This window comes from Pinus tabuliformis, chromosome 7, assembly GCF_031772625.1.
Source record: "Pinus tabuliformis cultivar Carrire ecotype Pingquan chromosome 7, CPIR1, whole genome shotgun sequence".
Taxonomy (NCBI): domain Eukaryota; kingdom Viridiplantae; phylum Streptophyta; class Pinopsida; order Pinales; family Pinaceae; genus Pinus; species Pinus tabuliformis.
The window spans coordinates 13,283,544-13,571,901 of record NC_142293.1 but is presented as its reverse complement, the minus strand read 5'-3'; the positions used below and the strand labels follow the sequence as shown (position 1 = coordinate 13,571,901).

Sequence of the window (288,358 nt, the reverse complement as noted above, 5' to 3'; positions counted from 1 at the left end):
AATCATGTTCGCTTCCTGTCACAACAAGTCAAACTAGCATATTTGACCAAATCAACATGTATAAACATATCACATCATGTTAGCTCAAATCATAACCATCAAAATCATAAATCACATGTAACCATCATAAACCAAAATCATAAATCATATGCATAGTAAAATTGAAAAACAATACAGATACTTATCCTTCATCGATCCTTACTTCTACCTTTGTTCTTTTGTACACACACCGGATCGGTTGCCACACTTAGCAAACACCCAGTGCCTTCTCCTCCACCAGGTGCAGGTACACATAGTGTGCATCACACACATACAACCGCACACGCCATACAACACCATGCAACACATGCACCTATCCCTGACATACACCACATACACCTACACTCAGTGTACAACACAACACAATACATATGCCTACATCCAATGTAAAACACAATACATGCAACTACACCTGATGTACAACATAACAAAAATACATGTCTATAGTGCAACATAACGAATGCATATGTCACGATACCATGACTACACAATGCACATATATAGTACCACATGCTCATAACACAACATGTATGACATGCACTAAATCCCACATGCACACCAGTACCACATGTACCAAGCACCACCTGCATAATGTATGCACAACATCACATGTACACGACACCACCTGCACAACGTGTACACAACGCCATATGTGCACTGCACCACTATACAACGCGTACACAATACCACATGTACACAATACCACATGCATGACATGTACGCGACACCACATGTATAGAGCACCAAATGCACAACATGTACACAACACTAGCTACACATGGTGCCACTTGTAAAACATGTATACAACACCACATGCACACAACACCACTTGTACAATCATGCACACAACACCATATATACATAGCACCACATGTACAACATGCATGCAACACCACTTGTACATAGCACTAGATATCCAACATGTACATAGCATCATCTGTACACAACACCACATATCCAACATGTGCAGAGCACCATATGCATACAACACCACATATCCATTATGCACATAGTACAATATGTACACAACACCGAATATCCAACATGTACATAGCGCCATCTATACCCAACATTGAATATGCAACATTCATACAACACTATTTGTACTAACACCCTATACATAATATTGCATAAACAAAATGTACACACACTACATATGCACAATATTGCATGTGCAAAATCATCCCAAATGCAACATGTACAAGATGTATGACATATGCAAAACAATAATACCACACATCCGAAGCCACACTACATCTACCAAGCAACCTTGCTTCCAACGCCTTATCCATGCTTGTCCTAACATGCTACAAACCACACTACTTTCATTTTGCTGATGTATCCCTTGGTATAACCTGTCCATAACATAGAAATAATATAATCTCATAATATCAACTCACAACCACATGATACTGACTTCATATATTTTTCATGACTACTCTTCCCAATTGATTCCTCGCAATACCAAGAACCTCTTCATGTCATTTGCCTGCATAAGCAATCATTCCTCCATAAGAATGATTCCTGATGACCCTGTCAGATAGTGACATAGATACATGTACACATACATATATCATAAAATAATAATGATCTCGTCAGTGAATGTCATACATAGATACATATGTATATATAAACATTAGCATAAAATAATCATCATCATGTCAAACAAAGACATACATACATACATGTATACACATATAAATATCAACATAATCATGATCCTAACATAATTACCAAATAACATAAGGTCTAGGTTAAGAGAAATTCCTTATTTGTGCACACCATGCACAACATTGAGAACCACCGTTCCCAACTTGGTCAAACCATCTGACACCTCGGGTCCATTTACTTTACCTTTTTTGGTTACCCTTCTCATGTTTGTACTGCAATCATCCATTTACCACGATGGACCCAACCAGTCCAATCAATTGTCATAGTCTTACCTTCCGCTGCGCTTACTCTTGCCTCGAGATTCATCCGGATCTTACATTAACTTTTGGGTACCACAAAAATTTCCCTGAGCTCCATCAACTTTCCTCTTTCCTAACCAATTCCCAAGACTCAAAACATAAAAGGCAAGAACGAAAAAAAGGACCATGAAACCCAAAAGAAATATGACACCACAACAAAGTGGTAGCTATGCACTAGACACAACTGAAATTTCAAATAAAGCACAACAATCACAAAGGACCAAAAGCACAAGAATAACAACATAAACCATGAATCAATCCCCATGGTTCCCAAGGAAAGCTCGACCTGAGCCTTCTTCAAGATTTCATGGCAACCTCTCTTTCCATGCAACTCCCTGCATCATGTTGTCATTAACACATAACTTTTAGTGCATAAATAAATATAACAATACACTAGTTACCTCATCTTGTTATGCCAAGCACGTTGCTTGCAATTGAACACATCCAAACCATCTCTCGAGGGATTCCAATCCTTTGACAGATCCACCTGTAGCTAAAGACTAGCTAATATACCTATCAAGTACATGTTTATGACTATAACACATATCCACATAATGTTAGACAGTAATCAAGGTTAAGAAGATTTCCTGTATGCAAAGCACTCATTCGTTTGGAATTAGGGTTTCCAAACATAGCCAAAGGAATTCTTCCCAATTCCTTTCTTTTATGTTTTTACCTTGTTACAATTGAGTGTTACTATGCACTGTCACATCCCCCGACTGTTAGTGATATAAACACATCAACTATTACCTTGTCACGCTAATACCAACCATGTTTCCTGCAACTTCTCACACATGTCAACCACATGTTCCAAATATCAAGACAATCATATCTATCAATCTGAGATCAACTTTTACAAACAATCATGTCATAACCCATATTCAACCCATAGTCATTAGACATAATGCTACAACTATCACCTACTGCACTCAACTACCTATCAACTGTCTCAACACATATGTGTTAGTAAAACCATCTTAAAGCAAGATCATTGGAACACACTCATATTATGCAATTCATCAAACATTCAACCAACTTGCAAACATACCACATTAAATAAATCAAATAAGCACCAAACACTTAAACACCAAATAAATGTCAAAATCAAACAACCAAGCACCAAATATACGACATGAGAAAACTCATACCTTAATGTATATCAGGGGAGGCAATCTTGTCTGCACAGTCAATCCATATTAGCATGATATATCTTCACAATATATTAACCCAAACATAAATCATGATGTCCATAACAGTAACTAACTAACATGTTCACGTCATAAGCTCATAAGCATTTGTCGTTCATGCATAACAATCACATGATATGTACAATCATTCTTGATTAGTAAAACACCATATCACAAATATGTCGGCTTATACATGAATATTGCAACCATAACCATCTATATAGGTCAAACCAGGTTAACACAATACATATAACATCAAGATCTCAATGAAAAAACCCTAATCATCTAGTTACTAGCATATAACAACAACAAATTAACATATAACATAATCATTAAAACATGTAACCTAATCATCAAGCTAACTATCAAAAAATATCCATAGAAATTCATACAACCACACATTACTATCATTCTTGACTATCCGGCACATGTGCTTATGACTATACTAATCAACTATCATCTATCATGTATGTAACCATAACATCAAAATATATGTACATAAACCTAATGTATATAAACCTAACACATACAAAAATACTTAACTTACATACCTGCATGCCAAACGTACAATACCTGTATGATGATCTGCTCTTACCCCAAAGCCTAATGCTGCAACCTCACTTTCATGATCTGCATCTCTTGCTTTACCTCATTCAACACATTAGCATCCTAACATACCAATAGCACCATGATGACCTAATTTGCATAGACATTATGCAGTTGTATAGACATATAACATATGAGTACCAAACCATATTCACATCATTCTAGCTAGAGTCCAGTCATCAATTCATGACCATATCAACTACACAAACCATGACTTCATGCATGAAAACAACCATTACTCAATTGTACACATTGCCACATGAAACCATCAACATGCATAAGCAATGCCAAATCAACTACACATACGCATAGACGCATGTAGTTGAGCATAAGTGATCAATTCTTGTAATCAATCTACAAGGCTAATACATGTAATCCAAAATATTCAAGAATGTAACCTAACATACAAGGATGTAAGTAGGCGCCATAAAATCAACATGTAAGCGACATATAATCCATACACAATTAGTCACATACTTATGTCAATGCATTTCATGAAATCAATATCAAATTCTCCATGATAACCATACTACAACCCTAATCAATTATCAAGAAAATGCAACAAGCACATGAAATGCAAGTGTAGGAGACACACATGCAAATAACATGCATGCATTATTAACACATTCAACCCATCCATTCCGATATTTGAACCATGCTCTGATATTGAAATGAATTGGATCATTATATTTTTTTTCATCCATCTCGATGCATTTGGAGTGGAGAAAGTGGAGGAATCAACTCATGGGACTGTTTTTACAGGCGGGACCTAGTGTGGCGAAACGGGTTCTGAAACCTTTTGGAAGCATTTTGAGGAATCAAATGTCATTTTTTGTGGGTAAAAATTTTCTGCTCAAGTGCAGCGTCTTTTCATGCTATTATGCACACAGAGATATTTGCAACTGTACAAGAATCACGTCAATCGGAGTCCGTACGCAAAAATTATGCCACTCAAAAGTTGACCTTCCTGTTTTCACACCTATAGTTCGGGAGGATGCCGCGTCAGCCCCCATTATTCATGGAAAAGGGGCTAGCCACATGTTTGTAAAGACTCTAGAAGAGTGTATTTTGTAACTCTAGTTAAGAGTTGATGTAGTCAAACTTAATCACTAGTAGGCTATTGGGCTGTGTTATTTTCGGGCCACTAGGGGGAAGAGGAATTCCATTCTTTGGAGAGAATTTTGTTCCATAGTTGAGAAAAGATAACCAGGAGAGATAGGAGGTAGATCACATAGAGAAGATATGTTCACTGCAGTAGCCCACGAGCCACATAGATTACTTCTTTGTATCTATAGCCATATTTCGAAACTGAGAGAAAGAGAGGGAAGTGACCTCACCTTCCAGCTGGGTTTTCTCCCAAAAGGGTTTCCCAGAGAGAATATCTTGTGTATTATGTGTGTGGGAGCTTATTTTGTCGTTCTCTACTTTTATTCTTGATTTACTTTTACATGCATGCACTAATTATAGTTAGTTTTACAGATCTAGAAATTAAATAAAATTGTAATAGTGTAGAATCTTAGATTTTTAATATAATATTATCAGATCTGTTGTGACGAACTGTTCAGTGGAATATCCACGGTAGTTTATGGATCAGATACCACTTTGTAACACCCTTCTCCCACATCCACTCAAGTAACCATGTCAACCGGGGTAAACATGAGATGAGAGGCTACTATGATCAGATTTTACCTCCTATGTGATCTTAAGGAAGTGGAATCGACGGAACATCACACACAGTCATTCAACATCATGAACAAAACCCTCAGAAGACAAGTCAGCCACTTAGACATCCTGTCCCTTGGTCCTACTACTATTCTAGGTATCTGAGGCCATAGTCACTCTCATGCTATGGGCAAGGGAATGACCAGAGACCTAAAGTTGCTCTCATAGGCATGCAAGCTAGCGACCATGGACTAAACTTGCCAGTTTTGTGCCAACGACCCTAGGATTTAAGCCACTTTTTCAGGCCCATAGCCCAAGCCACTGCCCATAATGGAATGATAGCTTGAAATCAAGAAAAGTATAGGGAAACAATGAAGCAAAAGCAATAAACTCAACAAGACCTTAACCAGACCCCTACAAACCATGACATACATTTTGTCAAACATTTCATCGACATGTAATCTACAAGTGTAAACAACAAAATTAAGTGTAGGGATTTCATACTTATTTGAGAATTGCTATAAACCATTGTTCCCTCATGTCCTTTGCTCCATATTCATCTATTAGGCCATAGACACATTATCCATTCACATACAAGTAAAAACATGCTGAGAGCCATACATAGTTGTTGTCACAAAATATACATCTAACCAGCATAATAAGCACATAAATACAATAAACATATCAACGATGAAAATCCATATATACATCAGTAAATTTACACATGAAAATCAATGGAATGATTTTCTCATTAATCGATGCAATGAACCAACCAGTGATGGGGCTACCACATTCCACTCGATCATAGATTGGCTGAGCCAAGTCTCTCTTTAGCCAATCACCCCCGTGCCATATTTGAAGAATGAATGCGGGACTCATAGAACACATCAAAAACACTAATCAAATTGGATGCCATCGGAGTTCTCTACCTACACCGTGAGGAATTTGAGTGCCTCCTAGTCTCTCAGTCTTTACCGTGCATTCGTAGTCTGATCCAAGGATCACTAGGCCCTACACCGAGACATACTCTCCAGTATTTACCATGCATTCCATCCCGGAATAACTAGGCCCAACGGAGAGAAAATCCACTTCTTGGCTTTACCATATATCTCACCATTCACTGGCAAGGATTCCTAGGCCCACCAAGGCACACAATCTAGCTTTACCGCAACCCCTGGTCCAGTTCAGGGGTTATTAGGCCAGTGGATTTGTGCATCCTCATTCTGGTTCAGGGACCACTGCACCATGCATTTGTCAATTTAGATATCCACCCCACTCAACTTCGAATCCAATACGGTCATCCCACATAAATCGAATGAGAGAACGTATCTCATCAAAGGTATCAAGAAATGGAAAGGCTAGGCTAAAAATAATGTCACACCTAGAAAAACCCATGCCATGGTAGAAAATAAACACATGCAATCCTATGCATGCCATTCCAAATCTAGCAAGGAAAATATACATGCAAGTTGGTACCTGCAATGAAGTCTGTTGTAGCTGCTTGATCCTACCTTTCCCTGCTTAATCTTTGATCCCTCTTGGCTTCTTTTCCTTTCTTGATCTAATGCCAAAGTGCTCCAAGAAAAATCTAAGTGTCCAATAGTATGAGAGAGAGAGAATAATGAAAGAGCTCCAGAGCTACACTGACCAAGTATTCACTATCCAAGTCTTGCCCACTGATCCTCAAAAGCCTTCTTATGGATGAGGCCTCTATTTTCTTCATTTTCCGTTTTTTCCTTCAATTTCCTCCTCACATGTGACCTGTGACTTTTCATCTTCTTCTTCTCCTAATCTCCTTTATTTTCATAAATAAAATTCCAATAAATGCCTCATCCATTTCCAAAGCCTTAGCCATTGGCTTTCCAATTTCCTTATCCATAAACAACCAAATGAACACCCCCTAGGATGTCTTGCCCAACATTCATCTTGGAATACGTGTCCTATCATCCGTGCTATTTATATATTTTTACATGGAATTTTCACCAAGGTTGTTACAATTGAGACTGCGCAGTGTGAAATCTTGGGAGGAAGGAACTATGCATTATGCAGTGTCAAGAGGTAGAGTTTCTACTTGAGGGCTAAGACTACACAATGCGTAGTTTAGGAGCGTTTGATGAATCTAAGTTGCTTGGTCAGGGAGTTTTCTGAATTTGGATAAGTATGGGATCAATAAAGTTGATGTGAACAATGATAATAATTGAATGTGATCACACAATTAGAACACTTGACGACACAAAACATCTCACGAAGAACACATGAAAAACATACTTCCCTCAGTGTGACAACTTTGCGACGATAAGTGCGACACCATAGATACACTTTACGACGACCGTGATGACACTTGTGTGACAATGCTTAAAACTTTGGAACTAAGTGCAACAAATTTTTACATGGTAAGATCAACTAATTTACACAAACATAATCCCTTGAAACCACCAAAACCAGCTTATGTACATCGTGCGACACTTAACATGCGAAAAGGCGACACTTTGATTTTCTTGCAAATGGGAGAAAAACACTTAAATAAAACACATGCGGTAAGTCTTAATGTTTACGAAAGCAATATACAAGATCAAAGTAGGCTCTAAAATTTGGTGTAGGCAAAATTTTTTGAGGGTGTTGTAGCAATGAAAACACTTGGTGACACAGTGGTAGAATTCCATCTTCTCTATCTTGGTTGATTCTTTTGTGCATGATCTTAGTTCTTTGGGGAGTATTGATTCATCATGCAAATCACTTTGGCTTCCCCACTTACCCTGTGAATAAATATGGCCCCCTTTGTGCCTTCTCGGTCAAACGCAAACATAATATCAACAATAACACAATGTTTCGAATAAGAAAGGGTAATATAGTTCACGAGCTTTAGGTTTTCAGAGTATAGTTTTTCATCTCTGGTGTTGCTCCGCTACCAGCAGTCTTGGAAAGTACCCTAGTGGAGTCACTACAGGAACATAAACATTTCTCCACTGTCAGTGAGCCTAAAAAGTACCCCGACAGAGTTTCTTGCTTCACCTTTCTACGCAGGAATCCTTTATCTTCTTTCATATTTATTTATATATTTATAGGATTGTGCATAGGCACTTATTCATTTTATGGGCGGAAAAGAGATCTCGAACTATTCAAAGAAGAAGAGGTTGTTCCTTCAGAGAAGCATATAAATACCTCTGAGTTAGGTTTTTCTCATTTATATTTTTCCCTTTTCCTCCTCTACTAACTAGATAACAGTGAAAATACCGAAACATAAGGAACCGAGTGTGGCCATAAGGTTTCCAGAATAGACACAGGTATAATGGTTTGACAAAAAAATATACTTACATATGGATCATATTTTCCATTAGAACATCATTGACCAAAAGACGTAACCAAAAAAAAGAAGGAAGATTGAAGGTTAGACAAATGTTATAGTGTCACAAGGCTCTTTTTGACTCATCCACACAAAAAGAAGACAAAGCACACATTCACACATGATGATTATTTACATGAACGAAAAACAAAACGCAGGACCAAACAAACAAGAAAACAAGAAAATAAACTATGTACATAGGGTAGGGAACAACCCCAGATCATCACTGAAAATATTGTTTTAAATCTTGGCCATTAATAGGAAGAGAGTCAATCTTTCCGTCTAAAGATTGAAGACGATATGTGTGTTGGCCAAGCTTCTCGTGTACAGTGAATGGTCTGATAAATAGGGATTGGAAATTTGTATTTTTTCCTTTGTCCTCATGGGCTTTGTCCCACTTCAAGACTAGGACACCCACAATGAATTCATTTTTCCCTGTAGACTTCTTGCCAAACCACCTCTTGATATGATTTTGGTGTAGATAATTTTTTTCTTTTTCTTTATGTCTTTCTTCTTGCAGCTTGCGGAGGGTGTCTATCCTATTCTGAACCAATAAGCAAGGCCTGCCCTGGGATTCTTGTGAAATTTGAAGAGCAGGAAAATAGATATTCAGGGGTAGGATGGATTATTTCCCTTACATCAAGAAGTATGGATACATATTCAGAGAAGGTTTTGGTGGGAATTAACCAAAGCGGAGCGTCAGTTCCTATGTTCAGAGAAAATCGTCTTCTTGATAATGTGGATGATTTTCTTATTCGTGGACTCACCAATACCATTTCCCCATGGATAGTAATTAGTAGAATGTTTCAATACAATGCCATTTTCCATTGAAAAATCATTTAATCTTAACGATGAAAAGTACCTTGCATTGTCAAAAACGAGTGAAGTCGGAACACCAAACCTGGAAATTATATTCTACTTGAGGAAGTTGATGACTTCTTGATCATTCACTTAATTGAGTGGAACTGCTTCTGTCCACCACATGAAGTATTATGTGGCAATGAGAATGTAGCGGTGCTACTTCGATGAGTGTGGGAAAATCTCATCGATGACATCTTGGCATCATTATTGAAATGGTTCTTCCACAACGACAGGATGTAATGGGGCAAATGACTTCTTTCCTTGGTTTACACACTTCTGATAGACCATACACTTGTGGGCATGTGTGTGAGAATCCTTGAATAAAGTGATCCAATAAAAACCAGCCCACGTAACTTTATGCATTTTTGTGTCACCTGCAAAGTGTCACCCGGATGGTCCATTGTGGAGAGCATGCAACACTTTCTCTAAATCATGTGCTTCCAAGCATATGAGAAATACTCCATTATGGTGCTTTCTGAAAAGAACCCCATGCACCAATTGGTAAGATAATGCTTTTAATATAACTTCCCCCTTCTTCCGTGTGGATAAGTGAGAGGGAAAAGTGAGATGCTCAATATATTGGTGCACATCCGCGTACCGAGAGTTTGTGATAGTAGTGCGGGAGTTTCGCTCAACATTATACATCTCGATTTCCTACTCCCATCTAGATGGATCATCTTCTGTTACATCAACTGCTTCTTCTTCTAGTCGACATAGACCATGGCCCTTGATGGCATGAAATAGTTTAAATTCTAGATCACACTCTTGTAAACTTGTCATCAAGTTCACTCTTCTCTCACCCAACTCTTGTTGGACAAACAATGATCTAATTGCTGGGTGAAAAACAAAGAAAATGCAATGATTCTTCAAGAGATATGGTTGGAAGTGATTTACCACTTGATAGATTGCATACGCCGGCTTATCAATTGCGGGATAGTTAAGTTCGGATCCTTGCAGGTTGGCACTCATAAATGATATTGGTAGCTCATTGTTTTGATTATATTTTTGCGTAAGCACAACGACAAGAGAAGTATCATAAGTGAAAGTGTAGAGAAACAAATATTTGTTGAAATCTAGGCTCTATAAGTTTGGTGCTTCTACGATAGCTTCCATAATACAGGAAAACGCATCCTTTTCCCTTTTATCCCACTTGTATATTGCAACCTTCTTTACCATCTTCTGTATAGGTTTGACAATTTGAGCATAATCGAAGATGAACTTGCGCAGAAAGTTGATCTTCCCCAAGAAGGACTGCATGATTTTCTTGTTCACTGGGAATGGAATATGCGTAATAGATTTGACCCTTTCAAGGTCTACTTCAATCCCACTCTTCGCGATGATATGGCCCAAAAGGTTTCACTCAGACACTGCAAAAATTATCTTCTTGGGATTAATAGATAACCCGTATTTTTGACATCGCTTGAATATTTTCTTCAAGTGGTGTAGGTGGTCAGATATATTCTTTGAAAACACTGTGACATCTTCAAGATACACCACCATGCTTTGTCTGATGAGTCCGCAAAATGCAATTTCCATCGCACGTTGAAAGGTCGCATCGACATTAACTAGCCCAAATGGAATTTTTTTGAATGTGAACATTCCCCACTTCATTTGAAAGGTAGTCCTAAGTCTATCAAGCTTCGAGACCAGAACCTGATTGTATCCAGAATAATCATAAATCAAAGAGAACATTTCTGACCCCAATATTGTCTGCAATATTTGTTCCATAGACGACACAGGGAAGTTGTCTTTGTTCGACGCGTGGTTGATATTTCAAAATCTAAGCACAAGCATACTTCCCCAGACTTCTTCCTCACTGGGAACATATTAGATACCCAGGTTGAATATCGCACTTTAGAAATGATCAAATCATCCAACAACTTCCTCAACGCCTTTTGAATTAGGGGCTCAAGTGTTGGATGTACCTTTCTCAACTTCTGCTAAAAATGCTTGGCCTAATTGGGATAACATGCTGGATTATTCATGTGTTGTAAGTTTTGAGCTCATTGTATGTCCATGAGAACACATCTCAGTACTGTTTGAATAAGCAGATAAAAGCTTGTCTCTCTTGTGGTGTGCAACAAGTGCCGAGATTAACAAACTTCAGATCTTTCTTTATTCCAAGATTAATCTGTTCATGCGACAACGTTGAACTTTGGGTTTTGGAATTGATTGTCCCTCTAAGGCGATTATGAAAGTCATACAAATTTTCTAATGATACCACACCCTTCAGCATGGGGTTCTCCTTATTCGCACGAGTTGCATATTGCAACACTTTTTCGTGATTGTCTTCATCAATAGTTGCATCTTTGAATACATCAGTGTTTTCCATGAAATGTAGTATATGTTTGGCATCATTAAAAACACATAAATTAATGATATTATCAAAGGAGGATGGTTTATAAAGAATTTCAACAGAAAAATTGTCCCTAATTGATGACAACCCAGTAGCAGCATTTTCTAATGCATCTAGAGCTACTTATGCATTCTAAGAACAAATATAATGTTAAAATCTTGGAATCGAGAAATTAAATTCCATGCCTCTTGTTGATAGCTTTTCAAATTAGTCAAAAAACAATGTATAATATTATGTACTTGTCACACAACAATCTATGGATCACCTATTCCTTTAAGAAATCCAACATTGAGGTTAGTGGCCTTCTATAAGCCCAAGATGAGTGCTTCATATTCCACCATTTTATTAGTGCACTTGAATTCCAAGCGGATTGAGATCAAGTGTTTTCTCTGTCACGGTCTACTAAAACACAACTAGCTCTAGAGCCGTCTTGTGTCTTTGAACTATCAAAAAACAGAGTCCAAGCATCATATGTACAAGAGCTACGCCCTGCACTATAGTAGTACTACTATCTACTATAAAAAGGTCATTTGCGCCATTTGGACTATGAAGGAGTTCCAACTGTGTGTCTGATGGGATTGGGGAAGGCTAAGAAAGGTAGCACCCTAGTTCAGTCTCCAAGAAGAAATTACGAAAGATTAGATCTGCAAAAGAAACCAATTCATTTTTCCCCTTGAAGGGTGTGATAGTGTGCTTCATGTAAGGTTCTGAGTCTACCTATATTTGATTATTCCTGCCCTTATATGGTAGCCATAAATGTGACCAATTGGTATCAAAATACCCCTGTAATTTTCTAATACCCTTGTAATTTTCTAGACTAGTCTCTACTCAACAATACATTGTATGCTTTTGGGATGTCTACAATTACTATGTTTTCCATTGGTGAACTCATTGATCGGATGAGAGGTGAAAAAACACATTTATGAGTTCATCAATAGCATGGATAAGAGTCCTGTCCAATTGAATGATATGTGCGTCTATCTTATCCCATTTTGCATTTATTTTCTTAGCTACATATAGCGGCACTACGTTTACAGATGCACAATAGTAAACTAAGAAATTGTGAACATTGTAATTAAAAATTTCAAATGTTAACAAAAATAGAGGCCAAAGTGTGTTAACATCTAATGTTAATGCATTAAGCACAGATTCTAGGGGACCAGAAGACTTACCCGATCCCTTCTGCGAAGAAGCGTCATTACGTGAGGCAGGTTGTTCAAGAGAACGGACTAGCAGTTCTTGCTAGCTCACGATTCTTGTAAATTCTAAGAGTGAAATATTAGTGCGAGATTTCTTCATGTCTTTGACTATGTTATAATCAAGCATGGTGGACATTGTCGAAGTGTCTGAAGGAGTACATTTATCTAATACTTCCTAAATGGTAGGATTGCTTTTGCTTTTGGTGGAATTATTTTTTTCTATAGAAATGTTTCCAGACTTGCTATGAGGGTTCTTTGTTGAGTTGACAGGTAGAGTGATCTTCCTTAAAAAATGTTCTTTCATTTTTTGGCTTGTCAACTTTGGTTCAAAAACTAGACCTTGGCTTCTATATTTGCATCTATTGCTCTTCTTTTCAGCGGGGTCCTCACTTAATGGCAGTTATTTGACATTTTTCTTTTCAATTGTGTATAATTAAGTAAGGAAGCCTGAGATCTTTTACCCATTTCTTGGAGTCCTTTGATGATTTATCGTCCACGATGACTCCAATTGCACGAAAGTCCTTTTCAACCGCAATGGACTCTTCATAATTTTCGGCCAGGGTTCCTTTTGCAGTTCTCTTAACAAACTGTGTGATGCTTGTCGGTAAGGCATAAGTGTAATAATCAATGGTGATGGAGTCATGAGGTTTTGTATTTGTAGGAAATATGTTCAATATTCGATTGAATCTCTAATTAAAATATTTAAATTTTTCTTTATGCTCCATCTTTAGTTTTCCCAGCTCTGTCAATAACATGGTAAGGGTTTTGTCGTTGAAATTTTTTTCAAGGAACAAATTTTTAAACCCCTTTGAATTCTGGATTGAGTTCGGAGGAAGACTATGGTACCATACAACTACTCTTCTATCTAAGGTACATGCGAAAAGTCTAGATGCAACACCATCATAACAAATCTCAAGCATTTGCAGAGTAGGTAGAAGTTGTCCAAATGGTCCTCCGCTTTCAATACTTTGTCAATGTCGTACTTTATTAGCATCTTGTCTAGGTGCCTCGACATCTTGTGTAAAACACCCGATAGAGCAAGTGGGCCTTGAGACATCCAATCCAGATATTGGTCTGCCATATCTTCGTCTTTGTGTTCCTCCTGTTCGCCAGAATCTGATGGATCTTCCTCCTCTTCTTCGTCACCGCCTAGCCCGCGTAAAGTGTCATATGAGAGTACAACATTGTCTCTGTCACCTCCTTCAAAAGATGGAGGATGCTTTGGTTTCTATGTGCTTTTTGCAGTCTCTGCTAACTCTTCAAGGGTGGCGAGAAAAATATCTTCGATTTTCGAAACCACTATCCCAGTAGGAGTGGTTGCGTTCTTCTTTAGAAAATAAGGAAGATTGTGTACTTGAATCAATCTAATATCCTTTGCAAATTTACGAGTTATAGGCCGGATGGATCGAATGTTGTCATAAGATATGTCATAAGTTTGTTCAATATTGGGTGGAGAAGATCCACCAACTTCAGGAATATGAGAAGGGGAGGTTTTGGGAATATTACTGCCTTGACCGGAAGAAGTGTGATGAGGATGGGTGAGGTTATCAACTATAAAAATTTGGCTGCCCTCTTTCTAGTGCCATAAATGTTGACCGTGTTGGACCTGTCAACATTCAGGGGGTCCCTCGATATGTGTTCCCAATTAGAACTCACATCGTTTGGGATAGGAGCCCCATCCAGAATACTACTTGGTTAACAATTTTCTTAAAGGTTTTCCTTGGATATAACTGTCAGCAAGAGAGAGGAATGCATATATGCCTTCCAAAAACAAGTAAGTGTGCCTAGTGAGTGTTCAGTTGTAGGTGTGTCAAGGTTCTTCTAGTGCAGAGGGAAAAGAAAGTGAGCCTCTAAGAGAGAGGTAATAGTACCACCCTAGCTGAGACACTCATGAATGAGAAATATTTGTCTAACATCTATTGGAATAGTCCACAAAGATGTGATGGTCATTGCAACCATTGCAACACATTCTCAATATGATAAGCGCTAAAATAACTGAAATAGTTCAACTATTTTAATGCAGGTGAAAAAACCATGAATCATAAATATTCACAGAATAGTCTTACAAATATTCATAATCCATGCATGAAGAACATGTTAGTCATCAGGCTTCATATATTGAGTAAAATTCCTAAGACACATGTATACATCGAACACCACTAACTCCAATAGTGGAGTCTTGGAGCCACCACTTGCTCCTCAAAAGAACTAGCTTGTCTCTGTGATGTCTTGTGAGAGGAGCCAAGGTGAAAAGTCCTTTTCTCATACAATGAGGGTGTATTTATAACCAATGGGGTGATGCTTCACCTCCCTTATGCATCTTTGATTACCCTCATGACTGTTTGACTTCCTATGATTTTTCGACTTTACAAGACTCTTCATATTATGTACATGTCCTTTGAACTTCCAATTTACAATACATTTTCAAATAGGAATTTACATAATCCACAAAAATGATGTGGCATATGGTGATTCATGACATGACGCTAATGACATGGACTGCATGATGACATGGAAATTTCAAGTCATTCTTGCTGATTCTTGTTATGTGTCTTCTTGAGAATGTTCTTTTTTCCACCTACATATGGCTTAGAGATAAGGATTCTTCAACGATATTAGGTCTTGAGCTATGGTTGCAAACTGGTGTCCCTTTGCTTTCTTCTGATTGATCAACTTGTATATTCAACTACAAAGGTGTCTTCCAAAATGTTCCCCTGCTTCATCTCCTTCTTCATCATTCTGTCATGGTATGATAGAGTAGATGCATCTGAAATTCACTCATGACAAGATAAATCAGTTTGATAAACCCCTAGTCTAAGTTGTTGCATGATGATCTAGTGAACGAGATGGAATCGGGTGGCAGACTGAGGGAGAGGCTTAGTGACTGTGTAATTGTGTAGCTCAGGAAGTCAAGGGTCAGGCTTGAGCCTTGAGACTGTGCAATGTGCAATTCAGGCTAGAATGGGCATGATGATTGCATAGTTGTGGAGCTCAAGGAGCTAGGAAGAGGGATACGTAGTGCTAGAAGGAAAATGAGGCAAGGGGACTGCACAATTGCATAGTTTAGGAGCTCAAGGACTGGGCTTAAGGATTGAGACTACGCAATTCATATTTTAGGCCTGGCTTAAGGGCAGAATTGTGCATTTTTGGAGTTTAGGGTCAGGCTTGAGCACTGAGACCGCATAATGCGCAGTCCTGGGAGGTAGGAACTACGTATTGTGTAGTGTTAAGAGGCAGGGTTGTTGATTGAGGGTTGAGACTGCGCTATGTGCAGTTTAGGAGGGTTGGATGTGGCTAAGTTTCTTGGTCAGGGAATTTTTCGAATTTAACTAAGTATGGGATCGATGAAGCTGATGTGAACAATGATAAGAATTGGCTGTGATCACAAACTTAGAACACTTGATGACATAATGTAGATCATCCAAAACACATGAACAACATACTTCCCGCAGTGCAACAACTTTGCGACGAAAAGTGTGACACCATAGATACGCTTTATGACGACCTTGACAACACTTGTGTGACAATGCTTAAAATTTTGGAAATGAGTGCGATGAATGTTTACATGGTAAGATCAACTCATTTACACAAAGATAACCACTTGAAACCACCAAAACTAGCTTTTGTACATCATGTGACACTTAACATGCGAAAAGACGACACTTTGATTTTCTTGTAAATGGGAGGAAAAAGCTTAGAGAAAACACATGTGATAAATCTTAATGTTTACGAAGATAATATACAAGATCAAAGTAGGCTTCGAAATTTGGTGTAGGCCAAAATTTTGTAGGGTGTTGTAGAAGTGAAAACAAGATCCCATCTTCAACTCGTAAAACTCCTTAGCCTTACCGTCATAATATCTCTTTGAAAAATATTTCTTCCTAAAAATATCTTGAACTCATGCTAGCTCAATTCCTTTGTCTTCATGCCTCTGACATGATTTAAGTCTTTCAACCAGATGTCTGATTTCCATTTGATACTGAAAATGGCTATCCTGGTTTTCATATTCAATGTATAATCATGCAACACAAATAAATTCTTCATCCCAAGTAACCATGCTTCTGCATCTTCCAATTTCTTCAACTCTCCATCAAAGGTAAGAGGTTTGGCTTCCTTTAACTCATCTGACAAGTACTACTTCTCATTTCTCATGTAAGGATGATAACGATGATGACCATGTTGTCTCCATGATCAAGAACTAGAATGAAACCCATAACAACTACGTCTCATGTCAGGTGTATCCATCCATCTACCACCTCTAATTGTGTCATCCCTATCTGACCTGTGCCCTCCATGATACCTCCTACCATATGCCCCATTAGTCCTTTCCTCTTGTCCATAATTTATTTTTAGTTGTACCTATCTCTGCAAATATGATAAACTCTGAAGAATCACTGCATTGATCTTTACTTGATTTCCCTGTGCCCTGGAAAGTCTTTCCTATGTCTGAATGATTATGTCATTATCTACTTTACGAATCCTATTTTATTCTTTTAAACTTATCAATTTATTTGCTATGTTAGGAGAGTTGTAGCATAAAAACTATGGCTGAAGTAAGAGAACTGATAGTTTGAAGATTTGATATGTTAAAAATATACACAAGTATTTAATAATAATAATTTATTAGTATATAAAATTGTATAAGATGATATAAGATGATTTGAATGTTACAATGAGGCCCTGCTTTTATACCTCAGTGGGTGACCTTTCGGGAATGTCTTTTAGACACGCGTTTTAACCTAACTTAATGAATATTTAACCTAATTAGTATTTAACTATTTACTATTTATATTTATTTTATTTATTTAATTGTTATGAATTATATTCATAACATAGCGTCTTCCTTCGGAAGCTTTGTCCTCAAAGCTTTAACGTTGCGGTTTCCCTCTCTTAGTGTCTATCGTCTCGTCATCGATTCGTCATGTAGCTTATTGGTACTGTTTCCTTGTATATATATATATATATATATTTTTTTTTTTTTAAAGTCTATTTTTTGTTTTTTTTCTTAAATTATTTTATTTTTTATTTTTAATTTTTTAAATTTTATTTATTTATTATTATTATTTTTTATAAATAATAATTTAATAATTAAAATAATATAATTAATTAAATTATACTTATAATATATATGTTATATAATTATATGATATATAAATATAATCATATAATTATGTTATACATAAATAACTATAATGTATATGTATATATAACTATATATATATAAACCAAAAACGCCAAAGCAAGAGTTTGGTTTTGACACGCCTGCCGAGCGAGACGCCTGTTGATCGAAGGGTTATGCCTCTTGCTCTGGTGGAGTGAGATCATTCTAATGTTGAAAATCTTCGCACATTTTCGGGCGTTTTACAGGTTGGAATTTCATTGGTAATTTCGCTGCTTCTTGCACATCGAATTTTTCTTGCACATCAAATGCTTTTCCATTTTGTAACACCTGCAAAGGTTGATGTTGACGTTCTGTCAATTCTCGAAACTGTTGTGTCAACTCTCGAAGCAGAACGTCTTTGGATTGAAGATCCTCGTCCAGACAACGCACAGCAGTCCCTAATTCGGTTACTCTGTCTTGAAGACGCCCATTTTCTTCTCTATATTTCTTTATTTCAGAAAGTAGACAATTGTTTTTCTCCTCCACGGATGTTTTCGCCTTTGCAATCTCCAAAACCTGCTTCTGTAAATCATTTATTTGGCCCTCTTTTGCGGCTTCCTTGGCCCTGGAGATTTCAATATTCTTTTTTATAGAGTCCAGAGCTGTTCTCAACTCCAATAATCTGCTCTTATACGAATTTTGTTCATCTTCCATTGCTGCAATTTTTGCGAGGGCCGAAGTTTTGACATCTCTCTCTTCGGTCGAATTGGAAATTATTTTTTCTTCATCTTTGCCCGGGGAATTGTTTTGCAGCTCAGAGATTTTTTTCCGCCTACAACTTTTGCGTCTGCCTTGTATTATCTTGTTGAACAACAGGAAGGAAAAACTGGAAATAAAGTAAAGAACAGAAAGCTGGATTTCTTCACCTTCTAGCAAATCCTCTGGCAAATCCTCAAGGGAAAACGCTATTCTTATCGCCATTAAGAGAATATATTGAAGTGGCAAAACCTAATCTTCTCTTCCTTACCCGACTCAATCCACCTTTCAAGTTTGGCACCTGGAGAAATCCTCCGATTGAATCTCCAATCAAAATTGTATGAATTTAGCGGATTTTCCTGGAATTGTGTGTGTAAAAGGCAAGAGATTTTTGTGCTGCCCCAGGTTTTAATCTCCCTTTCAAACTGAGCAGTGCTTAACCAACAACTTTTTCTTAGAAGAGAGTTGAAATGAAATATGCATGGGGTTTTCCAAGGGACACCAGGAAGATTTGGATTTCTTGACGGCCTGAGCCCACAAACAATCGCTAAAGTCCAGTGGTTTTTTAATAGTAGAGGAATTATATTGAAATCAACTTCTTTCATCTCGCTATCCCGTGCATCCTTGAAAATGTAGAAAGGCGTTGCGTCTGTCCAGTCATTGAGCTCAAGCAGGTTGAGACTTATCATGTATGCAGAACATCGGTTAACTCGCTATTGGATTTCGTCGGGAAATAGCTTCAGACGACAATGGAGGTAGGGGTCGATATGTTGTGCTGATGCCCAGAAGGGTTTAAGGGCCGCCAGTTCTCGAATATCTTCCTTTGCCAGAGCAATTGTGATCTCTTCCATTTCATTTCTTAATCCCAAAAATGCAATGTCATCTTCTTCGCCTGGAAATTCGCCAAGCAAACTCTCAAACTTTTCTGTTGCCTCTTTGCCGCGCCCCATGAAAGGACTAGGCGGGTTCCCAGCAAGATATCGAGGACTGCAAATAGCTGAACAATGGCAGAATATATTTTCTCTGCAGAAACTCTTGTACGAAATCCTTTCATCTTCATCGAATAACTGTTCATCGTCATCTTTAGAATATTCATTATCACTCTGTCTAACTTCGTTATCTGCATCTTCATATCGATTAATTAGATCAAAATAATCATCAATCTGTGCAATTTTACTCGGTTGTGTATCATCATTTTCCAAGTATTCGCTCTCGAGCTCGTCAAATTGATGTTTCTTAGTTTGAAGTTGTTGAGATTCATCGACCTTCATAGCTTCATATTGATCTTCATAAACAGAATTAGTATCCTCGTCATTTTTTTCATCTTTCTTATTATTGATTTCTTTTGGACATGATTTAACTTCTGCACATGATTTTTCTAATTGCTGAAATAATTATTGAATTTCACTAAAATGTTCAATGCATTCAAGAGGTGAACGTAATGGCACATTGTGCGACGAACAACGTTCAAAGACTCGCATGATTATATCGTTGTTCAAAGACTCGCATGATTATATCGTGCCATGGCTGTGATACCACTGTAACATATAAACTATGGCTGAAACAAGAGAATTGATAGGTTGAAGATTTGATATGTTAAAAATACACACAGGTATTTAATAATAATAATTCATTAATATATAAAATGTATAAGATGATATAAGATGATTTGAATGTTACAATGAGGCCTTGCTTTTACCTCAGTAGGTGACTTTTCGTGAATGGGCATGTCTTTTAGACATGCTTTTTCACCTAACTTAATGACTATTTAACCTAATTAATATTTAATTATTTACTATTTATATTTATTTATTTATTTAATTATTTAATTGTTATGAAGTATATTCATAACAAGAGTACTCATATCTATGCCACTCATTTGATCTATAAGGAGAGTCCCGTATTGTAATCTACCATTTTTCTTGTCATGTTTGATATTCTACTTCTTGCAAACATACCATGTCAGATAAACCAAATATAAGCATAATAAACATACCTCAGTGAATTTCAGGGGAGGCTATCTTGTTTACAAAAATCAGTCGAGATATATATATATATATATATATATATATATATATCAATTGTCATAACATACCAACATCATCAACCTCAACATGATGAAACCAACTGCGACAATGACCATCGCAAGAAACCAACATGCTACATGACAAACACATAGACAATCAAACATGCATACATAACAATCACATCTACCCCGAGGTCCAGTGCTGCAACCTCGCTTTGATACCACCCTATAACCACCGCTTCCCACATTTACCCAATTTAACTAACCTCCTAGGGTAAACATGAGACGAAGAGTTAGTATGACATGACCCGAACTCCAACCTTCAGTTATGAAAGTGGGGTTGATAACTAACAACTCACAGACATCACTTAGGGCTACATGATACTCAGGGACCAAAGGACCACCCTAATTGACCAGATATTAAACTGGGGTTGATTTTATCTGACTTAACATCCCAACCACATGCACAAGATTTCACGGTTAAGATTATGACTCTCCAATCACATGGATAACATTGCTTCCATGTGGTTATAGCCCAAAATTTCCAGTTGATAGGGTGTGATCTCAATATTTGAGCCACAATTCCAGGCCAGCCTCTAGACCATTGCCCTAAACTGTTTGAGACTTTCTAGAATCATTATTGACATGAGGAAAAATCTAAACGTTCAAACTTAAATCAAGAAATTAACCTAGACTTCCTATAACACACTAAACATTTCGTCAAACATATGGAAAACAAATAAGCTACAAGTCAGAATGCATATTTAATGATAAGAGTCTAAGATTCATCTGAGAATAACCAATAAGGGTCTATGCCCACTCCAGATAGATGCAATAATTCGTATTAGTGTTGATTTTTTATATCTTAGGAGGTACTCAAATCCCTAGGGTTCGGGGTTTAAAGGTTGGAGCATCACAAAATTCATTGTGGGCTTGGAACCCAAGGTTGGGGTTTTGTACCCATTGATGTTTGGGTCAAAATCATAAAGCATTTTGGACATGTGATGAATGGAGATGATATAGGACATTGAGGAGAATTCATCATAATGAACATCGTCGAATTTCAAGTTGTCTACGATGAGTTATGAATTTTTGAAGAAAATAATGGGTTTTTGGACATACAAGTCATGTAGGCTTGAGGTGGATGTGTCCAAAAGACATATCTCTTGGAGAATTCATGGAGCCCTCATATTTCATATAAATATGAGGTGAATTAGAGTCATTTTCACGTCCATCTTATGCAACATAAGGCAGTGTTGAAGAGAAGAATTATCTATGTTTTGGCCCTAGACAAGAAGGGAGAACCAACGAAGGAGAAGAAGGTTGTTAGGGAACTTTTTCATGACTGTTTGGGGACCAAAATTGTCTTGCAAGAGGGATGAGTAAGACAAGGAAGTTTTGGGTCTGTTTGGGTGTTGTTTGTGGGTGGACAAACCTTAGAAAAGGTAGTTGCATCCCTAGGAGGATGTTGTGAATAGGCCATGGGCCTTGTTGTGATTGGGATAGGGGGCTGAGAGGCTGTTCTGTGGGATAGAATAGGTTGCAAGCCTTAAATAATTTCACATGTGGCAACGTGGGCTTATTAAGGGATGGATTATGCCGAAAACAAAAACATGTGGGTAGGATAGAATTGTGGCAGAAGGCCACAGTTGGAGAAGGAGTTGTGAGGTGGAAAAGAGGGGGTGAAATGGAGCTACAGGAAGCCTACATGATCATAGTGACTACAAGAGTACAAAATCAAACCAAAGGTATGTTTATCATTTTTTTTCCTCGTGTTGGGTCAAGTATTGACCAGGTTGGATTAGATTCGTTAGCATCTCGTGGAAGCCAAGTGGTTGGGATTGAATTGGTGGTTAGAATCCCTTTCCTAGGAGAAAATTCTACAGTGAAGTATTCAGCATCTTTCGAATGATGGAGGGTGGTGTGAAAGTGTCCAAAGTAGCCCTTGATCAATAGTCATAAAGGGATTTTGATAGATAATGTTGGGTGAAGTATTGAGCCTAATGTGTAGCTCTTTGATGGATGAAGGAAGCTACTAAGAAGGAAGTTGGATAGCTTAGATATTGGCCAGCCTAGAGGAGCAAATTGGATCAGCCGATGTTCATTGTAGCATAAGTGACTTGCAGCAGTGATAGGTGGCAACCCTCCTAGAGTCTCTATGTGTTTTTACTTGATGAATTAAGGGGCACCTAGAGAGAAGATCAGAAGCGAAGGACTGGAAGGATGAGATACCACATAGAGGCTATGATTGTGGACTAGAGTAATAAGATTGTCATTGTATCTTGTATTCTTGTACTTGTGGATATTTGAGGGCCATTATCCCTTGTACGTGATCCATAGATTTTTGTATTATATGTTGATAATATAACGAAGTTGGGTTACATATATTATTGTTGTTGTCCTTATTGTGCACGTGATTGATTTACTGAATTATATTATTTCATTGTGCAAAGAAGATTTGTTGAGATTCTTGGTTTGGTAGTGTCAGATATTTAAGATTATATCCTAGACACCAGGGTCATGGAAATTCAACATGGTTTTAGAGTGTGTCTGAGCTACTTTGAGAGACAATGAATCAAAAGAGTGCAAAACAAAGTGCAAGTTAAGAGGGATTTGGTCACATTGTATTAAAGGGCTCACTATGATGTTAAAGTTACATATTGGTCTCCAGTATGAGGATAGGTTGGAAGGGCTATCCAACTATAGTCCTTGGTAGGAAAGGATCAAGTTGGTATTGTAGGTCAACAAGATCTGGGAGTTCACTGAGAAGGAGATCAAGAAGCCAATCGACCCTAAGGAGCTGGAAGTGTACGAGGAATTGGATACGAGGGTGAGATTGACCATCCTTGATGGTGTGAAGGATGCCCTAATACCTCATTTGTCTAGGAAGAACAATACACATGAGATGTGGATGACTCTTCAGAATTTGTTCCAGAATAAGAAAGAGAACCGGGTATTGGTATTAGAGGATAAGATGAATTCGACCAATATTATACAGGGGAAGGAGTGACTTCATATCCGATGAGATTGTCTCGCGTCAAAGATGAGCTTGTTGTCGTTGGCATGACTATTTCAGATTCTGATATGGTGAGGATTGCTTTGAGAGGGTTCACCGAGGAATGTAATCTCTTCATCAAGGGGATCATTGCCAGAGAGAAGTTGCTAGACTAGAATAGTCTATGGGACAACTTCATTTAGGAAGAGTTGCGAGACGAGGATCTTCATCTGAAGAAGATGGATTTAGATGATCATGTGGAACTTGTAGCACGAATGAAGGGTAAGCAAAAAAGGTACTTGAGTAAGATCAAGTGTTTCAACTTTGGCGAGATGGGTCATTTTTCATCAAGATGTCCAATGAACAAGAAGACGGGAGATGACAAGAAGAAGGAAGGGAAGCAGGTCGTCGGTGTTGCCACTATGTTACACAACATTTTGTCATTGTCCCTATACTCTCCATTCCTTGATCCTGGAGGACCTCTATAGTGAACCCTTCATGCTTTCCCATCATGAAGAAACTCCCATTGTGTCCCTCTTCATGAGCAGAACAATTCCCCTTTGCATCATTTTCCCAAAACCTTCTGTTTTTCCCTGTTTACAAGACCGATGCTAATGACCCATGTCCTCCTCACGTCGATATGTAGGGATTACTATTGTCCCTAGTGTTGATTAGATTGACTAAGCCTTTTCCCAATTGTACTGATCCTCTTTTGGAAATTTTTTTAAATATGGAGCCAAAGCTTCTAGCTCTAGAAGCTTCGTAACGGAAGTCTGGTAAATGGTTAGGCTATATGGAGCCGAGGAGGTCAGATTGGGCTCCTTTCCCCTATTAGGATGGAACTACCTCAAGAGATAAGACCTTCTCCCATGAGAAGAGGAACCATCTCCCATCCATTCAAGCTATATAAACCATCACTTTTCCCAAGCACAATCTAGTGTTAGTGTGTGTGTGATAGTGCTAATTAAGTTTTGCTTGGAGTAATCAACAAGTTATCCATACTTTGTAGCTCTCTAGTTTGTGTTTAAGGGAAAATTATGAGTTGGTTTGGTGTGAAATGAGGATCAACGCGATTGGGAAAAGGCTCAGTCGATTTGATCGACGCTAGGGATAGTTGTTATCCATGGATATTGTTGCGAGGAGGACATGGGTCATTAGTGTTGGTCATGTAAACTGGGAAAAATAGAAGGTTTTGGGAAAATGATGGAAAGGGGAATTGTTCTGCTCATGAAGAGGGACATGATGGGAGTTTCTTCATGCTGCAAAAGCATGAAGGGTTCACTGTAGAGGTCCTCCAGGATCAAGGAACGGGGAGTACAGGGACAGTGAAAAAATGCTGTGTAACACACTACTATTGAGATAGATGTTCTCACCAAGAGGTTGGAGGAGGAGGAATTTGCTATTATCTCTCATTTCTTGTAGGGTACCATTGATGAGGATGCATGGTACGTGGACAGTGGTGTGTCAAAACATATGACTGGGTCACAGGAGGTATTCGAGACTCTAACTAAGTGGGACTCAAAGTTGCATATGGTGTTGGGCAACAAGAGTAAGAAGGAGATCCAAGGATCAGGAGTTGTGCCATTTAGGATGGAGTCAGGATGGGTGATGAGGGTCCAAGATGTACTATTTGTACCAAGAATCATATATAGCATGATATCTATCTCAGTGTTTGAGAAGAAGGGGTTTGAGGTCTTATTCCAAGATGGGAAAGCAAGACTCAGGCCCAGAGGCTCTAGCTTCACAGGTGTTGTGATTGGAGTTAGAGAGCATGGCCTATATAGGCTGAAGGGCAAGCCTATGGATCATGAAAAGAAGTAGGTGCAGGTGCAGGCTTCATAGGGGAAATTACAAGTTCTAGAGAAGAAGGTCCATGTTCCATAGGCTTAGAGGGAGTTGAGTTCTAGAGGGAGTTTGCAGGTTCAGAAGGAGAGTTTGCAGCCCAAGAAGAGAGCGTGGTCAGTGGGGAGAAAGGGTGATTCTACATATAACAAGAAGGAATCATGGTGAGAATGGAAGATAAGTTTGGAGAAGAAGAAGAAGCAGGATGATTCCAGCAACAACGACACTTCTAAGAGAGGCATATTTCATGCTACAGGGATTGTTGCAGTTGTGAGCGCCAAGAGTTGGGAGAGTGTTGCGAGTAGTCATGATAATGATGAGATACTTCCTAGTCTTGGAAGTACCTCCCTCGTTAAGAGATATTGTTGGTTTTTGATAGATTGGGAGGTACTCCAAGTCCTAGGGTTTGGGTTTTGGAGGTTGGAGCACCACAAAAGTAATTGTGGGCTTGGAACCCATGGTTGGGGTTTTGCACCCATTGATGTTTGGATAAAATCCATGAAGCATTTTGGACATGTGATGTATGGAGATGATAGAGGATGTTGAGGAGAATCCAACACGATGAAAATCGTCGAATTCCAATTTGTCTATGATAAGTTATGTTTTTTTAAGAACATAATGGGTTTTTGGACACACAAGTCATGTAGGCTTGAGGGGGATGTGTCCAGAAGACATGTCTCTTGGAGAATTCATGGAGCCCTCATATTTCATATAAATATAAGGTGAATTAGAGTCATTTTCACATCCATCTTGTGCAACATAGGGTAGTGTTGAAGAGAATAATTATCTTTGTTTTGGACACAGATAAGAAGGGAGAACCAATGAAGGAGAAGAAGGTTGTTAGGGAATTTTTTCATGACTGTTTGGGGACCGAAATTGTCTTGTAAGAGAGTTGAGTAAGAGGAGGAAGTTATGGGTTTGTTTGGGTGTTGTTTGTGGGTGGAAAAACCTTAGAAAACACAGTTGTAGCCCTAGAAGGCTGCTGTGAATAGGCTGCAGGCCTTGTTATGACTTGGACAGGGGGTCGAGAGGCTGTTTTATGGGGTAGAATAGGCCGCGGGCCTTAAATACTCACACATGTGGAAACATGGGGTTATTAAGGGTTGGTTTGTTCCTAGAAAAACAATGTGTGGGTAGGGAATACTTGTGGAAGAAGGTCGCAGCTAGAGAAGATGTTGTGAGGTGGAAAATAAGGGTTGTCATGGAGCTACAAGAAGCCCTAATCAGATCACAGTGACTACAACAGTACAACAGTAGACCAGAGGCATGTTTAGCATTATTTTTTTCTTTGTGTTGGGTCAATTATTGACCATGTTGGATCATATTCGTTAGCAACCTGTGGAAGCCAAGTGGTTGGGCTTGAGTTGGTGGTTAGAATCCATTTCCTAGGATAAGATTCTATAGTGAAGTATTGGGCATCTTTGGACTGATGGAGGGAAACATGTAGGTGTCCAAAGTAGCCCTTGTTCAACAATCATAAAGGGATTTTGATAGCTAATTTTGGGTGAATTATTGAGCCTAATGTGTAGCTCTTTGATGGACGAAGGAAGCTACTAAGAAGGAAGTTGGATATCTCAGGTATTGGGCAGCCTAGAGGAACAGATTGGATCAACCTGTGTTCATTGTAGGAAAAGTGAGTTACAACAGTGATAGGTGGCATCCCTCCTGGAGTCTCTATGTATGGATTAAGGGGAAGCTCGAGAGAAGATCAGAAGCGAAGGACCGATGGGACGAGATACGACATAGAGGCTATGATTGTGCAATAGAGCAACAAGATTGTCATTACATTTTGTATTCTTGTACTTTTGGATATTTGAGGGCCATTATCCCTTGTACAGGAGCCCTAGTCTATTGTATTATATGGCGATAATATAATGAAGTTGGGTTACATATATTGTTGTTTTTGTCCTTACTGTGTATGTGATTGATTTACTGCATTATATTGTTCTACTGCACAAACTAGCTTTGTTGAGATTCTTGATTTGGTAGTGCGAGAGATTTAAGATTCTATCCTAGACATTAGGGTCATGGAAATTCAAAAATTAGTCCATACATTCATCAATTAATCAATAACTAAACGATTCATGACAAGATCCATATATAATACACATCATATAACCAGAAAATAACCAACATAGAGATCATGGCAACTCAACCATAATATCGCCAACATAATTACTACAAATGCTCATAGATCACAATGGAAAAATGTCTCATATTAACATGTGAAATTACTGACCAAGTTAGGGACTTGCATGTACCACTCAACCATAGATCAGGCTGAACCAAATCACTCTTTCAGTCAATCACCCTCGTGCCATGTTCCAAGCATGAAGGTGGGATCTCATGGAATAAACCAAGACAAAACCAAAAAAGGGCTTCTAGAGGTCAACCACCTCAACTCTCAACCACATTGATTTCACATCCATGGTCAAACATCACTAACACCAACCATATTTGTCTCTACCCAAGTTGTCCAGGGCTCCAGAAACTAGTAACTCAACCCACAACCTTCCAGGGCTCTAAAGCATTTGTCCAACCCGACTCCAGGGACTAGTATCTCAACCCACAACCTTCCAGGGCTCTAGATCATTTTTCTAACCCAGCCTCAGGGACTAGTAACTCAACCCACCAAAGGCTCCAGAGTGTTTGTCCCAATCTATACTCCAAGACTAGTAACTCAACCCAAGTTGTTCTAGGTCTTCCAGAGTGTTTGTTCCAACCCACATACATAAGGAATTATGAGAATTAATCAGAAAAAAATCAAGTGGAAGAAATCACAACCCCATGGCTCTCTAGGAAATGGAAAGGCAAGGATAAAGCCACTGTCAATCCAGGCAATCCTCCATGCCCGTGTCAATACATAACCATAAAATCAAAGGCATATACCATGCATCCATAAATCAATAAGGAAATCATACATGCAACTTGTTACCTGCAAAGTAATCTAGTTGTAGCCATTGATCCACTTGTTCCCTTGCACTTTCCCACTTTCCTTTTCCTTCTTTCTCCAAAATATTAGAGTGCTCCAACAATGGTCCAAAGATGTTCTAAGTGTGCAAGAGTATGAGAGAATAGAAGAGAGCTCCACCCAAAAACTGTCAAAACACTATAAATTGATCCTCATAAGCCTTTTTATTATTGAAGCCCCCATTTTCTTCATTTTCCTTCAATTTCCCTCTCATGCAAACATGTGTATCTTCACCTTCCTTTTCTCCTATTTTCCTTTATTTTCATAAATAAAATACCAATTATTGCCACTTTTCCTTTGCCAATTTCCATAGCCATTTATTAATCACCAATTATACCCATCACTATGTTTTACCCAACATTAAACTTGGAATATGTGTCCTATGACCTTGGTTTTTTTTTTTTTTCTATTTACATGGAAAATTAATTATGGGTTGTTACACTCTAGTTGCTCGAACTAAGAGACATTTAGAAAAATCCTTTGTAGAATGGTAGGGTGGTCTAATAACGACCATGGAGTCACCAAAAACCATCAAACTATAAATTTTATTTGTAAGAGTTAGTTCCAACCCTTTCCACAATGGGAGGAACTCAACTTGATTTTTGGTCATAGTGCCAATACCCCAAGAAAATTGAAACACTAGTTTCCCATTAGGGCTAAATAAAACCCCTCCCGTTCTTGCCTCTCCCAGGTTGCCTATTGAAATAGGGAATGCTGATTTTTACCAATTCTCCACTAATTTAAATCTAACTAGTTGAAACATAGAATAGGAACCTTGTTGCAAGTAGGGCGAAGCATTTAATTACTTGGAAGATGGAGTTATCTATTTACCTAAATCCATTCATACTGCATTGAGTTTAAATTTTCAAACTCTTTATAATTAAGACCCATGGAAGAAATACCTTCAAATAGCAGAGTTGGTGCTTTGAGAGCACCCATTTGTCGATTAAAATTCTCATTTTTAAATATGGATTTCTTCCCGGTGATCAAAATATACCAACATAAAATACTTGGGGAGGGCTTCCCAATATCTGATTGGTAGAGAGGATGCCTTCCAAAACCATGGATATTTTCATTTCCATAATTTGAACATGTCCACCCACTAACTAGGAATAGAGTCAATATGATACATGAGAGAAAATCCAACATGCCATGATTCTAAGAAGACAGGAAAAGACCAAAATAGATGAGGTATATTTTCCTTTGAGCTGAAGCACAAGACACAACGAGACATACCATGCATATTCCTTTTCTTTATATTTTCAACAACAAGAATTTTTTTATGGACAAGAGTCCAATAGAACATATTGACTTTTAGAATGCCATCCTTACTCCAAATTTTTGACTGCACTTTGCATGGTGGAGGATGAGGAATCCATTTAACTAGATGAAAGTATCCCAATTTTGTTGTGTATTAATGTTGCGGACTTAGATTCCAAGTTTAGAGACCTTGCAAGGGAAAGGAAATAGGTGCAAGAGCTTTTAGATTGACAATCAAGCACTCCCATTGATGCCTAATGTGAAACAAAAGCTCTAGTCTTAACCAACCTTTCCATTGACCCCGAACGTCCCAAAGCGAGATATATCTCAATTTGAAATAACCATTATGTTGCATCCAAATTTCCAACTCTCTAGTTTCCTCACATCCTCCCAGAGGGCCATTGCGAGAAAAAATGTCTTTCCAAATATTGATGCGAGTAGCATTTCTAGAGAGCCAATTGAGATGGTCAACAATTATAGGGGTGGCCTTTGTGCACAACTTCCAAATTTTGGATCTGGGACCGGATAAATTGATAGGATCAACCCTAGGAAAGTGGTTTTTATTACAGTGTTTTCTCTCGAAATCCATTTTCCACCATTCCTTCAAATTCAAAATGAGTCTCCAAATAATTTTTGTACCAAGGGATAGATTAATGTACAAAGGATCTTTCACAAATAGACCATCATTTTCCTTTGGAAGATGAACAATGTTTCAATTCACTAGATGAAATTTCTTTTCACTGTTCTCTCCACCTTGCCAAAGGAATTTGAAAATAAGGAGACTCATTTGTTTAAGCACATATTTTGGAGCTATAAGACTAGAGAAAAGGTAAAGGGCAATAGAGGATAAGACCAATTAAACGAAGAAGACTCTACCAACTGTAGAAAGTCATTGTGCTCCCATTGACTAAAATTTAGTTTTGAATTTGTTTAAGACTTCATAACAACTTTCAAAATTAGAAGTGCCCATGGAAATTGGAATTCCAAGGTATTTGAAAAAAATACATTCAAAATACAAAGGGAATTATAGAACCGTCAAGATCTCCATAAGATTTGAAACATGGCTATTCCACTTGAAGAACATACTCTTTTTTTGTTGAAAATACCCCCATAGATACCCAAGTATAGATCTGGACCTTCTTGAACTGCACGACAATTTTATTTAATGCACTTCCGAAAAGAAGTGTGTCGTCAATGAATTATGAGTGATTGACTTCTGATGAGCCCCAAAAATGGACAATTATTTGGGCTCATTCAACCTCATAAGTTAACTTAATCCACCATTCTCATTGGTTTATTGCATGTTTTTGATTATTTTTATGTTAATAGAGTGAATTTGGTTAGTCATTATGCCAACAAGTCTAATGGGTGCTTTGTGTAGCCTTTTTGGTCCACTTGGAGACAAAATTGAAGGTCTTAATGAGCACTTGGCAACCAAATTCGTGGGAGAACAAGCTAGAGGATTTGTAGGAAGGTGTCCCCCTCATTTATGGGCCCTTACCTCGAATTCTCCACCATCATCTCGGAGTTCAAAGGCCACCAAATCAATGAGCACAAGGGCATCCAAGCAAGTCAAGTAGGACTGCTGTTAACTACAAGTCTTGGGCAGCCAAGTCCCTAAATTTTAGGAGGACTGTTGGGTCCTCAAATTGTATAAATAAGAAGGCTTAGGGCCTCATTTTGGTTAGCCAGTTAGTCATTTTGTTAGCCAGTGGATGTTAGCTAGTTAGCCAGTAGATAGTAGCTAGTAGTTAGTCATTTCATAGCCCTGTTGTAGTCATTTTGTAATTCGATTTGTAGGCAATAGATTAGCTTTGCTTTCAGCTCATTCTCAAGCTCTCCTTGTGGACAGTTTTGATGTAACTCTTCATTCTTGATTAATAAAGATGAATCCAGCTTTGCACCAGCTCTAAATCTCTCTCGGGAGGCTGTAGCTCTTGGGGTTGGGCCCATCTCAAGCGCCTAGTACCTCCCTTGTTTATCTTTATGTGTGTTTGCTGCGTTCTTAAAATAAAATTTTCTCTTTAGATCTTGCTTTGTTATTTTGGTTGTGTTTGTTGGTTAAAGTAGCTTTTTATGTTTAGGATGGATTGGTAGGAGTTAGTCATGCGTTTATATCTCTTTGATAATGTTTTGTTCACATGCTGTACGTGATTCTTGTCATTAATAAGGTTGCTATTCACTGATCTCATTAAACTGTTAGATAGATCATCTAATATTTTGATTGTATGCAAGACGTAGTTGGTTTGATCAGGTAAACACTATGCAGGGCACCTTCATCACCTCCTCGTTCATCTAAGCCTCGTCCAGATCAGCTCCTCCATCACCAAGTCTATTTCCTCATCTCCCATCTGCTCTTTTGCCACGTAACCCTACCTTCTTGCCTTTCCATTGCCTAAACCTTCTTTGATGCAAGCTAGACTTCCACACCCTCTCATCACCTCATCCCTCAGTCATTGGGTCATTCCAGGCCCCTACCCTACCTCCCTACCCATTCATGCATTCTCTCCCACTCACCTATCAGTCAAAAACCCAATCCCGAAACATCCTATAGAAGAATTACAGAACATCTTGTAGAAATCCTGAACATCCTGTAGAAACCCCTGCAGACTTCCTGTAGAAGTTCATAAACACGGTTGCATGGCATCCTGACTTTGTAAAACTCTCTGAAAGGATGATAGGGATCCCTTAGACCCTCTCTGTACCTTCCTGACCTCTTCCATGCATTTCTCCTCCTTGATCCACCTCTGCATAGTGGAAAACTAGTTAAAAGCACATGCATGATAATTCTAATAACTTAAACAAAAATACAAAAAGATGTTTTCTTCAGATAGTGATAACTTAGACACATGCATTTTACCTTCCTATAAGTAATGGCATCTCTTCTCGTAGTTTGCATTCTCATTCTTGCATCAGTAGGACTAGTTGGTAGAATTAGGGTTTGCTAGGGTTTGTGTTTCTTCTTGGCTTTCAGTTTCTTTCCGCAAGTAGATTAGCTTCCTTTGAGTTAGCTTTCATCCATCAGTTAAAAAGCTTCTTCTAAGAGCTCATAGAAGTTGGCTTGAGCCCCTAGCAGACTTGTGCCAGCTGACCAAGTGACAGCTGCGGCAAGAGCTAGTACTTGTGCATACAGCACCGTCGCTTCCAAGTTTGTTACGAACTACCGGGTTGATAAAATTAAATAAGGGAGTTCCAGGAGTTGTAGCATTATTGCTACAATACTGGGGCCCACCATCTTTTTGGCGCCGTTGCCGGGGAAGCGTCAGAGTATTGGTGATTGTCGCTTTTCTTCTATTTTCCACTACAATCTTCTACTAAGTAGTTTATTTCATTTCCATTATGCAATTTTGTTTATGCAAAAGTAGATTAGCCTTTCCTGCTTTCATAGATTAGCATTTCAATTCCGCAATTTCATTCCGCAAGCGTAGCCTAGCATTTCATTCCTGCAATTTCATTTGAGCAAAATAGATTAGTCCTTTCCTGCTTTCATTTCAATTCCGCATTTTCATTTTAGCAAGATAGTTAGTTGCAGTTCAATCTATTTCAGTTTTGCAGGTAGAAGTAGAAAAAAGCAAAAAATCAACCAAAAATATTTCCTTTCATGCCTTGTAGGAGTAGAGATAAGTTAGAAAAATGATTGCACAACACCCCCACTGCTTCACACAGCCAACGTTCTCTCTTCTTCGATGGCTGTGATTAAAGAACCCCTGGGTGGACATCAAGGCATATTTAAAGAACCTCTAGGGGAGAAGAAGAAGAAAACATTCCTCTGGAGCAAATGGCTACAAGTAGAAATGTTGGGAGCAACATCTTGTCCAAAGATGAATTTGAAAATCAGATCAAAGATTTCAAGAGTGATATGAGGCAGTTTCTTGCCATGCAACTGGATACCTTGCGGATCCAACAGAAGCAAGAGGAAGCCAAGAGGGCTTTGGTCATTTTTTGTCCTAGGTGCACTAGAAAGCATCCTAGGAACGAATGTCCATTGTACTCCATAGAAGTGTGTTTTGTCTGTGAAGAATACCATCCTACAGATCAGTGCCCTTCCTTACCCAGATTCAAAGCTGCATATCAGAGAGCCAAAGGAGCCACTGAATCACTCCATTACATGAACCAAAGTTGGCCGCATGGACCTAGATCTTACCAGCAGGAACTGCAAGGGACACCCGAGACCTATTATGACCCCTATCAAGCCACTTTCATGCCTTCTTGGGGTCCCCTTGCTCATCCTTCCTGATCTACACCTCCTCCTTGGTCATATCCTCCTTGTTCCTTCACAGATCCATATTATGCTCTACCAGTTGCTCATTCATTTCACTCTTATGCTCAGCCACAGCCTCAGTGGAATGCACCTTATCAGGAGTGGAGGCCCCAGTACAACTCTTATCTCGCTCATTTTCCTCCACCACCTGCTCATCCACAACCATCGCCTCCTCCTCCACCAAGGCAACCCCAAATGCCTACCCAACCACAATGCCATCCATCTCCATCTCAATTTCACACCTCCACTCAACTGCCTGTACCATTTCCAAAGCCATACAATGGAGTAGCTCAACCCAATTGCAAAGCTGAGGCACAACATGTGCAAATGACTCCTCTTGAGCTCAATGATGTTCACCAAAGCTCAGGAAGAGTGTTGCAAAACAGAGATTATATTGACAACATTGAAGGACCAAAGGAAAAAGAAGATTCCAAAGAGGAGATCAAAGAACCATGGGTTGCACTTGATGAAGAGAAGAGATCAGAATCAGAGATCGAGAGAGTTCCTTCATGGTTACCATCAAATCCTCCATGTACTCAAGAGAAAGATCAGCAAAAGGAGGAAGATGAGAAAGTCATGATAGAAAGTGACATGAAGAATGATCCAGATCAGAAAAAGGAGGAAGATGAGAAAGTCATGATAGAAGGTGACATGAAACATGATCCGGATCAGCAAAAGAACCAAGGATATCAAAGCCATATTGAGACATGGTTCCAGACAGTCACTAAGTTGCAACAGTACTCTCTTCCTCAGTTATGTTTGATCCCTTCAAGGTCAGATCATTTGGTCTCTGAGATCTGGATACCTATCCAAGCATGCATTTTGAGCCTCCACATCATCTTGTCTCTAATCTCGATGTGCACATGGCTCCATTGGAAGTTTTCTTATACTTGAGAACGATTTTGTTTTTCAAGTAGGGTAGGGTAGAAAAAAGAAAAAGAAAAAAAGAGAAAAAAGAAAAAGAAAAAAATGAAAAAAGAGGAAAATAGAAATCTAAGGTGAAAACCTCCTCGGAGGCGCCTTAGATTGGCTCATTGATTGAAAACCTCCATGAGGCGGTCAATGGGCTGGAAAAAAAAAGAGAAAAGAGAATAAGATCTCTGGGTGAAAACCTCCCTTGGAGGCGCCCAGGGCAGGCAATTAGGGTGAAAACCTCCATGAGGCGCCCTAGTTGTTTTTCAAAAAAAAAAGAGAAAAAGAAAAAGAAAAAGAAAACTAATTCCATTGGCTAATTGCAGGTTGCAAGAAGGACGTTTCATGACAGGAGGAGCACTCAAATCAAGGTCAAAGGAATTTTTCTTGTGCCTTCTACAGGAAGCTCTGTATTTCTACAGGAAACATCCTGTAGAACCTTTGGACGAGCCAAATCCAATTTCAAAAGTGAATCTAATGGTGGGAATCTGTTGATTAGGCCTACAAGCACTTGTGTGTCCATCCCTTGCCTTTCTCCATCATTTTTTCCACCTCATTGTGCTTCTACAGGAACTTCCTGTAGAAATTGTGGGAAACTAGACATGGATTTCAAAAAGTGGTTTGGCGAACATTGTAGCTTCCTCAAGGGTTCAGAAGCCCTCATGCAATCTTCCAACTCCTCCTCCATCATCTCCATACCTGCATCACAGCCCAAGCTCAGTTTTCCCTTCCATGCAAACACTTGCAAAAAGCCTTGAGGCAAAAATCCATAGAACAAAATTTGTTTTTGCCATAACTTGAAAACCATGCATCCATTTGACAAACCGTTTTATGCGGAATTGTACAAGGGTAATGACAACATGCCTGAGCAGTTTCATGCCGTTCCGGTGCACGGTTTCCAAGAAATCAGCCTCCATCACCATCAGCCATATTTGCATTTTCTCCATATCCGTGCATCCGTTTCAAAACCTGTTTCATGGGGATATGCATGTGAGTGATGGTAACCTACCCAAGCAGTTTCAGCCGATTCTGATGCACGGTTTCCGAGAAATCGAGCTCTGAAATCTTCAGCCATTTTCCATTTTTCTCGAAATCCGTGCATCCATTGATCATGATTTTGCTATGGGAGATGCATAATGATGATAGGAACATGCTCACCGAGTTTCAGATCAATCCGGTTTACCGTTTAAGAGCAATGACGAAAACAAGTTTTGGTTTTGTGACCATGCAGCAGCAGCAACTTGAAGGTGCAGATCTGAACGTGGAAACAATTGCATGCAGCTCAGATCCGGCCAGAGGACACCTACATAAGGAAAAAAACAATCAAATATTAGCAGCCAAGCCACATGCAATTAGAAAAACCAATGCATGCAGCAATGACAGGCCACAACAGCTCACGGCAGCCATTCAACTTCGAGGTATGTGACTGAAACTCATTCTTCTATTACATAAATTTAATTTAAAAACTGCACGAATTAATGGAATGGTGGGATTAAGCCACGAATTATCAAGGTTAAGCTGATTGTCTTCTCTAGAACTCAGCCGGCAGTCACGCAGTACATGTGGACAGGTGACTCACGTGAAAATTAAAAAAAAAACAGTTAGTGTCAACTGCTTGAACTCCAGTGCAGCGGATCAAGAAGAAAGCATACAGTTAATAAGTAGAACATGCAGTTCATGATACCACTGCATTTCATGGGCCAACACACGTTTTTCCACCTCACTCCACCAAAAATCACGCAGAATTAATGAGCGCTCAGCTGAAATTCATAAACTGTTAGTCAACTTGCACTTGCATCATGTTAAACTGAAGTATACATCCTCTGCTTCCACAATCTGCTTAACCTATCGTCCTTCGCTGAGTTTCCTACCTGTTCTCGAATTTCACTCGTGCATCGGGCTCACTCAAAGGCAGAATCACATTCTACAGGAAACGGGTGGGGTCTTCTACAGGAAAGTGCAGCAGAGTCTTCCAGAGCAGAGAAGCCTAAGGTTCTTCATCCAGTTTGGAGCTTGAAGAAAGCTCTGAGATCCGACACCATTGTGGAATACATCCAGTAGCAATAGCAGGCCATGGAGTCAGAAACGAAAACTCCAGAGTTCACTAGTGGTTAGGAGATTGCAACTTTTCTTGTCTCATATGGACTACTGCCCAAGGTTTGGGAAGAGTCTCTTCATGCAAGCAATTCAGAGGGCTTTACTGTGAATGAGCATGAAGATTTCGTATGTGTCGCTTTCACTTCAAAGAGTAGAAGATTTCATTGTCAACCAGAGTAAACGTGGAGAGGACAATATAACAACTGTTCAAAAGGTCTCCTCTGAATGCCTCAAGGGTGATGATGGTGAACCAGCCTTCATTCATCCAGGAGCTCTTATGTTGTTTCTCCATATAATCGAGAAAACAGATTTCCAAGCAAAGTTGCAGATTTACATGGACTTCAAACAAAAGGAACTCAAGCCCATCATATTTGTGGGTCACTCCATAGGAGGGGCAGTTATAACCTTGGCCACATTATGGGTTCTGGGAAAAGGCTAAGGCAAAGCTCTCCCTTTTGTATCATGTTTGGTTGCCCTCTGGTCGGACATGGAAGGCTTGTTGAAGCAGTTGGCCATGAGAACTGGGGAGGAAACTTTTGTCACGTGGTTTCCAAGCATGATATTGTTCCTCGGATGCTCCTTGCACTGATTGAGTCCATTGCTAACTCCTTGACTACCATTTTTCCTTATTGGCAGGGCACAAATGTGCCTGATTCTTTAATTCAAGATGCTTGTAGGACTCTTCTGAAATGGATCTTTGTTTCTCCAAGCAGCCCATACAGACCTTTTGGCACTTACATGCTTTGCTCAGGCAATGGTGTAGCTTGTATTCAAAACGCTCAGACGGTTTTGGAAATGCTTAGTTTGACTATGCGAAGCCAACAAACTTCTTTTGATGAGATTGTACAAGCCTGTCTTCCAGAGCACATAAGGTATGATTCTGTTTTGGAGGAGGTTTTGCAAAACTCCATAAGAGGGATACGATCAATAGAGAATTCCAATTCAGAATCTCCTTACGAGATGGGTATTTTATGGCAGCTTGAAGCTATTGACGTTGGAGCTCAAAATGATCATGCACAGTTGGCCCTACGAAAGGCTGGCGAAACTGAAAAAGGGTATAACACAAATGTTGATAAGCTAGCTATTGAATTAAGCATAAAACAAAGTAGCATGGCAGAGCTTGAATGGTATAAAGAGAGATGGAAGAAGGTTCAGTTGCATGGCGAACATATCATAGTCCAAGGCCTCAAGTACCAGCCTCTACCCTACCACCAATTTGTTTCTCAGTATATCCATCAGGCCTATCAGCATATTGATGAGCCTCGTCATTGAGTTTTTGGGAGAAAATCAAGGCAATTTTGGCTAATTAAGAGCAGAAACTTGAATGAGACAAGGAGGAGAGATTATAGGAGATAGATCCTCCTCATTAAATCCTCACTCATTCAAATATTACTTAATCAAATCACACTAGCTCAGAGTTGCAAGCAGCAGGCAGTGGGGAAGAAGAGCAGAAAGGAGGAGAAGATGAAGGCTGCCACAGCCAAGCTGAAAGGAAAAGCACCCTCAGCCAAGCAGGCTAAGACAGTGCCGACTGTTTCTACAGGAAGACAGAGAACTGTTAGCAGACTGTTTCTACAGGAAGACAGAGAACTGTTTCTACAGGAAGTTTGAAAAGAGGGAAGCCAAAGGAGAAATCAGCCGAGATGTTAGCCAAAGAAGCCACCAGGGCCATCAAAGACGAGGAGAGAGATTGGTTGCTCAGAGGATGAGCAACACTTTCAGTAGGGGGGTGATGATGAGCCCCAAAAATGGACAATTAGTTGGGCTCATTCAACCTCCTAAGTTGACTTAATCCACCATTCTCATTGGTTTATTGCATGTTTTTGATTATTTTTATGTTAATAGAGTGAATTTGGTTAGTCATTATGCCAACAAGTCTAATGGGTGCTTTGTGTAGCCTTTTTGGTCCACTTGGAGACAAAATTGAAGGTCTTAATGAGCACTTGGCAGCCAAATTCGTGGGAGAACAAGCTAGAGGATTTGTAGGAAGGTGTCCCCCTCATTTATGGGCCCTTACCTCGAATTCTCCACCATCAGCTCAGAGTTCAAAGGCCACCAAATCAATGAGCACAAGGGCAACCAAGCAAGTCAAGTAGGACTGCTGTTAACTACAAGTCTTGGGCAGCCAAGTCCCTAAATTTTAGGAGGACTGTTGGGTCCTCAAATTGTATAAATAAGAAGGCTTAGGGCCTCATTTTGGTTAGCCAGTTAGTCATTTTGTTAGCCAGTGGATGTTAGCTAGTTAGCCAGTAGATAGTAGCTAGTAGTTAGTAATTTCATAGCCCTGTTGTAGTCATTTTGTAATTCGATTTGTAGGCAATAGATTAGCTTTGCTTTCAGCTCATTCTCAAGCTCTCCTTGTGGACAGTTTTGATGTAACTCTTCATTCTTGATTAATAAAGATGAATCCAGCTTTGCACCAGCTCTAAATCTCTCTTGGGAGGCTGTAGCTCTTGGGGTTGGGCCCATCTCAAGCGCCCAGTACCTCCCTTGTTTATCTTTATGTGTGTTTGCTGCGTTCTTAAAATAAAATCTGCTCTTTAGATCTTGCTTTGTTATTTTGGTTGTGTTTGTTGGTTAAAGTAGCTTTTTATGTTTAGGATGGATTGGTAGGAGTTAGTCATGCATTTATATCTCTTTGATAATGTTTTGTTCACATGCTGTACGTGATTCTTGTCATGAATAAGGTTGCTGTTCACTGATCTCATTAAACTGTTAGATAGATCATCTAATATTTTGATTGTATGCAAGACGTAGTTGGTTTGATCAGGTAAACACTATGCAGGGCACCTTCATCACCTCCTCGTTCATCTAAGCCTCGTCCAGATCGGCTCCTCCATCACCAAGTCTGTTTCCTCATCTCCCATCTGCTCTTTTGCCACGTAACCCTACCTTCTTGCCTTTCCATTGCCTAAACCTTCTTTGATGCAAGCTAGACTTCCACACCCTCTCATCACCTCATCCCTCAGTCATTGGGTCATTCCAGGCCCCTACCCTACCTCCCTACCCATTCATGCATTCTCTCCCACTCACCTATCAGTCAAAAACCCAATCACGAATCATCTTGTAGAAGAATTACAGAACATCCTGTAGAAATCCTGAACATCCTGTAGAAACCCCTGCAGACTTCCTGTAGAAGTTCATAAACAAGGTTGCATGGTATCCTGACTTTGTGAAACTCTCTGAAAGGATGATAGGGATCCCTTAGACCCTCTCTGTACCTTCCTAACCTCTTCCATGCATTTCTCCTCCTTGATCCACCTCTGCATAGTGGAAAACTAGTTAAAAGCACATGCATGATAATTCTAATAACTGAAACAAAAATACAAAAAGATGTTTTCTTCAGATAGTGATAACTTAGACACATGCATTTTACCTTCCTAGAAGTAATGGCATCTCTTCTCGTAGTTTGCATTCTCATTCTTGCATCAATAGGACTAGTTGGTAGAATTAGGGTTTGCTAGGGTTTGTGTTTCTTTTTGGCTTTCAGTTTCTTTCCGCAAGTAGATTAGCTTCCTTTGAGTTAGCTTTCGTCCATCAGTTAAAAAGCTTCTTCTAAGAGCTCATAGAAGTTGGCTTGAGCCCCTAGCGGACTTGTGCCAACTGACCAAGTGACAGCTGCGGCAAGAGCTAGTACTTGTGCATACAGCACCGTCGCTTCCAAGTTTGTTACGAACTACCGGGTTGATAAAATTAAAGAAGGGAGTTCCAGGAGTTGTAGCATTATTGATACAATACTGGGGCCCACCAACTTCCTTCATATTCCTTGCTATACTTAGACCTTTTAGTCTACCGTCAACCCTGTCTTGCTCCAAATTCCTGCTAAGAATCTCTGTCACGAGAATGTATAAAATGGGAAAGAGGGGGCGGACTTGCCTTAAACCCCTTGAGGTAGAAAATAAATTACAAGGTCGTCCATTAATCAATGGAAAATCCATGGATTTCCAATACAAGCTTTGATCGAATTGATGAAATCCCGACAAAACCCCAATTTTTCCATCACATATTACAAAAAGGAATGACGAACTCTATCAAAAGCATTTTCTGTTTCAAGTTTAATCACCATACCTAGCTCATCGCTTTGGTTTTTGGAGTGGAAAGCCTCTTGAAAAAGAATCACATTGTCCAAAAAAATATGTATTTCATAAAACCACCTTGATTCTCCAAGATTATTGCTACAAAAATATTACTTAATATCGTGGTCATTACTTTGGCCAATATCTTGTAGGTTGAGTTGCATAGCAAAATATGCCGAAAGCGAGAGAAGGAGGCTGGTTTTGACTCTTGGAATTAAATCTAGGAAGGAAGAGTTGGTGTTTCCTCCTAGATTCCCTTTCAATATGGATGAGTTCAACATTCTGTTATAGCTCCAAATCTCACTCTTATGGTTTGTGATGCTGCACTTATGGCCTAGGGCAACCCCTCCTTCCAGACCTGGTCCAAAAATTTAAAAAACAGTGTTTTATTCCCTGTACGCGACTTTGCCCTGTGTTAAACGCGTGTACACGCGGGTCTGTCATACCCAACCCGCGTGTATCTATTAAAACACTTAAAAAAATATAATTTCCTCTTTTTCGGGCGGTGATCGCGGGTTTACCTGCTGGATCACCTGTTAGTGCCCGTGGCCCAACTGTTCCCAACCAACTCCTAACTAAAAAACTACTTTGGAGAGGGTATAAAAAGACGTCAAAGGGAAGGCCAAGGGAGAGAGAAAGGAGAGCAAGATTATTATGCTGAGATTTTTCCCTTAGACCAGGTCTGAAGTCCTTGGTGCATCCTGCACTTCCCCCATTTTGCATAGGAGACCCTTGTTTCCATGTGTATTGGTGATCATTCATCCTTGACATCATCATTGAGTAGGACTTGGAAGGAGCTCTTGCTGGAGGCTGGAGGCTGGAACGAATCCGGGAGGAAGCTTGCTTGGAGCCTGCTGAAGGTGTTCAGGTGATATCTTTCCGATATATGTACTTTATTTGCCTTTATATATAAAGAAACACGTCTTTGTTCCCGAATAATCTTTCTTTATGCTTATGAGATTCTTGTGTTGAATTCTTATGAAAGTAGTTACTTAAAGATTATTTATAACTAACTTTATAGCATAAAGATGATTTATACATAAACTTCTATACATGTACTGTTGAGTTCTTTGATTTGTTTGTCTTGCAGGTCAGAGAAAGAAGAAGGGAACTCCAAGAAGGGTTTGCACCCTAACGGTCTTCTCGGACGTAGGACCTTAGGTATGTACCCTAAAACATTAGGATTTGCTTAAAAGTAAAAAAGATGGCTGTGTGTGTGTGTTTCTTTGTATAAGCAATTTTCAGTCTGGTAGAGTCTCAGCCCAAAGGACTCTAGGGGTACTTTCCCTTCAACCAGAACTGGCGACTCCGCTGGGGACAACATTCTTGTTGTTCCTAGTTTGGGTAGTCCTCAAGCCAATCTAGGCTCAGTCCCTCTGTTTGTTGGTTCTGACTGTTTGATATTTTCTTGAACTCCAAGCTGTTCCAGTTTTTCAGTTTGTGTTTTTTATTTTTCTTGAAACACTTCATATACGCACTTTTTCTGGATTACAGAAGCGTATATACGCAAGTTGCACTAAGTAAACCCGCGTATACGCAGGTTTCCTTAGTTACAGTCGCGTGTACACGCATTCTGCAAATAATTGCAGGCGCGTATATCACATAATTTTCAAGATTTATAATTTTTCTTTTGGCTGAATGTCTATCTGGTGGTTTGGGTCAGTTTAAAGCAGTCAATTCCCAGTGACAGTTCTCTGTTTAACAGGGGGCATCTTGTTTCGAACTCTCTCTAGGAGTGCTAGTCTTGTTTTTCGTTGATTGCAAGCGTCATTGATTTTTGACACACAAGGTTTCTGTTTAAGAATCTTGATTGCTCTGTTTCGGCAGAGTGGGAAGATTGTCTTAAAATCTTTGTGTCCATCTTGTTTTCATGACATTTGTGTTTGCTTAACGAAATCATTTTTATGACCATTTGCTCCTTCGTTTCGGGAAAGTTGTTTGTTACCATTTCCTTGAAACTTGTCTTTTGATTTCTTGGACTTTCATTGCTGCTTTTGATTGTCAAAAGCGACTTCGAACACATTTTATTTTTGTTGAGTTCTCATCATTTCATTGGTGTCAATTCACAAAAGTGTTTGGTTGTTTGTTTATCAATCATTGGTGTCAGTATTTTTGAGAGTTTTTCCTTTGAAAAAGACTTTTTGGTTTGATTGAAAGAAAATCTTTTGAAAATTTTTGAGTTTCGCTTTCTTAAACTTGCTTCTCATCTGATTTCCTTTTTTTTTGCGAAGTGAAAGTGCTTTGTTTTTTATCTTAAAACTTGTTTTTATTGTTTGGACGAAATGATTAGTAACAAATCATCTTCTATCTAAGCATTTCAGTGGCAAGACAAAATTTGGTAAAGCAGCAACTTTCCTTCTTTGTTTTTAGAGTAGTCTTTGAATTGTGCATCCACATTTAGTTCTTGCATTAGGGAAAGATTTGCATCTCTTTTTAGGCATATTTAGTTTTGTTAGTTTTTGTGAGTGTGGAGTCTGAAAAGAAAAAGGAAAATTTTTGTTTATATTACAAGTGCCTTCTGAACCTCATAGAAATTGCTATTCATCGAAAACAAAAGTGCATGTGCATGTAGCTAGGTTTTATTAATTTCTTTTGCGTCCATAAAACACCACAAGTTTCACCTCCATTACCTTTGACTTAAAGAACAGCCTAATAAAATCAAGCGCTTAATTAAAATCCACTAGAACTTTTTGTTTTAGTTATTACACCAACAAGTTTAGGATTTTAGGGCCTTGGATTAGGCGAGTGGAGAGTTAACTCTCCAAGGCCACACAAAACGTCAAACATAAGAGTCTGATTAAAGAGAGTAAATCCAATAGCGTTAGGGAGACCAGGAAGACTCCGGATCTGGGAGTTAAGCACGAGGGTCTGTGAAGATAGGGAAGAGAGATACCCCCTCTCCTACTTGTCCGAACTTACCTCACGACTGTTCCGCCTGGCTTCTGCGACGAGTTGGTACCCATAGTTGCCTCTCCTAGGGATCTGCATAGGTGGCTGCGGAGGGGAATCCCGTGGCACCTGAGGTCGACGTTGTATCACTCTCGACAGTACTTCCGGAGGGCACCCTTGCGAAGCTTGGGGGCTTGCACCGGCGCAGACTGTTGTTAGGAGGTCAGCGTAACTTCCTCTGATACCTTCGCTGATAGGACTGGGCCCTCATCATCCCAGACTATCCTCGGAAGGCCCTTTGATTCACTTTCTCGTATTTTGGTGTCCGGTCTCAATCACCCGGAGCGGAAATACTTGAAAGTTGTTTGACTGGCTGTATCTTTAGGAACTTTTTAGTGTGTGCTCTGTGCTCCTAGTTGGCCTAGCTTTTAATTTTTTGAGTCTTTAGATAAGATCATAACAAAAAATTCAAAGTGGCTGACCGGTCTCCTAGACGGTCTCGAAGACTTCGTGGTCTCTCGCCACCTAGTTTAGAGCCTTCTCCTAGAAGGCGCAGAGGGAATACTACCGGTGGGGTCCGTCCCACGCCGGCTGACGCATCGGGGATTGATCCTCCTCTCGGGGATATTAGCGGCCAAGCAAGGCCTGGTACTTTTGAACAAGAGAGGGACGCTCCAGTCTTTTCTCAAGTTCGCTTTCAAGTGGAGGATAACGTAGAGGTAGAAGAACTTTCAGAATCATTAGTGATTCCAAATTCTCCACTACCATCTAGTTACCCAGACGTATTGCAATACGTTGGGCCTCCATTATATAGACCAGCGAGTCCAGGTTACGCTACGCGCTTACCATTTATGATCACTACTGGAAGCATGGCTTCCACAAGTGCTGCGACTATGCAAACCCCAACATCGGTGCAAGGGGGAGGAACCATTTCCATCCCCTCCGCTTCCTTGTTCGGATCGTTTGCTAGCACATCTTTGGTTGGGTCTACCTCCATTCCGTCCACGAGTGGAAATGCCCAAACCAATGCTTTTAGTACTGGTTCCTTCCTTTTTGGCACCCAATCACAGGGTATTCCGTCAGTTCCGTTCAATGCCGCTACGTCCATGATGGGCGGATCGGCTTCATTTCAGGGTTTTCCTTTTGGAAGTGGTCATATTCCACATTCCAACCCAACGGTAGGATCCATGCCTTTTTCTTCAATAGGACAAAGCAGCAATCCTTTCCAAGGTTGGAATAACCCTGGGGCTAGTAACGCAGGAACTGCGAATCCATTCATCGGTCAACAAGGAAGTAGGCCGTATTCCACGGTTAGCATGTTTCAAAGTATTCCTCCCCTCGCTTCGGCTTGGAACCCATATCAGGGGTTATCGACTCCTTACAATTCTATAGGAGGAAACTTTGCAAGCTATGGAGCTTATACGGCAGGAGTTGGTCAAACTCCGAATTTTGCTGGACCACAAGGCTTGCCCTTTGGTTCAGCTGGTTCTACTGGTCACTTGGGGCAGCCTGGTGCCTCTCAAATCCCAGGACAATCTTTTCAGAACTTGGGGAGTTCTGCCCAGTCTGGGTGGAATCCCCTAGGTCCTCCTAGGCTTCCATTTCTGGCAACGTTAAACTTGCCAGATCTCACTAAGCTAACGAATGACCCTATCAGATACAATCCAGCCTGGCCTCCGGTCCCAACCAAACTCCCTTCGGACATCCCAAAATTCGAAGGGAAGAGTGGTGAAGATCCGGGCGATCATGTAACCACATTCCATTTGTGGTGCTCATCTAACTCCCTCATCGAAGATTCGGTTAGGTTGAGACTTTTTCAGCGCACCTTGACTGGTAATGCGGCTAAATGGTACATAGAGTTGCCAGGGGGCAGCTTTACATCGTTCGCAGACTTAGCTAATATCTTCTTGAATCACTTTCAGTTGCCTGTCCGCTATGATGCCGGAACTGAACTTCTGGCTACCTTTCGTCAGGATAAGGCAACCCACATTTCTGATCACATACAGGAATGGAGACGGAGAAAAAGGCTCATTAAAGCCGAAATCCCTCCGGAGTACCGTCTAGAGTGGTTTTTGAAGTCTTTGCAACCTGAGATCTCCAAGGATGTCTCCATGTCTGGGGTCTATTCTGAGGAGCAAGCCATTTTCAGGGCCCAGCAGTTAGAACTGATCTACTCTCAGTCTGGGATCCTCCAAAAGTACTTGCCAGATGCTCCTGGATCTAAGGTTGATTTAGCTAAGCCAAAGCCAGGTCCGCATGGGGATGGTATCGTGGGGTCTGTAGACTCAACTACTGTGAACTTGTTGAATCAATTGCAGCAGTTGTCATTACAAACTGCTCCTAACAACCAAGTCACAATGTCTAATCCTCCTGCTTCCCAAAATTCTTCCATTAACGCCGTCCAATCCAATAACCCCAAAGGAAATCAAAATTCCGATGGGAAAAAGAAAGGACGTGGTAAAAAGAAGAACTCGGATGGGAAGCCCGATGCAAATAAATCTGGCAACAACGCTGGTGGTGGTGGAAATGAGTCGAGAAAGAAAGTCAAGTTTCCTTGCAAGTTATGCAGTGGAGACCATCTAACTCATCTTTGCCCTAAAATCGAAGACGCTCAGCGCTTGTTAGCACAGCAAGGGACTTCTAGTTCGCAAGCTGTGTTGACTAACCCGTTTCCCCAAGGGCAGCAACTTCTTGCTGGCGCGAATTCGAATCCTGGGACCTCCTCAGGGGGCAACCAGGAAGGGGATAAGTCATCAAATGTTTTCATGATGGGTGCTCACGCTAATGTGGCCACACGGTCACGCGATTATGGTGAAGGTGAAAATTCTAAGGGTAAATCAGTTCCCGAAACTAACAACCCACTTCATATTGAGCGACCTTCTGTTGAGACTATACCTCGGGTGCCGAAAGGTTCAGCTAAACGCGCGACTATCAACCCTAATATTAGGGCAGCCCAGAATTACTCCATTGTCGAGGATCTGGCTCAGAGTCCATGTGCTATGTCCGCGTTAGAGGTTCTCCAGACATGTCCTACTCAACGAAGTGCCTTGCTATTGGAAATGGGGGCAGTAGATCCAAGTAATTCCTTAGCTCTCTCTTTTGATATGAGTAATGTCAAAAAGAGACTTCCTCATCACATGGCTTTCCAGATAAAGTCTACCTACCAGAAAACGAATATTTTCCGGACGGTTGTAGATGAGGGAGCTTCCACGTGTGTCATGTCTATGTCATGTTGGAAGGCCATTGGATCACCGACGGTTGTTCCTTCACCCACCCTATTGACAGCATTTGATGGTCACTCTCATAGACCGTACGGGATTATCCCGGCTTTTCCTATATGTGTTGGAGGAAAGGTCGTTAATATTGAAGTAGAAGTCATAGACGCTAACCTAGATTATAATCTCCTATTAGGAAGGAACTGGGTATACGAGATGGAAGCCGTTGTTTCGACTCTATTTCGTGTCATTTGCTTTCCTTATGAGGGGAAAATCGTTAAGGTTGACCAATTGGACTATTGTCCAGCTGATCCTCAAGCAAACTCTGACTCTACCATTCCTTTAGTGGGTAACCCCCGTCCGCCTATTGAGAGTCTAGGAGTCGGGATGTATTCTTCATTGATGGGTACGTTTAACCTTCCCCCTCCTACAGCTGGTATAGATACAATTTCATCCTCCAGGGATCCTTTACGGAGAGAGTTTGTCCAAACTCTTTATTCTTCGAATCCTGGAACCTTAGCTTCATCTGTGACCACATCAGGTGACGACAAGGTGGGTGAAATAGAATCTCTTATGTCTGCAGCAGAACCTAGATATGAATCTATCGATAACTCTGTAGATAACCATTCTACTATTTCCTCGGGGAAAGAAATAGATGGTGATGTGGCTCATTTTCGGACCCCTGATTCCACCTCTGCATCGGATTGCTCGGATATTGTTTTTCCATCGGATGAAGCGATATTCGAAGCAATGACGGCCGTAGATCGACCTTTGGAAGATTTACATCGTCGGTTATACTTTTATTCCCCTGTGCATGAAGTAGAATCTCGGTCCTCCAGTTCGACTAGTGATGTTTGTACGGTCCCTTTGGCTCCGACACATTTATTTGCCGAAGAGAGTATATTGATTGGTTCGATCGTCGTACCTATAAACATCCCTAGGTGTCAGTTGGCGGAGCCCCCTGACGGGCTCTACCTCAGGAAGTATTTTGCTTAGTTTTACCAGGCAATGGCTTCTTTGTATTTTATGTATATTTGTACATATCTTATCGAGCGTTTTTCTGATATCAGCACTTTTGGTCTGCTTTGGCAGGTGTTGATGGATGATTTGGTTTATTTTGGATTCGCCGATGGTGCTAGTCGGCACACTCGGAATCTTGCTTCCGCAGCTTGGGTACTTTATTACCCAACTGGTCAGTTGATGACATCGAGAGGCGTGTGTATCGGTCCTGCTTCAAACAATATGGCCGAGTATACAGCTGTTATCAATTTATTATCCGAGGCAATCTCTTACGGGATCGACTCGTTGGTAGTGTATCTTGATTCTCAATTGATAGTGTCTCAGTTAAATAACATTTATCGGGTTAGAGATCCATCATTATATCGCCAATATTTAAGGGTGAGGTTGTTGCAAAGATCATTTATTTACATTAATTATTTGCACATTCCAAGATCTCAAAATTGGTTAGCTGATTCTATCGCTAATCAAGCATTAGACTGGCATATCAATCATTCATCATCATAAAATCATGCATCAAAAAGTCAAACTGTATATATATATATATCACAAAGCGTCTCGAGTGTACATATGTGTGTCCAAAAATATACAAAATTGGGACTCAAATGCCCATAATCATGTCAGGCATATCTAATGCCTCGGCTCTGGATGAGCAGCTAAATAACTAACTATAGCATTGGCCACGCGCCGAAAAACGCGAACCCAGTCACGTGGCATCCCAACCACATGACGCTGCATATCTGGAGGAAGGTCCTCTATCTCGGCCATCGGTACTTGATAGCTCAATCTCGCCAAGTGTCGCTGCACGTTGGCGAGGGTCCTTTCCGCATCCGCAGCCGCCTCTTCGGCTCCTCGGCCACGCCGTCCGTGCCGTGGGAATCCATCTGGTCGCACAGGCCCAATGTCTGAAACATGATCATCATATCAGTCATTTGAATCTCATCAAAAAAATATATTTTTCAAAGTTCATCATTACGCTTGAAAAATCCTAAAAATCATAAAATCATAAAAAATCAAAAAATCTTACCGATCTCGCCCCATGCTGCATCTGGTGGCAGTACTAGGTCAGGATCTCCTCGGAAATCCAGTCCAGCATAGGGGTAGTCGTCTATGGCGATGATCTGTTGCTCCCACCAAGCAAAAAAGTCGTCGTCGAATGCATTCCTGGGCACTTCCCCACCCCCCAGACGTTTCATCAAGTCAGCCCACCGGCCCATACGTGGATCATGTGGACTACTGATGGGAACTGCTACCCTGGGGCGGAGTGCAGGAACCTTCTCGAAGAAAAATGTGCATAAAATGGTCCCATACCCAAAGTTCTTGGTCTGTCCCTTCCTGATAGAAGCAAGCTGCTCCTTCATGTTGGCAAGTAGGGGAGTGCACCAGTCAAACACCGTGGTGAGACAGTCCACTGCTACGCTCATGTTTACTCGTGATGCCTGATGTAGCGAAGATGACCCGTTCACTCGAGCTATGGTGAACAGGATTATCCGCAGTGACAAACTCGCCACGTGTGGGATCGAGATCTGACTCCCGACCTTCCGATGACCTGGGCAGTAAAGTTGTACATAGTCGTCTACGCTGAGACTATTCCGGGTCCTGCCCCGGGAGTGGACTACCTCTCCCCTTCGGGAAAGGCCCGTGATGAAATATATATCTTCCACTTCTATCCTGAGTGGCATTTGATCAATCATAAAAGCTTCTTCCTCGACATCCCAGTAATCAATAAGTCTCTCGAGCAGACGCACATTTGCTTTCATATTCGGCAACTTAAAGAATTTTAACAATCCGCATCCCCGTAAGGCATCCAATGCCTCATCATTCTCCATAACTTCATTATCTACAGCTGAGTGCTCTCTTTCACGCCATGTGAGAGTCATCCTGGAAGAAAAAATCAATTTCATTAGTTTTTTATATAAAAATTTTTCGCTGCACACACGCGGTTTACCCTATACACAGTCGCGTGTAGGGCCGTCGTATACGCGATTTATATACATCCAACCCGCGTGTACGCCGCAGAGCAATTTTTTGCAAAAATCTAACGGTGAAACATTAATTAAACTTCCTAAAAACTATCACAATTGATTGCAAGACAAGTTTAGTGCTTACCTGGAAGTTTTCGGCAAGTTTGAACGGTTGAATAAGTCACGGGGAAAGTTTGCTCCTTTTGCTCCACAATTTGCTCTCCAAGTCAAACGGTGAAAATGGTAAGTCCAAAATTTCTTTTTATAAGTTTTGAAAATGCAAAATTTTTTCAAAATTTTATTTTGTTTGGTTTCATGTCACTTTTAACTTGGGAGCTTGGAATGTCGAGATTGAGTTGTTTTTCAGGACATTTTGGACATTTTTTCGACGGTTCGAGACGGTTCCATGACTGCTGACCCGTCATGGCAGGTATCGTGTTCTCACTGGCATATAGGTTAGGGACACCATTTTTCCGTTGCATTATGCATACTAGCCTCCATTTGATCGATACATCTGCCGTAGGGTCGACCCCATCATGTTATGGTTCGCAAGCCATTTTCACTCGCCGATTCTTTAAATCATGACATGATGGTAGAGCCATCCTTTTACATGGGCATCCTAGTTAGCACCTCACTGACATTTGTTGCCCATGCTGCTTCGTTTTGAGTAGGCTCGGGAGTCCTCTGTAGTCCCGCCATGACTTATGCGTTGAAGACTCATTCTTCCTTGCTTCTTCGCTTCGTTCTGGCCTTATACCCTAGAGGCTCCTATGTGTGTTGAGTTGTACTTCTGCATTGCATGTTGACCATTTGCACCTTTTGGCCTATAACCGGCTTCACTTGGACTCGTGTTTAAGCCCACTTTTGACCATGACGTCTGCAAAAAATCAACCTTGCATACCCTTGACCTCTGCAGCTTGACATACCCAGATCCGTGGAAGGGACATACCTCTGAGTGTCACTGACCAGTTTTTCACCTCCCTGCATTGAGCATAGGAACGTTCCTTTCCCAGGAACTAGAGCATCTGTTTCACCGACACTCGTTCTTTCCACTGTACCATAGCATTCTTTTATTCTTTTTCCGGCTTATTAGAAAAAGACAAAAAAATTAAATATTCCAAAAAGAGCGGGAACAGGGACATTATTTCCATTTATTGTTGGCAGCTAGAGTCAGTCGTGTCGCCCTTGAACAAAGCACTCAAAACAAAGTCTCCTCCGCATGGGTGGGATTTAGTTTGACTTAGGTAAGCCATAACCTTGTTATCGAGTCAGTTCTCCCCCGATTGGTTATCTCTTCCAATCATATGGAGGGTTCGTTCGTGCCTCCTGCATGACGAACTTATACAGATTCATTATATGCTGCCACGTAGTCACATTGAGTCGTGCTTTTGTTCAAGGGAAGTTAGCCTGAGTCGGCCTTTCTGCGGTGTCTCTTGACTCATTTTTCAGTCGGCCATCCCTGGTTGTCAGTGTCATGTCTATCATCACATCAGTTATATTGGTCCTTCACTCGTGCCGGTTTGAGAAGGTCCCCATTGACTTCTTGCTGGCGGGTCTTGTCCTTATCGACGACGACACATTGCTCTGAGGGCAGACCTAGAGACCGCACCCTGGCCCTATTTTCATTATTGATAGGTCACCTTGTGCTCAGCATCGATCAGTATCATGGGTCTTTGACTGAGTGGTTTCCCTTGTGTTCGACATCAGCATACATTATCACACATTGGGATTCGTGCAGTACCTTGGTTTCCATTTGACCCTATTGGTGGATACCTCGCCTCTGTGTCAGCTTTCATTATTGGTTGGTTCAGAGGGTTTCTGCCGTGCGCTAGCCACATCTTGTGTACGCCGGAAACGTACTTTCGGTTGGGTTACTACATCTTTTTCGTCCGATTCCTTCCACATTATTGGCCTACGGGTTACACTCGCGCTAGATTGATGGAGGATGCCTTAATGCCTTCCTTCTAGCGGATCTTTCCCTATCGACTCCGACTCATTGCTCTGGGGCAAAGATCTAGAGTCCATTTGGCAGTACCTTGGGGTTTGCAGTCATTAGTGGCAGATTCCTCGCTATCGACAGTGGGAAACCATCATTGTCTCCTGATTGATAGATTCTTACAGGTGTTCGACTTCAGCTCATCTATTCACACTTGTTAGATTGTACTGGGTACCTTGACGCTCATTATCATTATCGGTGGGTAGTCTCGCGTTTGTTAACGGTATACATCAATGACCGGTAATCAAACGATTTCTCACATGGTCGACTTCAGATCATTTATTCCCATGGTGTAGAAATGTACCACGGCGGTCGGTGAAGACCTCAGGTTGTATCAGCATTCATTGGTTCACTTGACAGTTGCTCCTGTTACTGCTAGTTGATACCATTCCACCTTATATGTTGCAGTCAGTCATGGCGACATTCTATATGCTGGCACCTGAGTTTGCAGTGTAGTACCATCCTATTCCATCATGTTCAGTTGGTACCTTATGGGATCAGTCTTTGATTTCAGTGATCCGTTGCATCTTTCAGCATCATTGACAGTTTTATATGTGATATTCAGACATGTACTTACTCATTATGATCAGATGATCCATTATGTATTTTTACAGTCATTTATACTTGTATACTTAGTGGATCCGCTTGTACTTGATATGCGGACGTGCTTTACTTTTCCTGAGCATGGGTATGCCCGCCTCAGACAGTGTTTCTTTCTGATCTCCTTTCGGTGGCTTGGCAGGCTGAATTCTGGTGAAGTCCTCCTCGGTTTTTCGGCAGAGTTCCTTTCCTTGTACTTACTTAATGTATTTCGGCCATCATGTTCCCCTTCTGACCTCATACATTAGGGGGCATCTGTTATAGCTCCAAATCTCACTCTTATGGTTTGTGATGCTGCACTTATGGCCTAGGGCAACCCCTCCTTCCAGACCCGGTCCAAAAATTTAAAAAACAGTGTTTTATTCCCTGTACGCGACTTTGCCCTGTGTTAAACGCGTGTACACGCGGGTCTGTCATACCCAACCCGCGTGTATCTATTAAAACACTTAAAAAAATATAATTTCCTCTTTTTCGGGCGGTGATCGCGGGTTTACCTGCTGGATCACCTGTTAGTGCCCGTGGCCCAACTGTTCCCAACCAACTCCTAACTAAAAAACTACTTTGGAGAGGGTATAAAAAGACATCAAAGGGAAGGCCAAGGGGAGAGAGAAAGGAGAGCAAGATTATTATGCTGAGATTTTTCCCTTAGACCAGGTCTGAAGTCCTTGGTGCATCCTGCACTTCCCCCATTTTGCATAGGAGACCCTTGTTTCCATGTGTATTGGTGATCATTCATCCTTGACATCATCATTGAGTAGGACTTGGAAGGAGCTCTTGCTGGAGGCTGGAGGCTGGAACGAATCCGGGAGGAAGCTTGCTTGGAGCCTGCTGAAGGTGTTCAGGTGATATCTTTCCGATATATGTACTTTATTTGCCTTTATATATAAAGAAACACGTCTTTGTTCCCGAATAATCTTTCTTTATGCTTATGAGATTCTTGTGTTGAATTCTTATGAAAGTAGTTACTTAAAGATTATTTATAACTAACTTTATAGCATAAAGATGATTTATACATAAACTTCTATACATGTACTGTTGAGTTCTTTGATTTGTTTGTCTTGCAGGTCAGAGAAAGAAGAAGGGAACTCCAAGAAGGGTTTGCACCCTAACGGTCTTCTCGGACGTAGGACCTTAGGTATGTACCCTAAAACATTAGGATTTGCTTAAAAGTAAAAAAGATGGCTGTGTGTGTGTGTTTCTTTGTATAAGCAATTTTCAGTCTGGTAGAGTCTCAGCCCAAAGGACTCTAGGGGTACTTTCCCTTCAACCACATTCTCATAAGGTTCTTTTGATTAGGCCCTAGAAATATCTGAAGAGGTTGATTGGAAAGCCATATCAACTAGGGGTTTTATCTAGATCTAGTCACCAAATGCCCTCGAACACCTTTGATTCCTTAATTGGTTTAATGAGATGGAAATTGTTTGATTCAAATACAATTGAAGATAAGAAATGAAGGATTGCACCTCTCTTGGATCATTTTCCTTATCCTCATAATATAATTACCTGAAGAAGCTATAGGCTTCTTGTTTGATCTTAGGGAAAGAAGAAATTTTAGGGAGGCCCTCAGGAGTGATTTATTTGACATGATTCCTAATTTCCCGATCTCAAGCTTGTTTTTGGGAAAAAGGAGAAATTCCTATCTTTGGCTCTGAGCCAAAAAAATCTCGATTTTTATCGCAAATACTCCTCTTCTTACTGGAGGTGGTGGATTTTCTTACTTAATTGTTTTTCTTCTTCAACATGCCATTATATTATTTGGTCATTTTCAATCTCAAATTGATGAGGCTCGAGATGCCTACTAAGTTTATGTTTTTCTTGACCTGAAGGGCTTGAAGTTATATTTTTCCTATTTTCTTAGAGATTGTTTCACCATTTTTAGTTTGGATTCCCAAACAAAAGTTGTGGATCTAGTAGCCGTGGATCCAAATACTTGTTGGGTGTGGAGCCTGATTATCTTCTGTCTTCAAAGGTATCGCCGCATTGGACCCTAGTTCGTAATGGGGCGACAATGCTGCCCATAAAATATTCGCTGCAGGAGGGGTCCACGGGGGGGGGGGGGGGTGGCTGCGACCTTTGGGAGCCCCCCCCTCGCGGGGGGATCAGGGGCAGCGCCCCAGAAGCTAAGAATAGATGTAAAATTTCCTTGTAAAATGTTGTAATTTCATTGTCAATCTGGGCCGTTCATTAGGCGGAGATCTGACGGTAGAAGCTATGTTTAATTTAGGGTTTTTTGCCCTAGAAGGCAACCCCTCGCTATATATGAGGGAATTGTATTGCGTCTATATATATCTGTATTCTGAGTGAGAAAGAGAGAGGAGATTGAGAGTGAAGAGGGAATTACAGCAGATCTGCTATAGTTTGTATCTCTTCAGTTTGCTTTAGAATATAAAAAAAAGGACTGGTTGTTTCTCCGTGGATGTAGCCCAAACTGTGTGAACCACGTATATATGTGTCTCTCTTGTTTTATGCATTTTCTGTGTTTATATTTCTGCAATATTTTATGTGTTCCATTGCTTTGTAATATATAATTCTCTAACAACTGGTATCAGAGCCAAAGGTCTTTTTTGGCTGATAAACTCGCAAGAGAGAAGGGTTCCTGGTTCGAGTGGGAGCAATGGCAGAAGATGGTAGGTTTAGGGTCGAAAAATTTAATGGCCAAAACTACCAGCTGTGGAAGATGCAGATGGAAGATTATTTGTACTAGAGAGATCTATACCAACCGTTGAGCAGAAAGACAAAGAAGCCGACGAGTATGACAGACAAAGAATGGGATATTCTCGACAGAAAAGCACTTGGAACAATACGGCTGTGGCTAGCGGTGTCAATAGGTTTAATATTTCAAAGGAAACGACAAAAAATGGTTTAATGTCGAAATTGGCCAAACTATATGAAAAACCCTTGACCTCAAATAAGGTATTTCTTATGAAGCGTTTATTTAATATGAAGATGTCAGAAGGTGGATCTGTTGCTGATCATTTAAATGAGTTTAATACAGTTACCAGTCAGTTAAGTTCTGTAGGGGTAACTTTTGATGATGAAGTTAGGGCCCTGTTATTTCTGTGCTTATTTCCAGAAAGTTGGAATGGTTTAGTTATGATCATTAGTAACTCTGTCTCTATATCTAGTACTTTAAAGTTTGATGATGTTGTCGGTGCAATCCTTGGTGAGGAAATGCGATGGAAAAGCTTCGGTGAGACATCAGGTAATGCTTTGACTGCAGAGACTAGGGGAAGAAAAATGGAAAGAGGAAAGAGCCCTGGATATCGTAGTAAGTCAAGAAAAGACAGATCCAAGTCTAGATCAGGGATAGTGTGTTGGAAATGCAGGAAGAAAGGACACCTAAAGAAATATTGCAAGTCTCGAAAGGGAAAAGAAAGAGAGGCGTAGCAAGAAAATAATCATGAGCGAATGTAATAGGTGATGTGTTGCAAGATGATTTGATTCTTTCATTAGAAAATATTATTGATGCCTGGGTGGTAGATTTAGGGGCCTCATTCCATGCCACACCTGATAGGAAACATTTTTACGATTATGTTCAAGGAGATTTTGGACATGTTCGATTGGGTGATGCTAAACCCTGTAAAATCATTGGAATGGGTACAGTTTTCATAAAACAACAAAATGGAAATCAGTGGCTATTGAAGGAAGTAAGGCATGTTCCAGGTCTGAAGAAAAATCTGATTTCAACAGGGTAGTTTGGAGGTGAAGTTTGCGTAAGTACTTTCACAGATAAAACCTGGAAGGTCACTAAAGGATCCCTGGTAATAGCGAAAGGAGGAAAGGTTGTTACATTGTATTTATGCAATGGTATTTCTAATTCTGTTAATGCTTTAACCTCTACAGGAGAAGATACGACATTGTGGCATTATAGGCTTGGGCACATGAGTGAGAAGGGGATGCAGATTCTTCGCTCAAGAAATTTGTTGCCAGGTTTGAAGCATGTTGATTTAAAATTCTGTGAGAATTGTGTTTATGGAAAACAAAAGAGAGTCAGATTCCTTAGAGCTGGGAAAGAAATGAAGAGCGAAAAATTAGAGCTTGTGCATACAAATGTATGGGGACCTGCTCAGGTATCATCTCTTGGTGGCTCTCGTTATTATGTTACTTTTATTGATGATGCAACCAAAAAAACCTGGATTTATTGTATTCGAAATAAATCTGATGTATTTGATAATTTCAAGAAATGGAAATATTTGGTTGAAAATGAGACAGGGAAAAGGTTGAAATGTCTCATATCAGACAATGAAGGTGAATATTGCAGCAAAGATTTTGATAGGTAGTGTTCAGAGAATGGAATTCGTAGAGAGAAGACAGTGCTAGGAACACCACAAGAAAATGTTGTGTCAGAAAGGATGAACAAGACAATCATGGAGCCTGCGAGGTGCATGAGATTGCATGCAAGATTGCTTTACAATTTTGGGCAGATGCTGTAGATACTGCTGTTTATCTAATAAACAGAGGGACTTCAAGTTCCTTGGATGGTGGTATTCCAGATGAGGCATGGACAGGTAAAAAGGTAAACTACTCTTTTTTAAAGACTTTTGGTTGTGAAGCCTTTGTCCACATTAATAAAGAAAATAGAACAAAGCTTGAGGCAAAATCAAAGAAATGTACCTTTATTGGATATGGTGTTAATGATTTTGGTTATTGCTTTTATGATTATGAAAAAAACAAAATCATTAGGAGAAGAGATGTCATATTCAATGAAAAGGTTTTGTATAAAGATCAACTGTAGGAAAAGAAATAGGAAAAAGAAAACAAAGAATACACAGTGCTTGACGAGATCACAGGAAAAGTGATGGTGCCTGAAAATCATAATGATCAATAGCCAGAACAACAACCACAACAACAACAAGCACCTCAAACACCTGAAAGTGGTGTTAGAAGATCTACCAAGATAAGTAGATCCCCTGAACGATACTCTCCTTCATTATATTATGTATTGTTGACTGATTCTGGTGAACCAGAATGTTATCAAGAAGCAGTGCAGGTAGGAACCAGGAAGAAGTGGGAGCAAGCCATGAAAGAAGAGATGGACTCCTTAGCACATAACCAGACTTGGGACTTAGTCAGGTTACCTGTACGTAAATCAGAATTGCAGAATAAATGGGTTTACAAGTTGAAGGAAGAAGATGGAGGTAGAAAAAGGTATAAAGCTAGACTTGTGGTGAAAGGGTTTGCACAGAAAAAGGGTATAGACTTTGATGAAATATTTTCTCTCGTTGTTAAAATGACTTCAATCAGAACTATTTTAAGTCTAGCAGTAGCTGAAGATTTGCATCTTGAGTAGTTAGATGTAAAGACAACTTTTCTCCATGGGGATTTGGAGGAAGAGATATATATGTAGCAGCCACATGGATATGAGGTAAAAGGGAAGGAGAAACTAGTGTGCAGGTTGAAGAAGAGCTTGTATGGCTTAAAACAGGCTCCAAGGCAGTGGTATCTAAAATTTGACAGGTTTATGTCTGAACAAGGTTATACTAGATGTCACTCTGATCATTGTGTTTATCTCAAAAGGAAAAATGATGGCCGCTATATTATATTGTTATTGTATGTAGATGACATGCTTGTTGCAGGTTCTAACATGCAAGAAATAAATGCGCTCAAAATAAAATTGGCAAACTCATTTGCAATGAAGGATTTGGGTGCTGCAAAACAAATCTTGGTATGAGAATAACTAGAGACAGGAAGAATCGCAAATTAAAATTGTCTCCAAGTGAGTACATAGAAAAGGTGTTGAAAAGGTTTAATATGTGGAATTCAAAATCAGTTAGTATACCTTTGGCTAGCCATTTCAAATTAAGTAAGGAGGAGTGTCCTAAGACTCAACAAGAAATGGCTGATATGTCTAAAGTTCCATATGCATAAGCAATTGGAAGCTTAATGTATGCAATGGTTGCACAAGGCCTGATATTGCACATGTAGTGGGAGTTGTAAGCAGGTACATGACAATCCAGGAAAAGAACATTGGATGGCAGTGAAGTGGATTCTTAGGTATTTGAGAGGTACCACAAATCAAGCATTATGCTTTGGTGGTTCAAACATTGCTCTACAGGGATATGTTGATGTAGATATGGCGGGTGATAGAGATAAAAAGATAAGCAAAACAATGTATGTGTTTATTGTAGGTGGAACAACTGGCAGTTGGGTCTCAAAAATACAAAGCGTTGTTGCACTCTCAACAACAGAAGCAGAGTATGTTGCTGCTATAGAGGCTAGTAAAGAAATGATTTGGCTACAAAGGTTTCTGGATGAATTGGGTAAGAAGCAGGAGTTGGGCAAGTTATACAGTGACAGCCAGAGTGCCATACATCTTGTAAGAAATCTGCATTTCATTCCAAGACTAAACATATACAGCTCAAGTACTATTTCGTACGGTCAGCGTTGGAAGATGTACAGTTGAAGCTGGAAAAGACACACACTAGCCAGAACCCTGCAGATATGTTAACAAAAGTTGTAACCAGGGAGAAATTGAGAATTTTCTCAGTTTCAATTGGTCTTCAAGTATGATGAAGAAGATGAGAAACAGTCCAAAGTGGAGCCATTTTCCAGCAAATGAAGCAGCGATGGAGTTGCTATAATCAATCTCCAAGTGGGATATTGTTGGGTGTGGAGCCTGATTATCTTCTGTATTCAAAGGTATCACCGCACTAGACCCCAGTTTGTAATGGGACGGCAATGCTGCCCATAAAATATTCGTTACATGTGGGTCTAGGGGGGGCGGTTGCGACCTTTGGGAGCCCCTCCTGCGGGGGATCAGGGGCAGTGTCTCGAAGCTAATAATAGATGTAAAATTGCCTTGTAACATGTCGTAATTTCGTAATCAATCTGGGCCATTCATTAGGCAGAGATCTGACGGTAGAAGTTATGTTTAATTTAGGGTTTTTTGCCCTAGAAGGAAACCCCTCGCTATATATGAGGGAATTGTAGTGAAGAGGGAATTACAACGAATTTGCTGTAGGGTGTATCTCCTTAGTTTGCTGGATAATATAAAAGGAAGGATTGGCTGTTTCTCCGTGGACGTAGCCCAAACTGGGTGAACCACGTATATCTGTGTCTCTCTTGTTTTATGCATTTTTTGTGTTTATATTTCTGCAATATTTTATGTGTTCCATTGCTCTGTAATATATAATTCTATAACAATACTGAGGTTGCCCATGATTATTGTATTAAGTCTGAGACCCCTTCCTTCTGGAGCCACCCTAGATTGAAATGAAAAGGGTTCGTGCCAAGATATTTAGGAGGTTTGATAGATAAGGAAATTAGTTGATGATATGAATCCCCTTGAGCCAAGATAATGGATATACATTCAATTCCTTTGACCAACCAATTATTGTGAATGAGGAAGTAGTCCAACTGCGCTGCTATGCGCTCAGAACTACTTCTTCAATTGAACCATGTATATTTCCCTTTTTTGGGAACTATATCCAAAAGACCCACTCGCAAAGAAGATCTTCCAACCTTTGCCAAAAGGGGCCCCTGAAAACACTATTCCCACATTTCTTCGAAGAGAATAGAACAATGTTGAAATCTCCACCAACAATGTTATCTATGTGCTATTGTTCTTACTTTAGCCTAATTATGGAGTCATGAAATTCTCTTTTCTCATTGTATAGAACCAGATTGTATACATTTACAAAAGAAAGAATTTATTTTTTGTTCTTGTCTTCTAGCCAAACAACCACCCAAAATCTTGATTTAGAAATGAATTTTAACAAGAAATAAAAGTTTAGTCAAAGAGTGCATAGACCTTTGGAAGCTCCACAAGAGCTTTGTGCAATACTAAAGTTGTCTCTCCAAATGAGATCTTGATGTTGTGATAATCTCTTCTTCTACGATTTTGGTTTCTTGCTAAAATAAGACATGATTTTTCTCTTCTTACTATATCTTTTACAATAGGGGATTTAATCGGGTTTCCCATTACTCGTATATTGCTGAGAAAACTATCATTTAAATTTAAAGGTGCTAGACTTACCTTCTCCAGAATTCACACTCCCATATTCTCTATTACTCATGTTTTTTAGGATCTCTGTGATTTGCGACTGGTTTCCTAACTTCATATTTTTCTCAGCTCTGCTTCCCTTGCATATTTTTTGGAAGGCCTTCCACTTTTTTTTATGATTCTCTAACTCTTGATTGTTGGAGTCACTACCCCAATTTATTCACTTCTTGGTGCTTCTTGTTAGAACCTTTCCTTCTCCCTCTACTGATCCTTGAGTCTCAAAAGTCACGTCTTCATGTCCCTTCACCCACACATCAGGAATTGACGGGGATGTTGATCTGTGGTGAATATGGGGTTGATAAATATTCATTGGCGTGACTTCTTAGACTAGGGCTCCCTCACGAATCTCTCCCTCTTCTCCTTGGACCATGTTTTCTTCATGAACTGGTGGTTCTATCTCTATATTTGTCTCCTCCTTGTTGTTCTTTTACCATGATAGGATTTCATATGGGTTGGTTGACGACAAGGAACCATTCTGAGCTAAAATTTTAGTATTCTTGACTTCACATTTTCCCTATTTTTCTCCCCTTTTTGGAGTATTCCATTGTTTTTCTTGGGCAGAGGTCGTTTCGTCTCCATTTCCAACCTGATATTTCTTACAGTCCCAGGCGAAGTTCCCATATTCATGGAAACTCTTACACTTGAACGAGATTTGTCCATAGTCAAGAGATTGTATGTGTTTCCATTCTCCTTAGGCTGAAGCAATTTCTGAGGGAAGGCCTTTCTCAAGGTCCACATCTACACATATTTTGGCACACACAAATTGTTGGCATTTTGGCTCAACATGATCTAGGTACCTTTTAACATCATTTCTAATGGCTTTCAAACACTTATCACTCCAACAGGACAAAGACAAGCGAGGAAGCTTGACTTAGATAGGCACTACAGTGGGGATATCCTCATATAGATTGAAATAAAAGAACCAAGAATTCAAATACATTCCCTTGGAGAAAAAAAAAATATGGCCCATTCCGGAAAACAATATCTTTGTCCTCCTTACACTCAAAGAAAAAGACAAAGAAATTGTTTCTCACAGCAAAGACGCCTAAGTTCCCTTTCATCAGGGGTTCCTAGACCTTGTCAAACCACTACTCAACGAACTTGGGAAAAGGCCACATGCCCATGAATTTCCCAACCAGGGCTTTGTCAGTAAAAATTAAAGAATTCTTGTGAAAGCTCGAAGGAAGAGAAATCATACTAATATTCACAACCTTTTTGACAAATTTCGATTAGTGTTCCTTCATTCAACTATTGTTTTTGAGGGATGAAATGAGAGCGCAAAAGGAAACCTCCTCATTGCTAAAAGGAGGGGCCCCCCTCCTAGGCTTGGAGCCATTGAGATTCAACACTAAATACGTCAATAATAGCAGGAAATAGGGATCAAAGAGTTGCAGTGTTGTTGTAAATGTAACAACAAAATACTGATTTAATTTTGTCCTTGAATTAAATTAGGAATAGAATTGTAATTCCACATCACAAGGCAACTTATACGAGTTGACTAAGTTAATTTGAATACGATTTGAGGGTCTAACTTGAGTCATGTAGAGTGTCTCCTACATAATATGAGCCTTGGTTGAGTTTATTTTGAGTTGTAATTAATTAATTTAGTTTAGTTGAGTTAAAGTCAGTTAAACTAGTTCCAATAGATGGAGGAACTAGTAGGAGGTCAGATAGTAGGGTGTTGCTTCATGTGTTTAACCAGTTAATTGATGATTCACTCATAAATAACTCATGCATGTCAGATCTAAGAGTTACCCAATTGAGATTGCAGTTCAAGGGAAATGTACTATCAATTGTATAATCATCTGAATTTTATAGGTGGTGCATTTAGTCAGAGGAAGTCCTATGAGGATTTCATAATTCATATTGAGGAATTTCCTTGATTAATATGAGGCCTAATTCCCAAGGAAACAACACAATGAAATAGGGACTTGGGCAAGCATAAAATTGGTTAAGTATTAGCCTAGGTTTGTTTAGGAAGCTGTGAGACATATAGAGATAATGCAGAGGTTGTTCGGACGTGAGCAAAGCATTGTAATCTTATCATATTTCCGACTAATGAAATATACATATATCAGGGGTTTTTAGCTATGTCTTTCCCCAAGAAATCATTGTGTAATATGTTGATTGAATTCTTTCTCTTGTATGATTCATGATTTTGCAATCGTTTAATTATTTCCACTGATGAGTAGAGTAGATTCAAGTCTATTGTTTTAGTAAATTACAATTATTAGTTTGAATCTATAAGGAATTTCTACATGGTATCAAATTATAACTCACTCTAGAAGAGGAGAATGCAAGTTTGTCATTTGCAGGTGAAATCGAATATGTAGTATCATTCTTCAGAGCCAGTGGGATGTTGTTCTATAGATTAAGACTTGAATAGGACCTTGATGGTAGTTCGAACTATATTGCTTGGAAGGACATAATGGAGGTAGTGTTGGAAGACAACGGGTTAAAGTAATTCATAGACAAAGATATTCCTAAGCCTCCAACAACCAATGCTCAAGATCTGATAGAGTGGATAAAATGTGTTGCAAAAGCGAGAAGGATCATACTAGAAGGATTTTGAGATCATATTGTCTCAAACCTCCCTGAGAAGGTTACACTATATGCAATGTGGCAAGCCTTGATTGACTTGTTTCAGAACAATAGTGACCACATGAAGCTGGCACTGAAGGACAAGCTTTGGAAGATCAAGATGGAGAACGGCGACACAATACCACAATACTTTAGCAGGTTCACCCAATGTCGGGATGAGCTTTGGAGTGTTGGTATTACAGTTTCTAAAGATGATCTGGTCATCCTAGCACTTATAGGCCTTCCGAGGAGCTGGCACAACTACCAATATTTGGTAAATGGGAGGGAGAATCTATCAAAGTGAGACCATTTGTGGTCTGACTTGGTGCAAGAAGAGATAAGGTGGAGCACCATAGATGGAACCTCATCCAAGCATGATGATGAGGATAACTGTGCCTTAGTTGGAAAGGCGAAGAAAGGGAAAGGAAACAAATTCCAACCCAAAGGAGATTCCAATCAGAGCGGAAAGAAGGACTTGACAAAGATTAAATGTTTTCACTATCACGAGATAGGACATTATGCCATGAAGTGTCCACACAAGAAGTCCAACAAGAAACCCTCTAGAGGAGCAGCAGGTTAAGCTCTTGCTTCACAATTCAAGTTGGATTTCACCATCATTGCTTGCATGGTGACATTGGTGATGGGTAGAGTGTGGTATATGGATAGTGGAGCCTCATTCCATATACCGAAAACAAATAATTTTTCAGTGACTTGAAGGCGAAGGACCTCAAGATGTACATCAAAATGGGAGATGATGGAAGGTATAACACGACCAACATCAATACTATTACTTTTCAGAGTGAGTCTGGTTCTCCTCTCACATTAAAAGTTTTCATGTATGTTCCAGGTCTGAAGAAGAATTTAGTTTCAGTTGCTAAGTTAGAAGACCATGGCTAGGATGTGATATTTAGAAAAAGAAAGGCTTTCCTTTGTCCCAAAGCCACAGGATAAATGAAGCAGATTGGGGTTCGGGTGAAGAAGCTCTATAAATTTGAAGTAGAAGACTGTGTCGCTTTGAGCACAAAAGCAGAGAAGGTGCAAAGTCGAGACATCGATGAATTATGGCATAGAATATTGGGCTATCTTCACCATGGAGCTTTGAAGATCATGTAATAGATTTCTACAGTACTTCCCAAGGGTGCACTAGAGCAGAGAGATACATACAAAGGGCGTACATCGGGGAAGTGTTGATTTGGGGTAGAATCGGATGTGCTCTAGCCACGAAATGTGGTGGAGAGGTTGGGGCATATGAGATATCCAATACCCAGAAAGGGCTTGGGCAGATATAAATAGATCAGGAGATATTAAAATAATTAATATTTTTAATGGAATCTGTTATTACTGAAAATATTTCAAAGGAAAAGGAGAGCAGAAATCTTCATCAAATTCAAGCAAGGCAGCTCCTCAATTAAGCAAGGTATTTTCTTCCAAGTTGTTTTGTCTAAAGAAATTTCAAAGGAGAAAATGTCAAAAGAAAGGAAAATATCATCATCAGTACAACCATCACCAATGTACAAGAATGACAGAAACAAGGCAGCCAGCAGTCAAGAAGAAAGACAGAGCTTTGAGGAGGATAAGGAGAAATTTTGAAACTAGCTATGAATCCACGTTTTCGTAGCGTAGACAGTGTAAAAATCCTGTTTTGCGCTACGAAATCAGTGTTTTCGCAGCGCGCTGCGAAACCCCTGTAGCAGCCTGTTTCAGCTGAAGAAACTCTGTTTTCTGCTTTTACTAGTCAATTTCTAAAAGCTTTCCTGAGCAGCTGAGAACTTAATTTTGCAAACTGAAAGAGGCTTTTCTTCCTAACATGCTGCACTACAAAAAACTCTTTCCGTTTCTTCAAATTCGTTCTGAGGTGGGAGTAATTTATGGTTAAACTTGCGCTACGAAACTGCAGAAAGTCAAGCTTTGTCTACTGGTTTTAGTAGTGTTTTTCAAAATCCGTTTCTGGTCACATGAAAGGCTATCTTGGAATTCTGAAGAAGGTTTCTCTTTATAACATGTCTAGCTACAATAACCTATCTCACTTTATTCGTATGTGTTTTCAGTTGGGAGATAAGAAGCTTTCATTGAGACCCTAATTTCAGAAAACGGATTTTTCCCTGTTTGCCACGTGTTTTTCAAGGACAGGTTCTGGATAGCTGGAGAAATATTTTAAAAAACCAGGAGAGGTTTTTGTTCTAGACATCATGGGCTACAAAAACCACCTTCAGTTTCGTAAAATGTGTCATGGATGAAGAGATAAAGGCTCTGCAATTTTCAAGGATCTAACCCTAAAAACAGGGAAACATGTTCCCTAAATTCTAGGGTTTCTCATCAGCAGTTGGGTGACCACGTGGGAGGCTTCATCAAATTCGACCTCATGGAGTATTAGGTGTCAAAGAATGCTTTAAATGTTTAGATAAGTTTGTTGTAATCATAATAAGGAGTTACACTCCTAGTTGTATTAGGTCTCTAGGACTACTAGTTAGGTGTCAAATACATTTAATGGTTTGTTTTATGGTTAGAATAGGTGTCACTGATGGCAAAATCGAATTCTCTTGAGGAGGGATGATGGAATCCTAATTTTAAATGCTTTATATAGAGCAAGAGGTCGAATTAGCAAAGGGTTGGAGACTTTTTGGCTCAATTGCTGCTCTATGTGCAGACTGTGTATATTTTTAACCTAATGCAGAATTTCTACTTAGACAACTCAAGATTCATGAAGAGTTCTTGTATGTTCTTGTTTTGATGGCATCTTCCAATACTTACATTGCAGTGAGGTTTACTTATGATACTCAGAATTCATCAATGATGCTCTGACTTCCTTCATAGATAAACTAATTGTGTTTCACTGTTTTATATTTGCATTTCTGCACTTGAACTCTATAATGCCTTGACTTCCATGCTAGGTAGAATGTTTTGGCTTCACTACTCAGGATTCAAAGAGGGTTTTTAATGTCCTATTGTCTCATGGCTTTCCTCTTTCACTTACTTGCAGTGGTATGAATACATGTTACTTAGAATTCATCAATGATGCTCTAACTTCCTTCATGTATTTATAAACTGTGTTTCCTTGCATTGTATCTTTGTTTTGTTGATGTATAAAAACTCTCTATGCCCTGACTTCATGTTAAAGCTGATCTTGCTGTGGTACTGAACATACTTTGACTCCATAGCCCAATGGTAGCCAACCTTCATCTTTCAACCTATAAACATATACAATCACAAACTATAGAGTTAGCCATCTATCTTATTCTTTAATCAAAATCTTTAACCCTTTGAGAGAGCCCTCTCAGGCTGAGGAGGCTAAGCCTCAGCCAAAAGTTTGGTTTGAAATAGTTACTCAAAGTCTTCCTGATCAACAGCCTATCAGGGGCATGATTTTGTGATAACAGAATCCCTAAGTCTAAACTTAGGGAAAATAAAATATTAATGTGTATTAATATGAATCTGTGTTAGAGTGGTCCAAAAGACATGGATCAAGCCAAATCTAATCTTATCCATTGATTAGGGACTTAATCTCAGTCGTTGATATGTCAACGAGAAAAGTATAAGAGGACACTTGAGGGTCACTTGGAGATCACACCAGTTGGTTAGTCATTCTATTCTCTAGAGCGGGGTTTGCTAAGAGAGATAGAATCAATGATTGGGAGAGCAGCTGAGGGGAATTGAGTACAAAGAAACAAATAAGGCAGAGATTGTGTCGGGAGAGCAGCGCAACAACCAAGGAGGGTGATGCAGAGCTAGCAAGGGCTCACGCAAGGCCACGCAGAGGCGGCCAAGTGCTGTGCAGAGCACCAAAGGGGCCAGCATAGCTGACGCGAAGGCTCCCAGAGCTGATGCAGGGGCTCCTAGGGCTAACGTGAGCCAAGAAAGGCTGACGCAGGGCCAGCGTAGGACAAAGAGGGGCTGACGCAGTCCAGATTGGGCAGACCCTGGGGTTGCAGGAGCAGTTTTGTGCTGAGGAATTGCCGGAAGGATTTTCCGGGGTTTCAGCTAGGAGATTTCCCTCAAACTGTGAGGTATAGCTACTAAGGAAATTCTCTGTTGGGTAGGCTAGTTTTAGCACCCAGATTGTACTATGATATTGCTTAATAAGAAAACCCTCAGATAGCTACGCCTATTTTCCCGCATTGGGTTTTTCTAGGGACATTTGTCCAAAATTAATGGTGTCATGTGGTGTGTTTGTTCTTGTTTCTTTTAGTTGTTGATCTGTAATATGTTGAGCATGCACTGATGTTTATTTTTAGTATTTACGTTGTAAATAACTTGTTAAAGAAAAATAACAAGTAGGTACGAATAAATAAGAAAAAGTGCATGAAACTTCAACATGGTATCAGAGCATGATTGCAAATCACAGGAGGACTAAGAGACAGCGGCTGAGCAAAGCAATAGTAGCAGAAAACAGTTATCCCGAGGTGACAGAAGTTGTTTCTAGCAGCGCAGAGGCTAAGAAGTGTGACGTAGAGCCAACTAGAGCCACGCATAAGAAGTCGAGAGCTGTGCAGAGCCTCAGAGAGGCCAACATCGCTGACACAGAGGGCTAGAGGGCTGATGCAGGTCATCCCAGGGTTGACGCAAACCCATCTGGGGTGACGCAAAGCCAGTGTGAGGCAGAGCGGGGTTGACACAGTTCACAGAGAGGTAGTTGATGGAGTCTAGAAGGTTGCAGAAATATTACAGAGTGGAGTTGGTGAGGTACTGTCGTTAGAATAGTCCCTGACGGAGCAGGGCCAGAGGAGTTGTTACTGAGGGTTTCTAGCCGAGGAACCTGGATCAGCAGTGCAATTTCACAAGACGATTAGAATAGGGGGCATCTCAACAAGCGACAGAAGGATTTCCAGGAGGGAAATCAGGATTCAGAGGGAGTCTAGAAGAGAACTTCCAGATGGGAAGTAGAGACTCAATGGAGTCGAACAGAGAACTTCCAGGAGGGAAGTAGAGGAGCGTCATGGCACTACACGAGGTAAGAGACCAAGATAGACTGGATGGAGCATCGAACTTCGCAGTATGGAAGGCCAAAATCTTATTAGTGCTTGACAAGACTCGTGTCAAGAACTTCGCCTTGAAGGTTATAGCTATCCTAGTCAAACCCAATGATAATGACAAGTATGAAGAGGTGATGGCGAGGGCCAAGTGCATTATCCTTGACAGGGTCAAGGATCATGTGGTACCACATATAGCCGAGAAGGAAACGAAAGTTGAGATGTCGGAGGCTCTCAAGAACCCGTACCAACATACTTCTGTGTAGAGAAGAATGCTACTTGAGAACCAGATGAGGTTGCATCAGATGAAGAAGGGACAATCGATTGACACCTTCCTCGGAGGACTGAATGAGATCTGAGACCAGTTGATTGCTATAAGAGCGACACCGGATCAGGAGCTTATGGTGAGGACAATCCTGAATGATGTCTCAGAAGATTGGGAAGTGTTTATCTAGAGTATCCTGGGCAGAGGAACTCTCCTACCTTGGGATGAGATATGGGCAGCTCTTCGCCAGGAAGAGATCAGACGACAGTCAAACACAGGTAGCAACAGCAAAGGGATCAAATTTTAGCAGGAGGAGGAGGATGTGGCCCTAGCATTTGAGGGAAAGTTGGAGAAGCGGAAGAATAAAGATCTCTCCAAGATCAAGTGCTTCCACTGTGGGGAGATGGGTCATTATGCGACCTAGTGCCCATGGAAGAAGAGTAAGGGAGAGTCTTCCGAAACTAAGGCAATGCCAACACGAACAGAGAAGGACATTTTGACAGACGATGATTGTGCCATGAGTGCACACGCACTACTTGAGCGGAAGTGGGGAGACATCAAGCTGTAGTCAGGCGGACTACATGCGATGAGAGGCAGGATCCTTAAGGTACCCAACCTCTTGGATTAGACCTTTCTATGGGAGCCTCGTCGAGGAGTAGCAGGACTGGCTGAGTGGGTAGAGACGGATGCAGATGGAGCAACAGAGAGAGCTATGGTGCACGAGTCCTGAGACAACGCAGAGCTAGCAAGCTGCAGGAGTGCGAGAGGCACAAGAGTGTTGCATTAGTGCAGGAAGGCATAGAGAGGTGTGCAACAGTGCGAGATGCAAGGAGGTGTTGCAGTAGCGTAGAGGTCAGAGAGAGGGAGCACTTGTTAGCAGCAAAGGGAGCTTCAGCATCAGTGGGTGTTTCTAGTCCAACAGGGAGGTCAGTTGGGAGATCAATTACTTACTTCTCAGTAACTGAGTTGCAGTGCAACAGTGGGCAGCACAATGCAGCATGATGAGAGAAGGTGCAGTGCAGATGAAGGGCTGGGAGAAAGGACCAGCAACAACACAGATGCAGAGGGAGCTGTCGTACAGATGCAGCGGTGGCAGTGGCAAAACCATGGGCAACAGTACAGGAGGCAACAGCATAGAGGATGTTGAGCAGGAAGGCCTAGCATCAGCACAGGTACTAACGCTAGATGATCAAAGTAATACTCAGTGAGGAGTATTGCTAGAGCACAGTCCTCACTAAGAGGGAGTGTTGATTTGGGGTAGCATCGGATGTGCTCTAGCCACTAAATTTGGTGGAGAGGTTGGGGCACATGAGATTTCCAATACCCAGAAAGGGTTTGGGAAGATTCTAAACAGATCAGGAGATATTAAAATAATTAATATTTTTAATGGAATCCCTAAGTCCTTAAGTCTAAACTTAGGGAAAATAAAATATTAATGTGTATTAATATGAATCTGTGTTAGAGTGGTCCAAAAGACATGGATCAAGCCAAATCTAATCTTAGCCGTTGATCAGGGACTTAATCTTGACGTTGATATGTCAACGATAAAAGTATAAGAGGAGGCTTAAGGGTCACTTGGAGATCACACCAAATGGTCAGTTATTCTATTCTCTAGAGCGGGGTTTGCTAAGAGAGATAGAATCAGCGATCGGGAGAGCAGTTGAGGGGCATTGAGTACAAAGAAACAGAGAAGGTAGAGATTGTGCTGGGAGAGTAGTGTAGCAGCTAAGGAGGGTGACACAGAGCCAACAAGGGCTCACGTAGGGCCACGCAGAGGCAACCAAGTGCTGCGTAGAGCACCAGAGGGGCCAGCGTAGCTGACGCAGAGACTCCCAGAGCTGACGTAGGGCCTCCCAGGGCTAACACAGGCCAAGAAAGGCTGACGCAGGGCCAACGTGGGACATAGAGGGGCTGACGCAGTCCAGATTGGGTAGACCCTGGGGATGCAATAGTAGTTTTGTGCTGAGGAACTGCCGGAAGGATTTTCTGGGGTTTCAGCCAGGAGATTTCCCTCAAACTGTGAGGTATAGCTTCTAAGGAAATTCTCTGTTGGGTAGGCTAGTTTTGAAACCCAGATTGTACTCTGATATTGTTTAATAAGAAAACCCTCAGATAGCTACACCGGTTTTCCTGCATTGGGTTTTTTCGGGGACATTGGTCCAAAAATAATGGTGTCATGTGGTGTGTTTGTTCTTGTTTCTTTTAGTTGCTGATCTGTAATATGTTGAGCATGCACTGGTGTTTATTTTCAATATTTACGTTGTAAATAACCTGTTAGAGAAAAATAACAAGTAGGTAGGAATAAATCAGAAAAAGTGCATGAAGGGTTTCTAAACGAAGTAAACTTAGAAACTTCAACAAGAAGTAAACAAAATCCACCTTTCATGGTAAGGACAATCGAGTGCAATCAACCCTTTCAAGAGTTCACTCATACGTGTGTGGACCGTTCTCAATAACCTCCACGACAAAGCATAAGTATTATGTAATATTTATAGATGATTTCTCACGTAATTGCTAGATTTTCTCATCCAGAAGAAAGATCAAATTTTCTCCAAAATTTGTGAATTTAAAGCACTTGTTGAGAAAGACACTGGCAGGAAAGTGAAGGCTCTCAGGAGCGATAACAATGGAGAATATGTGTCAAATGAATTCAAGAACTTTTGTGCATTAGAAGGCATTCAATGGGAGTTGATAGCATGCCATAACCAACAATAGAATGGTGTGGCTGAAAGGAAGAACATAAGTATTGTGGGAGTTTCACGAGTGATGTTACCTGATCAGGGCTTACCGTTGTACTAGCGGGATGAAGCATGCAACACAACTATATATGTGCAGAACAAGAGTCCTCATCGGATTCTCGGGATGAGTACACCAAAAACATATTTTTCAGGGAAGAAACCAGATGTGTCATGCTTCAAGATCTTTGGTTCATTAATTTACTGTCATGTTATCAGGGATGCTAGAGCCAACAACTGAGTGGGGCATATTTGTGGGGTACATTGGTACACCTCACAACTATCGGGTGTACCTTCCATCTCATAGGACGACAATGGTTCGTAGAGATGTGAAGTTCGATGAAGAGAAGGCCATGAGATGTTCCCTTGAGAGGGAGCTTCAGTTACATGAAGATGAGGAGTTTTCAGCTCCAAAGGAAGAAACTCAAGGTGATGTGCAACAACCACATGCAAAAGAATAGGAGTGGAAACACCCACACATGCAGAGATTTCCAAAGATGGAAGGAAGCACACCAGATAAGCTAACAAATTGATGCATGATGCTAGAGAGAATGTGGGGCCACCCACATCACAGCGCATGCAGAGGAGGTCACCAGATCGGTATACTAGCTACATGATTCTGATGAACAAGAGTGTAGAGACTGAGCTATCCTCATTCAAGAAAGTAATGCAGAAACCAATATGGGTTGATGCCATGTTAGAGGAGAATGAATCCATTATCAGAAATAATGTTTGGGAAGTGGTCCCAAGACTAGCAAACAAGTCATTGGTGAGTTCCATATGGATTTATAAGGTAAAGCAAGTAGAAGATGGTAGTGTCGAGAAACACAAGGCCAGATTTGTGGCTAGAAGGTTCTCTCCAATGGAGGGAATTGATTACAAGCAGACCTTTGGTCCAGTATCAAGGTACTCTTCAATCATATTATTCTAGCACTTTCAATGCAAATGGGATGGAAGATACATCAGATGGATGTGAAGACAACATTCCTCAACGAAGTGATTAAGGAAGAGGTGTACATTGAGCAACCGGAAAGGTTTGAGACCTTTAATAGAGAGTCACATGTGTGCAGACTCAAGTGAGAATTGTATGGATTGAAACAAGAACCTTGTGCTTGGTACACTAGGATTGACAGCTATTTCACTAGGTTAGGCTTCACCAAATTGAACCAGATGTAAACCTTTACCATATTGTGGTTGAAGGTAAATTGTTGATTATAATTATATATCGATTATTTAATTTTGATGAGAAGCTGGTAAAATCTTGCAAAGAGGATCTTGCAAGAGTATTCAAGATGAAGGATCTGGGGCTCATGCATTATTTCCTTGGTATGGAAGTATGGCAAGGAGATGAGGAACTGTTTGTCTCCCAGGGAAAGTATGTCAACGAGATACTGAAGAATTTCCACATGGAAAGCAGTAAACCCATGGAGACTACTCTAGTAGGGAATTGGAGGAAGGAAGATGCTACTTCAAGTGAATTAGTGGAGGTTATTATTTACAGGCAACTTGTGGGTTCACTTATGTATTTGGTGAACACACGACCAAACATATGTTTTGCAGCTAATCAACTTAGTCAATCTATGGTTAAGCCAACTAGACTCTATTGGAAGGGAACTAAACATGTGTTGAGATACCTCAGAGGCACCATTAAGTTTTCTCTTTGGTACAGACAGACAGAGGGAGTGAAGCTACAAGGCTTTATAAATATAGATTGGGTTGGGAGTCTATCAGATAGGACGAACACATCAGGGAGAAGCTTCAGTATTGGGTTAGCAGTGGTTTCTTGGTACAAGAAGAAGCAAAGACCAGTTTCACTCAGTTCAACAGAAGCTGAGTACATGGCTGCTAGTCAAGCATGTTGTGAGGTATTCTAGATGAGGAAGATCCTTGCTGGATTATTTGGTCAGCAGATGGATCCTACTGTGATTTACTGTTACAATCAGAGTTGTATCAAACTCTCTAAAAATCTAGTTTTTCATGATTAGTCCAAGCAAATCGACATATCGACATCCTGTATCACCATTTACGAGATTGTGTGTAGAAGAGAAGCATGTTGTTGGAGTACATTCCTATAGAGGAACATGATGCAGACGTCTTGACTAAGGCATTGTCAAGAGGAAAATTTGAGTTCCATAGAGGTAGGATTGGGGTATGTGATAATCCCTTTCTTGTTGAGAGGGAGTGTTGAAAATGCAACAAGAAAATCTTGATTTAATTTGTCCTTGAATAAAATTAGGAACAAAATTGTAATTCCACATCACAAGAAAACTTGTATGAGTTAACTAAGTTAATTTGACTTATTTGTCTTAGTTAATTTGAGTTTCGGGGTCTAACTTGAGTCATGTAGAGTGTCTCCTACATTATAGGATCCTTGGTTGAGTTTATTCTGAGTTGTAATTAATTAATTCAGTTTAACTGAGTTAAAGTCAGTGAAACTAGTTCCAACTGATGGAGGAAATAGTAGGAGGTTAGACACTGGGGTGTTGCTTCATGTGTTCAACGAGTTAAGTAATGATTCACTCATAAATAACTCATGCATGTCATATCTGAGAGTTATCCAGTTGAGATTGGAGTTCAAGGGCAGTTTACTATCATTTTAATTGTACAGGTGGTGCATGCAGTCATCATCTGAATTGTATAGGTGGTGCATGCAGTCAGAGGAAGGCCTATGAGGATTGCACAATTCATATTGAGGAATTTCTCTAATTAATAGGGGGTTAATTCCCAAGGAAACAAAGAGGAAATAAGGACTTGGGCAAACAGAAAATTGGTTAAGTATTGGCTTGAGCTTGTCTAGGAAGCTATGAGACAAATAGAGATAGTGCAAAGGTTTCTCTGGCTTGAGAAAAGCATTGTAATCTTCTCATATTTTCTAACTAATGCAATATACAGATAGGGGGGTTTTTAATTGTGGCATTCCCGAGGAAATCATGGTGTAATGTGTTGATTGAATTCTTTCTCGTGTATGCTTTGTGATTTCGTGATCGTTTAATTGTTTCCGCTGATGAGTAGATTAAATTCAAGTATTGTTTTAGTAAATTAAAATTAGCAGTTTGAATCTACAAGGAATTTCTACACAGTGGAGTTGCCAAAGTGAATAAATATTTTGCCAACTAAAAAATGTAGATAATTGAGTTGAGATGCTACTTCAAATGATAAATTTACAAGAAATTTTTGACCTCTTTCTCCAATTCTCATAGGTTCTCTAATATAAATTTTATCAATTTAAAACATAAAAAGAAATAAACGTTTTTAATTTTATGTTTAAAAATGATAAATTAAAGAAAAAAGTAACAATTTTATTTTCATATTAACACTAAAAGTTAAAGGTTCAAATTCCATGATTCACCTCTATCTTAAGAAAGGACATATATAGACACCTAAAAGTTATAGCAGTAGTGGTTGATTGTCTATTCCTCTAAGTACAACAAAGACAAAAAAACAAAAAAAATTTAAAAAAACAATTAAACATTTTTTATTTAATAAAATAAAAAATATAGTTTTATTTTCATAGTAAAAAATTAAATAAACATTTTTATTTTCATGCCTTATTCATTACGAAGATGAAAAATTTATTCACATGGTTCTTTTGTATTTTAACATTTAAAAATTAATTATTTTACTTCTTATAAAGAGCGAGTAAATTTATATATATATAAATTTAAAAAAATATATATATTAATTTAAAAAATATTAAAGTTATTAATTTATACGAACCACATATTATACCATGTTTTAAACTGTGCTCAACTTCAATGACAAAATATTATGACACTTCAAGGAAATAGCTTATCATACTTCACCATAAAAGATGTAAAGTGTATACTTCTGAACGGAAAATCAAAACCTTTGATAAAGCCAGGCAAGTTTGAAATATACTTAGAATGGTAATTGTAACATGATGTTCAATCAGTTTCTTGACATGTGACCCAAAAGAAAAGAAAAGCCCTCTATTATTTACATGTTTTTCCCTGGATTGGAGTAATGTTGCTCAAGGAATTCCAAAAGATGTTTGTTGTACTCGCATGGTCTTTCCAAATGTACCAAATGACCAGCCTGATCGATGCTTGCAAATTGTGTATTGTCACCCAATTGCCTATAAAAATAAATATTGAATAAAATCATTAGAAAAAATTATTAAAATGATTCTAGTAAAACTATTTAAAATGAAATAAATGGTATAAAATGAATATTTAAAAAAATTTGAGAAAACTTACTCTCTCATCCTTTGGGCCACTTCAATGTTGAAAACCTCATCATTATTACCCCATAAGAGCAGAATTTTCTGACAAGCACATACATAGTCAACATATATATACAATGTTAGATTTGATTGTTGGAATATAAATGTGGAATATGAGTCTGATAAAAAAGAAAAATGAATATTAAATAGTTTTTTTAAGAGTATTTAATTAATATATATATATATATATATATATATATATATATTTCAAGTAGAATGTATTGATACGATTTTTTCTAAAATTATTAATTTAAATTGTTTAAAATGTGTTTTTAGTGTAAACATGAATTCAGCATTCTCAAAATTCGTGGGATTTTTCATTTCTATAGATTACATTCTAACTCAGATTTCAATCAAAATTATCCAAAAAGAAATAAAATGTCTAACAATTAGATTACCAAGTTTTTTTTTAAGCATAGTGACATTCTTTTAATTTATGTTATAAATTTTTTGAAGTAAAATAGTGATTATCTAATTTAATTATGGGATATTTTTTTTAACGGTTATTTATAATTCAATCACACTTTGGGAGTGTTTAAATAATTTATTTTTATGGTGAAAATGGAATTAGCAACATCAAGAACTTATGAGACACCCAACATTATGAAATTGTCAAACTATAATCTATATTTCCAAAAATTTCCACCTAATTTACTCAAAATCATGTGGAATTACCTCCTTAAATTACTCTATTATCTATTTTTTTGACTGATATTTATTATTATCTTTTTACTAAAATTGTAATAAATCTCTATTATTAATATTTTATTTTTATTGTATAGTTTAATTACTAAAATTAATTTTGTTATAATAAAAGTAGTAGCAATTATTTAAACTAATTAAATTGAGATTTATAAAATAATAAATATTCAAATAATAATGATTGTCTCAGTTAACTCAATTGAAAATTTGTTGAAGTAATTAGTATCTTCTATTAATTAACATTGTGACTAATTTTCTCTCTTAACTACATAATACTACAATTAAATATAATATTGTGACTAATTTTTCTTATTAATTACATAATACTACTAGATTTGCCTGTATCTAAGTGATCAATTTCTTCTATTAACCTGTATCTAAGTGACCAATTTCTTCTATTAACTGCATAATCTTTGTTTAAGTAAGAAATATATTTTTCTCAATATTATTATTATAATTGCAACTATCTTTTAATTTTGACATTATTATTATAATTACAACTATCTTTTTTGATTTTGACATTAAAATTATTCTTTTGTTTAGTTGGCCAATTTTTTGATATTATTATTATAATTACAACTATCTTTTTTGATTTTGACATTAAAATTATTCTTTTGTTTAGGTGGCCAATTTTTTGATATTATTATTATAATTACAACTATCTTTTTTGATTTTGATATTAAAATTATTCTTTTGTTTAGGTGGCCAATATCTTTTACTCAATATTATTGTAATGATGTTATTCTATTACTCAATATTATTGTAATGATGTTATTCTATTGTTATAATTGCAATTATGCTATGCTTTGATTTTAATAATTGAAACCTAATATCTTTTAGATAATATTATAATATATTACAACTATTATTTGATTTTCACATTAAAATTATTCTTTTGTTTAGATAAATAATATTTTCATTATTACTTTATATGTGATATTATTATACAACTATTTATATTATAATGCATGAAGTGATATATTTAACTATACCTTTAAAAAAAATGTGATGTATTTGACTATAACATGTGACTTGACTTGATTTTATATTCAAAGTCAACTATTAACTTTGCCCTTTACTAACCCCAAATCCCTAATGTATAATGTATACTTGAAGGGTAGAATATAGTCTGGGATTGCCATGTGGTGCTTTAACCGCTATTTAGACTAGCTACAGTTAACATTCTTTTGTTCTTTCGTTCAGGTGCAGATGATTACTATGAAATATGAGGCTGTAATGGCCCTAACTTAGATCTATTGTAATTACACCTATTATTCCATTGTAGTGATAGGAGAGTGGTTTTGATTAATGGTTTTGTGTCCAATTGGATATTCACAGCTAATATACTATTGTGCGTTTCTTGTAGTGACTCTTATCTGTTTAGACTAGCTACTCAAATGATTATTTGTCTTGGTGGCTACCAAGAATTAGCAAATACTGTTGTAATAATGCCTTAGGGAGAGTACTGTAATTTCTGATTACAACTACTAGTGGTTGACCGGGATAAATAAATTTTGATCTTACAGCAGGTTGTGATATCAACCATCCAGACACGCAATGATACTTCCAGTTGGAACTTGCCCATGGAAATGACAATGGTTTTCAGAGTACTTGGAGCTTTGCAGAAAATTAAAAACAAACAATCCATATATTAAATCTGTCATGGTTCTTGATCACCTGACTAAGGCTTGGAACTTGGGCTTCTTTGTTACTTTCAACCAAAGCTGTTAATAGCTCCCCTCTCTCCTCCCTGTTGTTGAACATAACCTGCAACCATTTCTTTTCAATTTGATCACAAACTGTAAAACATGGATGGAATATCAGTCTATTTATAAATCCAGGTATTTGTAGTTTATGGCAATTATAAATCTATATATTTGTAGTTTAGCAATTATTTCATATCTTTTTGTACCTCTAGAAAGTCATTGTAAAGGAAATCTGGGAACCATATTTTCTTGTAACATGCCACAGAAAACAATGCCTTGAGCCCTCTAACTGATGTGGGAAGCAGCAGCTCAGCTGAAGAAGAGAACCCAAGTCTGTTGAGTGAAGCCTGGCTAATAGAATCAGTCATGGCAATCACGGACCCACTGATGACCAGACAATTCACAAGCTCTGGATAAAATTCTGCCATCTTAAATGCCACCATTCCTCCATAGCTAAACCCCACCATGGCACAACTATCTACCCCGAGTTTACTCAGCATTTTCATCAGGCACTCTGCCTGAAAGTTCTCAGACCTTTCCGTCCTCACAGTGGTAGACTTCCCAAAAAATAACATGTCAGGAACATATACAGCATAATGCTTACTAAGTGCTCCAACCTGAAATTGCCATGTCACACCTCCCTCTGCAGCAAAGCCATGGATCAAAACCAATGGTGGCTTTGTAATTTTTGTGGGCACCCAACAATGAATTGTTGTTCCTTCTTCAATCTCAATCAACTTGGACTCCACTCCTGCCCATTTCAAAACTCTGGTCAGCAGTGGCTTCTGTATCTCCACAAGATTAATCCCACAGATTGGCATTTTGTGTATCTTCAAAACAAAACAAACAAAACAAGAAAAGTTAAAGCTCTGTTTTGTGTATATACTTTAAAAAAACTCAAAGCTATGCTATATGTGTATATACTTCAATGGAATTCAATGCTTTGCTATGTGTATATACCCAACAATAGAACTGATTGATAAAAATCAATGTCATTATCACAATACAAAGATGATAAAATCACTAGTATGATTATCTCAATACAAAGAATTTACCAAGATCAGCTTCTCAACACAAATTCAATCTGATAAACTGAGATGGGCCTCTCAACACAAATTCAATCTGATAAGAACAATAAGTATGAAGATGGTAACAAGGATAAAATATCTTTCTGCTGCTTCGTCTTTACAGCAGTCGTCACACATTCCTAGGCAAAAAATTGCTCTGAGTGCATTACAGTTGCAGTAGCCAGGCAGACGACTGCAAAATAAATGCCTCACGTCCATGGACTTGAAATTAAGAAAACTATATATTAGTATATAATTAATTTTATTAAATGATTGGGCAGATCGAGAATTCATCCATCTACTTTGATTCGACATCTGGTTTTGGGTTGGGTGAACGATAATGGTAACGTGCCGTGTGTGCCACATCAAATATAATTTTCCATCCTTGATGTTGAACCCTCGAAATTAAAATTTCCCTTATTGTGAGTGACCTTTTCTGTTATGTTTTGCTTCTTGTGCAAAGAGATTCCTTGGACTTTTCAACTACCATGAACAACCACTTCACATAAACCAATAATGTGGAGTTGAAATTGCAGGGAAGTTGGACAACAACTCTCAACTTTTTCTCCATTTGTTTGTTTGAAATGTTTGGGTTTTAGGAGAATCGAGTTTACAGATGAAAGTGGACAAGAACTTGGAATTTCCTTGTATGACATGATTGACATGTGAGTGGAGTATTAGGTGGTTACATAAACTTATCCCACTTAATTCCAAAGCTTTTGCATCAATCTTGTCGAACAGGGCATTCAAGGAGGTATTTTTCTTAAAAAAAAATTGGTGAGTTAGTGAAGAGACAAGAACTTGGAATTTCCTTGCATGACATGTTTGACATGTGAGTGGAGTATTAGGTGGTTACATAACCTTATCCCACTTAATTCCAAAGCTTTGCATCAATCTTGTCGAACAGGGCATTCAAGGAGGTATTTTTCTTTAAAAAAATTTGGTGAGTTAGTGAAGCGATGTAACTTGTTCATGAGCATGGAATGTGAAAACTCTGAAATATGGATAAGAAGTCTTGGATTTCTAAATTACTTGTGAGAATGGAAATCTTCTTAACAATCTTCTTAACTAACTTGTTCATGAGCATGGAATGTGAAAACTCTGAAGTATGGATATGAAGTCTTGGATGTCTAAAACTACTTGTGAGAATGGAAATCTTCTTAACTAAAACATGATATGATGTGTTTAAGAAAAGTGATTTTTGTGAGAATGGAAATTTTCTTAACTAAAACATGATACGAAGTGTTTAAGAAAAGTGATTTTTTTGTTTTACAAAAATAATTATAATTTATATTTTGAGAGTGGAGATTTTTATAAGTGATTATATTGTGAGAGGATTTTTGGAAAAATTGTGTAGAAGTTTACTTTGTCCAAAGTTTCGGGTGGATTAGAAAGCAAACAAATTATGAGAGTGAATTTTAATCCAACCTTAAATAGAAATTAGTAAAGTATAAGAGTAACGTTCAAGAAATTTTTAATTAATAAAATAAATAGTAGAAAAATCAAAAGAATATTAAATTCTTAAATAGATTATTGAATCGTAAAAAAGATTATTAAAAATAATTGAATAAACTAGTCAAAATTAATAATAAAGGGAGAGGATGGAGATGAAAGAAAAGAGATTATATATATATATATATATATATATATATATATATATATATAGATTTAAAATTTTAAAATGTATTAAATGAGTTAATCAAACATGATTTATCCTTCTGGATTTATAATTATTGATAAATGAGTTAATTGTAGGGAAATATTAAAAAAGAAAGAGAGATGATAAGAATAATGAAACCAGGAGGGAGGAGGGAAAATTAAAAGGTAAAGAGGGGGGAGAGGGTAGAGGAAGATTATAGAGTGAGTTGATGGATAATCTGTTTCCAAGGGTGGCTAAGTTTATAATCATCCCACAGTATTATGTTCATTATGTTGACGTTTTGAACCCCAAAGGGGGTCCATCATTAGGACCAAAAATGATAGAATATGAATGATAATTTTGAGAGAAGAATCTTCCGACCAGAGTATATATAAACCTAGATATTGAATTTTTTTTATAGAATCCGACCCCTACATATATGAATTCTTTAATTTAAATATAATTATTTTATTTATTTTAGTTTTAATTATTCTAATTATTTTGATTTTAATTATATGTTAAATAAATTAATTATTAATCCCTAATAAATACAAGTGATTAAAACCAATGAGATATTAATTGTAATAAGTTTATTTATATAATGTAATATGATTAGTTTCTAGCCCCAAGGGATAGCTCAAATGGTCGAGTTCCCGTTGCTAAGCACTTTCCGAGTTGGGAGGTCACGGGGTCAAATCTCCTCGACGCCCTCGGGGTTAGGCCTGATATGGCCGACCGGCAGATCCCTTCGGGTGGAACTGCCCCGCTTCTCTACGTGGACGTAGCGGCCACTCATTGAGTGCCCGTGAACCACATTTAAAAAAAAATATGATTAGTTTCTAATTTTATTTATAATAAGTTTTTAATTAGTATATATTTTTTTAGTATATATTTTTCTTCCTTTCATTTTTATTTTTACTTTTTCTTTTAATATTATTTTCATAATTAGTTTAATTTTAATTTATTTTAATTAAAATCAATTTTTATTATTAGTTAAAATCAATTTTTTATTTATTACTAATTTAATTAATTAATTAAATAATCAATCAACTAAGCTATAAACCTTAAGTATCTAATTAATAAAGATGTAAAATTATACTAACGTGATGAGATATTTTATTCCTATTTATTCTATTGATTTATAAATTAGTTTTATTGCTTAATTAATTTTATTATTTTTATTTAACCTAAGTATCTAAGAAGTAAATTATTTAATTAATATAATTAATTAATTTATAATTTTTTTATTTTAATAATTTAATAATTTTTCTTTTTCAAATGTTAATTTAATTTAATTTTTTTAATATATTTTAGTTAATTAAACCCTAAGTATCTAATTAATAAGGAAGCAAATTATTTAATTGATTCAATTAATTAATTAATTAATTAATTAATTAATTAATTTAATCAATTTATAATTTTTGTTTCAATAATTTATTATTTCTATTTCTATTTTTTCTTCCAAATGTTAATTTTATTTTTAATTAATTAAACCTAAAGTATCTAATTGATAAATAAGTAAATTTGGTAACCCAGTATGGTTGTTATCCGCAATATGCTCCTTAAGATGGGTTGTGATTAGCCGGCCCGTTTGGCCAATGTAAGACTTTCTGCATGAACAAGGAATTTGGTAGACACCTGATCCTTGCAGGGGATCAGACTTATCTTTCACTAACCAGAATAACTATCTGAGGGTTTTATGGGGTTTGAAAGCAATCTTAATGTTCTTTTTGGCCAAATCTTGGCAATGATGTCGATGGTTCCTTTAATGTAAGGGAGAGAGATCTGGCTAATCAGAGGGATTAGATAGGCTGGATTTGGGGTGAGATGCTGCTTGGAATGTTTTACGGATTTGAGAGGAAGAGTAGTCATTGGCCTTGAAAGATTGGATCAAGTGGGCTTTTTCCAAGGAGAGGAACTGAGGAGCTAAGATTTTATGGGCCTGGGAGAAAAGAGTTTTTAAGACACCAAATTTTATTCACAAAAGTGTTCAAAACCATTTTTAAATATGGGTTTTAATCTCGACATCACATGTAATTTGTATACCAATTAAATTATTTGAAAATTCCTTCCAAATTCTTCAAATCAACTCTAGCACCTCATTAAAGTATTTTAAAAGATACATAATGTTTGATATCTAAAATAAATTATTAAAAGTTCTCTATGAGGTGTCAAGTCATAGATATGAAAGGGTATTCTAGATATGTTAGTGGAGCAAATGCCAACCCACCCCGAAGGCTCCATGGAGAGACATTAACGAGTAAGATGATGAATAATGATGGATTTCCTGGTGGTTCGACAAATCTTTAAATTTGGCTCTCTCGTGGCTATACTTGGTGCCAAGTCCTTGTAGTCATGGTTGTGATGGGAGACTCAAATGCATAGATGGAGAATTCTCAGGTCAAAACAATTTGGAAAGATCATTGTTTTGGGAGTTACTTCTCTTTAGCTCAACAACTTGTATTGTTTCTATGGAAGTTAAATTTTAAGGGGAAAATGGAATGAATTTTTCCTTTGTTTCTTCATTATTCACCTCATGCAAACCAAACTAAGCATTACCAAGCTCATGACATAGGCTTTCGAGGTGAATTCCAAGGTTTAGGTTAGAAAGGGAGTGAGATTATCTCACATAGGTCTCTCCTTCCTTGGCTTCATTTCTATGAGGCTCACTATTGCTTGTGGGTTAGAACTCTCTCTCCCTCTCCTTCTGGTTATGATTCTACTTATCTTTTATTGGTCATTACCTATTTTTGTCTGGCAGTCCTTGTGGCCTCTATTGGCGTCATTTGTTTGTTTCTTCCTCCTAGAGGTTTGTTCTTTCATGGTTTTATGTTTTTCATTGTGAGGTTCAATCCTCTAACCTCTTATCTTTTCCTTTAATCATTGTCATAGGTTGTTTGTTAGTTTAGGAGTTGAGTGTTGGGTACGTGTTATATTCTGTGCATGACCACCTTCACACCATCAATGTTGTGCCAGGCACAACCGACAGGGGGGTGGGGAGAGGGGTGGGGGGGGGGGGGGTTTGGGAGGTCACAAAGGGGAAAAGGCCCCCCTACACAAGAATTTAGGACTATCACCCATGAAAACAATTGGGCAGTTTTTTGTCCATTTTTTGTGGTTTTTGGCACATAATTTTCACCTTTAGCAATTTTGTGGTGCACAGGGGTTTAACTCATGGTTTTGTAGTTTCGATTAAGGAACCGTGTTTGTGTTCTAATCCATGGTAAATGGATTGGAAATAGATATATGACATTTAATACTGTAAAAAACAATGCATTGAAAAATCTTTCTAGTTTTTCTAGTTTGGGTTTCGAGGGTAAAATGTTTGTGTTAATGTGTATGTTTTCCATTGCATCTTTTTTGTTTTATTAAGAATCTATTTGCACTAATTAACTATACAGGGTTAAAACCTAAAATGAGGTCAAATTATTTTTTGTGTGGTGGGAATCCCTTTTACCTCCTCTAGACTCTGCATTACTCTTCTCCCCATCCCTTAGTAGTTTCCTATGACTTTGTTTGTCTCCCATTGGTTTCAAATTTTATAATGCCTCACCTTCACGAATTTCCAAGCCATTGAGACACTAGGAGGCCTCACGCACCATTAATCCTTGTTCCTATCGAGCATCTCAATGCTTTGTAACCATTTAAACAATGGTCATTCCCTAGAAATTTTGTAGAGAGATCGATCAAGCTGGGGAAGAATTTGGTGTGATGCCGAGCATCTAACCTAGGGTTGCATGTTTTCCAAGAGAGTTGGTTCCCTAAGTTAATATTTAATTATTTAATGTATTCTCCTATGTTTTGTATGGAAATGAGAATTATTGTAAGTATGAGAGAGTTTGAGAATATTTGGGAAGAGTAGAGAGATTTGAGGGTTAGTTAGATCTCATCTATAAATAAGGAATTAGGTGAGAGTTTTATGGATCATGGGAGGATATAGAGAGAATTTGTAGGCATTTTTTTAGGATCTAGAACCAACTTTGGGTTCATATCCATTTGTATAAATCAATGAGTCATGTGAAGGGGTGTGTGCGAATGAGAGAGAGGAATGAGAGGCCAATTATTAGGCCAATAGTTCTCTGGTGAATATCTTATTTCTTTAATGAATTATTTATAATATTTTGTATGCGGACATTGTGTGTGTGGATTTTAGTTTTATGTGTATTTGTAGATTTTAAAGTGCAAACCCTATGGTCTGCACCATCATTTTGGTATCAGAGCAAGATGTATGAACGAATTTGGATTTGGAGATCATGAGTGCTCTGACTTGGAGTTGAGATTGTTTCTTTGAAGTAAATATGTGTCCCAAATGATTTTGGTCTGGATGATCTGTGTCTGAACCTGCAAGTTTGTAAAAACAAAATCATGTGCATATGCGCGTAGGACCTATGGACCTGTACGTATATGAGCAATGTGGACCTGTAGAGTACCATGAATGGCCCTTCTTCATAGTTTCAAGTTGAAACTTTCTATGCTACATCGCACAAAAGTTTCTCTCCCTGTGCTTCAAAATCAAGGCCAAGAGCTGCATACAAAAATATACAATAGACTAAGCCGGGAGAACCCAAACGTTTAACCCTTGATGAAGTAAGAATTAACATATTCTTCAAGCTACTTTTTTTTTGAGGTCGAGTAGTTCTGAATTGAAACGATGGAGCATCGTGTCATGTTAAACATTGGAAAATTGTGAGCATTGTGGATCGTACCTTTGGAGATCTGTGTTGAATTCTGAGCTTGGAGACCAATGTGGAACAACATTAAATAGATGAATGGTGAACAAGTGAATAATACCAGTAAGAAGAGTACACACTGAGGCCAGGGAAAGGAAGTCTGAAATCCATGTGCACAAGCCACTATTTTCTTGATTGTAAAAAATGTGTAGAATTGTTATTTTGGTTAGAGGAGCTACATGATCGAAGTTGCATAAATCATTGTTTTATTTCCATTGCTCGATATTTCACCAGTGATGAAATTATGAAGACTACGCAATTTATTTATGTTCTACTTGATATCCAAGTAAATTTGAGCAGAGCTACAGGAATACGAAATTACGTGCTTAAAGGGAATTGAGTGGAAAATGGAGGAGTTCGAATGCTTAAGATAAACTCACTCTTTAAGGTGGCTCGAGGCTATGAAAATTAATTTGTTGAAGAAGAATCGACCCAATTAAGGATGTAGCTTGATTGATAGACATAACTCTGTTTGAAAGGTATGTGGTTTCTCATTGGTTTATGTAAACCCAATTCTGAAATATTGAGTAGAAATGTGCAAAGTGCATATATATTTGCAGGCATACAAAAAGTCTCTATTATTTGAAATAATTAGAAGAGACTACATAGGTGGACAGATTGAATTGGGATGGAGTTGCATGTTTAACAATAAGTCAAGCCTATGGAATCAGAAAATCACCAAGTTAATAAATTTATGTATGAGCCTATAAGACTTATTTTGTTGGGAAAATATCTAATTGGTAATTAGAAATGCCAAAAAATTATTTTACATATGCATGGAGAGAAATCATATGGTTATAATAAATGTTGAATAATAAATGGTGAGTTTTTGAACACGGTTTTGAGTGGCTGATATATGTTTTCATAAAACCAAGTGTTAATAATAGCTTAACTTTGCTTTGTCCTTAGTTTATAAAGGATGGAATATTGCAAGCTTTCTATTGTTCATAGATAGTTTGGAAAACCATTGAATGTGTTGAAAATAATGTGTGGGTTCGAGAATGCATAGCTTCATTTATTCACAGATTGTAATGATGGTAATGTATGAAATGGTATATGCACATGACTTATAGAAAAATCATGAATGGTATATATATACCATCAACAAATTTTCAAGGTACCTTGATTTACATATGGGTTGAAATCTCTCTTTAATTAAATGAAGAGTATGAGATGGTGAACATGATGGAGAAGAGGAAGATGAAAATAGATAGTCATTTGCAAGATTAAGGGAAAAGCCATAGAGATGCCACAATAGTTAACATAAGGAAAATGAGCGATGAAGAGTTTGGGAAAGAGATTATTAAGTTGAGAGCACAACTTAATGTGTTGATGGAGTTCTAGAGAGTCAGAAACATGGATAATGAAGAGGACAAATAGGTGGCCAATCAAGTAGTTGATTGCAAGAAGACAAAATCACAAGTTGAAATTTTTGTTAAGGGAAGCAAAAAAACTCTAGATAACTGGGATGAATGTATGCATTTGTGAACCAAAGCAAGGAACAATTCTTGGCGAGGATGATGAGGAAGAAATTTGTATTTGTGGACCTCGACAAGGGTCAATATTTGGCGAAGAAAATGATTTGGAAGATCATCATAAAGGCTTGAAGGAAGAATCATATGTTGAGGCTATAAAGCCTTGTGTTTTTCAAACTAACAATTGGTGTGTGGATACAGGATGTGTTGCAGATGATGGATAAGACACTAATTTTGTTTCATGTAAAGATGAAGATCAATCTATTTCTAAAATTGACTGTAAAATGCTAATGAAATGTAAAGAAGAATTATAATTACTAGAAAATATGTTGATGGAACCTAAATCTAAGCAAGTTGCGGATAAAGAAGAGAAATGTTCAAGTAAAAACGTGGAACCGGAAATAAAATGTAATTTTCAATTTAATTTTGATGATACAAGCATAGAAAATGTTGATTGTTATGAATAAATTATATATAAATAATATAAATATAAATGATAATTGTAATAATTAGTTTATTAGTAATTAGTACTGAAGAGGCATGTCTAAATGGGACATGACCTTCCATGAAGAGGTACCTTCCTAGGGTATATAAGCATGCCCTCACTATAAATTGTATCATCATTCTTACTCATACATTTTAATATATATTCTTGTATCTCAATGGAGATCTTTATATTCCAAGTCTTCTGAAGTATTTAACCTGAAGAACGAACTTTGTTCGCTTCATTGGTCTTATGGACATGTTTTGCTTTAGTGTTATGAATAAAATAAAAATAAAAATAATGTAAATATAAAACAACACATCATAAATAATGATTAATTAGTAATAAGATAATTAAGAGGTATGTCCCTAAGGACATGACCGTTCATAAAGGGCCACATGCCTAGGGTATATAAGCAGGCCCTCAGTCTCATTTGTAACATCATATTCTCATTCATACATTTCAATATATATATTCTTGTATCTTCAATGGAGATCTATATACTCCAAGTCTTTTGGAGTGCTTAACCTACTATAAGGAACCTGGTTCATTACATTGGTACCAGAGTTGTTCGATCCTTTGGCTGCTCAACCGTTGCACAAAGTTAATCTGACCCGACCTTTGGCCATCGACTCTTTGTCAGCGTTGTTGTTGTTGCAATTCAAGTGTTTCGCTACACAAGTTTCTAGAGATTATCCATCTTACTGTTAGGCCTTTGACCATATACTAATTTTTTTTTTTTTAAAACTATATTAAAGAAAAAAAAGGTTAAATAAAAAAATTGAAATACAAAAGAGAAAAAGAAAATATTAAAATAATTTATATAAAGGAAAAAAAAACATAATATAAAAAAAGAAGAATAAATAAAATTTAAAAATTTTAAAAATAGATTAAAAAAATATATTAGAAAAAAAATGGAATTTAGAATATATATATATATATATATATATATATATATATGAAATTAAAAAATATATATTTAATAATAATAAATAAATAAAATAAAAATAACAAAAATATAACACAACCACTTAGTAACATGTTGATCAGGTCGCACGATGCAGCCATCAGAGCCCCATTACTCTGTGACCAACTTGTTCGACAGTTCATAGCCATTACCTCTTGTCTTCTACTTTCTCTAGCACCGCTACCACTGATAGTTGATCACCACGAGCCGCCACATATCCACAACCGATATAAAGGTGTCAAGCAGCTCGATTGTGTCATAGTTGTTTTCCATCAATCCGTCAACACCTAAATAAATTAACCACCACCATCGTAGCCACTGCTACTAGCTACTAGTGTTGATTCTACCCTAGGCTCTGATACTACCACCGCTTGGAATTTTGTTTGTCGAGTTTACAAGTTAAATTCATTTCACCCATTGTATCGGTGTGTGACGAAAGGCGAAGATATACCCACTTATGTATTGCGACTGTGTAGGGGAAGTGCCAAAAATGGTTTAGTGAAGAGAATAAAATCCGTGAGATGAGGTGCAACACGCAAAGGGTCGCATATGTCGGGAAAATGGCATAACCCTTTATACTCATAGTGTTAATCTAATTCAACACTTGGACCGACCGAATTCATGACTTAAATTTACAAATTTTCATGTTATAAGCATCTGTTTGATTCAAAGCATTATTCAGTAATAAAAGTCGCATTAAGAATAGAAGTTGTTTCAATCTCAAAATAAACACTCAAGCCCTAGGTCTGTCTTTAAAACAAAATTTTCAAAGATTAAAGGTGTAGGGTGTTTTTGAACATCCGCTTAAAATCCATGGTGAAGGGTATTAAAATTCACGAGAGACAAGGTATCTAGATACTCAAGGCAAAGCACTAAGGTTAAAATATTCAAGTTTATATATATATATATATATATATATATAAAAGAAATCAAAAGTTCTATTTAGCAAAAAGTATAAGAGGTGTAAGTTAAAAGTACAAATTATAAAGAAAAAAACCCTTCATATTTAAAAAAATTAAAATTAAAAGGGTTTAAGTATCAAAGTCATAAAAAAAGTAATCCAGGTGGCTCCAGGGACACACACATGACAAAGAGGGCTTATGGAAGCTCAAACCTCAAAGAGATCAAAATTCTTTCGAACCAGGATCAAAGCGTAGATCTTGTTGTCCTGATCGAAATGGTGTGAACGATTCGTTAATCCGAGCTCATATGATGGAGAACGAGCCAGTCAAAGTTTTGGTCAAAGTTGGGCTGTGGGCCAGGTTTAAGTGTCCTACAATTTGACCAACCCGGGGGCATGAAACCTAGGTCCCGAAAGCGGACAAATTCGTTGGATCTTTAATTTGTCTAATATCCCCTATATTAGACAAATTCGAAAAATGTGTTATTGTTAAAAATAAATAAAAAATATATATTTTTGGGGTGGCAGGCAACCAACCCCGCCACCCCCAACGGCCAACACATATGAAAAAAAAAAAATTAATTATGGGCCGATGGACCATGACCCCCGTTGGCCCCCCCTCAACCACCGCACACATTAATCAATATTACAAAGGGGTGGGCGGGCCACCTCCCCCAGCCCACACCCCAACCCACCATACCATATATGTCGTAATCATAAAGTGATTGAACCCGCTTGACCCACGTGGGCTGACCCCCACCGGGCGGCCCCATGTACAACCCACATTAATATGCAACCAACCGCATGTTGTTTCAAAACTCTACCAAACTGTTTACAAACAAACAAAACCGTTTCACACTAAAATGTAATACAACATGTATATTTTTGGTGGGGTCGGGATTTGATCCCTCGACCTCCCGCCTTTTATGCCAACACCCAATAGTTCCACCACGTGGGCTCTTTGGGAAATCTACCAAGAAATTTTTATATAAACCCTTAAATTTATTTGCTCGGGGAGAGGTCATATGGGAATGGAACGGAGGTGCTGAACAGAGAATGAAGAATGGAGGAATAGAGCCCCAAAGACTGAGCGCATTTTTCGAGACTGTATTTTTTTAGTTATTTTTGTAGGCGGAACCATGATTGAGCGAAATTTTCAGGAGGATGAAATTTTGCCAGTGTCCAAATTGGACATATTTTATGTCGATCTTACACTTCTCAGCCACACGAATCTGATGGCATAGTTAGAATTTTTATCTGACCAGTAGATCTTCAGATGACCAGGAGGAGGGAATCTTTGAGGAATCTAGGGGGAATCTAAAATATTCCTTAAGCCCTAGATTTTCACTTTCTCAGAATTCAAAAATTTTACAGTCAATTTTCACTATTCGATGCAACAAATCTGATGGTGCATTCAAATTTTCCATTTGATCATTTCATTTTTCGGCCACTTTTCCAAGTGCAGTGTAGGTGTCAGCAATCAATGTGTGAGTAGTCATTTCCATGAGATTCAACGTCGTGAGATTGATGGTACAGACTGCTTCAGTAGTTTGACATCCTTTTCTTCAGATGGCCCCGGGATGTGAGGTATATGTAGTATGTTCATGTACTTCTTTTTGCTATGAGATGTATTGTGTTGCATAGATCCATGTTTGATGTTTGATGTGGGATCTTGTTTTCTTACTTGTTTCATGATTCCTGCTTGATGTGATGCGGAATAATATGTGTGATGTACTTGTTGTCATGATTCGTCATGTTTTATTTGATATCCCTTTGTTGTTATGTTGATGGGATACTCATGTGTCGCCGTGGATGTTTTCATTGAGATCACTTTTATGCCATGTTGGCAAGATGCTCATTATCATCATGCATGAGTTTAGGTCATACTAATAGGAGTCCTTTTTGAATGAGAGTTCTTGTATCAAAAAATATCTTGGAGCCACTTCTGCGTGAGGGCATTTTCCTTATATGACAGTGACGTCACCACCTATGTAAATCATCACTATTGATAACACTTAATGTAGCAGCCTACACCATCTTGACATTGGGCCCGGAGACGTAGTCCCTCTTGGGCGAACTTCATTATCAACATCTTGTGTATTATGTTGTTGATTATTGTCATGTTCCTTCTTCTTTACATCATGCATATATGTTCCTTTATGCTATTTTAAATGCAATTCTAATCACATCACAAAAGCAAAAGATCTTGGTTAAATCTGGGAGTTGAGTCAACTCAGATCAAGTTTGGTATCGGAGCAGTCTTTGCATGGATATGAATTGAAAGTGTGAACAATGGAACATGCAGCGACATAGGATGAAAAAGCGATGTACGAGACCTGCTCAAAATTTCCCAAAGGGTGGAAATAATGTATGAAGCTCTACAAAAAGAGACAGAGGAAAATGAGCTATTGCAGCTTTAGTTGCGAGCCATGGAAGAACTGAAGCACAACAAAAAGAATCTTCAAATAAAGAGTGTTTGAGAGGTAAATCCCCTCTGCGGACAGAGGCAATCCCACTAGCCCAAAATGGGTCTAGCAACAATCAATTCACGGTACCATGCAAGTTCCTAGTTGCATACTGAAAGTGGATTACGAGAACCAACTGGAGTCCAACGCTAATGTCGAAGAAGAGTTGATACTCCCGTTCCCTTGCTTCGGCAGGTCACAATCCTTGCGATCCCCGCGTATGGATACCTGCACATGCAAAGAACGAAACGAGAACAAGCATAAAATCCACTAAATACAACTATATTTCAGTCAGAAAGGAAATAGATCAAACATTATCATGATGAACAATAAGATCGGAACCATAATAGTAGTTGTTTATTAATGAATAATCAACAGAGAAATATACAACCAAGGTTCTGACGTTGAACCTCTCCTCTGGCTGGGCGAGCAGCTATGTATGTCTTGCAATAGACCTTCTCTCTCTCAGACTTCTGGCAGCATAACCTCCTTATGATTCAAGACTCTTACTATCACTCAAGACAAGCGTTATTACAACTAGCATTACTCCAAAAACTAGCTTGTCAAATGCATGAGGACAAACTCTTATAGATGGAGAAGGGAGGAAGATACAATGCATCAGGACACCCATTGTGGATTGGCATTATCTCCAAAAAGCCGCTGTGGATAGATGTCAAGGATAGATGATGACTCTCGACATCTAGAAGATGAACTTTATCCTCAAAAGACTTTGTGACTTGAAGGGAAAAAACATCTGGGCGCGCGTTTGTCAAAAATCATTACCAAACTTGGTTGGCGCGGGTGTTGTTCTAAGACAGAGCGCCAATGGTCGCACCCTCTTTTGAGGATCTCATTGATTGGCGCAGGTAGGACATTGTGGACCCGCGTTAATAGAAAAAAGGCACTTTTCAGGGATATTTTGCAGAAGGTGTCTTCAAGGAACATGAAGTACATACTCAGGGGAACATAATGCAAGTGTTTTCAGGTTATGTCACTGCTCACAGGTCCCGGAATGCGTCCTCCAAAGTACGGAAACAGGGGTAACAAGGACGGTGACCAATGGTGACAAATTACTGTGTAACAGATGCCCCCTAAAGCATGAGGCCCGAGAGAGAGAGAGAGGTGAAATGCTTTACAAGAACACATATAGCTGCCGCCGAGAATCTGCATTGAGAGATACAACTGATAGCTCAAGTACATGATGTATGTGGTATGGTCGCAGCCATCCATAAGAGAGTACATAATAATCTAGATCCATAGTATGGACACAGCCATCTGGTTAGGATCAATGAATCGACTCAGGTATGGTCGCAGCCATCCAGTGAATGAGTCATGTATCAAGAATCACGCCTGGATTACAATAGACACAATCCAGGGTCTTGCGCTCCATCTCGACCCGAACAAAAGTACAAGTTCAAGCATGCGAATATATGAGCTGAAGTCGAACATGCATGAACATCGTCTGATTACCAGTCAATATTGAAAACTGTTAACAGACGCGAGAGGTACCACCAATAATGACAATGGCCCTCAAGGTACTACAGGTACAATCTACGGCGTGCGAATTAGTGATCTGACGTCGAACACCCGTAGAATCATTCGATCGGAGGCCAATGATGAAAACCTCACGTCGAACACGAAGAACCTGCCATTGAGGCATGCAGGCTCCAAGGCACCGGAAGGGAGTCTCTAGATCAGCTTCCTGGATAATGAGCTGAAGTCGACAGGAAGTGACCTTGATCGAAGGTGGGCCATAATGTTTCCCACATCATCGACACGAGACAGAGAGATAATGTTGTGAATCAATATTGTGCGAGCTATCAGAGGGAGGTTGTTTCTTTGCAGAGGTCAACTTCTCTTGAACCTATCGGCGGCACAATAGTGGAATTGGCAGTATTTGACATCAATGTATCAGAGGTCATGGTGACGAGGCAATGAGCAGATGAGAGGTCAAACAAGATTACCCAAATCCACGGAGGCAAGTGAAAAAATGAGACGAGATATCCCCACCCAGACACGAAAGCAGAGAAGTGCCATGTTCAAGAGTGACATACTGCCGACACGACGGTAATTATGGTTCCTTTTTTCCCCCGCCATTTCTGGCGAGTACCCCAATTATTTTTAACAAGCTTGATGGGGATAACATATGCTTGTGGTGCGTCATTTCGACAAAATCCCATGTCATCAGGTTTTAACGAGTCTGACAAAGGAAGAACTCGGAGTCTTTTCATGTTTAGAGAGTTTGAAAAGACAGCAGAAAAGGAAACTCCAGGGGTGTCCTTTTTCGTAGAGTTGTGTCTCTCGAGCCCGAAAAAGTATAAAAAAATGCTCGAAAGAACCGCCCGACCATTACGATCGAGGAGTACTTTTCATAAATAGTGATTTCGACCTGAAAAAGTAAAAAAGCGATCAAAATCACGTCGTTTCGTAACCATTAACGAGTTTGAAACGACAAAAACCCGGTAATCTTTTTATGTTTTAACGGTCGACAAAAAGAACTTAAAACGACCGCCCCTTATTAATGTTTAACGAGTCAAGAGGAGTAACTCGGCAATCTTTTCCTCTTTAAACGGTCAGAAAAGAGCTGAAAGCGGACCTTAAAGTAACCTTTTCACATATTTTACTGAGCTTGAAAAAGTAGAAAAAGGAGCTCGTTTCGTTGCTTGAGTTGCACCAACCCCTGTCATCATACAAAAAATAGCGTAAAACCCACTTCGACATAAATATATTCCAAAAATACCCAAAAAATATTATTTTTAATGTATTTTTAGGTCAAAAAATGCTATAAATAGTGAAATGGTAAAAAATAAATTTACTTTTCACTTTTCACCTTGTGAGTTTACCATTGGAGGGTTTTGGGTGCGAACTTCAACTACTGATCGTGATCAATCTAGGAGAGCATTCGAGCCGCCGTCTGAAGCAGGAAAGAGGCCTCATCCTTAGCTTCATTTTCATTCCATTTTTTCAGTTTTTCATCCATAGATAAGTCCCCTGCCAGAGGGATTGCAAATTCTTAGGGTTGCGCCATTGGCGCGAGTTTCCCGCTCGGGATCGCGCCAATGGGATTTTTTGTCCAAAGGGGGCGCGACCTTGGCGCGACTGTTTTGAAAACAGTCGCGCCAACCGCGCGACCTAAATTTCCCATGAATTTAACTGTTGAATTTGCAAATTTCTTCCAATTTTGGTTTCACCAGTGATCTAATGATGAAAATTTCAACTTTATGGTTGCAGGGATTCGTCAGAATGGCTGTAGAATGGAGGGAAAGAGAGCATGAGGCCATAGATGCCATGGCATTGGAGGATGATGCCTACATGGATGCTTTGAGAGACTGTGGCTTGAAGAAATTCTTCCTCACCTCCTATTTGCGTGCACAACCTGAGTTGCTGCGATTTATAGTGGATGCTTGTGACACAGAGGATCAAGTATTTCGCCTGAAAGATCAGACATTGGAGCTGGATGTTTCCGATGTCTACTTTATCACTGGACTATCGTGGAGAGGTGCACGACCCATCTTGACTGGTAGTAGGCCTTCCGGGGAAAAGATGGGGGAGGTGATGGAACGAGTTTGTCCTGGGGCACAGTTTGGATCAAACAGTGCCAAAGTAGATATTATCACGGTTCCCGACCTGGTGCTACGGGTGATATTATTCACTATCACACGGACGGCTGGGGTACAGGCGCCCCACAAGGCCAGCAAGAATCATTTGCTGCTGGCAACCGAGTGTCTCCAACCTACACTGTTTGATTGGGCCACGGCAGTGACGAAAAATATCAAGAGGCAGCTTACCAAGTGTAAGCGTGATGGCAACAAACAGTTCAGATATGGATCTATCGTGGTATCTTTCTTCCTGGAGCAACTGCCGATATTCCGGATTCAGGGAGGTATAGTGGCAGATCCAGTGCCACGGGAGCCGAGGTTGACTCGATGGGCAGAACTCATGCCCAGAGGAGGAGGGGGCCAGCAGATGACCTGGAGGCCCGAGTTCTTCATTTGGCTCCATCACCAGATGATCGTCATAGAGGACTGGCCCTATGCGGGCACTGATTTTACTGGAGATCCAGATCTCCCATTGCCTGTGGGAGAAGACTGGGATGAGGAGCTAGGTAAGAACTCTTTGTGTTTTTGATGTTTTTATGTATTTAAGTTTTTTTGTAATACATGCCTGTCTCTGACAACAACTATATATATGTATGCAGATGTTGGTGCAGAGCGACCAGCTGATTTGTCTCATATAGCACGGAGGGCACAACCTGCAGCCGACCCTCAGGTAGAGGGTGGTGCGGGTGACGAGCTAGTATAGAACCTTGAGGCACTCACTCGAGGGATTCCAGACTATGCCAAATTGGCAGACGTGCCCTTCGCGTACCAGAGGCACACAGTGGGAGTACCTACTCGCGTCCATCGTCTGTTGAGATGTTTGGTGCGGGCGGTGACATGCTATCATGAGCATCACCGTGATTAGACGCCTAGGTTTCATTTTTGCATATTTTTGAGAGACATGTTGTCTGCGGCCGTATGAGATTCGGACATGTATTATTTTTTGGATACATATGCCTATTATTTTTTGGATATATATATACATATGCCTATGGTTTATTATTGTGTTTTCATGTGCTTTCTTGTATAATGTTTTGGTTACAAATTACGCAAATGTCTATCTAATACATGATTGGCCAATGCATCAGATAATGTGTTTAATTGTCGTGGAATATGTTGATATGTGATAAAATCAAAGTTCCTTTCTAACAATCTCACACGTAAATACAACCTTAGAATGTGATGGTCTCTGATGGAATATTGCCCGTTGAGCTGGTGGATGACAAGTTGAGAGTCCAGGTTCACTACCAATGCACGAATGCCGAGATTAATTACTTCAGCAAGTAGCTCGATTACAGCACAGTATTCGGCGACATTGTTAGTGGTACGACCCAAACACACACCCTGAAAATCTATCAGCTCGCCATGAGGATCATAGATCACCCACGCCGCAGAGGACAAGTTACGAGTACTGCGACAGGCACCATCAGCGAAACCAACATAAGGTGCATCAGACATCTGGACAAGAAGCGAAAAACACAATAAGTGGCAGTTACGCCTTTAAAATTGACACACACACACACAACACACTTGCTAGAGTACATGTATATACAAAATAAAAATGTACCAGCATCACACATAGTACTTTTTCAAATAAAGCCCGTTTCGGGGCTTCCCCAGAGGGTTCCCTTCATAATCAATCAGCTCGTAGGCCCCTTTCTGCAAAACTCTTTTGACAATGTAAGGGCCTAGCCACATAGACTCGAGCTTTCCTGCTCCTAGCTTATATTTTGCCTGATCGTAGAGCAGGACTAAATCTCCCTCAACAAAAGAACGTGGACGTACGGTCTGATCGAAGTGAGTCTTGACTCGCTTCTTTTGTGTTTCGGCCAAGGAGGCCAGGCGACGAGTCTCATCTAGCCGTTCCAAATAAAGAAGGCGTTCTTCTAACGGAGTGGTGTTGGGAAGTAGCTCGACAACTAATTTTAATGAAGGGATTTCACATTCAATTGGAAGGGTAGCCTCTAGTCCATAAACTAGTTGAAATGGAGTGAAACCAGTGGCATCCTTCACAGAGGTTCGGTAGGCCCACAAGGCAGGGAACAACATCAAATGCTAGTTAGACTTATGCATGCCAACGGTACGTTGAAGCATTGTAACCAAAATCTTATTGATAGCTTCAACTTGGCCATTGGACTGAGGGTAGTACGGGGTTGAACTATCGTGCTGCAAGCCTAGCTGGGTTGTTAATTCCGACATCATATGATTACGGAAATGCTTCCCGTGATCAGTGACGATGGCTTGAGGGACGCCGAATCGCGAAATAAGATGATTAAATAAAAATTGCACCGTTGTGTGACCGTATTCAGTTAATGTAGGCATCGCCTCGGCCCATTTAGTAAAGTAATCGACGGCAACGATAATAAACCCATGCCCCCCTACCGAGCGAGGGTTACAGGTCATATAATCAATGCCCCATTTTGCAAAAGGGCCGACGGTGACAACAGGGTGCAACGGAGCAGGAGGCGCTTGCATTTTCCGCTGGTATATCTGGCACTCATGACAAGAGCGGACGACAAGGATGCAATCCTTGAAGATAGAGGGCCAAAAGTAGCCAGCATGGAGGATTTTTTGGGCCGTAGCATATCCGGACATGTGACCGCCACAGGCACCAGAGTGGCAGTCATTCAAGACCCGCTCAGCCTCCTCGAGAGTAAGACAACGGCGGAGAACAGAGTCGGCACCGAGGCGATATAGTGTATCCCCAATGATACGGTATGGTTGTGATTGATGACGAATCCTTCGCCGGGCGTCTTTGGACACGCTCGGGCGAAAGGAGGACGTTTGTAGATATATAATTATATCTCCGTACCATGGATCAAGGGTGCTAATGAGGAATAAGGTCTCATCCGGAATTTGATCCTCGACGTGAGAGGTCGGGGAAGAAGATGGCAAAGAGCAAATTAACTCAACAAATACAAGGGATTTCTTGGACTTGGCAGTGATAAATTCCAAGTCAAACTCTTGGAGGATAACAATCCACTTTGAGTACTTGCCCCCTAGCAACTGGCGTGACAAAATATACGTCATGGGGTTGCAATCAGAAATCACGGTAGTAGTACGCAGCAGAATATAATGACGGAAACGTTGGACAACACAAACGACGGCCAAGGCCAACTTCTCGACATAAGAATATCGAGTTTCAGTGTCTAAAAGGTTGCGGCTGAGATAATAGATAACATGCTTAGTGTCATCATCATCAGTTTGAACAAGAACCATGCCGATAGTGGTGTCGGTGGCGGCCAAATACAGAGTGTAGTCACGATAATAATTCGGAGGACGGAGCAATGGAGCAAAAACAAGGAGGCCCTTGAGACGCTCAAAATATTCTTGAGAAGTGGTATCCCAATGAAAAGGGACATCGCGCTTTAGTAATCGTGCAAAACCTTTGGCCACCTCGGCATAGTTTGGAACAAAACGACGTAAAAAATTTGCTTTACCCTGCAAGCTTTGCAATTGCTGTAAAGAAGCAGGGGGAGGAAGATTCACAATAGCCTCGACTTTAAGGGGATCCAAATGGATGCCCTCTCGGGAAATGACAAACCCGAGAAGTTGGCCAGATTCAACGCAGAAGACACATTTGTGAGGATTGAGCCTGATTCGGTAGTATCAAAAGTGAAGAAAGATTTCGCGAAGGTGCTTAGGGTGGTCCTGACGTTTGGCTGAATGAGCAGGGAGATCATCCAGGTAAGGCTGTACAATGTGTCGAATGTCATGGAACGCATAAGACATTGCGCGCTGGAAGGTAGCACCGACATTTTTAAGACCGAAAGGGAGCTTCTTATAGGCAAAAGTGCCCCATGGACAGATAATGGCAGTTTTGTGTTGATCAACGGGAGCAATATTGATTTGGTTATAGCCAGAAAAACTGTCCATAAAAGAATACATTTCACTACCGACACACTCGTCAATAATTTGATCAATGAATGGTGTGGGAAAATTATCTTTAGGACAGGCTCGATTTATATCACGATAATCGACACAAACACGGATTGTACCCTGTTTTTTAGTGACAGGTATGATATTTGAAACCCAATCTGTGAGCAGAATAGGATAAATAAAACCGGCTTTAAGAAGCTTCTCTACCTCGGCCTTAATCGCTGCAGCCTTTTGGGGGTGTACAGGGCGTAAACGTTGACGAACAGGCTTAGCACCTGGGTACGTGATTATCTCATGCACCACTATGCTAGGATCAATTCCGGGCATTTCTTCATAGCACCATGCAAAAACGTCACGAAATTCGTGAAAAAGATTAGAATAAAGTTGAATCTCCTCCGGAGTACAAGTGACTCCAATGTGAAGATGCTCGACAATCCCTGGTTTCACAGAGATGTCGATAGGTTGGGTTTGCGTAATATTTGCCATATTCCCTTCAGAATACACCTGATAAATCTGAATAGGCATTTGTAATGGGAGACAAGGAGCAAACCGCTCAAGGCAAGTGAGAATATCCTGAGGGGCAAGGAGAAACGAGGAACGATGGTGAGAATCATGCCAAGGAAGTTCCTCGAGAGACATAGTCTCAATAATGGCTTCGTCGGAAGAGAATGTTTCTTGTAAAGGATCCGAAGAAGTCTCATCTACAAGCCCTGAGGATGGAGCGAATGAGTGGAGAATCGTGCTCGAAGGAGCAAGTTCAGAAGAGGGAGCCGATGCAGCAATAATTTCAACGTAGTTGAGTTCGGCAGGACTCAACGGCATCTGGTCGCCCCAAGAATCTACTTGGTCGGTGGGAGGAATGATCCACGGATCAGAACAAGTAGTAATCATATTAACAGAAGCGACGTTAGGAGGTGGGAGCGGAAAAACACCCATAAGGGCGGGATCTTTGAAAAGTCCGGCTCCCAGACTCTGAGATAACTTCGAGGTATGCTCCACAAAAGGGATGTTGCCTTCAGAAGAGGAAGCGAAGAAAGATAGCTAGTCTACGGTAACAATCTTCCCTTGATGAGGGAAACGGATGATACAAAACAGAGATGAAGCAACAGCTTTCATCATGTAAATCCAGCTACATATGAGAAGGAGGTTGTAGGTAAGAGTAGCGTCAACGACTTCAGCTTCCATTTCGACTGTCTTCCCTTCCAAAGAGATGGGCAAACGTTGGAGTATACCATAAGGACGAGAGGCTCTTCCATCAAAAGCTTCCAAGGTTGTGGGAGACTGGCTCAGCGTAGGAGATCCAATAGCTTTCCAACAGGCGACAGACATGATGCAAGTTGAAGCACCTTCATCAATGACTGTACGATGAATCATTTTGGAATCAATAATAACCTGTATAAGGAATGCGATTTGGGGAGGCAGTCTCTGCGTATGGCGTTCTAAGTCAAAAGTAATTAAATCCGAGTCGGCCGGGTCTATGCCACCAATAGCGGATAGCAAGGACTTCCTCTGAGAAGGGCAGCTCTGGAGAACTTCTAAAGTGGACATAGCCGACGGAGTCTGCGCTAAGTCCTCAACGATGTTGTAGTGCTGTGCAGCACGAGCATTTGGGTTGTAAGAAGATTTCCGGAGTACTCCTTTTGGAGGGGGTCGAAGAGGCATCTCAGTAGTAGGTCTCTCAATGTGGAGCGGACCCGAATTGAACGGTGGAGCACTAGAGGTGATTTCAGGTTCCTTCCCGACAGATGGCGGATAATCTTTTGTTCGAGTACTGATATTGACAGGTATCGTTCCAGCCATAAACACTTGAGAACCAAAGGAAGAGGGAGGCTGAGAAGGGTCAGCCACCATCTGAGTTTTTTGAGTTTGTTGTGAGGGAAAGGGTTCTTTGAGCACCGCAGGAGTCCCGGGAGCGCCTTTCAACAAACGACTAACTTCGGACCGCCTCGGGCAGTCCTTGGTATAGTGATCCTCATCACAGATAAGAAAAGGATACTTGGGTTTGCGTTTAGCGCCGTCCTCAGGTGGAGGTTTAGGGGAGTCCTGTTTAGGTGGATCTGGCTTATTCTTCGCTTTCCCTTTCTTCTTTCCTTTCGAGGTTTTGTCTGCCGTGGTGGATTGTACGACATTGACCTTGGAAGTAACATTCGAAGTGGGTATTACCTGAGAAGTGGGTTCATTCGAAGCAGTTGGTTTTTGCTTCCCAGGGTTCGCGGAATTTTTCTTCGAGGATGAACTAACAGAACCAATGATCCCGTCAACAGTTGGTGTTGGCGGGGCTTTAGATGTTCCTGGTCTAGGGGCATCAGGCAGATAATCATACAATGTACCTGACTGAGAGTAAACCAAGTCAAGGTACTGAGCGCGCGCGATAGCTTGCTCTTCAGTGACACACGCCCCCATGGCAATGTCCCGAGCTATTGGAGGAACGAACGAAGTCGTAAACCAAACGGTAAGAAGCTGGTCGGGAATCCAAAATTTGATCATACATCTACGCCGTCTCCATTCGTGGATATGATCAGAGATATGCGTAGCCATTGTTTGTCTTAAGGATGTGAGGAGGTGTGTACCCGTTTCATATTGAACGGGCAACTGAAAATGAGTGAGGAATTCCATAGCCAGCAAGTTGAAATCCTGGAACGATCCGCGATTGAGCTCAATATACCACTTAGCGGCAGAGCCAGTGAGAGTCCTTTGAAAAAGGCGAAGCCGAATTGAATCATCAAGCCATGAATTGGATGAACACCATAGGTGATAAGTCATAACATGAGCTTGTGGATCTTCATTAGGCTTACCATCAAATTTTGGACAGTCACCAGGAATTTTCGTTGGAACCGGAGGCTAATATGGATTATGTAGAATAGGATCATTGGTCAATTTGGACACATCCGATAATTCTAGAGTTGCTAAGAAAGGTAATTGAGGATTAAAGGACATCTGGGGCTGCTGGTGGGATGGAGCACCAGGGTTCCAACCAACTGGCAGTTGCCCCCAAGGGCTTGGTCCAGACGGATTTGGCCCCATAGGGTTTTGTCCGTAGGGATTTGGGTTCTGCCCCCCAGCATTCCATGGATTACCAAACGGTCCTGCAGGAGCACCATATGGTTGCGGATAAGTCTGATAAGGACTTGTCTGCAGTTGTTGATAATTTTGGTATGGGGCAAACAAAGGTTGCCCTTGAGGTTTCTGGTGACCATACGGTGGCTGGACTCCAAACTGAGTTTGAGAAACATGCTGAGGTTGATAGGCTTGTTGAGATTGAACTCCAGCTTGTATTTGAAAATCGGATGGGGTCTGGGGTCCAACCTGGGGTAAAAAACCAGGTTGAGCAGTGCCATAAGGATGTCCTGTAGGTTGGGCTATCTGGCCGGAAATATAACCTTGTTGATATTGAGGTTGGCCTCCCTGCCTAGAAGGTTGTACTTGCTGGGAATGGAGTTGTTGTTGCATGACCGAAGGTTGTCCTAACGGACCAGATGGTTGAGTGGGCTGGGCAGTTGGTTGGCCTAATTGTATTTGAGGCTGACCGACTTGACCAGAAGGTTGACTATACTGGACGGCGGGCTGACCATGAGGTTGAGCAGCTTGTCCAGATATGGAACCATACTGGACATTGGGTTGGTTTGTATTAACATATGATTGACCAATTTGTCCAGTAGGATAACCTTGCTGGGTACCAGGTTGGGCTTGTTGAACAGAAGATTGACCTGAGTTACCAGAAGGTTGAACATAAGAGGGGAAAAACGGACCACCAGAAGCAAAAGGGTTTCCATGGAAGGATTGCCCTTGTTGGTCTTGAGGAGGTTGTCTTGGAGATTGCGCAGATGATACTTGACCACCATGAAAAGAGGTGGAGCCCCAATCAATTGACAACGGAACTGAAATCTCAACCATCGGTTGAGATGGCAAATATCGATCGTATAGCCCCTCGGCTGGGACGTTTGATGTAGGATCAAAGACTCCGAATAAAGAAGCCGAACGAAGACTAAAAATAGGAGTCGAAGAGGCTGCACATACCATTGGAGCGGTTGTGATTGAGGTAACAGACGTACTGCGACTTTGTGGAGTAAAAGGCTCCGTGGTGGGAAAAGCGAGTGGTGACCAAATAGAACCCGTGAAAGGAGTTCCAGAGGGCATAGTATCCCTTAATGCTTTATAGCCTGGTGGTAGGTTTACAGTAGTGGGAGTGCTACTGATAGGTGTAGGTTCCGTTGCGGTGGGAATTTCACCGCTCGTCGCAACGGATTCGTCAGTCGTTGTAGGGGACAAGTCCTCCATGTCAGAGGAAGAAGGTGGGACCGAAACACGAGGAGAAGTATAGTCCCAAAAAGGGACACTGTCCTCCGAAGGTTCCCAAACAGGGTTCCAATGAAACTCGTAGGTCTCGTCGCCTGGAGCACGAGAACTAATCGGTTTTATACTCGGAACCACAGGAAGACTCACAACCGGTATCTCGGAAGAAGACGAAATTGGTAATTCCGCCAGGATGAAACTTCACAAAACCTAGGGAATCTACCGAGACAAAATCCCTACTCAAACTACCACAAACAAAATCTAAACGGGTAAATGTTATCGTGGCCGAATAAATTTTAAGACGAAAATACACAACTTGACCTTTTCATGTTTTAAGAGTCGAGAAAAGGACAAAAAGATGACTCTAGTCTCCTTCGAATGTTTAATGAGCACGAAGTGACAAGACGCTCACTGGCACCTTTTCTTTTAAGGAGTTCGAAAAGGATCAAAAGTGACTACTCTGGAGACTCTAGGAAAAGGGTTTACCAAACAATCCGTAAAACTGCTTATACACCTTGGCAATCAGATGAAAACCAAGGACTTCCCGTACGGCAGTCAATCTTCCCGAATGCTGTGTTCAGTGCATTACGGCTTGTAAGGCGGCAAACACGGCTTCCTGTGGATATAGGATGATAACCTAGTGGGGTCTCCCTTATATACGTGACGGTACGTGGGAGCTCAGTCTGTGCTAGACCACTATCGAGTCACAAGAGGAGGAATCACCCAATCGTAGTGTGAAACAATAGTGACTAGGTTTAACGACGCCGGAACACGTCTCTAGCCTAGACCTCTAGAATATGTGCGTTAGGTTCCAATGCGTTGTTAGATTCATTCAGTTTATTTTACAGTTGATCTTCAATTAAGTTTCAGTTTTTAGGTCCTACCGTATGTGCTCTCTCAAAACTTCCTAAATGCAAACTATATGCCAAAATTATATCATTTCGTTCAATGAATGCTAACTACAGGAGAGTTGAGATTTTCAAACAAACAAAATGAACAATAAACAATCAACAAAGATCCTAAATGCAACTAATAACAAGAAATGAAACTTTTCCTTTTCTTTTCTTTTTAAAAGTGACAAATAACAATAAATGCTAACTAATATAATGCAAAAAGATCCTTTGTTTTTTTTTTTTTTTAAATGGCATAATGCATTTAAACAAATCTCGAGAGATATTAACAAGCATAAACAGACAAAATTCACTCAATGCAGATAGAACCAAGTCTGAAACACCAAGATGAACCGTCACAACAAGGCAAATCACAAAGACCTTCAATGAACCATGTAATCTAAGCTCAAATGAAGTCAAGCAAAATCCAAACGAGCTAGAAGTGAATTGCTCGAAGCACAGAATAATAAGCTTTAACAACCACTAGACAGGTGCGGAAAACAACCAAAAAGCTGACTGGACAATCAAAGAACCGAAACTTCCCACAGAAGGCTCGATATGCAAAGCCACTAGGTACTCTAGGGCTAAGATATAAAATCGATAGAAATAGGCAAACAACTGAAGGATAAAGGTAAAGACCAGTCAAACAGAGGTCCAACACACTTCCAGAAGCTGCAAAGGATGTAAAAAGACAAAAATCTGAGTTTAAAGAGCTTCCAACAAACACACTGGCAAAATTCACAGGACTGGCGCGACTGTCAGCCTGCAACTTGCGCTATTAAGGAATTGGCGCGAGTTGCTGTTGTGCAACATGCGCCAACTGGCGCGACTGTCAGGTAGAAAAACGCGCCAACACAGTTTGCTGGCCCAAAAAATAAATAAAGCAGCCCAGGGTCTGGTCAACAGTACTCAGACAGATCTAACAGCAAGAAACAACTTTAAAGCTGACCCAGAAAGCTCATTTATGCAAGCAGGCAAGAGAAAACTAACATGCAAGACAAACTCCAAGCCGTTTGGTTCATAAACCAAACCGGAGATTGATTGAAATGGCGTTGATCTACTCCGCTAATGCAAAGCAATAGCGTTTCAAAGGCTGCCTGGCCGTGCTTCAGACTCCATCCAAGGTTTATGAATCAAACAACAAATAGCTCCTCCCCAGTGGAGTCGCCAAATTGTTGGAGAGGTAAATCCCCTCTGCGGATAGAGGCGATCCCACTAGCCCAAAATGGGTCTAGCAACAATAAATTCACGCTACCATGCAAGTTCCTAGTTGCATACTGAAAGTGGATTACGAGAACCAACCTGGAGTCCAACGCTAATGTCGAAGAAGAGTTGATACTCCCGTTCCCTTGCTCCGGTAGGTCACAATCCTTGCGATCCCCGCGTATGGATACCTGCACATGCAAAGAACGAAACGAGAACAAGCATAAAATCCACTAAATACAGCTATATTTCAGTCAGAAAGGAAATAGATCAAACATTATCATGATGAACAATAAGATCAGAACCATAATAGTAGTCGTTTATTAATGAATAATCAACAGAGAAAGATACAACCAAGGTTCTGACGTTGAACCTCTCCTCTGGCTGGGCGAGCAGCTATGTATGTCTTGGAATAGACCTTCTCTCTCTCAAACTTCCGGCAGCATAACCTCCCTATGCTTCAAGACTCTTACTATCACTCAAGACAAGCGTTATCACAACTAGCATTACTCCAAAAACTAGCTTTTCAAATGCATGAGGACAAACTCTTATAGATGGAGAAGGGAGGAAGATACAATGCATCAGGACACCCATTGTGGATTGGCATTATCTCCAAAAAGCCGCTGTGGATAGATGTCAAGGATAGATGATGACTCTCGACATTTAGAAGATGAACTTTATCCTCAAAAGACTTCGTGACTTGAAGGGAAAAAACATCTGGGCGCGCGTTTGTCAAAAATCATTACCAAACTTGGTTGGCGCGGGTGTTGTTCTAAGACAGAGCGCCAATGGTCACACCCTCTTTTGAGGATCTCATTGATTGGCACAGGTAGGACATTGTGGACCCGCACTAATAGAAAAAAGGCACTTTTCAGGGATATTTTGCAGAAGGTGTCTTCAGGGAACATGAAGTACATACTCAGGGGAACATAATGCAAGTGTTTTCAGGTTATGTCACTGTTCATAGGTCCCGGAATGCGTCCTCCAAAGTACGGAAACAGGGGTAACAGGGACGGTGACCAATGGTGACAAATTACTGTGTAACAAAGAGCGCTGAATTGAAGATGCTTTTACATGAAGAAAAAGAGGAAAAACAAAGTTTTCTACAACAGCTGCAAGCTAAGGATGAGACCTTAGAAAAGCTGCAGCGTGACCCATGTGAGGTAAAAAGTAGTTCTCCGAATTCATGTATGTTTCCTGATGATGATTTCGTTGTTTTTGAAAATCATACCACAGGAATTGGTTCCAAAATGTCGAAGAAAATGGGTTATGAAGGAAAAGGCTTGGGCATTAATGGCCAAGGCATTGTCAACCCCATCCAAGTAGAAGAATTACCTTGTCAGGTAGGACTTGGGTATGTCAGAAAGGAAGTTGGGGAATTCACCACGACAACAAGCGAACCACGAGCAACAGATGATGATAAGTCCTCATCGGTTCTTTCCAATTCAACATGGAAGGTAAAAGATGTTGATTTCCTTTCAGTTTCGTCTTCACATAGTATGATTTCTGTTGGAAATGTGGAGATACCAATTACAAGGAAAAACATGAGGCTCCTTACTAGGATGAGGTACAAGGAGGAAAAAGAACTTGGTGTTAATAACCAAGGCATAACTCAACCATTAGAGGTTGTGCAGAGACCTCGATTTTTAGGCTTGGGATACACCGAAGGAGAATGCTCAAAGGTGTCATATGCTTCCGAGACATCGTCGAAATCGTTGAGGAAAGAGAATGATGGAAACAAATCCCCATCATCCCATGGTGGTGCCCATTGCAGGGAAAGAGCTAAAGCAAAGTCTCATCGCCATAAGGACACCAGAGGCAGCAAGGAAAGGTATAAAAAATCTCAATATGCGAATGTTCATTTCGATTATAATCATGTTGTAATGATGACCGTAAAATATGGCATTGAAAAACATGTACCTTTTGTGGATTACATAACCATAAATTTTCTAAGTGTTGGAAAACAATAGCAGCACACAAAAGGATGAGGCGTGAAAGACCCTCCCAGCAGCAGGTAAAGCAGATCTGGAGGAAGAAGACCTATTGCATTCATTGTGACAGAAGTGGCCATCAAAGAGCCACATGTTGGAGGCTCCATCCAGAGCAGCGCCTTAAAGACAAAGTGTCGGTGCATGAACCAGGTGAAACAGTTGTTCTACAAGCAAGACCACCATAGGGGGATGACCCATTCACATTGATAAGTGAAAAATGGTTTCTAGATATGTTAGCTTGTCATGGTCGTGCTTTTGTAAATCATTTGTTGCATTTTAAAATGTAAAAGTGATGATGTCTGGTCTTATTTTGTGTTGCATGATAAACTGTGAAAATGATGTTGCATTTCCATCACTTGTCAAAGAAAAAATAGTGTTTGACCTTATTTTTGTAAATCATGTGTTGCAGTGATGATGTGTTTTCCATCACCTGTTGAAGGAACAATGATATGTTGGCCTTGTTTTCGTAGCTGGGGTATTGTTTCCATTTTGATGTAAGCTTGACCGTCGAGTATGTGTTTTAAACTCGTGGCAAGTATGGGATGCTTGGTTCATTAGTTGGTCATGTAATACAAGCATGTAATTTGAAAAATAATGTACTACAGGTTGCAGGTGTCAGCTCATCACTTAAGGCTCTGAAGAACAAAGGTGAAGGAGATAGAAGCAAGACCTTTTTAGGACACTTGCGATGAAGATAAGGTACAGAGAAGTTGCAAATTATTTTTCATGATTTTGGAGGACCAAAAGCTCCTCAGTGGGGAGGATTGATCCAGGTGGCTCTAGGGACACACACAGGACAAAGAGGGCTTATGGAAGCTCAAAAATCAAAGTGATCAGAATGCTTTTGAACTAGGACTAGAGCATAGATCTTGTTGTCTTGATCGCAACGGTGTGAATGGTTTGTCAATCCGAGCTCATATAAGAGAGAACGAGCTAGTCAAAGTTTTAATCAAAGTTGGGTTATGGGCCAGGTTTAAGTGTCCTACAATTTGATCGACCCCGAGGCATGAAACCTAGGTCCCGAAAGCGGGCGAATTTGTTGGATCGTTAATTTGTCTAATATCCCCTATATTAGACAAATTAAAAAAAATGTGTTGTTGTTAAAAAAATTTCAAAAAAATTATATTTTTGGGGTGGTGGGCCACCAACCCCGCCACCCCCCAACGACCAACACATATTAAAAAAATAAAATAAATTATGGGCCGATGGGCCATGACCCCCGCCAACCCTCCCTCAACCACCACACACAGTAATCAATATTACAAAGGGGTGGGCGGGCAACCTTCGATGGAATCGGCCCACACCCCAACCCACCATATCATATATGCCATAATCAAAAAGCAAGGCCGGCGCCCACTGAGCGACCCCATGTGCAACCCACATTAATATGCAACCAACCGCATGTCATTTCAAAACTCCGCCAAACCGTTTTCAAACAAACAAAACCGTTTCACACGAATATGTAATATGACATGTATATTTTTGGCAGGGGTGGGATTTGATCCCCTGACCTCCCGCCTTTTATGCCAACTCCCAACAGTTCCACCATGTGGGCTCGTTGGTAAATTCGCCAAGAATTTTTTATATAAACCCTTAAATTTATTTGCACGGGGAGAGTATGGGAACGGAATTGAGGCGTTGAACGAAGAATGGAGAATGGAGGAACAAAGCCCCAAAGACTGAGTGCGTTTTTTGAGATTGTATTTTTTAATTATTTTTGTAGGCGAAACCATGATTGAACAAAATTTTCAAGAGGGTGAAATTTTGCCAGTGTCCAAATTGGACAAATTTTATGTCAACCTTACACCTCTCAGCGACACGAATCTGATGGCATAGTTAGAATTTTGGTCTAAGAAATAAATCTTAAGATGAACAGGAGGAGGGAATCTTTGAGGAATCTATGGGGAATCTAAAAGATTCCTTAAGCCCCAGATTTTCACTTTCTCAGAATTAAGAAATTTTACAGTTGATTTTGCACTATTCGACGCCACAACTCTGATGGTGCATTTAGATTTTCCATTTGATCATTTCAATTTTCAGCCACTTTTCCAAGTGGAGTGCAGGTGTTAGCGATCAATGTGTGAGCAATCATTTCCATGAGATTCGACGTCGCAAGATTGATGGTACAGACCGCTTCAGTAGTTTGACATCCTTTTCTTCAGATGGCCCCAAAATGTGAGGTATATGTAGTATGTTCATGTAATTCTTTTTGATATGAGATGCATTGTGTTTCATAGATCCTTGTTTGATGTTTGATGTGGGATCTTGTTTTCTTACTTGTTTCATGATTACTGCTTGATGTGATGCTGAATCATATGTGTGATGTACTTATTGTCATGATTCGTCATGTTTTATTTGAGATCCCTTTGTTGCTATGTTGATGGGATACTCATGTGTCGCCGTGTATGTTTGCATTGAAATCCCTTTTATGCCATGTTGGCAGGATGCTCATTATCATCATGCATGAGTTTAGGTCATACTGATAGGAGTCCTTTTTGAATGAGAGTTCCTGTAGCGGAACATATCTTGGAGCCACTCTTGCATGAGGGAATTTTCCTTGTATGATAGTGACATCACCACCTATGTACATCATCACTATTGACAACACTTAATGCAATAGCCTACACCATCTTGACACTGGGCTTGGAGACGTAGTCCCTCCTGTGTGAACTCCGTTATCAATGTCTTGTGTATTATGTTTCTGATTATTTTCATTTTCCTTCTTCTTTACATCATGCATATATGTTCCTTTATGCTATTTTAAATGCAATTCTAATCACATCATGAAAGCAAAAGATCTTGGTTAAATCTGGGAGTTGAGGCAACTCAGATCAAAAAGAGGGGGCAAAAGTATTTAATATTCAACAAAAAAAATAAAATCAATCATTGAAAAGAAGGAAATTAATTCTAAGTCAGAAATGAAAGAGGGAATATTTCCTAAGAATTTTAGTATATGTGTCGGTGGGCTATTTAAAATCAAAGGATCAGTTGTGAAATCAAAGGATCAATTGCGGGAAATGATGTTTTCATCTCTATCGATCCTACTCAAAATTATAATTATGTTAGTATTGAATGTGCTAACCAATTAGTGATTCCTAAATCGGATTAATTGAAAAGAATTTTGTTGACACAAGTGACAAACAATACGACATAAGCAATCTAGAATTAAGTATTGGGGATTATACTTTTATCTTGCAATTCACCATGAAAACCTTATTTTTTTACAATAGTTACATTGTTTTGGGTTCACCTTGAATGGAAATTCTATGGTTCTTCATTTTGAATACAAAAAAAAATTGACATTTTTCCACAAAAGAAAAAAATAACCCTACAAGATGTTACCTTGAAGCTAGATTCAATGACGCCAAAAGACATACAAGAAATATCAAAAGCAATTCTTCAAGAAAGTAAAAAAGCGATACAAAATATGTAAAGGGAAATTGACAAAATCATGTTGAAAATAATGAATAATTTACTCACCTCAAGGACCACAACAAGAAATTATTGACACAAATTAAGAAACTTAAAAATGGCAAGAAATCCTTGAAAAACAAACTAGAAGAATTAAATATGAAAGACATATTGAAGTCTTCAGACATAACCTTCCAAGTTGAAGAAAAAGGAATGAATATCAAGCTAGTCAGTATCATAACTTAAGAAGATGACAACCTTGAAAGGAAAACATATTCAAAAGTTGCAGTTCAAACGATGAAAAACCCAAGTGAAGATTTTGTAACCAACTTGACGACATCAGAACCTAAATTAAATCAGAGTATTGCCACACACAAGATAAAGGAAGGACAAAACAAAAGAACTCCTTATCTACATATAAATCACAAGAAAGACATCTTAATCAATCTATGAATTTGTATCACTCATAACATAAACGACAAACTTATTCAGAAGGATATTAAAGTGCGCACAACTCAGTTCAGTGATAAAAATTCATCACAAGTTTCCAGTTATTGAAAGATTCCATAAAATATTAATTTAGGATGGTCAGATCCTTCCTCTGTGAGAAAATTTTATATATCGCTCCAAGGATCATATCAACTTGTATCAATGAAGATGACAGTTCTGAGGTGAGAAGACACTTGAAACAGAAAAAGAGATCAATCATTTTCATCAACAAGCTTTGAGGACAAATCTTTTTGAGGAGGAAGGATATGTTATGAACAAAATATAGATATAAATAATAATAATACATCATAGATAATAATGAATTAGTAATAAGTTAATGAAGAGGTATGTCCCTAAGGACATGATCGTTCATAAAGGGACACATGCCTAGGGTATATAAGCAGGCCCTCACTTTCATTTGTAACATCATATTCTCATTCATACATTTTTAATATATATAGTCTTGTATCTTCAATGAATATTTATATATTCCAAGTCTTTTAGATTGTTTAACCTTTTATAACGAACCTTGTTTGTTACATTGGTATCAAGGGTTATTGAACGCCTAGGATGTTTCATTGTGGCATTCAAAATTGTTTGAAGCAACCTTGATGAACTAAATATAGATATTCGAGAGTTATTTATGCAACTATTTAATTACTGATTGATTGGGAACTTGAAAGGGACTATCATTGTGAAACATTACAAATAATGTTATGCGAGGGAAGACAACATGACATGTAGGGGAAGAAAATGGAGGGTTGCCTGAGCAGAAGAAAATATTGTTGGATATAAAAGCTATTACCTCGAGGGATTTTCAGTCTAAATACATAACACAATTTTGTAGAACAACAGACAGGCTGACAATTATTTACCATAGTGATGGGAGTGTCGCATAACAATTATAAATCTCAAGAACAATCTTGCACCTTTTCCATTTGCAATGCGATAGATTCTCAGACAAATATCGAGGGACAACAACACAACAGATTGTTAGGAAATTGATCGGGTTAAGTCTTATGTTTCAATGATTTTCAGGTAAAGGATTCGTTGAGTTGCATACACCAATATTGATGGAGAGGGCTAGTGAAGGGGACTGCTATGTTTTCAAATTGGATTACAAATCAACATTTGTTTATGTCAGAAGGAAAAAGTGGACAGTCAAAGAATCGAAGGGATATGGTTAAACCCCTATGTCTTCCAAATGTCTTGGAAAACCCAGGAATCTGCAAGAGAAGATTGATAATGCCATTGAACAAACTATACATTGGTTGGATGTTAACCAACTTGCAGATGTTGACTAGTTTGACGATAATAGATATGAGCTAGAGACCACTTCCAATCCTATCATTGTTGAGATATACCAAGGTACTAGTGTTGATATTATTGGTGGTGTATATGGATTTGTTGGCTCTCCTTACTAGAGTTATTCTCCTAGTGCAGGTGCAGGGCCTAAAATTGAGGAAGCTTATTAAAATATTATCTCCTTATTACTTAGAATACCCTAGAGAGCCTTTTATGGATACATTGTGACTTCTTATGATACTTTATGATTTCTTGAGGCTTATATGTGTTATTTTCAGATCAAAAAATTCACCTCTTTCAACGTTGTTTTAGTAGGCCCTGCTTATGCCAATATGTATAGAAAAGTTGAACTACTTTATCCCCACATGCATGGGTTCTAGGTTTAACAAGGACGGTGCACTACTTTAGATTGTTTGGAAGAAAACGAGGCACATCATTCAAGGGTCTATTTTTATGTTGGATTTGTGCTAAAGTTGTTTTACCTCCAAAAGAGCTTTGATGCTCCAGACGGGGAAATATTTTTTAACATATTTTAGTTGTTATTGGCATATTAGTGTTGGTTTGTGTTATATTATTTCCAGTACCTATTAGGTGGGTGGACCTACCTATGGTTTTGTGCATGGATTTTGCACATGGTTTTGGGCGCGATGATTTTCGGTCCATGGTATTTTGTAGATCCAGTCAAGGGAACTACGGTTATGTTCTAATCCAGGGTTAATGGATTGGGGTTTATGGATGCTTCGACATGTATATATATGTATTGTAACATTGAAAGGAACATAATGAAAAATCAATCTAGTAGCCTTGGTATTGGGATCCAGGGGAAAATATCTATGTATATTTGTTTTATGTGTTATGCTCTCGCCATTGTTCATTTTTTGTTTTTAGAATTCATATCCAGGTAATTTCGATAGAAGGTTAAAACCTACATTGGGTATCAGAGTTGTTTTGGCTTCAAGGGGACACCTTTTTTGCTGAGGGGTTTTGCTTGAGCCTGTGGTAGACCCTGTTCAGTGGGAGATCTGTGGGATCGATTCTTGTGGTGAAAGAAGATGGCGAGTAGTGGAAAGATAGAGATCGAGAAATTTAATGGTCAGAGTTTTGAGTTGTGGAAACTCAAGATGGAGGATCTACTGGTGGATAAAGATTAGTGGATCATGGTAGATCCAGGTACTAAACCAACGAAAGTGTTCGATGAAGAATGGAAGAAGTTGGATCAGAAGGAAAAAATCACAATACGATTGTGTGTCTCAGATTCAATATTTCTGAATGTATCAGCAGAAGCTATGGCGAAGGCTTTGTGGGACAAGTTAGGGACTTTATACCAATCTAAGTCTCTGGTGAATAAATTGTTCCTACGAAAAAAGTTGTATAACCTGAGGATGAAAGATGGAGACTCTATGACATATCATATGAACACATTTAATACTATGGTAAGCTAGTTAGTATCTGTTGATATTAAAATTTTAGATGAAGATAAGTGCATCAGTTTGTTGCGTTCTCTACCAGATTCGTGGGATAGTCTGGTTGTTGCAATAAGTAGCAATACAACTACCTGGTTGTTAGGCCCTTATAATACTAGTGATTCCCCATTACTATTGTCATTGTATCCCTTATTGTTATTATCGTGCCCCTATTGTCCCCATATTGTTATTAGTATGCCCCATAGAAACCCACTATTGTTATTTTTGTGCCCTTATGTTAATATTGTTATGTCGACTTGATTATATTGTCACCCCTTAGACTCCTATGTATAGAGGGGACGTTTAGTCATTTGTATCATCCAAGAATTGTTCATTTGTGTAATGTAAAGGAGGTTTCCCCCTCGAAGAGGCTTATTTATAAGGCGTTGATCTATCTTTTCTATCTTTTTGTGGGATGGTTTCATAATATTTGGTATCAGAGCTTTGGATTCTAAGGTTTCTATTCTCCAAACAGGTCATCATGTAATTGTCACTATAACATTTTTCTGCGATGTTGTAGAAGCTACAAAAAAAGACCATTTGAGCCGAAATTGGTCTAAACTTCTGGTCTGAATTTCAGAGCTTGTATCGCTATATTTGCAGAGATATGATCGAAGGAAGTTAGGGTTTTTGCAAACTCCCAAATTACATTCCAAACAGGTGACCTGGGAAAATCGTCATAACATTTGTTTTGAGCATCAGATTGAAATTTCATAATAATTTTCATAAATAGGACGACCTGTAGTTTTCTATATATTAGTTTTATGTACTAAGGTTGAAACAATGACACATGGCACATTGTACAAGTTCGCTCTACTGAACTAGTCTATAATCAGGTCACCGTGGGAGATTTGGCATAACTCTTCCTTGGAGAATTCAATATTGATCAGACTTATAGGGTTATAAATAGGACTCAAAGGGCTACCATAGGATGAGATTTCAAATATTCAAGATCTGCAGTTACAGAGATACAACAGATTCAATATCGAGCTCTTACAAAGTGAAAAAAAGGTGTGTAGTTTTTTTAAAATTTTGCATAAGATTGGTTTGAAAAATTAGTTTGAAGGAATTCAAAGGGAATAGTGAAGAATTATTAGCATTAATTAATGCCTCGAAGATCAAAATTGAAACACCTAGTAAGAAACCTGAAATATCTAGCAGGACTCGTGAAGAAGAGAAAGAAATGCAACATGATATATCAAAATTACAAGACCAAGTACAACAAATTTCACTCTCACTAAAGGTAAATGAAGCCAAGATGAACGGCGTGGGAGCTAATATGAATGGCATGCAAGTTAAGATGGATGGAGTGGAAGCTAATATGGATGGTGTAGAAGCTAAGATGGATGGCATGGAAGCTAAGATGAATGGCATGGACGATAAGATGGAAGAATTGAAGATAAACTTGAATAAGTTGCTACAAGAAATGGTCACTAATGGTGAAAGGGTAGTAAAGGAAAATCATGATGAGATCAAAATAAATTTTAATCATGATTTCATAGACTCTAATGTTGGATTGAAGAACCACCATGTTCCAAAAATCGATATGAGGAAGTTTGATGGCAAGGATCCTGGAACATGGATACTACAGATGGAGCAATTTTTCGATCTCCATAATGTGCAAAACACACAAAAGGTACATATTGCAACTTTATATTTGGAACCAAATCAGTTTGTATGGTATCGATGGCTTTTCTCTCGTAAACAAATTGTCACTTGGGAAATTTTTACGGAATAAATGATAGCACATTGTGAGGATACAAAAAGCAACACATTTTTTAGCCAATTGATAAATCTCAAACAAAAGGGTTCAATGATGGAGCACATTGAGGACTTCCAAAAATTGAACATAAAGGTAAAAGATATTCCAGAGGAGCATGGGATTGATGTGTTCATAGGGACTTTAAAGGATAATATCCAACATGAGGTTCACCTTTGGGAACCTGATTCATTGGAAAAAGCATTCAGGTTAGCAAGAAAAATGGAAAGCAAAATTATGGCAACCAGGAAGCCTACCACTCACAACTATAAAGTTGGAAGTGTTGTTGCTCCTAGCCTTCCACAACCTAAAAGGTTGACACCACAAAAATTGGAAGAAAAACGAGCAAAAGGGATTTGTTACAGTTGTGATAGAAAATACACTAAGGTCATAACTATGCTGAGAAGAAATTATTCTACATAGATTGTGAAGAGGAGGAATAAAAGGAACAAGAAATGTCAAAAGAATAGGATATACTCCAGGAAAAAACCCTAGATAAAGAAGAAATGAATCCAACCATACCTTGTAATGCATTGGTTGGAATTATCACTCCTCAAACTATCAAGATAGAAGGACATATCAAGAAGAAAAAGGTAATAGTGTTGATTGATTCAGGAAGTACCCATAATTTTATTCATTGTAAGATAGCAAAGGAAATTAATTTCTTCGTATATCCAGCACCAGAGTGTCAAGTGATGGTTGCAAGTGGAGGAACCATAAATTTCTCTAGAAAGTGCCATAATATCAAGCTATCCATGGGAATATGTATTGAATAGCCCAATGATTTCCATTCCAATGGGTGGTGTTGATGTTGTACTAGGACTCCAATGACTACAATCCTTGGGTACAATAGCTTTTAATTTTCAAGAACTTTTCATGAAATTTTGTGCGGAAGGAAAGGAAGTTGAATTAAGGAGTATTGCATGGAAACTGGGAAAGATAATCAGCTCTAACGGTATGACAAATCTTCTAAATAAGGAACAACGAGGTGTAATTACATAATTATGTTCGCTAGAGGTTTCCACATCGAAATCATCTATTTCTCCAGATCTCCAAAAAGTCTTGGACAATCATTCCAAGGTATTTGAGACTCCCAAAGGTCTCCCACCTATTTGTGATCATGATCATGCTATTCATTTGATTCCAGGAGTGTTCCTCCAAACATCAGGCTGTACATATATCCCTATGCAAAAAAGAGTGAAATTGAATGTATGGTTGCAGAAATGCTAGAGGCTCGTATAATTCAACCTAGTCAAAGTTCTTTCTTTTCTATATAGTACTGGTGCACAAGAAGGATGGATCATGGCGCATGTGTCCAGATTATAGGGAGCTCAACAAGCTCACTATTAAAGATAAATTTCCCATTCCTGTCATTGACAAATTATTGGATGAATTGCATGGATCAATTTACTTCACCAAGTTGGATCTTCGTTCAGGATATCATCAAATCAAAATGAAAACTGAAGTCATTTCGAAAAAAACATTTAGAACTCATGAGGGTCATTATGAGTTTTTGGTCATGCCTTTTGGCCTTACCAATGCACCTTCTACATTTCAAGGTTTGATGAATTCAATTTTCAAACCCTTCCTTAGAAAATTTTTGTTAGTATTTTTTGATGATATACTAATCTACAACAAGTCTTGGAAGGATCATGTTGAACATGTTGAGAGGGTGCTCAAACTATTGGAGGAGAAACAATTATATGCAAAAAGGTCCAAATGTTTCTTTGGAGTAAAAGAGGTGGAATATCTGGGTCATATTGTATCTCATGAAGGTGTTAAAGTAGACCCTAGAAAAACTAAAGCCATTAAGGAATGGAAAATCCCCACATCCATAAAGCATATGCGAGGATTTATCGGGTTGACGGGGTATTATCACAAGTTTGTTAAGAATTGTGGGAGAATAGCAGCACCTCTAACAACATTATTGAAGAAATATGAATTTTCATGGACTCCAGAAGCAATGAAGGCCTTCGAACATCTTAAAGAGGCAATGTGCCAAGCACCGGTCTTAGCTAGGCCGGAATTCACAAAAACCTTTATTGTGGAATGTGATGCTTCAGGAAATGGAATTGGTGTTGTTTTAATGCAAGATGAAAGACCCGTTGCTTTTGAAAGTCATCCAATCAAGGGAAAGTATTTACACAAAGCTATTTATGAGAAGGAAATGTTGGCAATACTACATGACTTAAGAAATGGCAACCCTACCTAATGGGAAGATACTTCAAGGTAAAAACGGATCATGATAGTCTTAAATACCTTTTAGAACAAATATTATCCTCTGAAGAGCAACAAAAATGGGTCACAAAGATGTTGGGTTATCACTTTGAAATCATCTACAAAAAAGGGAAGCAAAATGTTGTGGTAGATGCACTCTCAAGAAAGGATGAGGATGTGGAAGATTTGTTGTGCGCCATTTCTATTATCCAACTAGATTGGATAAAAGAAGCAAGGTAGGAATGGAAGAATGAAGAAGAAGTGTGGGCACTCATTTGAAAGCTACAACAAGATTCCAGTACATCTGATACATTTAGTTGGAAAAATGATTCGTTATGGTACAAAGATCATTTATACTGATGTAAGAATTCCCAACTCAAACAAAAGATTCTTATGGAATTGCACACTTCTCCCTTAGGAGGGCACTCAGGATTTTTAAAAACTTACCACAGAGTTAAGAAGGAATTTTTTTGAGATGGCCTTAAATTGGATTTTTCAAAAGTTTGTGGCAGAATGCTTTTTTTCCCAACAAAATAAAGTTGAAACAATTAAGACCACAGGTCTATTACAACCTTTATACATTCCAAGCCAACGTTGGGAGGAGGTTTCAATGGATTTTATCACAGGTTTACCCAAGTCCGAAGGAAAGAATGTCATCATGGTGGTAGTTGATAGACTTACCAAGTATGCACACTTTTGTGCATTATCACATCCATTTAAATCCAATACAATTTCTACTGCATTTATGGAAACAATTCAAAAGCTACATGGAAACCCAAAGATTATTGTAAGCGACAGAGAACCCATTTTCACTGGAAATTTTTGGACAGAATTATTTTCTTGTCTCGGTATTCAATTAGATCATAGCTCATCTTATAATCCTCAATCTGATGGGAAAACTGAGATAGTAAACAAATGTTTGGAAGGATATCTTCTTTTTTTTTGTATCTGGTAAACAAACACAATGGGTCAAATGGTTTCCTCTAGCTGAATGGTGGTATAACACTTCCTTCCATACTGCAGCAAAAATGACCCCATTTATGGCACTTTATGGATATCATCCACCATCCATCACGTCATATTTAAGAGAAAATTCTAAGGTTCAAGTAGTGGAACATCACATTGAGCATCAACAACAAGTTCTCCAACTCTTAAAGGATAACCTCACGTTGGTGCAGAATAGAATGAAACAATATGTAGATCAACATCACAGCGAAAGAAGTTTTGATGTAGGTGACTGATATTCCTATGGCTACAACCATATAAACAAATGTCCCTCAAGCAAGCTAAGAAGGATAATAAATTATCACCAAAGTATTATGGTACGTACAAGGTGTTGCAAAATATTGGTACTATGTTATACAAATTGGAGCTTCCTGCAGCTTCCAGAGTGCCCCTAGTTTTCCATGTTTCATGTTTAAAGAAGGTTATAAGTGACAAGCTCCCAGTTCAAACAATATTGCCAGAATTTGACAAGGAAGGAAAAATCATATTGGAACTGGAAGCAGTCACAGAAACAAGAACTCTATAGCTACGAAATCGATCAATTTCGAAGTATCTCATCAAGTGGAAGAACTTGTCTACTGAAGATTCCACATGGGAGGATGAGAATTTTATACAGAAGCATCCATAACTACTCAAGCATTGAGGACAACGCTTTTCAGAAGGAGAGGGGCATGTTAAGCCCCTATAATACTATTGATTTCCCCATTACTATTGTCATTGTATCCCTCATTGTTATTATTGTGCCCCTATTGTCCCCATATTGTTATTAGTATGCCCCATAGAAAGCCACTATTGTTATTTTTGTGCCCTTATGTTATTACTGTTATGTCGGCTTGATTATATTGTGACCTCTTAGACTCCTATATATAGAAGGGAGGTTTAGTCATTTTTATCATTCAAGAATTGTTCATTTGTGTAATGTAAAGGAGGTTTCCCCCTCGAAGAGGCTTATTTCTAAGGTGTTGATCTATCTTTTCTATATTTTTGTGAGTTGGTTTCATAACAACCCTGTTCAGTGCGAGATCTACGGGATCGATTCTTGTGGTGAAAGAAGATGGTGAGCAGTGGAAAGATAGAGATTGAGAAATTTAATGGTTAGAGTTTTGAGTTGTGGAAACTCAAGATGGAGGATCTATTGGTGGATAAAGATTAGTGGATCGTGGTAGATCCAGGTACTAAACCAACGACACTGTTCGATGAAGAATGGAAGAAGTTGGATCAAAAGTAAAAAAGCACAATACGATTGTGTGTCTCAGATTCATTATTTCTGGATGTATCATGGGAAGCTACGGTGAAGGCTTTGTGGGACAAGTTAGGGACTTTGTACCAATCTAAGTCTCTGGTGAATAAATTGTTCCTATGGAAAAAAGTTGTATAACTTGAGGATGAAAGATGGAGACTCTGTGACAGAGCATATGAACACATTTAACACTGTGGTAGGCCAGGTATTATATGTTGATATTAAAATTTTAGAGGAAGATAAGTGCATCAGTTTGTTGTGTTCTCTACCATATTCGTGGGATAGTTTGGTTGTTGCAATAGGTAGCAATGCAACTGCCTTGCAGTTTGATGAAATAGTCTCATCCTTGCTGACAGAGGATATGAGACAAAAAAAAATGGAGAGACAGAATGGTGATGCCTTGTCTGTACGAGAACGGTTCCAGAATAGAAACAAAAATAAGTCCTCGAGTGGGAGATCTAAATCTAGAGGGAGATTTAAATCTCCAGGAAACCCTGTAAAGGTGTGTTGGAAATGCGGAAAGGAAGGGCACTACAAAAGGGACTGTAAATCTAAATCTCCTGAGAAAGGAAAGGGATTTGATGATGCTCCTTCTGTAGAGGCGAAAACCACCTTTGATGAAGGTGGGGATGTGTACTTGGCTTCTTCTTCAAGTAAACATGTAGATCATGAGGCATGGTTGATTGACTCAGGTGCATCCTTTCACTTCACTCCCCATAGAGAGTGGTTCTGCGAGTATGAGAAATATAATGGTGGTGATGTCTACTTGTGGGATGACAGGAAGGCTAGAATCATTGGTCGTGGAAAAGTCAAGTTGAAGTTGCAAGGTAGAAGTATTAGAACACTTCCAGGTGTTATGCATATTCCTGCATTAGCCAGAAATCTGATTTCTGTAAGCAAGTTGGATGATGCAGGTGTAAAAACAATGTTCGGGAAAGATACCTGCAAGATGGTTCGGGGAGCACTGGTATTGATGCAGGCAGTTTTGATTGGAACTTTGTACAAGCTGCAAGGTAACACTGTTATTGATGGGTGCAACAGTTCTGTAGTTTATCAAAGTGGAGCAGAAAATCTAGTGGTCTCTAGAGAAAAGACCATGCTATAGAATCAAAGGCTTGGACATATTGGAGAGAAGGGCCTTTGAATACTTCATGGCAAATGTATGGTAGAAGGTATGTCTAGCAGCTCTCTGGATTTTGATTTCTACTAAAATTGTGTATATGGGAAGAAGAATCGGGTGAGTTTCCCCTCTAGCGGTGAGAGGACGAAACAAATATTATAGCTTGTACAAAGTGATGTGTTTGGACCTGTGTCGGTTCCATCACTGGGTAAGTCTGTGTACTATGTATCATTTATAGATGAGTTCTCAAGGAATACATGGATATATTTCCTCAAGAAGAAATCTGAAGTCTTTGACAGGTTTAAAAATTTTTAGGCTCTAGTGGAAAACTAGACAAAGAAGAAGATAAAGGTGTTGGGGACAAATAACGATGGAGAGTCTTTTAAGAAGGAATTTGAAGAGTTTTTTAAGAAGTGTGGTATAGCATGGAAGAATACAACTCCATACACACCTGGCCAAATTGGAGTTGCAAAAAGAATGAACAAGATGTTGATGGAAAGGGTAAGAAGCGTGCTCAGTGTTGTAGGGTTAGAATAGGAATTTTGGGCAGAGGCGATGGAGACTTCATGTTACCTGGTCAACAGATCACCTTCATCATCATTGGAGGATAAGACTCCACAAGAGGTATGGACTGGTAAGAAACCTTATCCTTCACATCTGAGGGTATTTGGATGTGATGCATATGCAAATTTTCCAAAGGAGAAAAGAAAAAAGTTGGATAGTAAATCTGAAAAATGCATCTTTATTGGGTATAAGGATGGTTTAAAAGGTTATAAGCTTTGGAACCCAGTAATGGGGAAGGTTGTGTACAGCCGAGATGTGGTGTTTATAGAGGTGAAAGATGTTATTAAACATGAATTCCTACCAAAGGAACCTGAGAAGATAGAGTTTGAGCTAAAGGAGGAAGAATCAAACTCTACAACAGAAGAGGAACATAAGATGAAGAGCCACAAAATCTAGTTGTGAGAAGATCAGTTCGAGAAATAAGACAACCAGAAAGGTATATTCCATCTACTTTATGTTCAAATTTTTATTTATATATTACTGATGATGATCTTAGAACTGTGAAGGAAACTATAGATCCAGAGGATGGAAAACTCTGGAAAGAGGCCATGGTTGATGAAATGGCATCTTTGCACAAAAATGAGGCTTGGGATTTGGTGGAGTTGGCGGCTGGAAAGAAACCCATTGGCAGCAAATGGGTGTTCAAGAAGAATATGAATGCAGAAGGAAAGGTGGAGAAATAAAAAGCTCGGTTGGCAGAAAAAGGTTATTCCCAGGTGTCGGGAATTGATTTTGGTGATATTTTTCCTCATTTTGCCAAGGTAGCTTATATTAGATTACTTTTATATGTTGCTATTGATTTTGATTTTGAGGTAGAACATATGGATGTGAAGACAACATTTCTTCATGGGGATCTGGAAGAAGAGATCTACATGAAGCAACCTGAAGGCTTTGTAGTGAAGGCTAAGAAAGAACTGGTATGAAAGTTAAAAAATTCTATGTATGGGTTAAAATAATCACTAAGGATGTGGTATTAGAAATTTGATACATTTATACAAGGACTTGGCTTCACTAGAAGAAAATCAGATCACTGTGTGTATTTTAAATTAATTGGTGACTGTTTTATTTATCTGGTCTTGTATGTGGATGATATGTTGCTGGTTGGAAATGACAAAGAAATTATCCAGGATTTGAAGACCAAATTTCCCTCCAAATTCGACATGAAAGATCTTGGTGTTGCAAACTATATCTTGGGCATGGAAATTAAATGAGATTGGGCAAAGAGGAAGCTCTAATTAAACCAGAGGAAGTATGTCGAGACAATACTGCAGAGGTTTAATATGCAGGATAGTAAACTGGTGAAGGTTCATATTCTTGTAGGTGTAAAGTTATCTATTGAACAGTGTCCCAAGACACAAGAAGAGGAAGAGGACATGTCCCATGTTCCATATGCAAATGCAATTGGTAGCCTGATATATGTGATGGTCTGTACTAGACCAAATATTGCACATGCAGTGGGAGTATTGAGTAGGTTTATGTCAAAACCAGGGAAGGAGCATTGGACAACAATGAAGCGGGTTTTCAAGTATTTGTGTGGCACTAGTGATTATGGTTTGTGATACCAAGGAAGACCAGGATTGGACATATTTTTGGACATTTATGGCTTTGTTGATACATACTGGGCTGGAGATATGGATCAGAGAAGATCTACAAGTGGGTATGTGTTTAACCTATTTGGAGGTGCAGTCATTTGGATGAGTAAGAGACAATCTGTAGTGGCACTATTAACTACAAACACAAAATACATGGCAACCACTCATGCAAGCAAGGAAACATTTTGGTTGTAGAGATTGTGTTCAAATATAGGGTTAGTACAACGAGCTATAAGGATAGAATGTGACAACCAAAGTGCAATTTTCTTGGCAAAGAACCCTGATTATCATTCAAAAACAAAGCACATTGATGTTCAGTATCAATTTTTGAGGGATATGGTAGAAGACAAAAAGGTGTTGCTGGTAAAGGTGGGCACTTTGAAGAATACTGCAGATGCATTGACAAAGTATATGAGCACTGAGATGTTCTCTTGGTGTATATAAACAATGGGCATTGTAGGGATAGATCAATGACTAAGCTCTCCTGTGGCCCCTTGTGGAAAGAAAACAAGTAGGAGAATGTTGGGTTGTGTTATATTAGGTGGGCAGACCTTCCTATGGTTTTGTGCATGGATTTCGCACATGGTTTTGGGTGCGATGGTTTTCAGTCCATGGTATTTTGTAGATCTGGTCAAGGGAACTATGACTATGTTCTAATCGAGGGTTAATGGATTGGGGTTTATGTTTGCTTCGGCATGTATATATATGTATTGTAATATTGAAAGGAGCATAATGAAAAATCAATCTAGTAGTCCCGATATTGGGATCCAAGGGAAAATCTCTGTGTATATTTGTTTTATGTGTTATGCTCTTGCCATTGTTTATTTTCTATTTTTTGAATTCATATGCAGGTAATTTATGTACAGATTAAAACCTACAATTAGGGCATAATTATAAGAGCACATTTTAAGGAGTTATTGACAATATATAAGGTACACCCTTGTTGTAGCAATTGCAACACGCTCCAAAATTTTGGCCTACACTCAAATTTTGGAGCCTAATGTGGATCCTATGATCAGTTGTTCCTTAGTCACTTATTGGTAAGCTTATAATTTCAAGCCCCCTTCTTAAATCTTAAGAGTCGGTCATTCTTTCATATTTATATATCATGTGTCATCTTTGGGCATAAGGATTATCGCTTGTCATGCAAAGGGAAGTTGGCTTTACTTCAATTGGAAATATTTGTGAAAATGAGTTTTTCTCATCATATAGGCATGTTTCACACTCATTTCCAATTTTTCACACACTATTACACAAGTGTCGCCATTATCCTCACAAAGACTTTCGTCAGAGATGCACTTGTCATAAGTTGCCACAAAGGTTGTTGCATTGTGCAAAGTATGTTTTCATATGTTCTGGATGGTCTATGTTGTCTCACTAGGTGTTTTAGTGTATGATCATAGTCAAGTTCTATCACTATTCACATCGGTTCCACTGATACCACGCTTAGCCAAATTTCAAAGAATTCCTAGCAACCTAGCCTCATCCAACACTCCTAAACTGTGCACATCGCATCTGCGACACTCAAGCCTTTTCCTTGCCTTCTGGAATAGTGCAATGCACTAAAGGCCCAACCTCCCTTGGTATCCAAAACTGCGCATATGATTCCCCCACCGTCCTTCTCTCAGTCGGAACTCACTCTCTCCAAAAACTGTGCAGTTCTATCCCTCAAGCATCTCAACTGCCCATTCCATGTTGCCTCCTGAAATTGTGTAGATTTTTCCTCCCAATGCCTTATCCCATAACAGCCACTACCTACTTAAACTGCACAATTTTGTCTCTTAGTGGCCACTGTGCAATTATTCCCCTTAGTGAAGACTGTGTAGAAATTCCCCTCAGTCTAGCCTGAGCCGCACATTGTGCAACCTCACTGATCAAGCTTGACCCTTGGCTACTTGAACTGCACAATTGGTCAGTCACTGGGCCTTCTTCCCTAGCCTTTCACTCAGTCCCGACCCAATTTATGAATCCAAGTGCAACACCTTAGACTAAGATTTTATCAGACTGATGTCATCTTGTCATGAGTGGATTACAGATATAGGAATTCCACCAGGCTATGGAAAGATATGAAGAGGTGATGAAGAAGGAGGATATGCTAGATGGCACTCAAGGAGCTGAGGAGAAAATGTAGTTATGTGATAAGAATACCAAGGAACCCGGAAAATGATGGAAGATCAGGACCACAAGAAGACTCCATTTGATGCATAACACTTTGGAGGGTAGGAAACAAAGCACATATTTGAAATACACCTCTTAGTGTAGCATGAAGTATCACTTATTGTTTCCATATGATTATGTCTTCAATGACATGCATGGTTGCAAGAACTAAAATTCATTCCATGTGGGTGTCTTTCTCCCTGTCACTTGTTGGATCAATTATCGTCTTTTGGCATGTTTGGTTCTTATGTCATGTTTGCTAACATTTTCTGGTGATATTGAAGGTTGGTATTTTTGTACACGAGTTGTCCTAGCCATGTAAACACTTGTTGCACTCATACACAAAGCCTTGAGAGTTGTCGCACAAGTGTCGTCACGGTCGTCCTAAAGTCTATCTCAAGTGTCACACTTGTCATTTCTTGTCATGAGATAGTCACTCAAAGGACAATGCTTTGTTTGTTGTCCTGGTGGTCTATGTTGTTGTGTCGTCGAAGTATGCTAAGTGTGTGATCATAATTCAAGTTCATAACAATTCCATCTCCCCCCCACACTTAGCCATTTTTTGAAAATCTTCCTGACTGGGCAACTCAGCTTCATCGGGCCCCGACTAAGCTGCGCATTCCGCAGTCTCAGCCCTCAATGAAGTGGCCTTATTGACTGGAACTACACAGTGCATAGTCACTATCCTCCAAGGAAATTTCACTGCGCAATTCCAAAGTTTAACAACCTTCCTTGACTCCCATAGGTGCGCAACATTTCCTTCTAGTCTGGCTTGAAATGTGCATTTCACACTTTTAGCCCTCAAGCTTTTCCCTTTTCTGTTGGAATCCCACAGTGCGCAGAGAGCCCAACCTCCCTTATCCTACAAAACTACGTACAACTGTCCCCCAGTGTCGTCCCTTAGCTGAAGATCACTGTCCTCAAGAACTGTATAGTTTTGGCTTCCAGGCCTCTCTACTGCCCAATCCTCCTTGCTTTTTAAAACTGCGCAAAACTGACCTCCCTTGGCCCCACCTTGCACCAGTCTCTACTGACTTGAACTGCACAATCTTCTCTCCCAGTGGCCACTGTGCAATTTTTCTCCTCAGTGAGGACTATGCTCAAAAGTTCCCCAGTCAATCTTGAGCTGCGCTCTGTGCAGTCTCAGTGATCAAGCTCTCTCCCTGCCAACTGGAAATGTGCAATGCACAGTCACTAAGCCTTGTCTCCAAGCCTATGACTTGTCCCAAGCTCAGTCCATGGATGATAATGCACCATCTTAGGGTATGTATTTTTCAGATTGATGTCATCCCGTCATGAGTGAATTGCGGGAACGGGTACACTTCAAATCATTGTGAGATGATGAATAAGGAAAGTAGGAGGGAAGCATGCCTTGAAGAGTCACTTACAGTTGGACAAACAATGAAAACTATCAAGAGAAAGCAAAGGGAGCACATATATTCAACCACCTCTCAAGGCCAAATATCATTGAAGACCCTGCATCATCAAGCTATGTGGAGGAGAAGAGAAAGCACACCCAAGAACACATCTATTGCTCAACAGCAACAATGGCTTGACATTGCCACCTCAGCAAGCTAGTCCATGTCAGCAGTGTATTACGGGAATTTTGAGGTCTAAAATGGGCCTCTTAATGTAATTATTAAATAATAGTGGAAATAATAAAATAGTATTTGATTACATCATCAAATTTTAGAGGGAAAAAAGAAAAAAACTACATTTTCAACTTATCTCCCTATGGGTTTACTCAAATTCTGAGCGGGAGCACTCATTGGATGTAGAATTTGATTCCTCATCCAAGGAGTACCCATGTTACATACTTTTGATGGACCCTGCTACACAAAAAATGAGAAATACGTGACAAATGTGATTGCATTCATGATTATTCAGGTATTTCTCATTTTTTGAGTAGTAGGATCCACCGAAAGTATGAAACATGGGTACTCCTTGGATGAGGAATTAAATTTTTCATCCAACATGTACTCCCGCTTAAAATTTGAGTAAAACCTTAGGGAGATAAGTTGAAAATACAAGTTGAAAAAATAGTTTTATTATTTTTTAATCTTTTTACTTTTTACCCCAAAAATGATGACTTGTCCCCCATGGTTGACATCATCATCTTGAATCCTATTGGTTCTTATAAAGTTTATTTTGGTTGTATATTTTTCTCATGAGGCACATTTTAGACCTCAAAAGTTCTCTAATGGTTATGTCAAGTTGTGTCATGAGTTTTTCAAGGCCACATCACTATCATGAGCCTTGTATATTGTAAATAAAATGTAATGTAAAGTGGAAGTCCAATGGACACACATGAATATCAAGATTCATGTTAGTTGAAAAGTCCTAGGAAGTTGAACAGTCATGAGGGTAGTCAAAGAGTCACAAGGGTCAAAAACCACCCCTCGGTTATATATACCCTCTCATTGTATGAGCAAAGGACTTTTCACCTTGGCTCCTCTCGCAAAGCGTAGAGAGTTTTAGTTAGTTCTTTGAGGAGCAAGGAGTGGCTCCAATGTCCCACTACTAGGGCTAGTGATGTATGATGTAAATATGTGTCTTGGAACCTTTTAATATAGAAGCCTTTCAGGCCAGCATGTTTCCATGCATGACTTATGGATTTTTGTAAGACTATTCTGTGAGCATTTATAATTCATGTTTTTTTTCACATGTACTAAGATAGTTGAACTATTTCGGTTGTTTTAGTGCTTATCTTGTCGAGAATGTGTTGTAATGGTTATCATTGTTATCTCATCCTTGTGGACTATTATGTAGGATACTAGACAGATATTTCCTTACTCATTAGTTGTAATGACTGTCACATCCGTTGTGGACTACTCCGCTAGATGTTAGATGAATATTTCCCTATTCATTGGTTGTAACAACTATCGCATCCACTGTGGACTATTCTATTGGATGTTAGACATGCCTTTCTGTTTCATGTGTGTATCTTCCTGGGTGGTACTATTACCTCTAATTAGAGGCTCACCTTTCTCCCCCTCCCTTTTACAGTAAGAGAACCTTGACATAATTACATTACACACTCACCAGGCACACTCACCTTGTGGTTCAAAGATACCATTGCATCACTCTCTTGTGCTGATAGCTAGAGCTAAGGTAAATCTTTGAGGATTTGACAACTGGGCCTTTATACCAAACGAGACTCCTACACCAAATGGTGTGAGGTCATATTGGGACTTCATATCGGGGGCATCCACTTGGTTGACGAATTTGCAGCATTGTCAACAAAATGGTGCTAGAAGGAGGGACAAATGGTAGGTTGTGCATGTTGAGTTGGGTTTGAATCTATTATTTAAAATGGCTCTTCCCCAAATCATAATATCAAGATTTTTTTCTAAAGAGCTTAATTGTAACATCCTTGTGGAAGTTATTCATGGCCTATCTAAATTTAAGTTCAATGGTGAGGGTGAATCAACCTTTCGTGAACATTTGTTACAAGTTCTGAGGATTTGTTTTTGTCATGGAATGGGTTCCAAATATGTCATGGCTAGATTACTCACCCTCACATTTTAAGGTCATTTGAAGGTCATACATTACCCATTGCTTCCATCAATTCATTCGATTAGCTTGCCAAGATGTTGCATAAATATTTCGATAAGTATAATGACCAATATGTCTATGAAAGAATCCTTAATTTAAGAATGAAGCCTGATGAGAAATTTTAGGATTTTTCTGCTCAGTTCCTTCACCTCTGTTGTGAAATTCTTGAAAAAAAATTGAACTTGTATTTCTTGAAACAAGAGTTTGAACGCTTGGTTCATGTCTCCTTATACGGTGAGCCCGAACCTCTTGTTTTCCCTTCTTCCCCAACTCTTGCAAATCATAAGCCACCTCAAATTTTAGAGGAGGATCTTACTACCCCTTCTGTTCCTTGTCCTCCTCCTTTTTTAGTCCCAATGTGGGTGCCTCCTTGTGATGATTGTAAAACTAGGAAATCTATGAATCAAATCTCCATCCCACCTTCTCATTCTTCTCCCACTTCCATGGAGGAAATTCGATAATGGCTGCTGAAGCCTACGGTGAAGGCTCACTCCATCCCACAAGAGGATGTCACTGTTCACAACTCTAATCTCAAGGCTGATCCAGATTTTAGGTATCCTCTATCTTCACATCTTGGCCCTGTGTACCATGACCCACTTGATCAGTTTTCTTCACCAGCTCGTTCTTCACATTCTCTTGATTCTAAAGTTGTTGGCTCAAATTGTGATCAGGTACAAGGAAATCACAATATGTAGGTAATGGAGTAGAAAGTTGAGGACACTTCCAATTTTTCCTCTCTATTTTGATTTTTTTCGCATCAAAACAATGAGTTTCCATATTCGAACAATTCTCAATCTTCTAATCTAGGTGGAAAATCCAATACAATAAATTCTTTCAATCAACCCCCAGTCTTGGGCAGTAATCATTCTAATTAGGATAATTATATTTTTGTGTGTCATGATGAATGCCTAAGAACATCATATGACCGTTTGGTTCCTCATGAGGATTTTAATTTGGATCTAGAATTTGCTTCGGTAAAAGAAGATGTTCATATGAAACTTCCCCTTCACCTCACTATCCTTTGTGTCCTACCATTCACAACACATTCAATTGTGACGGATATACTCCATGTTATTTTGTTTCTTCATCCAATAAGTTATCTCATCAATTGACACAAGGTGGTGAGGTTGTCCATGATGAAATTGAAAACAGTTAAATCATAGAGAACTCTTCCCACCCCTCATCATCTCTTCTTTTGCATGAATAAAACTCTTCAAATCAAATTACTCATGAGATCTCACCAATGCACTTATCTTTGAATGTGCCATCATAAGAGCCTCTTCAATTGAGTAATCGGATTGTTGAAGCTGAAAAACTTGGTGAAACCTGTGACAAAGATGGCTTCCATTCAAAGAGTAGTTTTAAAATCAACAACAACAACTACCCTCAAACCATGCATGATTTGGTTCAACCTTCAAAATGCGATTCTACAATCCTATAAAGTTTCGAGACTTGATAGGGAGTCGAGGCACTTCAACTTTCGTTGATGGTTATGTCAGGATCTTGTGACTCTAGTAATCCCCCAAAACTAAATCAAATTTGGTTTCTCTCACACAATCCATCCATCTGCATGGTTTCACTCAATGTGGATTTCCATGTGGAAAATGATTGGTATTCCGATTGTGATCTTTCGATTTTCAAGATTTTACTTCTGACTGAATTCAAGAATCTATTATAGATCATTTGTCTTCATACAAATCTCTCACATCAAACTCGGGTTGGGAATTTCCATCTCTCATAAAGTCATGGAATTGTGAAGTTGATCATCTCAAGGACTATCTTTGCACGCAAGAATCATAATTATCAAATTTATCCCTTAATGGTCAGCTCCTCAGTCTTCTTGCGAATCTTATATCACAAATATGTCCTCTCATCACACCAAAAATATCCTTGAGAAATAATGAATGCACAAGTTGTCACATGAATCAATTTACTCTCCATTCATCGTGCCTTAACTAGTCACATGCATTCGTGGTGCTATCATCATTTTTAAACTATTTTGATGACTACGATGCATGTACAACTTATCACCAATTGCAAGAAAATGATTTTTCATATATGGCTCGCAATGAACTTGGTTCGATTGTTCAGAGCATTTGCAAGATTGTTCAAATTGATTTTTCTTTGTTTATTGCAAACTGGGAATATGATGCTTCAATTAGCTTATTTGACCATTTCTTTGTCTTTGGTGACTGTCATTCAACTTATCATTTTCCCATCGACACATCCAATGGCAGTTGTTTCACACTCTTTGATATTCATTGTTCAACATCTCTTTATTCACATTTATGTCAAACAGGTACGACACTTCAGTCTTCGTTGACGGTTATGGCAAGTCCTCACTGTCTTGGCATCATTGTTGAGAATGATCTGATCTATTTTCTCTTACAAGACTCCCATCATGATCCCGCTTCTCGAATCGAAAATTCATCTTTTCAAATATCATGAGGTTTTCAAGAGGGTCATCATGAATTTTACGATCCAATCACTGAATGAATGGAACAATCTTACCTGGAAATCTCTGTAGCAAACAAGTTTCGATATTTCCTCACAATTTCCAAGGAGCTTGGTGTAGATGAAGACATATCCGCAAGAATATTCCAGGTTTATTGAAAAATGGTATTCATTGAAAGGGTAAGCATCTAAATTGGATAAGAGCAGTGGGTGGGACACACCTTTGCGCCCACAAGAAAGACCTTCCTTTTCTTGTGCAAGTTTTTCAAGTTTTTGTATCTCCTGTTGCACATCACATTACATCTTTTTAATTGATCCTATCTTTGTGGATGCAGGTCAGGAATGAGTACGGTGGTTTCACTACAAATTTCATTACATGTAAGTCTGACCTTCTAGTTGTTCGATTAGGAGTAGGATTAGTTGCGTCGTTAGCTTTCCCTTTCTTGCAATCATTCTGCACTCATTTTCTATAGTCTTGTTTCCTTATTCTGATTCTACATCATGTTTTCTTTAGCCATTTTGTTTTATTGCATTTTGGTTTTATTTCCTTGTTGTGCATTTCTTTCCTCTCGTCTTGTGTATTTTGTTCCTGGAAGCGAGTACTCACTGTCCCCAAAAACTATCCAGTTATGTCCCTCAAGCATCTTAGCTTCCTAGTCCACCTTTCCTCCTGAAATTGTGGATACTTTTCCTCCTAGCTACTTATCATGTAGCAGCCACTTCCTGCTTAAACTACGCAAATTTTTCTCCCAGTGAACACTACGCAATTATTCCCTGCAGAAATTTCCACCAGTCTGGCCTGAGTTGCACACGACACAGTCCCAGTGATCATGCTTGACCCTTGGTTTCTTGAACTCCACAATTGTGCAGTCACTGAGCCTTCTCCCCTAGCCTGTCACTTAGCCCTGGTCCAATTTATGAATCTAAGTGCAACATCTTGGACTAGGGCTTTATTAGACTAATGTCATCTTGTCATGAGTGGATTGTAGATACATGAATTATACTAGGCTATGGCAATATGATGAAGAGGTGATGAATAAGGAGGACAGCTAGATGACACTCAAGGAGCTGAGGATAAAGTATAGTTATCAGATAAGAAGACCAAGGAACCTAGGGTATGATATAAGATTGGAATAACATGAAGACTCCATCTGATGCATAAACCTTTGGAGGGTAGGTATGGGAAACAAAGCACATATTTTTGATACACACCTCTTAGTATAGCATGAAGGACTTATTATCATTTTCATATCATTATATCTTTAATGACATGCATGATTGCAAGCACTGAAATTCATTCCATGTGTCTCCTCTAAGTGTCTTTCTCCCTTTCGCTTGTTGGATCAATTGTTGTCTTTTGGCATGTTTCGTTGCTATGTCGTGTTTGCAAACCTTTTTTGGTGATCTTGAAGGTTGGTGTTTGTGTATACAAGTTATCCTAGCCATGTAAACACATGTCGCACTCATACACAAAGTCTTGAGCGCTTTCACACGTTTCGTCACGGTCATCCTAAAGTCTATCTTAAGTGTCACACTTGTCGTTTCTTTTCACGAGACATTCACTCAGAGGGAATTCTTTGTTTATTGTCTCGGTGGTATATGTTGTCATGTTGTCGAAGTATGCTAAGTGTGTGATCATATTTCAAGTTCATCAAAAGTCCATCTTCCTCCTGCACTTAGCCATTTTCAGAAAATCTTCCCGATCGGGAAAATCAGCTTCATCGGGTCCTGACTAAGCTACGCACTGTGCAGTCTCAACCCTCAATTATGTGACCTTGCTAACTGGAACTGTGCAGTGTGCAGTCACTGTTCTCCAAGTAAGTTGCACTACACAATTCCAAAGTTAAACAACCTTCCTTGACTCCCAGAATTGTGCAGCAGTTCCTTCCAGTCCGACTTGAAATGCGCATTTCGCACTTTGAGCCTTCAAGCTTTTCCCTTGCCTGTTGGAATCCTATAGTGCATAGAGAACACAACCTCCTTTGGCCTCCATAACTGCACAAAGGTGTCCCCCTAGTGTCTTCCCTCAGTCGGAGCTCACTATTCTCAAGAACTGTGTAGTTTTCGCTTACATGCCTCTTTGTTTCCCAGTGCTCCTTGCCTCTGAAAACTACACGGAATTGACCTACCTAAGCCTCACCCTGCACTAGCCACTACTGACTTGAACTACATAATCATGTCACCCAGTGGCCATTGCACAATTTTTCTCCTTAGTTAGTATTGTGCTCAAAATTTTCCCATCAAAGCCTGAGTTGTGCTCTGCGTAGTCTCAGTGATCAAGCTCTCTCCCTGCCAACTGGAACTACATAATGTGCAGTAATTGAGCCCTATCTCCCAACTTATGAATTGTCCCAAGATCAATCCATGGATGATAATGCATTATCTTAGAGTAGTGAGTTTTTGGATTGATTTCGTCTCGTCATGAGTGAATTGCAGGAACATGTACACTGTCAAGTCATGGTGAGATGAAGAAGAAGAGGGGATGCTTTCAATCATGGTTTCATACATAAAATCTTGGGCCGAGTTTTTAGCTATCAAGTCAACTCTCTCTCTCTCTCTCAGCCAAGGGAATCTCTATATCCAAAAAACATTAAGAGCAATAATAATGGCTTCACAGAGGAAGGCACATCATAGAATCATGGAACAAGTGAGACATTAATGCAAAATTCCCAACACCCTATCCTTGTAATCACTTATGTTTCATGGCTACATTTAGTTCACAACATATGCTCCTACACTGCTCAACTAACTCTCGTCATTTTGTATTAGAAACCCTTGGTGCCGACCTTGAGAACGGGTTACGAAGAGCCATTTCTGGGGGTTCCCATACTTGGTTTTGAATGCTCCCTCTCCTGATTCATTGCTACAGTCGCCTTCGGGGCCGACTCTTTCATTTTCGCCATAAAAAACTTCTAAGCACGATCAACACCCTGATCTAGCTTGGGGGTGAGTTCTTAGTTTAATTATGGAAGTCTCAAGGGGCACATACATGTATTTCTTCAAACAACTGAAAGGGAACAGGTGTGTTACCTCTGGAATAAGTGAAACGGCACCTTTGGGTTTCCTCCTAGCTATTCTTTATTACAACCCCTTTTGTAGTGCTCTGCATATGACCGGGGGTTGGAACCAAAGGCTTTATGCTTTGGTGCTAAGGCTCTCAACAGCTGCACAAGGGGTCTTTTCCTTTATATTGCAGAAGTCCCTCATCAACTAATTTCCTAGACCCAAACTATTTCTAAACCACAACTCATAACTTATCACATCCAGGGGAGGAGTCCTGCATATTGCAATTGCATTGTGCCAGTGTCTTACGCTTTTTATTTCTCTTTAGTGTGGGCTAATAGTCTAGACGCAAGATCCTTATAGACCATGACGTAATACTTGATCGTGTCCGGGAGTTTCCCACATGTCGAAGTTACTGGCTCCATCAACTTTAGCTTTTCCCCTTAACTGTTGTGATTTTCGATCTGCGGGGTGACATCATCACTGCCACATGTCACCTTGTGAGTGGTTACATGTGCCACCCAAAAATGGGCCCATGTCACCCCTGAAAACATTGAAACTGGGTGACATGTGTCCTCTTCCATGTCATCAACCAAACTGCCACGTCATTGTTGATGTCATCTGCCACATCAGTTTTGAGGACCAATTAGAAGCTGCCACATGGCCTCCTGGAGGAGATAGAAAGAGGTCGGTTGAGCCCTATTTTTCCATGCTTTCCTTTGTATTTCAAAAATCATCTCTTCTTGACGATTTTGGTCCATATCGCAATATCGACAATTTATTATAGTTTCAGACCTGTGACCCCGTCAAGCGCCGATAAGAGTTGTGCTCGGGCCTAGAACTTTAATACTTGATCGCAATATTAGCCCCCACAAAGTTTTGGAGTGTCGTAAATTATGGGTTGTTGGATCTGTGGGATGTGATATTGGCGTTTGGGACTTACTGTGATGCAGGATCTGAGATGTGGGATTTTTCCACGTAGAGGAGAGAGAGGGGGGGCGGCCCGCTCCTATTTTGTTAACCATTTTCTTGTTGAAAATAGAAACAAGAAATGCTAAAAATAGCATTGCTAAAGATAGCATTTCAGGATATTCCAATTTTAATTTGTGCTTGAATTAAAATTGAGAATTAGAATTCGAATTTAGTCTCACCAGTTGTTTGAAAACTAATTAATTAATTCATATTGAGTTAATTAGTTGGAGAAATTCAATCATGAAGTCTTTGTGAAGTCATGCAACAATTATCCCTTTGATTGAGGAAGTTATCCCTTAATTAAGGAGATAAGGATGAGTTGTATTTGAGTTGTAATTAGTTAGCTCAGTTAACTGAGTTAAGTCTAGTTAAATTAGTTCCAAACAGTTTTAGGAACTAATTGTGAGTTCAGTCAGTTAATGCATGAATGTATGAAACTAGTGTACTCCAGATAACTGAATATTCTGTCATAAATAACTCATGCATGTGAGTTCAAACAAAGACCTAGTTGAGATTAAAGGCAGGGACAGTGTACTATCAGTTGCAAGAATTTTCCTATAAGAAAATCTCTTACATGCAGAAGGAATTCATTCCTTGAGGATTGAGCAGTTTTATAGTGAGTGAGAGCAGTGTGTGAGATCAGTGTCACACAAGGTTACAGCTGGAGCACCCAGGGAAAACTGCGCAAGGAAATAGGAGGCTTGGAGGATAGAGGAGAAGGCATATGTGTTGTCTATTCACTCTAGGAGCAACAGTGAAGGATTGAACTGAGAGCTGGACAGCTGTGAGAGCTAAAGCTTGTGTAATCTTGAGATATTTCCACTTGTATGATAATACATATAGCGGGGTTTTTAGATGAGGCTTTCCCTAGAGTATTCTTCTGCGTTTCATGTGTGATTGATTCTTCTTCTCTATTATATGTGTTTTGTTTGATCTTGCTCAAAATCGATTAAGCTTCCGCAAGCTTGATTGTAGAGGTAGATTAAGTATTTTGCTTTAGTACATTGCATAATCAAATTAATCTACAGTGAGAATTTCTACATGGTATTGGAGAAAAGGTGATCAGAGCCGTGAACAACATACTAAGAAGGGAAAATTTCAAAGTTTGAAGTTCTTGATTGCAGGTACAAAATCGATTTCTTATCACACCTTAAAGTTCACCAATGGCATTCAATGGCTTGAGACTCGAGTATGCCTTGGATGGTAGCTCGAATTACATAGCATGGAAGGATCGCATGGAAGCAGTATTAGAAGACAATGGTTTGAAGGATTTCATTGATCAAGAAATCCCCAAGCTAGCTGTAGCTAATGCACAAGAATTGACTGAATGGAAGAAGTGTGTGGCGAAAGCAAGGAGGATTCCTTTGGAGGGAGTTTGAGACCATATTGTCTCGAGTCTCCATGGGAAGGAGACTCTGTTTTCAATGTGGAATACATTGAAGGACCTATATCAGAACAACAAAGACCAGAGGAAGCTGGTGCTCAAGGACAAGCTTTGGAAATTCAAGTGTGAAGAGGGCGACACTATTTCTACATATCTAAACAAGCTCACCACTTGTAGAGATGAGCTTGGTAGTGTAGGAATAACGACATATAATGATGATATGGTGAGCCTTACTCTCCTCGGTCTTCCAAAGAGCTGGAATAGCTACCAGGACTTAGTGAATGGAAGAGAGAAACTGTCAGATTGGGAACGACTGTGGTCGGATTTGATGCAGGAGGAGATCAGGAGAAGCACTAGAGATGGTTCTTCATTGAAGCATGATGATGAAGAAAATCTAGCTTTAGCCAGTAAGGCAAGGAAAGGGAAATGGAAGGCTTCCCATTCCAAATCGAGTTCTTCCCATGGAGGGAAGAAGATTGACAAATCTAAAGTGAGATGCTTTAATTGTCATGAGGTCAGCCATTATGAAACTAATTGTCCATTGAATGAATCCAATAAGGGATACTTGAAAGGATCAGAAGGTGAGGCACTGGCCTCTCAGTTCGAATTGGATTTTACCCTCATAGCATGCATGGTTTCATCAATGGTGGGTTAAGTTTGGTATCTAGACAGTGGAGCCTCATTCCACATGATCGATGATAAGAGTTTTTGCAGTACCTTGGAGGAGAAAGACCTCAAGATGCTTATAGAGATGGGCAATGATGGAAAGTACCATGTTTCAGGTGAAGGTATGGTTTTTTTTCAGAGGGAGTGTTACACAGTAATTTGTCACCATCCCTATTACTCCTCTTGTCGTACCTTGGAGGACTCATCCCGGGAGTTATAAGAAGTGACAAAGTCTAAAAACACTTGCATTATGTTCCCCTGAGTATGTACTTCATGTTCCCTGAAGACACCTTCTACTGATTATCCCTGAAAAGTGCTCTTTTTCCATTGGCGCAAGTCCACAGTATCTTACCCGCGCCAATCATGGAGATCCTCAAAAGAGGGCGCGACCATTGGCGCTCTGTCTTAGAGCAACAGTCGCGCCAACCAAGTTTGGTCATGCTTTTTGCCTTAACGCACGCCCGACTGTTGTTTCCTCCATTACATGGAGCTTTTTGAGGATAAAAAATCAGTCTTATGTCGAGCTCTATCCTATCTCCATATTTAATGGCTTTTGGGGATAATGTTAATCCACAATAGGTGTCCCGGTTCATCGTATCCTGCTCCCTTCTTCATCTATATAAGCTTGTCCTTATGCATTGGATAGGCTAGTGATAGTCATTAGTCATGGAGTGCTAGATGTTGAGTTCTTGAGTTCTTGGAGGAATGCTAGTGAATGCTAGAGAGGTTATGCTGCCGGAGAGGAGATGCATTGCAAGACACATATAGTTACTCGCCCAGCTAGGAGAGGTTCAACGTCAGAACCATGGTTGTAACTTTTCCTGTTTATTATTAATTAATGAGCGACTGCTATTATAGTTCCAATCTCATTGTCTATTATGGTGATGTGTTGATTTATTTCCTTTCTGACTGAAATATAGTTGTGCCTTGGTAGATGTTATGTTGGTATCTGTCTCTTCCTTTGCATGTGCAGGTGTTCGTTTATGATCTGCTGGAGCAAGGGAGCGGGAATATCAACTCTGCTTCAATCATAGCGTTGGACTCCAGGTTGGTCTTCTTAATTCACCTTTGATGCATAACTAGGAACTTGCGTAGCAGCGTGGTTTGATTGTGGCTAGTTCTGTTTTAGGCTAGTGGGATCGCCTCTGTCCGCAGAGGGGATTTACCTGACCAACAATTTGGCGACTCCGCTGGGGAGAAGCTATTTGGAATTTGTCTTGCATGTTAATTTTCTTCTGCTTGCTTGAGTGAATGAGCTTCCTGAGTCAGTTTTGAGTTTATTCTTTACTGTTTGACCCATCTGAGCACTGTCAACCCGACCTGAGGTCGTATCATTTATTTTTCTAGTCGGCAAGCTTAATTGGCGCGGTTAATACTCTGACAGTCGCGCCAGTTGGCGCATGTTGCTCAAAAGCAACTCGCGCCAATCCTGTGGTAGCGCAAGTTGCAGGCTGACAGTCACTCCAGCCCTGTAAATTTTGCCTGTGTGTGGGTGGAAAGCTCTTTCAGTCTCTTTTTATATCTTTTATAGCCTCTGGAAGTGTGTTGAACCTCTGCTTGACTGGTCTTAGCCTTTATCCTTCAGCTGTTTGCTTATTTCTATTGATTTTTGTCTCAGCCCTAGGATATCTAGTGACTTTGCATGTCTAGCCTTCTGTGGGAAGTTTTGATCTCTTGATTATCCAGTCAACTTGTTGGTTGTGTTCTGCACCTATCCAGTGATTTTTTAAAGCTTGATCTTCTATACTCTGAGTGATTCACTTCTAACCTCTTTGGATTTCACTTGACTTCATTCGAACTTAGATTACATGGTTCAGTGAAAGTCTTTGTGTTTTTCCTTGCTTGCATAGTTCATTTTTGTGTTTCAGAATTGGTTGTATTTCATTGAGTGAACTTGGATTGTGCATATCTCTTAAGATCTGTTTAAATGCATCATGCCATCTTAAAGGAAAGAAAAACAAAAAATCTTTTGCATCATATTAGTTAGCGTTTATTGTTATTTGTTGCTATTAAAAAGAAAAAGAAAAAATTTCATTTCTTGTTATTAGTTGCATTAGGATCTTTGTTGTTTGTTGAGTGATCATTTCATTTGTGAAAAGATCTCAACCCTCCTGTAGATAGAATTCATCGAATCAAATGATATAATTTTGGCATATAGTTTGCATTTAAGAAGATTTTGAGATATCACACACGGTAGGACCAAAAAACTGAAACATAATCGAAGATAAACTTTAAAATAAACTCAATGAACATAACAGCGCATTGGAACATAACGCAAATACTCTAGAGGTCTAGGTTAGAGACGTGTTCCGGCGTCTTTAAACCTGGTAGTTTATCGTCGAGTGGTTGGGTGATTCCTCCACGGTGAAATGATAGTTGCCAATACGGACTGTGCTCCCACGTACCGTCGCGTATATATTGGGAGACCCCTATAGGAATAAATCCTTTATCCATAGGAAGCCGTGTCAGCCGCCCTACGATTCGCAATGCAGTGAACACAACATTCACGAAGATTGACCACCCGTACCCTAAAAAGTATTCTGTGGTTTTGCGAAAAGTTTGGCACACCCTCTACCTAGAATTCCAGAGCAGTCACTTTTGATCCTTTTCAGACTCCTTAAACGAAAAGGTGCCTGTGAGCGTCTTGTCACTTCGTGCTCATTAAATATTCGAAGGAGACTAGAGTCATCTTTTATCCTTTTCTCGACTCTTAAAAAATGAAAAGGTTAAGTTCAGTGTCTTAAAATTTATTGGCCACGATAACATCTACCCAATTAGATTTTGTTTGCGTTAGCTTGAGTAGGATTATTTCTTGTTCAATGACAGCCTTCCCAGCGCCCACCGGCCTAGGTGTTCCTCCTGATGGGAACCCTCGTCCATTTCCTTCTGTTGGAAATGTCGGTGTTCAGTATATCGCAACATTGTCTTTGCCTGGGTTAACCATTGGTTTACCCGTATGGTTGTTTTCAAACTCGGTGGTCTCAAGTGTGATGACTCCTGTCCCGCCACCACCTCCTCCACCCGAACAACACCATGTTGATTCTAAGGTGGACCCCTTCCCTTCTTCGCCCATCGCTGCGTCCTCATCTTCTACTTCGCCTGGTGACACCCTGGATTTCAGTAACCAGGTGGCTAAGAAGAAGAAAAAGAAGACCAAAAAGAAGAAGTCTCCTAAGGGAAAGGTCGCATCTACCACGAAAATATCTGAAGTGGAACCACCTTCTGCTCCTCCGCGGAAGGCTAAGTCTCCTTGTCGATTATGCAAGGAGGACCACTTTCTTTCTGATTGTCCTGGTATTCCCAGGATCCTAGATATATGGTCCCGTGACCCGACTCACTCCTTGTTGTCGCCAATCGACGATACCTTGTCAGTTGGTAAGAGAAAAGGGAAGGTTCGTTTCCCTTGTCGACTTTGTGAAGGTAATCATCTCCTTCGCCTTTGTCCACTTATGGATGAAGCCTCCCATCTTTTGGCAAGTCTGTCAGCTCCCTTACCCAAACTACCCGCTGGATATCAACGTCTTTTTGCAACTGCAGATCATCTCTCCACTAACCAAGTGATCACGCATGATTCCTCTTTGGTCCAGCCTTTTCTTCTTGAACCTAGCTGTGCTCCGCCTGTTCCAGACCAGTCCCTGGTCGGAACGAGTGTTGATTTACATTCATCATCTACGCACCACTCTATCATCAAAGATGAACCACCTGAGTCCAAACCAAACGAAAGTCCACAGTTCCAGATTACAGTTGACCCGGTTTTTCAAAAGGTCCAGCTTACAAGTGACCCGGTTTTGCCTACAGAAGTTCCATCCCTAGATGATCTTACACCTGAATCCAAACCAGACAAAAGTCAAAAGGTCCAGCTTACAAGTGACCTGGTTTTGCCTTCAGAAGTTCCAGCCTTAGACGATCTTACATCTGAATCCAAACCAGACAAAAGTCAAAAGGTCCAGCTTACAAGTGACCCGGTTTTGCCTTCAGAAGTTACCTCCTCAGATGATGTTATCACTGCAAAGAATGAAGATCCCACCGTCCAAATTCTATTCATCAACATAGACTCTAATGATCAAGTGAGCATCCCTCTCATTCCTTCGCACCAGGAAGAAAGTCCATCAGAATCATATCCGGCTGTCTATCCAGTCCCACCTCCAAGCAACCTAGTTGTTTCCTTCAATTGGGATCAACTAGTCAATCCTCGGTTACCAGCCTCCATACCATTTCGAATTATAGTCCAAGTCTACCGCATGGTTATGGCCGGTACAATTATTGATGAGGGATCTCCTGTGAGTATCCTTTCTTCAACAGCTTGGGAAGCACTTGGTTCCCCACTGCTTCTGCCTGAGATGAGAAACCTTACAAGTTTCCATCGAGAAACCACTCGACCTTTAGGAATTCTTCCCAATGTACCTATCACGTTAGAAGGGAAGACTATTCAAATGGGTGTCATGGTAGTCCAAGGTCCGTTAGATTACAATTTACTCCTTGGACGAGACTATATTTATCGCATACGTGCTATTGTGTCCTCACTCTTCAGAGTGATGTGTTTTCCGCATGAAGGAAGGACGATCAAAGTCGTAGACCAAATTTCATTCCCCGGTTCACACTTCACATATAGTCATCTACCATTCCTAAATGGTCTTATTTCCACAGGAAATGCCCCAGCATCCACTCCGCCATTCTGATGACGGCAGCTGGCCCGGGGGGGCATGCATCCTCCTTCAAAATCGAGTCTTTCCAAGTAAACCTTCATTCCATCCACTCCGTGAATGCCATGAAGCTTGGGGGGCATGTACCTCGATTTGTATGATCATGCTGGGGGCATGTACCTCGATTTGTATGATCATGCTGGGGGCATGCAACAAAAAAAAATTTAACAAGCAAAGTTCTCCATGGTTCAAGCTTGTGTAAAAATGAACCCATTTACATCCCGTGATTGCCTTTTATCCGCTAAATTCTGCTAGATGAGCCTTGGTTGTTTCATTCCATCGCCACCATCTTTTTGGCCGATCATATGCTTTCACTTGGTTGTTTCTCCTTTCCTGAGGAACCGCAACGATGAGTGGTTTTATTAGCCAGCCTCTTAACCTTTACATGTTTCGAGTAAGTTCCACCATTACCGGAACCAGTTGCTATCCTTTATACCACTCGTTCCTTCAGGACGAGTCGCCTTTACGCTCTTTTCTGACTCGTAAAATATGAAAAGATTGCCGAGTATTTTTCCTTTTTGACTCGTTAAAGAAAATAAAAATGGAGGTCCGCTTTCAGCTCTTTTCTGACCATTTAAAGAGGAAAAGATTGCCGAGTCGCTCCTCTTGACTCGTTAAATGGTGATAAGGGGCAGTCGTTTTAAGTTCTTTTTGTCGACCGTTAAAACATAAAAAGATTACCGGGTTTTTGTCGTTCCAAACTCGTTAATGGTTACGAAACGACGTGGTTTTGACCGCTTTTTTACTTTTTCAGGTCGAAATCACTAATTATGAAAAGTACTCCTCGATCGTAATGATCGGGCGGTTCTTTCGGGTATTATTTTATACTTTTTCGGGCCCGAGAGACACAACTTTACGAAAAAGGACATCCCTGGAGTTTCCTTTTCTGCTATCTTTTTAAACTCTCTAAACATGAAAAGACGCCGAGTTATTCCTTTGTCAGACTCGTTAAAACTTAATGACATCGGATTTTGTCACAACACAAGCATATGCTATCCCCATCAAGCTTGTTAAAAATAACTGGGGTACTCGCCAGAAATGGCGGGGGGAAAAGAAAATTTTTGAACCATAATTATTACCGTGACGACAATATGTCGCTCTTGAACATGGCACTTTTCTGCTTTCGTGTCCAGGGTAGGGATATCTCATCTCATATCTTTCACTTGCTTCCATGGACTTGGGTACCTTATTTGACCTCTCATCCACTCATTGCCTCGTCATCATGACCTTTGATACATTGATGTCAAATACTGCCAATTCCATTAATGTGCCGCTGATATGTTCAAGAGAAGTTGACCTCTGCAAAGAAACAACCTCCCTCTGATAGTTCGCACAATCTTGATTCACAACATTATCTCTCTGTCTCGTGTCGATGATGTGGGAAACATTATGGCCCACCTTCGATTAAGTTCACTTCCTGTCGACTTCAACTCATTATCCAGGAAGTTGATCTAGAGACTCCTTTCCGGTGCCTTGGAGCCTGCATGCCTCAATGGCAGGTTCTTCGTGTTCGACGTGAGGTTTTCATCATTGGCCTCCGATCGAATGATTCTACGGGTGTTCGACTTCAGATCATTGATTCACACACCGTAGATTGTACCTATAGTACCTTGAGGGCCATTGTCATTATTGGTGGTACCTCTCGCGTCTGTTAACAGTTTCCACTATTGACTGGTAATCAGACGATGTTCATGCATGTTCGACTTCAGCTCATATATTCACATGTTTGAACTTGTACTCTTGTTCGGGTCGAGATGGAGCGCAAGACCCTGGATTGTGTCTGTTGTAATCCAGGCGTGATTCTTGATACTTGACTCATTCATTGGATGGCTGCGACCATACCTGAGTCAATTCATTGATCCTAACCAGATGGCTGCGTCCATACTATGGATCTAGATTATTTATGTACTCTCTTATGGATGGCTGCGACCATACCACGTACATCATGTAATTGAACTATCAGTCATGTCTCTTAATACAGATCCTCGGCGGCAGTAACTATATGTGTTCTTATGTGCTCTTGTGTGTTCTTGTAAAGCATTTCACCCCTCTCCACCTCTCGGACTTCATGCTTTAGGGGGCATCTGTTACACAGTAATTTGTCACCATCCCTATTACTCCTCTTGTCGTACCTTGGAGGACTCATCCCGGGAGTTATAAGAAGTGACAAAGTCTAAAAACACTTGCATTATGTTCCCCTGAGTATGTACTTCATGTTCCCTGAAGACACCTTCTACTAATTATCCCTGAAAAGTGCTCTTTTTCCATTGGCGCAAGTCCACAGTATCTTACCCGCACCAATCATGGAGATCCTCAAAAGATGGCGCGACCATTGGCGCTCTGTCTTAGAGCAATAGTCGCGCCAACCAAGTTTGGTCATGCTTTTTGCCTTAACGCACGCCCGACTGTTGTTTCCTCCATTACATGGAGCTTTTTGAGGATAAAAAATCTGTCTTATGTCGAGCTCTATCCTATCTCCATCTTTAATGGCTTTTGGGGATAATGTTAATCCACAATAGGTGTCCCGGTTCATCGTATCCTCCTCCCTTCTTCATCTATATAAGCTTGTCCTTATGCATTGGACATGCTAGTGATAGTCATTAGTCATGGAGTGCTAGATGTTGAGTTCTTGAGTTCTTGGAGGAATGCTAGTGAATGCTAGAGAGGTTATGCTGCCGGAGAGGAGATGCATTGCAAGACACATATAGTTACTCGCCCAGCCAGGAGAGGTTCAACGTCAGAACCATGGTTGTAACTTTTCCTGTTTATTATTAATTAATGAGCGACTGCTATTATAGTTCCAATCTCATTGTCTATTATGGTGATGTGTTGATTTATTTCCTTTCTGACTGAAATATAGTTGTGCCTTGGTAGATGTTATGTTGGTATCTGTCTCTTCCTTTGCATGTGTAGGTGTTCGTTTATGATCTGCTGGAGCGAGGGAGCGGGAATATCAACTCTGCTTCAATCATAGCGTTGGACTCCAGGTTGGTCTTCTTAATTCACCTTTGATGCATAACTAGGAACTTGCGTAGCAACGTGGTTTGATTGTGGCTAGTTCTGTTTTAGGCTAGTGGGATCGCCTTTGTCCGCAGAGGGGATTTACCTGACCAACAGGGAGCATGGAGCTCCGCTCACCCTGACTGATGTAGAGTATTTGCCTGGACTGAAGAAGAACTTGGTATCAATCGCGATGTTGGAAGACAAATGCTATGATGTAGTCTTCAGTAAAGGAAAGGCATTCCTGAGACACATAGCCATGGGTCAGACCAAGAGGATTGGGATTCGAGTGAAGAATATCTACAAATTGGAGGTAGATGACTATGTTGCATTGAGTTTGAAAGCAAAATTGGTGCAAAGCCAACACATTGGCGAGTTATGGCATAGGCAGTTGGGCCACTTGCATCATGGGGACTTAAAGATAATGCAACAAATTTCTACCAGACTTCCCAAAGGTAAACTTGAGCAAGTAGACACATGTAAAGGTTGTACCTTGGGAAAGTTTGCCAAGTCTTCCTTTCATGATCGAGACAGTCAAGCTGAAGCAATCTTGGAGCAAGTTCATATAGATGTGTGTGGACCATTCTTGACGGCATCCACCGCGAAACAAAGGTATTATGCGCTTTTCATTGATGATTTTTCTCGTAAATGCTGGATCTATTTCATGCAGAAGAAGGATCAAACCTTCTCAAAGTTTTGTGAGTTCAAAGCTTTGGTTGAGAAAGAAACAGGAAAGAAGATCAGGGCCTTAAGAAGCGATAATGGTGTAGAGTATATCTCTCAAGAGTTTAAGGACTTCTATGCTGCAGAAGGAATTAAATGGGAATTTACGGCACCTCATAACCCACAACAGAATGAGGTGGTTGAGAGGAAGAATAGAACAATTATGGGGGCAGCTCGGGCGATGTTGCATGACCAAGGCATACCACTTCACTTGTGGGTTGAGGCATGCAACACAATGGTCTATTTGCAGAATAGAAGCCCGCATCGCATACTTGGGATGAAGACACCAACGGGAAGAGACCAGATGTGGGTCACTTTAGGATCTTTGGCTCATCAGTATATTTCCATGTGACCAAGGATGCCCAGAAGAAAATTGAGCCAACAACAAAGTTGGGGATACTTTTGGGGTACACTGATACACCCCACAACTATCAAGTGTATTTTCCTACCAGTCGGAGGATAGTGGTTCACAGAGATATTAAGTTTGATGAGTAGAAGGCCATGCGAGTTTCCCTTGAGAGGGAGCTCCAACTATAGGCTGTGGAGGAAATTTTGGTTCCTAAGGAGGAGGAGCCTCAGACTGATACGGAGCAGCTGCATGCAGAGGTTCCAGGAGTGGAGACATCCACTCAAGCAGAGTCTTCCAAAGATGGGTGGAAGCGCACGAGAGAAGCTGACAGATTGTTATCAGATGTGAGAGAGAATGTGGGAGAACCATCTTCTCAGTGCAGACAGAGGAGGTCACCTGATAGGTACACTGGATACATGGCCCTTGTTGGGGAATGTGTTGAGACCGAGCCATATTCCTTTGAGGAAGCAGTGCAGCAGTCGGTTTGGATTGATGCTATGGTGGAGTGTGAATCCATAGTTTGGAAAAATGTTTGGGATGTGGTTCCAAGACTGGAGAACAAGTCAGTTGTGAGTTCTCGTTGGCTTTACAAGGTAAAGCAAGTTGTTGATGGTAGTGTGGAGAAACATAAGGCAAGGTTTGTTGCCCGTGGTTTCCCACAGGTCGAGGTGATCAACTATGATGAGACTTTTTCCCCTGTAGCAAGGTACTCATCTATTAGATCGATGTTGGCACTATCAACACAGATGGGTTGGAAGATCCATCAGATGGATGTGAAGACTGCATTCCTCAATGGCAAGATTGAGGAAGAGGTGTACATAGAGAATCCAGAAGGTTTTGAGACCTTCGATCGTGAGTCGCATGTGTGCCGACTCAAGAGAGCTTTGTACAGGCTGAAGCAAGCACCTCGTGCTTGGTACACTAGGATTGACAACTACTTCACTGGGTTGGGCTTCACAAAGATTGAAGCAAATGCGAACCTGTACCACATCATGGTAGAAGGTAAGCAGTTGATCATTTTTCTTTATGTTGATGATATGATATTGATAGGTGATGATCAGTTGATCATGTCTTGCAAGGAGGAACTTGTAAGAGAGTTCGAGATGAAAGACATGGGTCTCATGCACTACTTTCTAGGCATGGAAGTGTGGCAGAAGGATGGGGAAGTGTTTGTGTCTCAAGGAAATTATGCCAATGAGATACTCAGGAGATTCCACATGGAGAAGTACAAGCCCATGTAGACTCCTCTAGTAGGTAACTGGAAGAAGGAGGATGCTACTTCAGAAGTAGTAGAAGCTAGTGTGTATTGGTAGCTTATGGGTTCACTGATGTACTTAGTGAACACACGACCAGATTTGTGCTATGTAGTGAACCAGTTTAGTCAATCTATGGTTCAGCCTACAAAGCTATTTTGGAAGGCAGCTAAGCATGTTTTGAGATACCTCAGAGGCACATCTCAATATGGATTATGGTACAGATGGTCAGAGGGAGTGAAGCTACAGGGCTTCACAGATGCAGATTGGGCAGGGAGTCCATCAGATCAGAAGAGCACATCAGGAGTAGTTTATTGGTACAATAGGAAACAAAGGTCAGTTGCACTCAGCTTAGTAGAGGCTAAATACATGGTTACAAGTCAAGTAGCATGTGAGGCCATTTGGATGCGGAAAATTCTAGTTGGTTTATTTGATCAGAGGATGGATCCAACTGTGATCTATTGTGATAATCATAGTTGTATCAAACTCTCTGAGAATCCAGTATTTCATGACAGGTCCAAGCACATCGACATTTGGTATCATCATCTTAGAGACTGTGTGGTGAGGAGGATCATGTTGTTGCAGTATGTTTCGACCGAGGAGCAAGATGCTGACATTTTGACTAAGGCATTGTCAAAGTGTAAATTCAAGTTCCATAGAGATAGGATCGGGGTGGCAGATAATCCCTTTCTTGTTGAGAGGGAGTGTTGAAAATAGCAACAAGAAATGCTAAAAATAGCATTGCTAAAGATAGAATTTCAGGATATTCCAATTTTAATTTGTCCTTGAATTAAAATTGGTAATTTGAATTCGAATTTAGTCTCACCAGTTGTTTTAAAAATAATTAAGTAATTCATATTGAGTTAATTAGTTGGAGAAATTCAAACATGAAAACTTTGTGAATTCATCCAACAATTATCCCTTTGATTGAGGAAGTTATCCCTTAATTAAGGGGATAAGGATGAGTTGTATTTGAGTTGTAATTAGTTAGCTCAGTTAACTGAGTTAAGTCCAGTTAAATTAGTTCCAAATAGTTTGAGGAACTAATTGTGAGTTCAGTCAGTTAATGCACACATGCATGAAACTAGTGTACTCCAGATAACTAAATATTATCTCATAAATAACTCATGCATGTCAATTTAGACAAAGACCTAGTTGAGATTAAAGGTAGGGACAATGTACTATCAATTGCAAGAATTTTCCTATAAGAAAATCTCTTGCATGCAGAAGGAATTCATTCCTTGAGGATTGCGCAATTTTACAGTGTGTGAGATCAGTGTCACACAAGGTTACAACTTGAGCACCCAGGGAAAACTGCCCAAGGAAATAGGAGGCTTGGAGGATAGAGGAGAAGTCATATGTGTTGTCTATTCTGTCTATCAGCAGCAGTGAGGGATTGTGTTGAGAGTTGGATAGCTATGAGAGCTAAAGCTTGTGTAATCCTGAGATATTTCCACTTGTATGATAATATAGATAGGAGGGTTTTTAGCTGAGGCTTTCCCGAGAGTATTCTTCTATGTTTCATGTGTGATTGATTCTTCTTCTCTGTTATATGTGTTCTGTTTGATCTTACTCAAAATCGATTAAGCTTCTGCAAGTTTGATTATAGAAGTAGATTAAGTATTTTGCTTTAGTACATTGCATAATCAGATTAATCTACAGTGAGAATTTCTACATTTCTTTGTTAAGGAATTTATTGGCCCCCCGACGATATTTCATTGTATCACAATCGGCCCCTTGACATAATCTTCAGAACTTAAATCTCGCTGATATCGATAATCGTGGTGCCCTGACCCGCCGACGCCGATAGATGATATCGGTGATCGATGGATCACAGTTTCTACAATCACCGATTTGCTTTGTGTCCCGGTCCCACCAATGTTGATATGCAATGTGTTTTGCCTTCTAAGTCCCAATTGCAATTTTTCTTCAACACTTAGCCATTTTTTTTTATGACTCTTTCCAAAGGGATTCTTCAACTGGGTCTAACTTCTGACTCAGGAACCCTTTTTTAGACTTCTATATACCACCGAAATATTTTTCCGAGCATTATGAAATGGAGAGGATATCATCAAGCTCTAATAACTTCTATGGCTCAAGAAATGGCTTCAACTTCCCTATTCTCATACATCATGCACCACTGATCATTTGCAAAGAAGTGAGTGAGTAGTAAATGACAACATTGGCTCCATCTGGGGACAGTGCCTTGCCAGCAAGGTGCTGAGAACCTGCACACTGCAAACTACTCCTTTCGGCATGGAGTCACTTCTCAATCAAAAGATAACTTTCACAAAAGCAAAATTTTTTACCATAAAAGAAAATTCAAATGAGAATTGTAGTAAACACACTGGAAATATTTACAATGAGTGTAAGACAGCTAATTCTTAATTTTGAAAATAGAACTTGAGGAAACGACCATTCGTTGGTAGTTCCAATAGTTCACCATCTAATTTTTCAAGCTGAAATGTATTGTTCCCTCTCTCTTCTGCAATCCTGAAGGGACCAAACCATAGTGGATCAGATTTGCCATGTTTACCTTTGTCCTCCCATCGAACATCCCACCTGAGAACTAAATCTCCTGGCTGAAGAGGTTTGTCCTTGTCCTTCTTTTCAAACAAAGATTTCATTTTTTATTGATAATTAGATAGTTTTGCCTCCACCTGTTCTCTGTTCTCGTGAAGCTCAACCAACTGATTAATCCTCTTGGTCAAGGGACTTGGCTCCTCTTCAGATTCTTGTAACAACCTTGCTACTGGAATTGATAGTTGAATTGGGAAGACAACAAATTTTCCATACACTAACTCAAAAGGTGATTTCCCAGTGGATCATTTAGGTTCACTCAGTTGGCCCGTAGAGCAAACTTCAGTTGGGAATCCTAGTTGCTTTGGTTTTTAGCGATATTATTCTTCAGCACCCTCACCAAAACTTTGTTTGAGGACCCAGCCAAACCATTTCCTTGAGGGTAGTATGTAGTGGAGTGGACAATAGTGATATTATATTTGTGGAAGAAGTTGATGAACTTGGAATATTTAAATACATGGGCATTATTAGTGATGATTTTGAAAGGTAAATCAAAGCGGGATAGTATATTCTCCTCTATGAACTTTATCACCACTGAATTTGTAGCATTTCTAGCTGGGATGGCCTCTACCCACTTGGTGAAGTAGTTAGTAGTTGGCAATATCCATTTGTATTAGCCACTGGATGGTGGGTTGATCTCTCCTATGTCCCCACTGTCTAAAAGGCTCCTCCACATGCACATGAATCAAGGCGAGAGGAGAAATATTATGTCTTTCAGCAAACACCTGGCATTTCTAGCACCTTCTGACTCTGTTATAGACATCCTGGAACAACGTAGGCTAGTAAAATCCAGCCTTGAGTATTTTGTGTGTTGTGGTCTTCCATCTGTGTTGTTGGGAAAAGTATCCATTCAGAACGCCCCTATCCCACTCTAAGGTGTGATAGTGCCTTAGCAACAAACAAGGAAAACTATTTTCGTATTCTTCTTTATGAAATGTAAACGAAGAGGAAGGATGTAACTAACCTGTGTCTTTCGCTAGTTTGTCGATCCAATCTCTCTCCTCTTTTGCTTGCTTCCCGCTGCCTGCTCCCTTACTGGTCCAGCTTCACCAAGTTCCTGCAAGATCACAGAAGAGGAAAACTACACAAAAGACATAGATTTACATTCATAACTAGCTTAGGATCAGATTTAAGCTAAACATGCAAATATAGCAAAGCATCATTGATATACAAGCATATAGGAGAAACTCAAATAGTTTTATTGATATGATAAGAAAGTCCAAGAGGAGATACAACCAAGTGAGTCCCGATCCAGCATATACCTCCCAGCAAAGGAATCCCTTCCTCTCCTCCAACAAAGCATAAATCACCCAATGCACTAATCTCAATCTCAAACCAACAACAATTCTCTGCAAAGTACAAAATTCTAGCCTCTCGATCTCTAGGATGAGGGATCCATATATAGATGTAAGCAGAGAGGATGAGTCAGCTTATGTTTTGACTTGTGGCTTCTCTCTGTCAGTTCTTGCTTCCACTTGGAGGCTGAGAGCCTCTTACTCATCCTTGGTCGAATTCAGTGAGGCAAGTGTCATTGAGGAAGATTCTGGAAGCTTCCATTGTCTGTACACCTCGCGGAATGACACTGCCATTTGGCATTTCTCGCTCAGCACACCCTGGTAGTGCATTTAGGTGCGTTGCAACGCACCTAGCTAGTGTACTGGGGTGCATTGCAACGCAGGCAGCTAGTAGAGCATCTGAATTGATCCTGATTTGACTAGTTCTGAGTGGTTTTTGGTGGAGAACTTCTGGGAGAAGCTGTCATTGGTGGACCTTGTTCCTTTAGGGGCAGGAACAACACTTTTAGGGACTTTGGATCCCTTGGGTTATAGACATTTCATGCTCAATGCTGTAAGGCACAAAAATGTCTATAACAGTTGCCCCCTAAAGTATGAGGCCGTTTATTGGGTGAAATGCTTTATTAGGAGGATCCGAAGTTCTTTCAATGCTGGGAGGAGACCTGTAATAAGATACAATACAATACATTATTTTTCATACTGTTTTCATGATCTAGCTGAGGCGGGCATTCCCATGCTCAGCTTTATAAATCCATTTTTATGTACATAGGACAGACAATCGTCTGATGGTAGACTGATGATCTTGATGAAATCATCATCCTTGTGGTAGGATGATTATCTATGCTGCAATGCTGTACATGTCAATGTCTTTATTTTTCCTGAATATATATCGCAGCCCGTATGGATGAAACTAGATCCGGGGTCTTCAATCTTGTCCGATATTCACTCTAAGTACAAGTCGATCCATGTGAGAAATGTTCTGAAGTCGAACATGGAAAGACATCGCTTGATTACTAGTCAATGATGTAAACTGTTAACAAGCGCGAGAGGAATCACCGATAATGATAATGACCCTCAAGGTACTGCAGTACAATTCACGTGGTGTGAGTAAAGGACTTGGCATCGAACACCACGCAAAATCTTTCGGTCGAAGGTCATTGATGTATACTTGTCGCCGGAAGTGAGAAACTTGCCATTGAGGCATGCAAGCATCAAAGTACTGAAGGGGGTGTTCCTAGATCAACTTCTTGGATAATGAGATGATGTCGACAAGAAGCGATCCATCAAAGGAGGGTCTTGATGTATCCCACATCAATGACACGGAATGGAGCAAATGATTTTGATGGAGGTGAAAACAATCTGATGATATATGGTTCAGGGTGGCGGTCATGAAAGGATGAAGTATAATGTATGGTAGTGGATGGGACACGGGTGACTTATCTGGATGACTTCTCTTGAACATATCGGCGACACTTATATGATGGATTGGTAGCATTTACCCCAAATGTGGATGGTATGGCGAGACCATGGTGATGTGACAGGTGAATGAAACAACCCAACCCGACTCAGGCACGGAGTGGAAGTGTCATGTTCAAGAGCGACTTGCTACCAATAAAGGTTCTTTGAGTTTCTTCCCAATTTTTCCCCAGTCATTGCTGACCAGTACCTCTTTATTTTTGTCAAGCTTGAGGAGGATAAGATATGATTGTTCTATAATTTGCCCTTCGGGAAAACCCATCGCTATGTTTTAACGAGCCTAGCGATAGTGAAACTCGTTCTCGTCTAAAGACAAGTTTGTCGCTATTAATGTTTTTTAACGAGTTTAATGACAAAGATAACTCGGTCCTTTTCCTTTTTAGGGAGTCTGAAAAGGTATGTAAAGATAACTCCGGAAGTCCTTTTTCGTCATCTAATCCCTTCAGTCCGAAAAAGTATAAAACAATACAGAAGGGATGAATTTTCGATAGTTTTAACGAGCTGAACAAAACAAGCGCTCGATCTTTTTGTGCAATAATCCCTCAAGTCCAAAAAGATTAAAATCTAGAGGAGGGATAGCACTTCCGGTCGCTTTAACGAGCTGAAAGGCCAAAGCTCGGCAATCTTTTCATATTTTACGAGTCAGATGAAAAGAGCTTAAAGAAGACTCATCTTTTGAGGAACGAGTGATAAAACGGGTAGCAGCTGATTCCAGGTAAGGGTTGGAATTTTCCAATCACGGCAGTGTCACAAGGATGGCTAGTGAAATCACTCTTCGCAGCTGTTCCTCAAAATGGGTAAACAATCAAATGGAGGTGAATGATTGGCCAATGGAAAAGTGGAGGTGACGGTGCAAACACGACCAAGGCTTTAATGGCTGATAATGTTACATTCATGGTGGTTATTTACCGGAGGATAGTTCATTTTTTAACGAGCTTAAACGAGGGTTGAAACACTTGCTCGATCTTATGTTTATTTTTTAACGAGCATGAACTATGTGCTAAAACTGCTAGATCTTATGTTTATTTTTTAACGAGCATGAACTATGTGCTAAAATTGCTCGATAACATTGTCTAGTTTTGATCTTTTACCATAAATAGCTTTTCCTTTTCAAAGATAGTACTGTACCCTCAATTGCTGCATCAAACTAGTTAGAAATGAATAACATTTGCTTCAAAATGAGATTAAAACGCTAATATTTCACTTTGAACTACGTAAAAAGCAATTAAAAAGTGTTTTTACCTCTCATTTTACCATTTCATTTGAACTTGGTTTGTTGGAGCTTTGGAGGTGCCTCTTCCCCCTTGATTTTCATCAGCTGATTTCGGGAGATTCTGTGGACGATTCTCGACGCCGTCTGGACCAGGTAGGAGCTAAACCTGAGCTCTTTCATTTCATGGTTTCCTTTCTGCATTCTGTGCTTCATTCCCTGCTTTTCTGAGCCCCTGGGGTTTGATGGGCTCGTTCTGCCATCAGCGCACCTTGGGCACTCAAAACCTGCGCTGAATATCAACCAGTATGAAGGCAGTTTGACCTTCAATGCAGGTGGAACACTGTGCAGGTGCGTTGGACGCAGAAAAGGATTTTGTTGCACAGTTTTTGATGAAAATTTTTGCCTGTTTCTCATCAAAATCAGGATCTTACTCCTCTCATGTTTGTTTTTCAGAGATCTTGGAGCAAAATGACACTTACATGGCGAGAACGAGAACATGAAGAAGAGGACATGATTGCCCTACATGATCCGGTTACGGTGAACGCGCTGCGGAACTGTGGTCTGCTGAAGTTCTTCCGCATCTCTAGCATGAGACAGCAGATCAACCTACTGCAGTATTTGCTCGATGCTTGGGATCCTATCAATCAAGTTTTCCAGATTAGGGACAAATCTATCCCCTTGACCGCAGTAGACATTTACTTCTTGACTGGCTTGTCAAGGCGGGGTGCCCCCATCTCTTTGTCAGGTTCGGCCCGAGGGAGTGACTCTGTGAGAGATTATGTCCGCCAGTATTGCAGGGAAGGATCTCAGCCGAGTAAAGACGGCAAGATCATCATCCGTGATGTTACTGACAGGTCCCTTAGGTCTATCCTGTATACTTTTGGTAGGATGGCCGGAAGTGCGTCTCTTCATGTAGCCAACAGATCCTATATGCAGCATGCCTTGGAATGCCTCCAACCGAAAATATTCAACTGGTGTGATGCAGTACTTCTTGTGATGAAAAGTCAGTTGACCAAGATAAAGGACGGGAGGTTGAAGAACTTTGAGTTTGATTCTATTTTGACCGCCTTTGCCTTGGAGAAGATACCACTGATGCAGCCGCAGTACATTGCACTTGACTTACCTTCTCCTACTGAACCACGCATGCAGAGATGGGTTGACCATATGTCTAGGCATGCTGGTCAATCTCAGATTTCTTTTTCTGATACCTTCTTCAGGTGGTTTGACCGTCAGGAGATGGTCTATTCCGAGTATCCATATGTTGGCATGGACTTCCGGGGTGATCCAGATTTAGTACTGCCGGATGGCAAGCAGTGGGGCGCTATTGGTAAAATCTTTGACCATATCACTGTTTACTATTTTATTTATAATGTCCTTGTGCTTTATTCTATAAAGACTTTAATCAAACTCATGTGTGCATGCAGATGTTGGTCTTGTTCGTCCAATAGTTCGCCTGAGAGTGCCAGCCGCTGCCCCAGTAGGAGAGGCCGCTGGGAGGGTTATTCTTCGTGACCTTGATGTGGCCGAGACTCTCACAGTTGTGCAGGAGCAGGTTGAGAGCCTTACTCTTGGTATTCCAGATGTGAGGATCGACGAGTTACCTTTACAGTTACAGCGGCATACTATTGGTGTGCCTAGACGATGGACTCGTCTCTTACGCATGATCGCACAGGCCGTGACTTGCTATCACGAGCATCATTAGACTAGGGTGCCCCCTAGCATTTTGAGTTTTTGGGTCATGTGACCGATTTTGTCTTGGTTACAGAACATCATATGTAAACCATAAACAACTATATATATATATTTTGATTTTCGGGGTTTTATTCTGGTTGAGTTATATGATCCACATGTAAAACATTGATGATGTGTTTCTTTTTATAAATGTCGCAAATGTCTATCTAACACATAGTTTGCTAATGAGTCAGTTAATGTGTTTAAGTTTCTGGAAATATGTTGGTATTGAATCAAATCAAATTGTCTTTCCAAAATCTTAACCCTTAGGAACATGCGATAAATGGCCGGGTTTCGGACGGAATATATACCATTGAGTTGTAGTATTACGAGTTGTGAGTCTAGCCTGACGATTAGTCGGCGTATACCATGGGTGATGGCATCAGAGAGCAGTTCTATCAACGCGCTATACTCAACGATGTTATTCGTTGATTGACCGATACATACACCTCTGATACTTACTAACTCGCCGCTTGGATCAAAAATGGCCCAGGCTGCGGAGGACAGGTTCCGCGAACTACGACTCGCTCCGTCGGCATATCCAACACATGTCTCCAAAAGGTTTGACATCTGCAATAAATGTAAAAAGGTGGATTACTCGACCAAAACGAACACTTTAGCGAAAACAAAATACAACAAAAGCATATTGGTTACTATTTAAGCATAGTAACGCTTGAGGTACAACCCATTACGAGGTTGCGCCAGTGGAATTCCGTCATAATCCATTAACTCGTAGGCTCCTTTTGCTAACACTCGTTTAACAATATAGGGGCCCATCCATAAAGAATTAAATTTACCTGCTCCCAATTTATCGGATTCTTGGTCGTAAAGCAAGACCAAGTCACCTTCTGAGAAGACACGGGGTTTGACATTTTTGTCGAACTGCGCCTTGACTCGTTTCTTATGGGCTTTGTTAGCCAAAGTGGCATCACGACGGGTTTCATCCAATTGGATTAATTCCAAGAAACGGGTCTCTTCTTCCGAAGTTCCGGGGAGGAGATCGATTGCGAGTTTAAGAGACGAGATTTTGCACTAGACTGGTAAGACTGCTTCCAAGCCATATACCAGTTGGAAGGGTGTGAACCCGGTCGCATTCCTTACCGATGTTCGGTAAGACCACAAGGCTGAGTACAGGATTAGGTGCCACCTTCTTTTGTGAACTCCGATCATCCTTTGCAACATACGCTTCAGGACTTTGTTGATCGCTTCAACTTGTCCGTTGGCTTGTGGATAATACAGAGTAGAGCTGTCGTGAGACAATCCTAGCTTGGCAGCTAATTCAAGCATCATGTGATTGCGAAAATGCGATCCATGATCCGTAACTATAGCCTGTGGTACGCCAAATCTGGCGACTACATGATTGAAAAAGAAAAGGGCAGCTGTTTCACCAGTGTTATCTAATGTAGGCATCGCCTCGGCCCATTTGGTAAAATAGTCAACGACGACTATAATATACCCATGCCCCCCAGTCAAGGTGGGGTTACATGTCATGAAATCGATGCCCCATTTGGCGAAAGGCCCAACAGCAACTATTGGCTGTAAAGGTGCGGGAGGTCTCCTGGTTTTGCTATCAAAAATTTGACAAGCATGGCAACTTCTGACTGCGGTTATGCAATCTTTGAACATGGTTGGCCAGAAGTATCCTGCTCATAATATTTTTTGTGCTATATCATATCCAGATTGATGCCCCCCACACGCGCCTGAATGACACTCATTCAGGGCTTTTTCGGCCTCTCAGAACTGTATTGATACCATGACGGTAAAGCGTATCACCGACGATCATGTAGTCTTTTGCTTGGTATCGTATACGTTTTTGTTCAGAGTGAGAGGTATTTGGCCTGAATTTTTGGGTCTGGAGATAAATTATTATATCTCCATACCACTCATTGCTTGTAGATATTAGAAACAAATTCTCATCCACGATTGATTCTTTGGATGTTTCATCGTTGGACGACGATGGGAAATCGCATAGTAATTCTGCAAAAACTAGAGCTTTCTTTGACTTGGATTTTACAAATTCTAGATCAAACTCTTGAAGGATCGCTATCCATTTTGAATATTTTCCCCCCAGCAACTGTCGCAACAATATGTAAGTCATGGGGTTGCAATCTGAAAGAATGGTAGTTTTCCGAAAGAGGACATAGTGTCGAAATCTTTGTATCGCTTGAACAGCTGCAAGCGCTAGTTTTTCAACATAAGAATATTTGCTTTCTGTATCATTTAAGTTTTTACTTAAATAATATATAGGGTGTTCAATTCCATCGACTTCTTGAACTAAAACCATTGCGATGGTTGTATCTGCTGCAGCCAGATACAGGTTAAAATCTCTTTGATAATCGGGGGCGTACATTAATGATGCTTTTATTAAGGAATCTTTTAAAGCATCAAAGGAAGCTTGCGCAACCTGATCCCAGACGAAGGGTACCTCCTTTTTCAAAAGACGCGTATAACCTTTAGCAAGTTCGGCGTAATTTGGAATGAACCTCCTCAGAAAGTTTGCTTTCCCTTGGAGTTTCTGAATCTGAAGCAAATTTGAAGGTGGAGGCAAATTTATGATTGCCTGGACCTTGCACGGGTCGAGACAAATCCCATCCTTGGAGACTACAAAGCCAAGTAAACGACCAGAACTGACGCAAAATACACATTTGTGCGGATTGAGTCGTATCTTGTAGTGTCGGCAACGTAGAAATATCGCTCTTAAATGCTGCGGATGATCAGTCCGCTTTTGCGAATGAGGCGGAAGGTCATCGAGGTATGGTTGAACGATGTTCTTGATGTCATGGAAGGCATAATTCATTGCCCTCTAAAAGGTTGCCCCTGCGTTCTTTAAACCAAAGGGTAATTTTCGATATGCGAATGTGCCCCACGGACAAATGAATGCAGTCTTTGACTGGTCCTGTGGGCGGATATTTTTTTGATTATACCCGAAAAATCCATCCATAAATGAAAAGATTTCGCATCCGGCGCATTCATCAATTATCTGGTCGATGAAAGGTGTAGGGTAGTTGTCTTTTGGACAAGCTTGATTTACATCCCTATAATCGACACACACTCTAATCGTCCCTTGTTTCTTCATAACAGGGACAATATTTGATACCCAATCGGTTAGAGGAACCGGGTAGATGAAACTAGCATGGAGAAGCTTTTCAACTTCTGCCTTAATGGCAGCGGCTTTCTTGGGGTGCACCTGCCTGAGCCGCTGTCGTACTGGTTTAACATCTGGATACATCTTAATTTCGTGTTCAACGATACTCGAGTCAATGCCTGGCATTTCATCATATGACCAAGCAAAGACATCTCTGAATTCGCGAAAAAGAGCATTGTATATTTCCAGTTCTGAAGGAGAACAACATTTGCCGACATAAATATTCTCTACAACATCCGTTTTAGTCGAGATATTTATGGCTATAGTCTCTTCAATGTTGGATAAGTTTCGCTCGGAATCCATCGTATTTACAGTATTTGATAGGAATTCAAAAACTGAAGGGTGATAAAGGTCATCTTGAGTATCTTCTTCATAATCTGGAAGAAGGGAACGATGGTGGTAATCATTCCATGGTGCCCCTTCAATCAACATTGATTGTACAATTCCTTCGTCGGTTCCATGCACTCGCGACCAAGGATCTGAAGGGGTACCATATTCTCTAGACCTATCTACCCAAACGCTTGATGAGCGTTGACTTGGGTTTGCCTCCCATGCTAGAAACATTGATTGCTACAATATTTCTATTGGGCTTGGGGGCAAAACCATTGCATGATCCATGTTGATATCGTTTTCTGAGATCTTTGTGGAAGATATCATATTGCAGGTTCCTATCGACGCTAATTCCGCCAAGTTGATTGGAGGTGGAAGAGCGAAAGTTCCCATTAGTATAGGATCTTTTAGTAGGCCTACTCTGATATTCTGAAGCGAATGGGGGCTTCCATGGATCATGGGAATGCTTCCTGTAACTTGTGAACCATTAGGGAGGAAGTTTTGTTGGTCGACGATTGTAATCCCCCCTTGAAAGGGAAATGCAATCTTTCTAAAATAGGTCGACACAACAGCTGCCATGGTATATATACACGGTCTTCCTAGTAGGATGTTGTAATCAAGATTTCCATCGATGACTTCAACATCTATTTATACTGTTTTTCCCCCTAGTTCAACCTTCAAGTTATTTAGGATACCATATGGGGTATATGTCCTTCCGTCGAATGCTTTTAATGTCATCGAAGATCACGACAAGGTTGGAGATCCTAAAGTTTTCCAGCAACTCATCGACATAATACATGTAGATGCCCCCTCATCAATAATCGTTCGGTGAACAGTTTTGTTGAGGGCTTTCACTTGAATAAGGAAAGCTAGTTGGGCTGGTAACTGAGGATCGTATCCTTTGTGGTTGAAGGATACAAGATTGGAATCCTTAGGATCAACCCCACCAATGGCTGATAACAAAGCCTGCCTTTGGGATGGGCAATTTTGTAGTACTTCAAGAGTCGACATAGCAGATGGCGATTGGGGCAAATCTTCCACTATGTTATAATGCTGCGCCACTCTAGCGCGAGGATTAAACATCGACTTGTGTACTACTCCCTTTGGCGGTTTTATTGTTAATTCAGGAATGATGGGTGGTACAACTTCTGTCGAAGTTGTTGTCGAACTACTTGGTTGATCTTTATCCTTGTCGTTCGACAGCTATGGATTCCCGTAATCTTTGTTCCTTGTCGAAATCAAAGCATCATTTTGCTGCTTCGAAATCGACAACATTAGCACTTGCGACGGGGAAGCATTTCCACTTTCAACCAGATTTGTTCCTGGATTTGGAAACGGGTCAGTTAACACAGCTGAGGTTTGTGAACTTTTAAAGAATCTTTTAAGCTCAGCTTTGTATGGACATTCTTTCGTCCAGTGATTCTCATCACATATCTGACACCCGAAGGGGGTTTCCTATTTCCAGGAGGATCTGAAGAAGTTTTTTCAGGAGATGACTCACCCTGTTTCTTCTTCTTCCCTTTGCCTTGTTTCTTCTTGCTTCCTGGTTGTTTACTTTCTTTGCCCTTATCTGCTGATACGGCATTTACTTCCGAAGCAAGAATTTCGTCTTTTGCATTTTGATCTGAAATCTTACGGGCTTTCTTGGACGTAGCCTTTGTCGATTTTGCGTTTGTCGTGCCAATCACGCCATCGCCGGTGCGAGAGTCATTGTTTGATTTAGGAGGAGGAGGAATTGAGAATTCCGGTCTAGGGGCGTTAGGTATTTTGTCGTAGAGCGTGCCAGACTGAGTATAGGCCAAGTCCAGATATTGCGCACGAGCGATAACTTTCTCTTCCGTTACGACTCCCCCCTTTGCCACATCTTCCGTGATGGCAGGAAGTAAAGACTTGATAAACCATTCAGCTAATAGCTGATCGGGAACGTACGTTTTTACCATCCTACGACGATGTCGCCACTCATGTATATGATCAGATATGTGAGTGGCCGTTGTCTGTTTGAAGTTGGTTAGGATTTCCGTTCCCGTTTCATACCTTATCGATAATTGAAAATGAGTTAAAAAAGTCGTGGCTAAGGTACTGAAATTGTCGAAGGAAGCTCTAGGAAATTCAATATACCATTTTGCCGCTGGACCCGTTAACGTCCTCTGAAAAAGGCGAAGCCTTATCGAATCATCGTTTAGGGTGTTTGATGAACACCATAGATGAAATGTCATCACGTGATTCGATGGATCTTCACTTGGATTTCCATTAAATTTAGGAATATCTGATGGAAGTTTATGAGGAATCGCTGGTCACCAAGGGGCGTAAGCAATTGGATCGTTTGTTAACCAGTGTAAATCGGGTAACTCTAAAGTTGCCACGAATGGTAACTGTTGACTCAGGTTAGGTGAAGCATACCCAGGATACGATGGAATTGCCTGAGCAGTTGGCCTTTGCATACCAGCATAATGTAGTTGATGCTGGTACGACTGATACTGTTGGTGGACATGACCACTGTAAAGTGGTTGATTTTGACCATTTTGAATGTACGGCTGTCCACTGTTCGCAAAGATCTGCTGCTCAGAACCTTGGTACACTTGTTGGAATTGTGGTTGTTGGTATTGCACCAGCCACGGTTGTGAAGCCATGTTCTGTTGCGCTATACTAACCGTTGGACCAAGGTGTGGGGTAATTGTACCCGTTTGGACCTGTGTCGTCCCACCAGTTGGCGATTGTGGTTGAGTCACAGGGTCAAGGGGATGTTGCATTACAACCTGAGAAATCTGAGGTTGACATACAACAGGTAGCGTTTGAACTTGTGACACTGTCACAATAGCCAGTGTAGTCGGGATGTTCGACATAGGTACACATTGTTGCATAGAATACACAACTCTTAGTTGTTGGGGTAGTATAGGTACCCAACCACTTGACGTAACTCCAGTATAACCTGAATACTGTTGTGAACTCCCGTATGGGTATCCTCCCGGAGGGGGTAATGAAAGGGCATACTGCCCCCCATATGGTGGTAATCCGGAACTCAAGGGGATTGTCTGCCCTTGGGGACTGGATTGCCCAAATTGACCTCCAAATGGATCAATTTGTCGAGTCTCAACATAAGAGTTTCCGGATATTATTCCGGAGGAGAAAACAGGAACGGACCATACTGTCGAAATAGCCCCTGGATGGACTCCTTCTAGCGGTTGTGAGCTAGTCGGGACAGATGGTACGCTGGCAAACATTGTCGGAGTGACGGCAGGGAGTTCTGCTGTCGCTGTGTCAGTCGACACAGTCCTAGATGTTGACGGTTGTTCAGACATTTTGAGTCTATCCAAAAGATTACCTAGCGATTCTACAGGAACTTCCACTAGTGGTAGACTAACTTCTGATGTCGAAGGAAATAGAGTGACCCCGACTCCAAAATGTGTTGGAGTACTTGCTTGCGGATCTTCTACAATTTCCTCTATCGCAATCAAACCAGGTGGAAGGGGAAGACCGTCAGGTCCGTAAAATATTTCTGGTGCCGAAGAAGGGGTTGAATCGACAACGACAGATGTTTGAGGAGCAAGACTCTCCGAACCGGTTGCAGATGGAACTGGTTCAGTAACACAAGTGTTTGCTCTCAGACTAGGATCAGTATCACTATCCCTCTGTGGCTGTTGAACTTCTTCTGTAGAGGCAGGGTTTCCAGAAATGTTTGGAGTAACCGGAATCTCGGATGTTGTTGGAACACTTGTTCTAACTTTAATACGAGATTTTGAACCGGTTAAACGAGTTCGCTTTGTCTGTACTGTTTTCGATTCCGGAGACAAAGACGGTTGACTCGTAAGCCTCCGCGAACAACGGGGTTTCAATTGACTTTCTTCCACGATTGCAGATTACTCGATCAACTAAAATACAAAAGGGGAAATATGTTTCCGAATTAAATGAATTTTAGACGCTTTAGACACAACTTGCTTTTTCAATTTTAAAGAGTCGAGAAAAAGCAAAAGATGACTCTAGTCTCCTTCGATTTTTAATGAGCCTGAAGTGACAAGTGCTCAGATGGACCTTTTCCGTTAAGGAGTCTGAAAAGGAATGAAAGGGACTGCTCTGGAGTTCTAGGTAGAGGGTGTGCCAAACCAATCGCAAAACCGCAGAATACTTTTTAGGGTATGGGCGGTCAATCTTCCCGAATGCTGTGTTCAGTGCATTGCGATCAGTAGGGCGGCCGACACGGCTTCCTATGGATAAAGGTTTTATGCCTATAGGGGTCTCCCAATATATACTCGACGGTACGTGGGAGCACAATCCGTACTGGCACTTATCGTCTCTCAGGAGGAATCACCCAACCATCAGTGAGGCGAACAGTGACCAGGTTTTACGACGCCGGAACACGTCTCTATCCTAGACCTCTATGTTGTGCGTTAAGTTACAAAGCGTTGTTAAGTTCATTCAATTTATTTTAGGTTGATATTTCTTAGAAGTTTGCCTTTTTGGATCACCACGAGATGTAGATACAATTCCTAAATGCAGTCTAAAGATGATAAGCAAGCTTTTATCTCTTTTCAACAATGAAAAGCCTAGCTACAAGGGGAAAAGAAAGACACAATCTTTTCTCAAAGAGCATAGAGCACACTGTAAATTCACTTTTCCTAAATCAATCCATACAAACTGTCAGAATGCAAATGCACTTATGCATGTATTTGTTTTCACTTTCTTAATATTGATGCCTAAAAAGAAAGTTGTTGTACAAATTTGAATTCGATTTCAAGTGAAAAACACAAACAAGCTTCTTTTTCGAAATCAAAAAGACGATTACGACACTTTATGATTTTGAAGTAAACACTTGTTTCGACACTAGAAATTCGTAAATTCAAACCAAAAGACAAAAGTAAAAGCGTAATCAACTGTCAACAGCAAACAAAATTACTCCTAAGATCAAAACGACACTTACGACAAGTCTAGATCTAAGGGCGATAGTATGACTAGTTTACTTTTGTAATGGGAAATTGCAAATGATGTAACAAATACACAAAAACAAATACAGTTTCTTTTATACAACTGAGGTGGAATTAAGGCAAAGAAAAGGGGTTTTCAGATAGGTACACACACTGATAACAGGCTGCAAAAATCAGAGATAAAACTGAATAAAAAGAAGCAAAGAACCACAGCTGCACAAGGCAAAGGTTGATCAGCGCACCTGTTGCACAGAGAAACTGAATTGCAGCGCAGGTAGCCCTCTCGGGACCTGCGTTGAAATGCAGAGTCTCTTCACAGAGCCTGCGCTGAAGCAGAAACGAGAATTGTCTTTGGGTTCTGGGTCACGGTTTGCAGTTTAATCTACGGTTTTTGGCCGGATAAAAGCTATCAATAAGGTACAATTAGAGGGATGATTTAAAGGAGGACTAAGAGCTATCACAAAGGGCTATTAGAGCATTTGTGGATCAGCTGTTCAGATCATAAACAGGCCCAGTGAATGGACTAGAGTAGCAGATCTCTACTTTGCATTTGTAAATGGCAATTGCAGTTCGATTCGCCACTCCTAAGTTCATGAGAAGAACAACAATAGAAACACAAATAAACTAACTAGATACGATCCCCAGCGGAGTCGCCAATTTGTTGTTGGGAAAAGTATGCATTCAGAACGCCCCTATCCCACTCTAAGTTGTGATAGTGCCTTAGCAACAAACAAGGAAAACTATTTTCGTATTCTTCTTTATGAAATGTAAACAAAGAGGAAGGATGTAACTAACCTGTGTCTTTCGCTAGTTTGTTGATCCAATCGCTCTCCTCTTTTGCTTGCTTCCCGCTGCCTGCTCCCTTACTGGTCTAGCTTCACCAAGTTCCTGCAAGATCACAGAAGAGGAAAACTACACAAAAGACATAGATTTACATTCATAACTAGCTTAGGATCAGATTTAAGCTAAACATGCAAATATAGCAAAGCATCATTGATATACAAGCATATAGGAGAAACTCAAATAGTTTTATTGATATGATAAGAAAGTCCAAGAGGAGATACAACCAAGTGAGTCCCGATCCAACATCTACCTCCCAGCAAAGGAATCCCTTCCTCTCCTCCAACAAAGCATAAATCACCCAATGCACTAATCTCAATCTCAAACCAACAACAATTCTCTGCAAAGTACAAAATTCTAGCCTCTGGATCTCTAGGATGAGGGATCCATATATAGATGTAAGCAGAGAGGATGAGTCAGCTTATGTTTTGACTTGTGGCTTCTCTCTGTCAGTTCTTGCTTCCACTTGGAGGCTGAGAGCCTCTTACTCATCCTTGGTCGAATTCAGTGAGGCAAGTGTCATTGAGGAAGATTCTGGAAGCTTCCATTATCTGTACACCTCGCGGAATGACACTGCCATTTGGAATTTCTCGCTCAGCGCACCCTGGTAGTGCATTTAGGTGCGTTGCAACGCACCTAGCTAGTGTACTGGGGTGCATTGCAACGCAGGCAGCTAGTAGAGCATCTGAATTGATCCTGATTTGACTAGTTCTGAGTGGTTTTTGGTGGAGAACTTCTGGGAAAAGCTGTCATTGGTTGACCTTGTTCCTTTAGGGGCAGGAACAACACTTTTAGGGACTTTGGATCCCTTGGATTATGGACATTTCATGCTCAATGCTGTAAGGCACAAAAATGTCTATAACAATCTGTAATGCCCTCCATAGACTCCTTCATGAACTCCCCAATCACCTTATGGGTCTCTCTTTCCACCAAACATAGCAACAATACCCCCACAAGGTCCTTCCAGTAGAGTAGGCCATTAGATATGATATAATTATGGTCTTGCAACCTTGGGCTTCGATATTTAGAGGCATCCAGCCCCAACAGGCACCTCAAGAACAAGAGATAATGAACAATATTCTTGTACCACAGTGATCCCTCGTACTTGGCATAGTTTTTTTGCTCAGATGTTTTAATACTGCTCTGATGATCCTCTAGTTTGTCTTCCTCTGTGGTCAAGTTTATCCCTAGTGCTCGGTAGTTGGATTCAAATAAAACCTTGGCCAACCCCTTTCCTTTAATGAGCTTGGTGGGCTTTATTTCCAGCTTGTATTCTTGTATTTTTTCTATCCACCTCCCCCTCTTTCCTCACTGTCTCCTTGCACCGGGATGTCCTTGACTACTATTGTTGGGACAAACACTGTGATTTTTTACTGCAACACATATGCACAAAATGCCTTTAGAGCCTTGACCAATGTGTAAGATTGTTTCTCCAATATATTATATCTTAGTTCAACATCCCTTAGTACTTGGCTGAAGAAGGTGATGGGCTTCTCATAGCCACTTTATTTTTCTGTAACAGTACTATGACAATGGTATGTGGAGAGGCAAAAGAAAAGATGTAGAAGGGCATTGAATAGTCGGGACTAGCTAACACCGGGGCTTCAGCCAAAGCTTCTTTGATCCTACTAAAATAATCATGGGGGATAGGGATCCACTTGACTTCATTTCCCTTCTTGAGCATGTCTGTAATACCTTTGACAATCTTTGCATAGTTGGGTCTAAATCGCCTCAAGAAATTTGTTTTCCCAAGAAGGCTTGGACTTATTTCTTATTCCCGGGAAAAGAAATGTGGTTGATGTCTTCAACCTATTTGGGATCAATCTTCACACCCCGCTGTGATACTATGTGTCCTAGCGACTTCCCCTCACTTAGGGAAAATTTGGATTTCTTAGGATTCAAAGAGAGACCGTATCTCCTGCACTTCTCAAAGGTGAGTTCTAAGTGGAGGATGTGTTCCTCCTCAGTCTTGGAAAATATTGTGATGCCATCCAAGTAGACCACTACGAATTTGTCTCGCCTTCCCACGAAATCTATGTCCATGGCTCTTTGAAATGTGGTCCTTGCATTTATCAGCCCAAAAGGCATGCAATCATACATAAATGTTCCCCACGGGGTGGTGAAAGCGGTCTTTTCCTAATCCTCAGGATGAATAGCCACTTGATTATATCCGGAGAACCCATCCACCATAGACATTCTAGTTGAACCAACCACCTTCTGCAATATATTATCCATCTTGGGCAGCGGGTAGTTGTCTTTCAAAGACACCCTATTTAGGTTTCGAAAGTCTACACATAGCCTTATCTCTCCATTCTTCTTACGAACCGAGACTAGATTCTCTACCCACTCAGAGTATCTTAAAGGTAATATAATCTTTCCTATAGCACCTTCCTTACCTACCTTTCAAGGAGTGGAGTAAGAGTGGAATTATTTGTCTGAGTTTCTTATTGCATGGTTTCACTCTGCTTTTCAAAGGAATCTTACGTTTTAAGATGTTAGTATCAAACATTTTCAAATCATCATAAGACCAACAAAAAACATCTTTGTAAGCTTTGAAAATATCTAAATACCTATGTTTGTAATGCAAGGGGATTACTTTTGACAACTTGATCATCTAAGGCTCCTCCTGTGATCTAATGATGCAATCTTGTACTTGATCATCCATCTCAGGAGCTATTTGTTTGGCAGCTATGTCATCTTTATTAAAAAGCATTTCTAGTGAGACTAGTCTGTGAGGGATAGTGTTCCCTTTCAGTTGCAAAATTTTGTGTCCAGCCAGTGCATCTTTCCATGAAGTGGCTGCTTGATATTCTTCTTTTTCTTCTTATTCTTCTCGATCTATGGTGGAGTTAGAGAACTCCCCAACAACCTCTATGAATCGTTTCACTTATTCGTCATCTTCGAACACATGTCAGTGCTTAATGTTATATGGTACGAAGGGTCTATACCTGACTTCCACCTCATATCTAAGGAGAGGATTTTGAGGGGGCCTGAAAGTACTTGCAGCTATAGCAAGAGAGTCATCCATCCTGTTTTCTTCCCTGGGAAAAACTGGATGTTAAAGGCTAGGAATAAATTATAAATAAAGTCCCATACTTCATTTCGGTATGTCCTCAGTATAGGGTCTTTGGCCTGGAATTGATTCCTGATTTGGCTTATGGCCAGGTCATAATCTCCATAAATTGTTAGACATTCAATATTCATATTTTTTGCAGTCTGTAACCCAAGGAGCAGCGCTTCATATTCCATCACATTATTTGTTTCTTCGAACTCCAGTTTGAATGAGAGTGTTATGAAACTAGCTCACAAAAAGATAGAAAAGATAGATCAACGCCTTAGAATTCAGCCTCGTCAAGGGGGCAACCTCCTTTACATTACACAAATGAATGATTCTTTGATGATTCAAATGACAAAAACTCTTTCTATATATAGGAGTCTAAGGAGTCACAATATAACCTAGCCGACCTAACAATAATAATATAAAGGCACAAAATAACAATAGAGGGATTCTATGGGGCACAATAATAACAATATGGGGACAATAGGGGCACAACAATATTAATAAGGGATACAACTACAATAGTAATGGGGTAATCACTAGTATTATAGGGACCTAACATGCCCCTCTCCTTCAAAAAGAGTGTTGCCCTCAACGCTTGAGTAGTTCTGGATGCTTCTGTATAAAATTATCATAATCCCATGTGGAATCTTCAACGGATAAGTTCTTCCACTTGATGAGATACTCGAAATTGATCGATTTCGTAGCTGTCGAGTTCTTGTTTCTGTGACTGCTTCCGGTTCCAATATAATTTTTCCTTCCTCGTCAAGTTCTGGCAATATTGTTTGAACTGGGAGCTTGTTGCCTATAACCTTCTTTAAACATGAAACATGGAAAACTGGGTCCACTCGAGAAGCTGTAGGAAGCTCCAATTTGTATGCCATAGTACCAATCTTTTGCAACACCTTGTACAGACCATAATACTTTGGTGATAATTTATTATCCTTATTAGCTTGCTTGAGGGACATTTTTTTATATGGTTGTAGCCGTAGGAATACCCAATCACCTACATCAAAAATTATTTATCTGCGATGTTGATCTGCCTGTTGTTTCATTCTATTCTGCGCCAACACGAGGTTATCCTTTAAGAGTTGGAGGACTTCTTGTTGGTGCTCGATGTGATGTTCCACTACTTGAACCTTAGAAATTTCTCTTAAATATGATATGATGGATGGTGGCTGATATCCATAAAGTGCCATAAATGGGGTCATTTTTGTTGCTGTATGGAAGGAAGTGTTGTACCACCATTCAACCAGAGGCAACCATTTGACCCATTGTGTCCGTTTATCAGATACAAAGAAATGAAGATATCCTTCCAAACATTTGTTTACTATATCAATTTGCCCATCAGATTGAGGATGATAAGATGAGCTATGAGCTAATTGAGTATCGAGACAAGAAAATAATTCTGTCCAAAAATTTCCAGTGAAAATGGGATCTCTGTCACTTACAATAATGTTTGGGTTTCCACGTAGCTTTTGAATTGTTTCCATAAATGCTGTAGAAACTGTACTGGTTTTAAATGGATGTGATAATGCACAAAAGTGTGCATACTTTGTAAGTCTGTCAACTACCACCATGATGACACTCTTTCCCTCAGACTTGGGTAAACCTATGATAAAATCCATTGAAACCTCCTCCCAATGTTGGCTTGGAATGGATAAAAGTAGTAATAGACCCGGGTTCTTAATTGCTTCAACTTTATTTTGTTGGAAAACCAAACATTCCGCCACAAACTTTTGAATATCTGATTTAAGGCCATCCCAAAAAAATTCTTGCTTAAACTTGTGGTAAGTTTAAAAATATTGAGTGCCGTCCTAAGGGAGAAGTGTGCAATTCCAAAAGAATCTTTTGTTTGAGTTGGGAATTCTTACAGAGGTATAAGTGATCTTTGTACCATAACGAATCATTTTGCCAGCTAAATGTATCAGATGTACTGGAATCTTGTTGTAACTTTCAAATAAGTGCCCACACTTCTTCATCATTCTTCCGTTCCTCCCTTGCTTTGTTTATCCAATCTGGTTGGATAATAGAAATGGCGCACAACAATGCTTCCACATCCTCATCCTTTCTTGAGAGTGCATCTGCCACCACATTTTGCTTCCCTTTTTTGTAGATGATTTCAAAGTCATAACCCAACATATTTGTAACCCACTTTTGTTGCTCTTCAGAGGATAATCTTTGTTCTAAAAATTATTTAAGGCTATCATGATACGTTTTTACCTTGAAGTGTCTTCCCATTAGGTAGGGTTGCCAATTCTTAAGTGCGTGTAGTATTGCCAACATTTCCTTTTCATAAATATCTTTGTGTAAAAACTTTCCCTTGATTGGACGACTTCAAAAGCAATGGGTCTTTCATCTTGCATTAAAACAACACCAATTCCATTTCTTGAAGCATCACATTCCACAATAAAGGTTTTTGTGAAGTCCAGTGTATCTAAGATTGGTGCTTGGCACATTGCCTCTTTAAGATGTTCGAAGGCCTTTGTTGCTTCTGGAGTCCATGAAAATGCATCTTTCTTCAATAATGTTGTTAGAGGTGCTGCTATTCTTCCATAATTCTTAACAAACTTGTAATAATACCCTGTCAACCCGAGAAATCCTCACAGATGCTTTATGGATGTGGGAATTTTCCATTCCTTAATGGCTTTAATTTTGCTGGGTCTACCTTAACTCCTTCATGAGATATAATATGACCCAGATATTCCACCTCTTTTACTCCAAAGAAACATTTGGAACTTTTTGCATATAGTTGTTTCTCCTCTAATAGTTGTAGCACCATATCAACATGTTCAACATGATCCTTCCAAGACTTGCTGTAGATTAGTATATCATCAAAAAATACTAACACAAATTTTCTAAGGAAGGGTTTGAAAATGGAATTCATCTAACCTTGAAATGTAGAAGGTGTTAGCGCTCAAATCTGCCTCAGGCTGAGGAAGGCAAAAACTCAAGGCAACATCAAACCAAGCTCAGCCTCGTAGCTAGCCCTACGAGGATAGGAGAGGGCTCTCTCCGGGTCTATCTCGGAAAAAGGTCTTCAAAGGGGTTGAGATGACCAATAAAGAATACTGATTTTAGGCTAGTAAATTGATAGGGAAAGTTTGATTTCAAATTTTTATGGTTTTGTTGGACAACAGGGCAAGGCAATTTTGGGTGCGGGGATGAGACACAGTTTTTGCAGAGGTCTTTTGGGGCAAGGTAGGTGATTGTTTTGATGCCTTTAAAGGAATTGAATGGAAAGGTATGACTAGTGAGGAGCTAAGGAGAGCAAGAAACTTTCAGGAGTTCTCCTTAAACAGATGAAAACATAGATATTAAGCAAACTTAAAGGCAGAGCATAGAAAACCATGAATTCTACCTTAACACTTCATTTGCTTAATTTGCAAAAGAGAATAGTAGGAAAATGATACACATAGCAAACTTACAAGTACATGAGAGTAACACACCATCAACACAAATAACCACAGGAATCCCAAATAGTGCTGCAAAACCATGGTCTTTCCTTTGCCAAAATTGCAGAGATACAAAGTGTAATACAGTCTAAGCTTATCCCTCCAGAGTCCAACCATGAAAATGACTAAGAAAATACATAATATAGGCAAGATAACACATTCCCTTGCCTCTAGGGGTCGAGCTCATCATCCTAGGAGCTGTTTCAACCAATTCTAAACAAAGCACTATAATCTAGGCAGTCAAAACAACTTGCCTCTATAAGCTAGGAAACCAATTCATTAATTAATTTTTTGCTATTTTATGAATGAATCTTCTAGAATAGGTAAAAAAGTGTCATGTCAACATGAAAATACATTAATTACATCAAAGAGGGTGACAAATCCCATGAAAAGTCAAAACTGGTCAAATAGCTGCGTTGTCCCGTATTGTAGATGAAAAACTGGAAAATTTCCCTGATGCGTAGCGCGCCAAATCTCTACGCGTAGTGAGCCTTTCAGCCCACTTTTGGGGCCCTTCCCGGCATCCAAATGAGGCTCAAGTGGGCTTGTTTGAAATTTCTAGATATCTACTTTCCAACTCAAGTGGAATTTCTCAATTTGGTGCCCATTTGCCCCTCCAAAAATGAATTCTCCCAAGACTGCTTCCTGTGTGTCCAAAAAGGGGCAGAAGGTCATTTTTTGCATGTTTTTTGACCTTTTGGGGGCCCAAAACTTGATGAAATGTCTTGGAAGTGGCTGAGAAGGTGTATTTTATCATGAAAAATCCAAAAATGCAAACCTTTCTTGAATTGGGCCTCCCCATATTCAGGGTAGCGCGCGGCGCGCTACGCGTTGAGGGCAAAAACCTGTTTTCAATACAAAAATTTCAAAATTGACCAAAACTTCTCCAAATTTTTTGAGATTTGAGTTGGGGGTGTATCATCAAGTACCATGCTCCTTCAAGGAGGCTTCGGCCAAAATTTGGAGTGGATCGGGCCTTTTTCGCCGTTTTAATGCCTTGCTCAATCGCCTCTTAAGGATGTTCATTTTCGCTTTGCAAACATGCATGTGGGCCCAGTAATGATTCTTCATATGGCGGAGCATATCTTTGTCTTTGTTTGCCTTGGCTAACAATTTCTCTAAATGAGTGTTCACTCGGATGAGCATAGACCCTTGCTCAATAGGTGTCAAATCACCGGGTCTCTTGCGGGCCAAGTTTCGGTCTTCTCGGATTCGCCGCAACTCATCAAGAGTGTGTTCATCTTCTAGCTGCTTGTTACACTGCTCCAAGTAGTTGATTGTCCAATTGGCCATTTCCAATTTCTGTTGCAACAAGCAATTTTCAGCCTTCTGTTGCTGAATGATCTCCTTTAGCTCCGCGCTAGGAGAGCTGATATCAAGGTCCATAATATCTATGTCCGGATCTCCTGATGGTCCCTCATCAAACATGGGTTGCTTGCCTCTGTCCTGTACCTGTGCTGCTGTCGAAAGTGAGGCCCCTTCTACACGAAGTGGAGCTAACACTCGCTGTGCTGATGAAGTCAATGAGACCCCTTCCACCCCAGGTGGAGATAGTACTCGTCGTGCAGATGCAAATAAGGCCCTGTGTCCTTGCTGATATGTCGGACATGCTGGAGCACTGACATGCTCTATCTCATGAATGTCAAACTGATGTGAAGGCCCTCCCTCATCATGAAAAATATCAGGAGGTGGTTGTGGCACTGTGAAAAGATCACGAGAAATAAAATCCTCCCAAGTAATGCCCTGCTGTGCCAACTGATGCATCACTATGATTTTGATCAATGCATAATGATAGATGCTTTTATGCTGATGTGCTGGGCTCTTCCTTTGTACTAAAGGCACCATTCTCTCTATGTTGCGACACATGAAAAATGGAATATTCATCATACGTACGCTTGTAAAATGCATTAAAAAACGGATATGGTACGAATAGAGACGTGAAAATCTGCCCTCACAAGTGAAATATCGAATGATGAGTCTCATCAATGGTGCATACTCATCCCTTAGGAATCTGAAAGGAAAAACAACGGTTAAATGTCTCATACACCTGGGCTTGATATATGGCTCATAGTGAAATCTGTCTAACTGCTGGCGCTTATTCCATTCCTCCCCTACATTTGGTATCCCAGTGGCCTGAGCAATAATCTCGGGTGACAAGGTAAAATTCACTCCAGCAAGGTTTACATGACCATTCTGCAAATGTAGAACAAATAAACGAACTAGTTCTCGGTGATGCTGGATTTGTGAGATCCGCTCACAATACTCAAAACATGATTGGTACTGAAAACAGTTCATTGCAAGTGGACAAGCTTGCAAATGAGCCAAAGAAGTGGGCTCCTCCCTGACATGCCGACCACCTTTGCCACCCTTGTGATACCTCCTTGGCACCTCTATTTCTGGTGTTGAATCACTGTCATAACTCTTCTCATAAGCTGATTCGGTTTCTGACATAGTTTTGAAGACAAGATGGCTGAAATGTATATGCTGACTGTGCACACAATTGACTGCTGTTTGACTTTTTCCTTTTTCAAAATGCTGTAATTTGCTTGAGTTAAGAAAGGATTTGAATGCTTGCTGGCAAGTTTCTGGGCGAAAAACCCAACGCGTAGCGCACCTTGCCCAACACGTAGCGCCCCTCTGGTGTGTAGCGCTTGAACAAAATTACACTGAGAAAATCGCGCTGATGCGTAGCACGCCCTGGGTGCGTAGCGCGCCTCTGCTGATGCGTAGCGCGCACTCAGCTACATAGTGCATTTTGCAGGAGGCTTTTGGAGGCCTTCCTGGTGTCCCAAATGGGTGCAGGATAGCTCGTTGGAAAGGTATTTGAGTCTAATTTCCAAAAACGCTATAATTTTTCAATTTGGGGTTCATTTTCTTTGTCAAAAATCAAATCTCCAAAGACTGGTCAAAATGTGCCAAATGAGGCTGCCTCAAGGCAGAGTGCTGTTGCAGTCAACTTTTGAATACCTTCCTCAACTCCAAATTGCACCCATGATATCTCATTGGAAATCTCTTTGTGTCTAGTTATCATTTGACTCATCAAGAAATTCATTTGGACAACCAAGCTAGGAGAAAACTTGATTTTCCCAAGGTCACTTCAGAGGTGCATTCGATTCTCCTAAGGCAATGGTATTTTTGATATTTCTCTAAAACCATGACACCTGTGTAAAATGTGAAGGAGGTTTTTTTTCCTTGGAATTTTGTGGACAAAAACCTCTCTCAGGTTTCCAAAATTCATCTTTTATTGCTCTGAAATATCTTTTTAGTGAAACTTATCCCGATGTGTGAAACAAGGAATTTTGTGGAAATGAAGCGAAATGAGGGGGATGAGGGGCTTCTAAATTCTTGGGGAAATTTTTGGAAGTAGGGAGGGATGTTAGGAAGTAGGGGAAAGTGGAATCGCAGAGATCGAGCGAGGGGAAGGGGTCCAAAAGGGCAAAACACAGGCCCAACCTAGAAAATTGCCAGGTTGTAGCAAGAAACTAGGGTTTGTGAAAAAATGAGGAATTTGGGGAATCTCAGTGATGGGAAGTGTTTGATAAGGTACATGAAAGATAGGGGAAGGTGTATGAACATCTGGATACAAGTTTTGCTAATGATTTGACCATCCAAGAGAAATTACCTCCAAAACCCTAGGAGAGGGAAATGGACCTTACCAAGGCACAAGTGAAGCATGAACAAGGTGTAGAATGACCCATTGGAACTTGACATGATGATGTCAACCCTCTGAATGATGATAGAATCAGCTGAATGATGACATGGACCGACATTTGGACAACTTTAGAAGGAGTGAAAGCAAACCCTAGACCTAATGCCTAGTGACCAAATTTTGCTTGAAGACTCTTTGAAATGACAAAATTTGACCTTGACACTCTAAGACCACTTTGTAAGAGCATATTTGATCACTGGAGGTAGGCTGGAAAGACTGACACTAACAGAAGGTGCATTGGTAAGGCCAAAAGGCAGGACCAAAAATTCATAATGACCCTCATGAGTTCTAAATGCTGTTTTCGGAATGTCTTCAGTATTCATTCTGATTTGATGATATCCTGAATGAAGATCCAACTTGGTGAAGTAAATTAATCCATGCAATTCATCCAGTAATTCATCAATGACAGGAATAGGAAACTTATCTTTAATAGTGAGCTTGTTGAGCTCCCTATAATTCGAACACATGCACCATGATCCATCCTTCTTGTGCAACAATACTATCGGAGAAAAGAAAGAACTTTGACTACGTTAAATTATACCAGCCTCTAGCATTTCTGCAACCATACGTTCAATTTCACTCTTTTGGGCATAGGGATATCTGTACGACCTGATGTTTGGAGGAACACTTCCTAGAATCATATGAGTAGCATGATCATGATCACGAATAGGTGGGAGACCTTTGGGAGTCTCAAATACCTTGGAATGATTGTCCAAGACTTTTTGGAGATTTGGAGAAATAGATGATTTTGATGTGGAAACATCTAGTGAACATAATTGTGCAAGTACACCTCTTTGTTCCTTTTTTAGAATTTTTGTCAAACCGTTAGAGTTGATTATCTTTCCCAGTTTCCCTGCAATACCCCTTAATTCAACTCCCTTTCCTTCCACATAAAATTTCATGAAAAGTTCTTGAAAATTAAATGCTATTGTACCCAAGGATTGTAGCCATTGGACTCCTAGTAAAACATCAACAGCTCCCATTGGAATGGAAAGCATTGGACTAGTCAATACATATTCTCCCATGGATAACTTGATATTATGGCACTTTCCAAAGGAATTTATTGTTCCTCCATTTGCAACCATCACTTGAAACTCTGGTGCTGGATATAGGAAGCAATTCAATTCTTTTTCTACCTTACAATGAATAAAATTGTGGGTACTTCGTAAATCAATCAACACTATTACCTTTTTCTTCTGGATTTGTCCTTCTATCTTGATGGTTTGAGGAGTGGTAGTTCCAGCCAATGCATTACAAGATACGGTCAGATTCATTTCTTCTTTATCTAGGCTTTGTTCCTGGAGTACATCCTCTTCTTTTGACCTTTCTTGCTCCTTTTCTTCTTCCTCTTCACAATCTATGTAGAATAATTTCTTCTCAGCACACTTATGACTTTTAGTGTATTTTTTATCACAACTGTAACAAACCCATTTTGCTATTTTTTCTTCTAATTATTGTGGTGTCAACCTTATAGGTTGTGGAAGACTAGGGGCAACAACACTTCCATCTTTATAGTTGTGAGTGGTATGCTTCCTGGTTGCCATAATTTTGATTTCCATTTTTCTTGCTAACCTGAATGCCTTCTCTAATGAATTAGGTTCCCGAAGGTGAACATCATGTTGGATATTATTCTTTAAAGTCCCTATGAACACATCAATCCTATGCTCCTCTGGAATATTTTTTACCCTTATGTTCAATTTTTGGAACTCCTCAATGTGCTCCATTATTGAACCCTTTTGTTTGAGACTTATCAATTGGCTAAAAAAGGTGTTGCTTTTTGTATCCTCATAATGTGCTGTCAATTCTTCCGTAAAAATTGCCTAAGTGATAATTTTTTTACAAGAGCAAAGCCATTGATACCATACAAACTGATTTGGTTCCAAGTATAAAGTTGCAATACGTACCTTTTGTGTGTTTTGCACGTTATTGAGATCGAAAAATTGCTCCATCTGTAATATCCATGTTGCGGGATCCTTGCCATCAAACTTCCTCATATCAATTTTTGGAATATGGTGGGTCTTTGATCCAACATTAGAGTCTATGGAATCATGATTAACATTTCTTTTGTTCGCATCATGAGTTTCCTTTGCTACTCTTTCACCATTATTAAGTATTTCTTGTAGAAAATTTGTCAAATCTGTCTTCAAATCTATCTTCAAATCGTCAATCTTAGCTTCCACGCCATTCATCTTAGCTTCCACACCCTTTATCTTAGATTCCACGCCATTTATCTTAGCTTCTGTTAACTTTTATGAGAGTGAAATTTGTTGCACTTGGTCTTGTAATTTTGATATATCATGTAGCATTTCTTCCTCTTCTTCATGAGTCATGCTAGAGCTTTCAGGTTGCTTACTAGGTGTTTTCATTTTCTTTCCTCGGGGCATTAGTTACCGATAATAATGCTCTACTATGCCCTTTGAATTCCTTCAAAATAATTTTTCAAGCCAAGCTTAAGCAAAAATTTAAAAAAATCTACACACCTTTTTTCACTTTATAGGAGCTTGATATTGCCTTTGATGTATCTCTGTAATTTCGGATCATCCAATTTTAAAATTACATCCTGCAGTAGCCCTCTGTGTTCTCTTTCCAATGCCACCAGTCTGATCCCAATTTGATTCTCCAAGGAAGAGTTATGCCAAATCTCCCACAATGACTTGATTATAGACTAGTTTAGTAGAGCAAACTTGTACGACGTGCGACGTGTCCCTATTTCAAACTTTGGCTCTGAAAAATATGTACAAGAAACTACAACCCATCCTCTTTCTATACCTTTTTACGAAATTTCAATCTGATTCTCAGAGAGAAAGTTATGACGATTTTCCCCAGGTCACCTGTTTGGAATGTAATTCATGAGTCTGCAAAAAGACCAACTTCCTCGGATCATATCTCTGCAAATATAGTGCAAAAAGCTCTGAAATTTGGATCTGAGGTTTAGTGAAATTTCTTCTCAAATGGGTTTTTTTTTTTTTGCTTCTGAAACTTCGCAGAAAAAAAAGTTATAGCAAAAATCCCACGATGACTTATTTGGAGCAGCGAAACCCTAGAATCCAAAATCTCTGATACCAAATGCTATGAAACCAGCTCACAAAAAGATAGAAAAGATAGATCAACACCTTAGAATTCAGCCTCTTCGAGGGGGAAGCCTCCTTTACATTACACAAATGAATGATTCTTTGATGATTCAAATGACAAAACCTCCTTTCTATATATACGAGTCTAAGGAGTCACAATATAACCCAGCCAACCTAACAATAATAATATAAAGGCACAAAAATAATAATAGAGGGATTCTATGGGGCACAATAATAACAATATGGGGACAATAGGGGCACAACAATATTAATAAGGGATACAACTACAATAGTAATGGGGTAATCACTAGTATTATAGGGACCTAACAGAGAGGGGTATCAAGTGGCCTTCAGGAGACACCAACAATACTCCTGCCCCATTTCCCTCTTTTGGATTAGCTCCATCAAAATATAATTTCCATACTTTGCTTTCACTTGCACGATGATGTTCTAACTGCCATGTTAGGTGGACTAATTTTTCTTCTGTGATACCTTCGTCTTCTTCTAGAAATAGGCAAGAGAGGTCACTTTCTTTTCCATACACTGGAGATTTTTTTGAGCCTTTTGTTGGGGTCACAGTTTTTACAAACCTGGATTCTCTATATAGTCTCCTTTGTTCTCCTCCAAAAGTGGAAATGTTGACATAATTTAAATCCAACTTGATAGAGCCCCCTACCTTAGAACCCGAAGATCTAGGTAGTGGCATGCAAAAACGAGGGGGTATATTTGCCACTACTATGTCCATTACCATGCTTTTCACAGGTATATGAGCCAGGTTTTCCACCAGATCCATTATCATTCCCAAACATTTGACTCTCTTGGATTCAAAAGTGTATAGGTCCTTGTAAGGCATAGTGATCTGCAACCCAAGTTGTTCCATTACTTCCAAGGGCATGAGGTTGTGGGAGGCTCCAGAGTCCAACATGCAATTATGTAAAAGAAGATCATGAATTCCCAGAGTTACATAGGAAGGTGCAGTAGAGGGATCCATTTCCTCCACACGCGGACCACCATTGGCCTCTCTTCTTGAATATTTAGAGAATCCTGGGTGGGTGATGAAATTGATGGGAGCATGAACTGAGATACCTGAGCTTTATAGGTAGGTTTCTTTAGAAGCTCAGTCAGTGGAACATAAATATTTACCTTTTCAAGCTCTCTTTGAAGGCTGAATGTAGATTGGGTCTTCTCTATACCTCCTGGCTTAGCTTCTCCTTCACTACCAGTGATGTTTTTCTGCAAGACAGGTGCTTCCTTTATTGTGTGCTCCCTTGAGCCATTTCTTCCCTTATTCAAGGAGACTTTTATCCCAGTAGGATCAGAATTCAAATTTCCTTTCCCTTTTTCCAGTATAGGAGGAGTAACTTGGGGACCAGTTTCCTCATGTTGCTATGGTTCTCTAGACATCTTCTTTAAATATCTTAGGTTATATTTACATTGTGGTTGTGCCAACATGAACTCTGCAAACATTTTGCAATAATAATCCATGACTTTCTTATTTGTTGCTTCTCGATCATGACTGATCTCATGTTCTCCTTCAGAGAAAGCAGAATAGAAGTCTCCCTGCATCTCCTGTGTATTTGAACATTTCTCATTGGCGTCACCTTCTAAATATAGAGGATGAGGGATCCGATCTAGTTGTTCCTTTCTTTCCCTTCACAATATTTATAATGGAGGCCTTCTATATGGTGGGTTATATCACCGAGTGTTTCCTTGAGCATTCTATTTGGAGGGACTCTTCTTGTGAATTTCGAGTTTTCCAACCTTATGTGACAAACTCCTAATGAGTTGATCTAGATCCTCCAACTTCAGGTGTGGTGATTCTCTGGTTTGACCAAAGTAGGAAACTTCTTCTTTACCTCTTCTATGCTAAGTAGTTTCCTGCTTTCCACTTGACTTCCCGTGGATGAAAAAATTGCTTCTACTTCTAAAGAATCAAACTAGAGTTGATCTAAGGTAGGAGTTTTCCTTTCTCTTAACGTGAAACCGAAGTCAGATTCATAGTCTCCCAAGCAAACTACTTGAGTGGTAGTCGGAGGAGGTTTTATCTCAGTAGGCAAGTGGTTATACCATTTATTGAATATCTTATTTAAATCTGAGATATTATCCTTTGGCTTCTTCCTGATGGCATTAAAATCAGTGAGGAGGCGCATTAAACTCAGTGAGGAGGCACTCATGATCTCTCTTCTCACTCCATTTTTGTGTAAAGGATGTTTCCAATTCCTCCTAGGTTGTGATGGACGCATCTAGGAGGGTTTTAAACCATTTTCTAGCTTCTCCATCAAGGGACTATACAAAAAGTCTCAGGACCACATCCAGCTGTTCTACATTCAAGTTGTCAACAAAAGCTCAAAAGGCCTAAATGTGTCTCTGAGTAGAATTATCATCTTCCCCATTAAACCTAGGCAAAAGCTTCAAGTATTCCTAGGGCATAACACTTAAGGGATGAGGTAAGTCAAGAGGTGCATATTTTTTAAGTAAAAATCCTGGAAGAGCCATCTGGATTGGTGGGGGAGGATTAAAATTCACTTGAGGAACTGAGGTCAAGACCACAGGGGTTGCGGGGAAAGGAGGGTATGTGTGGGTCTTAGGAGAAAGTCTTGAATTATGAGCAATAGTGGGCTGAGAACTGGAGGAGGAAGTGGAAAAGTTTGGTGAGATGGTAGTAGAGGCAGGAGAGTTATCTCTCTCCAGACTTTTCTAAAAATTAATTTTTCAGGGTCAGGAACAAACGGGGCTTTTTGTTGTGAGTTTTCTGAGCGAGTATGCGGCCTTATAAAATCCATGGTGATGAATGATAATGAGGGGGTATTGAGTCGCCAAGATGATGTGAATGAAATCATAACATACTTCGCCTAAACTACATGAAGAGTGATCAATTTGTTGTATCCCAGGGGAAAAATCCTTCAATAAGTTCCCCAAGAATGACGCCAAATGATGTTGTTGCTAAATCTTGCACCTGCAACACAAGTACAGCAGGAGGTATGACAAGATCCCAGAGATAGCCTTGGATTGCTTACAAGACCAGTGCCTGGGTACATCTAAATCGATGTGCCTCAAATTATTCTCAAGCAAGAAGAGACATCACTTGTATATATATATCTATATCTATATATATATATATATATATATATATATATATATATATATATAGATATATGTATGTATGTATGTATATGTATACATATATATATACATACATATATACATACATATATACATACATATATACATACATATATATACATATATATACATATATATACATATATATACATATATATATATATATATATATATATATATATATATATATATATATATATATATATATATATATATATATTAGAGAGTTGGTTCTTTCATCCAAATATATAGGTCGTATGTTTCAGCATTTTACACACACATAGTTTCCATAATATAACAGAAATAGTGGAGGCAGAGCACTTCAAAGATTTACAGTTTTAACTAGTTTTATAAGATAAATAAGAGAAGGCAAAGCAAAAGGACAACTCGGGATATTGATTTGATAATCACCCTATGAGTGACCTTAGCTGAAGATTTATTAAACAAAAGGTATTACAGACCCATGTGTTGGTGTGTGTGTTCTATGTTATTGAAACAACGGATCGATCAGATTGCCAATACACAAAAAATAAATGGAAAGACAGCAGAGAAATACAGTAAGAAACAAAAAGACACAAACAACTTTTAATAAGGAGTTCACTTTATTCTCCAAGGCTACGTCTCCGGTCCAGCTTCAGTGGTGGCCTTGTTTTATTGTGTCTTTCAGCAGAGAGATTACAATACAGGGACTCAATATGAGTTCTCCTGAAGTAGATTTTGCTTGGCAGGGTGGTTCTTGCATTCCTTAAGCCACTCAGAGTTCACAGACTCTTGTTCTTCCTACCAACTCTGTGACCCTTGGTCTATAGTGGAAAAAGCCAACTATGATGCTCAATCCGGGCAGATTCCTCTATGGGAAGGCTTGATTCTTCAAGCTCTCTGGTGCTCGATGCTGCGTGTGGTTAACTCGACCCTTTGTCTCCTCTGATTGGCTTTACTGCTCTTTGTGCTCAGTCCTCCCCTCTGGGTTCACTGTTCACTGTCTCTCTTGGTCGCTTGGACTCTTCTCTATTCCTCTTCTCTCCATCTCTATTCAACTGTCTCTGTTCATGGCTTTAGCCATTCGATCTCCATGCCTGTTCAGTTCCTCTCTCGCCTACGTCAATTCACCTACCGCCTGCGTGCTTGGAGTTCCCTGTTCGACGTCAGCATGAACACTCGGGAAGTAGCCATGAACCCCCATCAGAACAACGCCAACCTGCTCGTCAATTCATTTCTCCGGCTATGTCATGGATACGTTCTTTGTCCATCGTGGTGGTCAACAGATTCCAAATCCCCTTAAATCGCGGCTTAATTCCCTGTCGATTCCGCTTCTGTCTCTCGGGCGCAATCTCAACTGTCCGATCTGGGCTCCTTAAGATCCGACGTCATACACACGTCGAGCGCGGTTGACTTGTTCGAACTATAACGCACAATCACGGTGGTTTCTCTCTCACCTCCGCTACCACGCGTCGATCGCTGAGTGGGATCGCTCCGCTCTCCTCCAAAACCTCTTACCGTTCAAGGGCGCCCCAATCAAAACCACCGGTTTCTAGGTCATGGGTCCCAGCTCCCAACGTGACCAAGGGCTTAATGCCCTTCCATTTCAGCCCTGTTTTCCCAGCGATGCGCGATTAGCGCTAGGCGCTAGGCACTAATCGTGCATTAAAATTCAGCTCCTTTTCCCGTTCCGGGGCTCCCAAGGGCTACATCAACCTCCTGTGCAGTCTCCATGGGCCTCAGTTAGCGCGCTTTGACCGAGGTCCTCGTCGTTCCGCGCAGGCTGCCATGGTGACTGGTTCAGGGTGTTTCTGATTGTTGTTTTGGATTCTTCAAGGATTTTTTTCGTCCTGATATAGTCAGGGTTCTTTGACAGTAATTTATGGATTCGATTCGGATCACGACCTCCCTACTAAAAAAGCTTTTGGACCAACAAAATTTGGTTTTCTTCAAGCATCGACTAAGTGAGGAAACTGCTGTCTCACTTGTCCAATCTCAATCCACTTCTCACTGCTCGGCTTCGAGCCTTTAAGGCCAATCCTAAGTTATTCCACCTATCCACTACGCGTCATCCTTACCTTCCTGTCCAGCACTATATTTTCCTGCAACTCATTAAGATATCCAGGTAGCAGTTCATCAACAGAAGGAAATTGACTCTGCTCTTCAGGGTCCTCAATCATTGAAGGTTCAAACAACCTCAAGCAATCTGCATTCATGAGTGAGTAGATGTGTATGTAAGCTGGCAGATCAAGGCGAAAAGTATTTTCACCAATCTTGTCAAGTATCCTGAAGGGTCCATCCCTGATAGGTTTTAGCTTTTTACCTTCACCTTGCATCAGTTCCTTGCTGATATACAACCAGACTTGATCTCCAGCTTGAAAACTATGCTCCATCTGATGCTTATCATGCCTAGCCTTGTACTTGGCCTGACTCTTTTCCAGCTGTTCCTGTACTTCCTGGTGGATCTCTTGGATCTGTTCAATGAACCTAGTTGCCCTGTCCACATCACCGTGTCTATCAACCATGGTATTGTTGGAAATAATACTGAGAGGGGGGGGTGAATCAGTATTATCAGATTAATCAAACTTTTCAAATGCCCAGAAACATATACGCTACTTCAGTTAAGTGAACCAGCGTGTACACGCTACTGTGACGAAGTAAAACAGCGTATAAGCAGAAAACTCACAATTTAGTTAGCTTATTCTTCAATTAAGTGCATCAGGACATTATTCATCATATTAACAGTAAACATGTGCAGTATAACAGAACAGATAAAAGGCCACACACATGAACACCAAGATATAAGGTGGAAACCCAATGTGGGTGAAAACCACCTGCTGCAAGTTGTCTCTATCTTTCTTAATATGAAACTTCAGTTTACAATCTTTTGTACTGGTGCAGCCTTATACTAGTACGCAGGCTACAACCTGCAGAAGGCTTCAACCTTCTCTCGTTCTCCAAACTTCCTTGGAAGGGAGCTTCAACCCCCTTTGCTCTTGTACTAGCCAAGATACTAGTACGTAGGTGCTGACCTACAATCTTCCTTCTTCCAGGTATCACTTTTCATACATTTTCAGACTTGGATATTCCTGAAGCACAACATTACAATCTGAAGACCACAATTCATTCAATTTCCACAACAGATCATTGAAGCATAAAACAACCAAACTTTGAATCACTGAACCCTGTCAATCACCAGTTACCAGAACACAGAGCAGACTACAGAACTCTGCAATAACAGTCAGACCCCACTGTAAACCCAAATCAAGCTTCAAAAGATATACGCTACTTTAATGAGCAGAACCCGCGTATACACGCTCTTTTACCGAAGCCAACCTGCGTACAGATCTAAAAATAAACTTTCTCAATTTGCAGCTGTACCAGACATTAGTTAGACTCAGAACGTAACATTGCGACAATATGCAGATCTAGAAATACGCATAATCAACCATATCATGATAGTGCATTTCAAACCATTAGATCCCGATCTATCCTTAGATCTAGTCTTCCATTAACCGATGTGATCTCTCCTTGGCTTAGATCATGCAACTCAAAACCTGCATATCAGATCTCTTTCTCTCTTAGATATTCATGCCTTGTCGAAAAGATGATTTTGCCTAATGATCTTCTTCTCCTTATATAGCCTTAGGCCTTTCTCAATACCAAGAGCCAAAACCATAGTAACACAATACCATCAACTTTAAAACTAGGGATCGACACGCCCGTCGAGACATAATGGTCCGAAATCATAGGCACAACTTCCAAGGACTAACCACCATGAACCAAAGGAACCTTTCCACATACACGCGCTTTTTCTGAATCGAACTGGCGTGTACACGCGACTTGGGCTTAACGAAACAGCGTGTATGAGCTTCCTTGGCATGCTGTACTGAGATCTGTCTTCTGATTAAGTTGCCATCACCTGTACTAACCTCTGAGCACCTGTACCATCCACTGAGTGAGTTGCCATCAAGGACAACACTTGAATCATAATGCCAACAATCTCCCCCTTTGAACTTGATGGCAACCACCACACCAAGTCACTCTCCCCCTTTGACATCAAGGGCAAAGGGCTATGCTCCCCCTGAGGACATGCTGATACCTCTGCTTGGCTGTGCTGACTCGTGCTCCCCCTGACAGTAGGCCAGATCTGCAAAAGATGTTCTTCAACAAGAACCAAGACTTATACACCATATGGGACCTTTCTATCACCAAAGGACTCAATACATACAACCATAACATATCAGAAACAACCAATTATATTACAGCATTCATCCCAGGCATAGTGGGGAAACCAACAAAGGCCGTTACATGACCTTGACACCATAAAAGAGACAAGAGAGATACATGACATAGAGACAACAGATCTAGACCAAGACTTAGGAAAGACATCAGCAGCATCTGATAAACATCTTGTTAGATCAGCAACTAGAATTTCTTTCTGAGCTCCTTCTCCTGAAACCAACAACCAAAACATCTGAATGCCAACAATGCTTTATGAGACTTTTGAGCTGCTCCCCCTGAACCTGTGCCTGTTGCACTCCCTGAAAACTGTGCCTGAATAATTCTGACATTCCTATTGCTGTTCAGAACTTCAGAGTTTTCCCTTGCTGTTCAGAACTTCATATACGCGTTTTATCCTGTATAAAACAGCGTATGTACGCGGATATTCTTTCTGCAACAAGCGTCCAGCATACACGCGACTTACCCAGCATGAATCCGCGTGTATACGCTCATATCCCTTCCGTAACCTGCGTATACCAACTTTTCTGTAGAACAAACAAATTTCAACAACAGGATGAAGCATTAACTACTCCCAGCTTTTGTCTGAGATATTCAAAAGTTTCCCTGGGCAATGGTTTTGTGAGAATATCAGCAACTTGCTCCTTAGAAGGAACATACTCCAACTTGACCTTCTGCTCAAGCACTTGTTCCCGAAGAAAATGGTACTTGATTGGTATGTGCTTGGTCTTTGAGTGCATGACTGGATTCTTTGAAATGCTGATTGCACTTGTATTATCACATAAGATAGAGATAGGTGGAGTGCAAGTGATTTGAAAGTCCTGCAAGGTCTGCATCATCCAAAGAAGTTGTGTGCAACAAGATGCTGCAGCCACATATTCTGCTTCAGCTGTAGATAAGGCAATCGAACTTTGTTTCTTGCTGAACCAAGATACTAATCTGGAACCCATGAAGAAAGCACCTCCACTTGTGCTTTTCCTATCATCCACACTTCCAGCCCAATCTGCATCTGTGTAAGCATGAAGAGTGAGATCTGTATTTCTAGGATACCATAAGCCATAGTTTTGGGTCCCTTGAAGATATTTGAAGATTCTTTTGACTGCCTGAAGATGAGTTTCCTTTGGGTTGGCTTGAAATCTTCCAACCATTCCTACTGCAAACTCCCAATCATGGATCTATAAGTGGGTTGGTGGACTGCTGCTGATTCATCATTTGCACTGAGGCTGCATCCTGTAACCATGGGTGTACATACTGGTTTTGACTCTTCCATGCCATACTTCTTCAAGATCTGCTTGAGGTATTTGGTTTGAGACAAGAAGATACCTCCTTCATTTTGTTGGATTTGCAATCCAAGAAAATATGTCAATTCTCCAAGAAGTGACATTTCGAATTCTTTCTGCATAACCAAGGCAAAGTTTTGACTCATAGTCTCTTCATTGCTGCCAAAAATAATATCATCTACATAAACAACAAGAATTAGCAATTTGTTATTTTCAACTTTTATATAGAGATTGCTATCTGCTGATCCTTTTGAAAAGCCTTGTTGGTGAAGATATTTGTCCAACCGATAGTACCAAGCCCTTGGAGCTTGTTTGAGCCCATAGAGAGCCTTTTTCAATCTGCATACAAGGTTTGGATCATTCCCAAGAATGAACCCATCTGGCTGCTCAATATATACTTCTTCTTCTAAGTCTCCATTCAGGAAGGCTGATTTCACGTCCATTTGAAATACTTTGAAGTTTTGAAAGCTTGAGAGAGCAAGGAACATTCGGATGGCCTCTAGTCTTGCCACAGGAGCAAAGGTCTCTTCAAAATCTATTCCTTCTTGCTGTGCATACCCTTTACAAACAAGTCTGGCCTTGTTTCTAATTACTTCTCCATTTTCATTTAACTTATTCTTGAAGACCCATTTTGTTCCTATTACATTCTTATCTTTTGGTCTAGGAACTAATTCCCAAGTGTTGTTCCTTTCGATTTGCTCAAGTTCTTCATCCATTGCTTTGACCCAACATTCATCTTTGCATGCTTCTTTCACATTTTGTGGTTCAATGGAGGAGAGTAGAGCCAAGTAGCTTGAAGCTTCTGCAAGTGTCCTTCTTGTTTGTACTCCTGCTTCTTTCTGCCCCACAATCTGAGTTTCTGGATGATTCTTTTGGACATATCTGGATGGAGTCTTCTCTTCTATTCTTGTCTGCTCCTCTGGTTCTTCTTGAGATTCTCCTTCTTCTTGAGGTTCTTCTTCTTCATCATTTCGCCTTTGAGAGTAACCTTCATCTTCTTCATGATGAACTTGCCTAGGAATATATCCCTTCTCATCAACCACTATATCAATACTGTCAACAATTCTGCCAAGTCTTTTATTGTAGCATTTGTATGCTTTGCTATGTGGAGAATAACCAAGAAGAATGCCCTCATCTGCTCTAGGTTCAAGTTTGCCAAGTTGCTCATCAGTATTCTTAATATAACATTTGCTCCCAAAGATTTTGAAATGCTTCACGGAAGGAGTTTTACCACTCCAAAGCTCATGAGGTGTTTGAGTGCTGTTTACTCGGACATTTGTTTTGTTAAGAATGATAACAGCAGCATGTGCGGCTTCTCCCCAGAAGGTTGCAGGAGTACCTGATTCATCGAGCATAGCACGAGCCATTTGTTGGATAGTTCTGTTCATTCTTTCCACAACCCCATTTTGCTGAGGAGTTCTAGCTGTAGAGAATTCTCTTCTTATCCCATGTTCATCGCAGAAATCAAAAAATTCATTTGATGTGAACTCCCCACCTCTGTCAGATCTGAGGCACTTGATTTTGTGTCCTGATTCATTTTCAGCCAATGCTTTGAAGGATTTGAATTTTTCGAATGCTTCATCTTTGTGCTTCATAAGCCCTAACCAAACAAACCTTGAGAAATCATCAATGAATAATATCAGATATTCTTCTCCTCGAGGTGTCCTTTTCCTAAATGGACCACATACATCTGTATGGACTAGCTCAAGAGGCAAGCTAGCTGATCCTTCCTTCTCTGGAAAGTTAGTTCTGGTCTGCTTTCCAAACTGACAAGATTTGCATATGGTGTTGTCTGGAATTTTGATATCTGGAAGATCGCGAACTGCCTGATATTTGCATGCTTTCCTTATTTGTGAGAAGCTTAGATGTCCCAACCTTCGATGCCATAACCAGTGCTCTTCATCCTTGCTAAGATAGCATTGTTGTTGTCCTTCTTCAAATATGTACAGATTATTTGGAGTTCTTTTGCCTTTGAGAACTGTTTTACCTGTATCAAGATCACGAACAAGACATCCATTCGATCTGAAAATAACCTCTGTTTTTTGATCACACATCTGGCTGACACTTAGAAGATTATGCTTCAATCCATCAACATACAAAACATTTCCAGCCTTGACCTTTTCTTTCAAAGGAGCAATACCTTTTCCTTTTATAGTTGCAGGAGTATCATTTCCAAAAGAAACTTTCTTTCCCTTTTCTAAAGTAGAATAAGATTCAAGTTTTTCTTTATCACCTGTCATATGTTTCGAACATCCACTGTCAATGTACCATAGATTTTCCTGTCCTTCTGCATAAAATGCTATCCCACATCTTTCTGTTTGAGGTTCCTTTATTCTCCATGTTTTGGTGCTTGTGGCTTGTTCCTTTTTCTCCTGAAACCTGCTCCTGCATTCAGAGTCTTTATGACCAAAATTATTGCAAATAGAACATTCAACTTCATTTTCAAGCACCGAAAAGTTGTTATAGGTCCTTTTTGTAATCCCTGTCATACTTCTTTGTTTTTGAGCTTCCCTAGTCATGATTGTTTTATATGCAACACATTGAGCTGCTCTGTGACCAAAGTTGTGGCAAGAAAAGCATTGTCCATTGAAGAAGCTTCTGCGGTTATTGAATCTACCAGCCAACTGATTGTAATTTCTATTTTCATCTATTCTTGAGCCAAACTGAGAAGATTTTACCTGTGGTTGGTTGTAGCTTTTGTTCATCCTTAAGGAGGATTGTCCCTGATAGTTTCTGTTTGTAACTCGTCCCTGCTTTACCTGATTATCTTCATTGTTCTTCTGCTCATTTCCTCTTGCTGCATCAAGATAACTTTTTGAGGTGGATGCTTGAGAGGTTTCTCCATTATAGCCCAAACCTGTCTTGTTTAGAGGAGACCGCTGCACACTGATAATCTCATCCAAAGTTTCAGATCCTTTGACAAATTTAAGATTAATAGCTTTTGTTTTCTCAATTTCTTTTCTGAGACCAACAATTTCACCTTCTAGTTTTTCAAGATGTTTTTCCTTTTCATCAATCTGAAATTGCAAAGTATCAATGATCACATTCTTTTCTTCTATGCCTCTCTTGAGTCTAGTGATTTCATTATAGAGATTATCCACATCTATAGCATCCTCATAATCATCATCTTCAAATGCCATTAACAGCTTATATTTATTACCTTGTTCATCTTCATCACTGTTTGATAAGCCATCACTATCTTCATGGGTGTAGTAGCTTTTCCTATTTGCACTTTGTTTCTTGTTCCATCTAGCAGGTTCTTTTCCTTTATCCTTATAAGGACATTTTGCAGCATAATGACCTACTTTCCCACAAGCAAAGCATTTGAAAGGTAGCTTACCTCTGAACCTTCCAGAACCCCTTTGAAGATTTCTGACAAAATTTGATTCTTCTTCCTCTTCTTCTGGAACATGGCTTGCTTCATAGTAATCTTCTTTTCCTGATGCCTTAAAAGCAGCTTCCCTTCTGTCAGATGGACCTCCCTTTCTCATTTCATAAGCGGTTAGAATTCCATGTAGCTGAGACATAGTGAGAACACGGAGATTTTCTTTTTCTTCTATTGCAGATACTTTAGATTCAAACTTGGGGATAAAGATCTTAGAATCTTTTGAACTACTATAGTTTCTCTTATTTCTTCACCCAAATTTTTCATACAATTAACAATCTCATCTACCCGAAGAAAATAATTAGCCACACTTTCATCATTATACATCTTGAGAGTCTCATATTGAATCCTGAGTGTTTGAAGTTTAGCTTGCTTTACCTGTTCATCTCCTTCATAGCTAGTGATCATTTTGTCCCATATTTCTTTTGCTGATTTGAAGTGCATGACCTTCATGAATTCTGTTTGAGATATACTTCCTAATAGAGTACTGACTGCTTTTGCATTTGTTTCATATGCCTTTTTCTCAGCTGGATCTGTAGGAGTAGCTGAAGGAAAAGCATAGCCTGTTTCTACAATGTCCCAAACTTCTGTACCAAGAGATTGAAGATATGCAGTAACTCTTACCTTCCAATAATTGAAATTTGTTCCATCAAAAACCGGTGGCCTGATTGATGCTTCTTTCTCGTAGTTGCTCATGATGAATGATCTTCCTTCAAGCGATCAAGCTTCTCTGAAGGACCTGCTCTGATACCAATTGTTGGAAATAATACTGAGAGGGGGGGGTGAATCAGTATTATCAGATTAATCAAACTTTTCAAATGCCCAGAAACATATACGCTACTTCAGTTAAGTGAACCAGCGTGTACACGCTACTGTGACGAAGTAAAACAGCGTATAAGCAGAAAACTCACAATTTAGTTAGCTTATTCTTCAATTAAGTGCATCAGGACATTATTCATCATATTAACAGTAAACATGTGCAGTATAACAGAACAGATAAAAAGCCACACACATGAACACCAAGATATAAGGTGGAAACCCAATGTGGGTGAAAACCACCTGCTGCAAGTTGTCTCTATCTTTCTTAATATGAAACTTCAGTTTACAATCTTTTGTACTGGTGCAGCCTTATACCAGTACGCAGGCTACAACCTGCAGAAGGCTTCAACCTTCTCTCGTTCTCCAAACTTCCTTGGAAGGGAGCTTCAACCCCCTTTGCTCTTGTACTAGCCAAGATACTAGTACGTAGGTGCTGACCTACAATCTTCCTTCTTCCAGGTATCACTTTTCATACATTTTCAGACTTGGATATTCCTGAAGCACAACATTACAATCTGAAGACCACAATTCATTCAATTTCCACAACAGATCATTGAAGCATAAAACAACCAAACTTTGAATCACTGAACCACTGAACCCTGTCAATCACCAGTTACCAGAACACAGAGCAGACTACAGAACTCTGCAATAACAGTCAGACCCCACTGTAAATCCAAATCAAGCTTCAAAAGATATACGCTACTTTAATGAGCAGAACCCGCGTATACACGCTCTTTTACCGAAGCCAACCTGCGTACAGATCTAAAAATAAACTTTCTCAATTTGCAGCTGTACCAGACATTAGTTAGACTCAGAACGTAACATTGCGACAATATGCAGATCTAGAAATACGCATAATCAACCATATCATGATAGTGCATTTCAAACCATTAGATCCCGATCTATCCTTAGATCTAGTCTTCCATTAACCGATGTGATCTCTCCTTGGCTTAGATCATGCAACTCAGAACCTGCATATCAGATCTCTTTCTCTCTTAGATATTCATGCCTTGTCGAAAAGATGATTTTGCCTAATGATCTTCTTCTCCTTATATAGCCTTAGGCCTTTCTCAATACCAAGAGCCAAAACCATAGTAACACAATACCATCAACTTTAAAACTAGGGATCGACACGCCCGTCGAGACATAATGGTCCGAAATCATAGGCACAACTTCCAAGGACTAACCACCATGAACCAAAGGAACCTTTCCACATACACGCGCTTTTTCTGAATCGAACTGGCGTGTACACGCGACTTGGGCTTAACGAAACAGCGTGTATGAGCTTCCTTGGCATGCTGTACTGAGATCTGTCTTCTGATTAAGTTGCCATCACCTGTACTAACCTCTGAGCACCTGTACCATCCACTGAGTGAGTTGCCATCAAGGACAACACTTGAATCATAATGCCAACAGGTATCTTTACTAAAGACAAAATCCAAGGGAGACCTTGGTATGAAACCAAAGCAGGTCTCAAAAGGAGATCTCTGGGTAGAAGAGTGTTTGGCTCTATTATAAGCATGCTGCACATAACACAAGTGTTCATCCCAAAGCTTAGGGTGTTTGCTGTAATATCCTCTCAGTAACTGGATCATTGTCCTGTTAATTATTTCTGTCTGACCATCTGTTAGTGGATGAAAAGCTGTGCTTTTCTTTAATTTGGTGTCCATTAGTTCCCACATACTGGACCAAAACTTTCCCACAAATCGGGTGTCTCGATCAGATATAATAGAAGTGGGTAATCCAAAATGAACCCATATATGTTCAAAGAATAACTTTTCAGATTGTTCAGCTGTAATCTGTTTACTACAGGGTATCAAAATACACATTTTGCTGAACCTGTCCACAACAACATATAGATAATCATGACCTTTCCTAGATTTAGGCAATCCTCCCACGAAATCCATGGAAATGATTTCCCAAGGGTGAGAAGGAACTGGCAAGGGAGTGTATAAGCCTAGTTTTCTGTTGCTGGGCTTTCTTTTAGCACACATAGCACACCCCTTTACATATCTAGAAACTGTCTCACTCATTCTTGGCCAATAGCAGAACCTTTGCAGCTGTGCAACTGTTTTACTTACCCCAAAGTGACCTGATATCAGAGAAGTGTGTGCTTCCTTAATTATCTTTGCTCTCTCAGTTTGTGGAATGCAGAGTTTCCCACAATGATATAAGAGTCGGTCCTTCACATGATAGTCCAATTATTCTACTCTTTTGCCTTGACTCAAAATTGCATATACATCTTTAAAGTCCATGTCCTGAGCATATTGTTCTATGTAGCTTTCATGCAGCACATAATTATGCTTAAGTATGGTAGATGCATTTATAATGGGTCTAGATAACATGTCTGCAACCTTGTTATGTATGCCTTTCTTATATCTGATGACTAAATGAAACCGTTGTAGAAAACCCATCCATCTGTAATGTCTTGACTGTTGCAACTTAGTTTGGGAGTGTATATATTGAAGTGGCTGATGATCCGTATGTATTACTGTTTCTTTGCCCATTAAGTAATGTTTCCACTTTTTCACACTCTAAACTAATGCATACAATTCCTTATCATATGTAGGATAGTTGACTACTACAGGATTAAAAGTCTCAGAATGATAACATACGGTTTTATCGTGCTGTGTCAACATTGCTCCCATGGCATAGTCACTGGCATCAGTTTGGATCTCAAATGGTCTTTGTAGATCTGGCAGTGCTAGTACAGGTGTTGTACTATTTTTTTCTTTCAAGGTGTCGAAGGCTTTCTGCTGTTTGCCTCCCCACTGAAACACCTTGTTCAATCCTGTCAAAGCATGTAAGGGAGCTGCAATTGAGGAAAAATTTGAAATGAACTTCCTCCAATACTGTGCTGCTCCTAAGAAGCTTCTCACTTCTATAGTAGACTTGGGTTTAGGCCAGTTTACAATGACTGCGACTTTAAAGGGATCTATTTTCAATTCACCTCCCCCTACTATATGACCCAAATAATTTAGAGAGGTTTTGCCACATTCACATTTGGAAAGTTTAACATAAATTTTTTCTCTTTTCGAAACATCTAATGTCTGCTTAACATGCTTTAAATGTTCTTCCCAAGTTTTACTAAAAACCAGAATGTCATCCAGATACACAATAACAAAATCATCAAGAAAAGGTCTGATTACATCATTCGTTAATCTCAAGAAAGTAGTAGGGGCATTGGTCAAGCCAAAAGGCATAACCAGCCATTCATACAATCCCTGCTTTGTTTTGAAAGCAGTCTTCCATGCATCTTGCTCTGCAACTCTGACCTGATGGTATCCACTATGCAAATCCAGCTTGGTTAAATAAACAGCTTCCTTCAGTTGATCTAGAAGGTCATCTATGTGAGGAATGGGATAATGATTTTTGATTGTTATCTTATTCAGTGCTCAATAATCAATGCACATTCTCCACGATCCATCTTTCTTTCTCACCAAAATGGTTGGTGACCCACATGGTGATGTGTTAGGCCGGATGAATCCTTTCTTGAGCAACTCCTGCACCTGCTTCTTGATTTCAGCATTCTCTAAAGCAGATAACCTGTACATCCCAATGTTAGGCAAAGGAACATCTTGCTACAAAATAGTATCATGTACTATTCCCTTTTTGGGTGGCAGACCTTGAGGTTCTTGAAACAAGACATCATACTCTGAAACAATCTTTTCTATATCAGCTTGCTGATCAGAATTACACCCCTCAAATACATTGGTTTTATCAATTTTCTTTTCCTTTACAACCATTAGTAAGAACTGTTTGCATGAATTTATCATTCTTTTCATCTGTCCTGAGTTTATGAGAGTATAATTATTCTTGAGCTTATGAGCTCTTACAAAGTATTCGATTCCATCTTTAACAAGTAGATACTTGTTCTCGGCTCTATAGAAAATAGCCTTTCTATCATAAAATTAAGGACATCTTAAAACAATTCCACATATATCCAAAGGAATTACATCTAACTCAACCTCATCTACAAATGCTGACCCAAAAGAAAACTTAAGTTTGCACTGTCTAGTCACTTGTAGTTGTGCTTTATCATTCAACCATCCTAATGGGTATGGCTTCTTATGAGGTGTAGTTGCTAATCCCAATTTCTTTACAATTGCTTCAGAAATCAAATTTACTTGTGAGCCACTATCAAACAAAGTATCAATCTTTTGATTTTTGGAAACAAATAGAATATGGAAAATCTCATGCCTTTTTCTCTCATGTTCTTCATCAATGACAGATTGAGCATAATTACTAGTAGATGCTTCAGAATTCTTATCTTTTATACCTGTGGCTGCAATGATTGTTTCATCTCCCGAGTCTGACCCAAAATCTTTCTGAATAGCTGCAACAGTCTTCTTCTTCTTGCCCTCAGACTTCTTAGGCCTCAGCTCTGGATTTAGAATCCAACAGTGCTCATCATCATGCCCCTCCTTTTTACAGTGAGTGCATGAAGCTTTGCCTTTCTGTGCAGTGTTAGCCTTCCTTGCTTTCCACTTTTGCTTTCTTTTCTCCTTGCTCTTACTTACAGTGGGTTGGGATGGTCCCCCAACTTCTGGATTTCCATTCTTTCCTCTAGCTTCTAGATGAGTAGCTTGTACAGATACCTCATCTATACTAGTGGGATTAAACATGAGGATGGTATGCCTCATGTAGCTGTGTAGACCAACAATTTACTTTAAAATAGTTTCTGGTGAGTCTAATGAAATACCCAACATCAATGCTCTCTTTCGAAACTCTTGAGTATACCCTTGTACACTTTTCCCTTTCAACTGCCGAAGAGTTTGCCAAATCATCATGGCTTGTTGCATGTAGGCCAATGGATAGAACTACTCTTTGATTGTAGTAACAAATTCACTCTAGACAGAGATGGTCTTACCATGCTTCCTCATATCAGCTTGGGTTCTGCCTTCCCACCAAACCAAGGCAGTGCCGCCTAGGTGAAGGCTTGCCAGCTGAATCTTGCTCTTGTCTGAGTCTATATTTTGTACTCTGCAATACACATCAATTTGTCTAATCCAATTGTCCAACTTTTCAGCATTTAGCTCTCCATCATATATAGGAAAATCAAATTTAACATCTAACTTAATCAAAGATTCCTTCTTATTATGCACAGGGCTACTAGGAGGTGTAGGGAAGCTTTCTTCTTTCCCCTTTCCTTGGAGTGGTCATGGGAATGATATTCATCTTCTTATTTATCTTGCTTAGAGCCTGATGAATCTTCACCCTTATGCTTTCTAAAGTCCCTATACATTTCTTCTACCATAGACTTTATAGCTAGGAAACTTTCTATGAATTGAGGGTCTGGCCCTATAGAACCTTCCTATGACATTGTCTTTCGAGAATAGACTCTCCCAATTTCAGGATTAGTTTCCACCAACTCTCCTTCTCCTAATTTGAGCTTTGATCTAGAGAGCATTCACAGCTAAACCAACACAAGCTTGTCTAACCTTACAGCCTAGAGCTCTGACACCACTTGATCTGATAATCACCCTATGAGTGACCTCAGCTGAAGATTTATTAAACAAAAGGTATTACAGACCCATGTGCTGGTGTGTGTGTTCTGTGTTATTGAAACAACGAATCGATCAAATTGCCAATACACAGAAAATAAATGGAAAGAAAGCATAGAAATACAGTAAGAAACACAAAGACACAAACAAATTTTAATAAGGAGTTCACCCTATTCTCCAGGGCTACGTCTCTGGTCCAGCTTCAGGCGTGGCCTTGTTTTATTGTGTCTTTCAGCAGAGAGATTACAATAGGGACTCAATATGAGTTGTCCTGAAGCAGATTTTTCTTGGCAGGGTGGTTCTTGGATTCCCCAAGCCACTCGGAGTTCACAGACTCTTGTTCTTCCTACCAGCTCTGTGACCCTTGGTCTACAGTGGAAAGAGCCAACTATGATGCTCAATCCAGACATATTCCTCTAAGGGAAGGCTTGATTCTTCAAGCTCTCTGGTGCTCGATGCTTCCTGTGGTCAACTTGGCCGGCTGTCTCCTCTGCTTGGCTTTACTGCTCTCTATGCTCAGCCCTCCCCTCTGGGTTCACTGTTCACTGTCTCTCTTGGTCGCTTGGACTCTTCTCTATTCCTCTTCTCTCCATCTCTATTCAACTGTCTCTGTTCATGGCTTTAGCCATTCGATCTCCATGCCTGTTTGGTTCCTCTCCCGCCTACGTTGATTCGCCTACCGCCTGCATGCTTGGAGTTCCCTATTCAGCATCAACATGAATGCTCGGGAAGTACCCACGCATCCCCATCAGAACAGCGCCAGCCTGCTCGTCGATTCGTTTCTCCGGTTATGTCGTGGATATGTTCTTTCTCCACTGTGGCGGTCAACGGATTCCAAATCTGTTATAGACATTTTTGTGCCTTACAGCATTGAGCATGAAATGTCAATAATCCAAGGGATCCAAAGTCCCTAAATGAGTTGTTCCTACCCCTAGAGGAACAAGGTCAACCAAAGGCAGCTTCTCCCAGAAGTTCTCCACCAAAAACCACTCAGAAATGGTCAAATCAGGATCAATTCAATAGCTCCACTAGCTGTCTGCGCTGAAATGCAAAGTCTGCACTGGCTAGGTGCACTGCAGCGCAGGTAGAAGCACTACCAGGGTGCGCTGAGCGGGAATTGACAAATGGCAAGTTCATTCAACGAGGTGTAAAGACCCTGGAAGCTTCCAGAATCTTCCTCAATGACACTTGCCTCAATGAATTCGACTAGTGATGAGTAAGAGGTTCTCAACCTCCAAGTGGAAGCAAGAACTGACAGAGAGAAGCCACAAGTCAAAGCATGAGCTGACTCATCCTCTCTGCTCACATCTATATATGGATCTCTCACCCAGAGGTTCAGGAGGCTGGGATTTTGTACTTTGCAGAGAATTGTTGTTGGTTTGAGATTGAGATTAGTACATTGGGTGATTTATGCTTTGTTGGAGGAGAGGAAGGGATTCTTTTGCTGGGAGGTAGATGCTGGATCGGGACTCACTTGGTTGTATCTCCTCTTGAACCTTGTTTATCATATCAATAAAGCTACTTGAGTTTCTCCTATATGCTTGTATTTCAATGATGTTTTGTTATATTTGCATATTTAGTTTACATCTGATCCTAAACTAGTTATGAATGTGAATCTATATCTTTTGTGTAGTCTTCTGCTCTTGTGATCTTGCAGGAACAGTGTGAAGTTGGGCCAGTGAAAGAGAAGGCAGCGGGAAGCGAACGAAAGAGAGAGTGATTGGATCGACAAACTAGTGGAAGACACCGGTTAGTTCGATCCTTCTTTCTCTATTTGCATCTCATAAAGAAGAATACTCAGATAGCTTTCCTTGTTTGTTGCTAAGGCACTATCACCTCTTAGAGTGGGATAGGGGCATTCCGTATTGGATACTTTTCCCAACAACAAATTGGCGACTCCACTGGGGAGAGTATCTTGTTGGTTTACTTGTGTTTCTATTGCTATTCATTTCATAAACTCAAGAGTGCCGAATCGAACTGCATTTGCTATTTACAAATGCAAAGTAGAGATCAGCTACTCTAGCCCTCTCACTGGGCCTGTTTATGATCTGAGAAGCTGATTCACAAGTGCTCTAACAGCCCTTTGTGATAGATCTTAGTCCTCCTATAAATCATCCTCCTAATTGTACCTAATTGATAGCTTTTATCCGGCCAAAAACTGTAGAAAAAACTGCAAACCGTAACCCAGAACCCAGAAACAACTCTCGTTTCTGCTTCAGTGCAGACTCTGTGAAGAGGTTCTGCATTTCAACGCAGGTCCCGTGAAGGCTACCTGCACTGAATGTCAAAACCTCTGTGTTGGGAGTCCGCTGATCAGTCTTTGCCTTGTGCAGCTGTGGTTCCCTGCTTCCTTTTGCTCAGTTTTCATCTCTGTTTTTGCAACCTGTTATCAGTCAGTGTATCTATCTGAAACCCCTTTTCTTTGCCTCAATTCCACCTCAGTTATATAAAGAAACTGTATTTGTTCTTTGTGTATTTGTTACATCATTTGCAGTTTCCCATTACAAAAGTAAACTAGTCATACTGTCGCCCCTAGATCTAGACCTGTCGTAAGTGTCGTTTTGATCCTAGGAGTGAGTTTGTTTGTTGTTCACAGTTGATTTAGCTTTTAATTTTGTCTTTTGGTTTGAATTTTTGAATTTCAAAGTGTCAAAACAAGTAAATCATAAAGTGTCGTAATCGTCTTTTTGATTTCGAAAAAGGAACTTGTTTGTGTTTTCACTTGAAATCGAATTCAAATTTATATAACAACTTTCTTTTTAGGCATCAATATTAAGAAAGCGAAAACAAATACATGAATATGTGCATTTGCATTTTGACAGTTTGTATGTTGATTTAGGGAAAAGTGCATTACTGTGTGCTCTATGCTCTTTGAGAAAAGATGGTGTCTTTCTTTTCCCCTTGTAGCTAGGATTTTCATTGTTGAAGAGATATAAAAGCTTGCTTATCATCTCTAGACTGCATTTAGGAATTGTATCATACATCTCGTGGTGATCCAAAAAGGAAAACTTCTAAAAAATATCAACCTAAAATAAATTGAATTAACTTAACAACGCTTTGTAACATAACGCACAACATAGAGGTCTAGGCTAGAGACGTGTTCCGGCGTCGTAAAACCTGGTCACTGGTCGCCTCACTGATGGTTGGGTGATTCCTCCTGAGGGACGATTAGTACCAGTACGAATTGTGCTCCCACGTACCGTCGCGTATATATTGGGAGACCCCTATAGGAATATAACCTTTATCCATAGGAAGCCGTGTCGGCCGCCCTACTGATCGCAATGCACTGAACACAGCATTCAGGAAGATCGACCGCCCGTACCCTAAAAAGTATTCTGCGGTTTTGCGAAAGGTTTGGCACACCCTCTACCTAGAACTCCAGAGCAGTTCCTTTTGGCCTTTTTCAAACTCTATAATGGAAAAAGTCCATCCGAGCATTTGTCACTTCGGGCTCGTTAAAACATCGAAGGAGACTAGAGTCATCTTTAGCTTTTTCTCGACTCTTTAAAATTGAAAAAGCAAGTTGTGTCTAAGCGTCGTTAAAATTTATTTTAAACGGAACAATCACCCCTTTTTCCTGCGTTGATCTTTAGGTTGAGAAAATGGAGCCCACCAACCAAGGTATTCCCCTTGGTGGAAATCCTAGCCCCTTCTCCTCTTGGGGAGATGTTGGTGCACCCCATATGGCCACATTGTCACTTCCAGGACTGACAATTGGTCTACCGGTCTGGCTTTTCTCAACCAATGTCGTTCAGAACACCACTATTCCTGAACAGTCGAATCAACAATTAGACGAGTCTAGAATTTCCCACCAACCTTCTACTTCTTATAATTCTTCCTCTCTTCCTTCCTCTTCGCGTAACGGAACTGGTAAGACCAAAAACCAAGTTCCTAAAGAGAAGAAGGAAAAGAAGAAGAAAGAGAAAAAGAAGAAGGAGCCAAAGGCAAATAAGGGAAAACAAGTGTCGTCTGATGAAAATCCACACACAGCACTGACCAGGCCTAGATCGCCATGTGTCATCTGCAAGGGAGACCACTTTCACTGAGATTGTCCCTGCATCCCTCAGATACTAAGGGACTGGTCTCCCCGTTTGCACAATCCAGTGTCGTCAACCTCTGATAGTCATATTGAAAGTACACCGTCAACTAGCGAAAGTGAAGTTCCAGGACAGAAAGGGAGGACTGGACCTCCCTGTAGACTGTGCGAAGGCAACCATGCCCTCCACCATTGTCCCTTCTTAGACGAGGCCAAAAGAGTCTTGGAAGATCGTCCGGTTTCACCGTTACGACTTCCTCCTGGATATCAAAGACTCTTGCCAAGTCCTTCGTTAGTTGAAAATCCAGCTGGCCCGCTCAAGTGGTCAGCTGAAGCGTCTATCATTGAGGATAAACCAACTGAATCCATACCAGACGAAAGTCAAAAGGTCGAGGCGGCAGTTGACCCGGTATTGCCTTCAGAGGATTTATCTTCGAATGATACAGTCACTGAAGAGGATAAGGATGACACCATCCAGATTCTTTTCATCAACACAGACTCTGACGAACACGGGGGCAATGCGCCCATTCCTTTATCGCAGGAAGGAAGTTCGTCAGAGCGATATCCGGCCGTCTATTCGTTCCCACCACCAAGCAATCTGGTTGTGTCCTTCGACTGGAACCAACTAGGCAGACCGCGGTTGCCAGCCAGTATACCATTTAGAATTATCGTTCAAATATACAGAATGGTAATGGCTGGCACAATCATTGATGAGGGGGCATCTGTGAGTATCATTTCCTCTATTTCTTGGAAAGCGCTTGGTTCGCCAGCGCTTTTGCCTGAAATGAGAAATCTATCAGGCTTCGATAAAGGAACCAGTCGACCTTTAGGGATCCTCCCCAATGTGCCTATCACATTGAAAGGGAAGACCGTTCAAATGAACGTGATGGTCGTTCAAGGACCCTTGGATTATAACCTACTCCTTGGACGAGACTATATATATTGCATGGGAGCCATCGTCTCCTCACTCTTTAGATAATGTGTTTTCTGCACGAAGGAAGAGTGGTCAAGCTCGTGGACCAGCTTTCATTTCCCAGATCACGCATCGCAAATAGTCATATACCATCCCTAAATGGTCTCTTCACGCAAGAAATGTCTCAACCCACGGTCCGTCCTCCCGATGAGCGCGAGTGATTCAGAAGGATATGACTGGAACCCAGGGGGCATGCGTCCTGGTCTGCTTCGGCAGGAAAACTTTGGGTATAGGGTAGGTTTCCGCGGAAGAATATGACTAGTCTGTACCCCGCCCATGCTGGAAGAGGGTTATTCTAGAATAATATTCTTTTGTCAAAGTTATGTGAGTTGACAGACAGAGTCTCTCACCTTTGTCTATTTCGGTAGACATTGCCGAAGAAGTGTTTTGTTTGAAAGATTAATGAAACAATCTTTGGGTGACCTGAAAGAGGTAGGCCTTTCCTGGTAGAACAAATGTTTTATCTGCAAATTGAGGGGTAACCTTGAAACTCTATTTTATACCTGGGGGCATGCAAACCTTTTGGAGTGCAAGCAAGGAGCAACTATTTATTTTTTAAATTTTTAGGTCCTCCCTTTAAACCTATAGGTCTAACCCTTTAAACTCGTAGGATTAGTCGTTTCTGAACTTGCATAAGGAAAGGATTCCGGGGCAAAGCTTTATGAGGTGCAAGCCCCATAAAAAATGGCATCTTAAATGAGACTTTCTTATCATATGACTGGATAATCGAGCAGTTTTATCGTATAGTTCATGCTCGTTAAAAAATAAACATAAAATCGAGCAGTTTTAGCACATAGTTCATGCTCGTTAAAAAATAAACATAAGATCGAGCAAGTGTTTCAGTCCGCGTTTAAGCTCGCTAAAAAATGAACTACCCAGTAAATAACCACTGCGAACGTAAATTATCAGCTATTAAAGCCTTGGTCGTGTTTGCACCATCACCTCCACTTTTCCATTGGCCGATCATTCACCTCCATTTGATTGTTTACCCATTTTGAGGAACAGCTGCGAAGAGTGATTTCACTAGCCATCCTTGTGACACTGCCGTGATTGGAAAATTCCAAGCCTTACCTGGAATCAGCTGCTAACCCGTTTCATCACTCGTTCCTCAAAAGACGAGTCTTCTTTAAGCTCTTTTCATCTGACTCGTAAAATATGAAAAGATTGCCGAGTTTTGGCCTTCCAGCTCGTTAAAGCGACCGGAAGTGCTATCCCTCCTCTAGATTTTAATCTTTTTGGACCTGAGGGATTATTGCACAAAAAGATCGAGCGCTTGTTTTGTTCGGCTCGTTAAAACTATCGAAAACTCATCCCTTCTGTATTGTTTTATACTTTTTCGGACTTAAGGGATTAGATGACGAAAAAGGAACTTTGGAGTTACCTTTACGTACCTTTTCAGACTCTCTAAAATTGAAAAGGACCGAGTTATCTTTGTCGTTAGACTCGTTAAAAGCATTAATAGCGACAAACTTGTCTTTAGACGAGAACGAGTTTCACTATCGCTAAGCTCGTTAAAACATAGCGATGGGTTTGCCCGAAGGGCAAATTATAGAACAAGCATATGTTATCCTCCTCAAGCTTGACAAAAATAAAGAGGTACTGGTCAGAAATGACTGGGGAAAAAATTGGGAAGAAACTCAAGGAACTTTTATTGGTAGCAAGTCGCTCTTGAACATGACACTTCCACTCCGTGCCTGAGTCGGGTTGGGTTGTTTCATTCACCGGTCACATCACCATGGTCTCGCCATACCATCCATCTTTGGGGTAAATGCTACCAATCCATCACACAAGTGTCGCCGATATGTTCAAGAGAAGTCATCCAGAGAAGTCAACCATGTCCCATCCACTACCATACATTATCCTTCATCCTTTCATGACCGCCACCCTGAACCATATATCATCAGATCGTTTTCACCTCCATCAAAATCATTTGCTCCGTTTCGTGTCACTGATGTGGGATACATTAAGGCCCTCCTTTGATGGATCACTTCTTGTCGACATCAGCTCATTATCCAAGAAGTTGATCTAGGAACACCCCCTTCAGTACTTTGAAGCTTTCATGCCTCAATGGCAAGTTTCTCACTTCCGGCGACAGGTATACATCAATGACCTTCGACCGAAAGATTTTGCGTGGTGTTCGACGCCAAGTCCTTTATTCACACCACGTGAATTGTACTGCAGTACCTCTAGGGTCATTATCATTATCGGTGATTCCTCTCGTGCTTGTTAACAGTTTACATCATTGACTGGTAATCAAGCAATGTCTTTCCATGTTCGACTTCAGAACATTTCTCACATGGATCGACTTGTACTTAGAGTGAAGATAGAACGAGATTGAAGACCCCGGATCTAGTTTCATCCATCCAGGCTGCGATATATATTCAGGAAAAATAAAGACATTGACATGTACAACATTGTAGCAGATAATCATCCTACCAAAAAGGATGATGATTTCATCAAAATCATCAGTCTACCATCAGACGATTGTCTGTTATATGTACAGAAAAATGAATTTATAAAGCTGAGCATGGGAATGCCTGCCTCAGCTAGATCATGAAAGCAGTATGAAAAATAATGTATTGTATTGTATCTTATTACAGGTCTCCTCCCAGCATCAGAAGAACTTCGGATCCTCCTAATAAAACATTTCACCCGATAAACGGCCTCATACTTTAGGGGGCAACTATTATAGACATTTTTGTGCCTTACAGCATTGAGCATGAAATTTCAATAATCCAAGGGATCCAAAGTCCCTAAATGAGTTGTTTCTACCCCTAGAGGAACAAGGTCAACCAAAGACAGCTTCTCCCAGAAGTTCTCCACCAAAAACCACTCAGAAATGGTCAAATCAGGATCAATTCAATAGCTCCACTAGCTGTCTATGCTGAAATGCAAAGTCTGCACTGGCTAGGTGCACTGCAACGCAGGTAGAAGCACTACCAGGGTGCGCTGAGCGGGAATTGACAAATGGCAAGTTCATTCAATGAGGTGTAAAGACCCTGGAAGCTTCCAGAATCTTCCTCAATGACACTTGCCTCAATGAATTCGACTAGTGATGAGTAAGAGGTTCTCAACCTCCAAGTGGAAGCAAGAACTGACAGAGAGAAGCCACAAGTCAAAACATGAGCTGACTCATCCTCTCTGCTCACATCTATATATGGATCTCTCACCCAGAGGTTTAGGAGGCTGGGATTTTGTACTTTGCAGAGAATTGTTGTTGGTTTGAGATTGAGATTAGTACATTGGGTGATTTATGCTTTGTTGGAGGAGAGGAAGGGATTCTTTTGCTGGGAGGTAGATGCTGGATCGGGACTCACTTGGTTGTATCTCCTCTTGAACCTTGTTTATCATATCAATAAAGCTACTTGAGTTTCTCCTATATGCTTGTATTTCAATGATGTTTTGTTATATTTTCATATTTAGTTTACATCTGATCCTAAACTAGTTATGAATGTGAATCTATATCTTTCGTGTAGTCTTCTGCTCTTGTGATCTGGCAGGAACCGTGTGAAGCTGGGCCAGTGAAAGCGTAGGCAGCGGGAAGCGAACGAAAGAGAGAGTGATTGGATCGACAAACTAGCGGAAGACACCGGTTAGTTCGATCCTTCTTTCTCTATTTGCATCTCATAAAGAAGAATACTCAGATAGCTTTCCTTGTTTGTTGCTAAGGCACTATCACCTCTTAGAGTGGGATAGGGGCATTCCGTATTGGATACTTTTCCCAACAACAAAATCCCCTTAAATCGCGGCTTAATTCCATGTCGATTTCGCTTCTGTCTCTCGAGCGCAATCTCAACCGTCCGATCTGGGCTCGTCAAGATCCGATGTCTAACGCACGTCGAGCGCGGTTGACTTGCTCGACCGACAATGCTTGATCACGACGGTTTTTATCTCACCTCCGCTACCATGCGTCAATCATTGAGTGGGATTGCTCCGCTCTCCTCCAAAACCTCTTACCGTTCAAGGGCACCCCAATCAAAACCGCAGGTTTCCAGGTCGTGGGTCCCACCTTCGTACGTCGGCGCTTTTCGTTTCTCTGCCCGCGGTTCCCCGGCTCCCAACGTGACCAAGGGCTTAAGGACCCTCAATTTCGGCCTTGCTTGCCCAATCACACATGGAAAATTAGCTCCTTTTCCCGTTCTGGGGCTCCCAGAGGCTACATCGACCTCCTGCGCAGTGTCCATGGGCCTCAGTCAGCGCGCTTTGACCGAGGTCCTCATCGTTCCGCGCCGGCTGCCATGGCCACTGGTTCAGGGTGTTTCTGGTTGATGTTTTGGATTCTTTAAGGATTTGTTTCATCTTGATAAAGTCAGGGTTCTTTGACAGTCATTTATGGATCTTATTCGGATCAGATATAGAGTTCAAAGCACCAAGAATTATATATATAAAACATAGAGCCTGAAACCGTGAGATTTACTATAACTACTGAGTTAGAGGATGATGTAATGGATAGAAAAGAAGTGGAGTGATATGCTTCACACAATACATCTTGAAAATATGATTTCAACCCCTCAGACAGGCATATGCATTAACACTTTAACGCAGATGAATCTGTAGACAAGTCCAAAATATTAGAGCATATATTATTTCATGAATTCAAAAGAGGAAAACATACAAGGTGAATGAAATAGGGAAATACACTGTAAAACTTCAGAGGAGGAATCACCACCAATCCTGTAATATTCTGCAAGATCTATGTTACTAAGTGATACAGTTTACAAAAATCACAGACTTTCTTTTCAGATTTCGGAACCTTTTTTCAGTGCTGCGACCCCCTATTTATAAGAAGAGGGGGTGCTTTCAATCATGGTTTCATACATAGAATCATGGGTGTTATAGCTCCAAATCTCACTCTTATGGTATGTGATGTTGCACTCATGGCCTAGGTCAACCCCTCCTTCCAGACCTGGTCCTAAAAATTTAAAAAACAGTGTTTTATTCCCTATACGCGACATTGCCCTGAGTTAAACGCGTGTACACGCGGGTCTGTCTATACCCAACCTGCATGTATGTATTAAAACACTTAAAAAAATAAATAATTCCTCATTTTCGGGCGGAGATCGCGGGTTTTACCTGCTGATCACCTGTTAGTGCCCGTGGCCCAACTGTTCCCAACCAACTCCTAACTAAAAAACTACTTTGGAGATGGTATAAAAAGACATCAAAGGGAAGGCCAAGGAGAGAGAAAAGAGAGCAAGATTATTATGCTGAGATTTTTCCCTTAGACCAGGTCTGAAGTCCTTGGTGCCTTCTGCACTTCCCCCATCTTGCATAGGAAACCCTTGTTTCCATGTGTATTGGTGATCATTCATCCTTTATATCACCATTGAGTAGGACTTGGAAGGAGCTCTTGTTGGAGGCTTGAGGCTGGAACAAATCCGGGAGGAAGCTTTGCTTGGAGCCTGCTGAAGGTGTTTCAGGTGAAATCTTTCCGTTATATGTACTTTACTTTCCTTTATATAAAGAAACACGTCTTGGTTCCCGAAACAATCTTTCTTTATGCTTATGAGATTCTTGTCTTGAATTCTTATGCAAGTAGTTACTTAAAGATTTTTATAACTAGCTTTATAGCATGAAGATGGTTTATATATAAGTATTTGTCCATGTACTGTTGTGTTCTTTGATTTGTTTGTTTTACAGGTCAAAGGAGAAGAAGGGAACTCCAAGAAGGGTTTGGACCCTAAAGGCCTTCTCGAACGTAGGACCTTAGGTACGTACCCTAAACATTAGAATTTGCTTACAGTAAAGATAATGGCTGTGCGTGTGTTTCTTTGAATAAGCAATCTTCGGTCTGGTAGAGTCTTAACCCAAAGGACCCTAGGGGTACTTTCCCCTCAACCAGAATTGGCGACTCCACTGGGGAACAACACTCTTGTTGTTCCTAGTTTGGGTAGTCCTCAAGCCAATCAAGGCTCAACCCCTCTGTTTGTTGGCTCTGACTGTCTGATATGTTCTTGAACTCTAAATTTTTCCAGTTTTTTTCAGTTTGTATTTTTTATTTTTTCTTGAAAATCTTCAGATACGCTGTTTTCCTAGATTACAGAAGTGTATATACGCAAGTTGTACTAAGTGAACCCGCGTATATGCGAGTTTCCTCAGTTACACTCGCGTGTACACGCATTCTGCACATCACTACAGACGCGTATATTATATAATTTTCAAGATTTATAAATTTTCTTTTTGCTGAATATTTGTCTGGTGGTTTGGGTCAGTTTGAAGCAGTCATTTTCCAGTAACAGTCCTCTGTTTGACAGGGGGCATCTTGTTTTGAACTCTCTCTAGTTATAAGGAGTATCAGTCTTGTTTTCGTTGATTGCAAGCGTCATTGTTTTTTGACATACAAGATTTCTGGTTAAGAGTCTTGACTGCTCTGTTTTGGCAGAGCAGAAAGATTGGATTCAATCTTTGTGTCCATTTTGTTTCGGTGACCCTTTTGTTTGCTTAACGAAATCATTTTTGTGACCATTTGCTCCTTCGTTTCAGGAAAGTTGTTAATTAACATCTTCTTGAAACTTGTCTTTTGATTTTTGGACTTTCATTGTTGCTTTTAAGAGCGATTTCAAACGCATTTATTTTTGTTGGATTTTCATCATTTGAAAGGTGTGAATTCACAAAAGTGTTTGGTTGCTTATTCACCAATCATTGGTGTCAGTATTTTTGAGAGCCTTCTTTGAAAAAGACTTTTTGGTTTGATTGAAAGAAAATCTTTTGAAAGTTTTGAGTTTCGCTTTCTTGAACTTGCTTTTCATTTGATTTCCTTTTTTGTGAAGTGAAAGTGCTTTGTGTTTATCTTAGAACTTGTTTTTATTGTTTGGACGAAATGATTGGTAACACATCATCTTCTATCTAAGCATTTTAGTGGCAAGACAAATTTGATAAGTGAGCAACTTTCCTTCTTTTTTTTTAGAGTAGTCTTTGAATCTTGCATCCACATACAGTTCTTGCATTAGGATAGATTTGCATCTCTTTTTAGGCATATATAGTTTTGTTAGTTTTTGTGAGTGTGGAGTCTGAAAAGAAAAGTAGAATTTGTTTATATTAGAAGTACCTTCTGAACCTCATAGAAATTGCTCTTCATCGAAGACAAAAAGTGCATGTGCATGTAGCTAAGTTTTATTAATTTCTTTTGCGTCCATAAAAACACCACAAGTTTCATCTCCATTACCTTGTGACTTAAAGAACAGCCTAATAAAATCAAGCGCTAATTAAAATCCATTAGAACTTTTTGTTTTAGTCAGTTACACCAACAAGTTTAGGATTTTAGGGCCTTGGATTAGGCGAGTGGAGAGTTAACTCTCCAAGGCCACATAAAACGTCAAACATAAGAGTCTGATTAACGAGAGTAAATCCAATAGCGTTAGGAAGACCAGGAAAGCTCCGGATCTGGGAGTTAAGCACGAGGGTCTGTGAAGATAGGGAAGAGAGATAACCCCTCTCCTACTTGTTCGAACTTACCTCACGACTGTTCCACCTGGCTTCTGCGACGAGTTGGTACCCATAGTTGCCTCTCCTAGGGATCTACACAGGTGGCTGCAGAGGGGAATCCCGTGGCACCTGAGGTTGACGTTGTATCACTCTCAACAATACTACTGGAGGGCACCCTTGCGAAGCTTGGGGGCTTGCACCGGCGCAGGCTGTTGTTAGGAGGTCAGCGTAACTTCCTCTGATACCTTCGCTGATAGGATTGGGCCCTCATCATCCCAGACTATCTTCGGAAGGCCCCTTGATTCACTTTCTCGTATTTTGGTGTCCGGTCCTAATCACCCGGAGCAAAAATACTTGGAAGATTGTTTGACTGGTTGTATCTTTAGGGACTTTATAGTGTGTGCTCTGTGCTCCTAGTTGGCCTAGCTTTTAATTTTTTGAGCCTTTAGTTAGATCATAACAAAAAATTCAAAGTGGTTGACCGATCTCCAAGACGGTCTCGAAGACTTCGTGGTCTCTCGCCACCAAGTTTAGAGCCTTCTCCTAGAAGGCGCAGAGGCAATACTACCGGTGGGGTTCGTCCCACGCCGGTTGACGCATCGGGGATTGATCCTCCTTTCGGGGACATTAGCGGCCAAGCAAGGCCTGGCATTTCTGAGCAAGAGAGGGACACTCCAGTCCTTTCTCGAGTTCGCTTTCAAGCGGAGAATAACGTAGAGGTAGAAGAACTTTTAGAGTCATTAGTGGCTCCAAATTCTCCACTACCATCTAGTCATCCAGACGTATTGCAATACGTTGGGACTCCGTCACATAGACCATCAAGTCCAGGTTACGCTACGTGCTTACCATTCATGACCACTACTGGAAGCATGGCTTCTACGAGTGCTACGACTATGCAAACCCCTACATCGGTGCAAGGGGGAGGAACCATTTCCATCCCCTCCGCTTCCTTGTTCGGATCTTTTGCTAGCACATCGTTAGTGGGATCTACCTCCATCCCGTCCACGAGTGGAAATGCCCAAACCAATGCTTTTGATACTGGAATCTTCCCTTTTGGCACCCAATCACAGGGTATTCCATCGGTTCCTTTAAGTGCCGCTACGTCCATGTTGGGCGGATCGGCTTCATTCCAAGGTTTTCCTTTCGGAAGTGGTCATATACCACATTCCAACCCAACGGTAGGATCCATGCCTTTTTCTTCTATAGGAAAAAGCAGCAATCCTTTCCAAGGTTGGAATAACCCTGGGGTTAGTAGCTCAGGAGCTGGGAATTCGTTTAGCGGCCAACAAGGGAATAGGCCGTACTCCACGATTAGAATGTTTCAAAGTATTCCTCCCCTTGCTTCGGCTTGGAATCCATATCAGGGGTTATCAACTCCTTACCATTCTTTAGGAGGAAACTTTGCGGTTTATGGAGGTTATACGGCAGGAGTTGGTCAAACTCCGAATTTTGCTGGACCACAAGGCTTGCCTTTTGGTTCAGCCGGTTCTACTGGTCACTTTGGGCAGCCTGGTGCCTCCCAAATTCCAGGACAATCTTTTCAGAGCTTAGGGAGTTCTGCCCAGTCTGGGTGGAATCCCTTAGGTCCTCCTAGGCTTCCGTTTCTGGCAACGTTAAACTTGCCAGATCTCACTAAGTTAACGAATGACCCAATCAGGTATAATCTGGCCTGGCCTCCGGTCCCAACCAAACTCCCTTCGGACATTCCAAAATTTGAAGGGAAAAGTGGTGAGGACCCGGGCGACCACGTAACCACATTCCATCTGTGGTGCTCATCCAACTCCCTCATCGATGATTCGATTAGGTTGAGACTCTTTCAGCGCACCTTGACTGGTAATGCGGCCAAGTGGTATATAGAGTTGCCAGGGGGCAGCTTTACATCGTTCGCCGACTTAGCCAACATCTTCTTAAATCACTTTCAGTTGCCTGTCCGCTATGACGCCGGAACTAAACTTCTGGCCACCTTTCGTCAGGATAAGGCTACTCACATTTCCGATCACATTCAAGAATGGAGACGGAGAAAGAGGCTCATTAAAGCCGAAATTCCTCCGGAATACCGTCTCGAGTGGTTTTTGAAGTCTTTACAACCCGAGATCTCCAAGGATGTCTCCATGTCTGGGGTCTATTCTGAGGAGCAAGCCATTTTTAGGGCCCAGCAATTAGAATTGATCTACTCTCAGTCTGGGATCCTACAAAAGTACTTGCTAGATGCTCCTGGATCTAAGGTTGATTTAGCTAAGTCGAAGCTAGGCCCGCACGCGGACGGTATCGTTGGGTCAGTAGACACATCTACAGTGAACTTGTTGAATCAATTGCAGCAGTTGTCTTTGCAAACTGCTTCTAACAACCAAGTCACATTGTCTAATCCGCCCGCTTCCCAAAATTCTTCAATTAACGCCGTCCAATCCGATAACCCCAAAGGAAATCAAAGTTCCGATGGGAAAAAGAAAGGACGTGGTAAGAAGAAGAATTCGGATGGGAAGCCTGATGCAAATAAATCCGGCAACAACGCTGGTGGTGGTAAAGGTGAGTCGAGAAAGAAAGTTAAGTTTCCTTGCAAGTTATGCAAAGGATACCATCTAACTCATCTCTTCCCTAGGATTGAAGACGCTCAGCGCTTGTTAGGACAGCAAGGGACTTCTAGTTCACAAGCTGTGTTAACTAACCCGTTTCCCCAAGGGCAGCAACTTCTTGCTGGCGTGAGTTCGAATCCTGGGACCTCCTCAGGGGGCAACCAGGAAGGGGAAAAAGCATCAAATGTTTTTATGATGGGTTCAAACGTCCATGTGACTACTCGTTCACGTGATTATGGTGAAGCCGAAACATCTAAGGATAAAACTGTTCCAGGTGGTACTGACCTTCATATCGAGCGACCCCCTGTTGAGACTATACCTCGGATACCGAAAGGGTCCACCAAACACGCGACGATTAACCCTAACGCTAGGGCCGCTCAAAATTACTCCATTGTGGAGGATCTGGCTCAAAGCCCATGTGCTATGTCCGCTTTGGAGGTTCTCCAGTCGTGTCCGACTCAGAGAAGTGCTTTACTCTCCACAATTGGAGCAGTTGATCCGGCTAACTCTTTAGTGCTCACTTTTGACATGTTAAATGTCAAAAAGCGACTCCCTCATCACATGGCTTTTCAGATAAAGTCTACATACCGGAAAATCAATATTTTCCGCACCGTTATAGATGAAGGAGCTTCCACATGTGTCATGTCGATGTCATGTTGGAAGGCTATTGGTTCACCTTCGGCTGTTCCTTCACCAACCGTCTTAACTGCATTTGATGGTCATTCTCACAAGCCGCATGGGATTATCCCGGCCTTTCCTATATGTGTTGGAGGGAAGGTCATTAATATCGAAGTTGAAGTCGTAGATGCTAACCTCGGCTATAATCTCCTATTAGGAAGGAACTGGGTATACGAAATGGAAGCCGTCGTATCGACTCTGTTTCGTGTCATTTGCTTTCCTCATGAGGGGAAAATCGTTAAGGTAGATCAATTGGACTATTCTCCAATCGATCCTCAAGCAAGCTTCGACTCTATTATTCCTTTGGTGGATAACCCTCGCCCGTCGATTGAGAATTTAGGAGTAGGGATGTATTCCTCATTGATGGGTACGTTTGATCTTCCCTCTCCTTTCGCAAAAATCAATGCTATTTCATCATCCAAGGAGTCTCCTCGAGAAGAGTTCTTCCGAACTCATCATTTTTCTGACCCTTGGACCTTGCCTTCACCTATGACCACATTAGTTGAAGGACAAATAAATGGAATGGCATTTCCTATATCTGCAGCTGAGCTTAGATATCAGTCTATTGTAGACTCTGCAGATAACCATTCCACTCCTTTTTCTGAAGAAGAGTTGGATGGTCATGTGGCCCCAGCCTGGAGCCTAGATTCTATCTCTACCTTGGATTGCTTAGATTCAATTTTACCTTCTGAAGAAGAAATCCTTGAAGCAATGATGGGTATAGATCAACCTTGGGAAGACTTACACCATCGTTCGTACTTTCTTCCTCCTTTGCAGGAATTAGAATCTAGCTTTTCCGAGCTCTGTACTAGTGATGTTGATATGGTGTCGAACCCTTTGGCTCCAACACACATTCGCGCAAAAGGTAATATGTCGGTAATTTCAAAAACGATACCCATCAACATCTCTAGGGACCCTAACATCATTGAGAATATCTTCATCGAAATTGAGTGTTCCCCTGAAGAAATTCAAATCTACACCGACCTCTTTAAGGAATATCGTGACGTATTTGCTTGGTCTTATGAAGAAATGCCTGGCATTGATCCTTCTATAGTTCAACATGAGATCAAGACATATGAAAACGCGAAACCTGTTCGTCAAAGACTTCGTCCGGTTAACCCTAGGAAAGCAGCAGCTATCAAAGCTGAAGTCCAGAAGCTGCTAAAGGCGGGTTTTATATACCCTGTTCCTCTTACCGATTGGGTTTCTAATCCAGTCCCCGTAGATTAAAAGCAAGGAACAATCTGTGTATGCATCGATTTTAGGGATTTAAATAAGGCTTGTCCAAAAGACAATTACCCCACGCCATTTATTGATCAAATTATCGACGAATGTGCGGGTAACGAGGATTTTTCCTTCATGGATGGATTTTCAGGTTATAATCAAATCTTTATCCGTCCTGAGGATCAGCATAAGACAACCTTCATATGTCCCTGGGGTACCTTTGCATATCGAAAGATGCCTTTTGGTCTTAAAAATGCTGGAGCTACGTTTCAGCGGGCCATGTCATACGCTTTCCACGACATCAAACATGTCATCGAGGCATACTTAGATGATCTCGCTGCTCGTTCTCGAAAGAGAACAGATCACCCTAGTCATCTTCGATTAGTCTTTGAGAGATGTCGTTTTTATAAAATCCGGTTGAATCCCAACAAGTGCATTTTCGCAGTTACGTCCGGTCGGCTGTTAGGGTTCATTGTATCCAATGAAGGGATTCGGGTTGATCCCTTCAAGGTTGAGGCAATAATTCAGTTGCCTCCCCCGTCTTCAATTCGGCAACTTCAAAGTCTTTAAGGGAAGGCTAACTTCTTAAGACGGTTTATAGCAAATTACACTGAGATCACTAAAGGGTTCATGCGTCTACTATGGAAGGGAGTTCCATTTATATGGGATGACTTTGCGCAGCGGTCGTTTGATGCTTTGAAAAAAGCATTAGTCTCTGCCCCGCTTTTGAGTCCACCGGATTATGGTCGAGACTTCCTTTTATATCTCGCTGCAGCAGAATCAACCATTGGTATGGTTCTAGTTCAGGAGGACGATGCTCTCGCCGAGCACGTCATTTATTATTTGAGCCGAGGCTTGATAGGCCCTGAGCTTCGCTATTCTCCGGTTGAGAAGTTGGCCTTGGCAGCTGTCCATGCTGTCCAACGGCTCCGTCATTATATTTTGCTACGTAAAACTTTTGTCTTAGCGACAGTCAATACATTTCAGTTTGTCCTCAATAGGCGAGTGATTGGGGGCAAATATAATAGATGGATAGTCATTTTGCAAGAATTCGATCTCGAGTTCTTGTCTGCCAAATCTAAGAAATCCATGGTTTTCGCAGAACTTATCTCGGAGCTACCTTGTGCAGATGATATTGTTTATGAGGAAAGTTTACCCGACGAACACATATTCCTCATCTCTGCACAAGACCCTTGGTATGGAGATATCATTGTTTATCTCCAGACTTCGAAGTGCCCCTCTACTTTCTCCAAGGATGAACGTCGCAAATTACGTCACCTGGAAAAGAACTATGTTATTGTTGGTGACACATTATATCGTCGAGGGGTTGACTCAATCCTCTGGCGTTGTTTAACCTTAGAGGAAGCAGAGTCCGTGCTCAATGATTGCCACAGTGGAGCTTGTGGTGGTCATCTATCAGGGCTTGCTACAGCCCAACGCATCTTACGTGCCGGCTATTTTTGGCCTTCACTCTTTAAGGACTGTGTTGAAGCAGTCAAACGCTGCCACCCATGTCAAATCTTTACTCGCAAGATGCGTGCGCATCCAGCTCCACTTTTCCCCGTTGTCACTGTCAGTCCCTTTAGTAAGTGGGGCATTGACTTTACGACTTGTAATCCGCCTTCAGCGACGAATCACAAGTAAATTATCATGGCTGTAGACTACTTCACGAAGTGGGCTGAGGCCATGCCTACTTATAAGAACGATAGTGACACGACAGCTTTGTTTCTTTTCAATCAGATCATCTCAAGATTCGGTATCCCAAGGGAGATTGTCACTGACCATGGCAGTCATTTCCAAAATCAACTAATGTCCGAATTGGCTCGTAAATTAGGTTTCCGTCAGGAGCATTCGTCCCCTTATTATCCTCAGGCCAATGGGCAAGTCGAGGCAGTTAATAAAACTCTTAAGACGATACTCCAACGGACAATCGATAAAAATCGGTCCAATTGGCACATTATGTTGTATTCGGCTCTTTGGGCATATCGAACCTCCGTCAAAACGGCTACCGGTTTTACTCCTTTTCAGTTGGTTTATGGGATGGAATCTATCTTTCTGGTCGAATGTGAAATTCCATCTCTCAAGTTGGCTGTTGAGCTTCTTCCTGAGACTTCGAGTCTCGAAGAGCGCCTAGTTCACTTGGAACATCTCGATGAGCAGCGTCGAGATGCTGCCACGATGAATGAGGCCCATAAGAAAAGGGTTAAAACTCAGTATGATAAGTCTGTCCGTCCTCGAGTCTTTTCTGAAGGTGACCTTGTCCTGGTCTACGACCAAGATAAGGACGCCTTGGGGGCAGGCAAATTCAAGCCTATGTGGTACGGTCCTTTCATCATTAAACGAGTTTTAGAAAAAGGGTCGTATGAGTTAATTGACTTTGAAGGGAACAAGCTGGCGGAGCCCCGAAATGGGCTCTACCTAAAGAAGTACTTTGCTTAGTTTAGGCTGGGTAATGACTTCTTTGTACTTTATGTATATATTTATACATATATCGTAGAGCGTTTTCTGATATCAGTGCTTTTTGGTCTGCTGTGTCAGGTGCTGATGGATGATTTGGTCTATTTTGGGTTCGCCGATGGTGCTAGTCAGCACACTCGGAATCTTGCTTCTGCAGCTTGGGTACTTTATTATCCAACTGGTCAATTGATGGTATCGAGAGGCGTATGTATCGGTCCTGCTTCAAACAATATGGCCGAGTATACAGCTGTGATCAATTTATTATCCGAGGCAATCTCTTATGGGATCGACTCGTTGGTAGTATACCTTGATTCTCAATTGATAGTGTCTCAATTAAATAAAATTTATCGCATTAGGGATCCATTATTATATCGCCAATATTTAAGGGTGAGGTTGTTGCAAAGATCATTCATTTACATTAATTATTTGCACATTCCAAGATCTCAAAATTGGTTAGCTGATTCTATCGCTAATCAAGCATTAGACTGGCATATCAATCATTCATCATCATAAAATCATGCATCAAAAAGTCAAACTGTATATATATATATATATATATATATATATATATATATATATATATATATATATATATATATATATATATATATATCATAAAATGCCTCGAGTGTACATATGTGTGTCCAAAATATACAAAATTGGGACTCAAATGCCCATAATCATGTCAGGCATATCTAACGCCTCGGCTCAGGATGAGCATCTAAATATGTAACTATGGCATTGGCCACGCGCCGAAAGACGCGAACCCAGTCACGTGGCATGCCAACCACATGACGCTGCATATCTAGAGGAAGGTCCTCTATCTCGGCCATCGGTACTTGGCAGCTCAGTCTTGCCAAGTGTCGCTCGACGTTGTTGAGGGTCCGTTCCGTATCGGCAGCCGCCTCTTCGGCTCCTCGGCCACGCCATCCATGCCGCGGGAATCCATCTGGTCGTACGGGCCCGATGTCTGGAACATGATCATCATATTAGTCATTTGAGTCTCACCAAAAATATTTTTCAAAATTTATCATTATATTTGAAAAATCCAAAAAAATCATAAAATCATAAAAAATTCTTACCAATCTCGCGCCATGCTGCGTCCGGTGGTAACACTAGATCAGGATCTCCTCAGAAATCCAGCCCAACATAGGGGTAGTCATCTACGGCGATGATCTGCTGCTCCCACCAAGAAAAGAAGTCGTCGTCGAATGCATTCCTTGGGACTTCCCCACCCCCCAGACGTTTCATCAAGTCAGCCCACCGGCCCATGCGTGGATCACGTGGACTGCTGATGGGAACTGCTACCCTGGGGCGGAGTGCGGGAACCTTCTCGAAGAAGAAAGTGCACAAGATGGTTCCGAACCCAAAGTTCTTGGTTTGTACCCTCCTGATAGAAGTGAGTTGTTCCTTCATGTTGGCAAGAAGAGGAGTACACCAGTCAAACACTGTAGTGAGACAGTCCACTGCCACGCTCATGGTTACCCGTGACGCCTGATGTAGTGAGGATGATCCGTTCACTCGAGCTATGGTGAACAAGATTATTCTGAGTGACAAACTCACCACATGTGGGATAGAAATCTGACTCCCAACCTTCCGATGACCCGAGCAGTAAATCTGTACATAGTCATCTACACTGAGGCTATTCCGGGTTCTGCCCCGGGAATGTACTACCTCTCCCCTTCGGGAAAGGGCCGTGATAAAATTTATATCTTCCACTTCTATCCTGAGTGGCATCTGATCAATGATGAATGCTTCTTCATCGACATCCCCATAGTCAATGAGCCTCTCGAGCAGACACGTGTTCCCTTTCATATTCGGCAATTTGAAGAATTTTAGCAAACCGCATCCCCGTAAGGCCTCTAATGCCTCATCATTGCCCATAACTTCATTATCCACAGCTGAGTGCTCTCTTTCACGCCATGTGAGAGTCATCCTGGAAGAAAAAATCATTTCCATCCGTTAGTTTTGTGTATAAAATTAGTTTGTTGCGCACACGCGGGTTCACCTGTACACAGTCGCGTGTAGGGCCGTCGTATACGCGAGTTCTGTAATGCCAACCCGCGTGTACGCCGCAAAACAAGTTTTTGCAAAAATATAACGGTGAAACATCAACTTAATTTCCTAAAAACTATCACAATCAATTGCAAGACAAGTTTGAGGCTTACCTGGAAGTTTTCGGCAAGTTTGAACGGTTGAATTGGTCACAGGGAAGTTTGCTCCTTTTGCTCCACAATTTTTGCTCTCCAAGTCAAACGGTGATAATGGTAAGTCAAAAATGCCTTTTATAAGTTTTGAAAATGCAAAATTTTTTCAAAATTTTATTTTGTTTGACCTCATGTGACTTTTAACTTGGGAGCTTGGAATCCCGAGTTTGGTTTGTTTTTCAGGACATTTTGGACATTTTTTGACAGTTCGAGACGGTTCCATGACCGCTGACCCGTCATGGCAGGTATCATGTTTTCACTGGCATATAGGCTAGGGACACCATTTTTTCCGTTGCATTATGCATACTAGCCTCCACATGACCGATACATCTGCCATAGGGTCCACCCCATTTTGTTATGGTTCGTAAGCCATTTTCACTCGCCAATTTTTTAAATCATGACACGATGGTAGAGCCATCCCTTTACATGGGCATCGTAGTTAGCACCTCACTGACATTTGTTGCCCATGCTGCTTCGTTTTGAGTAGGCTCGGGAGTCCTCTGTAGTCCCGCCATGACTTATGCGTTGAAGACTCATTCCTCTTTACTTCTTCGCTTCGTTCTGGCCTTATACCCTAGAGGCTCCTATGTGTGTCGAGTTGTACTTTTGCATTGCATGTTGACCATTTGCACCTTTTGGCCTAGAGCCGGCTTCACTTGGACTCGTGTTTAAGCCAACTTTTGACCATGACGTCTGCAAAATCAACCTTGCATACCTTTGACTTCTACAGCTTGACATACCCTGACCCGTGGAAGGAACATACCTCTGAGTGTCACTGACCAGTTTTCACCTCCCTGCATTGAGCATAGGAATGTTCCTTTCCCAAGAACTAGATCATCTGTTTCACCGACACTCGTTCTTTCCACTATACCATAGCATTCTTTTATTCTTTTTCTAGCTCAACAGAAAAAGACAAAAAAATTAAATATTCCAAAAAAGAGCGGGAACAGGGACATTATTTCCATTTATTGTTGGCAGCTAGAGTCAGTCGTGTCGCCCTTGAACAAAGCACTCAAAACAAAGTCTCCTCCGCATGGGTGGGATTTAGTTTGACTTAGGTATGCCATAACCTTGTTATTGAGTCAGTTCTCCCCCGATTGGTTATCTCTTCCAATTATATGGAGGGTTCGTTCGTGCCTCCTGCATGGCGAACTTATACAGAGTCATCATATGCTGCCACATAGTCACATTGAGTCGTGCTTTTGTTCAAGGGAAGTTAGCCTGAGTCGGCCTCTCTGCGGTGTCTCTTGACTCATTTTTCAGTCGGCCATCCCTGGTTGTCAGTATCATGTCTATCATCACATCAGTTATATTGGTCCTTTACTCGTGCCGGTTTGAGAAGGTCCCCATTGACTTCTTGCTGGCGGGTCTTGTCCTTATCGACGACGACACCTTGCTCTGAGGACAGGCCTAGAGCTGCACCCTGGCCCTATTTTCATTATTGATAGGTCACCTTGTGCTTAGCATCGATCAGTATCATGGGTCTTTGACTGAGTGGTTTCCCTTGTGTTCGACATCAGCATACATTATCACACATTGGGATTCGTGCAGTACCTTAGTTTCCATTTGACCCTATTGGTGGATACCTCACCTCTGTGTCGGCTTTCATTATTGGTTGGTTCAGAGGGTTTCTGCCGTGCGCTAGCCACATCTTGTGTATGCCGGAAACGTACTTCGGTTGGGTTACTACATCTTTTTCGTCCGATTCCTTCCACATTATTGGCCTACAGGTTACACTCGCACTAGATTGATGGAGGATGCCTTAATTCCTTCCTTCTCGCGGATCTTTCCCTATCGACTCCAACTCATTGCTCTAGGGCAAAGATCTAGAGTCCATTTGGCAGTACCTTGGGGTTTGCAGTCATTAGTGGTAGATTCCTCGCTATTGACAGTGGGAAACCATCATTGTCTCCTGATCGATAGATTCTTACAGGTGTTCAACTTCATCTCATCTATTCACACTTGTTAGATTGTACTGGGTACCTTGATGCTCATTATCATTATCGGTGAGTAGTATCGCATTTGTTAATGGTATACATCAATGACCGGTAATCAAACGATTTCTCACATGGTCGACTTCAGATCATTTATTCCCATGGTGTAGAAATGTACCACGGCGGTCGGTGAAGACCTCAGGTTGTATCAGCATTCATTGGTTCACTTGACAGTTGCTTCTGTTGCTGCTAGTTGATACCACTCCACCTTATATGTTGCAGTCAGTCATGGCGACATTCTATATGCTGGCACCTGAGTTTGCAGTGTAGTACCATCCTATTCCATCATGTTCATTTGGTACCTTTTGGGATCAGTCTTTGATATCAGTGATCCGTTGCATATTTCAGCATCATTGACAGTCTTATATGTGATATTCAGACATGTACTTACTCATTATGATCAGATGATCCATTATGTATCTCCTAGTCCTTTATACTTGTATACTTAGTGGATCCGCTTGTACTTGATATGCGGACATGCTTTACTTTTTCTAAGCATGGGTATGCCCGCCTCAGATAGTGTTTCTTTCTGATCTCCTTTTGGTGGCTTGGCAGGCTGAATTCTGGTGAAGTCCTCCTCGGTTTTTCGACAGAGTTCCTTTCCATGTACTTACATAATATATTTCGGCCATCATGTTCCCCTTCTGACCTCATACATTAGGGGGCATCTTTTATAGCTCCAAATCTCACTCTTATGGTTTGTGATGCTGCACTCATGGCCTAGGGCAACCCCTCCTTCCAGACCTGGTCCTAAAAATTTAAAAAACAGTGTTTTATTCCCTATATGCGACATTGCCCTGAGTTAAACGCGTGTACACGCGGGTCTGTCTATACCCAACCCGCGTGTATGTATTAAAACACTTAAAAAATAAATAATTCCTCATTTTCGGGCGGAGATCGCGGGTTTTACCTGCTGATCACCTGTTAGTGCCCGTGGCCCAACTGTTCCCAACCAACTCCTAACTAAAAAACTACTTTGGAGATGGTATAAAAAGACATCAAAGGGAAGGCCAAGGAGAGAGAAAAGAGAGCAAGATTATTATGCTGAGATTTTTCCCTTAGACCAGGTCTGAAGTCCTTGGTGCCTTCTGCACTTCCCCCATCTTGCATAGGAAACCCTTGTTTCCATGTGTATTGGTGATCATTCATCCTTTATATCACCATTGAGTAGGACTTGGAAGGAGCTCTTGTTGGAGGCTTGAGGCTGGAATGAATCCGGGAGGAAGCTTTGCTTGGAGCCTGCTGAAGGTGTTTCAGGTGAAATCTTTCCGTTATATGTACTTTACTTGCCTTTATATAAAGAAACACGTCTTGGTTCCCGAAACAATCTTTCTTTATGCTTATGAGATTCTTGCCTTGAATTCTTATGCAAGTAGTTACTTAAAGATTTTTATAACTAACTTTATAGCATGAAGATGGTTTATATATAAGTATTTGTCCATGTATTGTTGTGTTCTTTGATTTGTTTGTTTTACAGGTCAAAGGAGAAGAAGGGAACTCCAAGAAGGGTTTGGACCCTAAAGGCCTTCTCGAACGTAGGACCTTAGGTACGTACCCTAAACATTAGAATTTGCTTACAGTAAAGATAATGGCTGTGCGTGTGTTTCTTTGAATAAGCAATCTTCGGTCTGGTAGAGTCTTAACCCAAAGGACCCTAGGGGTACTTTCCCCTCAACCAATGGGTTGAGTTTTCAGTTGTCAATTCAGCTCTCTCTCTCTCTCTCTCTCTCTCTCGGTCGAGGGAGGTTTTGTATCCAAAAAACATTAAGAACAATAATAATGGCTTCACATAGGAAGGCACATCACAAAATCGTGGAAAGGTGAGACATTAATGCAAAATCCTCAGCGCCCCATCCCTGTAATCACTTCTATTTCATGGCTGCCTTTAATTCACAACATATGCTCCTACGCTGCTGAAATAACTCTCGTCATTCTATATTAGAAACCCTCAACGCCGACCTTGAGAACATGTTATGAAGAGCCATTTCTAGGGGGGTGCCCATACTTGGTTTTGAATGCTCCCTCTTGATTCACTGCTATAGCCGCCTTCGAGACCGACTATGTCATTTCTGTCATAAAAACCTTCTTAGCATGGTCGGTGCCCTGATTTGGCCTGGGGGTGAGTTATTAGTTTAGTGATGGAAGTCTCAAGGGGCACAAGAATTACATATTCAAACAAGCAAAGGGCATAGGCGTTTCCTCTAGAATAGGCGAAAGGGTGCCTTTGGGTTCCCCCCTTAGCTCCGCTTTGTTATGACCCCTTTTGTAGTGCTTCGCATATGACCGGGGGTTGGAACCTGTGGAGTATTAAAGAAGGTATGTTTTCATTGACTATTTTTCCATCTTTTCTTTAGAACTTGTAACATCTTTGCATCATGAACTAGGTAGATAATGGGAAATCATGACAAATCTATAAAGATTTATATGCAACGTGAAAACACTAATAATTTCCATTTCTTATCCAGGAAAAGGGAAAAACTAAATATTTCCACTCCAAAGAAAAAGACAGGGCCAAGCTAACCACTATCGCTTTGGCGGGGAACCATATGCAAACAAGACGATCTAAATTAAAACATCTCAGCCAAGGAAAGGAAAAGGAGATATCGACTCGGTGCAAGAAAACGACCGGATAACTGAGGATTAATATCTTGGTGAATCCCTCAGGATCCTTTGATCTTGAGGGATCGTTGCTTTAACTATTTTTGCATCCTTGATATCTCCGCTTCAACTGTTATAAGTAGGGGCAGCACTGCTAGCCCGGGGGAGACTATTAATTTTCATGTAACTTTGCTCTGTATTTTAAACTTTGATCATTGACTCTCGTTGAGAAGTGATCCACTGTAACTCTGTCTTAATGCTTTAATATAAATATGGTTGTTGTCCTATCTGTGATTCTGGAATAACTTCAAGTGGTGTATCCCTGGAGGCTAAGGGCTCGGCCCTGGTGGAACATTTGCTCCTGTATCATCATCTTTAGTTCATATGTGATTTGTATTATCATCTTTAATCTGTAATCTGGTGTGTTTCATTATCTTATATCATAGCTATGTTATATTTTATATATCATTCTCTGCAACAGGAAAATCATATTGTGCATTCTGATCTTATAACGTATTGTTGTTCCTTTAAAGTCATTAATGTAACATCACTGTTCTTTACAGAATGCTATTGCTGTTCAATTGCAGAGTAACTGAGCTGTAACCTTCTTAAGTTGGTATTACTGTATTCGTCTATGGTTTATACTTCATACGATTGTTGTTCAATTGACATTGCTATTCCATTATGAATTGCGATCGTTACCCTTTCTAACCAGGATCAATACTTGCAGTATCAGACTCAGATTACTGTTTTTCTTAATATCTCTGCGTGCTATGTGTATTATTTATTTCAGTATTGTATATCCTAAGTGTTGTTCTATATTTCATTGGTAATTGGTTGCTGTTCCATTTCTATTTGCTGTCCAATTTACTCTCTGAGTAACGATTGACATTTGATTTCTGTAGGATACAATTATTATACTTGTTCCTGTAGATTAAGGTGTGTTGTTCATCAGACTTAGTTTCCATTACATTTTCTAGTTGTTGTTCCATTTTTAGTTGCTGTTCCATTTCATGTTGTTTGCGTTATTGTTGCTTTGGTGTGCAGAACGGTCTGAAATTGTAGTGGGAATTGGCATTTGCTGTCTAGTCCCCAGATTGATGATCTGTTCCTTGGATTAGTTACATCAGTTTCCAAAGGGATGAGTTATTGTTACTAGACCCTTGACTGATAAATTGCGTAGCTTTCTGAATGCATGATTTAGGCTTTAAAGTATTTTGCTGTAAGTAAATTTTCTTTCAAGCATCCGTTCACTCTTGTATTTTCTTGAGCACTATACTAATAGCATTACTCTGACAAATGACAGCCTCAAACTGATTACACTCTTTGAGATAACAAATCATTCCTGGATTGACAAGTTAATGTGAGGTAATTAGAGGTGAAAAGACCATTTTTACGACTCGACATTTTGGTGCCGTTGCCGGGGAAGAGTGTAGCCATTTGTTTCTTTCTCAGAGTAGTGTAAGAACCTGTTAGGAAAGAGCTCAGTTTTAAAAACGGAAGGTAAGAACCTGCATGAGGAGTATGTAATAGCCCTGCTCCCCTGCCCGCTTTCCTGCAGGTTTTTTACTATTTTGTTTGGGTAGAACCTAGCAGTTGATTTGTGTGCATGACTAAGCAGAAAAAGCCAGAAAAGAATACCAAACCTCTACCCAAGTCTGATAAAGCTAAGGGGCCAGTGATCCTTGGCCGATCGACCTTTATAAATGAAATCCTTAAGAAAGCATAATCTCAACCTTCAGTAGGACCTAGAAAAGTTACTTCTAGATAGCCTGCTAGTTCCCTTCAGGCCACATGATCACCATCTGTAGCCTTTTCTGAGGTGCATAGTCAAACCGAAGAGCAATATTTTCAAGAAATTGAAAATTCTAGCCCAAAATCATTGTAAGAAGGGAACCTTAGCAATATCTGTGAAGGAAGGGGAGAAACAGGAGAATGCGAAGAACCAAAATCTCCTCTTAGGGTAATTCAGCCATTAAGCAGCCCATATAAGGGAAGTGTTACAAAAATAATTTATAACGACATTCAAGAATCTGAATCCCCTCAGACATTAGGCACTCTCATCATCCCAGATAAAGGAAGTGCTATCAAGGCCATCCCCATTAGAGCCATTTCCCCTTGAAAACCTAGGAATACCCTCCTAGATATCCCAGAAGGCTATTGGCACATATTTGACCAAATGGCCCAGAATCAGCCTAACACCCAAACCTATACATTGCAATACCCCATTGTGGATACTGCAGCCAATGCACCTATGAAAGCAATTCCCCTCCAGCATATCCCTACATTCCATAGCCTTACATCAGAAGATCTGGATGCATTCCTTTTTGAATTCGACGTGTTGTGTAGAGGATATGACTATACCACCGATCCCCAGAAACTGAAATTATTTCCTTCTACATTAAAAGGAGCTGATTTAAGATGGTTTATGGGATTAGGTGGTGGTGTTATAAATAATTGGGATCAAATGAAAGAGTATTTTCTAAAAAAGTATCAGGACTATTGTAGGTCTCGAGAGTTAAAAGATGAAATATTTCAGATGGTAGCTAAACCAAATGAAACATTGAAAGAGTATGTTGAACGATTCCATTATAATCTTCAAAGATCTCCTTATGCATCATTACCCTTACCTGATAATGTATTAAAAATGACATTAATTAGGGGAATGAAGGAACAATGGATTGAGACATTAAACATTATGGAGAAAGGAGATATTTATCAAGAAAATTTCGCTGACATTATTGATTTATGTATCAGGAGTTCAAGATGCAGCACAAGACTAAAACCAACAAAGCATGATCGATTTGTAAGAGATAATAGAACTTCGGAAAAAGGAGTAACTCGTGCAGAAATTGGAAATTTATTAGAAAATTTTAACACTGACATATTGGGGACACTGACAACACAATTTGAAATTATGCAGGCTAAACAGAAGCAAGCAGAAGCAGAACAGAATTTCGCAATATTCTGTCCCAGATGCAGAAAGAAACACAGCCATAATGATAGTCCATTAGATGCAGTTCAAGTTTGCGCCATTTGTACAAAAGACCACTCTACAGAGAGCTGCCCCTCACTTCCTGGATTGAAAGCAGTTTACAAGGAAGCAGAAGAAGAGCCAGAACCAGTATATCTACTTAATCAGCGCCGTTAGTGGGAGCCGCGACAAACAGGTATGTTTTCAGACCCAGCTTCTTCTTTCCAACCTCAACAATGCCACGCTCAACAATATAATTCAACGTGGCAAAATCAACCTCCCTTCCCGAATTCGTCACAACAATCATTCCCTTCATCATCTTCATGGCCGAGTCAAGCAAGCCAACCCAATTGGCCAAATTTTCCCTATACCCCATCATATTGGCAAAATAATGTTTTTCCACCACAATGGACTCTTCCTACTTCACAGAGTAAAGCCTGGCAGACAAACTGGCAAATACCAATGAATCAGCTGGTAGGAACCATCTCGATCCCTCAACCTACACTACCAGCCCTACAACAAAACCCCCAATCTAACTTAAGGTTGCAACTCCCAACCCAACCCAATCCCAATCCAAATAATAGACCGGTCCAGTCCATTCAAATAATTGAAACACCAGAGGTAGGAATCGATCTAAGTGAGTGTAACGACCTTCAATTAAGATCTAGGCATATCATTGAAACAGAGGGACATAAAATAGTTCAAATTGAAAATCAGTTGCCTGTAGAACAACCATTACACAAAGAGGACGTGACCAGACAATAAATTCATGATCCAATAACCACATCCTCTCCTCCATTCCCAGAACGTTTAATCATACCTCGACCTATACAATATCCTAATTTTGACATTCTGGGAGAACTACGAAACCTGTACATAAAAATCCTGCTCCTCCAAGCCATTCAAGACATCTCGATATATGCAAAGACTATCAAAGAACTATGTATAAAGAAACCAAGGAGGACAATAACAAATAACCCAAAGGTCCAAGTAGTTGGCACTTTATTTGACTTATTATTAGGAAAAGAAATACCAGTTAAATACAAAGACCCAGGAAATCCAATAGTAAACGTACAAATCTATGGTCAAACCTTCTCCAATGCCTTAGCTGATCTAGGAGCTGCAATTAACATCTTAACAACCACTACTTGCCAAAAATGGGCATTATATCAATAGAACCGACCTCCACTTTATTAGAACTGGCCAATCGATTCGTAGTTAGGCAAGAGGGCACACTACAGGATGTCATGGTATCTGTTGATTCATGGGAGTATTCGGCCAATTTTTTGATAATAAATCCCAAAAACGGACTTGATGGACACCCATTGATCTTAGGCAGACCTTGGCTCACAACTGTCGATGCTTATATTGGCTGTCGACAAGGTAATATGACCATTTCTAGGTGGACAAATCTTAAGAATCTAGACAAATATTAAGAATCTAGCTTTATACCCCCAGCGCAGCCAAGTGTCACAATAATAAAAGCTAACAAGAATCCTGTATCATACCTCACCGAAAATATTAGATCTCCATTAACCATACAAGAGGCCCTCGATTTCAAAGACCAAACAAAAGACGATGCCATTAATAATTTCATTAGCCAAGCTAAACCCAGATCCCACGTACAATGTCACATGATAGAAGCAGCATTTGATAATGAATTAGAAGAGGATCTTCTTAAAGATACGCATGATCAAACAATACCTACTACCTCTATCTCGAATAGAAAAATTGTGGAAATTGAGCCAGGAAAGACTTTAAACATTAATGCCAACCTGACTTTCGAACAAGAAAAGAAACTCATCCAGTTATTGAGGAAACATAAAGAGGCATTTGCATGGGACTACCCTGATATGAAAGGAATTGAACCCCAGTTATGTACACACCACATTTACATAGAAAAGGATGCAAGACCTGTTCGCCAACCACAGAGGAGACTTAATCCTCATCTAAAAGACGTCGTAAAAGTTGAACTCCAAAAACTTTTAGATGTTAACTTCATCTACCCTATCTCCGATAGTAAATGGGTCTCTCCACTTGTTGTGGTACCGAAGAAGAATGGAAAGTGGAGGATTTGTGTAGACTATAGAGAATTAAATAAAGAAACACAAAAATACCACTTTCCCCTTCCATTCATTGATCAAGTATTAGAAACTTTAGCAGGAAAGAAATTCTTTTCTTTCTTGGATGGCTTCAGTGGATACAATCAGATTCAGATTGCCCTTGAAGACCAAGACAAAACCACTTTTACTTGTCCTTGGGGAACATTTTCCTACAGAGTTTTACCTTTTGTCTTATGCAATGCTCCTACCACATTTCAAAGAACTATCCTCAGCATTTTTTCAGACCTAATAAATGAAGGGCTTGAAGTCTACATGGATGATTTTACACCATATGGAGATGATTTTGATCCAGCATTGGACAAATTGGAAAAAGTCCTGTAGCATTGCATTGCTACCAGGCTTTGCTTAAGCCATGAAAAATGTTATATGATGATGACTGAAGGACTTATTCTTGGCCATTATATCTCAGCAGCTAGCATACAAGTAGACCCAGCCAAAATTCAAATAATTTTGCTAATTCCCACTCCTACCACTCAAACAGAGGTACGCATTTTTCTTGGATTCTCTGGTTATTATAGAAGGTTTATAGAACATTTTTCGCATATTGCTGCACCTCTATATGCACTAATAGGAAATATTGACTTTCTTTGGACAGAAAAATGTGACCGTGCTTTTCAAGATTTGAAGAAGCTTGTGTCCATAGCTCTAGTCCTTCGAGGACCAAATTGGGACCCGCCATTGCAAATTTCATCAGATGCCTCAGATACAGCTATTGGAGTAGTACTTGGGCAGGAAGAAGATAAAAAACCATATGCAATTTATTATATTAGCAAGAATTTATCCCCTACTGAATTGAATTATACTGTTACTGAAAAATAATTTCTAGCTGTAATACATGCTGTCAATAAGTTCAGGGATTACATTACTGGATATCCTGTTATTTTATATACAAATCACTCTGCCATAAAGTATTTAGCAAATAAATCAATCACAAATGGTAGAATAACTAGATGGCTGATTTTATTGCAGGAATTTGATATTAAAATCAAGGACAGACCTGGAAAAGAAAATCCTGTCGCTGACTTTCTCTCACGAACGCCAAAACCAGTGGATGCAGCAGCAGTTGAAGATCAATTCCCAGACGAGAATTTGTTTGCTGTCATTGTTAAAACACCATGGTATGCTGATGTTGCGAATTACTTAGCAGTAGGTAAATTACCAAAACATCTGACCGCTAATGAACGAAAACAGATTGACCAAAGAAGTGCTCGATTTTCCTATATTGGAGGCTACCTGTTCCATACAGGAGCAGATATACACATCAGGAGATGTGTCCGGGAGGATGAAATTTTTGATATTTTGAAAGGTTGTCACGACGCACCATGTGGCGGACACTTTGCTGATAAGAGAACTGGACATAAGGTGTTGCAAACAGGGTATTATTGGCCTACGATCTTCAAAGATGCAAAGAAGTTCGTTCAAGCTTGTGACAGTTGTCAAAGAGCAGGACGCCCTGGTCAGGCCGATGAAATACCCCTGAACCCACAACTGGTTATTGAACCATTCGAACGATGGACACTTGATTTTATTGGTCCAATTAATCCATCCTCGAATAAAAAAACATATATTCTGGTGGCAATGGAATATGTCACCAAATGGGTTGAAGCAGAAGCATTACCGAGAGCTACAGAGGATTCTGTCATACAATTCCTGTTTCATATATTTGTGTGATATGGGCTTCCAAGAGACATAATTACAGACAGTGGACCATAGTTTGCTGGTAATAAGATTGCTACAGCACTTAAAAACTATCATATCCATCATAAAATTACTACTCCATACCACCCGCAAGCAAACGGTCAAGTAGAAAGCAGCAACAAAATAATAGAAGCAATCCTAACAAAAGCCATTGCGTCACATAGACACGATTGGGCTGCAAGACTACCAGAAGCCTTGTGGGCCTATAAAACAACATGGAGAAGAACTACCGGCTATTCATCATATCAATTGGTGTTTGGAAAGCAACCCATTTTCCCCATAGAATTCAAAATCCAAACACTGCGAACAACACAAGAAGTCGGCATAGATATAAACGAGGAACAGATTAATCGATTATAGCAGATCAATGAGCTAGATGAAATCAAAATCTTTGCCCTTCAACACACTGCATTAATCCAACAGCAGCAAGCTAAATGGCATGACACTCTCATTAAAAACAAAGTCTTCCGTAAAGGAGACTGGGCGTTCTTATACGATTCCAGGTTTCAGGAATTTCCCGGGAAACTTTAGACTCGCTGGCTGGGGCCATATGAAATCTAGAAGGTACATGATAATGGCACCTTAAATTTAGTCACTATTGACGGATATGGACATACCTTTAAAGTAAATGGCCACCAAGTTCGATTATACCACAAACCACTTACTCGGGAATCCTTCTGTCAGCAACTACGCGAAGACTCTGATATGCAAATTCTACAGGAGGAAGAGCAATCTTCCTCACCCATGATTCATTAAGTGATTCACCTTTTTATACTTTGTACATAATTTCTTTGTTCTATATATATTTTTGTATTTGCATTTTTCCTATTGTCCCTTTTTCAGAACAAACAACACCGTCTTTTTGCTGTTCCTTTTCTGAAGGGACAACATTTGTGCAAAATTTTGTCATTTCTGCTGTTCCTCTTCTAGAGAGATAACATTTTTGTTTGTTGTTCCTTTTTCAAAAGAACAACACTTTTTGTTTCAGTCGTTCCTTTTTCATTTTCATTTTGCTGTTCCTTTTCCAAAGGAATGACATTTGAGTGTTCTGCTGTTCCTTTTCCAAAGGAACAACACTTTTGATTTTTGCTGTTCCTTTTTCAAAGGAACGGTATTTGCGTGGTCTACTGTTCCTTTTCCAAAGGAACAACATTTGAGTGTTTTGCTGTTCCTTTTCCAAAGGAACAACACGTTTGATTTCTGTTGTTCCTTTTCTAAAGGAACAACACTTTTGATTTTTGCTGTTCCTTTTCCAAAGGAACAATATTTGACTTTTTTTGCTGTTCCTTTTCCAAAGGAACAAAACTTGTGATTTTTGCTGTTCCTTTTCCAAAGGAACGACATTTGGGTTTTTTGTTGTTCCTTTTCCAAAGTAATGACACTTTTTTATTTTTTCTGTTCCTTTTCCAAAGGAATGGAATTTGCATTTTTGCTATTCCTTTTCCAAAGGAACGACACTTTTTAGCACTTGCGTTTCTGTTGTTCCTTTTTCAAAGGAACGGTATTTGCCTGGTTTTCTATTCCTCTCCCAAAGGAACAACATTTGAGTGTTCTGCTATTCCTTTTCCAAAGGAACAACACGTTTGATTTCAGCTGTTCCTTTTCTAAAGGAACGACACTTTTGGTTTTCTGTTGTTCCTTTTCCAAAGGAACGACACTTTTGGTTTTTGTTATTCCTTTTTCAAAGGAACGACGCTTGTATTCTTTTGCCATTCCTTTTTCAAATGACAACTTTCTTGTATTCCTTCTACTTATGCCTAGAGATACCTGCTGTTCCTCTTGTTTCAGGTCTTTTGGAGCACACCTATACACTCATGCAATGGATATAAAGCTAGAGCATATTGAAATCAACAAATTATGTAAAATCGCTACTTTTACAAGAAATTGTTGTGAATTGATAACGAGGAACAAAGAAAGGACGCAGTAATTCATTACTTTTGTTGTCATTACTCTACTAATACTGACATGATTGGTCATCTTTATCATGCTGGTTCTTTTTAAATTCCCATAATCTTCTTTGATAATTATTAAGGAATAAGAACAAAGGGTTTATATTTTCTATTGAGATGTTAAGACTTCTTCCACCATTCCTACTCTTAAGGAGGGCCGAACCACCCTTTGTGTATAAATAGGAAAGCATGTTATAAAAATAAAAAAAGACGAATGTTTTGAATTGTCAAATGCAGGATAGGGGGTCTCATCAAGAGCCAGCCTACCATGATCATAAGGAAGAAAGTGAAGTGGCATTCCCACTATGGCCACCACACCAAGGATATGATCCAAGAGGCAGATCAGCAAAAAAATAAAGAGTCCTTGGAACAGGAGGTCTCATCACGAGCCGACCTTCCCACCTTTCACTCCTTCCTAGTGAGTGGCATTATGATTTAACTGGTTACCAAGCCAGCATAATGACCTCCATTTTGACACTGAATAAGAACTTCCTATGCATACACAAAGGATCATAGTTCCATGGGTGAAATAAACAACTCTGCCAAGGTTATGGACACCTGTCCACAACAGAGCTCTGTTAATGGTATTGAAGTCACATTTCTTATACGCCAATAGTCATCATTAATACCTTTCTTGGTCTTATACCTTTGTAATCTGTCAAATAGGATTATGCATGTCACTTCCCCGAGCCATTAAACACATGAAAATCCATTAGAACCAATCATGACGGAAAAAGTAGGCAATGATCGCATTACACTCGTTGTGCACGTCAGTTGTCCTATCCTCCCAGCCTCGCATCATGTAACCAAACTTTCTTATTTATTAAGCTATCCTATTATACACCTCGATTTCGGTAACCTACTCCTTTTTGTAAACATGGCATCGTGGCATACGATGTTCCTTTATGACCCTGTACCAGAACAGATCGGCCCGCTGCTCCTTCATTTGACGGCCGAGGATGGCCTATCACATTGCGGGGGGGGGGGGGGGGGGGTGCTGACTTCATAATTTGTTGATATATGTGTCAGGCTATTATTCAGAAAATTCTTACTCGGAAATAACAAGGCTTAACAGTATCTTGTTTTTCAATTTGCATGCCTTGCTGTTCCTAAGATATTTTCGTCTGCAACAACTAGGAAGATTTGAAGGAGCCTTGCAACTTTGCTATTTTTTCTAAGTTTCTAATAGTTCGAAGAAATTGCTATTCCATTGCCATTTCTGTGTTTTTACAGTGAGCTAAAGCATGGGAGGAAGGTCAATTCGAAGAGAACCATAGGTATTGACAGTTTCCGATGCTGCACGGGAAATCCTGGCAAGGGCAGGATGGTTAGTCTATCTTAATCACATACAGGAATCCAACGAGGCCGTGGCAATAGAATTCTTGCAGAATTTACAAGAAAATCACTCCACAGTAAGGGGAAAACATATAGCATTCACCGATGATGTAATTGCAGAGGTCTCGGGACTGCCAGCCACTGGACCTGTATGGACCCTGAAGAAGGAGAGACAGAGGAAGATACCGAGCAACCTGAGCAAGTGGAGGCGGAGGCATAATAATGTGAAGAGAGTCCATTGCAAAATTCATTGCAAGAGGACGAATTGGCCAAAATTCTGGCCAATATGGGTGAATATGGCCAGCTTCTTAGCCCGTCAGGCCTCCAGATTGAGGAAGAACTGAAAGAGCATCCTACTCAAGATAAAAATGCACCCAAGGAATTGCACAACGGGGAAGAAAAGGAAGCGAATCATTCTGCAAGTATGACAGGAGAAGAAAATGATGGAGATATGGGAGGGGAACAATCCTCTCCCTGTTGTGTGTGGAGCATGATTATTCAGAGGTCTTTGTTTCAGCCGGATGTATACCCCAGGAAGTTTGTACACCCCTCCACGTGGGGGGGGGGCTTGTCCCCCCCGCGGGGGTCCGGGGGAGCCAATCCCCCCGGGCTGGGGGATCGGGGGCCAACGGTACCCCGATAGGGGCTCGGGGGCAGTGCCCCCGAAGCTAAAAACAAATGTAAAATTGCCTTGTAAAAGTATAGTAATTTCTAGTCAATCTGGGCCGTTCATTAGGTAGATGATCTGACGGTAGAACTTATGTTTAGTTTAGGGTTTTTTGCCCTAGAAGGCAACCCCTCTCTTTGTATGAGGGCATTGTATTGGAGGCTGAGATATAGATGTGTATTCTGTGGGCGAGAAATAGAGAGGTGAGACTGTGAGAGAAAACAGAGGATATTACAGTGGATTTGTTGTAGGTTGTGTCTGTTCATTTTGCTGGATAATAGAAAGGAAGGACTGGCTGTTCGGGGTGGACGTAGCCCAAACTGGGTGAACCACGTATATCTGTGTCTCTCTTGTTTTGTGCATTTTCTGTGTTTATATTTCTGCAATATTTTATGTGTCCCATTGCTCCGTAATATATAATTTTCTAACAACTGGTATCAGAGCCGAAGGTCTATTTGGCTGATAAACTCGCAGGAAAGAAGGGTTCCTAGTTCGAGTGGCAGCAATGGCGGAAGATGGTAAGTTTAGGGTCGAGAAATTTAACGTCCAAAACTTCTCGCTGTGGAAGATGCAGATGGAAGATTATCTGTATCAAAAAGATCTATACCTACCATTGGGCAGAAAAACAAAGATGCACGACGGGTATGAAAGACGAAGAATGGAACCTTCTCGATAGAAAGGCACTCGGAAAAATACGACTGTGCCTTGCTGCGTCAGTCGCCTTCAACATTTTGAAGGAAACCACGACAGAGGGTTTGATGCAGACGTTGTCGAAACTATAAGAAAAACCCTCGGCATCAAACAAGGTATTTCTTATGAAATGGTTATTTAATATGAATATGTCGGAAGGTGGATCTGCTGCAAACCATTTAAATGATTTTAATACAGTTACAAGTCAGTTAAGTTCTGTAGGGGTAAACTTTGATGATGAAGTTAGAGCTCTGTTATTCTTGTGCTCATTACCAGAAAGTTGGAATGGTTTGGTAATGGCCATTAGTAACTCCGTTTCTGGATCTAGTACTTTAAAGTTTGATGATGTTGTCGGTGCTATCCTTAGCAAGGAAATGCGACGGAAAAGCTCCGATGAGACATCGGGAAATGCTTTGAGTGCAGAGTCTAGAGGAAGAAAAATGGAAAGAGGAAAGAGCTCAGGATATCACAGTAAATCAAGGAAAGGCAGATCCAAGTCCAGATCGGGGATAGTGTGCTGGAAATGTGGAAAGAAAGGACACCTAAAGAAAGACTGTAGATCTCGGAAGGGAAAAGAAGGAGATGCACAGCAAGAAAACAATCATGAAGCAAATGTGACAGGTGAGGTGTTACAAGATGCTTTGATTCTTTCTTTCGAAAATATTACTGATTCTTGGGTGGTAGATTCAGGGGCTTCATTCCATGCCACACCTGATAAGAAATACTTTCATGACTATGTTCAAGGAGATTTTGGACAAGTTCGTCTGGGTGATGATAAACCCTATAAAATCGTTGGAATGGGTAAGGTTCTTGTAAAATAGCAGAATGGAAACCAATGGCTATTAAAGGAGGTAAGGCATGTTCCAGATCTAAAGAAAAATTTGATTTCAACAGGGCAGTTAGGCGGTGAAGGTTGTGTGACAACTTTCACAGATAAAGCTTGGAAGGTCACCAAAGGAGCCCTGGTAATAGCAAAAGGCGAAAAGGTTGGTACATTGTATTTATGCAATGGTATTTCTAACTCTGTTAATGCTTTAACTTCCAAAGGAGCAGATGTAGCATTATGGCATCATAGGCTCGGACACATGAGTGAAAAGGGGATGAAGATTCTTCACTCAAGGAATTTGTTGCTGGGTTTGAAGAATGTTGATTTGGACTTTTGTGAGAATTGCATTTATGGAAAATAGAAGAGAGTCAGATTTCTTAGAGTTGGGAAAGAAAAGAAGAATGAAAAATTAGAGCTTATGCATACAGATGTATGGGGACCTGCTCAGGTATCATCTCTCGGTGGCTCTCGTTATTATGTTACTTTTATTGATGATGCAACTAGAAAAACTTGGATTTATTGTATTAAGAATAAATCTGATGTATTTGATACTTTCAAGAAATGGAAAGCTTTGGTTGAGATTGAGACAGGAAAGAAATTGAAGTGTCTTAGATCAGACAATGGAGGTGAATATTGCAGCAAAGAGTTTGATAGGTATTGTTCAGAGCATGGAATTCGCAGAGAGAAGACAGTTCCAAGAACACCACAAGAAAATGGTGTGTCAGAAAGGATGAACAGAGCAATCATGGAGCGTGCAAGATGCATGAGATTGCATGCATGATTGCCTTTACAGTTTTGGGCAGATGCTATAGATACTGCTATCTAATAAATAGAGGGCCTTCAAGTTCCTTGGATGGTGGTGTTCCAGAGGAAGCATGGACAGGTAAAAAGGTAAACTACTCTATTTTAAAGCCTTTTGGTTGTGAGGCCTTTGTCCATATTGATAAAGAAAATAGAAAAAAGCTTGAGGCAAAGTCAAAGAAATGTACCTTTATTGGATATGGTGTTAATGATTTTGGTTATCGCTTATATGATTACGAAAATCACAAAATCATTAGGAGCAGATATGTAATATTCAATGAAAAGGTCTTGTATAAGAATCAGTTGCAGGAAAAGAAACAGGAAAAGGAAAACAAGGAATACGCAGTTCTTGATGAAATCACTGAAAAAGGAAAGGTGCCTGAAAATAATAATAATCAACAACCACAACAACAAGAACCACCACAACAACAATAGGCACCCCAAACACCTGAAAGTGGTGTTAGAAGATCTACCAGGATAAGTAGACCCCCTGAACGATACTCTCCTTCATTATATTATTTATTGTTAACTGATTCTGGTGAACCCGAATGTTATAAAGAAGCAATGCAAGTTGAAAGCAGGAAGAAGTGGGAGGTAGCCATGGACTCCTTAATGCATAACCAGACTTGGGATTTAGTCAGGTTGCCTGCAGGAAAAACTACATTGAATAATAAATGGGTTTACAAGCTGAAGGAAGAAGATGGAGGAAAACAGAGGTACAAAGCTAGGCTTGTGGTGAAGGGGTTTGCACAGAAGAAAGGTATTGATTTTGATGAAATATTTTCTCCTGATGTTAAAATGACTTGAATCAGAACTATTTTAAGTCTTGTAGCAGCTGAAGATTTGCATCTTGAGCAGTTAGATGTAAAGACAACCTTTCTCCATGGGGATTTGGAGGAAGAGATATATATGCAGCAGCCACAGGGATATGAGGTGAAAGGGAAGGAGAAACTAGTGTGCAGGTTGAAGAAGAGCTTGTATGGCTTAAAACAGGCTCCAAGGCAGTGGTATCTAAAATTTGACAAGTTTATGTCTGAACAAGGTTATACTAGATGTCACTCTGATCATTGTGTTTATCTGAAAAAGCAAAATGATGGTAGCTATATTATATTGTTATTGTATGTGGATGACATGCTTGTTGCAGGATCTAACATGCAGGAAATAAATGTACTCAAAAGAAAACTGGCAAATTCATTTGCAATGAAGGATTTGGGAGCTGCAAAACAAATCCTTGGTATGAGAATCACTAGAGACAGGAAAAATCGCAAATTAACATTGTCTCAGAATGAGTACATACAAAAGATGTTGAAAAAATTTAATATGCACAATGCAAAACCAGTTAGTACACCTTTTGCTAGCCATTTCAAACTTAGTAAGGAAATGTGTCCAAAGACACAAGAATACATGGATTATATGTCTAAAGTTCCATATGCATCAGCAGTTGGAAGCTTAATGTATGCAATGGTCTGCACAAGGCCTGATGTCGCACATGCAGTGGGAGTTGTAAGCAGGTACATGAACAATCCAGGAAAGGAACATTGGATGGCAGTGAAATGGATTCTCAGATATTTGAAAGGTACCACAAATCAAGCATTATGATTTGGTGGTGCAAACATTTCTCTACGGGGATATGTTGATGCAAATATGGCAGGTGACAGGGATAACAGGAGGAGCACTACAGGATATGTATTTACTGTTGGTGGAACAACTGTCAGTTGGATTTCAAAAATCCAAAGTGTTGTTGCACTTTCAACAACAGGAGCAGAGTATGTCGCTGCTACAGAGGCTAGTAAAGAAATGATTTGGTTACAAAGGTTTATGGGTGAATTGGGTAAGGAGCATGATATGGGCACGTTATACAGTGATAGCTAAAGTGCCATTCATCTTGCAAAGAACTCAACATTTCATTCTAGGACTAAACACATACAGCTCAAGTACCATTTCATACGATCAGTGTTGGAAGATGGAGAGTTGAAGCTGGAAAAGATACACACTAGCCAGAATCTTGCAGATATTCTAACAAAAGTTGTAACCAGGGAGAAACTGAGAATATGCTCAGTTTCAATTGGTCTTCAAGGATGACGATGAAGATGAGAAACAGCCAGGTCCAAAGAGGAGTCATTGTCCAGCAAATGAAGCAGGGTGGAGTTTCTACAATCATTCTCCAAGTGGGAGATTGTTGTGTGTGGAGCATGATTGTTCAGAGGTCTTTGTTTCAGCCGGATGTATACCCTAGGAAGTTTGTACACCCTGCCACGCGGGGGGTGTGGGGGGGACTTGTCCCCGTAACGGGGGTCCGGGGGGGCCGATCCCCCCCAGCTGGGGGGTCCGGGGGCTAGCAGTCCCCCGACGGGGGCTCGGGGGCAGCAACCCGAAGATAAAAACAAATGTAAAATTGCCTTGTAAAAGTATAGTAATTTCTAGTCAATCTGGGCCGTTCATTAGGCAGATGATCTGACGATAGAAATTATGTTTAGTTTAGGGTTTTTTGCCCTAGAAGGCAACCCCTCTCTTTGTATGAGGGCATTGTATTGGAGGCTGAGATATAGATGTGTATTCTGTGAGCGAGAAATAGAGAGGTGAGACTGTGAGAGAAAACAGAGGATATTACAGTGGATTTGCTGTAGGTTGTGTCTCTTCATTTTGCTGGATAATAGAAAGGAAGGACTGGCTGTTCGGGGTGGACGTAGCCCAAACTAGATGAACCACGTATATCTGTGTCTCTCTTGTTTTGTGTGTTTTGTGTGTTTATATTTTTGCAATATTTTATGTGTCCCATTGCTCCGTAATATATAATTTTCTAACACTCCAGCCAGACTACACCAGAATAATTGCATGAAGAAGAAGGGGTGGACAAGGAAGTTACCCAGGAAGTAACAGAGCCAGCTAGGGTTTCTACTCTTGAGCAGCCTGAACCAAACATCAAAGGATCACCCCAAGAGGAAACCAGGGAATTGGCTAGGATAATAGTCCAGGCTCGAATAAACAGACAGTTGTTCCTTCTAAGGAAACAGAAGAAATAAAACGATTATGAAAAGAACAACAAAGGTTGTTAAATGTGATAGCTCGAATTCGACAGAAAATCAGGGTTTTGAGAATGAGAGAGAGAGAAAAGAGAACTTTAGGGGAAAGACATGTAGCTACTCCGGTGAGACCCTTAAATAAAAAGGTTCGAAAGACCCCTATTCAGCTTGCTGTTCAAAACCTTGTCGAAGAATAGTCTGTTGTTCAAACCACTGTCGAAGCACGGTCTACTGTTCAAACTACTGTTGAAGAACAGTCTACTGTTCAAACTCTTGTTAAAGTGCAGACTTCCATTCAAAAGCAAAAGGAACAACATTCCAATGTTGCTCATGTTGAAGTGCAAATAGACGATATATCGACCTGTGATAAGGAAGTTCAGATAGAGGCACAGTCCTCTGAAAGAATACAGACTATAAATACAAGGCGACACAATAGGAAGATTCAAGTAAATCTTCCACTGGCCACTACTATGTGGGACAACGATTCGAGGAAATTAACCCTACGAGAGGATTTGATGCAATCTCAGAAAGCAGTTGAAAAACTCACGGAACAAACGGTTTCTCGAGAAAATTATGAAGAATTACAACAACAGCTAAGGAATGTCAATTTATCCGAAAACCAAGCCTTTGAAGGATTGTGAAAAGAACAAGAAAAAGTCGCAAAGGTAACTCATATATTAGATGTAGTTATTAGACAAATGGATACCTTATGCTCTTTGTACACTGACGTCCTAGCATGTAGAGCCCCTGCCAAGAATTATGCCTTGTTTTTAATGGAACAATATTTGAAATTGAAAATTAAGGCCGTCAAAGCAGGAGCCCCTATACAAATTAATACCATTGATGATTTTATAAACTGTTGTAAGCAATATGGAGTGAAGGTTCAAAGACTACTGTGTGAATTCTATCTACATAACCTTGTGCTAGATTAGGACACAGAGCAGAACCCTGGCCCTTTCGTTGGGGATATCCAACTGCAGGCATTTATTTCGTTTGGAGTTAATCAAATCAAATGGCTTAAAGCCTATAATGCCTTCCAAAGACAAGAAAACGGATTAGAATTATGGGTAAGAGCTGAGCCTATAGATCCATTACAGTTATGGAACAAACATAGGAGCCTTATGAGGACTCTGGGCATGATTGACACGTTAAAACCCATTCATATAGCAATCAATAGGGATAGAATACTTCTTTACCATTAAGGACCTTGCCATTGTAGCTGCAAAATTTTGATATCAGACCTCTAATCTGAACATCCAACTCAGGGAACCATTTAATTACGAGAACTTTAAGTTAGCTGCTGATCGTTTGAACCTCTATGGCAAAATTATCTTGAGGGCAGGGCCATATTGGTTAGGATATAGGTTTCGAAGTCCAATTATTTGGCACCCTACACCTGGATACCAAGCCTTGTATGAAATGCCTGAGGGTCAGACAGGCCATATTTTTGAACACCTAGTTAGGCATCATGGTTGTAGGCCACCACACGAGATCCCATCTCTAGCCTACTCTCTCACTGCCTTACATGTCAACTACAATGTTTTCATGAGGGCATGAAAAAGGGTAAGCAGGGGGTGTGGAGTATTGAAGAAGGTATGTTTTCATTGACTATTTTGCCATCTTTTCTTTTGAACTCGTAACATCTTTGCATCATGAACTAGGTAGATAATGGGAAATCATGAAAAATCTATAAAGATTTATATGCAACATGAAAACGCTAATAATTTCCATTTTTTATGCAGGAAAAGGGAAAAACTAAAGATTTCCGCTCCAAAGAAAAATACAGGGCCAAGCTAACCGCTATCCCTTTGGTGGGGAACCATATGCAAACAAGACGATCTAAATTAAAACATCTCAGCCAAGGAAAGGAAAAGGAGATATCGACTCGGCGCAAGAAAACGACCAGATAACTGAGGATTAACAGCTTGGTGAATCCCTCAGGATCCTTTGATCCTGAGGGATCATTGCTTTAACTATTTTGCATCCTTGATATCTCCGCTTCAGCTGTTATAAGTACGGGCAACACTGCTAGCCCGGGGGAGACTGTTAATTTTCATGTAACTTTTCTCTGTATTTTAAACTTTGATCATTGACTCTCGTTGAGAAGTGATCCACTGTAACTCTGTCTTAATGCTTTAATATAAATCTGGTTGCTGCCCTATCTGTGATTCTGGAATAAATTCAAGTGGTGTATCCCTGGAGGCTAAGGGCCCGACCCTGGTGGAACACTTGTTCCTGTATCATCATCTTTAGTTCATATGTGATTTCTATTTTCAGCTTTAATCAGTAATCTGGCGTGTTTTGTTATCGTATATCATAGCTCTGTTATATTTTATATATCGTTCTCTGCAATAGGAAAATCATATTGTGCATTCTGATCTTATAACGTATTGTTGTTCCTTTAAAGTCATTAATGTAACATCACTATTCTTTACAGAATGCTATTGCTGTTTAATTGCAGAGTAACCGAGCTGTAACCTTCTTAAGTTGGTATTACTGTATTCGTCTATGGTTTATACTTCATATGATTGCTGTTCAATTGACATTGCTGTTCCATTAAGAATTGCGATCGTTACCCTTTCTAACTAGGATCAATACTTGCGGTATCAGACTTAGATTACTGTTTTTCTTAATATCTCTGCGTGTTGTGTGTATTATTTATTTCAATACTGTATATCCTAAGCAATGTTCTATATTTCATCGGTAATTGGTTTCCGTTCCATTTTTATTTGCTGTCCAATTTACCCTTTGAGTAATGATTGACATTTGATTTCCGTAGTATACGATTACTGTACGTGTTCTTGTATATTAAGGTGTGTTGTTCATCAGACTTAGTTGCTGTTACATTTTCTAGTTGTTGTTCCATTTTTAGTTGTTGTTCCATTTCCTGTTGTTTGTGTTACTGTTGCTTTGGTGTGCATAACGGTTTGAAAATGTAGTGGGCATTCACATTTGCTATCTAGTCCCCAAATTGATGATCTGTTCCTTGGATTAGTTACATTAGTTTCCAAAGGGATGAGTTATTGCTATTGGACCCTTGACTGATAAATTTCTTAGCTTTTTGAGTACATGATTTAGGCTTTAAAGTATTTTGATGTAAGTAAATTTTCTTTCAAGCATCCGTTCACTCTTGTATTTTCTTGAGCACTATACTACTAGTATTACTTTGACAAATGACAGCCTCAAACTGAGTACACTCTTTGAGATAAAAAATCGTTCCTAGATTGATAAGTTAATGTGAGGTAATTAGAGGTGAAAAAGACCCATTTTATGGCTCGACAGAACCAAAGGCTTTGTGCTTCGGTGCTAAGGCTCTAAATAGCTGTGCAGGGGGGTATTTTTCTTTATATTGTAGAAGTCCCTCATCGGCTAATTTCCTGGACCCAAACTCTTTCTAACCACAACTCATAACTTATCGCATCCGTGGGAGGAGTCCCACATATTGCAATCGCATTGTGCCAGTGTCTTAAGATTTGTCTTTCTCATTAGCATGGGCCAATAGCCTGGACGTGAGATCCTTATAGACCATGATGTAATACTTTATCGCGTCTGGGAGTTTCTCACATGTCATAGTTACTGGCTCCATCGGCTTTAGCCTTTCCCCTTAACTATCGTGATTGCCGATCTGCGAGGTGATGTCATCACTGCCACGTGTAACCCTATGATTGGTGACATGTGGCACCTGGAAATGGGCCCATGTCACCCAGAAAACACTGAAACCAGGTAACACGTGTCCTCTGCCACATCATCAACCGTACTACCATGTCACTACTGACGTCAGCCGCCACATCAGTACTGAGGACCATTTAGAAGCCATCACATGGACTCCTAGAGGAGAGAGTAAGAGGTAAGTCGAGCCATGTTTTTCCATGCTTTCCTTTGTATTTTAGAAATCATCTCTCCCCGGCGATTTTGGTCCATATCGCGATATCGACGATTTCTTATAGTTTCAAACATGTGACCCTGCTAATGTTGATCGTCGATAAGAGTTGTGCCTAAACCCAGACCTTTAATACTTTATCACAATATCGGCCCCCGCAAAGTTTTGGAGTGTTGTAACTGATGGCCTGCTAGATCTGTAGGATGCGATATGTGATATCAGCGTTTGGGACTTGCTGTGATGTGGGATGTGGGATTGTGCCACATGGAGGAGAGAGAAGGGGGGGTGGCCTGCTCCTATTTTTTTAACCATTTTCTTTGTTAAGTAATTTCTCGGCCCTCCAACGATATTTCATTGTATTGTAATCAGCCCCCCGGCGACTGGAAGATTTCATTTTCTACAATCACCGATGTTCTTTGCCTCCTAATCCCACCGATGTCGATATGCCATGCATTCTGCCTCCCAAGTCCTGATTGCGATTGTTCTTCAACACTTAGCCATTTTTGGGTTTTATGAGTCTTTCCAAAGGGATTCTTCAACTTGGTCTAACTTATGATCCGGGAACCCTTTTTTGGACTTCTATATACCATCGAAAAGATTTTTCAAAGAATTATGCAATGGAGAGGATATTATCAAGCTTTGATAACTTTTATGGCTCAAAAAATGGCTTCAACTTCCCTGTTATCATACATCCTAGACCACTGATCATTTGCAAAGCAGTGAGTGAGAAGTAAATCACAATAGTGACGACCGTCACATCCGCTGTGGACTACTCAGCTGGATGGTAGATAGATCTTTCCTTGTTCATTGGTTGTAATGACTCTCACATTCATTGTGGACCATTCCATTGGATGTTGGACAAGCCTTTATGTTTCATGTGTGTCTCTTCCTAGGTGGTACTATTACCTCTCACTTAGATGCTCACCTCCCCCCCCCCCTTTTGCAGTAAGGGTACCTTGACACAGCTACGTTGCACACTCACTAGGCACACTCACCTTGTTGTTCAAAGATACCATTTCATCACTCTCCTATGCTGATAGATAGAGCCAAGGCGGATCTTTGAGGATTTGGCAACCGAGCCTTTATACCAAATGGGTTTCCTACACCAAATGGTGTGAGGTCTAATTGGTACTTCATATCTGGGGGATCCCCTTAGTTGACAGATTTCCAGCACTATCAACAAATACCAAAAAAACTTCAAGTTGGTTATAGGAGCTATTTTTGGTATGATTTTTTAGTAGATTCATATATGTGAGACCTTAAGAATATCTTGTTGTCAGAACCATCCTTTGTTTCCACCTTTGGGCCTATATTGTGCTAATTTCAACATCTAAAGAGTGCATCTTTTAAGGAATTTATTACCAACAACAACAACACTAGCAATGGTCATCTCATAATTTTCTACAACGTTACATGTTTCTCCATGCACAATAGAGTTGTGGATCAATGAATACTCTAAAACCTCATGATTTCTCTTTTGCCATGTTGTAAATATTATTGTCATAATTGTGGAAAAGGAGAAATATCCAAAATTATGTTAGAATCAATAAGAATATTAAAGGTAACTAGGAGTCAAATAGGTAATGAGGTAGTTGAATAGTCATGGGAAAGGTGAAGAGTGATTGACCCCTTTGTATAACTACACCCTCATGCCTCTACGAAAGGGCTTTTACCACTTGTGAGGTTGTTAGCACTTAGGTAGATTAGAGCACTCTTACACTTTAGGATTTTAGACTGAGTTGTGGTAAGGTTAGAGACTCATTTGCATCCCCCCTTCCACTATTGGATTTTGATGGACCTACGGTATATGTACTTGAATTGCAGCATTATCAATGAGAAGCTCTTCCTCTTGGCATAAATTATTGTGAATGTTCATGATGGTTGTAATGGTTACCCAATACACCTATTGTATGTGCATTTTTCTTTCACTTGAGTTATATGCTGATGAACTAATTTGTAGCTTATGGATCTTTGCTCTTTTATTCCATGCATTACACTAGTTATTAGTTTTGAACTACTTTTCAATTAGTTGATGGAGATGTTCTACTATTGTATTTCTTATATGGTTTAAGCTAATTGATTCCTTTGAGATTTATTGTCTTATTGTTGTGTTTTTCTGATTGTGTACTTTGTATTGCAAGTTTATCATTTATGGGTTGACTCGTGCTCACTCTTCGGGTATTTCACACTCACCTCACATTAATATCTCTCCATTTGAGACCCAAGAGAAAAGACACAAACATGGTGGTAGTCTGGCCCACATAAAAAATTGGAGTCATATCCAAAACTATGTGTATTCTAGGTGGGACTTCATACTAGGGAGATTCCCTTACCATTGGCAACGCATTTCACCCAGTCAACAAAATCTAAATCAGAAAAACTAGCAAGATTTTTTTCAATATATATTTTCTATACATTATTACAATATAATATATATCTCACAGAATCCATGAACCACCTATTCATTTATCTTGAATTGAAATACAATATTGGTTCCTAAATCAAAACAAAACAAAAAAACCATGGAAAAAATCACTATGCACCACAAAACCACTTTTAGCAAAAATTGTGTGTAGAAAACTGCAAAAAATGAACGCAAAAAAACACTCAAAATAATTCTTTTGAGGGGAACATCCCCCGAACCCCCACACAAGGGGTTTTGTCCCCCCCCCATAGTGCCTGACATGACATACAATACATGGGGCTAGTTGTGCAACGAATATAACAAATACCCAACAATTTTTACCTTGATGTTTGTCTTATATGCACTGATGGTTTCCATGTGTATCGCTTGCATGCTTCTATGGAATGCATCATCCACTTGATTTTCCTTACCCTTGGTGTGTTTGATCTCAAAATAAAACTCATTAATAAGAACCATCCACCTAGCTTTCCTAGCATTCAATTGGGGTTGATCAAACAAATACTTCAACCCACTATGATCTATCATTAAGATGAATTTTCTTCCAAGAAAGTAGATCCTCCACTTTTTTAAAGGATGCACAATCATTGCAATCTCTAAATCGTGTGTTACATAATTCCTTTCACGCTCATTCAATTTCCTAGACTCATGATTGATTGCATGTGCATATTGCATGAGAACTCCATCGAATCCCTCTTTGCAAGTATTATTTAAAACCAAGAAATATTTATCCATATCTACAATCTTCGTATTAGGGGCATGGGTGAGAAGGTGCTTCATTTGTACAAATCTTTTGCACATTGATGTTGAATTAAAATTTTCTCCCTTCTTTCGCAAAGTTGAAGCGTGTGTCATGCTACCACAATATTTAGAAGGGGTCCTAGGAGGGGTTCCAAAGGGACTATTATTATATCAAGTGGAAACATTGGGAAAAGGACCCATTGTCACTTCAATTGATGTCCCTTGCTTTTTATGGACTTTCACTGATGGGAGGAGTCCTAGTATGGTGGAAGTCACTAGAATGATGAGGTCAATAACAATGTACAATGTGATTTCAAAAGACCATTCAAAGGAGAGGATAGATAACAGGTTTCTTTTTTTAGAATAAAAATAAGGGCTCTCCAAGAAAGGCTTGAGGGAAGCAGCTCGAGCATATGAATATTCAAAAATGATGAATGCCTAAGATCAAAACTTCCAAAATCCCTCACTTGTGTTTGATGTGTTTATACTAGGGTTCAAAGTGAGGCAAGGATGGCTCATTCAATGGAAAGATTCAATTAAAGTGTGAGATTTGTGAGAAGCTAAGGTGACTTTCCATGAAAAAACCTTGAGAGAAATATTATAAGAGACCAAGATTTGAGAGATATATTGTGGTAAATGTTCATCCAATCATCACCTATAGTTAAGAGAAAAGGTTTTGAATGATGAACTACAAAGTTCAAACCTTGAATAAATTCCCAATTCAAAGCATCTTCAAGGGTTCCCTCTTGGTGAGATAGCTAGGGCATCAATTTTTTTGAATTCCACCATCGGAATTCATTCAAAACTGGAGGTTTCCTAGAGGAGAAATAAATGAAGAAACTTGTCCAAACATAATCCTAAAATTCCTCCTCCCTAAATTTTCACACCAAGCCCTAGAAAATATCCTTATCCTTAGGGGATGAAGAAAATAGGAAGAAAAGAGGTGAAAAAATGACATTTCGTTAATTTAATGTGATCACCAAGGATCTAAGACCAGTTCCTAGATATTAGGAATATTGGAATAAAAATGATCAATATTTCAGAACTTTTCTCTTCAAGGAGGCCTAAAGAAGAAGCTTCACTACTAATGGATGCATCTACCTGGCAAATTTAGACTTTCATAATTCGATATGCAAAATTTGATGGATTTTCAAGGTAAAAGGTGCACAATCTACCCCTAGGAAAATTCATTCTCCTTTCCAAGATGAATAGCATATGCAACGAGCCAAGATTACAAGTGTTTCATAAATTTGCAGTAAATTTTAGGGAACAATCTAAATCAAAGCATAGCGTTCCATACATTACACACAAATTATAAAGAAATTCGCATAAAAAAGAGCACATACATGACAAGAGAGTATATCCATCCATCACATTTGCACAATTGAAGCTCTAAGAGAGATAACGAAACTATTCCACACATCAAATTGCATTTAATCATCCAAATCATTCCACAAATTGCATGTGTTAAATCTTTAGAAATATATATCCCAAATCCAAGTGATGATGAGAAATGAAATGAACCTCTCATAAATTTATGTGATCCTCTAAGGGATGAAAATTTCCTAATTAGGCCTAGTGGTTCCTCTAATAATAAAATAATGTACAAATAACAACCTTTTGGTGACAAGCCCACCAAATAACTCCATAATATGAAAAATGAGCCTCTAAAGAGGGCCGAAATGATACATAAGTAGCTAGGAGGGCCATTTAAAGGCCTAGTGAAGTTCAATATGTTCCAAAATGAATGGAAGGGCTCCTAAAATAGTGATGAAGTGAATGGCCCCTTGATCTCTAAGCAAATGACCTATGGTGCTCCCAAGTGGTTTTGCAGGGGCACAAAAACATCCTCACGATCTCCAAATGAATCAAACAGGCATGTATCCCATCTGCAAGGGATAGAATAATGGAAATCCCTCCCTTTGTCTCCCATGGTGAGAAAGAACCCCATATGGGCCCTGGATCAACTTCCAAGTGTGTGGTGCAAGTGTGTAGCCGGTTGGGCAAAGTGGTCTAGGTGCATCATCATAAAACAAGTGGAACACAAGCGAGAAATGAATGGTATTGAAGGATCACATGGTATGGCTATCTACTCTCTGCTATAGTGGAATCCCATGGCTCTTAGATCACAACCTACAAGTGCCAATATGACCCTTTCGAGGTCTTGGACCCCATACAGGGTTACTAAACCCAAAGATGAACAACCACATGCAATCCTGGATAAGATGCGTCTCCTCACCTTCTAGTACAACAAATCATTAGTGTAATTGATCAAATGATCTTGCAAATCATGGAACCAAGTGGGCACTTCATAGTGGCACGCCCTTCCATAATGGGCTTTAGCAGGAAAAGGTGTCTCCAAGTTCAAGAAGGAGGTTAATCAAGGACCCTATTAGGTGGTTTCAACCCCGAAGGGAGTGACAAGTCCATGGTACATCTGTCATGTGGCAAGTTTCATGTTATATAATGATGGAACAAAGTGGAGCATCAGGGGAAGGATCCAAGCCACATGTAATGGTACAAGGGCATATATGATGAGGGAAGCCCACACTTGGGTGTATAGATATAGGAGGGAAAAATTGTGGTACATGAGTTACCCCAACCCTTTTTTTCCACCCTTCTTCATATTCCTTTTGCCTTTTATTGATTTTTCTTTCTTCTAATTGTTTGGGGCTCTAGGGAATGAGAGCATTATATGTAATATGTAGCAATGATTACCCCTTCAAGATTGGGAAATTCATCGCCCACCATGGGTTGGGACAATCATGGGTTCCTTCATGATTCAGGGGGATTGCATAGGGGTCCTAAGAACTAGGGTGATGGTCATGATGGTAGGGGGTAGAGCTCATGATGATTTTTACCCACGTGCTAAATGTGTATGTCCGAGCCATATTTTTCATTTTGTGGTACATTTCCCATTGAGAGTGGAAAATTATGCTTTTAACTTTCTTTTCAGCTTCGTCATCCTCTGAGGAATTGTTCTAGGCCTGACCCAAATAGTGGACAAGAGGAGGGGGAGGCTAACTCCTTGTGGACCCAATGGAAAAATGTGGACCCAAATGGGAAACATGTGAAAATGGGTTATAATGAGAAGAGGGGAGTGATGTATGTGGTTTCTGGAAGCAGGACCACGTAACCAAAATCGAGATTTCCCATGTAGTTCCACTCCTAAGGCTAGTAGCTAATAAAGGAGATATCGTGCAACTAGGATACAAGGTTAACCATCAAGTTGGATAAGGGGACAAGAGCACAAACCAAGCTCGTTATTTCCGAAAAATACCCCCACTAATTCATTCCCAAAAGTGTCCATGATAAGTAAGGAAAAATACCCAACTACATAATGAAATTCATACCTTCAGGTTTGGAAGGCCCACCTTCAAACATACAATCATAACAGATGGGTGAGGGAGCATAATGGTTGGCTCAGGTGGTAGAGATGGTGGAAGATTGATCCATCTGGAGGATGCAAGGGTTTGTTGGCTACTAGCTGAAGACAATCTAGGAGAAATTTTTCTCCTATGGATGTCACTCACAAATGTTGGGTAACATGTCAAATCTTCAATAATCCTTGAATGGATCTCTTGTAATATCTTTATAGCCCCATAAAATATCTTTCTTATGTTACATTCTAAGGAGTGGGCCACTCTAGTATGGCCTTTATATTTTTAGAATCAATTGCTACTCATTTTGAGACAACATGACCCAAGTAGTGTACTTGTGATTGTAATAAGTCACATTTACTGAACTTAGCATAAAATTGATACTCCTAAAATACATATAACATGACCTTGAGGTGTTATTTGTGTTCCTCTTTAGTATTAAAATATAATAAAATACCATCAATCAAAATCAGCACAAACTTATCCAAGTATTTGTTGAGAATACGATTCACAAGGCACATAAATGTGGTTGGTGCATTTTTCAACCCAAACGACACTACTATGAATTCGTGGTGTCCATATTTGGTCATTAATTTAGTCTTTTGGATATACTCATCCTTGATCCAAACTTGATGATATACAGACCTAAAATCTACCTTTGAAAACAGTGTAGCTCCTCTCCGCTAGTCAAAGAGATCATCAATCTTGAGCAATGGATACTTATTTTTAATAGTTGATTTATTCAATTGTGTGTAATCGAAACATAGCCTAAGGGTGCCATGTAGAAATTCCTTATAGATTCAAATTGCAAATTGTAATATGCGAAAACAATTAACTTGAATCTACTCTACTCATCAGCGGAATATAATAATTGATCGATAAAATCATGAAGCATATAAGAGAAAGAATTCAATCACACATAACACAATGATTTTCTGGGGAAATCCACAGCTAAAAACCCTTTCTATATTTATATTGCATTAATAAGAAAATATGAGAAGATCACAATGCTTTTCTCAAGCTTGAGCAACCTTTGCACTATCTCTGTCTGTCTCACTACTTCCTAGGCAAGCCTTGGATGAATGCAATATGCTCTGCTCAACTTGCACAAGTATTTTCTATCCTCCACCTAACTAACTACCTTTGGCTAATACTTGTCCAAATTCATAGCCTTCCAAGATCCTACTTCCTTGTGTTGTTCAATGAGGAATTAGGCTATTATTTAATAAGAATTTTCCTCCATTGGATTGTACTGCAGTTCCTTTAGGATATTCTTCTATTGCATTCACCATCTGTACAATTCGGATGATCATACAACTGATAGTACACTTCCCTTGAACTCCAATCTCAGTTGGGTAACTATCAAATCTGACATGCATGAGTTATTTATGACTAAATGATCAATTAACTAGTTGAACAGGTGAAGTAACACCCCACTATTAGACTTCCTACTAGTTCCTCCAACAATTGGAACTATTTTAACTGACTTTAACTCAATTAAACTAAAATAATTACAACTCAAAATAAACTCAACCAGGGCTCCTATAAAGTAGGAGACACTCTACATGACTCAAGTTATACCCTCAACTCAAATTAATTGAACCAAGTAAGTTAAATTAACTTAGTTAACTAGTACAAGTTTTCTTGTGGTGTGGAATTAAAATTTTTCTCCTAATTTAATTCAAGGACAAAATTAATTTAGGAATTTATTGTTGCATTTTCAACATTCCCTCTCAGCAAGAAAGGGATTCATATCTACTCTGATCCATCACCTTTGGAATGTACTACATGCAACACCTCTCATTGTTTTTGGTTCTACTGCAACATCTGCAACTGAAAAGCATCCAAAAAATATAAAAATAATCACTGAATCAATCTACAACAGTCTACTGGTAAAATTGTGTTATTGTTGACTCTGTTACTAAGCCTCCTACTCTATTTTCAACACTTCTCTTCACTCCTCAGTATCTCACTGATGTTGATCCTCCTGCTACTAAATATTGTGGGCCCTGTAGCAAGTTAATGATCCATGAGACAAAAGCACCTCAGTGGACCCTACCCAAATTTATGCAACTCTGGGACTAAAGATCTACATCGTCCCACATCACTCAAGGAGGTATAGTTGCATGCAAAGAAAACTTTGATCTACTCATATTTGTGTTGTTGCTACTCTGTTGTTTCATCTGCACTAATTCTACAACCACTACAATAATGAGTCTAATCTCCCCATATCCTAAAGTATTATCTTCCATAGGGATGGTCCCTCTGAGTCTCAATCTACCTATGGGAAATCTATCTTCTCCTCAATTTACTAATATCAATGATCACAGCTCATTTTTGTGTCACTAAACATTGGCTCACTAATCTACCCACTAGAATCCATATAGCTCCATTAAGAAGTCTGCTTATTGGGTCTTCTGGATCTACCCTGTACTAGGGCTCCATAAAACTGCCTCCTAAAAACTCATTAGTTATTCAATGTTCATTGTACATGAGGACTTCAATGATTGGTTCTAATGTGAATCCTGATTTGATACCATGTATAAAAATTCCTTATAGTTTCAAACTGCAAATTGTAATATGCTAAAACAATTGACTTGAATATACTCTACTCATAAGTGGAAAGCAATAATTGATCGATGAAATCACTAAACATATAAGAGAAAGAATTAAATCACACATAACAAAATGATTTTTTGGGGAAATCTGCAGCTAAAAACCCATGCTATCTGTATATTGCATTAATCATAAAATATGAGAAGATTACAATGTTTTTCTCAAGCCTGAGCAACGTTTGCACTATCTCTATCTATCTCACTGCTTCCTAAGCTAGCCTTGGATGAATACAATATACAATTCTCAACCTTGAGCTCAACTTGCACACGTATTTTCTATCCTCTGCATGATTGACTTCCTTTGGCCAATAATTAGCCAAATTCCTAGCCGTCCAAGGTCCTCTTTCCTTGCATTGTTCAATGAGTAGTTGGGCTCCTATTTAATAAGAATTTTCCTCCATTGGATTGCGTAGCTCCTTTAGGATATTTTTCTGACTACATGCACCATCTGTACAATTCAGATGATAATATAATTGATAGCACACTACCCTTGAACTCCAATCTCAACTAGGTAACTCTTTGATCTGACATGCATGATTTATTTATGACTGAATTACCAATTAATTGGTTGAGCACATGAAGCAACACATCACTGTTATACTTCCAACTAGTTCCTCTAACAGTTGGAACTAGTTTAACTTACTTTAACTCAGTTAAACTGAAATAATTAATTACAACTGAAAATAAACTCAGTAAAGGCTCCTATAAAGTAGGAGACACTCTATGTGACTCAAGTTAGACCCTCAACTCAAATTAACTAAACCAACTAAGTAAAATTAAGTTAGTTAACTCGTACAAGTTTTCTTGTGATGTGGAATTAAAATTTTTCTCCTAAATTAATTCAAGGAAAAAATTAATTTAGCAAATTTCTTGCTGCATTTTCAACATGCCATCCTTTTTGTTTACAAACAAAGCTATAGCTCTCTTGGGTGACACACTAGGTCTAATGTTCCCTTGTCTATAATTTATTTTAGATATATCTTTAGCTCCACCAACTGAGGTGTGCTTATTCTCTAGGGTGTCTTAAACATAACCATTTTTCCTGCAGTGATCTCTATAGAGAAATCAACATCCCTCTTTGGTGGAAATTTGGGTATCTCTACAAGAAATACATCATTTTATTTCTGTAGGATGGACTGATCTTCAATCTTCAACTTATTTTCCTCTATTGAACTGGTCACTTGTATGGAATATATTTCTTCATTTGAAGAGTTGAAATTTTCCTCACATATACAAGCTTCCACACCCCTTGTAGTACCCTTGTTTTCCTTCATAATCTATGCATGCAAAAATTTTGTCATAGCAATACAACTTATTCCTATGCATTTCCATCCAATCCATGCCAATTAGTAAGTCATATGATCCCAAGGGAAATAAATTAAAAGTGTCTTGTGTGAGTAAGCCACTCATCTTGAACTGACACAATTCAATAGAATTTGTCACCTTCCTTTTGGTCCTAGTGGTTAATTGAACCAACCACGACTTGGCATTTTGTGATCTCTATAAAAAATAAGAACATAACGTTTATTAAAACCAAGATCAATTAAAATTGAAATAGGATGGTTGGAAAATATACTTTCCATCTCTGCCACTAAGGCTTGGAGTTCCACTTGTCTGTTTCCATGGTTATGTAAATATCATGAACACTCCTGGCTACATCATTTACAACAGTAACATCTTGGACATCGTACGACCTTTTGATATCTTGTTTTCAATGTGGACAATATTTTATTGAGTGCTCTTCCCCACACCCCTACCATTTTATCAATTTTTTCCTTGGTTATTTGGCCTCTTCTTTTGTTGGCTGAATCGACTTATTCCCACTTGGAGCAGGAAATTTTTGCTAGAACTCACTCTTAACTAGTAGTTTGAACTAGATGTTTTTCCCAACCTACCTATAACATAAGGATATTGATCCTTTCTTCCTGAAAATGGTTTTCCCTTCCTTTTTCAGTCTACTAATAAGACAGTCTTAAGCCTTGACTAGTCATAACAATGTTTATCCTTCTAGATATCATTCTCCAATGGTTTTGGTTCATCAGATTCTATTCATTCTTGATAGGATTGTGTCAATCCACTCAAAAAGTGTTCAATTTTAATCTTTTCATCTATGTTATAAGGTACATATAACAAAATTTCTACGAGTTGTTAGTATAAGTTTCCATAGTAAGTTGTCTCAGTTTGTACTCATGGAATTCCTTGATTCTTCATATCATAATACCCTTTCAGATAGGTATTTCTCCCTAAAGTACCTCTCAAACATACTGCAAGTTAGGTTTTTCCCTTGATTTCCTTTGACATTCTTGAGGTCTTACCACCATATGTCGTCCTTTCCTCTCATATTAAATATGGTTTCTCGTGGCTTCATATTTTCAAAGTAATTATGCACTCTGAAATGTTTCTTTAAACCCAAAATACATGCTGCAATCTCTTCATTATTTCTAACCTCCCCATCAAAGGTAATGATTTTTTCCTTCTTAATTCTTTAGGCAATACACTCTTCTCAACCCTCTTCCTCTTCTTCTCATGTAGTCTTGATTTTACTAATGTGCTAGGTAGCTCATCAGAACTTTAGTTCCACCCTCATAAGTGTCTACTAAGATATCCTCATTGGCTACATCCACGTTTGCACTCTTGTGCCTCTTTCTTGATATGATACCTTATTCCTTGTTGGTCCTTGGTCCATACCTTTGCATTTAAAATAGGATATGGACCTATTTGGACCTAGGCTTGGCTCCATATACATGTTGCTTCTGTCATTGTAGGGCTGATAAACTTTGTAACATCACAACATTCACCTCTTCCTACTTCTCTTGTGCTCTAATATTTTTCTCATTATTAACCTTATAACTTCTAAGTTGGACCCTTATGCTTCTAAGGGTCTCCATCCAATTAGGAGGTATCTCTATTGCCCTCCTCTCATATAAATCTTCTTCTCTATTATGAGAAGTTATGTCCAAATTATATTGGATCATTCTACTACACATTCTTTTATGTCATTTTGTTGGAAATGTATCTCCTTATGTGTTATAATATGACACACATTTGTTAGTCTAAATCCATCATAAATAAAATTAAACATATTAATTTACCATAAATACACCATCGCTAGCTTAGGATTACCTAAAATAGTTGTTTAAGACATTTAGTCCTAAATTAAACAAAACACTAAGGTTTCAAATAAACCAAGTCATCAAAATAGATATTCAAATTTAACTCTCTCTTCTCCGAGACTATCCAACATAAACCTTGAACCTTGGATCTCTAAAGTAGAGCTCCAAAATTATCCATACTATGTACGTATGGATCTCCAAACCTAGTGTTTTAACCATAGCTCTAGTACCACTCTATAAAACACACAATCCCCTAATTCCTTATTAGGTTTGTGGGGTGTAATTAGATTCGACCTTCAAGGTTTATTATGAAGATGGGGTTATCAAATTTATTATTTCCTTCATCATATCAAATCATATTTATGATGCCACCATCTTCTTTTGTTCATCAAGGTCTTTCCAAAAATATAAATTTCATCTCATTCTGAGTTCTTAGTAAAAAGTTATACCCATTTGAAGATTTACCCCATAAGGGCCACATCATCATCCATACATGTTGCGTGGCTTGACACATTGTGCCCCTTAACCATGTGCCACCCCCACATTGGTCCACGTCATCAGCCTACCTGGAATATTCAACCTCACCATATCAATGTTTTCCATAAAGCGTTATGTTGGGATGGGGTCCCCTAGGTTAATTTTGGGGAAAAAGCCCAAGTTTTATGTAAAGTAATGTAAAGCCTCTGCAAATGTTGGTCGTGGAGTGTGTAGATAGTTAAAGAGTCAAAAATGGTTTTACCCTTCTTTATGTAAGTTAGGTCGGCTTTTTGAAGATCTACCCATGGTCTGCGGACCATGGGATGGTAAAAATGGGTGTGTCTTAGAGAGTCTAAGGGAGGATATCAATGATGCAGGTTTTAACCTCATACATAAATTACCTGCATATGAATTCTAAAACACAGAAAATAACAATGCAAGAGCATAACACATAAAGCACATATACACAGATATTTTGCCCTGGATGCCAAAATCAGGACTACGAGCTTGATTTTTCATTATATTCATTTCAATGTTACAATACATATTTATACATGCTGAAGCATCCAATACCATGGACTGAAAACCATTGCATCCAAAACCATGGAATGAAAACCATCGCGTCCAAAACGATGTGCGAAAAATCATGCACAAAACCATCGGTAGGTCCACCCAACCTAATATAGGGTCCAAAAACAGAATTTTCTGGGGCGTTGCCCCAAACCCCATAGAGTGGGGTTACCTGCACCCCTCAAACCCCCTGTGACTCCACCCGCTACGCAATTGGCACATTGAAGGGGGGGCTCCGCCCCCCTTCTAACCCCTCGGTTAACTACGTGGGATAGTCATGGAAAGAATATAACAAAACCCAACATTCTCCCACTTGTTGTTTTTTTTCCACAGGGGGCCTGTTATAGACATTTTTGTGCCTTACAGCATAGAGCATGAAATGTCAATAAACTAAGGGATCCAAAGTCCCTAAACATGTTGTTCTTACCCTTAGAGGAACAAGGTCAGCAAACCACAGCACTGCAAATCAGTTCTCCACTGAAAAACACTCAAAAACAGGTCAATTTTGGATCATAGCAGCTGCTCCAAAGGCTACCTGCGCTGCATCGCAAGTGCAACAAAGGCTACCTGCGCTGCATTGCAAGTGCAACAAAGGCTACCTGCGCTGGGCGTACTTTGACATGTGGAGGAATCTTTTTCTCAATGTGCCAGTGCCCAGGAAGCTTCCAAAAAGACACTTGATCATAAGATTCGCCTAATGATGAGTTAAGAGCTTCTAAAACTCCAAGTGGAAGACAGAAACTCCAAGTGAAGAACTGAAGAAAAACTGGAGTTGAAGAGGACAACAAGTGACACATCAAGCTGACTTATCTTCACTCCAAAACTCTATATAAGGATCTCATCCCATGGGATCTAGGAGGAGGCCGGAATTTAGTGCAAAGAATTGCTGTTGGTTTACAGTTGTGAGCATTGGGTGATTGCTTGAGGGAGGTGAAGAAGAGATTTCTCTCCGTCGGGAAGGTGATGCTGGATTGGACCTCTCATGGTTGTATCACCGCCTGAACCTTACTTCCATATATTAATAAAGCATTTGAGGTTCTTCTATTCGCATGTGTTTCAATGATGTATTGTCTTACTTGCGTATTTGATTTATGCTAATCCTTGAATCAGTTATGAATGCATGCTTCTTGTAGTTTCCTTTTCTTGTCTTATTTGCAGGGTCTCGTGTAGCTGGGCCCGTGAAAAAGACTTGGATCTGGGAGCAAGCGGCAAACAAAGGAGATTGGATCGACCATTTGCGCAAGACATCGGTAAGTGGATCTCTCCCTTCTATCTCTTGCATGTCATAAAGAAGAAACTTTAGATAGCTTTGCTTTCAGCTGTTGCTAAGGAACTGTCACCCTTAGAGTGGGTTAGGGTCATTCCGAGTTGGATACTTTCCCCCACAACAGACTGGCGACTCCGCTGGGGATCGTGTCTTGTTGGTAGCTTGTGTTTCTTGCTATTCATTTCTTAAACAAAGGAGTACCGAATCGAACTGCATTCGAGTCCTTCGAATGCAAAGTAGAGGGCAGCTACTCTAGCCCAGTGCTGGGCATGTTTATGATTTGAAGAGCTGATCCACAAGGACTCTTTTTAGCTCTTTGTGATAGTGTTCATCTTCCCTCAATCATCCTCTAGTGTATACTTGACTGATAGCCTCTGATTTGGCCAAAAACCGTTGATTTTTGAGCAAACTGTGACCCGGAATCTGAGAGAGACGAGAGTTGTCTCATCAGTGCAGCTGCAACAAAGGCTACCTGCACTGCAACGCAGGTCCCGAAGGGGCTACCTGTGCTGCATCGCAGTTTGACAGTGCAGCACCTGCGCTGATCCAGTTTTGCCTTGTGCAACTGGGATTCCCCACTGTCTGTTGCCCAGTTTTCAGTATTGTTTTTGCAGCCTGTTGTCAACCTATATACCCAGCTGAAACCACTTCTCTTTGCCTTCATTCCGCCTCAGTTGTATGAAGAAACCGTGATTGTTCTTATTGTGTTTCTTGCCGTCATTCACAGTTTCCCATAGCGAAAGTGAACTAGTCTTGCTATGACCTCTTGGATCTAGACCTATGAGAAAGTGTCGTTGTGATTCTAAGAGCTAGTTTATTGCTGTTCATAGCCGCTTGAGCATTTGCTTTCGTTATATGGTTCGAATTTCAGTATTTCTTGTGTTGAAACGAGTGAATCTTAAGGTGTTCTTTTGATTATTGGACACAACTTGTTTGCTTTCGCTTGAAATTGAATTCGAAATCATACAACAACTTTCTTTTTGTAATACATCAACATTAAGGAAGAAGAAAAGAAATACTTGCATTGTGCATGTGCATTTTGGCAGTTTGCATGTCGATTTAGGAAAATTGCATCAGTGTGTGCTCTATGATCTGTTTGAAAAGATGATGTCTTTCTTTTCCTTCAGTTGTTAAGGTTTTCATAAGTTGAAAGAATTGAAAAAGCTTGCTTATCATTCTTGGACTGCATTTAGGAGTTGTATCATACATCACGTGGTGATCCATAAAGGCAAACTGCTAAGCAAGATCAACCTAAAAAGAATTGAATTTATCTAACAACGCTTTGAAACATAACGAAACACAGTAGAGGTCTAGGTAGAGACGTGAACCGGCGTCTTTAAACATAGTGACTGTCGATCTCTACGAAGGTGGGTGATTCCTCCTGAGGGACGATAGCACTAATACGGACTTGTGCCCCCGCGTACCGTCGCGTATATTGGGGGACCCCTATAGGAACAAAGCCTTTATCCATAGGAAGCCGTGTCGGCCGCCCTACTAATCGCGATGCAGTGAACACAGCATTCACGAAGATCGACCACTCGTACCGTAAAACATATTCTGTGGTTTCGCGAAAGGTTTGGCACACCCTTGCCTAGAACTCCAGAGTAGTTTCTTTTGGCCTTTTTCAAACTCTATAACTGAAAAAGTCCATCCGATCATTTGTCACTTTGGGCTCGTTAATACATCGAAGGAGACTAGAGTCATCTTTAGCTTTTTCTCGACTCTTAAAAAGTGAAAAAGCAAGTTGTGTCTAAAAGCGTCGTCATATAAAATTCATTTTTAAACGGAACATAATCACCTCCTATTCCTGCGTTGATCTTCGAAGTTAGTCTTTTGGCATCGTAAGTTCTTGTAGAATCGCTAAGAAATCTTTTGGATAGACTAGATATGTCTGAACAACCGTCGACATCTAGGACTGTGTCGTCTGACACAGCAGCAGCAGAACCTCCTGCTGCTACTCCAACGATGTTCGCTGGTATACCATCTGTCCCAGCAAATTGTCAACAACAAGCCGGAGTCCAATCAGGGACGAAAATATGGTTAGTTCCTATTTCTTCATCCGGATTATCATCTGGTACTTCTTATGTTAAAACTCAACAAATTGATCCAATGTGTCTTCAAAGGCCAATTTACCCTTTAAGTACTGGATTTCCACCATGTGGAGGGCAGTATGCTCTTTCATTGTTCCCTCCTAGAGAACAACCATATGAGAGTTTACAACGAGGTTCAGGTCAAACTGGAATTACATCCGGCGGTTGGGTACCAATACTGCCTCAATGATCAGGAGTTGCACATTCAATGCAACCAGTACACCCTGTGTCGAATATTCCCACCACACCTGCTACAGCGAATGCGTCGCAAGTACAAGCGCTACCTGTTGTAATACAACAACCTCTTGTCTCGGCGGCTCAATCACAATCTTAGGGTAGTGCCTCCTTATCTGGAGTGACTCAGGCTCGAACAAGTACTGTGACTCCTCATCTTGGTCAATCATCCAGTATTGGTAAATAGCAAATGGTCCAACAACCAGAGCTGGTTCAATCTCAACAACCGCCATTCCAGCAATCATATCAAGGACCTGAGCAACAAGTCTTTGTAAGTAATGGGCAACCATGCTATAATGGTTATGCCCATCAACTTTGTCAAAGTTGTCAGCACTATGCTGGTCTGCAAAGACCCATTGCTCAGGCGATACCATCTTATCCTGGATATGCTTCGCCTAACCTGAACCAACAGTTGCCCTTTGTAGCAACTCTAGAATTGCCAGATCTAAACCGGCTGACGAATGATCCAATTGCTTATGCCCCTTGGTGGCCAGCGATTCCGCATAAACTTCCATCAGACATTCCTAAATTCAATGGAAATCCAGGTGAAGACCCGTCGAATCACGTCATGACTTTTCATCTGTGGTGTTCATCGAACACTCTAAACGATGATTCGATAAGACTTCGCCTCTTCCAGAGGACATTGATAGGTCCAGCGGCTAAATGGTACATTGAATTGCCAAGAGCCTCTTTCGACAATTTCAGCTCCTTAGCCACGACTTTCTTAACCCATTTTCAATTACCGATAAGGTATGAAACGGGAACAGAACTCCTTACCAACTTCAAACAGACAACGGCCACTCACATATCTGATCATATACATGAGTGGCGACGTCGTCGTAGGATGGTGAAAACTTACGTTCCCGATCAGTTGTTAGCTGAATGGTTTATAAAGTCGTTACTTTCGGCTATAACGGAAGATGTGGCCAAGGGAGGAGTCGTAACAGAGGAGCAGGTCATTGCTCGTGCTCAATATCTGGACTTAGTATATACTCAGTCTGGCACGCTCTACGACAAAATACCTGACGCCCCCAGACCTGAATTTTCAATTCCTCCCCCTCCTAAATCGAATACTGATTCTCACACTAGTAATGGCGTGACTGGCAAACGCAAAATTTCTAGTCAAAATGCAAATGAGGAACTTCTTGCCTCAGAAGTAAATGCCATGTCGACCGACAAGGGCAAACAACTGAAGCAACCAGGGGGTAAGAAGAAAAAGAAAAGGAAAGGGAAACCCCCGACAGGGTGTCATATATGCGATGAGGATCATTGGACGAAAGATTGTCCTCATATAGCTGAAGTTAAGAAACTCTTCAAGAGTTCAAAAACCCCAGCAGTATTGACTGATCCATTTCCTAGTCCAAGACAAAATCTGGTTGCTAATCAAAATGCTTCCCGATCCCAAGTGCTTATGTTGTCCACCTCAAAGCAGCAAAATAATGCTTTGACAAGGAATAAAGATCACAGGAATCCAAAGCAATTGAACAACAAGGCAAATAAACAACCTAGTAGTTCAACAACAACTTTGACCAAAGTCGTGCCACCCATCATTCCTGAACCAATGATAAAGTCACCAAAGGGAGTAGTACACAAATCGACATTTAATCCTCGTGCAAAAATAGCACAGAATTATAATATAGTAGAGGACCTGGCCCAATCGCCGTCCGCTATGTCGACACTTGAGGTACCGCAAAATTGCCCCTCCCAAGAGCAAGCTTTACTATCAGCGATAAGTGGGATTGGCCCAATGGATTCCAATCTTGTGGCCTTTAATCATAAAGGATATGACCCTCAGTTACCAGCTCAACAAGCTTTCCTTATTCAAGTGAAAGCCCTCAACAAAACTGTTCATCGAACAATTATTGATGAGGGGGCATCTACATGTCTTATGTCGATGAGTTGCTGGAAAAATTTAGGCTCACCACCCTTGTCGAAATCGTCAACGACGTTAAAAGAATTTGATGGACAATCATACACTCCATACGGGATTTTAAATAACTTGCAAGTTGAACTGGGGGGCAAAACAGTAGAAGTTGATGTGGAAGTAATCGACGGAAACCTCGATTACAACATCCTACTGGAAAGGCCTTGGATATATGCCATGGCTGCAGTTGTGTCGACCTACTTCAGGAGGATTGTATTTCCTTTTCAAGGAAAAATTACAATCGTCGACCAACAAACATTTCTCCCCAACAGTTCTCAAGTTACGGGAAGCAGCACAATGATCCATGAAAGTAATTAATCGCTCCAAAATATTGGAGTAGGTCTCCTAAAAGACCCTGCCTTAATGGGTACTTTTGCCCTACCGCCGGCGAGTAATATGGCGGAAGTAGCCACAGTGGAAACCTACAATATGAAATCTTCTATATCCAACGGATTCGGAAGATTCCTAAATATTTTGTCAGCATGGATCATCGCCCTAATGGAAATACTGTAAATACAGTGGGCTCTGAGGATGGTTCTTATCTCGTGTCAACCTCGTTAAAAAATGAAACAAGGAGTCATGAGGATAGTTCTTGTACTATGTCAACCTCATTAAAAAATGAAACAAATCCCCTTTTCAAAATTCAAAGGTAAACCTTCATTCCAACCACCAAGTTGAATGCAATGAAGCTTGGGGGGCACCCTCCTTTGACATGCGTTATTATGATGCTGGGGGCATGCAAAATAAACGAGCAGTTTTGGCAAGGTTCATGCTCGTTAAAAAAATAAACGCAGGATCCGAGCAGTTTTAATGCGGAAATTCATGCTCGTTAAAAAATAAACATAAGCATGTGAGCAAGCTTTCCCTAGAGTTCAAGCTCATCCAGAAAAAAATAACCATTTGAGACCGTAAATTCATCAGCCATAAAAGCCTTGGTCGTGTTTGTGCACCGTCACCTCCACTTTTCATTTGGCCGATCATTCACATTCACTTGATTGTTTACCTATTTTGAGGAACAGCTGCGAAGAGATCCCACCTAGCCATCCTTGTAATACTGAAGTGATTGGAAAATTCCAACCTGTACCTGGAATCTGCTGCTATCCCTGTTTATCACTCGTTCCTCAAAATACGAGTCTTCTTTGAGCTCTTTTCACTGACTCGTAAAAAATGAAAAGTTTGCTGAGTTTTGGCCTTCCAGCTCGTTAAAAGGACCGGAAGAGCTATCCCTCCTCTAGATTTTAATCTTTTTGGACCTGAGGGATTATTGCACAAAAAGATCGAGCGCTTGTCTAGTTCGGCTCGATAAAGCTATCGAACATTCATCCCTTCTGTATTGTTTTATACTTTTTCGGGCTTAAGGGATTAGATGACGAAAAAGGACCCCTGGAGTCCACTTTATGTACACTTTTCAGACTCTCTAAAAATGAAAAGGACCGAGTTGTCTTTGTCGCTGGACTCGTTAAAAATATTAGATAGCGACAAACTTGTCTTTAGACGAGAACGAGTTTCCCTATCGCTAGGCTCGTTAAAACATAGCGATGGGCTTTCCCGAAGGGCAGGTTATAGAACAAGCATATGTTATCCTCCTCAAGCTTGACAAAAATAAAGAGGCATTGGTCAGAAATGACTGGGGAAAAATTGGGAAGAACCTTAGAGCTTAATGGTAGCAAGTCGCTCTTGAACATGACACTTTTGCCTCCGTAAATATCGGGTTGGGTTATTATCATTCACCGGTCCCTTCACCATGGTCTCGCCATACCATCCATACATGGGGTAATGCTACCAATCCATCACATCAGTGTCGTTATATGTTCAAGAGATGTCATTCAGAAAGTGTCAACCGGGTCCCATCCACTACCGTACATCATCTTTCATCCTTCCATGACCGCCACCCTGAATCATATTTTACAGATCGTTTTCACCATCATCACTAGCTTCATTCCGTGTCACTGATGTGGGATTCATTAAGGCCCTCCTTTGACGGATCACTTCTTGTCGACATCAGCTCATTATCCAAGAAGTTGATCTAGGAACACCCCCTCAGTACTTTGAAGCTTGCATGCCTCAATGGCAGGTTTCTCACTCCCGGCGATAGGTATACATCAATGACCTTCGACCAAGAGACTTTGCGTGGTGTTCGACATCAGATCCTATATTCACACCACGTGAATTGTGCTGCAGTGCCTTGAGGGTCATCATCATTATCGGTGATTCCTCTCGCGCTTGTTAACAGTTTACATTATTGACTGGTAATCAAGCGATGTCTTTCCATGTTCGACTTCAAAAAATTCTCACATGGATCGACTTGTACTAGAGTGAAGATCGGACAAGTTTGAAGACCCCGGATCTAGTTTCATCCATCCGGGCTGCGATATATATTCAGGAGATAAAAACATAGACATGTGCAGCAGATGATCATCCTACTAAACGGATGATAATTAAAAGCAGAGAATTATCAGTCTATTATCAGACGATCGTCTGTTTATGTACAACAAATGTATTTATAAAGCTGAGCATGGGAAATGCCCGCCTCAGCTAGATCATGAAAAGAAAGTGTGAAAAGATAATGTATCGTATTGTATTACAGGTCACCTCCCGGCGATTGAATGAACTTCGGATCCTCCTAATAAAGCATTTCACCCGATAAACGACCTCATACTTTAGGGGGCAACTGTTATAGACATTTTTGTGCCTTACAGCATAGAGCATGAAATGTCAATAAACTAAGGGATCCAAAGTCCCTAAACATGTTGTTCTTACCCTTAGAGGAACAAGGTCAGCAAACCACAGCACTGCAAATCAGTTCTCCACTGAAAAACACTCAAAAACAGGTCAATTTTGGATCATAGCAGCTGCTCCAAAGGCTACCTGCGCTGCATCGCAAGTGCAACAAAGGCTACCTGCACTGCATCGCAAGTGCAACAAAGGCTACCTGCGCTGGGCGTACTTTGACATGTGGAGGAATCTTTTTCTCAATGTGCCAGTGCCCAGGAAGCTTCCAAAAAGACACTTGATCATAAGATTCGCCTAATGATGAGTTAAGAGCTTCTAAAACTCCAAGTGGAAGACAGAAACTCCAAGTGAAGAACTGAAGAACAACTGGAGTTGAAGAGGACAACAAGTCACACATCAAGCTGACTTATCTTCACTCCAAAACTCTATATAAGGATCTCATCCCATGGGATCTAGGAGGAGGCCGAAATTTAGTGCAAAGAATTGCTGTTGGTTTACAGTTGTGAGCATTGGGTGATTGCTTGAGGGAGGTGAAGAAGAGATTTCTCTCCGTCGGGAAGGTGATGCTGGATTGGACCTCTCATGGTTGTATCACCGCCTGAACCTTACTTCCATATATTAATAAAGCATTTGAGGTTCTTCTATTCGCATGTGTTTCAATGATGTATTGTCTTACTTGCGTATTTGATTTATGATAATCCTTGAATCAGTTATGAATGCATGCTTCTTGTAGTTTCCTTTTCTTGTCTTATTTGCAGGGTCTCGTGTAGCTGGGCCCGTGAAAAAGACTTGGATCTGGGAGCAAGCGGCAAACAAAGGAGATTGGATCGACCATTTGCGCAAGACATCGGTAAGTGGATCTCTCCCTTCTATCTCTTGCATGTCATAAAGAAGAAACTTTAGATAGCTTTGCTTTCAGCTGTTGCTAAGGAACTATCAGCTGTTGCTAAGGAACTGTCACCCTTAGAGTGGGTTAGGGTCATTCCGAGTTGGATACTTTCCCCCACAACAGGGCCACAAGAGATCTTAGTCATTTATCCAGCCCTGCAATGCCCATTGTTTCTCTACACCAAGAGAACTTCTCAGAGTTCACAAATTTTGTTAATGCATCTGCAGTATTCTTCAAAGTGTCCACCTTTACCAGCAACACCTTTTTGTCTTCTATCATATCCCTCACAAAGTGATACTTAACATCAATGTGCTTTGTTTTTGAATGATATGCAGGGTTCTTTGCCAAGAAAATTGCACTTTGGCTGTCACAGCCTATCCTTATAGCTCCCTGTACTAACCCCATACTTGAACACAATCTCTGCAACCAAATCGCTTCCTTGCTTGCATGAGTGGCTGCCATGTATTCTGCCTCTGCAGTTGATAGTGCCACTACAGATTGTTTCTTAGTCATCCAATTGATTGCACCTCCAAATAGGTTAAACACATACCCACTTGTAGATCTTCTCTGATCCATATCTCCAACCCAGTCTGCATCAACAAAGCCACGAATATCCAACACTCTGTCCAATCCTAGTTTTCCTTGGTAGCACAAACCATAATCACTAGTGCCACACAAATACCTGAAAACTCACTTCACTATTGTCCAGCGCTTCATTACATACATCAGGCTATCGACTTCACTTGCATATGGAACATGGGACATGTCCTCTTCCTCTTATTGTGTCTTGGGACACTGTTCAGCAGATAACTTCACACCTACAGGAATAAGAACCTTCACTAGTTTACTATCCTGCATATTAAACCTCTATAGTATTGTCTCGACATACTTCCTCTGGTTTAATCAAAACTTCCTCTTTGCCCTATCTCTTTTAATTTCCATTGCCAAAATATAGTTTGCAACACCAAGATCTTTCATGTCGAATTTGGAGGACAATTGGGTCTTCAAATCTTGGATAATTTCTTTGTCATTTCCAACCAGCAACATATCATCCACATACAAAATTAGATAAATAACACGGTCACCAATTAATTTAAAATACACACAATGATCTGCTTTGCTTTTGGTGAAGCCAAGTCCCCATATAAATGTATCAAATTTCTGATACCACATCCTTGGTGACTGTTTTAACCCATATAGAGACTTCTTTAACTTGCTTACCAGTTCTTTCTTACCCTTCACCACAAAGCCTTCAAGTTATTTCATGTAGATTTACTCTTCTAAATCCCCATGAAGAAATTTTGTCTTCACATCCATCTGTTCTACCTCAAAATTAAAAGCAACAGCAACAGATAAAAGTAATCTAATAGAAGTTACCTTGGCAATAGGAGAAAAAATATCACCAAAATCAATTCCCGGCACCTGGGAATAACCTTTTGCTACCAACTGAGCTTTGTATTTCTTTGCATTTCCTTCTGCATTTGTCTTCTTCTTGAACACCCATTTGCTGCCAATGGGTTTCTTTCCAGCCGGCAACTCCATCGGATCCCAAGCATTTTATGCAAAGATGTCATTTCATCAACCATGGACTCTTTCGAAGGTTTTCCATCCTCTGAATCTACTGCTTCCTTCATAGTTCTGGGATCATCATCAGTAATAGATAAAGAAAAATTTGAATAGAAAGCAGATGGACTATACCTTTTTGGCTGCCTTCTTTCTCGAGCTGATCTTCTCACACCTGGAGTTTGTGGCTCTTCATCTTTTGATTCCTCCTCTGCTGTAGAGTCTGATTCTTCCTCCTTTAGCTCAAACTCTATCTTCTCAGGTTCCTTTGGTTGGACTTCATGTTTAATAACATCTTTCACCTCTCTGAACACCACATCTCGACTGTACACAACCTTACTTGTTACTAGGTTCCAAAGCTTATAACCCTTTAAACCATCCTTATACCCAATAAAGATGCACTTTTTTAGATTTACTATCTAACTTGGTTCATTTCTCCTTTGGAACATGTACATATGCATCACATTCAAATACCCTCAGATGTGAAAGAGAGGGTTTATTACCAGTCCATACCTCTTGTGGAGTCTTATCCTCTAATGCTGATGAAGGTGATTTATTAACTAGGTAACATGTTGTCTCCACCGCCTCTGCCCAGAATTCTTGTCCTAACCCAACACCACTGAGCATGCTTCTTTCCCTTTCCATCAACGTCTTGTTCATCCTTTCTGCAACTTCATTTTGTTGAGGTGTATATGGAGTAGTCTTCTTCCGTGCTATACCACACTTCTTACAAAATTATTCAAATTCCTTACTACAAAACTCTCCATCGTTATCTGTCCTCAACACCTTTATCTTCTTCTCTGTTTGGTTTTCCACCAGAGCCTTAAATTCTTTAAACCTGTCAAAGACTTCAGATTTCTTCTTTAGGAAATATATCCATGTATTACTTGAGAATTCATCTATAAATGATACATAGTACACATACTTACCTAGTGATGGAACCTTCACAGGTCCAAACACATCACTGTGCACAAGCTCTAATATTTGTTTCACCCTCTTACCACCGGAGGGGAAACTCACCCGATTTTGCTTCCCATATACACAATCTTCACATAAATCAAAATCCAGAGATCTATTACTCATACCTTTACCATGAAGTATTCGAAGGCCCTTCTATCCATTATGTCCAAGCCTTTGATGCCACAACATGGTCTTCTTTCCACAGACCACTAGATTTTCTGCTCCACTTTCAAGAACCACAGGATTGTTGCACCCATCAACAACAGTGCTACTTTGTAGCTTGTATAGAGTTCCAATCTGAACTCCCTGCATCAATACCATTGCTCCCCAAACCATCTTGTAGGTATCCTTCTCGAACACTATTTTTACACCTGCATCATCTAGCTGGCTTACAGAAATCAGACTTATGGCCAATGTAGGAATATGTATAACACCTGAAAGTGTTCTAATCCTTCCACTTTGCAACTTCAACTTTACTTTTCCACGACCGACAATTCTAGCCTTCTTATCATCCCCTAAGAAGACATCACCATCATCATATTTCTCATACTCGCAGAACCACTCTCTATGGGGAGTGAAGTGAAAAGATGCACCTAAGTCAATCAACCATGTCTCATGATCTACATGTGTACTTGAAGAAGCCAAGTACACATCCCAACCTTCATCTGAGGTCATTTTTGCCTCTATAGAAGGAGCATCATCAGATCCCTTTCCTTTGTCAGGAGCTTTATATTTACAGTCCCTTTTGTAGTGCCCTTCCTTTCCCATTTCTAGCACATCAGCTTTACAGGTTTTCCTGGAGATTTAGATCTCCCTCTAGATTTAGATCTCCCACTCGATGACTTATTTATGTTTTTTGTTCTGGGACCGTCCTCGTATAGACAAGGCATCACCATTCTGGCTCTCCATATTTTTCTGTCTCATCTCCTACGTCAGCAAAGATGAGACTATTTCATCAAACTGCAAGGCAATTACATTGCTAGCTATTGCAATAACTAGACTATCCCATGAATCTGGTAGAGAACACAACAAACTAATGCACTTATCTTCATCTGAAATTTTGATATCAACAGATGATAACTGACTTACCATAGTATTAAACGCATTTAGATGCTCTGTCACCGAGTTTCCATCTTTCATCCTCAGGTTATACAACTTTTTTTCGTAGGAATAGTTTATTCACTAGAGACTTAGATTGGTACAAAGTCCCTAATTTGTCCCACAAAGCCTTCGTTGTAGCTTCCCTTGACACATTTAGCAATATTGAATCTGAGACACACAATCATATTGTACTCTTTGCCTTCCAATCCAACTTCTTCCATTCTTCATCAGACACTCTCGTTGGTTTAGTACCCGGATCTACCGTGATCCACTAATCTTTATCTACCAACAGATCCTCCATCTTGAGTTTCCACAACTCAAAACTCTGACCATTAAATTTCACGATCTCTATCTTTCCACTGCTCGCCATCTTCTTTCACTACTAGAATCGATCTCGCAGATCTCCCACTAAACAGGGTCTACCTCAGGCTCGAACGAAACCCCTCAACACCAAAGGCATCCCGTTTGTTAGCGCCTAGATTTACTTCAGGCTGAAAAGGTAGGATCCAGGACCAACATCAAATCACGCTCAGCCTCGTAGCTAGTCCTACAAGGACAGGAGAGGGCTCTCTCTGGGTCAATCTCAGAAAATGATGATCTATGGGGCTTGAGATGACTGAAATATTTTCTAATGTTAGGCTAGGTATGAAGTGCAAGGATTTGATTTGATTTTTTGGGGGTTTTGTTGGAATCAAGGGAAAGACAATTTTGGGTCTGGGGATGAAGGCCAGTTTTGCAGAGTTCTGATTGGGGCAAGAAAGGCAATCGTTTTGATGCTTTTATATGTAAAAGTGGAGGGTTCAGACTGGTGAGAAGCTGAAGAAGGCAAGAGAGTACCAAGAATCCTCTTCAAACTGAAGAAAACATTGAACATTAAACAAAACTAACAGGAAGAGCACAACAAGCTAATGAATTCTACCTTTGTCACTCATTTGTTTAATTTCAGAAGCAAAAGAGAAAAGGAAATGATGCACATAAATATCAATGAAATCACAAATTACATGGAGAGGAACACCATCAAAACACAGAGCCACAAGAATCCCAAAAAGTGTTGTAAAACCCTGTTCTTTCCTTTGCCAAAAATGTAGAAATCAGATGTACAATGGAGTGCCAAGCAATCCCAAGTGTCCAACCCTGAAAATGAATGAGAAATTGCATGATATAGACAAGCCTAACTCCTTCTCATGCCTCTAGGGGTAAAGCTCATCATTCTAGGAGTTGTTTCAACCATATCTAAACAAGGAACTGAAAAATAGGCAATGAAGCAACTTGCCTCTATATGTTAGGAAATTGATTCATTCACTCACATTTCACCTTTTGGTGAATGAATCTACTAAGACAAGTAAAAATGTGCCAAAATTACATCATGTTCATGAAATTACATCAAGTTATATCAAGAGTAACATCAAAAAGTAAAACTAGTCAAAATTGGCCGAAATTCTGAGCTGAAGAGTGAAAAATAGGCCAAAATTCTCTATGCCCCACGCCCAAAACCTGTATGCGTAGCACAACTTTGAGGCTGATTTTGAGGCCGTTCCTGAAGTCAAAATTGAGCTCATGATAGCTTGTTGGAAAGCGCTGCCTATATAATTTCCAACCCAAGTGGAATTTTTGGATTTGGATGTCATTTTCCCCTCCAAAAATTCAATCTCCCAAGACTGCTTCCTGTGGTTGCAAAAGGTGGCAAAGAGGTCATTTTTTGTGTGTTTTTGACCCTTTAGGCAACCCAGAACTTGATGAAATCCTTAGGTAATTCATGAGCATGCATAAAGTTTCATAAAAAATCTAGAAATGCAAAGTTTTCCTCTAGAGGATCTCCCAATTATAAGCACACGCCAAGTGGCACTACGTGTTGGGCAGGAAAATCTATTTTGAAGCCAAAAAAATTCAAAATTGACAAAATTTTCTCCAAATTTGCTGAAATTTGGACTGAAGGTCCATCATTGAGTATCATGCTCAGCCAAAGAAGCTTCATCAAAGATTTGGAGCCTATCATGCCTTTTGCATCGTTTTATTGCTCTCCTTAGTCTTGCGTTCAGGATTTTGATCCTTGCTTTGCAAACATGATTTCGTGCCCAATAATGATTTTTCATGTGCCTGAGCATGTCCTTGTCTTTGTTTTCCTTTGCCAATAGCTTCTCAAGATGAATATTGACCCTCTCAAGCCAAGTCTCTCAATCAACCTCTATCTCCTGCTCCAATGAAGTGAACTCTATCCTCCTCCTTTGGGCAGCTTGGCAGTTTTGCCAAATGTTTTGTAACTCCATGACTGTATGTTGATCCTCCAGTTGTTTGTTTCGCTGCTCCAAATATTTTATGACCCATTGAGCTCTCTGCAACTTGTTGGTAAATGCATCTATCTCAACTTTCTGCTCTTGAATGACCTCCCTCAGCTTTGAGCTAGGAGAGCTCACATCATCATCGATGAGTATGAAATCAGTGTCTAGGCCTCCTGAAGGGCCCTCATGCTACATAGGTTTATTGCCTGTGTCCTATACATGTACTACTGATGATGGCAACAAGACCCCTTCCACCCTAGGTGGAGATAGTACTCATCGGGCTACTGCAAACAATCCTCTCATGCCTCTCTGATAGGTGACATATGTCGGAACACTAGTAGTCTCTGCCTCCCGACCTCCATGCTGATGTGAAGGTTCACCTGCATGATGGACAATCTCCTGATGAGCTGCTGAAGCTATGAAGAACTCACGAGAAATGAAGTCTTCCCATGGGATACCCTGCAATCCAAGCTGATATACAACAATGATCTTGATGAGTGCATAATGGTAAATGCTATTGTACTGCTGTTTAGGAGTCTTATTTTGCACAAGAGTAGTCATCCTCTTGATGTTTCGGCACATGAAATATGGAATGTTCATCATCTTCACTCTCGTGAAATGCATCAACAATCTGATATGGTATGCATGGAGGCATGAGAAGTGGCCCTCACAATTGAAGTATCTGATAATGAGTCTCATTAATGGCGCATAGGATTCTTTCAAAAACTGGAATGGGAACACCCTGCTGAGCTGTTTCACATAGCTGGGCCTGATGTATGGTTCATAATGTACTTTTTCTACCTGCATTCTTTTGTTCCACTCCTCACCTAAATTTGGTATTCCTGTTGCTTGAGAAATGGTCTCTGGTGTCAAGGTGAAATTTACACCAGCAAGAGTTACCTGACCATCATGCAAATGCAAAACAAAAAACCGAGCCAACTCCTGATGATGCTGAATCTGAGCAATCATTTCGCAATACGGAAAGCATGACTATTGTTGGAAACATGCCATGGCAAGTGGGCAAGCTTGCAGTTCAGTCAAAGAGGTGGGCTCTTCTCTAACATGTTTGCCTCCTTTACGAGGCCTTCTCAGTGCATGAAGCTCTGTGGTAGAATCATTGTCTTGTTCATATGATGAATCAGTCTCCATTTCCATAATGTTTCAAGCAAGGTGTATGTTTGTTTTGTTGAGAATGACTAATTGGTGCCTTTGTTTTCAATGCCAAATGTGCCAAGTAGGAAAGGATTGTGATAAATAGGGACAGTGGGTATAGTGGACTGTGGGAAAAATATGGTTCAATCAAGTGAAGGTGAGGACAGTCACTTGACTGTGTTTGGAAATTGGGATTTAGGGATTTTTTGCAAATGACATGGAAAGTGATAGGGATGGGATATTGTAGGGTTTAGGGATAGGGATAGGAATAAATGGGGGAATAGGGGATTAGTGAATTTAGGGGGTAGGGGAACTAGGGGATAAGGGAGTCAAATGGAAACAAAGGGACAAGGGAATAAACTTGGTGGCAAAACAATCATCAAAACCCTAGGCAGCAATTTTGTTTGACAGTTTTGAAGAGATAGGGTTTGTTCTCCTTTACACATTCATCATGTAATAAAAACCATCACATAATCATCACATTTGAAAGCACAGCAGTATTGGAGACTCTACCTGCTTGAAACGAGGCAAATATGTGTGTTGTTGAGCGATTTGAGCGAATTTTGACTGTTTTCAGACCTCTGGCTGTATGCACTGTGCGGCATACCTAGTGCGCCGCGTTGTCTATGTGCACCGTGCACGTTCAAAATGACACTGTGAACGGAGGCTCTATGCGCCGCGACCTCCCAGTGCGCCGCGACTACCTCCCAATGCGTTGCGCAAGCAATTCAACACACAGTCGGCCTTCAAAATCACAATTCCACCCTTCCACAATATAACTTGACTTCTTGTTGTCTCCTTGTGTGCAAATGAATTGTTTGGACACCAAAATATCTTGTATAACCATTGGACTTAAATTTTTGATCTCAATAACCCACTTTCTAATGTTTCCACTTTGGTACTTTTCACTTTCTAATACAAACTCTGTTTTTGTTGTTGTTTCCTTTGACTTTTGACTAGAATGATGAACTCTTTTCAATTTTTGCAGGGATGGTGGCCTTGGATTTCAGCAAAGGATGACCAGGGCTACACTGAAGAACTGTAGAACTTGAAAAACCTTAAAAACTACATATTTATTACAAAAAATGAATTTAACGATTTCTTCTTCAAAACAGAGTTTTGAAGAAGAATCATTCTCAAGCATTATTGATAATGAAAATTTTGGAATGAAAAATTATTAGGGACATCTTCATGTGCCTTCTGGCACTATTGGACACTTTGAAGACAAATTTTGCGAAACCCTAGACCTAATGACTCTTGGCTGACCAAAGTACCATCCATAATGACTGTAAAATTGATTTGATGAAATTTGATGATCAGACACGAACCAGCAGGTACATGACATGAGGGAAGTATGGAGAGAAGACCCTTCTGTCAGAAGATCGATGCTCCTAATGGAATGCAGATGATCGAGCTGAATGAGACACCTAAAATGAAATGCAACAAAAGAGGTTTTGATCTCTGACAGAGGGATGAATAGACCAACTCTAACACTGTTTAAGCCAAAACAACTCTGATACCAAATGTAGGTTTTAACCCTGTACAGAAATTACCTGCATACGAATTTCAAAACACAGAAAATAAACAATGCGATATCATAACACATAAAACACATATACATAGAGATTTTCCTCTAGATCCCAAAACCGATACTACCAGCTTGAATTTTCATTATATTCCTTTCAATGTCACAATACATATTTATACATGGTGAAGCATCCAATACCATGGGCTGAAAACCATCGTGTCCAAAACCATGGACCGAAAATCATCGCGTCCAAAACCATGGACCGAAAACCATCGCGTCCAAAACCATGTGCCAAAAATTGTGCACAAAACCATAGGTAGGTCTACCAACCTAGGTAGGTCTAGAGATGTGATATGTCGCATCACTGGAATCTGACAAAGAAATAAATTGAGAAGTGGTTGAATAGAAAGATCCGTGAATTCACGACGCAAGAGAACAGAAATCCATGCTTGATAAAAGAATAGTGGTTGGATAGATATTTGTACACAGACATACATGAAATTTTCTTCTGCACCTTCCTGATCAAACTGTAAGAGTGGGTCACTAAATTGGCAGATGACCAAGGAAGGTGGAGGCTTGATGGTCCAATAATGTGGACCCCAGAGCTAGTGTGGAGGTTGGAAGCTTCTGAATATAAGATCGCGCGTGTCGTTTACCACTAGCTTGATCAACTCCTAGGAGCATTTGTGACAGAATTCACGGTTGCTACCTCAGTCAACTACAGTGAAGAAAAGAGGCGTTTTTTCAAGGGACCGCGAGGTAGGTATTTGCGATCTTTGAATACTTAGATTAAAATTCTCTTCTGTGAAAAGTGGGTTATGCCACTACCTTGATTTTTGGATCTACGCAAAGTGGATGAATCTTTAGAAATATGGAGAGACCAGGTCCTTAATACATCCCATTGATAGAACCTCCTTCGAGTGACAACGAGGGAGCGGTATAGCCCTCACCACGAAGCGATGTACAGTTGATAAAGCAGGGTTTTCAACGAATACCTCATCCGTCCACACCACCGCCGCAGCAAAAGATAGGGACCCAGGCAGAAACCCTGAAAATTTCGATGAGATTGCATGAAATGCCTATCCAGGACGTTGCTTTGGGAGTTTAGCAAATTCATGTGGAATTGCAGAATCTTTGCTTGGAATTACAGAGCTTGAAAAGAGAAAAAATGGCTCAGTCAGAGGTGCGTGAAGAAGTTTGGTGCCTAAAGTGTAAAATCCAAGGGCATGATAAAGATCACTGTCCTGTTTTCACGAATTATATTACATGGGGAGGGCCAATGCCCCTGAGGTAGGAGGCTGCCATAGGACCAAGTACAGGACCTGTGTTGTGTTGCACTATTTGTCAGGTAGCTCAGAAACATGTAACGGACAATTGTCACTTGCTGCAGAAATTTGTACAGACGCTGCAACAATTATTCTACAATTTCTATAAATTGGTGGGCCACGATGAGTGTAACTTCCATAGCTATGAATTGATGATGGAAAGGATGCATACATATCAAATGAAAGCAGAAATTCAGACTCTGGAGTAGGGCACTGGGAGAGCGCATGGAGGATATCAGGGGCACGAATGAGGCCGAGGAGGAGGACCTGGTAGAAGTTGGGGACAAGTTATTTTCTATAATTGCGAAGTGCCAGGATGCTACACGCGAGAGTGTACGAGCTAGACATGCCCATCATATAGTTTACTCAGTTTGACCATGCTATATAATAATGCCCTATATTGATCGCTAAGATGTAGGAGAAGAAGGCGCAGCCTCAGCAACCTACCCAAACTCTACAAATGATGAGGGTCGAGCCCTGCTAAGAGGATCCCAATGTGAATATAGTGATGCGAAGTGGAATGATGATTGGAAATGATAAATGGAAAAAACATGAAGAAAGTGAATGGTTTTGCAAGGCTCCAGAAAAAGAAGTTGAGTTTGACCTGGAGTACGTGACGGAAGTGTTCATGGAAGCAAAGAAAAGCTTCGTTGAGGCCTCTACCTCAAGAAGTCAAGATAAGCTATCTGAAGAGGTTGACCCCTCCATGCTTACTACTTTCTTGGAGACTTGTATGAAGTTGTTATGTTATAGAAAGGTTGTGAAAGGGCTACAAGAAATGATAAATAAGTGTGTTGGTAAGGAAGGTTCTCCTGAAGGACACCATGCAGTTAGAAAGATAAGCAAACACAAGAAGAGAACAGGGCGCGAGATGAGGCTCACCGCGCAAATAGGAACTATGAGATGGATCAGGTTTTTTGGATCTTGGGTCGAATGCGAACATTTTTCCTAAAAATACATGGGAAAGAATGGGGAGACCTGCCCTTCAGTGGTCTCTTATTCAACTAAGAACAGTGAATCAACAGAATATTATCCCTATGGGGTAACCGTAGATATAGAAGGTGCGAGGGTGCTGGCTAATTTGGAAGTGATAGAGATTGTGGATGATAGCAATCCATACCCCGCGCTCCTGGGAATTTATTGGGCTATTGACATGAATGAGGTAATCAATTTGAAGAAGCGGACGATGTCATTTGAAAGAAAATCGCTTTGTATTGTAGTCCCATTGGACCCTGCCGAAGGACCGCACTATACTGAACCGATCTACGACTATGAGAGCGACGATGACTTGGACCAGATCTATAAAATAATAGTGCAAGACCAAGAATGGGTTAATCCAACAGCCGATGGATGAATTACATGGGACTGTGAAATTTCCAATACTTTAGATTCAGACGAGGAATTGGAACATTGGAAAAATAGGTTGCATGAAGTATCCACATTGCGCTGCAACATGGTGACCAACTCATGGCACTATGTGTCATCAAAGGTAATAAATATACCTTATTATGATGGTTTAACTTATGTGGATAAATTTTTGGATGCTTTTGAAAGAGAATTTCTAGAGGATTATGCTTTTAGGCGTTGGATTGGGCACTACATGCTACACCCGCTCAGTGGTGGGTTACTCACAAAGACAACTTTGATGAGTGGTGCAACTACAGAAGGATGATGAGAACGTGGTTTGGTTGGCCTAAGGTATGGGTAACGGATAAATATGATGGGAGGAATGATCTGCGTGATCACTTGGCCAAATGGACTAAGGTTTATGGAACGGAGCCACAGCCAGAGTGGGTGCATATATTCTATCACACTTTGTACATCATTCCTATGAATTGGTACCAGGAAACAGAGCTCTACCACAACACCGTAGAGTGGGATGTCTTAAGGGAAGGATTTTTTATGACATTCAGCTTTGAGAATGGGTTCAAAATCATTGATGAGGAGTGATAGGAGGTTAAGGCAACAATCTTCAGAATACTACAGGATCCTTTAGAATTTATTCAACCAAATTGGAGCAACCAGCTGCTCCATGCACTAGAATTCTATAATGTGACTGCTGAAGGAGACGATGAGGATCCAAGGAATATTAGCATTCCAGAAACAGAGGGTCACCATGAGGTTGAGGGACTACAGATAGAGAATTCAGACATCACCACGCCATTGAAAACTAGGCAAGTAAACATTGGAACAGAGGTGGAGCCGAAGTTTGCGAAGATTAGGGATTACTGGGATGATGCTATAGTAGATAAAGCCATTGAGTTGCTCTTCAAATATCAAGATTTTTTCCCTACAAAATTTTCATACTTGAAAGGCATCATAGGCAATTTGGGAGTGATGAAAATAACTCTGAAATAGAAGAGAAGACTATTAATCAGAGCCCATATTGCCTTAATCCCAAATACAAGGAAAAAGTCCGCTTGGAATTGGAAAACATGCTTGATGCAGGTATTATTGAACCCATGGAGTTGTCTGATTAGGTGATTCCAATAGTAGTTCAGGAAAAGAAGCAGAAGGACGAAATAAGGATCTATGTAGATCCTAGGAAGCTTAACAATGTCTGCGTTCATGATCCTTTTCTGACACCATTCGCAGATGAAGTACTAGATAATGTTGGAGGGCAGGAGGCCTACTCATTCACTGATGGGTTCTCTGGATACCATTAGATTAAGATCAAGCCAAAAGATAGGAGTAAGACAACCTTTGTGATAGAATGGGGTTGTTTCCAGTATACAATAATGTTGTTTGGACTCAAGAATGTGTTGGCAATATTCTTTCGCGTAGTCATCCCAACGTTCAATGAGTTCATTCAAAAATTATTGGAAGTATATTTTGATGAGAGGATAGTGTTTGGGCTAGTCAAGCGCCATGTAGCCAGTTTGCGCTTGATGTTGGATTGATGCAAGAGCATTCAGCTCAAAGAAAATCATTGTATTTTAGTAGACATAGGGTTCATGTGTTTTCAAGGAAGTTGGTTTCGTAAGAGTGAATTAAATGTAATTATTAATGTTTTGAGTGATTTTAATGAGAGAAGCTAGAATAGGGAATTAATTGAATATTGTGAGGCATATTTGTAATTGTTCTTGAATGTAGGAGAACATGAGAGAATTAGGATAGTTGAGAGATTGAGGGATTGAGAATTGATTATAAAAATTAGATTAAGAGTCAGTTCATGAATTTATGGATTAGAGAGGAGTTTTAGGAATGAGGAAGATATTTAGGAATTTTGTTAAGGAATTTATGGATCTAAACCAGAATTGGTTTTAGAATCCCTTTGTATAAATGTAAGCCTAAAAGGCAAAGACAAAGGGTTAGAAAGTTAGAAGCTAGATATATAGGTGTGACAGGTTTGATTGTAAGCCTACGGGAAGAGTGTGCAACAGAGGCCACTGACATTGAAGATCAGGACAAAAAGAGTCTTTTATGTAAATATTTGGTTATTAATACAAAAAACTCAATTCTGAGTTCGAATGTGTATTTCGAGTGTTGAATGATGAGTGATGACTAAATTGCAATTTAGTATAAATATGTGTGCAGGTAGAGTCGAGGCAAATACACAAAGGAGGAGAAGGGACAGAGGATCTTAATGGGCGTTGAACAATTGCAGAACAAAAGTAATGGTTGAATCGTTTGTGAGTGAAGAACTCACAGAGTTAAGCCAGGAGGAGTGCGCAACGGAATAGTGAGGACGAGAAACCTTTGAAGAAAACCCAAAACCCCAAAAGAACATTGAAGAAAGGTGAATTTATAAAACCACAAGTGGATATCAGGCGGAAGAAAGGCCATAAGTGGTAATTTCCCCATTGGCTCCAATTCCATACACCATTTGACACATAACACTTGGGAGGAGAGGGGAAACCGCTTTATCGGGCGGTTATCCTCTGTGCTTGTGTCTCACCCGAATTTGTTGTTAGCCATCGGATCCGCTAAGTGTAGATCTACGGTGGAAGATCATCGGGTGACTTTTGGATTGGAAAAGAAGATTGATCATTGGATCAGAACTAGATCAATGGTCATGATCTAATTTCAAATCAGAGATCACAAGGGAAAGTGACAGCAAACAATAGAAATGCGATGTTGCGATGGGTCAATACGTCGATTGTCAATGAAGCATTGATCAGAGGTATGGGGCATCAGGGATAGCGATGAGGAGATGAGCTGATAAGCGATAAGCGATTGGGATAAAGGGCGGACCCGAAGGAGTTATAGATGCGGGTGGAATCTATTTGAGATCTGGCCTTGGCTTTCGGTTGGGTTTCCATGTATTCCTGTGTATTTTAATAAAGGGTTGTTGTTCGAGTTTTTATTACAAAAGTGCAGTTAACGCTTTTGATAGAAGCAATGAAGCGATGAAGGGAGCGGAGCCAAGAAGGTTATAAGCACAATTATATAATATTGGAATCTGATATTGTGTTATTGCATATTGGATGCGACAGAGAATGTGTTAACGAAACCCCGTGGAGGAGTGATTAGCGATAGTGATGAAGGGACAACTCGAGAACTGTGCAAAGGCTAAGGAATAAGCAGAAAATGTATGTTACACATGGGTTATGTGATTTCTATTATAAAAGAAATATAATAGAATTAAAGCGATATGAAGGGTTGGTGGTTTAAGTCATATATAACCAATGTTAAAGAGTGGGGAGAATTATACATGCAGGCATAAAGTTAATGAAGGTTTAGAAGGGTGAATGAGTCCCGATATTAACCTTAATGAAGGTTATGAGGAGTTTTAAAGTTCCGATAGTAATGAAAGGATGGATTAAAGGTTAGACTTTGTTAGTCTATAGATCATTTCGAATAGTTAGATAAAGGGGCCTAAACCATTGATGGTTGAAGATTTGACTCCTTAGAGAGTTAAAATTCCTAGGACAAACAACTGTATGCATAGACATATGCATACTGTGGGTAAAGCAGGGGTAACCCTACGTTGTTTGGTATCAGAGCATAATTGTTATTGGAACAATTGATAGCAGAATAGAACAAGGGAATTATGTAGAAAAGGACTTAGAGCAGAATTGTGTTTTAAGATGTGTATGCAGGCAAGGGAGATAAGATTTTAATCTAACAAATAGTAGGCACACAGAGATGATGTGGAGCGGAACTTGCATATGCAAAAGACAAAGGACAATCCATTCAAAGTACAGGAAATGCTAGAACAAGATCATGCAGAGATCTTGAAGGTGAGATGACATGTTTTGTTTAATTTGATTTGAATACTGGAGAGTTGTTTTTTTTTATATTGACACATAGGTGACAACATAAGGAGGTGAGAAGATTACAGAAAACCTAGAGCAAGGAGTTATCAATTGGTTCCAAAGGAAAGAACCAGAGAAATGATAAAAGAATGAGCTTAGAGGAGAGAAAATTAGTGAAGCATATGTAGCAAGGAGGATACCTATTACTGTAGAGGTATTGTTGCAGCTTACAAAGGTAATTCCACAAAAGATGTGGGTAGAATTGCCAAGGTAATGAAAGACATTGGTAAGACTTTCTAAGTGAAAGAAAAAGTGGTCAGAACTAAGTATTTCATGGTGAGTGAAATACAAGAGGACATTTTTGTTCTTGGGAAGGTGCAGATGAGTTGAAGCCTAAAGGAGCAAAGAAGAGTGCTCAAAGGAGGTTCCAAAGATAGAGAACCAAGTGCTTCCCAAAATACCAAGTACATAGGAAAGCTTGGTGAGGTAAGTGGCACCAGGGAAGACTTGTTGATGCAGACGCTTTAATGCAGCTCATAGTAAGTGAGTAAGGAGCTCACGAAGATAGAGAAGAAGATGGCTACTGATAGTCATAACAGAGGTTCTAAGGAAGACCACAACAGAAGAAAGATGAAGAAAGAGGATGCCAAGGCAAATGGCAAGAGGATGAGTCAAGAGGAAATTGACAAAGAGATTGCAGAGATGAAAGAACAACTCAATGTATTGATGATGATACTTGAGGAAAACCAGAGACAAGGTTGGGTCTTGAGGAAAAAGCCAGTGAGGTGGCATAAATTACAGAGAAGGCTACAAAAGAAGAGAAGTCAGCAGGTGAATATGCAATTAGCAGAAGAGTTGATGAAGCTTGAACAGGTACTAGGTGTTCAATTGAGATATGAAGAACTCAGAGAAGTTGAATTGGAAATGGAAGTGTCCATTTGTGAACCAGAACAGGGCGAAGTTCTGGGTGAAGAGGAAGGAATTATTGATGACCTTCTAAACTATTGGACAAATGCAGACCAGAAGGAAAATGTAAAACCTTTTATTGTTGAATATAATAACTTTGATGTGATTATAGGTTTTGTAGAGGATGAGCAATCTTTTGAAGCTGTCAAAAGTATGGGAGAATATCTTTTAGAAGATAAAAACTCTGAAGTAAAGGAGGATGGAGAATATCTCTTGAATGAGAGAAGCAATGATTTATTGCAGCAGAAAGAACTTAATAATGCATTGATATTTGAAACTGTGACAACATAGGAACAATTTCTTGTGAAAGAAGGAGATGAAATTCAGTTTGAAGAACTGATATGCAAAGCAACAGTTGGGACTGTTAAACCTTGTAAATTTCAAATTGATAATTTGTGTATAAATGCAGGAATCATAAGTAATGATGAAGTACTTATGAAGTGTCACAAAGAACTTGAATCGATGGAGTATTTGTTGGGAAATTCAGAGTATGACAATGTGATTGCAGAGGAAGAAGTTAATTTCAGTGGACAAGAGCAAAAAGACATCATTGAAGCAGATGGTGTGGAGAAAAGACTAATTGATAGTCTTGGAAATACTTTAGAGAATTCTTTGGAGAATTTTTTAAAGAGGTTGAATCAGCATACTGATGTGCTGATAGAAGAGGAGAAAAAATAGAGCAGCATATTGATGTGTTGCCAAAGGAAGAGGAGGCACTGAGGCCTTATGATTGTTATTTTAACAAGTGTTTTACGAGTGCAGGTTTAGTTGTCGGTGTTGGAGGAAATTTGGCATAGATGGACAGCCAAACAAAAATGGAAGAAGAAGATTCTATGGAAGAATTTAATCCATCTAACAGAGATGTTCAATTGCTAGAGAGATTTCTGGAAAGTCAGGATTCAGTGCAGACAGAGATAATCTTAACAGAGGGTAAGGATGAAAGGGAGGCAATCAGAATAAGCGAAGAACAAGTAAGAGTAAGTGATAGCATTTGACAACTCCAAGGAGAAGAACAACAATTTGAAGAGTTAGTGGACAACGACAACAACCTGAAGCAGAGAGAAAGAAATAACAATGAATGGCAGAATATGGACCAGTCCAAGGATGTGATGGAGACAAAAATTGAAGAAATGTGGGAGTTAATATGAAGCATTCCATATGGAGGAAAATGATAGCAGCAGGAAGGATGATCAATAAGAACTTTAACCTAGTTAACAAGGAGAGGAAGATAAGAAAAATATAGTAGACATGTAGCAGCAAAGGTGAAAAGCGTTTGGACAAATACAAACTAAAGTTTGGGACCCTGGAGGTTTTATATCAACATATGAAGACACATGATCAGGAGATCATGAAAATTTTCTACTTTTGGAGTCTGATGTAGGAGCATTCAGCTCAAGGAAAATCATTGTATTTTAGTAGACATAGGGGGTCATGTATTTTCAAGGAAGTTGGTTTCCTAAGAGTGAACGAAATGTAATTATTAATGTTTTGAGTGATTTTAATGAGAGAAGCTAGAATAGGGAATTAATTTAATATTGTGAGGCATATTCGTAAATGTTCTCGAATGTAGGAGAACATGAGAGAATTAGGATAGTTGAGAGATTGAGGGATTGAGAATTGATTGTAAAACTTAGATTAGGAGTCAGTTCATGAATTTATGGATTAGAGAGGAGTTTTAGGAAGGAGGAAAAGATTTAGGAATTTTGTTAAGGAATTTATGGATCTAAACCAGAATTGGTTTTATAATCCCTTTGTATAAATGTAAGCCTAAAAGGAAAAGATAGAGGGTTAGAAAGTTATAAGCTAGATAGATAGGTGTGACAGGTTTGATTATAATCCTACAGGCAGAGTGTGCAACAGAGGCCATTGAAATTGAAGATCGGGCCAATGAGAGTCTCTTATGTAAATATTTGGTTATTAATACAAACAACTCAATTCTGATTTTGAATGTGTATTTTGAGTGTTGAATGATGAGTGATGACTGAATTGGAATTTAGTATAAATATGTGTGCAGGTAGAGTCAAGGCGAATACAAAAAGGAGGAGAAGAGATAGATGATCTTAATGGGAGTTGAATGATTGCAGAACCAAAGTAATGGTTTAATCGTTCGTGAGTGAAGAACTCACAGAGTTAAGCCAGGAGGAGTGCGCAGCGGAATAACGAGGATGAGAAACCTTTGAAGAAAACCCAAAACCCCAAAAGAACATTAAAGAAAGGTGGATTTATAAAACCACAAGTGGATATCGGGTGGAAGAAAGCCGTAAGTGGTAATTTCCTCATTGGCTCTGATTCCATACACCATTTGACACGTAGCACTCAAGAGGAGAGAGGAAACCTCTTTATCAGGTGGTTATCCTCCATGCTTGTGTCTCACCCGAATTTGTTGTCAGCCATCAGATCCGTTAAGTGCAGATCTACGATGGAAGATCATTGGGTGAATTTTGGATTGGAAAAGGAGATTGACTGTTGGATCGAAAGCAGATCAACGGTCGTGATATAATTGAAAATCGGAGATCACAAGGGCAAGTGACAACGGACAATAGAAATGTGATGCTGCGATGGGTTGATATGTTGATCGCCGATGAAGTGCTGATCGGAGGTATGGGGCATCGGCAATAGCGATGAGGATATGAGCCGATAAGCGATAAGCGATTGCAATAAAGGGTGGACCCAAAGGAGTTATAGATGCGGGTGGAATCTATTTGAGATCTAGCCTTGGATTTCAATCGGGTTTCCACGTATTCCTATGTATTGTGATAAAGGGTTATTGTTCGAGATTTTATTACAAAAGCACAATTAACGCTTTCGATAGAAGCAATGAAGCGATGAAGGGAGCGGACCCGAGAAGGTTATAAGCATAGTTATATAATATTGGAATCCGATATTGCGTTATCACATATTGGATGCCACAGAGAATGTGTTAAAGAAACCCCGCGAAGGAGTGATTAGTGGTAGTGATAAAGGGACATCTCGAGAGTTGTGCAAAGGTTAAGGAATAAGCGGAAAATGTATGTTATGCATTGGTTATGTGATTTCTATTATAAAAGAATTATAATAGAATTAAAGCGATATGAAGGGTTGGTGGTTTAAGTCATATATAACCAATGTTAAGGAGTGGGGAGAATTATTCATGTGGGCATAAAGTTAATGAAGGTTTAGAAGGGTGAATGAGTCCCGATATTAACCTTAATGAAGGTTATGAGGAGTTTTAAAGTTCTGATAGTAATGAAAGGATGGATTAAAGGTTAGAATTTGTTAGTCTATAAATCATTTGGACAGTTAGATAAAGGGGCCTAAACCATTGATGGTTGAAGATTTGACTCCTTAGAGAGTTAAAATTCCTGGGACAAACAACTATATGAATAGACATATGCATACTGTGGGTAAAGCAGGGGTAACCCTGTGTCATGGATACATGTCGAAGGTATCAGATTTCTGCTAAACCTGAAGAAATGCTTGTTCTGTGTCCCTTACGGAATCTTGCTAGGTCATGTGGTGTGCAAGTAAGGATTAATGGTGGACACTGCTAAGATCGTGGTCATAATTGATTTGGAGGCGCCAAGAAGTGTCAAAAAGTTGCACGCAATGCTGGGTCATATTGGATATTATCAAAAGTTCATCAAGAGTTATGCTAAGAGTACCGTGCCCATGGAAAAGTTGTTAAAGAACAACATTACATTCTGTTGGAATGAAGAATGTCAACATAGTCTAGATGTCTTGAAGGAGAAAATGGTTGTTGCATCAATCTTGGTTTTCTCAGACTGGAAGAAAGAATTACTTGTGCACATTGATGCCTCGTGTATTGCATTGGGAGTAGTGTTAACATTGGTCGGTGAAGGGGAGATGGATCATCCTATAGTGTTTGCAAGCAGGAAGCTGTCAAAATATGAAAAGACAGAGTGCAAAGGGTTGGCTATGGTGTATACATTCCAAAAATTTAGACATTACCTGCTAGGCAGACATTCAAGATGTAAACAGACCATTCTGCATTGAAGTATCTAGTCAATAAGCTTGTGTTGGGGGAGAAAATATGCAGATGGTTGTTGTTGTTTCAAGAATATGATTTTGAATTAATTGTGAAGCTGGGAAGATTGAACGTGGGACCAGACCATCCGTCATGCATTGAAACAAGAGATAAGCCTACCAATTTGGAGGAAGGGTTGCCTGACACGTAGCCTTCGCAGTGCGTGTAATGGATAATTACTTCATGGATATTATCCACTTCCTAACTACAGGGACAACTCCATAGGGATATACCAGTCAATAGAAGAAAGAATTAGTGGTGCGCGCAGCAGAATTTTCGGTCATTGCGGGCCATTTGTATAATATGGGATCGAACGAAATACTTTGACATTGTCTGCTTGATTTTGAGAGAAATAGTATCCTCGTTGAATCTCATGGAGGAGCTGTGGGAGGGCATTATGCAGGAAAAGAAACAACGCATAAGATTTTATGTGCTGGGTTGTGGTGGCCGACGTTGCATAAAGACTCTAAAGCATATTGTAAGGCATGTGATGCATTTCATAGGATAGGAAGGCCATCGTGGAGGGATGAGATGCCTCTAAATCCGCAGGAGTCATTGCATCCATTTGAGAAATGGGCAATTGATTTTGTAGGACCGATTCAACCCCCAGGTAAGAAAATGGGTGCGCGCTACATAATCACCATGACTGAGTATTTGACTAGATGGGTGGAGGCACATACTATGAAAGATTGTACAGGGGCAACAGAAGCAAAGTTTTTGTTTGAAACGTGTTGACCAGGTTCGTTTGCCCAAAGGTTTTGATGAGTGATCACGGTACGCATTTTCTTAATGAAACGATCAGCACGCTAATAGAAGAGTTCCAGGTTTACCATCAGAAGAGTACGACATATCATCCTCAGGCCAATGGAACAGTTGAGACTTTTAATAAGATATTGGAGAATGCACTGAAAAAGGTTTGCAGCGTGCAGCGGAATGATTGGGACATGTGTGTACCAGTTGTGTTATGGGATTACCGAACTACTTGTAAAAATCTTACTGGTCATACACCTTTTAGGTTGGTCTATGGTGTAGAAATTGTGATGCCTATGGAGTAAATTGTGCCTAGTCTACATATAGCATATTTCACAGGAATGGTGGACTATAGATCCTTAGAAGAATGGCTCACGCAGCTAATGGAGATCGAGGAAGATAGATTTTTGGCTAGATTCCATCAGCAGGTTCAGAAGGAATGTGAAAAATCTTGGCATGCTCAGCACATCAAACTGCACACCTCCAAGGTAAATGATTTGGTTTTATTATATGAAAGTAAGTTTTCTAAATTCTTAGGGAAGTTTTAGATGCACTATTTGGGATCATATGTCATCAAAGAAATTACAGATGGTGGAGCAGTTCAGCTCGCGAAGTTGAATGGAGATCCATTTCCAGGAAGAGTAAATGGAAGTTGATTGAAGCCATACACAGGGGATCCAACCCAATGACTACATGATGGTAGCACAGTCTTAGTGCTTCAGGTAGCTGCAAGGAAGTGTGGGATTATAAACTACACTACCTAGTTTTTGGAACTACACGACAAAGGGGCTGCGCGAAAAAGGGTAATGTCACAGCATTAGAAGGCAGGCAAAGGGAGCTACACTCTAAGGGGAGATACCGCACTAGCATAGTGAGAAAATGATTGTTACAATCATTGTTCATGATTTGATTGCCAGAAGACGATGAAGAGGAGAGAGGGGGCGACATATAATGCATTTAAGGTTGAAATCTTTGGAGATTTGCTATGAAATCAGCATTTATGGATGGATTTTGGGGGAACGTTCGAATTTGAATTTGAATTCACCCATAAATTACTTTTGACCATCCAATAAAGAACACTTTGCATCCTTATAATTCTTGAGTTGTTTTATCCATTGTTTATGAATCCTCAGGTTTTCGCAGATATAGTTGTGATCTTTGCGTTTGACAGGTTACCTAAGGATACCCAGCAGTTCATTCTCAGCACGATGTCAGGACCAAGTGAAACAAAAAGCACTAGAGGAATTGTCACCTCTGAGGGAGCTCCTCCAGAGGTTTTGAGCACGGAGGCTGTGGCTGTTGTGCCTACAATGCCAAGATCACCAAGGCCGAAGCCTACACCAGTGAGAGAAGCCCTCAAGCCCAAGAAAGACAAGCTGAAGAGGTTGATGTTGGTGTGCGAGT

General features: G+C 40.0%; 2 protein-coding genes across 3 annotated transcripts; one reads left to right on the top strand and one right to left on the bottom strand.

Annotated features, from left to right (window-relative positions):
- Positions 1-37,906: 37,906 nt before the first annotated feature.
- LOC149244894 (protein EDS1B-like) lies at positions 37,907-38,716 on the top strand. The gene has a single exon (XM_089436476.1). It carries the CDS (start codon positions 37,907-37,909, stop codon positions 38,714-38,716), a length of 810 nt encoding a protein of 269 aa, XP_089292602.1.
- A 36,874-nt stretch (positions 38,717-75,590) lies between these two features.
- On the bottom strand, positions 75,591-79,679 carry LOC149244893 (uncharacterized). 2 transcript variants are annotated; one of them, XM_089455518.1, is made up of 5 exons: positions 79,457-79,679; positions 78,608-79,231; positions 78,373-78,462; positions 75,968-76,035; positions 75,591-75,846 (listed from the first exon to the last, which is right to left on the bottom strand). In XM_089455518.1, the coding sequence occupies exons 2-5, from the start codon at positions 79,220-79,222 to the stop codon at positions 75,708-75,710; spliced, it is 912 nt and encodes a 303-aa protein (XP_089311644.1). In that variant the 5' UTR covers positions 79,223-79,231; positions 79,457-79,679; the 3' UTR covers positions 75,591-75,707. The 2 variants fall into 2 exon arrangements, with proteins under 2 accessions (XP_089311644.1, XP_089311645.1); XM_089455519.1 differs by lacking the exon at positions 75,591-75,846 and having other exon boundaries at positions 75,964-76,035.
- Between the last annotated feature and the right edge of the window lie 208,679 nt (positions 79,680-288,358).

Excerpts from the sequence above, each read along its gene's own strand:
- LOC149244894 (XM_089436476.1), top strand. The coding sequence starts at position 37,907 with ATGTTTGGTTGCCCTCTGGTCGGACATGGAAGGCTTGTTGAAGCAGTT.
- LOC149244893 (XM_089455518.1), bottom strand. The coding sequence starts at position 79,222 with ATGCCAATCTGTGGGATTAATCTTGTGGAGATACAGAAGCCACTGCTG. Across the intron at positions 78,463-78,607 it reads TTTACAATGACTTTCTAGAG|GTTATGTTCAACAACAGGGA; the intron begins GTACAAAAAGAT and ends AAATGGTTGCAG. Across the intron at positions 75,847-75,967 it reads GTGGCCCAAAGGATGAGAGA|GCAATTGGGTGACAATACAC; the intron begins GTAAGTTTTCTC and ends TTATTTTTATAG.